The 288,358-nt window shown below is 49.0% G+C and overlaps 1 protein-coding gene and 1 long non-coding RNA gene across 15 annotated transcripts; both read left to right on the forward strand.

The window, feature by feature from the left end:
- The first annotated feature begins 223 nt into the window (after positions 1–223).
- On the forward strand, positions 224–161,483 carry LOC116432960 (homeotic protein antennapedia-like). 14 transcript variants are annotated; one of them, XM_076367604.1, is made up of 4 exons: positions 296–352; positions 94,517–94,568; positions 138,815–140,398; positions 154,628–161,483. In XM_076367604.1, exons 3-4 carry the CDS (start codon positions 139,591–139,593, stop codon positions 154,879–154,881), a joined length of 1,062 nt encoding a protein of 353 aa, XP_076223719.1. In that variant the 5' UTR covers positions 296–352; positions 94,517–94,568; positions 138,815–139,590; the 3' UTR covers positions 154,882–161,483. The 14 variants fall into 14 exon arrangements, with proteins under 14 accessions (XP_076223720.1, XP_076223719.1, XP_076223723.1 ...); XM_076367608.1 differs by lacking the exon at positions 296–352 and adding an exon at positions 14,294–14,523; XM_076367606.1 differs by lacking the exon at positions 296–352 and adding an exon at positions 59,298–59,777.
- A 6,327-nt stretch (positions 161,484–167,810) lies between these two features.
- LOC116432956 (uncharacterized) lies at positions 167,811–173,937 on the forward strand. Its single transcript, XR_004236198.2, has 3 exons — positions 167,811–168,183; positions 168,257–168,531; positions 172,786–173,937. It is a non-coding gene; the product is annotated as an uncharacterized LOC116432956 (long non-coding RNA).
- Positions 173,938–288,358: the final 114,421 nt, after the last annotated feature.

Raw genomic sequence — 288,358 nt, forward strand, 5'->3', positions numbered from 1 at the left:
GTTCCTTTGTCACGCAACACGATTTTCCTGCGACATTCCGCGCGCGGGAAACCCCTGATCGCTCCGGAACGAAATCGGCTCGTATCAGTTCGCGCGCCGCGGGACGGATCCGCTCCGGCTGACGAGGAGAAGGGTGCGAACGGTATTGCCGCCCTCCGACCGGTAATCGCCCGGCGAACCGAACCGAACCCGATCCCCAACGTTCTGGACCAGCCAGCCGTCACGGGACTTCCGGATGCAGCCGCCAATTCCGGTCTGAACGACCGCTATCATGAGCTACAAGAAACGGGCGCGGATCACCCTTCCGCAGACGGCACTCTGCACCCGTTGACTTCCTCGAGCGGCCGCTACGGTAAGTCCGACGTTTAGATTCTGCTTGTTCCGCGAGTCGCGACCATCCTCAGTAACGGAGTGATCGGGCCGGGGAACGAGGGTCGCGGGATAACCAAACCGAAGCGTCCGTTCGGCTGTACCCGCGAAAAATCTCTACTCCCGCCAAAACGTTGAACCAGTGCACATGCTCCATAATGATCGGAGCGGAAAGAGTGACGGCCATTTAGATGCCGGCAGATCGTTGAAAACCCGCGGTAATTGATGTTACGAGGTGCTGGAAGTTTATGAGTCTTCGCCGACACGGTTTGCGATACTCCCGCCAGGGTGGCAAATAAATGCACGTGGTTCGCGTGAATGTACGCCGTGAAGCGGTTCACCCGCGATCGCCGATAACCGCGGCGATATTTCTTTTTTTCCCCCGGGCCGCACGCCCCGCCGCGTTATAGATATCAATTACGGAATTAATCTCGGCCGGGCAGCTTACATCAATTTCCCGTTGTATCTCGTTCTGTCAAACTGGTGTTTTACGGCCGGCGTTAATGAAGAACTATAACCGGCCGGACGTGATACGCCTGTAACGCATCGCGCGCCACGGCATAATAACGTCCCGCGATAAATGTACCGGGCGTCTATCTGCCGAGGTGCTCGCGGCTCTCGCCAGGACTCGTGCCAAATGGTGAATAATCGGCGAGCGACTCTCGTCGCCGCGGAGCTAATACTTAGCTCGGCCCCGTATTTGCCGCGTTCGCTGCACGCTGTTTAATCTTGTCTCCTATTTTCCCGGCCACTTTTAAGAGGACGTTCGTACCCTCGTAACAACTTCAACGGGAGATAGCACCGTGCGCTAACCGTGGTCCCTCGCATCGCGATACCGGTCGAGAACCGGGAAGCGCCGGTGACGCTAGCTGTTTCCAGTCGTTTAATGCGTTATTTTGTCAGCCGGCATCGAGCCCGGTTAACCGGCCGCCTTCGATTTTCCCCGGGAAAAGGGAAGGGAACCCGGCCGAAAATAAAGTGAGTTCGGTATCGCGAGGCCCGGGGGTAAAATAGGTGGTTGTGTACCGCACAGACGCCTGACGGGGACCATAAATAAGGATCCGACGGTCGGTGCGGCTGCAGCCGGTGATAAGCGTTCCTTTGCCCCCTCCAGCCAACCCTCTTTAGACTTTCTTCTTCGTCCTCTTCCCGCTCGAACGCCCCGTAACCCCTTTCGTTGGTCTGCACGGTGGCTTCTAAGGGTGGAATCCAAGAAACCTCCTGGTTGACTTTTGGTTCTTTGTTCTGGAGTTCGTTCCAGGAGTCTAACGCTCAATTTCTGTCGCACGGACACTGAAAAACGTGTGGTACACTCTTTGATCTCGCTAGAATTGCTCCGATGATTCCTCGAAATTCTATTCTTCGCTCGAAAATTCCTCGACCCGATACGTGAATATTTCGGCGAGCGGCCCCGCTGCAACAGAGATTGCAACTCGAACAGCACTCGCAACTGGATTAAACTACAGTTCCGAATTAATTCGCCGACCCTGTTAAAATGTACACCGCCCCTTTGCAACTGCGGGAGATGATTGCACGGCTCTCTCGGCCCCCGCCGACACGCGGCGTAATTAGTTTGTCAAAGTGACGACGCGATACTTTTTTACCTCCCCAGACGACGCAACGTCCCGCTGGTACAATTCGAGGGCCCGCGCTGATGCGTCGTCTAGCTGTCCGTTCGTCTCGTCCGGCGTAGAATCATCCACGGGTTTGAACGACGCGTAACTTATCCGCGCGAATATTCCGCGGGTTCGTCGAGCATTCCCGATCACGCTAGCTGAAATCTCGCAACAAATTCCCCCGGATATCGTTTCGCGGGGGCGTAAGACGGTAACTCGATCGAGCAGGCTGTATCGGGCCGCAAATATCGTATCGGCGCACGGGGGTTGGAAACGCGCGAGCTGCCCGAACGTTTCCCGACTGTGTAACATATAGGTGTAGCTGGGGTTCCTTCATCCCCTACGGGCAACACGAAGCGACCATTTCTCATATCAGTTTAGCCGACACTTTCGAGAACTTGCTCGTGGAGCCCGGGGCGTCGCGACGTCACCCGATGCCTCCTGCCCTCTCGCCTTGTCCCCTCACCCCGTGTACAGCCACCTCCGCCCCTTGTTCCGTCTCTGCTGCAACACCTCAGCGGGAGCATCCTCCTTTTCTACGCGGTCTCCACCCCCCGATCTACCGCCTCCATCTCTATTCACCTTCAAGAATCTTTCGAGTCACGTGTATATCTCTCTTCCATTCTCTGGTTTCGACCGCAACCCCTGAAACGGACCCGGCCGCGGGCGACTCGAGATAAAGTGACGCCCGAAACTTAACAAACCCGGCATCGGGATGATGAAGGGCCCCGCGACCTCTTGGATCAACCCGTAGATTGCGCGCGCGAGTGTTTTATCTGGGAGCCGCGTCGGCGTTACCGCAGATTACGCCTTTGGCCGCCGATCACGCCTGCAGAGCCGCGGTTACATTGTTCGCCGGGTGCGAAAGGTCGCAACGCAGCGAACTGGTACCGTTTCCATTCGCCTGTAACACGAGACCGTCCGAAATTCCCCGGTGCACGTGTATCGGGGTTCAGCTTCGCAGTATCCGCGGATCGCGCGGACGTCGATTATGAAATACAACGATCCGGGGCGCGAGCAGTTGTTCCGTCGGAAAAATGCAAATCACGTCGCGCGCTTTCGCTCCCGTTTATCGAAGCATCCGTTAATTCGTGAACCGAGCCCGATCCCTCTTTTCGGGGCTTTTTCCACGCGATCATACGGCGCGCGCCGCACCGTTCGCTTTTTTTGCAACCCACCCTCTCCGGCTCGGCCGCGCTCGCCGCGTATCTTCCTGAATTTCCCGGCGAATTTAATACCGCGGTCCACGATATATATCGCCGAACCGTGAATCAAGTGTTTTCCCAGGTGTTATACGTTATTCAATAAAAAGTAACGGTTTCAAGACACAGTTAAGCCTGATAAATGGCCGCCTAGATAGTATTTTTAAATGGCGGCCGCGGGGGGAGGGTCGCGCGAGCGCATTGCTCGCATAAATTCGTCCCAATCTTCCCAGTCGAGCCCTGTGGTATTCGCGTATTCCTATTGAATTCGATAACTCAAACCGGGCCACTGTATATCACTCGGCACGGGCCGAGCACGCGGTACCATGCACGCGCTCTTAATTATTCCGGTAAATAATTCAAACGCGCGCCATAATTTTTCCTTCCCGCCCCGCGGCGATGCGTCTTCGCTAAATATCTGCGGGCTCCGCGGATACGTTCGATTTTCCTCGATCTTTCGCGAGGGAAACGTACAAATATACAATGGCCACGACTCTGTATGTTTTGGCGGCCGACATAACCACAAATTTTTTATCTTCCCTTTCAAATCGAAGTCAGTCGACGCGAAAATTTGACGCATCGTAGATTATTATTGGCTCGCCGGGGCGAATCGTTCGCGAAACGTTCCGTTCGGACGATTCGTAAAGAAGATTCTCGCGTCGCAACAGTCGCGCCTCGTCCCGGCCGCTATGGCTGCCGTCGGATCGGAGCACGTGTGGCTGGGGCCAGCGGCCGAGGACCGCCTCCTCGGGCCACGAAATCGGCGCACAGTAGCGGCGGCCGTGTTCCTCAACAGCGCGGGCGATACTTCAAATTTATCCCGCAATCTAAATATACTTTTGAATATTTTGTTCGCGGCGCCGATAAACGTAACGCGGCCGCATAGCTCGGTTGACAGCCGGTCTCCAGCCTCTTTACCGGTTGATATAATTTCGCGCAAGAAATATGCTCGTCGGTCTCGCCAGCCTGTTACATAAAGTAAGTAAATTAATGATCGGGTGGTTAAACTGCAAATGTATCACGCGAAAAAGAGACAGAGAGGCGGAGAGAGAGAGAGAGAGAGAGAGAGAAAGACAGAGAGAGTGAGAAAGAGAGAGAGAACGTGCTAGGCGCGAGTCCGAGCACACGCGCGTGTGCCCGGGAGTAGATATTTCGAATTAATGGCCGACTATTAATTTTCGAAGCAGTTTTCAACTCCTCGGCCGGTATCTACGATATTTTTCGCGCGCGGCCGCGAGCAAATTGTCCGCCGGTCGAATTAATTCGTCCGATTGGCTCGCCTCGATCGTTCGGAAACCATTGAAATATCGCGCGGCCCGATTCCCCGCCGGGGCCGGGCCGCAATTAGGCGGGAATTATTTCTTCCGGTGTGCGCGCGGCGTCGAAAGTATCCGTCTTCGCGGGGACAGTGTCGTTTCGTTCGCGGCGATTTACAATCCGGCGGCGGCCCGCGGCGCGCGGGGCCGCTTAATAATTGAAACGCCTTCCCGCGATCGGCCGACCCGCGATTCCGCGGCGTTCGTGCCTCTCGGGCGCCTTCCGCGCGAATAAATCCCGAATTAGCGTACATAAATTTCCGCGTTCGCGCCGCTCCGACCGCGAGCCTCAAAAACTGCGACCGTAAACACGGCCGGCGAAGTCCCGCGACGCGGATTCCCCCGGCTGCCGGAACATTCCCGCCGGACCAGCGCAACGGCCCGTTCCACCTTTGGAGCCGCATCGCCGCATTCTTCACGGATCAAGCCGAAAACCGTGTCTCGCCCGAGAGTGACCTTAACCGTAGACGAAAACAAGGGAAAAAAATATTCAAATCGGTTCGTTTGAAAGTACAATGGATTCCTTTGTGGCCGGGGTGTGCGCGCGGGACCGAGAGCCACGGCGGGGGATGGTGGGGGCGCTCGCAAGGGTACGCCGCCGGCCACAGGCAGGAACGAGGGTGTGAAAATGTTTTTGGAGCAAGGTCAGGCGCAATTGCGTCACCTGTACACCCTGCCTCCTCGCTCTACCTGGCGAGTTAATGCACGGAAACGACCTTAACCACGACCGTTCCCATAAATTCGGCCGGTCGTAAAGAGACGACCCGCGACGGGGAACAGGAAGAGAAGAGGAAAAAAAGAGGAACCGTCAAAACGGCTGAGGCTAGCCACTTACCGGCCGTAACGGTACAGCGATTCGACCTTTTTGCCGGCGAAGGTCACTGCTCCGACGTTTCCACAAACCTGGCTTCGCCTGAATCCGACCACGGACGACTTGTTCCCAGGACACTCGCGACGATTTCGGCGATGGTCACATCGTCGGGTCTCGCTGGGTAGCTGTTTAGCTGTGGAACGAAGAATTTGTTCCCAGAAGAGTCAAGTCCAAGTGCTAGGAGTCGAAATCCTATTTCAAAAGCCATTTCTATCGCTGAACCGATAGCCAACTACAAAAATTGCAACTTAGTACTTCACTTCGCAATGTCAATGCTCCAAGACAATAACGTTCCCTGCTATTGACTATCCTACAGCCTCTGCAACGTCCAATGATTCCGAACCAGCGAAACTCCGCCATATTCGCGATGCGCAGCCCGGAATTTGACGAACGTCGAACGAAAGGGGATTATCGAGGGTTCGGGCGCGTCGCCCGGGGGATTATTCGGAAAAGCTTAGCGTCCAGTTTCGAGTAACCCGTAAATCACGCGTAGGTCCGGCGGATCGGGGCCGGGCGACGTTTACGCTAAAACGATTAAGTGTACGTCTCGCGGCGATGATTTACGGACGCGGGCGGAAAGAAAACGACGACACCGGGAGCAAAACGAGTCGGAGCGAAGACCGATACACTGGGCCGTTGCGGGGCCGGGCGGGCGCGTGGAATCGGACGACGAAGGGGGTTAAGAGGAGGAGCACGCTCGGAAAACGAGGGAGAGTCGCGGGTAGATATCGCTTGCCGGTGATCGATTAATGAATTCGACTCGGAGCGGATAAGACACGAAGAAACCACTCTCATTTGTAAGTTGAATTATGACAACGATCCGGCCGGCCGGTCGTTCGTTAAGAGCATTATTTATAAATTCAACGTTAAACGGCGGGGTCGGGGGTGGGGCGGGTCGACGGATATGAAAAGTCCTCGCCGGTCGTCCGCCCCGGCGAGCGGCGGAGCGGAGGAGACGGCAGAAGAACACGACCGGGGACGATAATGGACGGTGAACAACGAAGAACCGGCGATTCCGTTGTTGGTCCGTCGTTTGATTTATAAGTTCAACTCCGGACGGACAATATTTTTGTTTTAATGCTCGTTTTGTCCGAAACGTACGTGCCCGGACTGCCGGATGGGGCGCGAGGTGGACATAGGTGGCTGATGATGTCACTATACCCTCGCCGAGGCGAAACGGAACAGAGAGAAGCGGCCCGGGGAGAGGTGGAGAGAACCGTAGAGGGGAACACCGTACGAGGCACCGGACATCGGCTACACGGTGCCTAGTTTAAGCCCCGGGGTTGTCGCGATGGCACACAGAGATTACATCGTACACCGCGGAATATACTCAAGGTGTCGCCGACGATTCTTAGCTACACGGAGATTCTTAATAGCTCGCCTCCTCGCCGTATGACTCGGCGAGCTGCCTCGCCAACGGCTCTCGGTCCACCCGGTCCACGCCGCGCCGTCCTCCATCGCGCGTCGTTCCGTTCACCATCTTCTTTTTTCGCTGTTCTCTCTTTCTCTCCCTCTCGCCGTCTCGTCCTCTCGAAAAGTAGATTCGTCCGAGATTGCGTAAACCGACGCGGTTGTGTTCTCGATCGCAGGTGCGGGGAACGTGTAAAACTACTTGTTACGGTGTACTGTCGGCTAGGATGTCCAATGACGAGTTCTTTTTTCGAGGGAATTATTCGGTGGTATCTCGATGAATCTGGAGCGGGGAGGTTTAGATTAGAAAGAGGTGCACGTTCTATGAATCTGTTAACGTAGGTTTGTTTGTTCTATATTTGTGAGTTGATTTTAAGAGTTAATGTAATAACTTTGCGATTGGAATCGTAAGCGTGGAGTGTTTATTCTGGGTTTCTGAATCAATTATCGTAGAGCCTCTGGTAACTAGATCAGTCTAAAGAATATTAATCGGACGTGTTTAGCGGTGCTCTAGCACGCGATCTTCCTGTCTCTAGAAAAAGCCATGCATTATCTTCCTCGCGCGCTTCGTTCCGTTAATTAACGTCGAGCTTGCGCTTTGCCGGCTTATCTGTCTGCGATTGAAAAATCGTTCTCGGCTTTGTACGATGACAGCTCGACAACGAGTGGGCCGCCGAGATCAAATAATAAATTAGCGAATCCTACCGGTACATATAATTCCGGGGACAAAGAAGAACGGCGTCAATTACGTTTATAATCCCGCGCGACGCGCAGCGGCAAATATCCCCGGCGAAAAAACACGTTCCGAAAAATTGATCGCGTTGGATCGCTGACACGATACCCGAAGCAACAGACTCACGAACGTAGCAACGACCCGCTTACACAACGTTAAACATCTGTTCCAGCGATTCGGGCCCGAGTATCGTTCGCGCTTCGCATTAATTGATACCGCGGGAAACAGAGCGTGTCCGATTAATTGCGCACCGTTGCAAAAACTAATGTATCTTTCTCGTATATATTGAAAAAAAAACAACGGCGTCAGTGAGAGAAAGAGAAAGAGAAATGTATATATATATATATATAGAGAGAGAGAGAGAGAGGCGGAGAGAAGGAGAGGAACACGCGCGTGTGAACAAGTTCCAAATATCAACAGAACGAGCGCCGTAGATCCGTTCAGATACGATCGCGAGCGATTAACGCGAGCAATTAAAGCGCGCATCGCTCAGCCACGGGCACACGATAAATTACCGAGATGTAGACAAAACAATTTGTTGGACATTAATAATTAGTGGTTCGTTAGCGGGCGAGTCCGAGGCGCACCCGCGCAGATCCTCCGTCGATTAGGGGAAGCTCCTCTGCCGCCGTCGCGGTGGCGACGTTTCAAAAGTCGGGATTGCGCAACGGAACGCTGCGTCTAATTAGAATTGTTCCGTTGATAGCGCGTCCACGCACCGGGAGAATCGTAAACGGCGGAGGAGCGCGTGGCCCGAGCAGAAAATTCTTATCGTCCGCCGACGTTCCGCGGAACCGGGGACCAGCCACCATGGAAATATCGCGTTTTACATACACTCCTGCAGCTTACGTTGCGCCCGACGATGGGATACCACGTCTGATTAACATGACTCGGTCGAAACACCTGTACGACCTGGCTGCGTCCCTCTTGCTCGGTCTGGAATAATTATTCGAAGCTTTGCACGTTGTTCGCCCACTCCTCGGACTGCTCGATATACATTTTATGATGGTAACCATTCGCTTTATAGACGGAGCATGAATATTCAAATTTTTATAATTGAATTTCGCAAAGGGGTTGGTAATTGGATTGTCGGCGGCATTTGCGTTCACGTTCCCTAACGATGAGGGCGCTAACTATCTGTCGAGTATAGTCATTTGCCACAATTAGCATCGTTGCGTATTGACGAGCGTGCGATTTGATTCCACAAGAAAGGCGATTCGATTCTATCGGCGAACGAAAGCTGGACCCACCCTCGTTAAGTGTTACTTTATAGTTCCGAGTTGATGATATGTAAAGAGAACACAACGCCGCGCCACTGACGGACCATCAAATAGAAAGTTCGTGGAAGATTTACACGATCGGGTCTATCTGAAGTATACCAGCGCTACTCGAAGTATTCAAGTAGCTTGCCAAGATTGATATTTCAACCGGGTACTTATTCATCCGCGCGCGATACTGTTTGCGAGCGACTCGAGAAACTCGAGTGTTCGAGATTGAAGCCCGGATAAAATACGTTTTGCGGGAGAAGCACTTGGTCACTCGAGAAGCTTGAAATTTGAGACGGACGGTCGATCATTCGCGTGACACGCGGAACGGTTAATAAAAGTTCAAGTAAAATGATATTCGAGTCGCGTTCGCAATTTGAAATTTCAGCTGAGAATTCTATTTCTACGGGCAGAGACGGATCTCCGAGCTCGATAGCTCGGCGGATCAGAGAATTCGAGAAACTTCAACGAACGGACATTGCTATCGTTCGATCGAGTCCCACGATTTCTTTTGTACGATCGTTCGCGTCTCTCCGCGGAGAATTTAAATATATCAACGAATTCTAGATGTCGTGCGCATTCGAGTTCAATAAAGCTCGGATCTTTTTCCAAGTTGTCGAGCAGCTGCGGTGCCGTCGGTGGCCGGCTGACGCTGTTGCGTTCGAGCTTCGATTGGACGATCTTGTTAATTATTACTGTACACAGATGCGTGCTTCTGGCGAACGAGTTATGAATCGCAGAGCAGTCGAGCGGGACGCCGAAAAGCCTCGAAAAGTTTGCCGCTTCAAAAATGGCCGTTGACAGTTTGTCCCTGTCGTTCTGCAATTTAAATTGCCTAGACAGTTCGTTATCTTCGAATATTTTTCGCTGCTCGTTCATTCCGAAACACACGAAATGTTCTACAACGCAGCGCAATTAATTTATCTAATACAAAACCAGATAAGAAGCTCGATAACGAACAGAAGCCAACGGAAATAAACACGATCGTTCTAGAATAATATTGAAAGGGAGCGATCTTCAATCGAATATTACACTGAAATCCACATTGCAAATCTGCATGCTCGAGTAAAAAAAGAAAAAAAGCACACCATTAATCAAGCCAATTACCACGATTCAGCGGCGGAACAACAAAAATCCGCGCTGCGTTCGGTGATTGATGTCGGACAGGGGTTTTCGTTCGTTTGCGGCATATCCAATAATTCTTTAACGAGCAATTAATGGCCGGCTACGAGCGGCCACTTCATATTCGACGTTCATTGAGTCATAAAACCCGATAATGATCGTTAAACCTGACGATTTTGTACACGTTCGCGGACTGGCTCGGGGACTGGCGGACGACGGGCTTCATTTTTCTCCATTAGGAGCGGGTAAATTATGCGGACCCCATTACAGTGATAAGAAGAAGACGGAGGAAAAAAAAAATATGGCGGGGAGGCGAACGGACAGGAGCGTCGCGGAGAAGTGACGGAATTAACTTATAAGAAATAAACCAGTGTTTACGCCTTCGGGTGCGCGGTCGCACACGCACGGGACCGCACACCGCAGCGTTTCCTATGCGCCTTGGCAGGTGTTACTGTTTATGGGAATCCCCTGGAACAGCTTATCCGATGCGAGAGCCTCCGATAAGGAGGATAGCGGTTAGCATTCGCTTAACCTGGTTCTAATTATGGTATTCCCATTCCATATATTATTATATCCCGTGTACAGGGCGCTCCGTAATAGACGGCGCAAGCGACGTGAAAATTAGCATGCCGCAAAAAACGCCGGTGTTAATCGAGCTAACCACCGACCGCGAGAAGCCGGGGTCTAATCCCCGTCCGATCATCTCAATTTGCATAAAGATCGTCGATCTTATTGATCGTAATTGTCATTATTGATGTTTGCCGGCCGTACAATGTATCGTGTAAATTTCACCGGACTCCTTTCCAATTTCAGCCCCCTCGGCAGGTTACTTTCTTTTTTACGGACGATCATTTTTCATTTACATTGTAAATGCGGTATATAATAAAGCATGCGCCAATTAGCCGGATGATTAAAGTACTCGGGCCGCTTGCTTCATCATCGCGCGGTGCTTCTTCGATACTACCGATTGTCGTGGGGCGAGTCTGAAGGATATGGCGGTATCGGAAGGGAAATATCGAGTTGGTTGGCAAGTTTAAGCATTATTATACATTACGCAATGTGAGCTTGATCACTCTATCGAATTTTTCTTTTGGTTTTAATGTACCGAAGAGTTACTCACCCTTTCTTTAAGAAGATTACTATAGAAATACTAAAACTCTAAAGATCGCTATAAAATAATTATCTCCTATTTTATTCTGGTTAGCATTAGGTTTACGGAACGCGTCAAATTGACGCATAGTGGATTTTAGAAATATTATTTTGTAAATGTTTACGCCGATTTTGATTGATGCGATCACGCTGAACATGTTCAATCCACAAATCAGCTCAACCGCGTACCCTAAACAAGCGGGATACACGGAAGCGCTAACCATCGAGCAGCCAATCCATCGTTGCCCGAAAGAAACAATTCGGTCGGGTAACAAGTGTCCCACGCGAAACGTATCCGAACGAGCATGCGGCTCGCGCGATGTCGTTATTGTCGCGAGTGAATAGGTAATTCCCGTACGCTGCGGCTGGTTCGCGCGTACATATGCCCCCTTACAATAATTACTCCGCTACCCGGTTACGTATAGAGCTGCGTGCGCGAGTGACCATGATAAAACGAGAAACTGGTTCGAGGACCACGCATACGATAGAGCCGTTAACGATAAATCGAAATGCGCGGAGCGGACGGTGGAAGACGACGACGTGGTTCGGTACCTACCGGCGAACACACCTACACGCGCCGCTCTGTGTGCGGAGCAAATATACGTGCACGCGTGTCCGTGCTCGCATATCGATATCTTTCCCCTCTCGGGGGGGGCTGGCGGGAGGGATCTTCTCTCCGGGCTCGGCCTCGCGTCACTCGGATCCACCGAGACCTCCCCCTTCGCTCCGCATCCCCAGGGTTTCACTCTCTCGGAACCACCTTAATTAAGCGTTTAAGAGATGAAACTGGTTCCGATGCTCTTCCTCCTTCTCGTTGTTCTTTCGCCGCGCGCATATGCTTACGGCGGGGCACAGCTGTTGCGCCGCGGTCAGTTGAGTTGTCGGACTTTTGAGGAGCGACCGGGGGCCCGATTGTCTTCGAAATTAATTAAACGTTTCCACGGGGCTCGTCCTGTGGGTCCTCTTTGCCTCGTCTAGGTCGCCGACAATGGGACTCCGTGACGGTTCAAGCGCGAGGAGCCAGGAGCTTGGAATACCGGTGATGCTGGTGGATCTTGCGTACGCTACGGTGAAGGATATACTTGAAACGCATTTGATAGGCTGCGAGAGTTTGACGAACAGGAATGTAAGAGAGATCGGTCATTTGTAACTCTAACTCATTAGCGTTTTATCATTTGTCCGTTATTTAGGTTGACCCGAGATATTAGAAGGTTGGAACGTTGATTTTTCCCGTTCGAGGATTAGCCTATGGTAGTGATACTTCTAGGGGATGTCAAGCGTTCTGCCCGCGTGACGTGATTAACGAGTCGGGGTGCAAAGGTTGCATCGACGGGTCTAAAGTAAAAGTCGGCATCGAACAGCCATAATTCAGGGTAATGAGCGTCGGTGTCGTTCAAGTATCACACCCCTTGCGCAACGCCAGGCCTCCTCGGCCGCGACGCAGCCCTCGCCCTCTCTAGGAACGTCAAAGACACCTTTCAGCCATCATCTCTCCCCGCGGTTGCACTTGCCCCGGCTGAAAGTGATTTATACCGGGATTATACGACAAAACGATCGCGATAGACTGTCCGCCTCGTTCCTTTAGTGCCGTGTACCAGTCGGCTATCGAGGGAATACTGATATTCGCTAGCGCGCGGATCGCAACAGCCGCCGCGCCGGTTACGCGTTGAATCAAAACGTGTAACGGCACTCTCCGGCTGCATACACACCTCGTCTTGGTAAAGTGTTCCCGTTGTTAAGCACGATTTACCGTAAATTCTAGAGATTTTATCGATCTACGTCCCCCCAGCGGCGTCTCGCTGCTCGTGCTCAACGCATCGGAATGCCGGCCGACCGACCGACCTGTTATCCGCGCTCAGAAGACAATCCCGGAGTGATCGCTTCATTTCTTTCGAGAGGCGAACGCGAAACGTAACGCGGAGATTAGTAAGGAGTCCAGGTCTACGCTCGCTCGTAACGCTCGTTCGTCCGTTCGTCCGTTCGTTCGTTCGTTCGTTCGTTCGTTCGTTATCGTAACCTTGAATTCAAATCGAAAATTGAATATGTAGCTCGGTTTCTTAATCGATGGTCGCCGCCGTGGCTCGTACCCACTGCACGTACGTACGTTTTGCATTTCTGAAATGCGCTCGCCATGTGTCGCAACGGCGCGGCGTACGCGCGATACGGGTAGCGCCTACTTGCGCACAGGTTTTTATATCGGTTCCTTTTTTTAACGGCGAGCGGTTACTGTTACCCCTGAGCTATGCGGTTCTGCCGTGCCGATTCAGGTTGCGGAGAGTAGAGGATTTCGCATTGCTAGGCGAAGGGAATGTCGAGGCTGGAGACTTGAATTTTTGAATAGCTACTTTTGATAGAGGATAGCGAGTAGTCGTCGCCGCCGTAGAGTTCAAGATTTATGTCCTGCAATTCGTTGTTTCGCTACAGAAATTTGTCGAGAATTCCCTCTTCGTTAAATAATCCTGCGCCAACTGGAATGAGGCAGTCTCTCCTACTTGTTTAGTCGATTCCTACGCTATTTCATACGCAAAACACAGCTATCCTCGTAGACAAGAAAATTGAAAGTTTCACGAAGCCACTGGCTACTATAGTTAGACGCTATAGATTCAAGGTATGCTATAGTTAAAGTAGTCAACTGGTCTCCCAAGGCCACTACGGAGCCGACCCCACCATTTCGATTGCCCTCCTTCTTTCAAGCCTCTAAAACGAAATTTTCCTAGGGAATACCGACACCCCTTTCCAAAATCAACACCCCTCACCCAATCTTTACTATCATCTTCCACGGACGACGCACGAGAACCTCCTGGCTTTATCTCGAAACGCATCATCCTCGGCGGACTGCTCCAAATTCCAGGCAAAATGGACAATGAAGTCCGATATCAGCGTCCAGCCCCCTCCCGTATCGACGATAAAACAGGAGGCGAGCGAGTAACGCGATACGCGAAAAAAGGGGCGACTCTGCTGCAGGTGAACGAAGCCAGCCAGGGTGGGGATAGGCAGGGAGCCGGGTGTAGGTGTAAAGTGAGCGTGATCGTTCGGTGGATGAGCGAGGGGTACCAAGGGGGAGTGGTCACCGGTTGAAGCCTCGTGCTGACCTATTCCTTTCTGTGCCGCCGCAGTGCATTATGGCCGCTCTGCAAGGCTCTCGGCCACGGCTCCCTCGATCACCATAGACGGTCGTCCGTCGGTCGCTCCTCTGATCGTCTATGCCGTTGTCACCGCGCTCCGAAAATCTGGCTCGCGTCTTCTCGCCGGTGGTTCCTTCGGGACCTGCACGACCTCTTCCCGATGGCCTAGCCGGGCCAAGTGTCGTTCTTTCTCTCGCCCGCTCTCTGTCTGTATGTGCAAGTGTGAGGCAGCACAGTGTGTCAAGCTCGTCGAGACAGCGACCGTGGAACGGCGGGAGAAGTTAGCCGGAAGGCGGAGAGGGGACTTGTGTCGTTGCGGCACAATGGGACTACTACTGCAACGCTGTAAGTACCCCGAGGAGCTTACACGTTGATCTCCGTGTCTCTCTCTTACTTTCCCTCTTCCCGTTTCCCTCCGTCCTCCTCCGATCCGCGCGGAACTCGCAACTCCCGCGCTTTCGTCCTCGCGACGCTCCCCCGCGCCGCGGCGAGCTTCCGCGCCGGGCTTTGCCCGGCGCAAACTTCCAGGGTATTTCTGGGATTAAGAATCCCGCTGGAACCGGACCCGGTTCTCTCTCTCCCGGCTTCCACCACGATCCCCACGAGGATCCTGTAAAACCTGAACGCCAGGCGGCCGGCGCTAGGCGAGCGCTTTCGCGGCTCGCGACGGATCGAAATCCACTTTGCGGGCCGACGGCAGCCGGAGGACTCGGCTGGCCGATCTTGAATTGTTCCGTTCAAGTGCTCCGATTTTTTCTCCCGTCCGACGGGCTGTTGGCTTCGCGGTGGTTTCGGTCGATCGTCGAATGGAGGTCTGCGGTCAGTGAAACACGGTACCGTAACTAGCCGGTCGAAGTTAGTCCCGGCTGGAACGCCGCGCGAGCTTAGGAGAATCTAGAGAGACAGACCAACCGGTTCGCGACTTTGGCGGCCGCCATCTTCCCCTCCCCGTTTGTCTCTTTCGCCTCGCGTGAGAACCTGCTCCCTATATAACCACCTTTCTACTCTCTCGGCTACTCTGCTCGAGAGTTCCGCTTGCGAAATTTTTTCGGCCGCCCTGCTCGCCGGTCAGGCTGGCGGGAATCGGTGTCTGCGATTCTCTGTGGGTTTTCTTGAGTACAGTAATCAAGAGATTATCAAGGGAACTTATCGTTGAAAGAATTGAAAGGATTCTACGATGATAAAAATAAATGATCCTGTACTTCGACACAGTACTCGTCGAAACAGACGACGTTGTATCGTCACAGGTATCCAGCAATCAATCCTTTCTATTTGTAGTAACAACTGTTACTACTCGCGATTTCACTTCTCGTTTTAATCGCCACGCGCACCTTCGCTACGACGAAGACAACACGCGACGAAGCGACGGCCAATAATCGGTATAATTTCTGCGCGCACAAGTCGATAGGAAGAAGATCCCGTCCGACGATAGAACCGAGCAGTCACTGACCCAGACTCCCAGGCGTATTAAAACGAAACGGGCTGCTAATAACAGCCGATAGATCCGCGGAGTCATAAAACACGTCAACGGATCGAGCAACACAGGCCGGCTAGATTTATGAAATGTTTGACCGTCGCGCGGAGAGCAGGAAGGCTCGGCCGCTCGTCCGGGATTAGCGAGCGACTCTCATAACCAACGATGAGTTATTGTCTACTTAATTCAATTATACGAGACGGTGTGTTTTAAGATGCGTGCGATTTTTACGCTCCGCGGCCCGTGATGCTACCCGCTTCTGTCTGCCCCGCGCTGGTATAATTCATTCCGGTCTGCTCTTGCATTAGCGTTTTACATTCCTTCGGGCGAGAAATTAATATTCATTCATCCACCATTTACCGGCTTGTTAATTTCCTCTTCGTAACACGGGGGGGATGAGGTCAAGGGGGGAGGGAGCGCGGCGATCTCTCGCGGTCGATACGATCGGCGAACGGTCCAGGATCCTGAATAATCCCGCGCGATCCACGCAGGGTTGTCGCCTCGGCGTCGACCGGTCGTAAGAAGGTCAGCTATGAGGCTGAACACCGTTCCCTCGGCGTCTCGATTATCGTTGCCCCCGTTACGCGATAACAACGCGAGCAGAACAACCGCCTGGCTACCGGGAATCGCAAGAAGTTCCTCGATAGCCACGGATTCCAGCGTGTGCCGCACGTACGGGGACGTAATTAAAGGTGCGTAACGCGTGCCAGAGTTATTTCCAGCTGGACACGTGTCCTGGTGAACGTCCATCCATCGGGATCGGACGGGGACACGTTGCATCTCGATTGAGCGCTGACTCGGATGTTGTCAATACTAATGACCAGAGCCCGGACTTTACGCATTCGGAGTGCACACGATTTTTGAGAACTTTGCTTAATAATGACTTCGATTACTCTTGGCTAACGATCTGTAAGTATGCCTGTTGTCGGTAGAAATGTTCAGTATTTTGTCGGTAAACTTTTGTAATCCCTATGGAATGCGTTCCTTCTGAATCTTTGATTCTAGAGAAGGTAGAATCTTCGAGGAAGTAAATTTCCATGGTAGAAACCTCGCGTTATATTTCACTTAACGATAAACTCTTGAATCCATCGGTTGACCAGTTAAAACGCTTCGCTCGCGACGCAGTGAAAACACGAACTTTCCAGTTCGCATCGGTAAGCCCGGCATTCTTCGACGACAAACAGGCAGGAGGAAACGAAAAAGTGTGGTACGCTAAATGTCAAGGATACCAACCGCGCTCATCCTCTAACTGGGACTCCTTCCGCGTAATGGCGGTCGCATTCGATTTTCCCGTGATTTAACGCGGTCGCGTAGTATCCGGGACACGCGACAGTTAAATTCTCGGCGGTATCGGTTTATCCTCGGCCGGCCGAGGAGCGGCGGGGGTACCTAACGTCGTCGTAATCTGCCGACACGTTGGCCTATCGCGGCCGCTTCCACAGCCAATCGGGACACGGGGATCATGAGAATCCCAGCCAGCATAAATCAGAATGGATGACGAAAGTCTCCGTGCCGGCCGGTTGTTCCAGCTAAAGGGATTTTCTAGGTCGCGAGAGTGGAACGTTTCAGCCGGTGCGGCCGTCTTCGGATCCGCGGACCGACGCGTCGCGGATCTCCTCGCGGCCGCCACGGGAAAGAGCGTCGAGCGAGAAAGTTCCGCGATTAAAATCCCATCGGACGGCGTCGCGCGTGCCGCGTTTACGCGCCGGATTACCGGGCCCCTGCTCCTCCACGGGATTACCCAATGCTGCTTCGTGATTCATGACGCGTTTAATTTGCACGCGCCGCCCGTTACCTTGCTCTTCGAATCGAGCCAGAGGACCCGGTAAGCAGCCGCGCTATCGAGACACTTTTACCGTTTCCGCGAGCTCCTGCCAGAACCGCCTGGCGCCGTTCCGTTTTGACACCTCGTCCTCTGGCTTAGAAACACGCTGCTCGCAAGCTCCGGGAATGCGAGGCCGTGAGAATCTGTCGCGATGGCCACCTGAAGATTTTAATGGTATCGACGGAACGCTTTCGACGTTGGTACTTCAGCTTGCTTCTCGGTAGACATATTGACGGATTACCTGCATCGTCTTACTAATTGACGTCAAACCGGGTACTAATTATTACCGTAAATTCAAAGCGTGTGGAAGAAATACTCAAATTACCTCTCAAAGACATTACATCATCGACCATGGATCGAATAAGGTGATAATGCACTCGACAATTTCGTCCAGCTGTCTGAACCTTAGCTACACCCAATGATTTTAAAGCAACCAGTACTATCACTGATACCCCCATCTACAGACCATCCACCATACTCTCTACTGCTCTAATAAAAACACCGACCAGGTGGGCAAGCGCAAACCTTATCCACCTGCCGAGCGCTCAATCCCGCGAACACGCGTAACACCCAGCGCAACTGGTACGAGTTGTCCAATTACAGGGGGTCCTCAACAGATTATTCGCCAGACAAACATTCTAATAACCCGGCGTTCGAAGTAGATCGCCAGCGGACTCGACAAGAAGACACGCAAGAAGGAGGATCGGGGTTCACCTGTCCGAGGACGAATATTAACCGCATCCCGGCGATGTATCAGCGGCGAGATTATTCGCGAGGCTGGCACACGTGTAACCGCGCGCTACACGCGTCGAGAGCGAACCCTCGCGGAGACATCAGCCGGAATCGTCGGGGCGAAGAGGCACGGAACGGCGCGGCGGGTTTTGCCGCGGTTAGGCCTATGTTCACCTGCCCGGACGAACGGAGCCGGGGACCGAGGCCCCGTGGTCCCCGTAACCGGCTCGGCAGCATGTCACCCTCGTGCGCGGGTGACTCTATGCCTGGTTCCTTTTACTTTGCAGTCTTGTCACGCCTTCCCTCCCATGCCCGCCGGAGGATGCGGACGGAGTGGCAAGGCCCCGGCAACGCCGAGCGGACCCCGGGGGAACGCTCGCAACGGCCGCCACTCGCCGCGGCTTTTTCGCGTTCCGCGGGAATCTCACGCAGCCGCGGCACTAAAGGCCGCCGACTGATAAGGCAAACGTATCCCGGATACGATCCCATCCGCGAGCGATTTTTCCCGCGCGGGCACCGCGCCGCTGGCCGAGACCTAACGGGACCGCTTCTAAAGCTGACCGCGGGTCGTTATAGTTATCTGGATACGGTTAGCCTCTTTGTGTTTGTGTCCCGGTAATTTGCCGCGATGAGCGCCGTTTTGGAGAACTGGGCTAAGTGGATGCGACTGCCGTTGGGTATGGATGAGTTCGCTAGGCATTTATTTGAATGCTTGGGTCGATAACAGTCGAGTCGCGAGTGTGTTAGTGTTGGGAATTGTTGAAATTGGTTTTCGAGTAATAATCTTGGAGGTGCTTGCGCTATTTTGCATGGATTGTTAGGTCGCTGGAGCAGTTGTTGAGTAATCGCGTGCTTCGTTAAGTTCCGGGACACTGTTATTTCTTCGTTAATGTAAATTCTGGTTTGTTTAAATATCGCTTCACGTGATTTTGCACGGCAGGTACATTCTTTCCAATTCCCAGGTGAAATTTCTAGCATTCCGCAGGCTACGTACCGTGTAAGGAATCGTTAGAAAAGGTGAACGTTGTTTCCGTTGTATTGCGGGCTTGTTCAGCAATTAGCGGGGTAGTAGTTGTTCACTTTCGTGGAAGGTTAGATAAATATCGATATAAATTAACTCTTGCTCGCAGAAAAACGTACGGCGGCAATAATTGACGTTGTCCTTATATACTCATTTGTCATGTTTTTCAACGGGAGTAATTTCTTTTTCTGATAATAGCCATAAACTAAAAGAAATTTATGACCGATCTTTGCGAATTCCTAAAGTGGACTGCCAATGTTAACTTTCCTGCGATAAGAGATCAAACACAATTCCCGTGTACAATTAAAACCAATCAATCGACAAATATTAGTCATATTCTACCGTAAAAAGTGTTTCACGATATGTTTACACTTTGGGCGTACGAGGTATCGAGCTCTGGTAACAGTATTTCCTACAATAACAATATGATTGGTTATGTAAAACGAGGAGAATTAATTCTACGATGACTGAACGTGGCAATGGGCGGGACGAAGTGATGCATCATTAGGTGGGCGCGGGTTAAGAATCAAAATGGTGGCCAGACACTCTATCTATAGACAGAGAAGACGAATCCATCCGTCTTTACGTGCTTCTACATAATCGAACGAAATAATCGAATTAGAAACGACGCTCTTTAAAATATCCAGTTTTCATAAACATAACCGTACATCAATTTCTTAAAACCAATGTATCATCTACTAATTTAACATAAGAAAAAAACTGAGAAATATCCAAAGAACTCCGAAGCAATTGATCGTCGCCGAATCCTCGCCGTTCACGGATAAACCGCGCGACCCCGGGCCGCGGTTATAATTATCCTTTATTTAATTGCGTTTCGCTGCCCCCATGTCGCGTGAGAAACGTCGTATTTTTTTCTCGGCGGCACGGGGGCAGGAAATATGGCACGCTATTTATGACTGTGCGCCGTGTCCGCGGCACCGGCGAGCGTCTTCCGCGGCCGGACGGCCGGATGCGCGGCTGCTCGCACGAAGCCGCCAGAGTTCGCGCTCCGAAAAGCCGCGATATATCAACGCTCCTCCGAGGATACGCGGAGACGAATATTGGCCGGCGGGGCCGGCGATAAAATATCACCGGCGTACCGTCAACTTATACCACCGAGACGCGGCAGGGTCGTTGGACTTGTACAAATGGAAAGTTCAATCATTGATTGGACAGAGATGGAAACTCGCGAATCTCCATTGATCTGGAAGAAACCGACTACTGAAATATTGAAAATTCTTACAAAACATTCAAACTACAAAATGTTGACAGTACAAAGTATTAGAGATACATAATACATCTTATACAGAATATTTTGACGAAACTGTGATACTTGGACAAGTATCATCGTTCCCGAGATCGCTGAGAACTACACCCATTCAAATAAAACTGAGCGATTGCGGCACTCGGCGTTGCTCAATATCAAAGGCCCAGTCGGTCCAGGGTTAATTGATTCCAGAGAAAGACAAGAACGGCGATGGTAACGGGAAAATCATACGAATATCCGACGCGATTCCAATTTTCATCCGCCGGGATTGGTCAAATTGGTTTTTGCCGCGGTCAGTTTCGGCCCCGGGAGCGGCGTTGATCAACGGCGCGCATACATTGTGAATTAATCTAGCTTAATTGGACCGATTGGATAATATCTCGGCACGGCTGTCGCTCCTTTCCCCATTTACGGAACAACGTATTTAGAAATTACGCACCGGAGCATTCACGTGGAGGATCGCGGGCGCTCGCTCATGTGGAGATCACGCGGGCCGAACACACGCGTACCGGTTCCATAACGAGGATTACTTCATCCTCCTTGTCCTTCGGTTAGCCACCGACTCGGCAGCCGGTCGCTCGCTCGCTCGCAACCTGCCGCGCCGCTTGCCTATCGGGAAATAATGGAATGCCACGGATTCGTCCGCGACGCGTCATCGATCAAGGGAGCGCGCGGCGGTCCAGCCCGCGGAAAACGAAATCCTGATGCACCGACGGAAAGAATGAAAGAAATAACGGGCCCGGTTGATGTAGCGGCGTGTTTACCGGCCGTCTAATTTATACGCGTTCGGGCTTTCAACCCCTTAATCTTCGCGCCCGTGTCCGACACGTCCGGCTACCAACCGGACGATTTATTTAGCGGCACTTTGTCTTGGAAAGTATATTTTATGCTATTAGCTCTGCCTCGTGCGTATTTGAGTGGGAACACCAAGTAATTCGAACGGTGATTCCTTCAAGTGGGAAAAATCGCTTGGAACCTGCCAGATCGTTACTCTGAATCTTGAGTCTACCTGCGTTCAGTTTATTTGTCTTTGGAACTTCAACACTTGTTTAGTATTTTCTTAGTAAATATTTACAAACCGTCAATCTTCTATTCGACTGTCTTCGAAATTATAACTACAGCAGTTTGAAAGATACTACACTTTTACCGCAGCAATATCAGAAAAATCAACACGTACACAGGCGAGCAGTTTTCCAGCGGACTAGCCAGCCATCGCGAATAGCGTACGCGTGAAAGTTCACCGGTCCCAGCCGTCCAGGCTGTCCGAGCTGTCGCGCTTTCTCGGAAATGATTTTCAAAGGCGCGGTGTCCAAAATACACAAAGTTTCTGTGAACCGAGGCAAGGTGTCCGGGCCCATTTATCTCTCAAGCGGCCGAACCAACCCGTTCCACGGCTCCGCGTTCACCAGATCTTGCACACGCGTTCAATGGTCGTGACGAATAGTCCCCGAGGTTCCCGAATTCTTCCCGGTGGACCGTGGTTAGCAGTCGCAGGAGCCAAAGGCTCCTCCGGCCAGCCTGAGAGGACGTAACTCATCGCCACGCCTCTGCTACGTAGCACGTTGCATGAGGCAGTGCTTCCTCCCTGGCCGGCGTGCATACGTAACGTTCGCTCGGTCTGCGACAGCTGAGCCTTACTATTCGCGTGTCCACGCGAAACTTTCTGTATCGACCGGACCCGCCGCCGCCGCCGGTGTGGTCCCCGTCCACCCCCTTCACCTTGCCATTTCACGTGACAGACGGCGGAAGAACGGATCGGCGAACTTTTCTGCGTTCGCGCCTTGCGATTTTAACCGTCTGCACTGGAGACGCGACTCTCAGTCACCACTTATAGAGGATTCTTCAGTTTCACGTATAAGATTCGCAGGATGCATTAATACGTGGAATATTGGAATACGTGGTTCGTCTCTTTACATATGTTTCCTCGTTGGTTCGAACGCAAAGGGTTAACATTCCCTACTTCGTTTTTATCTAGATTAACCGCTTCGCTATTAATCTTCGTTTTCTTTCGCAATATCCAAGAATCGCGTAGGATCAAGTTTGAAAGAATTTATACACGCATTTCGTAATTTTGTTTCATATATCACGTGTGTCCCGAGTGCTGCGTGCGCCATGAACGCCATCTTGCCGGTTTTAATCGCTCGGGAATGATCTGAGGGTAGAGTGATTTAATGCGTTTTTATCCTCCCTAAGAGATCTACAAAGTGTTATTAATGCTCCATCGATATTAAAAGCGCGAGAAACGTGACTCCTAGGCCACTCATTTCCCCAGCTTAAATCACTCGCGATTTTCATGGAAAACTGTGGGATCTCTCGGAAGAATCTCCAACGGAGCTCGAAAATTCCGGGGCCGGTGCCTTCGAAAACCACGAGAAATTTCTCGGCAGCCACTTTGCGCAACGACCGGCGATCGAATATCACGTCGCCCGCGATATTGCTCGGCGAAGGTTGCCAGGCCGCGAAAAAGAAGAAGAGAAAAAATAAAGGGAAGGAAAGGAGATTTTGCATGCGCCAAAGCCGATACACTCGCGTCATATTCATCCGCCGCTCGATATTCAGATCACGCGGACAGGGAATATCCTCCTTTCTCTTCCATCTCTTCATTCGTTGGCCGTTTCGCTTCAACGTTGCGGCCGGGACCCGTCCTCTCCCTCCGCTCGCGCCGCGCCGCCCTTTCTCCGCTTCTTCGGCTCTCCGCTTCGCTCCGAAGGACGACCGCTCCGGGGGAGAATAAAGCCTATCCATACTCTCAATCTGTCAACCGCCTCCCACCCGTGTACACGGCGCACATCGCGAATCAAGCGTTGTTATGTAAATATGGAAAAGGTTGTTGATTCATGCATGAGGAGGGCATGAATCTCGTTGTCTTGTCCGACGAGCCGTGAAACTGATGCATTTGTATCGCTAGGCCCTCGATCCTCTCTCGCGTATTGTGCCGTGATACGCGTGCGTTACGCTCGCGGAACATGGGCTCCGCGCGCTCCCACACGCTTGCACGCACCGGACAAACCCGGGGCCGTTCGCAGATTTTCGATTGTCGGAGGACTTGTCTGGAAGAATATTTACCTGCTAACCGAACACGCTGAATCGCCTGTGTACTCAAGCGTATCAATAATTTCTTCGTCATTGAATATTTATCAATTTCTACAGTTAAATCAGTGACTCATTCTATTTCTAGGAAGCCTCAATCATACAATATTCAAAGTTTCACTAAAATCTGAATTACATTGAACTTTAGCATTGAATCGTAAGAAAAATTCAAAGAATTTAACGCTTGCGAATACATGGAGAACAGAACTCCTATTGTACGCTCTTATACACCCTTCAATGTAGCAGCGAGTATTTTTTAGCGAGTACCGCGGTAGTCTCAGCAGAAGAAAATCGAAACGTTAAGATAATAACGGAGGCCGGCAAGAGTGTACGATGCAGGAACACGAGAGTTTCGATGATCGGACGTCTCACTTCGCCAGAGGGAGGGAACGGCGAGGGCACGGACACGGGGGACGGTGGCGATTATCGGGAGGAAGGGATTCGGCCCCGCGGGCGAATATGAAGCGAGCGTCACGAGCAGCCGTTTTCGAGGCACGAGGAACAGGCCGAGTTCATACATATTTGCAATGTGCGGCCAAGATGGACGATATGCAATTGTATGCACGAAGGCATACGCGAACGATATCGCCGGGAGAGGATGAGGATAGATGTGCATACACAACGCGTGGGTAAATGCTTTATTGCGGGTCCGTGGATATCCTTGCGCGGACGTAGCAGCGCACCGTGTGTCTATTGGCCGGGTAGTGTATCCAACACACGCGACAAGAACACCGCGTAACGCTCGCACCGAAACGCGCCGCGCACCGTAAATAAATGTGTACACGGGGCGCGGGACGCTAGGTGTATGGGTGCCGTGTACACGGGCCAGAAGTTCCCTTCTTTCCATGCGGAGTCAAGGAAGTTCGTTCCTCCAGTTAAACGTACACACTTCCACACCTTTTCGAGTTCCCGCGCGATGTTCCGTGCGGTATCTCGACAGAACCCGAAGACCGTTCGCTTCTCTTATTCCTGGGAAAGTATTCGGTCGTGAAAATGGAAATGTTCCCCTTATATTTTCTAATACGTAGGATTTATACACTGCGCCGCGAACGTTGTACTCTATTTCAAATATCGGAAGAACTTTCGTTGAAGTAACTAAGGATCTTTATTCGACAGTAATCTCAGTCGTTAAACGATTCATCTCGAATAACACGGTTTTCTATCATTCGAAAGGAAACTTACGACACTATTATGTCGCAATCTCCCAAGATAAAGAACGACTAACAAAAGGCACGTGAGCCGAAAGAAATATTTAGCTGCCCTGAAAAACCCAAAGAAAAGACCATTCAAAGTGCCCGCTCCCACACACTTCACCGGTTGACGCATGCCACCGCGCGGCCCGTCGAAATAAGAGTTCAGATAACCGGGTATATCGGTGGCATCGTGGAACAGTAGCCTTCCGGCTTGCGGGGGCGGTAATCTCCTCGCGGAATTTCGCGATCGCGCGTCTCGAAGGCTCGGGTGCCGGCCGCGGTATCTGATCGGAACACCGCGGCGCATAATGGAAAAACGTAATATTTGTTCGGCTGATGAACACTGTGAAATATTGCCGGCGGGAATAGGTAACCGGCGGCGTGGGCGGAGAGGGGCGCCGGGCGGAATGAGACCAACGCGGGCATAAATCAACATTACTCTGCATTAGAGTAGAGTTTCCGGCGTAGGTACCTACTAGAGTTTACCACCAAGGTAAACTCCGGCTGAAGGTGGCTACGCCGCATTACGTGTACGTACAAGCGCGCGTTCACACGCCGAACAACGGCCGGGACCCCCGTGAACACGCGCGCGGGACGCGCGTGTATCAACCCCCGCGCCAACCCCGTACCAACTTCCAAGTTACTTACCTACTTGCCACTTAGACGCCCCGGCCGCTACCCGGCAGACTACGCCAGTAATTCACTGTCAACGTCGCCGGCGTTGCTTTCGGACACGGATAACTGTGACTGTGCATTTTTCCCGCGATTGTTCGCGCGAGGACGCCGACTGTATAAGGAGTGCGAGATGTATTGGTCGGTTCGATCAGTTATCGAGAGTGCAAGAATAGTTTTGACACCTTTAATTGTTTGTTTTTTCCCGTTATGATTAATTGCGTCGAGGATAGTGCGGGTATATAAATGGATCTTGATAATGATCGGAGCGGTTGATATTCTAGAGGTTGCTCGTGCTTCAGCGTGGCACAAGTTTGAAATATTCTAGTTCGACCATCATGTAGCCGGCTTAGTTTAGCAATCGATATGCCAACCTTTGACAGTACGGGGTTCTTCGACAGCGAAAGATTACGATAAGGTGAATACGCAAGATAATCGGCGTTCACCGATAGAACACGTGAAAAATAATGTATCGCGGACGAGGAATACGTTCGTCTTCCCTTGGCCGTCTAATTTGCATCCGCGGCGATTAACATAATCTGTATTCCGAATATTTATTTGGAATTAGCCGCGGCTTGCTCGTAACTCATGCAGGAATTAGTTAAGCTCAAGGATTTGGGGCTTACCAATCTCTCCCTCTTTCGCGCCGCTGCCTTCGCCTTCGGCTACGCTCCCCCGTTATCGCGCGATCCTTCTCGTCCTTTCACCTACTGTTAACCCTTCCCGGCATGCTAACAGTGGATTTCCTGATACGCTGTAAGCCAAAAATCTACAATATCATCAATAAACAGACGCACGTCCTAAAGTCTCCACAATAATAACTCCTCCGATTCTCGCATTGGAAGACATAAAGTAAAAACGCAAGGCTTCATTCGAAATCACATAAATCTGTAACGTAACAAATCACTATATTCGTTTAAATATCATTAATTCACCCGACGATCAGCAAACCAGCCAAAGGAATCATTCAACGTACCCGTCATTAGCCTATCAACCCCTCGATCGCGATTACATAAAAGTCCACCTTCAGTTACAAAAGAAACCTATCATCAATGAAATCAATTACAACTCCGAAACGATCTCCCGGCGATCATGCCCGAACGCAACCTTAATCATTCAAAGAAACCACCCCCGTAGCAGCTTGCGCTCCGACCAACCCCGCCCAACGTGAACGGTCGAAACGCGGTGGTCGAGGAATGCCGATCGGTCTGATTGGATATGAAATTTACATGTCGCGAGGGGCCAGGAATTCCGGGGACGGATTGAGGCCGCGGCAGAAATGCTGGCTCGGCGGGGCCCGGCGGCGCGGCCCCGGTGGCGGGGGCAGTCGCGAAACGCGGATGATGGATTCCCGTCAATTATGGAGGCAACATCGTATTGTTTTACCGTCGGACGGCAACATTGATTGATCGGTCCCGCGGTCGTGTAGCTACTTGCCTTCTTGCCTTTTTGCGCGGTGCCCCGAGACCAACACATCGCGAGCCGGGCCCCGGCATCACCGGGCCCCCGGTTCCGTGTGCCAAGCGTCGTCGCAACGCCCCGGCTCGCCACCGGCGCGGGATGACCGGCGCGACGCTCCCCGCCGGTCAGACCGGCGGGCTCCCGAGACTTCTTGCTAGGCCCCGGTCCTCCGCAACAACGGACAAGCGCCGCGGGCCCAATCTCCCGGCCGCGTAAGCAGCGCGAAAACGAATTGTCCACGGGCCTCCGTGGTTTCGGACGATTCGATACAAATCGGTACCCCCCATAACTCACACGGACAAATTTTTCATGCTGCTCTGCTGGCTAATTCCGTCTCCCTTTCTTAGGGACGATTCCTCTGTGTTTCTGGGGACTTTTTGCGCTGCTTGATAAGATGAGAAATCGGCGGGGAGCTCTTTCTTTATAAGGGTCGAAGGAAGTTGTACGCGAGTGAAGAATAGTTGAAATTGGTTTGTTTATGTAGATTACTTATTAATATTTCGCAGTGACTTCAATAAAAGGAGTGTTTCTTTGAATTTGTATCTTTATAGGATTAATGAATTCGTTAAATGGACTTGAAAGTAATTGAATTCTCCAGTGAAGAGACTCGCGTTGTTTGAATCGAGGAGCTATAGTAAGCTACGAAACGCGTGTGCTGGTTACCCTCGTAGACGTTCCAGGTCCCGTTCGGCCGAATTTCCCAAATATTTGGATTTTTCCGAAAGCGCTCGGAAAGAAGTTTAAAGACCCCACGGGGCGGGAAGGGGATACTGCACCCTTCGGAAGAAAGTCTGCCGAGTCGGTCGGCTCTATTTCTGTATAGTAGTCAGCAATGGGCCATTCATCAGCCGACTTGTTAAAGACAACCTCATGGTATTCAGACAGTCTGTACTTGAAGTAGCTGTCAAGGTGCCAGGCGTTAATAAATATACCGCCAGCGGTGGTAGGAACAGATAGCCGGAATCACTGAGCCGTTCTCGCGCCGACATCGAGCACGTTATTGTCCGCCATATTTAAAATACCCGTTGCCTCCACGGTACAGTTGAAAGGCGTCTGAGGTTCCTCCAAAATTCCGCCCCATTAATTTTCGTACATCTTAAACCTATTGTGCGATACTTTTCGCGGAGTGGTTTAAAATAGTTCCCTCTAATTAATTCGGGACAGAAGCGAGGAGGCGAATAGAGAAACAGGCCGGGCCGGCTGGAAACGCGACGCGTGCGCCGCGACAAAATCACGCCAGTTTATAGCCGATACATTTTGGTCGAGCGCTAACCCGAAACGCGAGGCATTTCCGTCCGGCTTCGTTCTTATTGTTCCCGGTCCCGTTTCGATGCCAAGTTCTCGCACCCTACCGCCCAAGACCGCCATTCTTCTCCCACCGCACGGAGAAATAAACGCAAATTCGGCGTGTCGAGCAATCCCCGCCTCGGTAAAATGGCATTCCCATCGCGATTAGAAATAGATCGAGTTTCGCGCGGAACCACGACACCTCCGGTTTATTCTCGGGGCAAAAATTCCTGTCCGGCGCTGTCTACCGCGAGAAAAATGCCCGGTCGCTTTTAGACGACGCTGTTTCGTGCCCCGTTTCGACGTTTTATGGGCTCGCCCGGGGAACGAAAGTTCCGACCGAGTGGCCATTGTTTTCGAACCTAGCCGCGGACCTTGAAATTCTTTTACCGTTCTTCCAGCGTTTCTCAAGTTTTCCTCGTTGACCGCCAGTTACCGAGTTTTGACTGTCGGTTCCGCGTGGTACGAATTCGTGAATCCGGTTAACAAGCTTCAAGTTTCCCGCGAAGCTCTAATTTTCTTCCGCGAGGCTTCGATCGTGTCGGAATGGTTTATTTCTTGCTTGCGGTATTGCGTTCAAGTTACTTTTCCTGTAATCAAATTTTTAACTTCTCTATTACGTTCGATGCACACGCGTTTTTTTCCGTGACCGAAAAATAAATCGCCAAGTATACATCGTCGTTAGATGATTGATATCTTCGAATAAATCACGAATGTTAATAGCGTTTTACTCGCTGATCAGACCTAAACAATTTCATCCAATTTATTATAAGCAGGCATTCGATGACGAGGAAAACCGTCTAAGTAGCAATTTACGGACAACGTAATTTATAAATCTATTCTGATGTAGTTCCGATCAGGAGGAACATCCACCCCTATCTGATTACTTCGAAGAAACCGCCTCCGGTGGCCAAGGGAGGATCGACTTCCGATGGAAATTCTCGTAATGGCTTAACAACGAGACGATGCGTAGTTATACCCGCATTTCCATAACTTTGCATACGCGTTTTAATAATTCATCCCCGTCTCCGGCTGGGCGGCCGGCCGCGCGCGGAGGGTACGTTTACTAATAAGCAGCGCCTGATAAACATCAAGCGGCGGTTAATGCAACAGTGAAAAGGATGTCCTGACCGAAAGATATCAACCGTCCGTGTCACGATCCAAGTATAACGCGACTGCCGCTGTCCCCTTTCAAGCCGTGAATGAAACGAGGACGAAAAAGTAAACATTAATTTCATTCCGCTCTTAATAATACCCTCGTTATACCGCTGCAGGTGTCACAATATTTCAATCAAACGTATCGCAATAACTTACAACAGTAATTGAACAGAGGAAGACATTAATATCTTACTCCTCACCTTTTCAATATCAATTCCAATTTAACGCACAGACCTCACACGTTCAATCGACAGAATCTAGATCCGCCTCGAAATAAGCTGACCGCTCGCCGATCAGTCGCCAAGACAGACATCACGGTTAAATCCCAATAACCGGCATTCAAACAATCCTCTCCCCTAGAGCACGCATCCGTCATCCCGCTCTAATGACACGTTTTCGCTGCATACGAGGCCACCGGCGCAACGCAAGCAAACCGGAGCACCTATTAAACGACCCTTTCGGCGCCTAGCCGCGATCGACATCAATGTCACCCCCGGTAATGTCTCCGGGTCTTGTCCGGGGCCACGCATTCCCGTAACGAATAGCCGTGCGTTAGACCCCGGGCAGACTTATGTTCCGGCTATCGCTGCCAGATCTTAAGGAAGATACGAGGACGGGCGTCATAAATGTCGGGCATAAAGCTCCTCCGCGACAACGCCTGCTTGAAAAACCAGTCAGGACCGGCGGGGGTTGGCGGAGAGTATTAGACGAGGCGGCGGTATCGCGGAATTCGCGTAATAATGCCGGTGATGGACGAGTTTCCAGCGTACTCTTGGCAGCGACTTCGCGGGGCCGGGAGCCGGGCTATCGAACGGAAAGGGGATGGCCCTTCGCGGGCGGGGGGCGGAGTGAGCCGGTGGCTCTCGAACTCGTCCGGCGATACCGAAGCGGCCGGGGATGGTTTGGGTTGTTGGCTGAACCGGCGCGGATTCGGCACCGCTGCACTGCCTCGCAGGAAGCTGCGCGAGAGGGCGATCCTCTCCCCGCGCTTTTCTACGGACGGGTAACAGTGGCTCGTTCCTCTCCGTATATCCGCGCGGCGAGCCGGAATCGGACGGCCTCCGACGAGCAAAGCAAATATTTGGAGCTCGGCCACTAAAAACTCGAGACGAGCCAACAGACGAGTTGATTTGTTTCCCCACATCGCTCGCTCGTCCGCTTCTCTGCCTCCGCTTCTCTCCTCCCTTTCTCCTTAACCTTTTTTTTCTTTTCTTTCGACTATCTCTAGCCGCCTTCTCCGATCCATCCCCCTGAGGACGCTCGCCTCCACCCACGCTGCTCTTCTGTGTCTTCGAGACTGCGGAGCCGGGGAGCCGCTCGGTTCCATCCGAAAATGACTGCCATAAGTCAAGTTAAATGTACACGCAGCCCCGTTCCCCTGTTTATCGGCATACGTCTTTCGCCTACCGGGGAAGCTTCCGGTTCTGTCGACATCGATCCGATGACTCCGCTACTCCACGCGATCCCGGAGACTGTTATGGCTGTCGTCGCGAGGGGAGTGATACCGGGGAAGCGTCTATTAGTCCCGATAGCTGGAGACCCTTAAACGACTATTAATAAGGGACATGTTTCGTGGACGCGTCGGTGAGAGTGTAATTAGGCTGGGTAATTAGTCTTTGCCTGCGGTACTGCCTTGTGCTTTTGTTTTTGTTGTAATGAAATCCTTTCGCTTGTCGATATCGAGAACGGAGTTAAGGGTTGTTGAATATCTAATTATCAATGTTATTGTTTTCATAACTTTGAGACAGTAAACGTTGAAATCATTTGTCTTCCACTGATCTTCAGAGATAGAATCTTTTCATTTGTTTCTGAAATTCTACCACCTTGACAAAGAGATTCTTCATTCTATTTTTCAACCCATTTCCTATCAATTACGCACACGTCGCAACGGAAATTCATTTCACGTGCAGAGTACCTTCTGCTTCGATCTGGGCGTTCCTCATTTGCGCTCGAAGCGTATCCTTTATCGCTAATGAACTAACTTTTTCCTTCCGGTCGGCGCACCCTCGATCCACCCTTAGCGATCCGCACAGTTCTTTTCCGCCCTTAACCATCCGAGCCTATCCTCATTCTCTCTAAACGATTTTTTCCCTCGTCGGTAGCGTACGCTTCGCAGTATGAAAAATCTTGCCCGCGTTTCATCGCGGCGTACGAACCGGAACCGGAAGGGGGACGGGGCGCGACAAAGGTTTCGCGTCTGGCGTTTAATTGCAGGAAGCGGGCCGGTGAAAACTCTGTACCGGCTTAGACACGTGGATGTTCATATCGACGATTTATGCGGACCCGTTGATAAACGGGCGGCTCCTGCCGGACTAGACCAGGGCCCGCGTGACGAACGAGCCAGGCCACTTGAATCGAAAGCCGAGACAATCATTTAAATTTAATTAAACCGGAACGAATTTACGCGCGGTACGAAACGCGCTTTTAAATTCAGCGAAACTGACCGCCTCTTCTGCCGTCAGTTATTTACGTTCCGTTCCCCGAACGAAACTGTAAATGAACCTCTTCCTTTCCTTTACCGCAACTTCTATCGGTTATATTTGTTTTCGAACTGTACTCAGTAGAAATTGCTTCGAAATCTTATAGGAACTTTGATAACTATATAGCTTGATCTATAGTAATCTATAGTATTTTAAAAAGTATTAAAAATTATAATAAATCACTATACGATGTAGACACAATTGCATCCCTAGTTCGAACAATAAAATGCCATAGAATTTTCGTTCTTATAATACGTAACATTGCAAATCTTTATATTAATAACCACCGTACTATGCTTTCACAGAATAATTCTACATCATTCGCAAAGAAACCTCAAGGAAATTGCCTCAGAAGCAACTATTCGCATCGCCATTAGCGCCGTCCCTAGATCAAAGTTCCAATTAACGTTTCCTCCGTTCTATTTAAAATTTTTTGGAGGATAAATCTCCGCTCGACCAGTCTTATTTAACCGAACGCCCGGTAATCTGAACCGGACGCGTCATTTTCGGCCGCGCGAACGTATAATCCCGAAGTCAGGGTCATTAAATGGCGGCGGAGCGACCGAGAGCAGTATCTTTCCGCGTTCGTATCCAGCGCGAAATTAATTAGTTAATTAAGCAACGCGCGATGGTGTCCATCCAATTAAATCCCGCCGGTGAATGCGCAGACTCGACAACCGGGAGAAGGCAGCTCGCTTTACACCGGCAACTTTCTGGCCACCCTCTTCCCTCTCGCGGCGCGAGCTGTTCGAGCCTCCCCCCCTCCGCGCGCCGACCGGTGTCTTCCGCTTTCATCTTCGCACTCCATATCCACGGGTTCGTTCGGGTCCCTTATGTGCCGTGCAGTCACGTGAGCCACGTGTCTGCCATACCTTAGCGCCTCCCTTTCATCCCTTGACGATACGCCACCGTGAAACTTCCTTGATTTCGACGGTGTTCAACGTTACGTGAAAATACCTCGCAGACGTATGTACTGCGCCTCGTTGAAATTGAATGATATCTTCTTGGGATATTATTTTTGAACAATGATGTACACGCTTGATGATCGTTGCTCCTTTTACTAGGGATTCTTGTCCTGTATGGGGTACTGTGTGGTATTTTCGTACCGCAGAATATCTTGTGAAATTAGACGAGTTTATTCGGAAGATAATTAGCGATCAATGGAATATTGTTTGTGATTTAAATGTTATTCCTTCGTTTATAAATTAATTTTGAAATGCTAAGAATCGGGTTGGATATCTTCGAATGAACGGAAATGTCTTTGGAAGATGGTTAATAGAAATGTTTTCATTTAGTAATTTTTTAATAGGTTGTTGACAATACCGTCGATCACTATCGCGTTAGCAAGTTGACGTATCGCGAATCACAGCTGCATCCTTTCTCCGTCGTCCTTAATGGAGTGCCCCCCCGGAGACCGCCGCAGAAGCATTCCAATTTCAGCGGGCGAGTGGTTTGATTAACGCGCGTTAATTATTTCTTTCGATGCGTTTTTACGGCGCGGCCGGCGTCGTGGCGCGCTCGTCACGCCTCCCGTATTGACGGAAGAGTTATTACTTCATACCATTCCGGCCACTTCGAGCACGCCGTTCCACGGGATCGCGACGCTCGCGCGGAATGATCGATCGATGATCCTTAATTATTCGTACCGGCGCGAGGGAAAAACGACCACCGCCGCGTCGATGAGGTTCCCTGCTGAAACGTTGGACTGTTCACTTAACGAAGCTCGGCTCTTCGTCTCTGCAAGCGAATCTTCGAACCCTTGCGTCGAAGTTACCCGCGGGAATAAAAGAAACGACGAACAACCGAAAAATTCCGAATTTATATTACAAATTCCTGTCAGCGTTTCATAAGAAACTGAGTTCATAATGAAACAATGGATCACGTATACCTCCTAATCTCGACAGCTCACTAAAATTAGAATTTCTCAAACTGCACCGTTTTATCCTGTTCAACCCATCGAAATACATCAAAATCCGTAGTCGACCGACGAAGACCCATGCTACCGAGCACGATTCCCAGAATTTAATCATCTCCCGAAGACACCATCTCCCTGCGGCCCTAAAGCAAAATTAACTACAGAACCTGGTAGAACCTCAAGGATCTCGTATTCGCCGGGGCGACGTCCCCGGGGCTTCACAGAGTCTCTTTAAATAACGGAATATTGCACCGAGAGATTTACCAGCCGACAGTGAACGGTGAACCGGCAGAAGCGGCAGACCGATAGGGAGAAGCGAGAACGAGAGAGAGTAACACGGTGGACTCGGCCGAATGAACAGACAGGGAAAATGATGGGCCGAATGAAACTCGTGTAAAACAGTGGGTAAATTTTAGCGCGAAGAAACAAAGCGTTTGTTGCCGGTGGACGAGAAGAGAATGAAGAGCGGCGGGGAGTCGTACGCGCCGCCGGCTGGACAAAGAGGGCTGACGGGGGCGGGCGGAGGGACAGCGGGCACGGGCGGAGAGGTGAATCGCCGGAGCGATTTGTCCCGTCTGTTAATTAGTGAAAAAACGGAGTATGAATCTCGAGCGATCGTATATTACCGCGGCCGTAATGGATGGGATTACAGCTGCTGTGTTAAATTAAACCGACCGGCGGCCGCGGCTACGCTACAGTACGTTATGTAGATATAGCTGCGCACGCTAACCCGTGGCGCAAGGGGGGTTAGGTTCCCTTCCTCTATCTATGTATTACCCATGTACAGCAAGTACAGTTACCTATAGTATTTTCCCCCGTGCCCTCAACCCCCTTCCGCTCCTCCGCCACACTTCTCTTCTCTTCGGTACCAGGAAAGAGAGGGAGAGAGAGAGGGAGAAAGAGAGAGAGGGTAGGGAACAGCGTCCAACAGGAGCGGTCTTCTCCAGAGGTGGTATAATTCGCGGAAGCCCGGCACGTTACGCGTAATTATTTCCGTCGACGTATCGGTCCCTCGAACTTCGGAAGACAAGGAGATAGCAACCGTCAGTGGAGGAAATCCGACTCGCTTGCCGGATTTCCAAGCGGAATTGTACCGGCAAAATGGAGCCGGCTTCTCTCTCCTTCTCGTTGTTTAGGCGAGAGCTCGGCTCGCGGTAATGATTCACGGACGGGGCCCTGCCGCGAGCGTTTCGAGAGGTACGCTTCGATGTGCAGGTTTTCTGCGTTCGGGGAGAGCGTTATTGGGTGATGAAAGTGGGCGTTGCGGAGTGGAGAAGGGCTGGGGGATGATTGGTAGGCTCGGTTGTGCAAATAGTGGGTATTATGTACTAATGTTTTATGAAGGATTGCTTCGAGGTCTTCGATATGTATCGCTGCTGGTGAAATTGGCATTCATTGGCAATCATTTTTTAAGAATAGAAATGGGACACTCAGAATTTTTATACGACTCCTGTCATCTTACTTGGATCCAATGCAATTCTTTCAATGAATTGATTTCTAGGTTCATAGAAGTCACTCGGGTGAATTGGTGGCTGAAGCGTTAATGAAAGTTTGTTTACAAACAGATCTAGAAACACGATACTTCGATGATAACTCTACATTAAAGTCCTCCGGTTTTCAATTTGAAAAATCCCCAGGAACACACTATATAAGAAGGCGATCCGAAACGAGCAACAAGATGAAACTGTTAATACCATTCGCCCGTCGTCGTAATTAACGGTGAAACTGCGTCGCTCGAGAAGATTCATGCAACGGGGGTTCGGCGCGGGTATCCAGGCGACAGTTTTTCACGCGATAAACTAGTCATAGCGATCCGCCGGGTCCGGTGGAAATGAAACCCGTCAAATATTTCTTCGTCACGGCGTTTCCGCGGACCGGCGAATTACTTTATTGCAACAATAATGAACGCGGCGGCGAGCGCGCGGATATCAGCCATGCATAACGGATGAGAATCCAGTACGAGCGGGGTGCGTTCCTCTCCCGCGTTCGGAACGAAACGCGGCGGAGCCTCCAGGAGGCTTGATATATCCCGCGTAATTGCGTCCACCGGCGTATCAGTCGTTAGTCACCTCGCCGGCTGAAGGATGCGGATGGAAAATGGCAATAAAGCAGCCGGACCGAATGGTCCTGGCGCTCTTCCGCGCAATTATTGCGCAATAAGGGGGTGTCGCGCGTGCTGCGACCGGTCCCCGGCTGTTTTGACCCGTCCGTGATTTACATGCCGCTCGCCCGACACGTATCCTCTCAATTAATTAACTAATCAATGGCCTACCGACCCCTTCACGACCGAAGGAGTCCGGACGCGGGACCGAGATCTACCTAACCGACGCTCGAGAGCGTTGGTCTTCGAGGACCTGGCATCTAAATCCTTGAAAATCGAATAAACCGAGACTCCTCGGATCCTATTTCATGGTCCGTGCATTGATTATTCAGAACAGTAAACTCCGCGACAGCCTCGGAAATTTACAGGTCGCTTGGGAGAATGTGGAGAGCGGGGGAAACGAACGAAAGTCGCAGCCGTGACTGATGTTTCTAGCCGAATCCTTTTGCAGAAGGGATAAAGGATCGGTCGCTTATCTCGATAACGCAATTAGGTGGCCGCGGTGACTCGGACCGGAAGGACAAATCTCTTTTATCTGGGCCGCCGGCAGATCGGGGAATTTTCTTGCTCGTTCCGTTCGGGGGTGAGCTTGCGCGACCGCCTTCTACGTTTTTGTGACGGTGTGCACGTGTACCAATGTACGTTTGTATATACACGTATATGTATATGTTATATAATATATTATATATATACACACACACACACATATATATATATATAACAACGACAGAAGAGGAGTTTTCGAGAGAGGGAACCCAGGAAAAGAAGAGAGAGCCCACGGAGGCAAGGAGAGATAGATTACTCCGCCATTCTTGCAATTTCCCTGTCGTATCGAGGCTCGTAAATTCCCGGTGAAATATGCGAAGGGGCGCCTGGTGCGGGCAGCACGCTGCTGCTCTGCTCTGCTCCGCTCGGCTCCGCGTACTCCATCTCTCTCGCTCTCTCTCTTTCCCTTCCTCTCTCCACTCAGCCGCGCGCACCACTCGTCCACCCTCTCCGCCCTTTACTCCCGTGATAGGGGTCGCAAGGGGTACATCTACCAGGGTATAACCCAAGGTCTGGACGTATCGCCAGGCCGGGGTGCGAAATATCCGGAATTAGCGTTATCTGGCCGGATCGCCTTGGTGGATCCTGGATTTCGGGCCGACGCTTTTATCCGGCCGCCATCGTTGACTGGCCGCACGGGAAAACGAACGTTGTTCCGGCGTGTCTTCCTGTGTTGCCTCCATTTGTTTATCCTCAACCATTTCGAACGATATCTAACCGGTCATTGGCGAAGACATATTCCAATCGTTTGAAGTTTGTATTATGATAACCTTGAGAAAATTCCGGGACTTTGAATATTTCAATTCGATTACTAACAGTTCGATTCGAACGTGTTTTTACGGACCAATAGCTTCCTCCGGACAAAATGTTTAATTTTCTTTCTTGATAAATTAGATCCACTTAACAGTGAAATTCCGAGTTCAATAACCTGGGCACGTTCGAAACTTCCCGAAGAGAGTTACCCGCGTCATCGACGCGATCAGCTCGAATTGCAAAGTGGGGTGGGTGGTCTCCGTCTCATCCGGCGGAATAGTATTTTTATTTCGCAGCCATATCCCGAAAGTGACTCTCCCCCTCCGTCCAAGGTAAATCATTCCGATTGGCTGGATAGCGGATGTTGGTACCGTCGGCCCAGTGTTATTGCTTATCTGAGGAGCGGCCTTTTTTTGCGCGCGATAGCGGCTCGCCTCCGCCATAGGGCCAGGATCTAAATCGGAGGGTTGGCGGGTCGAGTGGCTTTCAGATACAAGGGGGAGGTGTTTGTCAAGACGACAGCAGAGAGGGGAAAAGTCTGCGGTGGCAGATAAGGGCGAAAGATGCGGCCAGGTCGAGGGAAGTCGAAAACGCACGGAACCGCTTTTTCGTTGCGGGAGGAGCGGAGGCCTATATCACCGCAACCGCCGCGGCTGCAATTCGGCCCCTATATTTAATTTCGCTGGTTCGGGGATTGTGGATGGCGGAATAGGTGGTAGAAACGGGCGGACGAGCAGGAATTGTCGTTTAATCTAACCGCGATCCTATCTTCGCTGGAATTTATCATTCGATAAATTGCCTTTTTCCACCCCTCCGCGTCGAGCGTCCCCTTGTCCTTGTTTCATCGATTCCTCGAAGACGATTGGCAATCGTGCTTGACGAAATTAGATTCGTCTTCTTACGCGTCGGACGTATTAATCGAGATAATATACCTTCTACTGTAGAAGTAGAATATTTTTATTTCCACGATTCTATTAGAGAGTAATGTACCAGTCGCTGGTGCGAGTCTACAAATTTCCTCTTCTACTTAACCACGCCATTCGGAGCAACGAAACATCAAGTAGAACGTCAAGGGGAAATAAAACTAAACTGACGGAGCGTCAGAAGTCCGGACGTTCAAAGCGTAATGGTGCTCGGAGCTCGCCAAGAGGTCCTAGAAGGGGTCAACGGGGTAATTGGCGGTTTATGAATCGTAGTGCACCTCCTACCGCCCCTTTCTCGCCACCGTTCTGGCCGGTTCTACCAGGGCCACGACTATTTCCGTGTAATTCTCACACCCTGCTTTCCTCTCAACTTAATGTTGTTTCCCTCAGTCCATTAAAAGCTACGCCACTCGGCTCGTTTCACTTCCCACACTGCGGTTGCGGCCTTGTGGCCGCACTTGCCCTCGCCTCCCTCTCCGTCACTCTCCCGGCCGGCGCACGAGGAGCGCCGTGTTCCATTACCCTTCTTTGCCAACCTGTTCTTACCTGTTCCTCTTCTTGCGAACCGGGCAACGAAAGTGTCCTGAACTTTTTGCCTCCCCTCCCTCCGCCGGCCGAGCCGTACCGCGCCGCGCCGCGCGAACGCTTCTTACACGCCGGCCTGTTACTTACGGAGAATAATAGTGTCGTATCACGGAAGCGGGTGCCCCGTTACGCTGGCCCCGTTGGAATTTAATTAACACGATTTAATTAAAAATATTATTCATCGTCCCGCTTTTGTATCTGATCGCCGGACAACCGGGCTGATTCAGGCGGTTTCCTTCGGAACGATTCTAGGTCGCGACATCCTCGAACTGCCTTTATTCAGAGGCGCTTGCTATCTCGACTTAATCTTCACTCTCTGGACTCATTGTTATTAAATGTCCATTATATTTCTGCGATATGGTAAACAGTATTCTCCCAGGAACTCTCTTCAACAATTCTTTCTCGTCCTAATTGGCTTCGCGGACGTTATGAAGATTACTATCCTCCAATTCCGTATTTACACAACAATCACTCAACCTCCGATCACACATCGCACCATCGATTCCCGATACAAAAGAAGAGCAAACAATGCGTCATTATTATCGAAAGTAAGGTTCACGAAACCGTGAAAAATCCGTCATCATTGAACAGGACAGCTTCGTCCAGTCTTCCGAAGTCTTTCCAGCCCGTCCATCTCGTTACAGCTGGCCCGCCGATAGATCACCGGGATCGGTATCGCCGGAGCCGGCACGTTTCAATCACTCAGCACGTTTCGCGATTTTCGCAACCTGTCGGCGAGGTGGCCCGGGCAATCTGAATCCTCCCAGATCCAGTTTAGAAGTGATGACAGTTATGGATCTCGGGTATCGTAGCACCGTGCCAACCGGTGATGCCGTTTGTCATCCCTGCCCGGCCGTGTCCGCCGCCTCCCCGCCGCCCACTCCGCCCAGCACGACGGATGTCGCCGGCAGCGGCCGCGCCACCGGCAACCCCCGAAAGCGCGTTACCGTTCTACACGTGCTCGCCTAACCCTGAATACCGAGTTCACTGTTACGTAATGCACTGGCCAGCATATTACGCCAGGTAGGACGTCAACCCCCTTCCAACCGTTGTCCACCTTCGACCCTCGCCCTTCTAACCCCTGCGAGCACTCTGTTCCTCTTCTGGCTGTAGCGACGCTGCACGGTTTGGCCTGACAGCTTGGCCGGCTTCGCAGGGTTAATATACTGGCTCCTCGTCGTTAGTCTCAACAACGTTACACCCCGAGAACCGACTCCAGGACCACGACTGTCGCGGTGTAATTCCCGCCCAATCAACCGTCGCCGCGGGAATTTAGATTGATGACTACGGATAATTATGTTTACGGTTACTTTGACGCGATATCGTGCTTGCCGCTGGCCGGTTATGCCTCGCGATGCAGCGAGTTATAGGGATTTAATGTAGGATCTTTGGAGGTGGTAGTCGACCTTTCGGTTTTTCGTAGATCGCTTCATCGGTCTAAATCTATATTCTATGATATGAAAGTATAGGTAAATTCGAAGCTGTCGTGGGGTTAGGTTAGAAAAATGAAGTGGTTATAATTGACAGATCCAAGTGAGTGATTATGGAAATTAAGTAATAATATACCGCAGGATTTTGATGTTTCCGAACGGTAGCACGAACTGTCCGCAAGGCCCAGAATTAAATTTTTCTCGTGAAAGACGTCGCCATCTTGAAGAAGCCAACTTGTAATAGCATCTACGGCGAGTGGAAGCCCCAGTAAGAGGAACGAGGCAATAATTGGCGGCCGAAAACTGAATATACAGACGCGATCTCGTGCCCCGTGCCCCGAGTTGCCTTCCTCTCTCGAAAGAATGGAAAGATCGTGAGAAACGGGAGAATGGACCGACCACGACGTCTTCATCGCGCAACTTTCTATCGAAGATGATGATCGGTTACGCTTAACTGCCCACTATCAGCGTAACTGCATCGATTTGAAAATTACAGGATTTAAGGGTCAACGTCGACGTGGGAAAGCATCGGTCGCACGAATTTTGCATCTCTGGACACGCGAGCGATCCGGATCGGAGCGGGTCCATTAAGGAGTAAGCCCGGGACCCATTGATGCCCGTTCGGCGGCCGGGAATTCGGGTGCGCTTTGACGCCGGCTTAATTATTCGGTTAATTAAAACCGCCGAGCGGGCGAACGGCGCGGCGGCGCTCCGTTCGCGGAATAGCCATCGGCGCGTTACGAAACCGCGAGGCGGTTTTAAATAAAATCCTAATAAAACGGGGGAACGATGCTGCTCACGACGAAACTTCGGCTGACAGTGAGTGACGAATGGCGCGCTCGCTGCGCCGACTATGATTGCTTAATTCGCATGCCGATGGTCGAAACCGGCTAGTCAGTTCGTTCTTATCGAGATCTTGCCTGGCGGAATAATAATTAACCGCGGCGGCGTACCGGATCCGATCGCGGTTCTTATCGGTTCTAATAATTTCGGCATCGAGTCGCGTGCTGATTTTATCGGAAATAAAAATGGCCGCCGGCAGACTGCCGAGTTCCGTCCGCTGGAATCTTTTGATTTGTTGCTTTACGCGCAAAAAAAGGGTTAACTGAATATTATCTGTTATATTTTATTCCGACAAGACGGGGCAGTTTGATCCGCGTATTGCATTGTCTCCGTGTAACCTTTTGTTCTTCCAGCGTCCACCAGATGGTAGATACATTGATCATCCATTCTCGCCGGTGAGCATATTAAATCGGCTCACTCCAATAAATTTCAGAATCCTTTGATATTTAGACGTTCGCGCGAAGAGAAATAAATCACGTCGATTATGAAATTGCCACTCTAATGAAACGTTGAACATCCGGAAACATTTAGTCGATCCGTACGATTCAACTTCCGTCGTTTTCCTTCGCGCAACCTCCGAACACCGTGCACGATTTTCAAATTCTAAACCGATCGGTCCTCTATTTACGTTACGATATTCTCGATCCATTACCTCTCTATTGTGACAGTCGAATGAATGTTCGTGGACTCCGGTAGGCAAGGGTTTGTAGAAAGAAGAAAGAGAGGACAGTTTGGTGAGCGATGCGCACGCATATGTGCTCGCGTCACCCCGGCATGGGGCGAGGGGAAAGGTCGTATCGGTGTCACGGTATCGCATAGAAACGTTATTAATTTAGGCAAAGGAATCCATCGGCCCGTGAAAAGACTGTGCGTGCGGCGGAATAGGAAAAAAAGGAAATTACGCGAGGCTCTTTCCGCTCGCATACCTAGCGGCGCTCACGGGGTTGCACCCTGGGGGCTATTGTCGCCGGGTTCCATGGGCCTAGACACCGGCCAAGCGGCCATAATCTATTCAGGGGCAGGGCGTACACGCAACGGCCCTAAACTCCGCCCTAATACTTTGGAAAATTGTGAAAAGTGCGCGCTGGGGAGACGATAAATTACGTTTCATTAAATATTCTAATACGCGAGCGGGCCCCCTCGCGTCCACGACGACAATATTAACTCGGAGGATCCTCGAGGTCTCGCCGCGTTGAAATTACAAATTGAAATGGAAGACGGTGGCTCGTGATGGAGAGGTTTCGGCCTCCACGGAAGTTTCCCGCCGCCATTGTACATACCCGTGATCCTTTACTGAGGAGAGAAGTGGAATTCGTCACGATAAATCGTTTCCTACGATGGATCAAATATGAAGATCAGGGTTGAAAATAAGGGCTGGGAATAGAGGTACGAAAGTGTTTGGGGGTAAGTTTGAATTTATATCGGCGGCATGGAGATAATGAATAAAATATGATTCGTATTAGCGAGTAATTGAAAAGCGGTCGAGCTTTGTAGGAAACCAGTATTCTACCGATCTGTTATCGGAACTTGAAACTTTTGCCGGTCTTTTATCGTGCTACATAACCATTGCGTTGATCTACCAAATTAGTGTTCAACTACCCATAAAACACGTGTTTTCCATCGCAGTCTACATGTATCCGAAGCGGATCTCGAAGATTTCGCGTTTCAGATAAAATCGTTCCCAACGGTGAACCTTGGAGTTGCCTCGAAGAACGTTCTACGTATTGTTCGCGACTTAATTAGCCGGTATAAAGTATATATACCATTTATAACCGCGGTAAAAAGATCGAACGGCGACGCGTAGAACCGGGCGCTCTAATGGGCCGCATTCGAGTCGCCGATTTTGCCGTTCTAGACGAGGGCGAGCAGTTCTAGGTAAGAGACCCGGAGGGAAAAAAAGGCCAGCGCGCGATGCGTCGGATAACGTAATGCAGGAATGTCGCGCTTCTGGTTTTTTTTTCGTCGCCGCTAAGTAAGAATGAAAGCGCGCTGCCAACGTGTAACTATGCGGGGGAAATGTGGGATAAGGATTCGCGCTCGCCATTAGATACGCGAGACAGAATCAACGGAGAATACCGTCGCTCATTTGCCTATGTATGCCTTACGAGTATTCCGGGAAAAGACGCAAAAACATCTGCGTTGCTGTGCCTGGAATTACATAGCTTCCACCATGAACTAAATCGATGAATATTTTACGGACTGGCACAGTATCGATTCTGGAAACAATACATTGTCAAAAGAATAATTTATATAATATTCGAGGCATTCACCTTCCGACTATTGTGTTACCCAATAATTAAATAACTTTTCGTCTGTAACTACCTAAGTTTTAAAAGAGAAAAAAATTGTCGAGAATTTGAGATATCAAAGAACCTCATTTCACAAAATAGAAATCATAGTTATATTTATCTCAACAATGTTTCTTTAACTCGATAGCTCTAAAATGACGGAACCTCAAATTTTACGCACCAAGATCTCGCCGCAACTCGCACGCGAGGGCTTTCACTATTACCGAAGCAATAAAACAGGGAACAACAGAAAGAAAAAAGATTCTATTCTTGCACAGGCATAGTGACGCGTGAAAGACACGAGCGTCGAACTCGCCCCGGGACACTTCTCGTAAGCCCCACCCCGTCAACCCCTACCTCGGTGGATTCTAACCAGTCCCCCTTTTACCCCCGTCAGAAAATCCCATCATAGCAGCCTGGGGTTCGAGCTGGTCCATGGCACGTTGGGTCCACCATAGTAAATCAGGCAGTCGCAGGCGGTCCTTCTGATCCGGCCGAGCGGGCTGCCGTAAAGACGCGTCAACTTAGCCCGTCCCACTCACGCCCGGTCCGCCACGGAAAGTAGTGAAATAACTCGTCTAAGTAACTCTATCTACCCCGTGGAATCGCTTATGGCTCATAAACGCCTCGTAACTTAGCCCGGTGGCACGCGCCCTTGAGAAATACGGCCGTACGCAGAGGCCAGCCACGGGACCGGGAGATTTCTGCCGCCCGAAACCCGCCCGCGACTCGGTTTCCGCTTATCCGATTGTGTATTTTTGCTGTGCGACCAGTGACCGAGATTTTCGCGAGACCAGCGGCTACTTCCGCGTTCGACCACCGACGCTGCGATCGACGATGGGGTGCACCGGTATCAGGTAATTCATCTTTGCCGATTGTTCCGACGCGATTTCCGTGGACATTAGATAAGATACTCGAAACATTGGAAAAGTTTCGGGAGCTATGAATTTGATTTTTGTATCCTATGGAAATATGAATATGTTAATTGGAGTAGACTAGTTAATTTGTGCTAGATCGATTTTACGTCTTCCTGTTCTATTGTTTGCTTAATTTCGTAGTTTAATTGTAGTGAAGTTTCTTTAAAGGAGAATGAATGAATTTTGTGACGAAGTTTGAGAGTCATGGTTCGATTACTTCACGAGTTAATAAGATTGTTTCTCTATCTGACTCTAGCCTTTGTAAACTCGAATCCATGAAGATATACGTCCACTTAAAGATTCGCGGATGACTTGTTTGTTTAAAGCATTAGTTTCCTTCGTTGCTCTAACAAGTACACGCAATTGTCCATTACACTTTCCTGCTTCTGTTTGCTGAATGGTTTCGGTTTGTTAAGCGCGGTCTATTTTCGCGTTGCGTTATCTGCAATATTACACGCTTAAGTATAATCTGCGAACAAAGGGTGGCAACGCTCTACCGTTGGCAGCTATCTTATCGAACGTTTAAAAGAAACGGTCATTAAAAAGCCATGTATCACTCTGCGCGTTATGTTTGTACCGTAAATATCATTGTCACCCGTAACGAACGAACGTAAATCATTGCTTCAATCGCGACTCTCAGATGCGCGATGTCGAAAATCTTCTGTACGCGGCGGATCGAAATTTTCGGCGAGCGCGGCACGCGCGGCTCCGCTTTAACGGCCTACCGCGCGGTGATTCACGGATTCCCGGCGTAATTCACGAAAGTTCATTTACAATAGATTCGTTAAAAACACGGATAATACCCCCGAGCCGGCCGAGATTAATCATCGCCGGCCGGCGAACGAACCGGCTATAGAAATTAATTAAAATTAATGAAGCGTAAACGGAAGTAACGATAACATGACGGATCGGCGCATTTATAAGCAAACAGCACCTCGCCCCTCCCTCCCGCGGCCACCCCCGCGCGTTGTAACGTTGCCGGCGCGGCGCCGAGTTCCGCGAGATAGTTAAATCTCCCTCTATTGACAAAACATCATCGCGACAGCTCTCTCGCTGGCCGCCGCTAAACAAACAAGCAATTTTCTCGCTGGCATCGCGGCCTGCAGTTTCTAGTAAACGAAAATTCATTATTCATCCGGCGGCGAGTCCTATCATACCGAAAACAATTTGAATTTTCGGATTACCCGTTGCTGCCGCGAACCTTTCAATCATTAATGCTTGCAAACATATTCTCGTGTATTATGTTCCTCTATTGTAAATGTTTTTTTTAGAGTTCATGGATTATTCTCAATATTTCTATCAAGCTCCATACATCACTTATACTGAAATTCATCTTAAAATAAATTAAACACTCTGCAAGTAAATGTTTTACAACTTCATCTTTCTTCTAAAAAGAAAAGAATTTTTGAAAGAAAAGGGCTCAAAGTAATTCGTGATGTATCGAAGTGCAATGTTCCTCGCGAATTTCGAGAAAGTACAATAAATATACTGAAAATAGTTCGTCAAAGGTCGGACAGAGAAAAATAGCGGTGTGCCACTTTCCGCGCGTCCCCTTGTCCCCGTTCGGCCGGGGCCGAAGTTTCGGAGGGCGGAGGGCGGCGCGTGTGCGCGCGTAGTCGCGAACGTCCGCGTTTCCGCGTATATAAACGCGATACGTGTCCCGCGTTTACACCGTTGATGTATGTTCTCGGCAGCGATCGATCTCTCTCACACGAACTGCTAATTGTGCGGCATCATAACTCTCCGCGCGCGGCCCCATCCCTCGGCACCGTTCTGTCTCCCGACCTCCCGCCGCATCCCCCATGGAACAACACGCACGGACACACCACTTTCCGACTCTTCTCTTGCTTTACATAGAAACCTGTGTATTATTTCTACGCTGGCCGTGCCGCGGGCGCGCACTCCAGCGCGAATAACAGTTGGACGAATTACGCGAGACATAGTTGCTCTATAATGGTCCTACAGCCAGCAGACGAGAAAACGGTTGGCTGGTATCACTGGCTACCGACAATGTTGCTCTGTCCTATGGACATTTGGCTTGTTAGAGGTCTAGGTTCCTTAAGCACTCCATACAGCTATGATTAATAACGACTTCGGAGTTCAGCCGTGTTTCGGTGGTTAAAGTACCTACACGACGGTGGAAGTTACTAAATCTCTTATCTCATTCCCGGCGTTCCGTTAAACACTGCGCTTGTCAACAGCTGTCTCTCCTTTTTCAGCGAAACCGTGTTATGGGAAGAACTCTAGTTTCCCCCTGTACCGTTTCATTTCTTTTTATCCCGGCAGTTTCCTCTTGCCCCTCAATTTTCCTGTCGACGATTTCCTCCGCAATCGTACATCGGATAACGGAAAAACATCTCGAACGTACATTGAATTCCATAATTTCTCAACTTATCAGTTGCAAGTCGATCCGAACATCCACCGTGAAGCGAAGGTACACTCATTGCTTCCACTTCCGGCGCCGGGATAGCGTATCGCGCAAGTTAAAGTCGCGGTCCGAAACTCCACGCAATTCGGAACTCAATTTTCCGTATCAATTTGCTGGGGCTGCGGGATCCCGGAGGGTGGTTCCACGTTCCCGCGGCGTAACTTCGCGAGCTCGCCTCCCTTTTTCCTCGTTTTTCGGGGAAAAAGTTTGCGTGGGCCGTAGCGGCAGCCGGCGCCTATGAGCGCGCAGCAGATAGTGGAAAGAGGGTAGGGTGACAGCACGAAGGGAGACGGAGGTACGCGAATAATAAAAATCGCCCTCGTAATTCAAGCGGAGGGTCCGGGTGTGGGATAAGAAATAGAGAAGGGAGCTGGTTGGCGGCGCGGCAGGGGGCCGCGGGGAGGGACGGGCCGCCTGAGCTTCTTATCTCACCGCGAGGGTGACATTAGCGCTACCACGGTAATTCTCTCTGTCTATATATCGCTTAAAGACGCTCGCGACTTCATCGTAGCCGTCGTCGTGGTCGTCGTCGTCGGGTTCCCGTATAATTCATGTAATCCGCTCGATGATAGGGTGTCCCGAGCTAATAATCGAGAACCGCGTTCATTAGTTGCGTTCCTCGACACTGGAAATTACAGGGACACCTACCACCCCCTTCACGAGCCTCTCTTTACGTTCTAATTTACGATCTTCGCACCTCTGTTACTTGATTGTACATTCATTTCCCGGGGAATTACGCGAGCAATCTTCCGAAACGGTGGCGATCATTGCCGGTTAATCGGCGATTATTCCGTGTACGGTACACTTTTGCCCGTCGAACGGTTCCCGGTGAAATTTCAACGATTTCCTCGCTACCGTTACTCACGCCGCCGTTGAGCGGCGTTGCAACGTCGCCCGGACCCGCTTACGTCTTCTTCGCGGCGCGGCTCTATTGTATTCATAGCAGCGCCGCTACTGAAATGAGTACAATGGATGGCAATTGCACAATCGCGCTGTTTATCGATCCGCGATTCTGCGAAGCGATCGGAGCCGCGTCGGGAAACGACGTGCATGTCGTTCGATGGTGCCGGAGAGATATAATTTGTCCATTTTTCGTGTGCCATATATCCTATGTACGATTTCTTTCATCCCGTTTCGCTATCGATCAGATATAAACGGCTCCTCTATCCTCGGACCGCTTGCCATAAGTGATCGACACGTTTCCTAACGCGCTACCGTCGGCGAACGGTAAATCAGTTTGAAGAATTTCGTGAAACGGCGAACGGAACGGGCGACGGAAATTGATTTCATCGTCTTCGCGGGCAGTCATGAGGCCTCGCCGGAGAAGTAACTGTCCCCGGGCTCGCGGGTAACAGGTTCGACCGCTCGGCTGAACAATTAAGGGGGTAATCGTTAAATAACCCGGCGTCATTCGCGTCGACTTCTCGCCAGCGGATTTTCAACAAAGAGTTTAAGCAGCCGCGGTTGACTTGAAAGAGGCCAAATGACGTAACGGCCGGCGGAGCAGTAAATTCTCCGGTGTATTTGTCGCCGGCCAGCGGGTTCAGCGCGCGTGTGTCTTTTCCCCGTGGAAAGAGAGTATCGACGGGCCAACCAATGGGCACCCACGAACCGAGTTCGTGCATCCTCGTAGCCCGACGGACCGCATTCTTCCCCGTGACTTTGGGCATTGTTCCTGGCTAAAGTTCCCTCCGTTTCCCCTTTCCTCTCTCGTCGCCCTTCCTCCCCTTTCCACGGGGGAGAGTCTCCTTTAAGGCCCACCTCATCCCACCCCGGCCGTTCGGCGTCTGGCTAACCGGAGGACCGCTTATAACAAGCCGGACAGAGCCGGACGGAGTTTTTGCCCCGACGCCTCCCTTTTTTTCCCGTCCCTTTTTGCCCTTTTTGCCCGGCTAGCACAGCCGAAAAACGCCAACCGTTGATTTACGGCCGCCACGATGACCGACTGTTGTCCTCATTCGCTTATGACTACGGCCACGGCCGACCTTGGACCGGCCAGAACCCCCGAAAAATCGTCTTTCCGAGATTTCATTATCTCGCGCCGCGATAAACTTTACCTGCACCCGGTGCAGCGGAATAGTTATCCGCCGTTTATCCTCGTATCTTATCGCCGCCGACTCTGGGACCCACTCCCTTTGATCATTGGGCGATCGGAGTGATTTATTCCGGCGAACCTGATGCCTTCTAACGTCAATTGCCTTCTAGTTTGTTGGCTGCTGGCTCGGACAGCTTAGGACAATAGAGGGTAGCTACAGTTTCAGTTCTTCGTGGCTCTGCTACTTGTTGTTCTTCAGAGTATCGTAGCTTAGAATCCGAAATATCGTCCAAGCAGCGGGGTTAGATTTCGTTGTGAAAGTGAAGAAAGTTACGTTGTAATACTTAGAGTGTCTACTCTACAATAATCTGATCCCTTCATAATTTCACAACCAGCAACCGGCAACTTTCCCAACTGTTCCGTGCACGGTTACATCTGCCTCGTTCACTACATCCAGAAAATACACTGCACGACGCTCAAAACTTCCAAAGAAGTTCCCGCAGAACTTCCATCGGCTTCTTTCAAAATTCCCAGTGCAGTCAAGTTCGCGTTCCATTCAGAAACTTCGCGCCGCCGCGAGCGCAGCGTGGCCGGGACAATCAATGAACCCGCAAGATGACCCCGCGACGTGTTTTCCCGTCGTCCAATTCGGTTTTATTGACTCGAGCTTCGCCCGTCACTTTTTTTTGCCTCTCTCGCCTCTACCTTTCTCATCGGTGCAACAACAAAAATGGCCCCCGGACATAGATTTATGGTTTTACAGCGCGCTGCGGTTCATCCGGGCGACTTTTGCGCTCGACCTTCGAGATCCTCGGTCGAACGAGAGAAGATTTCGAGGGTGGCCCTTTTTAGGCCGTCGCTTATCTGCCCGTCGCTGTAGCTTGGGACGTATTCGTCCTTGCGCCTAGCCGGCCCGGTCCGCAGGAGATTTTTTACTGGCGTTGTCCTTTGCCACTTTTTGCGCGTTTACCTGCTGGCAATAAAGCGAACTTCCTCCTTGACTACCTAACGGAGCCGGGTTTCTTTTATTCGGACGAGGCTAAAAACCTCGGCGACTTTAACCCAAGATGGTTACTGGCCGGCTTGAACGGCCCTTGGAAATTTATTGTGCTGCGGGTACCGAATTTGCAGCGACAAGATTGCCGCAATTCGTCACCATCCACGACGATGATTAAAGTACTATTATTGTTATGCTACCGTTCTACTTTTTAACCTCTTTTCACCCTTATTGTGCGGCAGTTGTTAACTCGTTAAAGAAATTAGTGAGCGTTATGCTACCACTTCTACCTTTTAATCTCTTTCTACCATTATTGCTCGGGTATTAAGTTCTTAAGGTAAACGGATTATTGTTCTCTATGCAGCTTGTCTCCGAAATATTTATTGTCTTTCAGTGTATTTGCTTGAGCAGGTGTAGTATGCAGCAAACAACTTGAAATCCTGTTTACTCATATTTCACTGCACTTGAGTGCATATCAACGTAAAAATCACTGGGTTAGCGGGTTAAGGTTAGATCAAGGATAGCTCCCAGCATAATCTCACCCTTCGCTGTAGCCTCGTAAACTTATTTCGCTTCCAGCTCCTCTCCGCCTTAACTTCACAGCATTTTCGTGCTAAAAACTGGTAGTGATAAATACACGTTAAATCTTGATCTCGGCTTTCCCGTTTCCACGAGAATTTTCATTCTAGAATACTACAAATGGCGCTCCCGCCGCTATCGAAGTTAGACCATTAAGTCTAAGTCCTCGCGCTAAATTAACTGAATATAATTTTCACTCAGCTTAAAACATTCCGAACAACGTGTAGAACGTGGGACACTTAAGCGAGAACGCACGAAACACTATTCCACGGTAAACCCTTCGCGATCACCGGGTCGCAACCTTCGACGGTTCTTATCAAAAGTACCGGCAAAGCACGGAAAGGGGAGGCCGCTTATCAAGCGGATAAAGATCGTAAAGTATCCTTAAGCGGAATATTGCCGGCCACTTATCGGCGAACGAATCATTAACGTCGCAATGGCCCATGAATATACATTACTTTCGCGTCTACGCGCGACTCGCCCGCGAGTTCCTCCAGCGGGCGGCGCTGGCGAACGGGTGAGCGCGTGCACACGGGAGAGAGAGAACGCTCACAATTAGTCGCAAAAGTTCGTGCCTCGCCTAATAATGGATTTCCTCACGAAGAACAAATTGGTGGAACGATATATCTTTCTGGCGCCCCGGCGGAACGTCTGTATTCTTACACGCGAGCTTGCTCGGATATTTAATTTGCGTGCATACGGCCGCGGCGTAGAGAGAGAGAAAGAGAGAGAGAGAGGGCACGCGCACGGATATACCCGCGCGAGTGCCGTGGGATGTGCCGTTTCGCGATTCCCATGCGAAACACGGGGCAAAAAGTTGAAAAATAAAGGAGGAGCGACGCGGCGAGCGCGGCGGCGACGTTGCATTTAATTACCCGTTAACGCTACATCGATAGCCGACGGATTCCACGGAATTTTGAGTCCGCGATAAATTTGTACGATCCACGGGGCCGCCGGCCCGGTTGTATCTTCGTGTCGCGGCGACTCAATTTGGATCGTTACTCGGCCGATCGAGATCAACGATCTCGATCAACCGCCGCCGTCGTATTCCTTTTTCGGCTTATTGATGTCTCTTTATCGGCGCTGACGGCGTGCATGGTCCCGCTCAGGGCCAGCGGAACCATTTCTCGGTGTTCCTTTCTCTCGATCGGACTGGTTCCTTGAACTTTCTCGTCTCCCGGCGACATTCTAATCGATGTTTATTTCGGGAATCGCCGACATCCTTTCGTTGAGTACTCGGGACATATAATTAGGGTTCCTTTCTACGGTAACCGTCAGAATAACGCCGACGGATCACGTGGCACAGCCCGCCCCGGCGGCGACGCCATTTTCGAGCGTCCCTCGCTCGGGCTCCAACTTCCAAACGCGACTCTTCTTCTCGCGACGATTGTTTATTAAAAGCCCAAGAGCGCTGGGCGCGTCGACTGCAGAAGTTTCGCAGGATGTTTGCGTTGCGCTGAAATTCTTAACTCCGCGCATCCTGCCCCCGAAGAAACATGCGTCACGGCTGTGCCGTCCATCATAAGCGTGTGTCCGATTTATGTAGGTGCGCGGCAACGTCGGGATGAGAAGTTACGGTCGCGGGGATTGAATCTTTCATGCCCAGCGATTCCCGCGTTTCCTTCACTTTCACGGAACTTCACCTATAAACATATCTATCGTGGTATTTTAGGGACCCGATCGCGTGACGCGATTCCAGCACTCTCTCTTTCAGGTCCGAGTGTTTCTACCACGTTCTACCGACGGCCCGGGTAGAACGGTGCTACCCTTGACACGGATCGCGAGCTCATGTAAAGACCTATAATCCTTGCACCCATAATTTCCGGTTCAGCTCCTTCTATCTTCGATTTTCCACCACGTTAATCTCTTCAAACTCGATTTCCCCTTTAATTATCAACATTTCCCCGTACACTCAGCTCGAATCCATTAACGTCCACGCCGACAACAGAAAAACCATCCACGCCCAATTCCAATTTCACAGCCGGCGCACGAAGACAAAGAAAAGCGTCTCTAAATATATCTCCAACCATTCAAATCCAGAAGCAGGAAGTCTGCACGCTTAGAGCCCGATCGGTCGATTTATTAATCCCGTCCCATGTAAATTAATGACGAGCCAGAGGTCCGAGGCGGGAAAAGCGGGAGCCCGTCGGAGATCAAAAGCGACGCGGCGGACAGAAGCGCGGTGCGCGTAGGCCCGATGAAATTTTCACGGGTCGGTTTTCGTTAGCGTCCGCCGCAAATAGACGGTCCACAGTGCCTCCGCAGCGGCGGGCAAAATCGACAACAACGAGAAAGTGAGAGATCCGCGGAACACAGGGCGAGGAAGAGAACACAGGCGCAAAGGGAGCAGAGATGGAGCGACGGGCACGGCGGAAAGGAGCGCGAAGAGCTGTACACGCGCCCGCGGATTAAAGAGTTATTTGAGTCTCGGAGGCGGCCATAACTCTCCCGGGCTATTCCCGTCCCGCGCTCGCTCGCCCACCGGAATATTTTAACATCGGGGGTGGGTGGGTGGCTGGCTGGCTTGGCTGGCTCGGCTGGCTGGCTGGCTGGCTGGCTGGCTGGCTGGCTGGCTCGGCTGGCTGGCTGGCTGGCTGGCTCGGCTGGCTCGGCTGGCTGGCTGGCTGGCTGGCTGGCTGGCTGGCGGGTCTTCTTTCGTTAGTGTGTGCGTGGATGGGTTCAACTCAGGAACAGGGGACCGCGCGTGTCTGTACGCTGCCCGAACGAACACGAACGGCCGGCGTACACACGCGCGCGAGCGGGAACCACCACGGTGTAACGGGGAAAGGAGGGTTGGTGGGTGAGACGACAGGGTCCGCAACTCCACGCAGCTGACAGCTGTTTCCTCGGTGGGCCGACCGGTCGGTGGGGAGGATTCAGCCTAGTCGCGCCCCTTCTATAATGGCTCCCTTTTCTTCCTTCCCCTACCTACACCAGCATGGCTGGCACGAGTTTCTCTCTCTCCTAGGCACGGTTACGTCACCACCGCCGCCGTCCCTCTCTATGGAGGTGGAGATGACGTCAGGGGCCACGTCCCGTCGACCGGTGACGTAGCCACCGCGGCGTCATCGCCGATAGAGACCACTCGTCCGTCTCGATCGGACCAAGACCGCCAGGGGCGCGACCGTCGCGCACGCGAAACTGTTACGCCGATCTTGATCCTTGATAACACGGCAGCACCGGGTTACCCGAATCGCGAGTGGATTCCCGGTGCTGATGGACGATTGGGTCAACGATGTTTTCGTTGCGAGTACTTGGACTCCGTAACGGGGAACATCGTGCGGTTAATTGGAGTCACGTGACGGAATACGCTTCCTCGGGAAGCAGGAAACATTGATCTTAAGTATGTACCCTTAGGTACTCCTTCGAATGATGATTCCATCGTTATTCGACCCCGTGTTCCATGCGTTATGAATGCCTTGATATTAAACGAATATCAACATTCAAAACAGTGTTCGCGAATACTTGGCGAAGCTTAACAAAGTCTTCGCAAGATTTGCAATTCAGATATTTATACATTTGCATAGATACCCACACTTCGGTCGCATTGTCTAGCCACGCCTGTGAGGAGGACATTAGGTTCCTGATTGGCAGAACGGTGACCCACGTCACTGCGTGCCGCTATGGAGTCACGGTCGACTAGTATCTTCAATATGCGAGCTGAAAAAGTAAAAAAAAGAAGAAATCCAATTGATCTAGTAGACCTGGAAGGCAAAGTCGATATCTATATTGCACTGCCAAACGGGCAATTGTGGCCGAGGTGCGAACAGGTTTACGGAAAGCGATAGTACTCACCAGTGATATGGACGGCGGCGTAGGTACTTCTGCTGCACGGTGGCGGTATCATCAGCGATAGGCAGGAATCGTAAAACGCTTGTTTTACGATGGGTCTATCGTGGTGGGAGAACAGGCTGGCGGAGAACCGGCGTGCGTCGAGTGGGGCTCTCACGGTTTACGAGCGCATAACAGACGCGTTTATGGCCGTGATCACGTGGCCCCCGCATACCTATGGCTATATAACCCGGGGTCCCATAACCCACTGCGGAGTAAACAAATCGTAAAGCTCGGTTTCGGATTTACTGACCTGGCACAATATACGGAAAGCAATACGGAAAGCCGGCCCGCACGGCAATGATAACCGAAGTCCCCTTCCGCGTCCCGTCGTCGGACAGCGTTTCAGGGACTATCGTGATGTGGCGTGCCATAGAGACATCGTTTTCAACCGGCCAGGAAGAGGGTTATAGCTTCCGTAACTGTGACACGTGCCTCGACTGCTATACGTTCGTGTTTAGTGTATTAAAACCCGAGCTTCTGTGCCAGGTATTTTATGAAATGTTTACTTTTGCTCCTAGGAACGATAATCGGATCTCGGTTGGACGTTAAGTGACGGCTTTATGTTTTCGTAGTACCAATTTGTAGTCACTGTTTTTCTTCGGATAGTCATCTATGTAATATCTTTCTGAATGAGACGTTAACTCATATTGAGATTGTATTTTAGTTTAGAGTTTCGATTAATATTTTATAATGATAAACAATTTACGGAAGGTTCAACATAAACACTTGTTCGTTATCCAGAAGGCTTTTTGCCAAATCTGATTCTTAGAATGAAGTGAACTTACAAAAGTAACGTGGCGAAATTTATATCGTCATTTTCTATTGCATTTATATTTCATTGTGGTCACTGTGATTGTCACATATTCTAATATTTAGTGGCACATAATTTTCCAACAAAATAAACCTAGTACTCTTGTTATTAATATCGCTCTATTAAATGTTTCTTTCGTTGAAAGGCTGTTGGCAACAATGCGAAATAGCTGACTTTGTAACGGCCATTTTTGAAACGAAAACGTTCAGCACACATCAGCAAGGTTAAGTACGATACATGTTTATCTTGAACGTTTTCATTAGTGTCTCGCTCGATGAAACGAATATTTACGAAATTCGGAAACTAATCGACGAAACGTTCGTTCCGTAAAAGGTACGTTAAAGAATGTTTTAAGTCCCGGATGGTTAACCTCTCTTTGCGCCGAATTATACATTACCATTTAAACTGGTTACCACGAGCTAATCGGGCTGTCCCTCTTTCTTCATTAGCCGGGGGATGAGGGCGGGAATGGAGAGTGCCGTGGGCGTCATAAAGTCCCTCTTGTAAATCTAAAAATTTGTCTCTCACCGATTTTCCACGGTCGCAATATCTCTCGATCAATGGACCATGATGCGCCCGCGCACACAATACTTCGTCTTCGGGTGCTGCGTTGTTTCGTTTGTTCACGCGTACGCCGCCAGATGCCGGGACCGCTTTATGACTCTGCTAGTGGCCAACAGTTAACGCTCCGATCGTTTTATCTTCCATTTACTCTTCGCCTTTTGCAATTGCCCTGACATAATACCCACCCTATTTGCCTGGTCGGGGGTGCCCCGTTTGAAATATGCGAGATTTCATTGGCCCATAAATAAAGAGTTATTATTTAGCATTACGTTGTTGTTTTTACGGGGACGTTTGGCCAAGGCAATTGCCGCGTCCTCGGAACTGCTAAATAAATAGCGAGCACACGGTGTTTAGCCTTAGATTACACGCGCCATTGTTTCCAAAAAATTAATAACCGACCCAATAAATCAAGATAAATGAGAGAGCAAGAGAGAGAGAGAGAGGGGGGGGGGGGCGGTGGGAGAGAGAGATCCGGCGATTCATTTGTCGCGGATTCTTCACGCGAATAAAATAAAATTAAACGGCGTCGGTCGCTTTAGCGTTAATCGAGGCTGCGCGCAATAAATATCGCCTCCGAGCGAACTTTCGCGTGCTTTCCATCGCGTTATACCACGAGCACGCTTCTCCAAACACTTCCATATTTTTCCCTTCATCGCGGGAATGTATTTTAACGTACCCCGAAACTACCGCGACACTTCATTCATAAGGTCGAGCAAAAATTGCACCGCTCACACGAACGGAAGTCGAACATTAAATTTCAACGGTCGATCGTGAAACGCTCGATTGATCGAATGAAACATTATCAACGACCAGCATGCTAATTAAGTACAAAAGCACGGCGAAGAAAAGTAAAAGGACAGAGAGAGCGCGGTACATCGTTGTAAAAGAAAATTTGAACTCCTTCGAGCGAGGAGACGAGCAACTCTCTGCGTAGCGGTGCCGAGCCACCGAGGTGATTTATTCGAGTTAATTCCAATTCCATTGGAGCCGCGAGGGCAGTCGGAGGTGGTGGGCAGGGACAGAGAGCGGGTGGGGTAGAGGGTGGATATTCTTATGCAATTTGCCAGAAAGGTTCAAGAACCCGGGAGATCCCGCAATTTATCTTGCCTTATGTTACGCCGAGCCAAGGCAACGGAAGATAGATGGCGTCACTGCTTCCAACCCCTCCTCTCCTGCGCCGTCGTTCCCTCTCTGTCTGTCCTTCTCTCTCTCCCTTTCTCCCTATCTCTTTCTCTCTTTCCCACTTTCCGTCTCCGTCTCTCTCGCTCTGTCTCGGTTTCCTCGCCTCTCGGGTCACCCAAACCCCGTACAGACCCCTGCGACCACCCCTTCCCCCAGCCAATGAGGGACGACCGCGGTGGCCATCTTGGATGGAGAGTTATTGAACGAAAAAGATGAGTAAGAAACTTGTTATGGGGGTGCGTTCTCTCTGCGCCGTTGGGAGTTGGGAGAAGGGCGGCGCGGGCTGCCGGGCGGGCAGACGACGGGGACTGGAAGCTGAAGAAGGGTGGTTACGAGGGGTTGTTGGCGCTATATTGATCAATTGCTTTGCCGTGCTTTGCACTACTTTCGTCCTATAATGTACAATGCTTCTCGCGGCGTCGGCGGTGGCGGTACCCACTGCGTGGTCGAGTGAGACTAATTATATAGCGATCGTGTTCTTGAGAATTTCAGTACTTTCAAGCATTCAATCTTCTACGGTCGGCCGTCGCTCGCGCTAGATTAATTTCATTCGCGCCAACACCTTTTTTCGCGGGCAATTTATCGTTCGCGTTAAACGAAACCGCTGCGCCACGAAATTCTTTCTTTTTTTTTCAGTATGCTCCCCCGTCAGCTGACGCGTTATTGCCGTCCGGGGTGGGTTGATTGATAATTAGCTTCCGGACCAGTCGTAATAACCGGAGCGTCTCTGGGATTACATTTGGGCACTTAGCGAGTACCTGGAAATCCTTTTTTACGCTGTATTTCAAATCAAATTGTCAAGCATTCCGAAGGATTCTTTAGAATATTTAAGTAACTAATGAAATTTAATCAACCAACGACACACAATGTTCTCCGACTGTTGCAACATTATTTGCAATTAAATGATTCTAGCGAGGAATAATAGTAAGACTAGAAATACCTGCAGAGAATACTTTTTAAACGACGCGTTCGAGTATTTCGCAGTAGAATTTTTAAATACCCGACCAACCGACGTATGCAAGTCCTCGCTCCGCCAATTCAGCCATCACGATTTCCAGCGCAGCAGCTGTCGGATAAGATATTCGCGCTCGCGATTCGGCCGAGAATTTTTATTGTAGCTCGTGATCAGGGGCGTCGTAAACGCGGACAACACGTCGGACGCCGATGCGTGGAAGCATCATCGGGGCTCACGGGTGGTCCTGCCGATCGCGTTTCACGAATGCCTCGCGCGTCCCTGGTTTATGGACGCGTGTGCGCGAGCTGTCGCGTAACTAAATTTCGCCTTGAGGATTTTCGAAGTCCGTCCCGGCCGAAGGCACGCAGCCCGACTTCGTTACACGCCACGCATGCACGACCGCCGGATCCGTGAGTCGCTTAACAATGCCGCAATTAGGTTGACGAATTGTGACAGGCATTCGCAAATAATGAACACGGGGCCCGATCGGCCCGGTGGTCCGCGCGACACGCACGCACGGACCGCGGAACGTTAGATGGGTTGAAGGAAACCGAAAATTTCAATTTGTATGCAAATAGATCTGTTCGGCGGGTCGCGCCGGTCCGCGGAATACGCGACGCGGCTGCACCGCGTGCGCGACAGACCGGCTGAAAGTTTAACAACCTCGGAAATTTGGTTCCGCGCAATTACTTATGCATTTTTCAAGCTAATCGCCGCCTATACTCCGCGAACGTTTCACCCTCGCCCGATGCGTTTCGCGTTGCGTCCGCAGTCGAATATTTTTTCTACGGCTCCCGATTTTTATAGACGACTCTTCCTATATTCCTACGATAAATTCAATTTTTGACTACACGAAGGTGTCATAAATATTCCATTTTTAATAAAATATATTGTTTGCGCCAATACGGGACCTTCTATATTTCATCGAACTCAATATTCAATTCTACGAAACACTGGACGGTTAACGGTTGGCGTCGTTTCTTATGAAAACAGGGGTAAATAATTTAAATAATAGATACATGTACCGATACCATTCATCTTCCATCTTCTCCCGCCAACCTCCATGTTAAATTATCGCTTGCCCCAAATAGTCCCTCATAAAGATCAATTCATACCCTTTAATTTACCCGTGCAATCACCGATCTGTCCACTACCATCATTCACGAAGTTACAATCTGATACCCATCCTCCAGGTGCGACAACCTAAGAAACAGGTATACCTAACAACTTCCCGCCGTTCCCGGTGATTCCCCGTGCTCCGAAAAACTGGTCCATTTTTTACCGACGGTGTTCGCCGGTCCGTCGAGAGATGGTGCTGCACCGAAGTCGGTTCGCAACGCCATCCATCCGACCACGTCGGAAACTCGTGGCCGGGTACACGTGCGCGCGCCCCACCAGACGGCGTGAGAGCGGGGACTCCCCGTTCGTCGGTGTGCGCGGCGAGCTCGCTGGCCAAAAGGTAGTGGGGAACGCGGACACCCATGGCATGCCTGCAACGGCGCAGAATCCCATCGATCATTCGTGCCGTTTCCCCGTGTTTCACGCCGCCGTGTGTTGCACCGTGTAGAGAGAGGAGTCGACCACCGCTTCCCTCCCTCTTCAACCTCCACTCTGCCCCTGACACGTCCACCCATCTAACCCCACCCCCGCGCGAATTCCCCCTACCCACACCGACGTGCTGAGTCCGTGACGGTTCGGCGGGCAATGCCGACCAACCATCACGAGGCCTTACCTTCCCTATTATATTTATGTGGCGGCTCGCGGTCGGGAAGGTTTATGCGGTGTCTCCAGTCTGTCTCGTGCCACTCTTTTTTTTTTCTCTCCCTTGTCCTCCTCCTTTTTCCCTCTTTCCGCGCGGTCCGACGCGTTACAGTGTGCCATCAATGCTTATCGTTGCGCCTCGCTGTCAATGAAACCGTTCCGTTCGCTTGGTCCCGTTGGTCCTCGTTCGCTCCTCGGTGTCCAGGTGATTCCCCTTCCTGAAACTTTGTGCGATTTTTCCCCGATCATTTCGATCACCGTTCGCGATCAACCGTCGCTCCGGATGGAGCGTGTACTTTGACGGAACGGCGGATCGTTCGGTGTGCCGGGGCCTGTGATCATCGCGGAAGTTTGCCGGGACGTTCTTGGGGTGCGAGCATAGTTCGTCGGGGGTGTTCGCGCGTGTAACACGTTCGTGTCAGTGTGTGACGGTGGGAGATCCGGTAGCATGTCCGCCAGATCGAAGCCTGCACCACGTGCACAGTGGACCCAGTAAGTGCTGGCGGGTGTTGAACATTGGCCAATGGGAATGTAAGGATGCTGAGCCGCGCTCCGGATACCGACGACGTTCGCTCGGCCGAAACGTGACCTTACCTTGCGCGCGTTTTGGCGGATTCACCTCCATTCAGCCGGTAACTCTCACCCCTTGTTCACCCTCGGATATTTCTGCCGCTTCAGCGGCCGCTCCGCGTTATCCGCGTTCCCTTTCGCGCACGGGCTTTTCGCGGTTACGCTTCCCGGGGAGGGGAAAAAAATGGTTTCTAGAAAGTTTGCGGAGAAAGTTGCGCGGCGGACACGAAACTATGTTCGGGAACGTAGAAAGTAAAGTATTAGGGAAAATTCGAGGCTGCCGGAGAAGGCTGCGCTAATTCGGTAGCCGTTCAGTTACATTACTCGCTCCGATACCACTTACGAACATTAAAACTTCGACAACTAACCGAACAGGTTAAAAATTCATTCGGCCGGACAATTTGTAAACGGACTGTCTTTTAAACACCTTGATTTACATCCTCCTTCTCACCGTTCGATTCCTATCTACGCGATCTCCGTAAGCGAATGCAAATTAACCGCTGTCCGCATCTGAAAAAATTGAATCTCGAAGATGTCGCGATCCAGAAAAATCCAAGGTGAACGAACTTGATCGGACGGCCGGCTGAAAAAACGCCGATCGAAAACAGGTCTTCCGTCATTTCGCCGGCATTCCCATCGTAGTTACTTTCGTAGACACGCGCGTACAGGTGCTCTCCAGCGCACGGGAGTGCTTGTAAGCACATGTACGCGGGCACGTAACGCGGAGGAGCTCGTAAATCAGTCAGTTACCTATATATGCGCATATTATACATACGCAACGTAACGGTATGTAATTTATTGTTTCAGGTAAGTGACATCGCGCCGCCCCAGGGCCCCGCGGAGAGAGCACATGCGTGCGTCTTCCTTTCCCGGCGTAATGTAAGCAACCCTGCCTGTATTACCTATTACGAGCGATGTCAGCCGGGACGTCGCCGGTCCGCGGTCAGCGAAATAATAAAGGCTAGGTGCTCAACCGAATCGAGCCGTGCGCGGGCCCGCTTCCTGCCTCTTTTCCCTCTTTTTTTTTATTCTTTCTTCTTTATCCGCTAAAATTTCAAACCCGCCCCGAACCGGCGAAACTATTGTCCGCCGCCGACACAATGAGACCAGATTTTATCGCTTGCTCCCCGCACACGCGACGACGACACCCGATTCAACGATCGGCGCCGGGACGCGTCCTCTCCGCGTGAACCCGATCCGGACAATTTTTCTGCCGCATTGCCGAGTTGATTACGCAGTTAATGGGTGTACGCGAAGGACGCGATATTTTATTTACGGTGCGCTGGCTACGGGATCCATAAATCGTCGCCGCGCCTCCGCGGACCACGAATTTTGGGTTGATCGGGATCGATGCGCGTTTCGGGGTCAGGAGTCCGTGGGACTATCATTAACCATGAGAAGATAATGAAAGTATTTAATGATACCTCGCCGATGATGTCGAACACGTAGGCGAGAATATTTTCGAAACGCGCTGCGTATTTTTACCATTCTCCGAACGATAGATTGAGGTCGTCGGCTGAAGTTTCTAACATTAGCGTAGTAATATTTCCGTCGGTCCGATTATCGCTTCTTCGAGCAACAAAGTTCAGTTGACTTTAAAATTAGAAATTTAAAGAAGTAGCTAGAAACTGCTAGTAAACATTGTTAAGATATCGAAACGACGCGGAGATTAATTTGAATAGCTTGTGAATAGCCCATTTGAATGTAATTTATTATCATAATTACTCCATTTTTGTCGTTGTTGCAACACACATGGTGACAAGTTATTTCCGGTAATTACCCAGCCGCCAGGAAGGGGGCTGTCCCGAGCAAGTTTCCTAATTTTGTAATCGCGGCGGCGCGCTGTCGTCGCGGTCCCAGCGGTCCCGGCGGGCGGCCGACGGGTCCGGGAACAGCTGTCGATACAGAATCCGGTTTTATAGCGATTTCGATTACACCTCCGCCCGATACTCTCGCGGCGATAAGCGGCCACCATAAAGGCGAGCACCTGTAATACAATATATTACCGTAATGGTGCGTACCCGGCCCCGGAGTAAGATAAAGGACGCTCGGCTACGATCGTACAGGTGTAAACGGGCCTAAACGAGGTGCGGTTATTAGCGTACACCGCGGGAGGGTGGGAGAACAAGAAAATAATAACCCAAAGATGGATGAAAGTGAAAGGACTTTGGGGATGGTCGTTGGGGAGGGGGGAGGAAGGACGATGATGGAGCGGGACGGATCGCAAGGGGCAGAGAGAGGCAGAGCGGTCTCTCACGGGGGAGTGCTGAGAAATCCTCGTCAACGACGGAGTTGAGATAGGCCACACACCGGCGGCTTGTAAAACACGCGGCGAGATTAAATGCTTCATTAATGTGATTAAAGTAAAAAGCTGCCTGAGTAATGAACCGCGCTGAATCATCCGGCAGCCCGGTCGCCGTTGACCTGACGCGGCAACCGGGGCCGCGCGCGTTTGGCACTCCTGCGTTTTAGGTTAGAAACCGTGAGATACCGATTTCCCGAATCTTTCCAAATAGCTCTCTAGAATCAAATATTTCTCCTGTAAATGTCAACTATATTTCTAATGAACTCTATCTTTTCTCAGTTCTCTAAACTCCTATACCTACTAAAATTTCGTTCAATACAGATCGGTTTCAATCAAGATAAATTGAAATTCTTCGAACGGAAGAGGTTCTATCTCCTGAAATTCCAATTTCTGATTTTTCGTTTTCACTGCATTTTATAACTACAACGCCGATACGTAAAGTAAGAATGGAAGAGAATTCCATGGATTAAAAGCATCGCGATACAATCGTATCGTCGCGGTGAGCGAGCAGTGCTTGGACAGATTTCGTAAATACTCCGCCGGTAATCCAGCATGGTCAAATCGATTTCACATGGCGGCGCGGCTGGGAAGGTCCCCGGGGCCCGCTTATAGGTAAGAAGGCGAGGGCGAGGCGGCTTGCGGACGCGGATACCGGAATTTTTGTCGAGCCCTCGGAGAAGCGGCTATCTGCCGTTCCGAGTGGATAAAAGTCGCGGCGTTCACAATTGGTAATGCCGATAGAGCTGCCATCGTCTTGCCATACAAACGTCCTCACGGCCTACATGCGCCGGGCTGCCTTTCTTCGCTAAACACAACGACCGTTGTGCGTTTCTTCGGCACGCGCATCACAAACGTCCGGCCGGTGCGCTGGCCATACGATACTTTGTTCGGGCCGCGCGTTCGCCACTGAAAACCGCCACGGGGCCTGGACGCCACGGTTCCCCTTTCGGTTTACGCCTCATTGTTCCGAAGATTTTTCACGGTGATGCGCGCCACCGTCTTGGGGCCGACCTGGACCACTGGTAAATTGAGTAATATAATTGAACAAACAAGAACGTACTGCTCGGCGATCGGTTCCCATCAAGGTCACAGCTGGATACCCTTCCGCAACAGACGATTTCCGATTCTTTGCTCCTTCGATGTCTCTGTCTTATTGGTACGCGAATCACGCGCGTGCTCGATGAAAGCCGTTGTTACCCTTACTTGTCGCAGTTGGTAAATTGCAAGTTTTATATTAACACATCAAGCGCCACGAAAATCTGGACCGGTTTTCGGTAGATTTATTCTTCTGTAGCAAACGAAGGCAGGAATTATTATTTGGCGTTGCAATCCTTGCATTACATTAAATAACGACGTGGTTTAATTATTATTTCGTTCTTTAAGAATTGGGTAAGAAGCTCTCGAGAATCTAAAATTTTTACATTCGAGTCTCCATTGTGGACGTAGCACCTCTCTATGCTCTAAACGCGGCGGTCAAGTGATTAAGTGGGCACGTTAGTTCTCGGCTAGCAAGACATCACTTGTCAGGCAGCAGACATCCGTCACTGCCGGGCAACATCTCCAGAATTATTACTTGGCATGATTACCGAACGATATGCCGCGGAAAGTGTGCCTCGTGCCAGTTGCAACGCACGGTTCCAATGCGGGCGTCACACTGTGACGATTGTAAGTGTCGAGTGTCGTAGCGTGATGCGTTAAAACGCCGCGAGTAATCGCCAATTCCTGCGCAGTTTGCATATTATACCGTGGACGTGACGCTGCGTCGTCATGGGCCATTTATCATCGCGGCAAAAACAATCCTTTCGCTGTGAGTATTCGCGTTAGCGTCAATTAAAAAACAGAGAGATCCTCATTGTTTCACCGGAAATATCAATATACCGAGCCGTGTATCGTCACCGTTCATTATCTCTTTCCACGACCGAAGTCCATGCAGAATGGAAATGACGCGAAGGCGACTGGCAAAAATTTCCGAAGAAACCATTCGGAATCTTGTTCCGTGCCTCCGCCACTGTATCAATCAGTGGTTCACGGATCGAACGTGAAACTATGCTGTTGCCCCTTCCCCTCCGCAGCCCGAAGTTATACTTCACCAGCAGGAATTGAAGACATATTGCTTCGCAGTAAAATAAAAGGGGCAAGAAGTTAATTCGAATCGAATCAGGTAGGTCTTCGACGGAGGCTACTTCGTCTGGATTCCATGCTCAAGATTAATCGAAGCAGGAATTTCAGCCAAGAATGCTCGCTATCTCCTACTGACTTATATCACGGTCTGAACACTAAATCAACTTGCACGATTCGTCAAAGAATCATCTATACCTACTAACCCCGGAAGTTTTAGTAACCGTAAAGAAAGATCCAAGAAAGGGCCATTCTTACCCGTCGAATAGTTCCAGCGTCAAACATCGATTCCCAAGGATCCATCGGATAAAACAGTATAAGCACCTATGCATTAGTAACTCCAATCGACGCAAACACCGTACAAGTGTCCGACCCACACAACAACGGCGTTAAACGTCCATTTGAAAACCACTGGTTCTCAAATCGATCGAGGAAGACCTGGAGGAAACGGGACCAGCACGCGACGGGGCTATCGAGCGCAGGGCCGAGCGAATGGTACGGACAATCGGCGTTTCATAAGCCGTCGATTGTTGGGGTTGTTAAAAGGCGTCAGTGGGAAAACGCGGCAGGCGTGACGCCCCGTCGCGTACGCGGGTACACGGCGAACGTCAGGTCGTTACAGCGCCTGATACGAGGATCTCTGACGGGGCGGTCGGCCCGGCGGACGTACAAGGTGCTGTGGCTTGACGCAAAGTGCAAGGAGATGCGATCGACGATTATGCACTTACGGTGTTACCGTATATAAACGGGGCCCGTATAAGCCCCGGCCGGGGTATGCACACAGGGCAACGCGTACGTATAACGCGGACCGAGCCACGAGAGCAATGTATCTTCCGCCGTGACATTGGGGCCCGCACTAATCGCGCGACAATCTTCGCCGCGGCGCGGCGAGAGGGACAGACGCTGCACGGCGAATGGGGACGAGGAGGACGGAGAACGCCGGCCGGGACTGCGCGCGTTACTTCTGCCGCGGTGGAGACGCGCAGAGGCGGATAGATTCGCGGCAATGGGAGAAATTGGGATTCAAATGGCACGCTGGAGGGGGCTGACACCTTGCTCCTTGTACTGCTTATTCTTCGTTTGCGCGTCGATCGGAATTTAATGCGTCCGCGGGGATCCCGGAGAACCAGGGAAGAAGTGACGGGATGCTGCTTGATTTTTGGAGGTCGTTAGGATCAGTGGAGAATTGTGGGATTTTCTCGATGAGGATTGGAAGTGTTGATTTGAGTTGGAGATTAGTGAAGAGCTACGGTATCGACGGGATAATTAATACATTCGGAATGATGGAGAGATGAGTTAGAAGGGAACGGGAGATCTTTGTACGATTCGTTTAATCAGTGCGAATCCTTGCAGGAGCGAAAGAACGCATTCCTAATTCCGAGTTGCGAATCAAGGAAGTAAATCAAGTTAAACGAAAGAAACTTTCGCGGGAATGGAAGCACTTATTCTTCCGGAAGAAACACAGGAAACGCGTACCGGGAAACAGTAAATATTAGAGCAAGGGGGGCCAGGGGCAGGTATTAAATAAATTGAGGGGGACTGAGTAGGAAGAAGGATGCAGGAAAGAGAGTGCCGAGGTAAAAAGAGGCACGGGGAGCATCGGGTAAGAAGATAACCGGCCGAGCGGATCCAAAAGAGCAGCGAGGAGTTGTAAAGCCGGCGAACGAAGAGGGAGAACGGAGGAGGAAGGGGATGAAGAAAGAAGGCGGCGGGACCGAACGGTTCACGGACCCTCGCGATATCGTTCGAGTGTCTGCGAGAGCTCGCGACAATCGCATAATTAGGTGTCTCGGCGATGCTACGCAATATCTGGAAGGACGACACATTGCTGGCACCTAGCAGGTCGTTGCACATGCTTGAAGCGCGAGCGCGGCGAGGAGAAGGCTGGCAACCGTGATTGGATTGCGGATGTTTGCGCGAATATAAGTTCTCGTGCAACATTTTAGAAGAATTGAGATCTAACAGGATTTTATATAATATCTGTTACACTCGCTGACGATTGTATTCGAAGATTTGCTTCTTCCACTGCATAATTAATTTAAAATAATGACGTGAATTATATTGCGGATGTTTGCGCAAATGTAAGTTCTCGTGCAACATTGTAGAAGAATTGAGATCTAACAGGATTTTATATAATATTTGTTACACATGCTGACGATTGTATTCGAAGATTTGCTTCTTTCACTGCATAATTAATTTAAAATATTGACGTGGATTGGATTGCGGATGTTTGCGCAAATATAAGTTCTCATACAACATTTTAGGAGAATTGAGATCTAACAGGATTTTATATAATATTGTTACACTCGGTAATGATTCGAAGATTTGCTTCTTTCACCGCATAATTAATTTAAAGTATAGACGAGGATCATCTACGCGGATGCTCATGAATTTACCATGGTACCCAACGAGATGTCCCATTGGATTCGATTAAAGCAAGAACCTATTGGAACCTCGGCGAACCTCTCAATGCCCTCGATTCCACGCATTGGTACCCTATAAACGCGCGAAATTCTAGGCCCGAGGATGATAGCGAGCGATTCATGGCTATCGTTGTGGAATCGTAGTGTCCACCGTGTAATCGATGCTGGAATGCGGGTCGGAATGCCCGGCCTGGCCGGCAAACGGGATCACCCGGATGCTGGCGTCGCTTTTAACCGCGAGGAACAGCCTAAAAATAAGGCAGCTTTTCGGCAACGGGGCGACGTGACCGGCATGCGACCAGGGGTCCGGTTCCGCGTCGGTCGGATGCTCCAATTGGTTTTTGCCGCTGACTCGATCTCCATTGATCGTCGATTTTCCGGAACGACAGAGAAGACCGCGGTATCCGCCGGCATTGGCGGCGAGAAGCGGAAACGGGGAGAAAAATAAAAGGGAACGCCGCTTCGCAATGGACGGGACACGGCGGATCAACGGAATGGCGTACGCGAGCCCTACGCCTCTCGGCGAATGGGGCGTGACGAGGGACATTGTTTTTCTGGGTGGATAGAATGGGACATTTTGATCGTTGCACCGGCGAAGGGAATCGGGTAGGACGAATCAGGTGATGCTCGTGTTATTAATTGTCAGCGCTCGCAGCCTGTTATTAGGGAGTTGCATACATTCTCTGTACTAACTTCTCATTAAGCTGAAGGGGGGTTGTTCGTCGCGATGAATCGTCCTCGTCAAAAGTACGCGGTGAACGTATTAACAATTCCGCACGTGAAACTTTACTTTCGTGCGATCCACTTGCATCACGCGAACATGATGAATTAAAAACAATTAAGATCAACAAGCAACATTCGTTTAATCGCAACCTCGCCGGAGTTCGGGTATCCAGCTGGCCGAATCAACGATGCTCGATCGTTTCATTAACAGGATTGCGTTCGTTTTTGAAGTTCATCGTCGGGTTGGCCTTGAGCTGGAGGCGGGCCGCCGCGGAGGGGGGTTTTACCGGTTCGCCGGGACAGAAATTTATCTCGCGCCGTCGAAGAGTAATTAGCGACGCGCGAATGTATACAAAGCCGAACGAAAACTCGAGGGTTGCCGGGCCACGAGCGTACTAATGCCGATAAAAAATTGCGGAAGCCGGCAGCTGCGGTGGCGCTCTCTATCGAACAGAATGCTCAGATACGGATCTATCGAACGCGCCTATGCCGCTATGTGGACTGCACGCAGCAAGCAAACCCGTAATTTATTTCCCGGCGGCCGCCTACCTTCCGACTCCAATATAATCATTATAATTATTGTCTCCCCTTCAAGTCGACCTCGATAATCATCGTCTGTATTTGTTACACGGCTCGCATTAACTTGGCACATTCGTATGGCGGCTGTCTATTTTCTTCGAAGCCACGACTCCATCGTTTCTGTTCACCGGTTCCATTGTCTACGATTTACTGTTGCCCATTTTGTTTCCGTTCGTACCGGCCGCTTCTACCCTGGATTTATTGGCCGACGAAACGAGGTGCGAACGCGAGTCCCTTGATGTTCGAGCGTTCGGGGATTCGAAGAAATCTCGGACCCTCCTTAGGACTAATCATTCTTGGATCGTTTCAATACGTATCGTCACGTTTGAAATTGGAAATTTCCGAATCGTAACGGTCGCATTTCACAAATCCAACGTTCAAATCCTAACGGTCACATCTGAAATTTCGAAAATTCAAATTTCAACGATCATATTTAAGTTTTAAATTCATCTGTCTGCTTTAACGATCCAGAATCGCCTCTTAATTGTTAAAAATTTCAAGCGAAACGACAAGAAACATTGAAAATCGTTCACAAAAGCATCAGCGATTAATTCAGCGTTTGTTAGTCCCCGATAGCCCGCTGCGTCGATCGTATCCGCACTCCTCCACCCCGCAGCAGCCGCGACATTATAAATTGCGACGATCCATTCACCGCGTTAATTTGTCCGCTTTTCAATTAGCGGCCGAGCGAGTTCGGCGGCGTCGAATAAATCGAGCGGGCGCGGTGTCGCCGGTTCGTGACTTTCTAAATTCGCCACGTGTGTATCGCCTCCAATGTACCGAACGTTCCTAGCTACCATCTAGGCGGTTCGCCATCGGCGTCGCTGCATGTTCACCACGGTGTTCTCGCCGACAGGTGGATGGAAGAAGCTCCCGTTGCCTCTTGGATCGCCTCCAAAATTTTTCTGAAATCCATACGGTACCTGGAATACGCTCCATTGCGGCACGGGGCTGAGGAGAAAGTTTCGCTGCTCCGATTTGTCGAAACTCCTTTGCGTCAAACTCGGCTTTCAGCTATATTGTCGTCGGATCGATGCGGAATGTTCATGCGACCACGTTGCAGGGGATGTTTTGCTCGTCCCTGTTTACGTGTTCACTGTCACGCCACAACTTTCACGCGCTCTAGTCTGAAACGCTGTTTTCACAGTGTTTTTTCGCTCGAGGAAAACACTCGCGGACTCGGTGGAAAGGGGATAGTGTCGCTGAGTCGAGTGGTAGCTAAAATAACAATATCTTCGAGAAGGAATCACTAATAGTAACGCAACTGTAAACACCGCGAATTCTTTTAAGGGACATCGAATATTTCGTCGAACGCTAAAGATTCTCAATAAAACGATCATCGCTAGCCAACAATTTTCCTGCAAAACCAGGAAGCAATAGAAGAATAAGAAAGGAAAATTACCGTGCAAATTCCAGGGAACCGAACATCGAAATCGCTTTGAAGAACGGCGGCATTGAAGGGGCATGGGTTTCGTGATGGGATTTGATGAATTCGCGGTATTGACATACGTGACAGTAATTTCCATGGAAAGGCCGGTATAGTCGGACGTAATATTCCGTCATTCAAAAACGTAGCGCCGCCACGAAGGGAACTTCGTGCCGGCCACCTGCAGGTAACCTGGGAGCGTCACGACGCCGCCGTCGCGGCGAGTTACGGCCACAAATCACGCAATTCGTAATTGCCGCTACCGACTACGCGATTTCGTGTGAGGGACCAGCCGGGGTGAACCGTAGGACGGGCGGGGGGAGAGAGGGACCCCGTGGTCGTGCACGTGTGGATGGAAATCCATAAACATCGATTGGCTTCCCGGCTTCCCAGACCGAAACGTCGAACACCGGCGAAGGCTAAATATTTCCGTGTCGTGACCCGCCACTATGAAACCGCGGAAAAGTTCGCTCGAATTTGCCCGCGCGATGTCCGAATGGGCGAGCTCCGAATGCGCGCCGGTCGAACGTTCAGCATTTGAATCCCAGATGACACGAACCCCGGACGAAAGCGGCGCACGGAGCGTTTAGAGTGCTCGACGATTGATACAGTCATTTCTCCGGCTGGATTTCAATGGTACACTTGTGTCGTGATGTTTCGGTTGTGGATTTTGCAGGGTGGGAAGTGGATTTCCATTCGATCGAAACGGTCGCGGTTTCGTCGCGTGGAATATAATATTCGGAATTTTGAAGAGTGACCGTTAGAATTTGACAATCTCCACGTATGATCGTTAGAATTTGAATATTCGAAGTGTCAAACGAGCTTCTTGAGGTGTGAAAGTTTCAGGATCAAGTTTCAGAGCGGTATTCGAAGATTTCAAACACGACGGTGGACATTTGGAAGTTTGGAATGTCAGGCGTAACTTTGAAATTGTATCTTCAAGTGTTAATGTTAGCGGTCCAAGCCCCGAATTGCTGTCTGCCACTCGGAATGTCAACAGTTATGTAAAATATTAGACGCGATAACTTTCTATTAGTCAAAGCGTGAAATTCTGAGCGTCACAGTACTCATTCCTTAAGCCCCCGAATGCAACGTTTCAGAATAACAGCCGAGACTGCCAGAAAATCGCAACTCCGTTCTACTCCCTCCGGCGAATATTATATTTTACGCCGACGCCGGAGCGAGAGCGGTCGAGTTTCTAGTTCACAACATCGCGCCGTTTGTTACACGCGACCCCGGATGGCGTGGGGTGTGATAGTGCAACATTGTACCAACACACTGCAATTTCCGTGGCGATATATTACGCTCGCGATCCAAGTATTACTTGGGCCTCCGTCGATGTCAGTAACGGTCGGCCCGTGAATGGCGGGCTTTGATTTGTCGGCGAGAGCCCGATCGCTGTCTTTTCTACCCGCCGCCGCGGAAATCGCCGGCAATAATAAGCAACCGTGAGACGCACCTTTGCATTACGCGTAATGGATTACACCGCGGCCCGTCTAATACGCAGTAATCAGTAGCACGTTCGCGTGGAGTCATTGAATTTGCATCGCGGAAAACACCTCGCTCGGGGAAACGGATCCGCGAATAGCAACGGCACATACTCCGCGGCGAGTATAATTTTCTAAAACAAGCCGCGCAATGATACGTCTTATTAAATTAGAAGCGTTGGCTAATACGCTGGGAACCTGTGAATTTATTATCACGGCGGTGCCTCTGGGTGTCTGTTTCATTCAGGATTCATTATTGACAGAATTACCGTAATAATGTTCAAGTTGCCAGTAAACGACACCAGACATCTCCTTGGCGCGGGCCGCTAATAAACCCTAATGGTGGTACGAAATGTGCCAGAGTTTGATATTTCAGACCTCTAAATTTGAACGGTCATATCGGAAATTTAAAATGCTCAGATCCTAATCGTCGAACGCAAAAACGCAACTCTTCGAATCGTAATGGTCATATTCCAAATGAAAAATGTCCAGTTTCTAACCGGCGTACGCGGAAATTCAAATGTTCGAATCGCCATAATCTTAAAGTTCGAAATTTTCACATTGCAACGGTCATATTTGAAATTTAAAATGCTCAGATCCTAATCGTCGTATGCAGAAATTCGAATTTTCAAATCTTAACGGCCACATTTGAAATTGTAAATTCAACGGCCACATTTGAAGCTTTAACTTTTAAATTTTAACGTCGATTATCGATTCCACTGCCGAAGACCATCGATGCTCCCGATGATAATAGACCGAAGCCCTGTAACTAGCTTTCCTCCGCAGGCATTTCCCAACGAACCGCGTTTCAACGAGACAAGCCAACGAAAGTTCGCGTTACACGGAAAATTTGAATGTAATCTCAGGTTAGAATCGACGCATACGCGTCCACCTCTCGCGTCACCGCGTACTATATCACGCACCGCGTCGGAACGCGCTACAATGGTAACACGCTCGTCCTCGTGGCAATACATTACGCTACGTCCGCGTCCCCGAGTATTAACCGTGGCTTCTTGAACGCGAGTAGTGTCACCGTAACGTTTGATCCCGTCTTCGGTGGCCCGCTAAAAGCTTTCTCCTCCGGCAATTTACGGATAAGACTACTCGGGGAACCGTTCGAGTCGATTAGGAGAACTCGCCGACAAACAATAACAGTCTCTAGGCCTATCGACCCTCTCGTCCCATATATTCCAGGTAATACAGAGAAACGACGGGGATGAAAATCGAGAAGGATCATATACTAGACAGTGTAACCAACCTCAACTCTTCCTTCAGTCCAACCTCCCAACATTTCCTTTCTATAATCACTGTACTCAATCAACCACCTTGAACATTTGTCTAAACCCTGTCTCTTTGTCGCCACCCTCGGCCATCTAGCCAAACACCATCATCGCACAAACCGAAACAGAATACTCAACCCTTGAATGGCACGTAATACACACCGTTCGATAATGATATAATTCAATACTAACCTCGATCATGTAACAGCCCTCCTTACAGCCCATATTCGTTCATTACACAAATTAGCTATCGCCTATAACACACCTCAAACGATTTCAAACTGTAACCGATACTCCACAACGCCAGCCGCAAGATCAAATGCGCGAAAGGGTGCGATTTGCAATTCTAATCGGGCCGAGTGCAGCGCAGATGCGTTTAACTCCTAGCGACCAATTAATCGGGCCAGCTATTAAATCGCCATTAAATCGCCTGTCTGACCCCGGGGAGCTGTCCTCCGCTCTTGAAGAGCAAACCGTTCCTTCGGGCTCCTCGCCGCCGCCGCCACGTGCGCTAATCGCCAGGATAAGGGTACCAGTATGCTTACGTAATTGCCTGGCGTTTTCTTCCAATTTTTTCGCCGGGATTCTCGAAAAAATGCGAGGTGGGTGCGTTCCGGCGATTCAGCGCCGGCATAGGTGTGTCCGTGCGTTTCCCCGGCATCCGGGGCACGGTGTGGGTGCGTCCGTGTGTTTCCCGCGCGCTCCTTCCTCCTTCGGTCCCGGCGCTGGCTGCCATCGTATCAACATCGCACTTCATAATCCTGGCAGTGTTTCCGCGCGTCTCGATCCGTTACCTCAGCCCCGATCGGCTGGTTTCTCTATGCCTCGGGTCCGCGCACCACGGAATCCGGTATCGCGCCTGTGACCAATCGGATCCGCCGCTTCTTTCTCCTCTTTTTAGCGAGTCCTTCGGGCGTTCTTCTTTCAAGCGTGAATGTGTACGAGCCGCGGCCGACGATATTTCTCGCAGGTGAATTGATTAGGCCTTTTTTCTGTGAGAACCGAGGTGGTGTGATCGGTAGCGTAAGGAGGTATTCGTCTTTTAGCAGTAAGACCTTCGTCGTTATTCGAACGATTGGCCTTTGATCATCAAGCAATCGGTGTGCAGTGACTCGCGCTACTGTCCATGAGTAGTTGACCACTTGGAGGATTGGACTGGAAGGTTCTATCTTTGTTCCAGTGTAAGTGTTTGCAAGAATGGACGTCGCTTTATACGATAGAAACATGGAAAAGAGACATCTCGCATGTCCGACGTTAGAGGTGATGTAGGTGAAAAGGTCATAGAAAGTCTCGCTCGGAACGTATCGGTGGTCAAACACTTGTGGACAGTAGTATATGCAGTTTCTGATCTCACCAATTCAACTGGAACGATTTCCAAGACCTCGCTACCCAGTGCCTAGCCTTCTACGTGAAACCCTTGCAAAAGTGTCGTCAGTGTTCTACAAACCGGAGTGCACATGTAACACGATGACTCCGAAAGTAAAATCATCGCCAGAACCACGAAGAAACCAGCAGTTCTTCAGGATGAAAGGTACGACCCGAATCACCGCGACCATCGCAGATTTCAGGCCCGTCTAGCTAGCGACGAAAAAATTCGTTACAATTTGCTCGGACCGATCCTCGCAAAACGAATGAAAAGGCAGCCACTTAAAGGCGTTCCGACCGCGGCGGGTGAAGGGGGCAAAACGGTTCCGAGGCTCGCAGAACGTCCAGAATGCTTATCTCGAAATAGATCGCGAGAATTCGGCGGACGAGCGGGGCCGAGCCACGGGAAGGTACGCGGTAGCCCGGCGGAATGCGCGGCCGACGGTTTTTCCTAGTTAAAACCATTCCCGACGGGTTCCTCCGTGGCCGCCACTATATCAAGTAATACGCATTTCTGTCGTGCCGGAGTGAAACGCCATTTCTATCCGTCAGGCATCGAGCCAGCCGTACCCGGTGAACTCCCGTGCACTTCTTGACCCTGATTTTTTCGTATCGTGCCGCCGCGTCGCGCTCGGACTCGACATCTAGGACCGTAATGGCCGGCCGTAAATCACCCGGGGAGTCTCTAAATCCACTCATTTCAGTAAAGCGCGGATTCTGGTATAGATTCCTCGGGAGACGCGGTGCCAAGACACCGAGCGAACCTTCGGCATTATTTCCGACGCGTCCCGGAGACCTTAACCGGGCCGCATGATCGGTTTACTCGGAATATAATGGCCGCCGTGTCTGTGTCAAGTGCGGGCACAAGGTTCGTTCGAATTTATCGGGGATGTTGCGTTGCATTTGATTTATCATGTACGAAATAACCATCGGCCACCTGATTTACCGTCTCCCGTGGCGGACAGCTTGAGGACCCGATGACTGAAATGTGTATTTATTAGTCCCTATTATTCCGACTGAAAACCGCTTTAATTAAATTCACCCTCGCGGAATAAGTTAACTTACTTCAACGAAACTCCTCTGTCTCCGCTCGAATATTTAGAAACGCGCGTCCCTGTTAGAGTTCTAAAGATCCGCAGACTCCGTCGAACGCGCGAACCGAGCAATTTCAAATCCACTAAACGAGACCCTAAGAGAGCAAAAGAATCGCGCGAACATTTGAGAGCCTAAGTCCGCAGGCTCCTCCGCTAACGGAGCAACGGAGGATGGTCAAGGGGTAGGGTGAAAGGAGAAGGGTTGGTGGGAGGCTAGACGTAATTTGCCCCGCGGGCCCCGTGGGTGGTTGCTTGATTCTCGGTTGTGCTGTGCAGGATTGGTCGGACGTCTGACAGTTGACGGATGACGAGGCGGCCTTCCGAGCTCTCCCCTTTTACGCCCTCGACGCGCGGCCCCGTGGGTTCCCCGAGGTTCCCCGAGGTTCAGCTCGGTCCCCGCCGCGTCCATTATGCGCCTCGAGGCGAGCCTGGAACCGGGCGTAACGGGATTATTAACTGAAATAGGCGTATAAGTCATGCGTCTTCGTCCCCGAACCGGTCCCCGGCTTCAGCCCGCCGACTCCCGCCACCTTCGAACCCCGCCGAGGGATTTCGCAACGGGCCGCGCGCCGGTGTGCGGCGGGTCTCCTGGAAATTAGAGAAATTCCGCGCCCCGCAGCCGCGAGAATTCTCGGCGATGGCCGCCGGATAAGCGGCCGGCACGCAGCGGAGATGCGAATCTCCCGGCAACGTTCTCGCGGAAACATTAAAAATAATTTCTACTTCTCGGTGGGTTTATCCGCTCGACGCGCGGTCTCCGGCCGTCGCGTCGTCGCTGGCCCCCGTGACTCAGCTGCCCCTATCGCCGCCGCGATCTTGATTGCCTTGGTACACGCGTAAAACGCACGCCGGCTTTTCGTGCCCGGGGATGTGGAAATGGCCGGAGTTATTCAGCTGATCGGGGAATGCTATTGCGGATGGCCTGTGGGTGTTTATGAAGATGATTTTAATGAGTTGCGGAGTGCGCGCAGAGATCGGTATCCTCTGTATTCTAGGCAGTGTCGGAAGCGAAGAATTTTCTGTGCAGTATCGTATGTATCTTAGTTTCTAGCTACGATAGAGCGAACAGTTGTACGAGTATCTCGTCTCGGTTCGAGACAAACCTCGAACAGTTCGCGGAGGAACAGAGAAATCGTAAAAAGATTCTAATGGAATAGTTTCACGAGTGATTTCAACCCTCCCGCGAAGATCAACCGGCTGGAAATTCGAAGAAAGCCCGATCCGTTCCGAAAGAGCAGCATACCGCGACGCGGAAGCGTATCATCTCCGAATGTTAACTCTAACCGTTTACACGGTAGGGTGAGAGAACATATTTTTCAATAACTGGTGTGAGATCGCCAGCGAGGCGGCGTCCGATAAGCGGTTGTCGGGCCGCGATTTTTCGATGCGCCGGCCGCGATAAAACACCTCTCCGCGGCAATGATGCGGATCTGGAGGCGATGCGCGAAATGTTCAGCAACAGAATCCGCGCTTCGTGGTTCTCGCGCGTTTAAAGCCGTGCGCGCGGAGCGGCGCGAGAGAGGTACAACGCCGGTGTCACGTTTATCTCGCCGGCGATCGGCGCTGCGCGCAGCGATTGCGCAGCCCGCGCTGCGTGGCGCTCGAACCTAGCGAGGGATACCCGGCCGCGTGTTTAAAACCGGCAAACCGGTTGAACTTCTCCCCGGTTTCCTGCCGATCTTGTCCGCTGGAAAAATCCACGATTTTCTGCGCTCCTTGAAATTCGATTTCAGCGCGCCGCCTTCGATGGCGATGCGTGTGCACCCTGTGAACGGTGAAGGGGAAGTTTCATCTAACATTTGAAAGATTTTGCAATACTAGAATAGATGATTTTCAAAGAGTCCTATGTTTATTTTAACTCGTTGGAGTTCTATCGACTTCCTAAAGTTAATCTTCAAACTGAATGACATTACTTAGCAAGCTTCTTAACCAAAGGATTTCAACCTTCATAAAATAGAGCCCCCAATGAAGAACTAACTAACTGTCTCTAAGAAAAGGGTGAACAAGCGTTCAAGCAGAATGCTCACTTTTTCCAGAGTTGCCTCTAACAGTTAACGAATTGTTTGCCACGGGCGCGCGCCTTAAACGGCAGATTATGACCTCCGGCTAACTCCGGCAGCTACCTGAGAAAGCAGTCCGCGATCCGCGCGGCGAAACAGTACACTTCAAATCGGCCATCAGCGATGTCGGATAACGATTCACCGGTCGAGCAAGGAAACCCCGCCGAACATTTGCATTACCCCGGGCCTAGGAAACGGTACTCTTTCTTCCTGCGCGCAGACGACCGACAAAAACAAAGGAAATTAGCTTCTCCATCACCTTTCCCGTTTATTACAAACACGGGCCGCGTGTAAGCGGTTCGCTTCTTGCCCGCCGCGATTTGCCCGCGCGTGGAAGCGTCGTGCACGCTAAACACGTTCCGCGAACTGTGGGTGTGTAAACAGGAACAACGTCGAAGACGAAACAGGCGAACGGACTCCCGACGCTCACGGAGATCGGCTCGCGGTTTTTTCTTCGAGGGGATGGTGGCCTAACGCGGCGCGAACCGCTAATTAAGATTATTCGCTCGGGGTTTATCGCTCGGTGGCCGAGCGCGCGCGAGCGTGCTTCTCATTGTAGTTTCGGTGGAGGTTCGTGATGCGTGAGAAAACGGACACGAAACCGGCATCCCGGTTCGTGGCGCGATTAAATCTTCGCCTTTTCTGCGTTACGTGTATCGTTGCGCTCGTAAAAACTGTTATGTGGGCTAATTGGTCGTCGTTGATCGTTCCTTTTCTTTTTATCCCGGTTTCTTCTGCTCTCCACCCGCCCCCCCACCCCCAACCCCAACCCCTCGTCGTTTTATCTCTTTCTCGCTCGTCCCGCTCCCCCGCTGGCTTCTTTCCCTCAACCTTCCCCTCTCTGCATCCCCCGTCGCCGGGTTACGGTTTGTTTTTATTCGCTTCCACGCTCGTGCAATCCTTTTTCGTCGTCACGTCACAATTTCCTCCCCGACCCGGCTTCGCATGAGTTACAGCATCCATGAGGAGTATTACTACCTGTCGAACCCGACTCGTATACTCTACCCCGGCCTATCATTTATCATCTCATTTTATAGTCAACCGATCGGTGCTGCGCACTGCCCGCCGTATAGCCGATAGCGTTTACGCCTGTGCGCGCTCGCCGATCCTTGGGATCGCGTACACACGATCGTCCGATCTGGCTGACAGAAGTTAAAAATCCCGGTTGCTTTTTGTTAGGCATTTTAGCGTCGCTCGGCGAACCTGCCGCGATTTTTCAGTAAATTAATTAACGACCTGTTACTGCGCTGATCCTGCTTCGCTGAATGTTAGTTAGCAGTTGTACCGGGGCTTTTAGCACGTCCAATCAGAAAAACACTGAAATTTATCAGTATTACAGAAACGTAACGTCATCGAGTTACCGAAAACATCCTGATCGTAATGAATCTTTCATTCAAATCACCGTTCAATATTTACATCTCGTTCCAAACTTATAGAAACACCTGAAGAATACCTCGTAATAAATATACATATACCTCGGCAAAACAACAAAGCGAGCCCATCGTTGTTTACCAAAACGTTACCCAAAACAAGCGATGACACCAAACCCACGAAGCGCCTCGAAATAGACATGAACCAAATCTAGCGGTCGCTAAGAAATTGGTCAACGATTTAAACCGTCGTTTCGATGCGGGACAACCGGCGCGATGCGCGTCCTATCGTCTAATCGTTATTCAACGGCTCGCGCCCGCCATTCCGTGCAACTACGTCGAAGGAAAAGGTTGCCGGCTGGGCGCCTTGACGTGAAAACGACGTGCCGTCACGCGCGCGCACACGCACGAACGCTCTATTCGACCCGATCTCTAATAATATACTTTAACACCTCGGACCACCCAAACGACGCTGGCCCGAACGATCCAACCCGACTATCGGCGGACCTGATTGGTATTGCAGGCGACCAGCGAACGGCGCAAACGAACGGCAGGTCGGTCGAACGGTGATTGATAAGCACCGCCACGCGCCGTTCGACGGACAAATACGATCGTCGGGCGGGCGACGGGACCGCCCGCGGACAGCTTTCGCCCCTGCCCGCGCCCCCGCCGATCGCCACGGACCACGGGGAACTTTCGAATCGCGGAAAAAAGCCGGACCGATTAAAGGAGGGAAAAACGTGGCCGGTTACAATGTTGATAACGGCCCCGGACAGCAATTACCGGGACGCGGGAAAAAGATTCGCGTGTGCACGCGCAGAAAAGCCGGCGAGACCGCCCGCCGCGATCCACCGCGCATAATGCACGCGACGAACAAGAAAGGTCGCGCTTTTCGCATTCTGTATCTCGACGGGCATTCTACGCACGGGAGCGTGTTCCATTACTGGAAACCCCGCGATCCTTGATTTATCGCTGTCAGGAGAATTTCAGAAATGCATTCGGACGTCTTTTTGCGGCCACGGGGAGGATTGTTCCGGCGACCGGTACACTTTCCGTTAAATCGATTGGGTTTTCTTGTGTTTTTAGGGCGAGAAGATGTTTGCTAGTTTCTACCTTTTCTTTGATTTCCGGTGTTTCCTTTTGAAAATGATCAGTGTTATGGGAGGACGACGGGAGTGGCGTTTGGTTGTACGGTTGTAACTTTAGAAAGCGGACAGCTTGGAACGGCCGGTCGGCCGGGTGAATTAGCTAACGTAGGTAATAATTAAATGATTATACAGAAATAGCTATCTCGTTGTCTACCTTGAACCTTGTCTTATACTTCTGACGTCAGTGGCTTCGGTGGAGACCGGTAAACGATAGTTGCTCTTCAAAGAGTAGAACGCCTTATCGAAGTTACATCCTAGTTTCCGTATCGCTCTTGAGAAAGTCCGATTTTCTACCGAATTCACGGGGCAATAGTAGATTAGCCGTTGTTACACTTGTCATTGATTACACCGGGGAACGAAAGTTCCGAGCGGCGTTTCGAAAGCGTCGCGGTGAAGTTCGTGAAACTTTGTCATGCGTCGCATCGCCCCCTTTCGTCGAGGCATAACATTAATTAGCATTTCCGTAGGTAAACGTATGCACAATTTGTCCGATATTGGCTGAAAATAACGAAAGCGGTGCTACCGTGGCGGTGCCGAGGCGAACGGTTATTTGCATACATGAATATTGAGACGCCGGTATCGGATTAAGTGACAACTATCTCAGATAACCGTCTAAAAAAACCGGGGCCGTTGGCCGCGGTTCGTTTAGCCGCCGATGCGATTCGGCAACGGAACCGGTTATCGCCGATTATCATGTAAGCTTAATCATTTTTTGCGGTTTTATCGAGATTTCGTCGTGAGCGTGTCCATTATGCAAATGAAACGGTTCCCCGGCCCATTTTATCGGCACGTAACAAAGGGGAGAGCCGCGGTAGCGACGGTTGGACAGCCTGCGACGGTCACGTGGCTCGGCGAGGAATCCCCCGGCGGATTTCCCCCGTTTTCCCGCCAAACGTTCGCCGGCCATCTATCGATGCCGGAAGGAACCGCGACGAAGCGGATGTTCCGGAAAAGCACGAGAGATGGCGTGCAGTGTCATACGGGACCGTAACGCGGTGGCGGACGGGCGTTCCTGTGCTGCCACCTTCTGTGGCCCGCGCGAAATTCAACGCGGTACTGACCTGCGCGTGTCCACCACCATCGCAAACACACAGAGAGGAGCGAACGCCATGCTGCCGGAAGATTTATGGGGCCGTATCATGGCGCGGCATCTAAACGATTATTTGCTGTTAAACGTAAACGGCTTATAAAAACGAGCCTGCATAATAGAGTAAATATAGGCTCGATGCTCTCGGGCCGGGGCAAATTTATAGACCCACTTAAGACGATCTCGTATCGACGCGATGACCGGTAACCCTTAACCCTGACCGGGAACTGATCGTTTCTCAGGCGGCGAGGCTTTGTGCTCGCGAAACGGGCCGCCTGCTAATTGTAAATTCGAAGATATTTGGATTGTACCGTCCTCTTATCGAGTCCTTTTACTTCTGCTATCCATTAGCTGTCGCTTAACGGTCTTTCATTAACGGATCCGATTGGAACTTGGAGACATCTGCTGTACTGGCCGCGAGCTACTTAAATTTCAATTTCAGACGTGTAATAATTTATGTATCGATTTGTCGGAATAAAATATAGTCGAATGCTCGGGAGCCTCCATTAGTTTCTGAATTCTAATTAGAGAATTACCGACCGCGAGGAGGTTAATTAACGGAGATTACACTCGACGCCCGGTGTGATTGTACGGTAGCCGACAACGAGGTTGTTCTTTAAGGTGCAATCCTCCGAATACCAATCGGCCGATCAATTACGCGCCGAAAATTGAGCATTGTCCGACGAGCGGCGTGCGCGCTGAATAATTTACCGCAACATCGATTATTGCCGGTTCGACGTAAGGTCAACAATTGTGAGGCGCGGGGCAAACAGCCAGCCCGATTAAACATTCAAACGTCTCGATCGTCTAGCTCGTATATTAGGCACGTGCTTAGAAACGCGATCGGGCACCTCCTATGAAGAACAATAATTTATTAAACGGATACGTCATCGCCCTGTTGCGATAGTCGCGCGTTTCCCTCATTGAGAGTCAGAGGAGTGAATCGGGGCATTTGAATAACAAACGGTATGCAAATTCATTTGCCCTGCAGTCGTTTAGTCCTCGTACGAATTTATCTCCCGCGGGATCCGAAAATACACTGTGTCCGTTTTCAAACGGAACCGCGGCAGCGCCTCTTTAGGCGTGCACGATAACTTCGACGGTTATTCATCTCCGCCGTACATACTGTGCCCGAAATCTTATTCAATCTTCGTGGAAGCGGTTAATCGAGATTCTATACGGTGGCTGCTTCCAGGCGGAGATATTAAAAACCCCCGATAGCGGGCGCTGCGTTTAACGCGGCATTTTAGCCGTATTAGGGTTGCCCCCAGAAAACTTCATAAATCACCGTTCTCTCAAGATGTAATTATGTGGCGGGCTGATTAACGGGTGTCCGAATATTCAGTGACGGAAACGCGAAGATTTATCGGAAATTCACCGGACTCATTGGTACCGGGGCGTCGGCGTAACAACAATACGGAATAAATTACCATATAAATAGGTTCGCCGTTACAACCGTATTTCCTTGTAGAAGCCGGCCGCTCTACTCTTCGTTAATCCGGCGGGTCTACTCAGAAATACCATCGGCAGGGAAACCTCTTAATGTTCTATTCTTACATCTCGCAGCGACCCGGAGAGAGTCTTGATAGCCTGCCTCCAAGAAGATTTTAATTAAGCCCGCCCTTCCAATGTTTCGTCTGATTGGACGAGCTAATCCCGTTCGTAGGAAATTTAGGGTTTCCCCGCGCCGACGAGAACGACAACCGCTCACGGCCCTCCTCGGCCCGCCCGTTAACATTTTTTCGCGGCCTACTAAGAAAATTATAATGATTTATACGCCGATAAATAAACCCACCCACCCCGCCGGGAAACCTGGCGTCCGGCCCCGTGGCGCGCGTTCTTTCGGATCGCTTGGTATTTTTAACGACCGTGTCGTTTTGCCGCGATTCGTTGCTTTCCGAAACCAATTAATGTACATCGTGGAACCACAGGGCGAAATTTTTCTAACGATCTTTAGGGATCTAGCGTTTCTTAGCATACTAGAGGGTGTATCGTATTTTTAACCCTTCCTAAATTTCAAATATCGTAGACGTAGAGTTTCAAATGATTTCTCAATTGACGGATACATTCTAATTTTGTTTCTTATTTATTTAATATCTTTATTTCTAACGCATCGATATCGTTCAGTAAAGTAATTAATTTTAAGCAATTTCGTCAGTACGTCGCAAGTGTTTCTAATCGAAGTGTACACACTGGAGCTGTGGGATTTCAGAGTTTTTTACAACCCTGCCAGGAAATTTCTTCATTTGGAGGGAGCACCTGAAACAGCTTCATAAAGTATAGGACTACGTTTTTCACCCTAAAACATCCCTCGAGGAGGCAGCTCGTTTCCTGATGAATTTTCCAGAAGCCCCGTCGGCATTTTTGTCCATCAACATGGAAGAGCATTTGGGCCTGCCGGTGGGTGGAAAAGTTGTCGGCCCAGGGGCGGGGGTGAAAAGGGAAAGCAGCACGTCAGGGGATGACATCTAAATCTCCCTTTTCGTTTCACGCTGACTGCCCGCCCTTTCGCTGGCTACGCTCGCCAACGGTCCTCCCCTTCCCCCTGCTCCCTGTCTTCGGAGGGGTGGGTTCTTTCGGTACACTCCGCGGCAAAACCTCTGACCTCAGCCCCTGGCACTGCGACGGATTAATCGAGAAAGTGTTCTACAATATATGCACCACCCAATCATTAGATTGAAGGAATATATTACTAAAGACAAACATCGAATTGGTTAGAAATGAATTACAAGAAGACACAATAGTGAAAGCATCCGACTCGTCTCTAATCGTACAAATAATTCTGTATTCACTCGAACAGCTTGACATATTTTCCACATTAGAACGTCAGAGAACATCTAATTTCCATCCGCATAAATGTATTCGCGTAAACGGCGAACGATCGCTGGCAATAAAACGCAAGAATACTCGGTCGTAAACTGTCATAAACTGGCAGTTAAGTGACTTTCGCAATAAACGCGAGAATGAGACGTTCGCTCGCAGTTTCCAGTCGTGGACCGCCGCTGGACCAAAGTCGCAGTCCGGTCTGGCGAGCCGTCGAGCCAGCGAAAGTAAAATTCTTGGTAGTTTCCACGAGGGACGCGGTAACGAGCGCGCCGCAGAGCAAACAAGGGCAAGGGATTCGGATGGAGAGCGCGCGGCGCTCATTGTTGTAGGTATTCCGGCGAGTTCCAGGGCTTCGGTACAGTTTCACGCAACCGGGTCTTTTATATTTTTATGGCGGTGAAAGTCGCCGGGCTCGATGGGGTCGCGACCGTGAAGACATTTCACGTCCCTAAGTTTCGCCCGGTGCCGGAAAAACGGGGACAATGCTGCCGGCGAGTTTCACTTTTGCCCCACCAAACGGGCCCCAGGAAAAACCTCTGAAAGAACAGCTCCGTGGAGAAAACTAAAGGATCTAACGGTGCATCCAGGATCAGTTCCTCCGGATCTGCCGGTGAGATCTTTCGGCTGGAAAGCTCAAGGACGACGCTGGGTCGTTATACTCGTAGCACTTAGCGTCGCGATTTGTATAGAGGTTATAGAGGTTCGAACGTTAGAAAAAGGAAATGTAGCGTGTGGATGTCTGAAACGAAGTTCATTGCGTTGAAGAATTTCGAGATACAAATGGATATAGTATTTTTATCGGTCACGTGATAGGTGTGGTTAATTTTTGTGCTTCATCGAATGTACAAGATGGCGGATTTATGGAAGAAGTTAGGAGGTTCGGTATAAAATTTGAAATGAAGATCGAGTGTTTTAACGTTGACGGAGGGTATACTGTAAATGGAGATTGTACAGAGGGAATAATAGTGTCAACGATAGTGCAACTGTCAAGGATACGTTTCGTTCTGACGGCAACACGCAACATCGATCGTGTACCGCTCCGCAGCCCCGCTTTTCAAGTAGAATCGAAAGCGAGAAGGTGAAGAATTGCCGGAGATACTTTCGCCGACGTTGTTCATAAATTTCGGACCACACATAGTGATCCCCCGCTTGCCGAGTTTACCGTAAACAGATCGTCTTGAATTTCCCGGTTATCCCGGGACGCGGTTGCCTTTTGACATCGTCGTTCTGATCTCGTCAGCTCGTGTTTGTCGACTTGATAAACAACTTCTTGAATTCTGCTAAGAATTTTGAAATAAATTGTTTAAACTATTACATGTCACAAAGTTGAAATTCTGTTTCTTTCACTGTTGTTTTACGGTAAACCTAAGCTCCATTTTCTGCAAACTCTAACGTCGTTTCCGAAAAATAGATAAAACCAACATAGTCGATTCCTAATTCATAGAACAATAAACCCCGCTTTTTCAAACTTATCTTTGCTTATCAGTACTTAAAATCCCTCTGGCGATACTTAGAATGTTTAGAAAAAAAGTTAACAACTATCAAAACACATCTCTTAATATTAATCTAGACTAATAGATTAAAATCTGGACGTTTGTCCAAATCAATAGATTAATCTCTTTATATTAATCTAGATTAATAGATTAATCCCTTCATATTTATCTAGATTAACCCTTTTCTGAAACTACCCTAAAATTATTCGATCTTCCACACATCCAAATTTTCTACTCTGAAGTAACATAAAAGATTGAAGAAATGTTATATTTCTCATTTTCGCTAGGAATACTATAAAAATTAGTTGCAGTCGCTGATAGATTACAAAACAACCTGGGGGTTAAAATTCCCGATGCCTCCATCGATAGGTCGAGCGCGCGGCGCGCAAACGATGGCCGAGGGTTGAAAAAGGCGACAGCGCCGCGGGGGTAAATTCGCAAAACACGCGGCCCGCGGGTTTCCACGTAACGCGCCGCCCATTCTACGAAATCGTGCACGTGTGCAACGCCGGATTCAGCTGCCTCGTTCGGTTCACGAATGAATTATCGCCCGTTCGGGGTTGGGCTCTTTCATTTCCAGTCCACGCGGTAGCTCCGTCCTTTCCTCCCTTCTTCGCCGTCCCTCTCTTTCCCCCGTATCGGCCTAGCCTGCCGTCAGCAACGCTTTTTCCCATCCCTCCGTTGATTCCGCCTCGCTCTCCACGGCCGTTCTCTCCCCCTTTTCTTTTTCCATTTCCAGCGGAAAGATACCGTGTCCCCCTCCTCTCCTCTCCTCTTCTCTCCTCTTTCCATGCGGATTATTTTTATAGAGTCACGCGTGTTCGCTAAACATTGAGCCGGGTTAGAATTGATCCCTCGATTTTCCGCCACCGCGATGTGTGTTCTTCGGTTTAGAGTTGGCACTACTTTATTCCGGCGATAAATTCATGATAGAATTGTGGAAACAATGTCTTCGAGGATTTTATCCAGATGGTTGAATAGGTGAAACGGTGAAATATCTCCTTGATACGTTCTGTTTACATGTGTACGGATCGAACGATTTTTCTTTTAGATTATGGTTTCTTCGGCGGCATTCGACTGCACGCTTTTTAGCTTAGCACCCTCCATCGCGTCGGTTTCGTAGTTAAACGAGTAAGCTGGACAGGGGTGAGGAAATTTGATTTTATTCATGGCCACTGCATCACGGGCTGCTCTGCTATTCAATTAGGAATCCCTTTGAAACCAGTTCAACAGTCAATTATTCGAGGAAAGGTGGCGAGACGAGTTCAATATGGACGCTTCGATATGAACGCGCGGAATAATCTGCCGCGTTGAGTTATGCGTTTCGGGAACCAGGTGGCTGAGGGCAAGAATGAGATGCGGGGTTCTTAAGTAACTCGGCTCACGGCGAACGTTGGGCAAAAATCCGGTCGCAGTCAGTTAAAGTCCAGTTAAAGTCAGTTGGACTCCCTTAAGTACATTTTACTTGACCAGACGTTGCCAGACATCTTGGAACTGTAATTGGAAAGTGTTTACTTGTGCAAAACCCATGATCCATCATCTACATCTAGATCCCATACATTCATCTTTCAATGAAAATATTCAACTTCAATATTTTTAAAAACTCCATTAATCTTCGCGTTAATATTACTTCACCGCTCAAAATAATTAGATCACTATCACAAATACTTATCAGTCTATCACAAAAGTCGAAACACATTACAAGAACAATCGAGTTAAAGTCAATCATACAGGAATTAAATTCAAAAAGCATATTCAAAGATTCTACTTTACTTCTTATCGCTTTAGAAATCTATTCTGTTAACCAGTTAAGTGTGTTTTTCAACGATGGATTATTTATTTTTCGAGACAAACATGTAATTCTTCTTTGTTTCGCTTTAGTTTTTCGTTAGGATACAATTTAAGTGCATTTGGCTTGCATTTAACGAGTATACACTTCATTATTTCACTTTATTGCGCGCAAGGAGAGATTTTTCAAACTAAATTCCAAAAAATTGCAACTTCAACTGGTTAAAGTAGTACGGTAACGTGCACACAGAACTAGACGAATCGTCGTCGAATGTTTTGCAAATCGCGTTCCCCAGTTTTGACGAATTTGTTTACGAGATGATAATTTCCAAGTTTGAGAGACGGTGTCTGGAAGTTTCGTGCGGATGCTCGTTCGCCAGTGGGAAGGGGGGAGCCGGGACTGAACCTCTTTCGAGAGGGCAAGCACCCGTCACAACAGCTGCTCTCCTCTCAGAGTTGCGCGTTTCCAAACTCTCCTTCGAACTCCGCGCTCACCTTAATAAAATCGATATTAACTCCGTCTTCTTTTTTCCTCGGAGCTTCGTTCGCTTCCACGGGTAACAGGACCAAGTATTCCACCCCCTGTTTCTTCTTATTATCGAACTTCCGAGCAGCCTGTTCGTATTTTACGCGTCGAGGGCCGTTCGAATTACTGTCTCACAACCGGATGATTTTCCCGTTCCGTTCGGAGCGCGGCGCGAGTTACCGGAGTTCTTGGTACGTTACTGGCAGAGACGGTTTCCCCTTCTGGGCAGGGTCAGAAATGCGTGGAAGGAATCAAAGGGAGAAACGCAATCAATCGAGTGTTTTCCTTCTGAACAATGGCTGGCAAACGGGACGGCCGGAGGGACGGGGGCGACGAAGGTAAATTGAAATTCCGTGACACGGAAGGAACTTTGATTGGAAGAGGGACAGGACCCGGTAAAATGGCGGAGTGATTGCTTTCTGTCTCCCGTCGCCGTGCCTCGTGTATACGGCAGAAAATTAAATAAAACACGTACAGCGCTCGAAGGTTTTATAAGAAACACAGAAAATCATCGGAAGAAAATTTCGAAACACTGTCATTCTACAAGATTACCCTAAAAATCGAAACTATCGACTATACAACCCAAACATTATAAACATTCCGTAACGATTAAAGAACGACAAGTTTCAAACATTCTCCAATACTGCAACAGATTCATCCGTCATTCAAAAATTCATCGTCAAAGAGAATCCACAATTAAACAAAAGAGAGGAGAAAAAGGGCGAAAGGAATTGTCGATCGGAGTAACTAGCGCGACACCCGGGTCGCGAAAGGGGGATGAGGTTGAAGTTTAATCGAGTGGGAGAGGAAGAATAATGGCGGCAAGGAGCGAGGACGCCATCAATTGAATGTTTTCGTTTTGAAGCGTGCGCCGGGTCCGATCGCGGCGTACGAAGAGGAGAAGGAGGAACGAGGAAGAGGGAAAAGAGTGCGCGGAACGGAGAGCCTCGCTGCGAAGAGGGTAAATTGGAATTCCGCGACGCGAAGAGTGCCTCGGTTAGCTGCACGGGCCAAACAGGGGGTCAGTGGGGTGAAGACGAGAGCAGGAAACCGGGGAAAGCGGGAAAGCGTAGAGGGAGAGAGCAACGGAACGAGAGCGAGCGAGCGAGAGAGAGAAAGAGAGGCGAGCGGAGAGAGCACCGACACCCAAGGAATATTTACTGCCATCTTCTCTACCACTTACCCACAGATTCCCTGCCCGAAGTTGTAAACACCTCTTAACTATATAGAGATAGTATCTCGGTTTCCCTCCTCGTGTATCCTAAGCAGTTACGCGGCCGTTATAACTAAAGGATTATTAATTAGATCGGCCCGCGATTACGACGCGATCTCCCTTCCTCTTCTTCACACTTTATCCCCTCGGATTTTCCTCCTCGCCGATTCTTTTCCAGACTGTTACGCGCGGTAGCGGCGATGTTCCGTTTTGCACCTCTTCCTCTGTCTATCGTCGGCGGGCGCGTATCCCGAGCGGCGCGATCGTTCCCTGTCGCGCTCGTTCCGCTGCCGAGAGGTTTAATTGATTCGAACTGCCGCGACTATCGGGTTATTAATTGCGCTGTTAATCGGGGACGACGGTAATTAAGCTGTCGACGATTCAGTTTTATGATGCACCGCACTCTGTCCGCTATACTTCTGTCCTTTGTGCTCCGGCGCGGCGAGCCGCTCACCGGAACACCCTCCGCGGAACGTTGGACTCGCTTCCGGGGAGCATGGAGTTCCGCCGATGGACAGAGGTTTCTTCGGTGCTCTCTCGCGCGCTCGGGATCCTGAGATTGGATTTGAGAGAAGAACAATGTAACGCTGCGACGTGTGCTTTTTTTGTATTATTATCGTAACACCCTTTGGAATTGAAGTAATTCGATCGGTGCAATGTCGGATTTTGCGAAGAGGAATCATTCGATACTCTAAAAGGCAATTACGATATACTTGTATTTTCAAAAATTCTGAAATTTTGTAAATCAGAGCTACACTGTTCTTTCATTCACAGTATTATCATGGAATGTTTCGCGTATATTATCAGCAGTCTTCGCAGCGTTATTTCTAAACTTGAATTCACGTAAGGAAATCACACGAATGTTGCTAGTGTCCATATTTTTGAAAAACCAATCAAGAAATAGATATGCACAACATAGACAAACTCTGTTCGAAAACGTTACTCACATAAGTGTACATGGCAAACCGTCTACATTGAAGTCTACATGAGAATTGGAAATTAACGCACGATTTAATCATTCACTGATCGACGTTGCTGTCCGCGCAACGAGTATCCCCGAATACTTCGATGTTCACGTCATCGATCACTCCGAGCACGTCGTAAATTAATCCCGAAAAACACATGCGGCCCGTCGGCTCGCAGGCGGACAGATGTCCCGCGGAATGTTCTCCGCGGCCGGGCCACTTATTGCTACTCGTAACGCGACCGATAAGACGGAACGGAATCGTCTAGATCGCGCATTAACGAGCCGGAACGGCGTCCGAGCGATTCGCGGCGAGCGCCGGGACGCGGTGGCGCGACAAGATGGACGTCAGATTCCCGGCGTCGCTTAGCGAAAATGTTCGGAATTTGATGGAAATAGAGTGGAGGCTCCTCTATTCCGAAACAATGGGAAGATTGATGCGTCCCGATGAAAGAATAAATACTGGATCCGAGAGAGCTGCACGGTGGTATTTAAATATTCACGGTTCACAGATTTCTTTGGAATTTCACCGATTTCCATTGATTCTGTAATTCGAACTGCGTACGGCATTCACCCCGTTCGACGCGGAATGTTTGGAGTACACGGAAAAACAATATACCGTGTTCGGAACGCTTGATTTTTTTATTCGTGCGAACTTGTTCGCGTCGGCGATTTGCATATCGAATAGCGCAGTAGCTTTGTATCCGTTCACGAATCGCCCGTCGATCGCGGACACGCTTTTTCCATCGAGCGGTTCACCTGAACAAACCAGTCGCCTATTTGTCAATGACTGAATCAATATTTGATTCGCAGCTCGAACGCTTCGGCAAAGAAATTTCGCATGCGACGACCTTGCGGTTAGGTAGCTCACTTCTGGTCGGCTGAATTTATTATTGAACTTTTATTTCGTCGATTATTCGGAAATTACTCCTCGCGAAATGATAGACTGCGAAAATATCTTTATCTCCGAGCACTGAATTAACTGAAACAAATAAACGCATCCGATGCGTTCGCGTAAAATAATTTACCAGTCGTTCTGTCCGTCTAATCGCGAAATCGAAACGCCGGTCGAAGCTTTCACGACTTAAAGCCCGGCGAAAGCTAGACGTAGCTTCGGTCTCACGATCGGAGACCTAACTCGATCGTCATGGCGACGTCAACACGGAAATCCGCGGCTTCTATTTTATTCAAGGAGAGAGTCAAAGCGAAGAACGTTGTTCGGCTACGTGTGCTGAAAGCGGAAACGCCGAGGATTCGGGACGAAGATCCGCGAAGACGCTCCCGCAGATGCTCGACGCCTGCGGAGTATTTTATTGCTCGCTCGCGTTCCTCCCGCTCGCGTGAAAAATGTCGGTGAACGGATTACACGCGATTAACGCCCGTTCACCGAGTTCCTCGAAAAATATACACTCTTCCGCGTCTCGCGTAAATAACGTCCCACGAAATATTCACCAGACATCCCTTAACAAAACCCCACCCCCGCAGCGACGAAACCTCAATTCCAATTCGTCTCTTTCAACGCCTATTACAGTATCACCGCCTCAAACTCAATTCAACCACGAGTACCAATTACTCCCTCATCAAAACGCAACACCATGTTCCTTTCCCAACGCTCAATTCTCAACATAAACATTCTCCATTCAAATTCCTTATCCCCGACAACCGACCAAGAACGCAATCTGACCTACACTTCCGATTCGAGCAACACGTTAACCCTACAGACCCTCCTAGAACCTACCGCCTCGAAGTGAAGAAAGTAAAAAAGTTCGCGTTGCTATCGCGAGGCCAAGAAATCGAAGCCCTGAAACAACGGGCGAAGCCGATGCGCCCTCGCAGCCCGCGTTGGAGAGACGGCGTAGGAGACGCGGCGGAGATGTAGAACGAGAGAGACAAATAGAAGGAGACGGTGAAACCCACTAAATCAATACTCTGCCATCGCTCCAACTCCGGGCTGATCCCCTCGCGCCCCCTTAGCCGCCGTTTTCCTCGCGCCCTCCGCTCCCTCGGCGTCCTCCTTCGGCGTCCTTCTCCGGCTCCACGTTCGTGCGGCGTGCCACCCTTCGTTCCACCCCCGTCACGCTCTCCTGGCGGAACTTCTCTCCCGCCCTTGCCCCCTCCGTCCGTCCCGCTCGCTCATTCAGCCCGGCTACTCCCGCAGAGAGTTCGCCTCTGTCGGGGGCTGGATATTCCCCTTTCGCGTCCGAGAACTGCTCGCGAGACGTCGACGATCACCGGGAAACAGCCGCGGCTGTATCTCCCTTTTCTCCGTCCGTCCGCCCGTCCCTTCCCGGTTCTTGTTGCTTCCGAGCAATCGCGATCCTTTCGTCCTGCTCCCTGGCTGGCCGCGCTCTTCCGGCTGCCAGGCTACTCGAACCCGACAGACCGTGTCCGACCAGGTTCTTCGCGGTGGGTTCGATCCTGCGATCCAAGACGGTCTCTCTCGAGACTGGCAACACGCTCTTCGGACTCGCTGGGAGCTTTGATCTTACTCCGGTGATGCCCTGTCTCTTGATCGTCACGCGTTTAGACCTGTTTGCGTTTCGACTGTTGCGAGGATCTCATTGGAGATGTTCCGTGGATTTCGTTGTTGCGGTGTTTTCATGGTAACCGTGTTGGTTTCGTTAGCGGTGACTTCAGATGGGGTCAAGATAGGCGACGGAAATATTGATCGCCGGCGATGTCCCTTGTTCTGCATGGAAATCGTCGCGAGTTGTCTGCTTTGATGGTTCAATTGATAGTGATTGAACGTGATGCTTCTTGCGATCTGTTAGTTCTCTAGAACTGTATTAAACGATGAAATATATCAATACAATTACACGATTACCTGAATCCTCTAATTTTCTAAGTCCTTGATACCCTGGAATTATGTTTGAATCAAGGGAACTGAAGAATATTGCAAAGAAAGCGATCCGAAAGTCGAGTTATCCGAAAGAATTCCATTGTTATCGCATCCTGCGCGACTGGTTGTACCGTAATGAATAAAAGAAGCGATCGAAAACGTATCGAGAGGCTCAAAGAGCCGGTCCACGCGGATATCACGCGGCTCATCAACGAACTGGGTCACGTAGCCGTGGTGGCGCACGCTCACGCAGCCGGCGACCATTTGCGGGGCCTGCTGCCGAGCGTACACACATCGACGATCGTGAGATACGAGCAGCCTCCGAAGAAGTAGGAGGAAGAGGTCACTGATTGCCGGAGGGGCCCGGTTCGGTACGGGCGTCCGCGCTAAGCTCGCCTCTCTCGTCCTAGCCACGCTAACCCGACGAATAAAACGGTCAGCTGCCGTTTTGACGGTCACCTACCGACGCCATTTGCCCCGCGATAATCTCCCTTTCTGTTCGGCTACGTCGGCGCCGTTCGTGACTCTGCACGCGCGGCCTGGACAAATTGATTCGTCTGTTTTTTGCGCGCCGAGTGGGCTGGATCTCTTCGCGGATCCTGCTAACCGGAGTTCCGCGTTAAATTAAGCAGCGGCTGACAACGTTATTAGTGGCCTGCGAGTCTCGTTCGCCGCCGTAAAGCGTTCAAAATTCATTTAGAAACGGAAACCGCGAAGGTGCTCTCTCCATTGAGAATCTCAAACATTTCCAGATGAAACGCTTCGGATCCTCCAGCTCCGGTTATAAATATCAATTTCGCTACGTACCCAGGCTAGACAACAGATACGCGGATATAAATGTTCCGCGACCCGAACCATAGATCACCGGTACCGACCATTTCACTACGATTGTACATGCGCGTTTACTCCTTAACCGACGAAATGTCACTCCCCTCCTCTAATTAACTGTTGCGTTTCAAAGGGAAGGCGCTTGATACGCATAATAAATAAAGGTTCCTCCGGTGGCGTATTAAACGGTGGTAGCGCTATTTCCGGCGTGCGGGCGACGCGTCTGCGGCCGGCCGGCCGGCCGGCACGGGGTGGCGGCGCGCCTGGATTTAAACGGGGTGGCCGGGAAGCGCTAAATTTTCGGCCGGGAACGGTGCGGATCGCGAGAAATTAACGGGACGCCGAGGCACAGGAGCGTGGCGTGCGTTCGGGCATCCGCGGAATCGTAACGCCCGCTGGCAACGGAAGTCAGCGGCTGGAAAAGGAGAGCGGCGGAGACCGGCGAAGGCGTCGGGCACCGGCCGTGAAACAAAGCAGAAGCCCGGTGCCCGTGTAATTGGACTCGCTGGGATGCTCGATGCTCCCTTCGAGAACCTCGCCGGACCTACCAGCATCCATTCCTTTTTACTTGCTAATCCGGAGTTTTAATCGGTCTCGCCCTACGACCCTGACACCCTCCGCTCGTCGCGCTGCCCGCTTTCTTGGGAGATTTATACGGCGCTGCGAACTCGTCGTGTACTCGATGAATATTGAAGTTGCAGGCAGTTGATGGATTTGTTGGTCTAGGAGACTTGTTGTTTAACACTAGGTTTACGGGCATTTATTGATATTCATTTAGATTTTGGAAATTGTAGATGTAGGAATAGACAATCAGGATTCACATTCGTGTAATTGGATCAACGAAAACCGATTGAAACATTTACCAAATGTTTCTAAAATTCAATCTGCGTCAAATTGACGCGTAAACCTAGTGTTAAGTGGAGAGTTACTGTGATTCCGAGTCGCAGCTTTTTATTTTTGTGTTCATGGTTACTTGGAAATACATGTAGCGAATCATGTGATATTTATGCCTTGTCGACGTTCTATGTTTATTTCAATTTTCAGAATGAGGAGCAATGTAATTGTTTCGTGATTATCTCTGCCATTTGCAATGAGTAATACGCGTTGATCTTCATATAAAGAATCAAATTGATAAGTTTAATAAGTTGTTAACTCCGATAACTCTAATAAGTTGAAGAAAGGAACTGCTCCTCATGAAACGACTAAAGATTTCCCACTGATAGCAACTTCTTCAACTTGGTTAACTGAAATCAACATGTATCGGTCATCTGCAATTACAGCAGGATGGCGATGGTCACTTCCAATCAATGCTAAGTTCCCTCGTGAATTGTTTAATTAGGTCATCCCTCGTAGCAGGGCCACCCTAAGGCGTAATTACTTGAATTTCTCAGTCGAGCAGGAAAAACGCTTTCGCGTGGATCGACGGGCCCACCGTTTCACGGATCGTTGCGAATAAATAAGGGTTTGGTTCTCCAAACAAGCAATTAGAGCCGCGGTAACGTGACGTAACAACGCGCCGGTACCGGACGCGGAATCTCGCCGGGCGGAGATGCAGCGGGATTAATATTCATAACGTAACGCACTCTTTAGTGGAACGCGCGCGCGTTCCGCGTTCGCTCTCCGGCTTATCCGCGATATCTTCGTAGACCGCAATTAATTTCCTCGCTGCGAGGCGCGACCGGGCCGTGTTAATTAATCAAGTTCTTCTAACTGTTGCAGGTAAGAGCGCTTTGATGTTTCTCCTACGCCAGCGCCGTTGATAGTCATGCCGGTAAGTGTTGATTCTGGGCGCGACTGCGTCTTGTAAACCGTAACTGGGAACGCCTTCGATTATATAGTTTACGATCCAATTCGGCGCTGGCGATTCGTCGTCGGGAGCAATCTCGAGCTGCTGCAAATAATCGCAATGTTGCGAGAATTTATTACTCTCGTCTCGGGAACATTGCTGCACGTGTTCTACAGCTAATCGTTATTTATAGCGTCAATAAAAGCTAGAAAAACGAATCTAATAATCGCAACAAAGGTTCCGATGTAAGATTTAAGCGTCTACGTAGGTCTGCGTAGAATTTTTGATAACTGAACATTTTAATAGTCTAGAGATTTAAATAAGTCTAAATGTAATCTTCGATAACTAAGCATCTGATCCAAATACATCTAAATATAATCTCTAACAACCAAAGCTCCAAATACATCTAAATCTAATCTCAACCTTCTCCAACTACTAATCATCACCATTCATAAAACCATAAAACCTCTCAAACCTTAACCCTTGCACCCGAAAGTTTATCACTAGAAATATTCAATATTCTTCGATGAAATACAGACGATGTTCTTTGAAACTAATTAACAAGGAAACATATAAATTAAGAAGGAAAGTTATTTTATTTCAATATTCCATATATCGATGCATCACACAAAGCTTAATAGTATATATAAGACTTTATAATTTTGCAAATGAAATCAAGTGGTGACTGAGAGTCATCACCCAAATCGAACGGAAGAATATACCGTCGTCTCCGTTTCCCCCGGTTTTCCTCCGAAAATAAATCAAAAGCACGATCCGTGTCATCAAAACTCGTCGCAGGTGAATTGAGGCTCTCTGGATCGACACGCGCGCACGTCCGCGGGCGTGTTTGCCTATTTATACCACTTCCTGCCTAGCCGGGCGTTAGAGATAGATATATCAGGCTCTATTCGCGGCGAGGGCTCCGCCGCGACCGTATGAAAGTATTCGTCCGCCTCTATCCCGGGTTCGCGAGCCGATGTTGCCGGTCGCTCGGCGGCTTCGCTTGCAGCCCGTTGAAAGATTGACGGCCGGATCCGTCGGCGGGCGGCGCGCGAACGGGGCCCGGGATTTTCTGCAATTTTCCGGCCGCGGCCCTCCGGCTCGTAGGCCGCGCACGTCTCGCCGAGGTTCGAGAGCTTCGCATTCAATTCGATTCGCGTACGCGTACGTTTCCACGCCGCCCGCTCGGATCGCGGCCACGTGGCGCTCGATCGAGTACGTCCTCGCTTCTTCGCGCCATTTTGTACTTCTATACTTTGCACGCTGTGCCGCGTGATTGCGGGATTCTTAGTCTCTCGATTAATTGCTGGTCTTAACCGTTCGCGATTCTGTGGGCGTGACTCGACGTTTGTTTTATTCACTGGCGTGTTTCTTTGTGGAGATATTTTTAACCCTTTGAACTCTGTAGGCTCCAATATTGTACCAGTTATAGTAGTAGATATTTGAATGAATCTTAAAGAAATTACCCTAAAATTATTCCAATTTCCGCACATCCAAATTTTGTGTTAAGAAGGAAAATAAAAGATCGAAGAAATGTTATAGCGTTTGTAATTTTCGATAGGAGTACTATAAAAATTAGTTGCAGTTGCTGATAGGTTATGAAACAACCTGGAGTGCTAAGGGTTAAGGTAGATTATATTGTTATGTTATTTTCGATATTATTAGCGAGAAGAATCGTTTACATTGCACTCTGTGAAGTATCTATTTTCGAAAATGCGTTTCAAATAAAATGTAATGGTGCAGAGTTATCGAGGAAAAAATGAAAAAGAAATTTGGAGTGCAAAGAATTGACGTAATATTTTAGATGTGTAACACAAGTCCGAAGTAAAATTATAAAATCGAATTCCTTATTCTTCTTCGTAAATTACAAGTTTTCGTTTGACTGAGCTGAAATTTTGCTGGTGTACATTGTGTTAAGACTTCGATGGGTTCGATGTATGTTAGAAATCCTGGTTATGCGACTGTTTGGTTGTTTAGGTTGTTTAGTGTACTTCGTATATTTTACGTTCTTCTATGTTTGAGATTTTTGATGATTTGCTGGCGATAGAAGGTAATTGATCGTTAGGAGGATTTCGTAAGGTGAAGAAGATGAGAGAATCAGGGTTGAAAGTGACAGTGACTTTGTAATCTGAGGGATTCTAGGGAACATGGGGAATTTTCTATAGTACGGTAATGGTTTGTCGTTGAATATTTCGATAGCGATGTCATTGCTCAATACACCGCGATTAACGAGGATGCAATGAAGGACAGGGCTGAGTGCAGGTATGCCCGTAGTATCGGCGACGAATTGAAACGAATCAATCGATTAACCGTCGCACTCGTTGTGAAAAATTGTACACTTCATCTGCTAATATAATTGCTTCTTTTCGAATCAGAATGTTACACATTGTAATTTCCCTCTTAAATTGATAATCTGGCTTTCAAACACTTTCCAAATGAAGAATATTATCAAGATCGATCATACTACGATATTATTACCACCAAGAACAATGCTATATAAAATTTTAACATTAGACTATCCCATGCAGGAAGTCTTGCTAAATTTGGAGCTCCCAAATTCCATGCTCAACAAAGCTCTCGCTCCATCTCGAACGCAACAAACTTTTCAACAGAAAAAAAGGATAATCTATCAACCGACAAATCTTAAAAAATGTCAGGACCCCATAAAAAAGTCTCCAATCAGCATCGTTCCCAAAGCGCCAGTTCCTTGGTCCAGCCAATTTATTTCCGTTTCGCGTCCAATACGGGTCGCGAGCGATCCAATACGGGCAATCAAACGCGCGCGCCACCCTTTGTTGACGCAGAAAGAAGCAGCGTGACAGCGCTGCTCCGGCAACCCTCCGATCCCGCACGTAGCCGGCAACTCGGTGTCCGAGATGCGAGGGAGAGAAAACAGAAGCCTCGGGTTAGGGCGAAAGAGCGAAACGACCGCGGCAACAAGAGGGAGCAAGCCGGAGACCGACGGCAGGAGAGAAGCGTATCGCCTCGAAACGCGCGGGCGCGGATGCCAGACAGAGACGAGCGATCACGGTATCAAACGGAGAGCAAAGCCGAGGAAGAGGGAGAGAATCGAAGCAGTAACACGCACGAGGAATAAAGAGAGGTAGCAGAGTAGCAGAGTATCCAAACAGTAATACGCAGTAACAAAGAGAGGTTGCAATGTAGACTACCAGAGAGAGAGAGGGAGAGAGAATTGAAGCAATAACACGAAAGAAGAACAAGAGAGACAGCAAAATGGAGTAACAGAGAAGACCAAAGCAGTAACACGCGAAGAGGAACAAAGAGAGCCAGCGCAGCCGAGTGAAACAGAGAACCGAAGCAGCAGCACACGCGAAGAGCAACAAAGACATAAAGCACAGAACAGTACGAGCGAGGGAGAGACAGAACGAAAGCAGTAATACGCAACCACCATCGTGCCGGATCACGGGGGCGTAAAGAGAGGAGAGACGCTAGAAGGAGGCAAGGAGGGCGCGGGTGTACCCAGCTTGCGCGGCGCGGAGGGAAAGAGGGGAAGAGGAGGCGGCGAGGCAGAGAGGGTGGGAAACTCCAACGCATGTGCACAGGGCGCCTCGCGTCGCGGCGCTCTGGTCCCGCCGGTCGGAGGCTGCGAAACCGAGGCGGCCGTAGAATTCGCGGATCAGAGTGGTCGCATCTCTCGCTTCAGATCCAGCACCGGTCTCTCGCGGCAAGACAGTCCGACCCCGCGGATTTTCCATGAAAATCGAGCGGCTCGCGGGAACCGTACCGACCCTGGCCCACGGTGCCCACCTCCGACCGTCGCGTCCCGATCGTCGTCGACAGGATGCTGCCGCCGCGCTCGGCCGCGCGTCGTCGGTGACGAAGCACACCGGTGCGCCAGGTACCAACCGATCCTCTCGTCACGAGCGCGCGACTGTGCACGTGCGAAGACATGACGACCGGCTGAACGAGAAGCATCACCGAACCCCGCTATCCAGCGAGCCGATCGCGTTAGCCGGCTCCAGTTAACAGAGACGATCGCCGGAGAGGATCCGTGTGATCCGCGAGTCCCAGCGAGGAAGACTATCGCTCGCTCGCTCGCTCGCCGCGTGGCCTTGACGCGAAGAGAGAGGATCGACGACGTTGCAGCAGGGTGTGCGAAGGCAGGCCAGATTAGACCCAGATCGCAGCTAGACCCGGATCGCCTCAGACAATCGTGCACTGCCCGCGCGACGGGCTGATGACCCGCTAAGCAAATCGCTCGCTTATTTTTTATTGTTCTTCATCTGCAGATCAACATAGCCGCGGCTGGTAATTAGACGTGCTCAGTGAACTGTTCGTCGGGATTCGATTCTCTTTGCTCGATCGGCGGGTAGCAGTGATCGGTGGCTGCTCTAGTGCGGACGCGGACACACGGAGGAGCTGTGAACGCACGGCTGGCGGAGGGCCCGCGCGCGGTTTCTTGTGCCGAACCTCGTCGAGATCGAGTGAGAAGTAGGGTGATGGTGATTGGACTCGGATGCCCGCGCCGTCTTCTACTGCAGAGTGAGCTACCGCGAAGGACACATGTTCCGCGGAGGGTGCTGCCGGCCCGTTTCCGTTCCACGGGGTGTCTCGCTGGGCCGGTGACTGTCCGCGGTGACTGTCTCGAGCGGTCCGCGCGGACCACGGGCCTGGTCGAGGAGGAGCCGGTGGCGCGTGGTGGGAAGAACCAGCCACGACGGGGCCCGGCGCCGGGGCACGGACAAGGCCCCCGGTGCAGGGAAGAAGACAGGCGGAGGGGGAACCCGTGGCCGGCGTAGCAGCAACGGCCCTGAAACTACCGGGGCACCTAGCTACCCCCTTGCGCAGGGGGGAAACCAGGAGGAGACCTCGCCGACGACGGCGACGGAAAAAGAAGCGACGGAGGTGAGAGCCGTTGCTTTTCCGAAACCCTATTGGAAACCGTTTTTTCCCCGTTTCTCGCGCGCCCGCGGGGAACCCTTTGTTCTTTTTACCCTTTCTTTGCTAGGATTCGGTGTTCTGTCTGTCGCCTGGACGTCGTTGCATGTTTCACAGAAGTGACGTTGTTTCGGGGGATCCGGCTGGGGAAAGTGTCGCGAAGTTAGTGCGCTCGGAGTATGATTAGATAGGAAACCGGAAGTGCTCGGTAGACGGTGAGTAAATTACCGTTGTTTACGTTGGGATTATCCTTGTTTTCCTCTTGGTTTCCTGTGGAATGGCTACGAGAGTCTTAGGGGATTCGATTCTATCGGCTTGTGATAAGTTTGAAAATATTAGAGGAATACTGTGTGTAGAAACCGCTCGCTCTAGAGGATTGCTGTTTCCAGTCCACTGGAAAGAGACTGTCCGCTTCAGTCTCTTAATTATACTTCGTTATCTATTCGCGAAATCTCGCGTACCTCTTGTCGCACCTGTAGAGGCCTTAGAACTGGTCAATCGGTGGTATCTAGGACGTGTTTATGTTTATTTATTGTTCTATTTGTAATTCCAATGTGAACGCGCGCAAGGAGAAACCGTCGAAAAGAGTAGAATAAAGAGATACACATAATTTCGTGGAAGATCGAGTGAACCGTTTCTGTTATCTTTCGATTCGCCGAAGGAGTCGGAGCGTACTGTCAAGTTTCGCTCGATGGAAAATCAAGTCCCGTCACGTGTACCCGACACATTCGGAGCGGCGCATTGTTTCGACGACCAGTTCTTGCTAGCGAACAGGATATCGAGCGCGACGAGTAAGACGACAATGAGAAATGCGTGGAATTGTCGCGATAATACGGCTGACCGGTAAGAAAATAAGATCGAGCTCATTCAGTGCACGCTTATGACGACAAGAACCCGAAAACTACGCTCGCCGCTGTCCGTCGGACGAATTTAAACAATGAACGGCGCACTACCGGGTGAACGACGGGCGAACCGTGCTCCGCGTGTGCTCCCTTTCCTCCCGAATCCGCGGGGACTCGTTAGAGAGGAATTCTAAGCTCGTGACAACGATGAACTTCGTCTTCCTGGTTAAACACAATACACCACTCTCCGTTACGCTATTCAATTAATTAGATCTGCGAGGTTAGTGTGCGATGTTTATGAACCTCGCGCGTGAATGCTGAGAACTGTCGGTTGACGTGGCTCCTGACTAATCACTCTTCATCACTCTCGTCGCGGAGCATTGCATTTTGTTGGATCGGCAACGAAAATCTCCTCGGCGAGAACGTGGAGTTTAAGGGCATGTGTATCTTTCCGTTTATGAGATAATTCGTTGAGATCGACTCTCGACGTTCAAAACAGAAGTCTGTATTTTTATACTAGAATATTATGCGACATTTTGAAATAACATTTTATGTAATTTTTTATCTCGGAAGCTTCCCGTTAGAAAAAGAAACTCACAAGTGGTACGTGTAGGAACTCGGTGACGGTGAAGCATGACTTTCGATGGGAAAAGAATTCGCCGTATTCAAAATAGAAATCTGATTCGCGAATGAAACGGCGTGTCGTGGTCGGTGTTCCTTAATCCGAGGCACAGTTAATCAACGGAGGAACTATGCGACTCGAGAAAGGGAAGCAACGAGGTCGCGGAGGCGAGTGGCGCGCGTGCAACATAAATCGAAGGGAAACCGAAAGCAGACAGCCGCGTCTACGTACAACAGGTCACTCGTTGAATAATTTACCATCGGGAAATGTTTGAATAGAAACGCGGGGCCTCCGAGTGTCGCACGAGGACCGACACGAGTGTTCGCGTGAAACGGTGGCCCCGAGTCGCACCACTTCGCGGTCGCGGCTTTTACATCCATTCCTCACGAGACACTCGGTGTTTGGTGGCTCGTCTTCCAAACGAATTCCCCGATTTCCCAGCATTCCGAATTGCATGATTATATTCGCTTCACACGTAGAGCAACGTTCGTTAAATGTCATTACGCTTTTACTTCGTTATTTCCGTGTTAATCCAAATGGAAGAAAAACAAAAAATCTGGAAATATTTTTTGATGAGTTTGATATACAGCTAAAGTAGCAAATTCTCGATTAATTCCTGATTCCTCTAATTCTGTAGATTCTCCGTTGATTCTTTCGAGCTTCATTATTCTCCTGTTAATACAAATGGAAGAAAAACAAGAAACTCTGGAAATAATTTTCGATGCGTTGAATATACAGCTAAAGTAGAAAATTCTCAATTAATTCCTGATTCCTCTAATTTTGTAGATTCTCCGTTGATTCTTTCGAGCTTCTATATTGTATTACGTTAGAACGTGAATTTATTGAAAGATTGAACATTTATAGTTTGATATTTAACGAGCAGAGTCCGAACAAGCAACAATAACGCGTCAACACTGACGCTAAGACAGTCCCTAATTCACGAGCAGGAAACGTCTAAATCAACATCCGCAAGTCGACGATTCAATCAGCGTTGAGTACACATAAATGTCGCTCGAATAACGCGAAGCAAATTTATAATTCAGATTTACCACCGCGGTCATGTCAAATTTTCCACTCGGAGTCCTTTTACAATGGACACCGGAGCTCCCGCTGCTGGTTTCCACCGTATCCCATCTTCAGCGCGGGGAACTAATAAAACGAAACGAGTGTGTGTCGAAAACACAGCCGCGCAGCGGCGAATGACTCGCGTGAAAGGGCTCTTATGATAAAACGCGGGACGTGCGGGAGATAACGTGACGTTTAAATTAACGCCGGACCCGCAACGCACGACACGCTTCGAATGTCACATTACGATACAACCCCGTAACGGTTGATCAACGCTCCCGCCAAAATTCGTTACCGGGTTCCCGCTTATTCATCAAAATTCCCGCGCGTATATCGACGAAACGCGGCTCGACCGTCGACGAAGTTATCTGATCCTCCAATTTTTTGTTTTCAGTTCCCCGCGTTTCATTTCCTTTTTTTTCCCCCCGTCGCGTCTCGTTTCCCCGTGTTTCCCGGAGGCTCCTTCCTCCGCACGGATGAAATCGAAAGCTGCGCCCGCAAAAATAAATGATCCGCGTCCCGTTATCGCTCGCAGAGAATTCGCTGAAAAATTGCGAGCCGGCACACCGGAGCTTTTCAACTCGAAAGCGTTGAAAGTTGTCGTTCCTCGATTCGCGGGCATTCGTAGAAGTTAACGCTTTGCGCTCTATCAGTTACCGCTATTGTAACATTTTAGTAACTATTTTAATAAACATTGAAAAAATCGCTCTAAGCTTGTCGCATTCGATGAACACGTGAATTCTCTTCTAATAAGGAGAATAAAAGATCTTAGAAATATTATAAATTTCTTCTTACTTTCACAAGGAGTACTATACATCCATAATCGGTTCCCAAATCGGCTAGAGTACTAACTATAGGTTAACCCTATCAATTACCTACGTTTTCCAATTACTCCACATTTTCCATTCATTTCTATCCAATTTTCCTCAAGAAGCTCGCACGAAACACCTGACGAGCCTCCAATTCCCAAAAGCGAGCACGCAACCTCGATGCAGTGCCGCCATTACAGCAGCCCAAAGAAAAGGCAACAAGAATACCGAGCAGCAATTCATGCTCCGTCATGCTCACTTACCGGCAACAATTCCAGCGGATTCTTCAATTTGTAGGGAAGCTTTCCCAGCCCGGTCGCCGGCGTTTTTTCACCGGCGAGGAATTACCGGTTCGAAGAAAATGGCGCGGGCGCACCGGCGATCGGTCCACGCGTGCCTCGGCCATTCGGTAATTCGCTAACCGCTCTTAATTGTAATTGTTCCGCGGCGGATTCCAGGTCGCCGCGGTGACGGGGGGGACGGGTCGGCGTCGCAAAAACGCGGATTCCAGTGTTAACCCGCGGCCGGTTCGGCGGTTTCTTGCGACGCGGCGGCGCGGACCGCACCGGTCGGCGTCACAATCCCGTTTTTCTTCCGGCGCGTCAACAAATTTCATCGACGTGCCGATCAGATGCCGCGCGGACGGTCCCGGCGACCACCGGCGAGCCGGTGCGCGCGGAACGCTTCCCGGGAAGCATTCCTCGGGCCCGTTTGTCCCGACCCGCCTAGATCGCTCGCCTAGATGCTTTAATGGCCGGTCGTTTTTGATTAAATGCCGATAATTGCTCTTTCTCTCCCTTCTCCACTGATCCTTTTTCCACCTTCCGCTCGATCTCTCGGGAAGGAAGAAATTCGCCGCGTGTACCTTCGCGCCGAGGACCGTAATCGGAGCGATAAAATCGATCGCGCGTTAAGGCCCAGACCAGGAAAAACTCCTCTTAGGCTGATGCTTCCCATTTATGGTGGGATTTTTTTCCTCCGCCTGGAACGGAGTGGGGTGTTTGTTAGTCGGAGGAGAATTATACGGGTTCCTGGGAAACGCGGGAGCTGTGTATGTGATTTTAAGAGTCGCGCGACGTCGCTTAGCTGTGAAATCCGGTTGAATGCTTGCTTTCGTTTCGCGTTGGAAAGCGAGCGACACGGCTGGTGTTGCTAGGGATAGTAGACGCAGTATATTTCCTCTTTGATTGAACTTATCAATATATAATTACTACCGCTGATTAGTAAGTTTCAAAATTTCTACAAAACCACCATACAATAGAAACTATATTATAACCGAAAACACTCAGAATAATTACAATCGAACTACTAAAATTCAGTTATCCCGATTCCAAGCTCAACCAACTCAACTCACCGAGCTTCCATTCCAATGGCCTCCGTTCCTTTGCCGCGGCCATCTGCCGCTAAGGGAAGTTTTTCGAAAAACGCCATGTCGGTTGTTTTTTTCTCCCTGGACAAGCGACCGGGACCCTGGGCGCGGCTCGTGCAGAATTCTTAGCCTGAAAGGCCGCGATGCTGGTTGGCTGAGGCTCCCCTCGCTCGTATTACGTCCCTTCCGTTCGTGACAGACCGGCACCCGGGGGCTGCGGGGGAGGGTTGCGATGGCAGGAAATGAAGGGAACGATCGAGGAGCGGTAGGAGGCGAGAGAGAAAGAGAGGGCGAGCGGCGATCAAGGGGAAGCAGGAGGAACGGAGGGCTATCAATGACGCGTTAGAGCACGTCACGTCGTGCAACACATCTGCCGCCGCGCGCCGTCATATATATTATCTTGACGATACGTCAATTCGGCCACTGATCATTATACCGATTACCTTGGCACGCAAACTGCCCCGCATGTGCGCCCGTTCTCATGACTCGGTTATTAATAAGCGCGGCTAGGTCGCCGGGATTTCGACGGGATGACGATCTTCCGCGTAGAAGATCCTCCCTATCCACTACCGCCGCGCGAATATTGATTCCTCGAGTTCTTTGGGGATGTCCGGTGGATCTAGTGTCTCTTCGACCACTTTGCTACTGTTCGCGCCTAACGGCGCTGGAAAAATTTCGTTTCGGTGTACTGTTGTACATGTTACTGACAATCATTGCAGGGAAGTTCGATTAGATCCGACGTAAGTGAATTCTAACTACCAGTTACATCTTCTGTTAGTTTATTATATAAATGTGATTACTTTGGTTCAATTTAGTTCAGTTTAGAGTTTTCATGGTTGCAATACACTTCCCTAGAAATACGCGTTGATGCTTAATTTTGTAATCGAAGGGTTAAGTGACAGGTCAAAGATGGATGGACGATGTAATGGGATTTTGAACTTGCTGATGGGTCTTTTGTTCTAATTCAAATTCAGAAAACTATAATCGATACAAAGGAGCTTCTTCCCCGTTCGAAGTTCTAAAACTGAACATCGACGTTTCTAACGAACCAACTTCCCACGAAACTCCCCTACAAGCCTATCCCCCAAGCCCGAAGCGTTAACACGTTCCTCGTCGATAACCCGGGCATCCTAATGTCCTCCGCACCCGAGGCTTCCCTAAAAAAGGCTACCGTAAGAACACGCCATATATCAAACGCGTACACCAGCGATGTCCCGAAATTCGTGAAAGCCCGAAGAAAAAAAAGGAACTGGTACCTGACCGACAAGACAAAACCTCGAATCCCCGAAGTGTGAAAAGTGCGGCGCAAAGAGAGATCGACAGGGGAAGAGGAGGAAGAAGTGGCAGAAGAACCGGGCAAGACGCGCTGAAGAGAAGGAGCCCGGTCGGACTGTGCCTAACGCGAGGCCCCGGTGCGGCCTGCGCCATAAATTTTGATATTATACACGAGGCCTCGCCGGTCTCGGGGCGAAAGAAGAGAAAACGAGGAGAGAAAAGAGGGTTGGAGGAATAGCCCGCCGGTGACGCAACCAACAATGCTCTCACGAGCTTTTAACTTTCTTTTTTTCGCTACCCCGGCCCACAATGGGCCGCACGCTCTCGCGCAAAACTTTCCCCGATTTCCCCCGGACCCGCGGACCGTTCGGCTACAAAGGACGACCACGGGCCAGGGAGCTGAACCTCTCTCCTCGCTGCTACCTTTGCTGTCTCGGACCTTTTTTTTCCCCTCCTTCCTCCTTCTCGCCTCCGTTCTTTGCGACCGATCTCATTTCCGCTTGCCACGGACTCGTATTCAAGGTCGGGGACACCAATAGCGCGCCGTATGGAGCACCGAATTTGTTCGCTGTCGTCTGGATCGTGCCGCGGCACTGCTGGAGACTCCCTTCGTGGCTCTTGTTCCGTCGTGATTCGCGAGTTGGATGAGAACGGGCTCGGAGGAAGGGGTTGGAGTTTGTAGACAGCCTTGTCGTGTGGAGTTTAGCGAACTTTCCGCGGTGTAAAGTGGTAGCTGTATAGAGGACTTTTTCCGAGGTTTCTGAGGTTTCCCAGGTTGAACGTAGAGGACTTATTTTTGAGTTATAATATGGGACTGTTTACATTGTATTAAGGATTTCTATGATTCTCTGATTACGCGGGAAAATGTCTAAAGACCGGTCTACGCGTCGTTTGAATATACGTTTCGTGTGAAATGACGTGAAAAATTTGCTCCTCAACGGAGTACAGGTATTGTTGCCAGAAGATGAAGGCGTTAGGAGCTTCATTGAGGAATCGCGAGACTCATATGAATAAACCGGCAGTCAATGTCCGGCTCGTTTGATTTACACGTTGAGTTTACGCTTCCGCAATCTGCCTCGAGTAGGTTCTATACGCAAGATTACGAGTTTCTTCGTTTCCGTCTACTACGGTTACGTTTAGTGCACGCTGTGCCACTGGAAAATGTGTGGCCGAGTATTCGTTTGTTTCGTAAACCTAACACTGTAAACAAACGTTGCGCAAACGCTTCGATCCCCAACAATTGGCAACGATACAACTAATATCCGAAGAAATCATTTCACGAAAAACATTCAACCGAGAAGCTCCGACGCTATTTCCAAACGCGAAGGTATTAAAAGACCAAAGATGGCGGACGCCCGAAACAAACCGTCCCGTCAATTATCCCGGCCGCGTTCCCAGGTTTCCCTCAACTGTAAACAGGAGAATTCTTTCAGCCAAAAATCGGGAAAAACGGCTCGTTAAAGCGTCCCGCAGTAAATCAAAGACTATTTGTCCCGCGTCGCAGCGTCGCGTCGCGGCGGCCGCGCGATCTTCGGGAGTGGATTTTTATTTCGGGAATGAGCGTGGCGTGCAACTTGCTCCCGAGCGGGATCCCTCTTGTTATTTCTCGTACTTTCCATTGCGATAAATCACGGGCGCCGACGGAAGGGCTGAGGAAGTAAGACCGACAGAAGGGGGCGAGAGCGCCCGTTGCCAGACGGAAAACCCGAAACCGCGGCCGGCGCGGCGCAGCGATCCGTCCGCGCGCGCGAGACCGAGCGAGCGAGCTGGAAGTCACCGGCGCGGTGTTCGATATAATTTATCGCGGCCGCCGTCCGCGAAATTATCGGTGCCGCGCTTTTTCCCCGCGGTTCCGACCGCGCTTTTTAAACGAGCATAAATTTTTAACCCCTCGATCGCAGCCACCCCCGATAAATACTCGCCGGCCGCGGCACAATGGCTCCGAAATTGACCGCTTTACACGCTCGAAATGCGTCTTTAATAGGTTAACGGGACGCGCATCGATATCTATTGTCGACCAGCGTCGATGTGTTTCACTGTTCGCCAACCCTGCTTCCCTCATGGTCGGAAAAAGGCGGAAAAATCGATGGGCCTCCCGAACCGTGACTTCTCGATTTCTATTGTTCGCCTATCCGCGTTAATCTCTCGCAGTCCCGCTCGAAATTCCGCTATCATAGAATTTTTCGTCCGTCCCGGCGAGTTTGGAATCGTTTCACGGTTCCCGGGATTGCGAGTTAAAGATCGAATTATCGATGAGTTACGCGTGAATTAATTAGCGATAAAGTATTCCCCTTGTTTCCCCGCGTTTCAAGTGTACACTGAGTCCTCTATATACGAAGAAACCGCTCGTTAACTAATAAACATGCCGCTACGCGGAACACGATGAACTTCGCAATTTTTTCCACCGTCACATTCGCTTAATATTAAACACAAATTTACGTTCGGCTGCTGTCGTCTTAAATCCGCTGTTAGAAACGAGGATTCTCTCACTGAGAATCTCTATTCCAGTGAATTATGTTAAACGCGATTTGCGAGATCCATGAATATTAATTACATCATTAATAACGATCGTACCTACTCCGATCACCGGCGACAAGGTGAATCATCGAGGGACGGTATCAGCGTTCGATAAATCAACGAGCGTTCGTTCCGGCGGCCCCGAAAAAGTAATTCCAAAGTAACCCTCGTATAGGAGGGGATAGGTCCGAGCCGGGGACCAGCCCCGTAACTCGATTTCCCCTAAGAAGTTGCCCGTGGGAGGGACACGGAACGGCAGCCGTTAATTTCCCCGGGAACGATAGAGCCGTTACGCAATCGGCGAAAACCCGCCCCGTATTGTTTTCGAGCGTGAGCTTCTTAAATTCGAGTTATTTTCGTCGCAGCGCTCGGCAAGATGGATGGCGCGTGGGGTTTCTGGCAACATCGTTGCTCTTCGCGATGGCAACCGCGGAGGAAGAAGAGCGCGGATGACGAGGGGCAAGAAAAAGGAAAGACACAGAGGGGAAGAGAGAGAGAGAAAGTCGGAAGAGAAAGACAAAGAGAAAGAAGATCGTCCTTCGTTGGAAGTTGTTCCCGAGGAGCGTCGCGCAGTTGGCGAACGAAACGCCGACCGCCCCCGTACGTCGACGGCGTCTCCTGTTCTGCCCTCGCCCTTTCATCTCTCTTTCTCTCGCGCCGCGGAGCACCGTGTGACGCCTTCGGGGCGCCGTGTCTCGTTATCCGCGTGATTTATGCCGCGCTAATTGCACCGCGGCGAACAATAACCGCCGCGGTCTGCGTCCGACGATTGTCAAGGCTGATTCGCTGTGACGCGACGCTTCTTCTTCCTTCTTTCCGATTCCCGCGCAGCGGCACAGTTTCCGTTGGGTGTTCTTGAATTTCAATGGTCCTCGAGAGAATGTAGTTTCGAGGGTCGTCCTTGGAGCTCGTCAAGTTTTGCATGGAATTACGTAGAAGACAGTTTATATGGAAAGGATCTTGAGAAAGATACGTCTTCGTCATTGAAGTAATTTAACCCTTTGATCAACCCTGAACCATCGAAGCTCTCCATCTCGTGTTCATCGACTCTGCTATCGAGAACAAGATTAAAAGGTTCTCAAAAAAGTGCTAATCGGAAATCATTCGAAAGACGCCGCGTCGTCGCGATAACGGGCAAGAAAGAGACGCCGCGTGCCACGTGGTCCGAATCGGGAAGCGGCAGGTATCCACCTGGTCGGTTCCCATGAATCCTCCGCCATTCCTTGTACGCGGCGTTCGCTGCCGCGCGGCCGAGCTTACACGTGTAGCCGGGAACGTTTTACTCCCGGCCGCTTCTGTGTGCACCGGCACGCCGGGTCGTCTGGTCGGTTATGCAAATAACGTGTCCGCGCGGGTACACGTTCGCGCTTGTGCACGGCGGACGTGCGCGCCGCGCGGGAGAGCCACAATGGCCTGCCGATTTATTATTGTAAAAGTCGAAAACCGTGACGTAACGCCGCGTTAAAGAGCACGCCCCGACGTCTCAATGCCGCGCGGCCGGAGGAGGAAGGAAGATGGCGGCGGCCCGTGGCCGGGTCGCGATCTTAATTCCGCCGCGGGAACGCAAATCACCGGCGACCGGCGGAGCGGTTTTTTTCAAGCGGCCGCGTAATTTATGGCGAGCCGGGGGATGTTTGTTTCGTCTCTTAGTCGTCCGCCCGTCCTCTCGTTCTCTCGCTCGCTCCCCGGGCAAGATATTTCATTGGTTGTAACGAGTGTAACGAGGCCCCGTCGTATTTCGACGTTACATAATCGGCGGTTCGCGAACGACATGATTCGAGGCCGCCGGCTCCTCTTTCGTTTCTCGTTCTTTTTTCTTTCTTTTTTTTTGACGATTTATTATACTAGTTGGACGAGCCTAAATCCTAGATTTTGGAAGGCTACCTTGGCGAGGCTTCAAAGGAACAGGCCGCTCGATCGGCGTGCTGGCTTTCGGAATAAGTAAGAGTCTGACTTGAATAAGGAAATTAGTGGAGGACAGTGTTATCTTCGTGAAATTTGTTTTACGAAGTGAATAATTTTATATAATTAGTGAAGTGGGGGTATCGAGATACAATGTTAGAGAGAACGACGTACGATAGGAGTTTATCAACTATGTTGCTTCGTCCCGAAAGAGAATAATCATCGGTAATAAGGTGAATGGTCTCCCGGAAATTTTCCACTGCACGCGACAGTCTGTCATTAGTCCAGTCGATTTGATACGACCGCGATCGTTAAAGAAATACTTAGATGATTGCGGCTTGTAAGGGAATCAGCGTAATAAGTGGTCCTCGGGGAGCGGTAAAGAAACTAACCGAGCCCTTGCCCCGATATTTACGAGCGCCATTGTCGGACAGCTGGGAGAGGAGGGATTTTCGCGGTGGTACGTACGAATACTTACGAGGGTCCGGAGATTTCCTTTCCTTCCTCGATCCTTCGACCCGGCAGAAATTGTTTTTCTATCTATTACATCGCTTCAAGCGTTCCCTTAAACCCGGGAACACTCTCGTCGGAAATTGAATCGTTTCTCATTCCTTTTTAACAAGAACAGATCCATTATACGGGCATAAATGATTCCACATTTCCACTCTCTTCCAAAGGAACCTCCTATAATTCATACTTCTACATTATCAATTTTCCTATCGAAAACCAATACAAGTGATCCCAACAAACTATTCCACCTCAGAAACAACGATTCACAAACATACTCGTTGTCCATCCTCAACTCCCAAGGAACCGACATCCCCATACAATGAACACCATCTGCAATAAATCCCTTGGCCCGATGAGCATCGCCTTATAATTAAAAGTCCCGTGCGCCTATCCCGCAAATAACAGAAAACTAATAACAGCGTTCACCCCCTGCGCTCGTATCGGGGAAACTTTTTCTATCTAGATAGCGAGCGCGCCCATTTCAGCCTCGAGCCGGGAATCAAGATGGTCGACGGCGTCGCGAGGGCCGCTAATCGTCACCAGATGGTAGGCAAGTCGCGGCCGTGTAATTCGTTCCTCGTCATTTTTCCTTTTCCGTAATATCGCACCCGTATGTGCCGGCCGGGATATCAAAGCGTATCAGCAGCGATCGGGGCAATCAAGAGGAACGGCTGTGCGTGGTCGCCTGGCTGCTCCGGCCGGCCGGTTGTTCGCCGGTCAGCAGGCAGGCGAGCAGGCAAGGCAGAGGATATCGTCTACCGATCCTCTACCGTCCGAGCGGGGGAGGGAGGCAGGCTATAGGGCAGCATATAATTATCAAGACCGTAATGGCAGCCATAAATCATAGGCGCTTCTCTCCCCTGGTCAGCCTGTTTCTTTATTCCCGTGGACGGGGCCGAAACCGCGGCTCTGCCCACGGCTCTACGATGAATACGGATGAGAAATCGGCTGAGTCGATTGGATAGAGTCATCACTCCGATGCCACCCGGCCACGGCCGACTCCATTTTCTTTGAAATCCTCGCCCTCCCGGTTTGTCTTACGTGGGAAGGCTTTGAAGTGGCGGTGGTTTACACCTTCGTCAACATCGCCGATGGTTTGTGGGGATTTTTAGGTTTGCAGACATTTTTGTCGATGGAATGTAATGGAGATTGAGGTACATTCTGGGTTGTTTTTGATTGGTTGTTGAGGGGATTTGGAAATAAGACTTCTGTAACATTGCGTTTAGTTTAAATGAAGTTCATTTGTGTAGAGTATGCTGGTTAACGATTATGTTTCTAATATTACTGTAACCCAGTATTTGATACTGGTACTACCGCATTGTTCACCTAAATTCTTCACCTAAGTTCCTGAAACTCGAGAAAGTCGGCTTGATGGTTCCAGCGTTAATAACGAAGATTAAACGTAGCCGGCTACCAAGTCACAGCCCCGAAGTTCAGGTCTTCCAGCAATAAGCGAAGCAATCGCGAGGTGCTGGAGAGAGAAAGTCGTTCCCATCCACCCACGTCTCAATTACGGCGAATAGCGACCGAGCGCGCGAATGAAGGGAACGAGCGATAAGAGCCCGGATAAACGACGCCGTGGCAATAAAGTCGTACACTCGGCCTCCTCGTCGCGCAGCGCTGTTACGTTCCGCGCGGATCGGAAGAGAGAGGGGAAACGGAGGACCGTGACGCGCGTAATATTTGCAGAATCGATTTAATACGCGGCGGAGGCGAATTTCTGGACAAAGAGGCTGCCCCTTCGGGCGTAAGGACAAAGGGATCCGTCTCGCTGGTAATCAGGACCCTACGGTTGCCAGCCACTCGCTCGTTCGCCTCCCTAAAGGTCAGCCTCCGGTTGTTCCGCCAATGGCGGATCGTTCGATCGTCTCTCTTGGGACAAGTTCCTTGGATCCACGCTCGTTACACGCGCGCGCACACACACGCGGGCGAGCGCACACCAGTTTCTAGAAACGATGGGGCATATCCGTAAGCTTGCTCGCGGAGTCAACCCTCCGACCCTCGACTGACATTCTCTGCCCGTGACGACGGGGTGGGCCTTGGTCACGGTCCGATGGTGGGGGCGAACAGGAAGCCAGGGAAAGCGGAACAGGAAATGGTGCTCCGCGTCGAACAATAAGCGCGTATACGATGCTTTTCGAGAAACGAAGGGGTAGTGACTTCGGATCCATTAGCTGGTTGCTGTGCTTCTATTTTGATTCCTTTATTTAGAAACTGACGGTGGATATTTCTTACGCTTTTTATCAATTTCTTTTCCATAGTATGTACAGATACTTGCTCAGTTTGTTTTAGCACATTCTGCAGAAGCTACGGTAAGGGTTGAACAGGTATTGATCCGTGATTCCACAAAGTAAAGTGGGAAACGAGTACTGAAAACTGTACTAAAGCAAGCCTGTAATCGAATTACGGAATAAACCGGGGTTTAGTGACTAAACGATCAAACATCTCCGAGCGCCGGTGAATAATCTTTCCCATTACGGCGAGAGGCAGCCGTCCTTGGCAAAACGCACGTTTCGCCGAGCTGTTTTCCACCGCGCGACCCGTCCGGCATCAAAATTTCCATTAAGCCGGCGGCGCTCGTCTCTTTCGGCTGGATAAAAATGAAAAACCGGATTCCGGGACGTCCACTTGGCGTGTAACAAGGATGGCCCGCGTGCCAGCGAGATTTCCGTCCGCGTCGCCGCGTGATTTACCGCATTTCGGACAATTACCGGGGACGCGTCCATCGTGGACCGCCGCCGCGGCCCACCCCCGTCAGCGCGGCTGACATTTTATCATGATTACGGGGGGTGGGTAGGGGCCGGCCGCGCGCGGCCGAAAGTCAAAACCGAAGCAAAAGGGCGCCGGAGACGCCGCTGACGGGATTTTTCGGCCGCCCAGAGGTATAAGCGAGAATTATGGTCCATCTACCCGCCGCTGCGAACGGAAAGGGAGCAACGCGCTTTTCCGGCGGCCGCGCCTACTGTACTCCTTCCGTCCCCGCGTGTCGCGTGTCCGCCCTCCCTTCCATCGCTTTTCCCTTTCGTTCGGTCGGTCTCCGGCTTTTCCCTCGTTCGTTTCATTACTCTTTATCACATTAACAGCGGCGGCCGCTGATAAAGGTGGCGACGTTCCGAACATGTCGCAAGATGGCGCGCGCTCGTTCGGCGGTGGCACTATTGGGAATTATGTTTGAAATCGGGGATGTTCTGCTTGCATGAAAAAATGGGTTCCTGGCAGGAGATGTAATTCTGCAGTGGATTTTTGCAGGTACCCTCATGTTCTAACGCGTTACACGATATTCAGTTCGAAATTTCGTAGATACTAACGCGTAATAAAATTCTGAAGTTAACGCTACAAATTTCTAAGTCCCCGACTCAATCCCACGATTCCCTCAGCCGTCGAATAAACCCCTCGCACACCCTTCTAAACAAGACACCAGCAATTTCCCCGAAAATCTCGGCCACAAAACCCAGCCGAATAATATACCCATCAGCGATCCCTCCTCTCCGAGAAACCAGCCAAGAAGCAGAGGCGAAAGAGACACCGGGCGAACGAGAAGAAAGAGAAAGAACTCCGTTCCCTCGCACTGAGCGTTTCCCGTTTCATTCGGTTTTCTTCGATGCCGGGCGTTCCGGAGAGAACACGCGGAGGGTTGCAAGGGGAGGCGAGGAAGAGAAAGCCGGCGCGCGAAAGGGAGAGGGTAGTGGGTAGGGTGGCCGACGGAAAGCTCGCCGGTGGATGGAGGGAGGCGCTCGTCACGGTAGGAGGGGTTGGTTCCGAGGGGGGATTTCGAGGTGGGGTGCGCTGACAGCTCGACGCTCTCGTCCGCTCCACGCTCGACAGGAGGATACGCTTCCCTGCACACATTCACCGCTCGCTCTCGCACACGCGCTCGTATCGGGCAACACGCTTAATCACGTACACAGCCGCCGCCGCTTCAACACGAGCCATACACCAGGCGTCCTTTTTTTCCCCGCGGTTTCGTCTTCCTCTGCTACACGCGTGCACACGCTCACGCGCACGCACACGTACACGCTGCCAGTCACCGGGTCGTCTCTCTCTCCCTCTAGTCTAGCCTCTCCGGCGGTGTGCGCGCGTTACCCGTCACATCGCGTAGTTTCGTTCGTTTCTGGCCTGTACTTCTGCCGAGTCAGAAGCCCGCCGACACGAACGCGCGCGGACTCTGCTAATCCCGCTCGCATGGACACGCGGCCCTCTCCTCCTCTGTTCCCGCCGCCACCGCCGCCGCCTCCTCCTACTACGTCGCCTACGGCGCGTCTCATTCGATGACAGCCGCCGAGGGAATCAGTCCGACGACGCTGCGATCATGATCGCGCCCGCAATCGCGAGCCGCCGACTCGTACCCCGGTGAATCGCCGCCGCCGCCGCCGCCGCCGCCGCCGCAGCCGCCGCCGCGCCGCGGACACGTGACGCTGGAACGTGACGTTCGCGCAGATCACCACGTGTCGCTGCCAGTGAACGTGACGCGCGGCCCGTGCACGGGCTGAACGATCCGGCTAACCAGTGAACCGTTTGATGGTTGATCGCGCTGATGACCGGGAGTGGTTGGACTCTGTGCTGGGAATATTCTGTGCTCAGTGCTATGGAGATCGGAGCACTCTGAATCGGTTTGGTTCTGTTTGCTGGCTGACCTGGGAATGTTCAGGGAACTTTGGACACAGTGCGGAGACGCTTCGAGCGGTTTATGACACTCGAATTGGAATACGTTTGGTTTAGTTTGAGTTTGTTTGATAAAGTCGTGGTGGGCGTTTGATATTGTTGATAGGAGACCTCGGTAACGTTGGAACTTGTGAAGACTGTTGTGTCAGTTCGTGGAAGCAAGATTGAGGTACTCTGATTAAGTTTGATTTTATGCGTTGGAGGCTTGAATGTGCGACGAAATCGCGGGAACTTTGGACAGTGAGGAATTTGATCTATTCGTTGATGAGTATCACGTTCGATTTTGTATATGGGATTCTTTACGTTGAAGAATCGGAGAGGCGAGTTTGATGAGGTTTGCGTTGGAATCGATGAAGCCGAGGTCGAGCGAGGAGAGGTAACTTTCCCACGTTTATGATCGACGCTTCGATTGTGTCGAATATTCAAGGCATTCCGCAGCAATGAGTGTCGACCGTCACCCACGGACTAACTTGTCGATCGTTGATCGCCGCTCGGAATATTTTGTCGGCGACGTTGATCCACGTGGATAACACGGGAACACAGGTACGGAGAATTTTCTGTTGGTTGTACTCGTTACACGTAAGTGAGCCAGATGCATATTTATGGAAGGTGTTGCAAAGTGCAACCTGCGGTGCAAATCGAGTGTTATATTCAGCTGGAAAGCGTTAGGAAGCATTCAGAATTTTCTATCGGAGCAGCGGACCATGTAAACGCTTTCTATATTCGCCTTTTCTCGTAGCAGAAATCTTTGAATAAATCGCCGATCTCGGAATAATCTCGTTCGGAATATTCTTTCGCGCGCACAGAAAAAATCGGAGCAAAGGTACAAACTACAAAATTTAAAATCATCATTGTAACACGATACTGACTGAAAATCTTCAAAACCCTCTCACCTAGTTTCCGATTCATCAGGCAAGCCCCAAAAGATCCGCCAGCCGTCACGCGCGAAATAACCAGTTCTTCCAAAAGCACGGAGAAAATCATCTGAAATTCGCCACAATCCCCAAAAAAGTGAAATCGCGATCGAGCCGGACTACCAACGATCTCCTAAACTTTCTAAAACCAGTCCCGATTTCTCGCAGTTCAAAGTTTCTCGAGCATCCAGGCTGCTTTTATAGATCAACGATTTCGACTTGCCATCTTATTAACTCCGGTCCCCGCGAACCTAGCCTTTAATAAGTAATAAATACCACCGTAACCATATTCAATTCAATTCAAAATTAAATATCATTTTTCTACTATCTATTACCAATCGAACAAGTATAGACACAGGAGAACCATTGAATTCCTTGTCTCCTAATAAATAGTCCGCAACGGAACAGTTCTATCTCGCAGAGTTACGAAAAAAATCATAGGCTTCGAAGAGTCGCTCAGCTGGCGACTCCGTTACGACGTCACGTGTCGATAGACGTGTATCGTTAGGTGTATATGCGTAATTGGCGGAGTGTTTGCACAGTCTGCGGCGACGCCGGTTTTTCGCGGCTGACAATGCGCCGCGATAAGAACGCTCGAACCTCTTGCGCGCAATTTCCTTTACCTCTGTCCCTCTCCGCCATCTTCCTTGTTCCACCGTCCCTCTCTTTGAGGCGATCCGAGCGCTGCCAGCCACTCGGCCTCACTGTTAATCAGTCGATGGCCAGCGCGAGGAAAATCGCGTTTCACGCGCGATCGCGCGCGAGTGATCGTTCCTCCGTGGCCGCGAGGCGGGAGCCTCTCCGAGATCCTTGCCGCGCAGGGAACGTCTGCTCAAGGACGCGTCATGGCGGAGTCAGGTATATACGCACGTTTGATGACACGATCGATATAGTGAGCTTTCGAGCGCAGGAGTGTCGGGAAATTCTTATAGCCGCAGCGCAGGTAAATCAGAGTGTCATGGTTCCTAATTGTCCTTTGAGTAAGACATTTTTAGTGTCCTAACTATAGTTACCTCGCTAATTTCTTCATTACGATCAGATATCAAAGATCAGTTCATTAGGAATAACACTGAATTGAATTCACTCTATACAATTAGCCTATCAAAAGATCAAATTGATCTAAGGATTGAATCCTGAGATCGGTCACCGATGACCGGAGCTTCCAAATTACTCGACAATAGTTATAATTTGTCAGATAACTAATGTCGAATGGAAATATTTCATAGCGTAAGTTACTAGATAGTGTAACGTAAGCATTGCGATATCAAATAATAAGTAACAGTACCTTTGTTACAAAAGAATAAGCTTTACATAAAACTCTGAAGTTTTCTGTGGCAATCAACGTGTTACCACTTAGCCAACCGAAAGGAGAGATCTCCCACTTTTCACTTAGCAACGTATTGCCTTTCATTCTGTTTACTTTTTGTTGCTGTTGTTTAGTAAGTCTTGAAGTCGGATTATTCGCAACTCATCAAATATGGTTCTTGTTTTTATAAAACAAAGTTTTTAACCGAATCAATTGTACGAGTTCAATTGAAGAGAATGGGAGAGGTTGTAGTTACAGTTCTTTTTAGCCGGTTGCCTAAGTGTTAAGGCCCGAAATCGTGGAAACCTCAGACTCCTAACATTCCCAGTACTTCTTTCTAATCATCCATCATGCCGAATCTTCACGCGTAAATAATAGAAACCTCCAAGACCTAGTTCTCGCTAAACGAAGAATCGGAAGACCCGCGACAGTCGGGGTCAAGAAATCTCAGGTGTCTGCCTCGTTACGCTTTCCCGGACGGCGAGTGGCTGCCAGGGAGCGTCGCGACACAGAAACAATTATCCGGCGAGCGTCCCCGGTAGCGAGACAAGCCGTCGTCGTGTGGGATCTCCCGTGGTTCCCGGCGGAACGGTTATCTCGCAGGAGCCCGGTGGAACGCGAAGACAAATGTCCGGGTGCGCGACCAGGCACCCCCGCCATTATCTCGGGATTAAAATCTGAAATGCAGGTCAAACGGTCCCGTCGCCGTTCGGCGGCCCGCCACGTGGCCCACGGATACGCGCGCGCGCGTACCGGCTCGTTAGCGGCGACGGTAGCGAAAGGACACGCACCCCCGTCGGCCCGTTTTACCTGGGAACAGATAACAGACGCGAGTCTTGCGTAATCCGCCAGAAACCGGCATCCTTGCCCCGGCCGCTTCGAATCAGGGCCGGCGCACGCGACCGACAACAACTACACGGAGTCGCGAGTTCGCGACGCAAACGGAAGAACACCGGTGGAAAAAAACCCGTGGAAAAAACTGACTTGTTTACCGTGAGATCGCGATTCCCTGGGATTTCCTGCGAGATCGGCTCGGTTCCGACAAAGTTCGCGAGGAAAATTTCGGATGTCGCTTCGGGGTTGTTGTCGGGGATTTCGAAGCTGGGAAATTTGGTTGTGGACGAAGGTGTTCGAGAGGAATGTGTGTTTTACAGTTGAGAGTTGTTACGATTGGTTGAGTTTTCTTGAACGCTCGAGCGGCAAGCAGCGCGATCGCGTTTTTCCGGTGTAAAAGCGGCAGCTTATCGGCTCGTGGAATCGAATGGAGTGGATTTATTCGTCTTGCTTGTAATTATTCTTCTTATTGCCTGAGTAGGAATGGAAAAGTAGAACGATCGTAGATTTACAATTCTCTTGTGTGAAAATAGAAGATCGGTACGAGCTGAAACGAAAGAAGCGCGATCGCAGCGCTTGTTCTTCGATCGGGTTTTTGGAAATACCCGTGGCACTCGGACGGTTGTCTTTTGAATGAACGAATAGTATTTAGTACTGCATTGATGAATATTTATAGAATTTGTGATAGAATTTTAAGGTTTATATCAAATCCTAGAGTAATTAGAGTTTGTTCCTTTCAAGTCGCTATGGAAGGTTTTTCTTCTATTGCTCATCCTCGTTTAATTGGAACTCTTTATCTCTGAATTCCTTTTTCGTATTAGTGACGGGCAGTCATTAGATTGTACTGATCATGTTGTAGTCAAACAACGCTTGCATTTGTATGCGTCGCGGGGGACTGAAGAAAGTTCGGAACGAAATCGGGGACCGTTCTTGTTCCGGCGCGAAGGGGCGGCGGAGGGCGGCGGAGCCGTTTCGATATGGTATCACGACCCCATAAATATTTAATGAAGCCAACCCGAACCCTTCGATCTGACGAGGGTCACGGATTTAATCCTCGAGGGGATAATCGCGGGAATCGGCGTGTTAAGGAACGCGTTTACAGCCGATTAACCGCGGCTACGTTCTCGCGTGCGCGCGATAATCGCGCGAAATTAATAGCGATCGTTTCGAAGAAAAATCTTGCAGTTGCTGGTTGATTCGGGGACACCAGGCGTTGCGGTTCGACCGCTTAATGTTTGTCAAAATGATCTGTAACGTGCGTGCAAGTCAATTGCAGCAATGTACCTCGAAAATCAGAATTTTCCAGGAATCGAGACAATGATTCTACGAGAACGTCAGATCGAAATGTTCAATTCGTTCGATTATGTATTTAATAGAAATAGGAGGATTATATTATCATGCCAAATAGTTTAATTCGACTACTTTCAACAAGAAGTATTCATAATTCACGATTCAAGCGTTACGAAATAGACATTTCGAGCAAACAGTTTCGCTCTAGACATCGTTTAATTCGTCCCAGAAATTATTCCGAATTGCATAGTATCATTTTTCAATGTGTATCCGCCAGCATCGCCGAAAATAATCCCGGTTCGCGTCTTCCCCCGGGATACTCGCGAAAGAACGAGATCAATCTCGCTCCGGCCGTCCTTTGATCTCCGCGCCGGAGACAAACGTCCGCTGTTCGACGCGTTTTCGACACGAAAATGACGCGAGCGTTGCGCTCTTACAAATCGTCGCTCGTGCAGGAAGTATCAATCACATCCTCCGTCACTGTTCCCTCTCCCGCGGCCGACGTAGGAATGAAAAATACCGTATTCCAAACGTTGCTTTTAGATTCAGCGGAAATACACTCGAAAGCCGTGCGATTAATCCTGAACTGCTTTCCAATAAATTAACACGGGAACGAACGAGATCTCGGGTCGATCTTCGCGTACGGATCCGAACGGAACGCCGCGGACGTTCTCGATGAATTCAACGTAGAAATTCCATCGCGATGTCGCGTTCGGTGAAAGTAAAAAAAATGGTGAAAAAATGTCGATGACACGGCAACAGGTTGGCAGCGAATTGCGTGAGCGTGCGCATACGCGAGAGCGAGAGCGAGCTTCGCGACGAATCGCGAAAAAGTTGATTTTAAACGGCGCGCGCGCGCGTGGATGTGTCGTTTAATTATAGATTTGTTAAGAGGAAAAGAATGCGGGCCGGCAACATTGTCGCATGCGAGGAACGCGTTTCGAGCCGCTCGCGCGCAAATATTCCATTCCGTTGGCCGCTGTTTCTAGTGTGCAAACAACGGTCGCCGGACAATCGACCGGGCCGAGCGTTCGCTTCGCGCGCGCGGCCACGTAATACTGTCATTACAAGTCGCCGTGTCGCCTTCGTTAGGTACCGCTCTTCGTTAGACGCTCCCCGATGCCATTACCGCGATAACTTTTATCGCGGAGACGCGATGACCATGCCCGTCGTTCATCTTTTCCCGCAAATCGATAAACGTTAATTGTAGGTGTGTCAAGTAACTATCTTGAGCTTTTTGACGCGTTAATTATGCGATTCCGGGAACAATTTACGGCTGTGCTAGATCAGGTATAACCGTTGTTCTCTGATACTGAAATTAGACCCTTGTTCTGTTTAGAATAACGAGCTCGAACGAAATTCTTCACTGGTAATAATTTCGCGATGAATATTCAAATTCTGTTTAATAGTATCGAAGGATATAATCGTTATTTATTTTAAAAGAGAGAAGTTTTCGAAAGGTTTTCTGTAGGTAGAGGGATTCTATTTTCAGGAACGCAGAGGAAATGTGCGGTTTCTGTCTCTGAATCACTGATTCGAGCGCGATTTCCAATGGCGCTCGCGCGGGAGATTAACGAGACGATTCGAAGGGAGGAATTAATCACCGCGGCGGAGGCTGTACGGTCGCCCACGAGCAGACGTTGCGACGCTGACCTTTCGCGAGTTCCTACTTTGCAGACAGCCTCCGCTGGAGTTTGAACTTTGTCTCACCGTCAGGTGGCAACTACGGCGAAACCCGAATTCGGGGGTGATCCGAGACCATTCCGGGGTGAAGACGCTTCGCTGCGCTTCTGATTTAGTGGATTCGTAGCCACGAGGTCGGTGTTGGGGTGTCTAGTAGCTTAGAGAAGCTTACACCGGGGGATGAGGGATGGCCGGAGAGCGCAAATGTCTCGGACCTTTGTATAAATTAACGATTACTCATCCGAATAGTCATCGAGTGTTCTTTCCCTCGAAACTTCGGGCGCCTCGTTGAATTCAGTCATTACTGCGTTGAGTGAAATGAAAGAATTTTGATTTCTGATTGAATTAAGGTGTAATATATAATGGTTGAGCAAGTAGACGTTCTGCTATCTTTTAAAGTCTTCACTCGTGTTATTGTAACTATTTCGTTTTTTGGGGTTGATTAATTTTTTCCAGTGAAATAAGTAGAATGTGTAGTTATTTAATAGATAATATTAACAATCTAACGTCTGAATTGAATACTTCTACTCCGTTCGTGGGTTCTATACAGCAGCCAGCTTCTGCAAACAGTTTCCTCCGTTCCTCTCTCGACGCTTCGAAAGTTATACTTCAATAGATTTAGATTCCGTGGATCATCGCTTGAAACACGTTATTAGCCACTCGATCGTGGTTTAATGGCACAGCAATCAACCGGGGAGTATTCCTGGAACGATGTCGATTGTGAGAGATGCTCCAACTCCGGGCCACGAGCGCGCTGTTCCCTAAATTTCTGCTAATTTCGGGGTAGCCAGGATCAGACCGAATTGAACCCTTCAATCAGCAACGGTCTCCTGTAAAGAAGACCCTGCTGCTCCTTTCAAGAAACTTAAAAACAATCCGGCACCTGGCCTGGCCCATAAATCGATGACTTAAAAAACAAATCGAACACATTCGAGTCTTTCATCACAGCTCTTAATTCCTGACTCTACGAAATGTTTCTCAACTCTTACATAAAACCTTCCACGTGATGCCTAACTTCGTTACATTCGTCTCTATTAAATTTACTAAAAATCAACTGCCCGAACGCTCGTTTAAAACGCACTTCTCTGATCAATTATTAAATTGATTTCGATAAACTCAAACTGGAGCACAAGCAAATCGAAATCTCAAGAAATACCTTTTCGACTTTAAAAACAAAGAGCACAGTCAATTCTATCGACAACGAACGATCATTCCCATGAACTCGTCGCGTCCCGTGTCACCGAATCAAGCGCAAGAAACACTCCCATTCGCTCGGAGAACTTCCGCAAAACGTTTCTTCCCGTCGAACGTTTCTTCCCGCTGGCATCGGTGTCGTCCCACGATCGGCGACCTCGAAAGCCACCGCGCGAATGCCGGTCGGAGAGAAAAGGAGCGCGCGGGGACCGAAAGGAACCGACGGAGAACGGAAGAAAGTAAAAAAGGAAACGGCAAAAACGCCGGGGAAGGGGGGGAAGAAATAATGCGAGCCGTGGCCGTGAACAACTCGAATGATTTTCCACAATGGCATACCGCGGCCGGCCGATACCCGTTCGAAAGGCAATAAATATTTCAGCTAACCGGCGCGTGTGTAAGGCGTGCTCCGCAAAAGCGTTCCATTCATACCGCGGCGTGACTCCGCCGCGATGTGCACCGACTCTTTCCGCGTTCCCTCCGTGGCCCCCGCTCGCGTGGCCGCATTGACACACATACACGCACCCGGCGGGCCCCCCTCAAAGGTTTACGAGCTGCTAGCATGATTTATCGGCACCGCCGCGAGGATCATTAGAAACATCGCTCGGACCGCGAGACCCGTCGATACGATCGACGTTGTAAGTACTCCATTGATCCGCGTCCGACACGGTTCCCGTACGGGGATCCGTGGATCCATTCACCGTGGAAGGGATGGATCTCTCCGCGACCAACAAACCGCACGAGCGAATCGCGAGACTCGTCACTCGTTCGGAAGAGGGGTGAAAACGTGATCGATTTGTAAGAACGATAGAAATGAAGCTTTGGAGTCCAAACGCACTATGAAGCTCCCAAAGTTGCAGCTGCTTTTTGGAAAGATTGTAGACTTCATTGAATATTCATAAATATTCAACAGCTAGAACTCTAGACCCTAAACAAACGAGAAATAGAACCCTACGAGCAATCCCGACAACCCCCGAACAATCTAACACGGAACGTCTCGCTAAATGGAAACTGAAAATAACACGTTCCCCAATCGTCGCCATTCCAGTCGAGCGATCGCCGTCGCATTCGCGTTTTCCAGACGCCATCGAGCGCGGCAGGCCTGGGGTGGTGGCAGGAGGACGCCAGGCCGGTTATCTCTCACGGTCTTCCGATTTAATTAAGCACGGTTTCTGCCTGAGCCAGGAACTTTCGATATTAGGCCCGGCCCCGGTATCTATCGGGTCGAGCAAGCAAACTCGGAACTCCCGGCTCCGCACCCCCATCCCCTTGTGTGCGCTCTCCGGTATGTACACACACGCACGCGAAGGGCTGCCGCCTCGGGTGTGTGGGTGATCTCGTTTCCAAAGTCCGAGAGAGGCAGCCAGGGTGAAGCCAGCCGGCCTTTGTTCACGGCGTCGGATCTGCCGGGCTTTCATCCCCCTACCATCCTCCATCCCGGTAACCCTCCGTCGGACGCTGAGCGTCGCGACGCCTCCGCCACCCGCCATTCTACTCCCGTTCCTCCTATCCCTTGTCCCTTTCTCCCTCGTCTCGCCCTTCCGTCCTTCTCCCTCTTCGTTCCGTCGCCCGCCGCTCGCCCCGCGGACCCCCGGGGGACCGGCATGCGGCTCCGCCGCGGCCTTTGTGCTCTTGTCAACTTGTCAAACTACCCCTACCGTGAGCCCCGGCGAGGCAGCATCCAATACCAACCCCCGAACCAACCGACGGCCAGCCGAATCCTCGCTTCTCACCCTGCTACTCCACCCAATTTCCTCCTTTCCTCCCTTCGCCGCAGCCTCTGCCTCTTCCGTTCGGCTGCTGCCTCCGCGCTGAATTTCTTGTCCGTCACGCGACTCCCGGCGACAGTCGGCCCTCCGCCAGAAACGTATTTCCTGCGGGAGAGACTACCATTCGGTCCTCGGCCCGCTCTTGCTTCGATTATCGCGCTCCCCCTTGGGACTCGCTTCGATTCCGCTTGAACTTGGGCGTCTTCGTCTTCGAGGTTTTGCTGCGGAGAGCGGGTTTCCTCTTTGTTCCGTTGCTTCGTTGAGAGTTTCGTTCGTGAGCGAGTTTTGGGATTTTTGGGTAGGTGATTTTTGATACTGGGAGTGGGATTGATGAAGTACTTGGGATTGTGAGGATTTCGATAATATTGCAACGTAAATTAGTAATGTAGCTTGATCTTGGATGTAACATTAGAGAACTGTGTCGAAGAAAATCGAACAACACTTTTGTCATTCTTTCGTTCATTTCGAAGAACTTTCATCGAGAAACCACACTCTTCCCCTTCAGCCGACTCTCTCACCAATTCCATTCGAAAGGAAAATCGCGAGAAGGATCGCAAAAATTGCATAGAAGGAGGAATTTCTCGCCAGCTGTATTCCATTTCTCTCGCAGCTGCCTCGTATCGGTATTCGATCTATTCAAAATATTCCCGGCAATATCACCGACGCGGCGCGCACCGTAAAATATTCGACGGAGGCAGGCAACGGTGTTTCCTCTCGATAAACGATGGCCGGCGTTTAAGCGCGGGAGTCGCGCGGCTGCGGCTCGTTCCGCCGGCCGATCCAAGATAATCAACTTCCCATTTTGCTAATTATATCCGCTAATTGTATAATATCTGTAGCGCGCGAGCGCGCCGCCTCGGGTCACGCGGCAGCGCAGCGCCGATCGCGAGGCACGCAACGTCTCGGACACGTGTACGGGCTAAACGCTCACCCTCGTGCCGGACATTTTCGCGATTATCGGCCCGCGATATCGGCGGCCGGCGTCGCCCACGAGCGCCGTCTCCGCTGCAGCCGCGGCGACCGGGAAATTTGCATTCGCCCGCCCGCTGTATCCTCTTTTTCTCTCGGTTTCCACCTTTCCGCGCGTTATCAACCGCGTTTCCAGTGCTTTCCGCGCGGGAAGAGGAACGGCGAAGCTTCGGCGAGCGAAGGGTAACGAACCGGCCGGGTTCGGTGACCCTGCGTGGCCTTGGAATTGAATTTTATTGATTTTTATGGATGGCTGTTGCGTTGCGGGGTCGCGCGGAAATTGTTTTGACGGGGGCGGCGCGGGTGTTAACAGGTGGAACTGACGGTAACTCCTCTTTCTCTAAGGAGTTGGAATTCAAATGTACTAGGAATAGTTTTGTAACCTTTTTTTAATTTGTCCGAAGGAGAATCGTTAATTTGTGTGGAATTTGTTATTTTTACGTTACGTATGTAGTCGCTGGTTTCACCGGAGAGTTCGTAGATAATACTTCTGAAACATCGAAAATTGATGCTTATTATCTTAAGAGGCTCGTATCGCCACATCTGCGTTCGTGCGGGTAATTCATTCCTTTTATTCCTGTAACAAAGAATTATTCATTTAGAATTTTCTCCCTATCAATTCGCAATATCTGATCTCGCTCTGTAATCGACACTGTCGGTGTTGCTAGTGTGTACCATTCGTCGCGTGATAACAGTACGGTGTGTGATAGTTGAAAATAGATAGGGATGAAGTAATATGTACCCTCGAAGTCGGGTTTCATCGAATGGGAGCATTAAAAATATGTCGCACGAACGCACGTTATCTAAGTGTTCCTATCGCTCACTTATATCTAGTCTATCAACGTTTCCACCAATCCACATTTTAATACAACATTATATAAAGAAACTACTAAAAACAATTCATAATCATTCGAGTTTATCTTCCCCAAAACCATCCCTCATCTTCAGTAAAATCGATGTAATATCCACAGTGTCTACTAATCACACGAATCCAATTATAAACGATAAAATATCTTCCCCTTAATAGAACGTCGATTCCGGCGCGATTTGTTTGACAACGTATACATGGAAAAATTATCCAAACACTACCCACGCCTCCGATTCCCATATTTTCAGCGTGAATTCCGCGCCGCCCCTCGCACAGGGCAAACTCTAAAAATCGAAACTTCGTACGTCAGCGTCCCCAATTCCCTTCCACCCCCGTTTTCAGCGGCGTCGCCGTATCCACCCTCCGCGGCCGCAATTCCCATCGGCAAGCGGAGCCCCTCCAACTATCAACGGAGCGGAATTTTTTTGTTCGCGGGGGTGTCTCTCGCGTTAATTCGGAAAAACGCGTCGCCGCGGCGACCCCCTCGTGCCCGGCGAGGCCCGCAGACGCGACATAAATTAACTCCGGGGGTAATTATTTCAAAGTCACGGCGACCCCCGGGAAAGGGAGGTGGCGAGGGGCGGGACTGCCGGAATTTTTGACTCACCTTGTACAAGCTGTCTGTGCGGAGAGCGAAGGAGACATACGGTGAGCGAAACTCTCGAGAGCCGGGGTGAGCCCGTAACAACGTTCCGGCCGAGCGAGCCCGGAGCTTGATTTATAGGGTGGCGTCAAAACTTTCCACTCTCCGGCTTGTCTCGACGGTCTTATAGGCAACCACCCCCTGCGCGCGCTCGCGACGAAATAAAGGCTCACCTTTCGTAATTTTAGGTAGCCGACCTTGTTACGCGTCCACCCTCGTTATCGTGCGCTCTGTCGTTCGTTGCTCCCGAATCGATTGTGTTCGGTTAATTGTACCTTTGTTAATATTTTTATATGTTCTCATTGATGCGATTGATTCTGGGATTCGTGTGGAATTTAATATTCGCATTCATCGATTCACGCAATAATTCTAGTAAAGATTTTTATGTTTTGGTAGTTAACCCTTTGCACTCGAGGGGTCTCACCACTTGATTTGATTTGCATTATAAAGTCTTACATATAATATTAAACTTTGCGTGATGCATCAATACATGGGATACTGAAAATAATTTTCCTTTTTAATTCATGTGTTTTCGCATTAATTCATTTCGAACATCGTCTGCATTTCATCGGGAAATGTTCAATATTTCTAGTGAAAAACTTTCGAGTGCGAAGGGTTAATATGTAGATTCAGGGAATTTTAAGTGTTCTATTGAATATAATTTGTTCTCTGATTGGTATTTTAGAAGTTTGAGATTTTCTGGAGTCGTTAGTGTACAATGGGGTAGGAAAGGATTAAGATACCAACGTAATTACGACACAAAGGTCGACGCCATTGTGCAGTAACTGAAATCGTTGAGGACCCTTCTCAATGAAGGCCTCGAGGGTTGTTACCGGTCACAAAGAGCGAACCTCAAGGTTTGCGGATTACAGAGGTTACCCTAGTGTTTCTGGAGCACGCATAGGCCTCGTCTCATCGGTCAACCACACGTCCATAAATTATGAATTATCCGGCCACCCTAACCCTTTCAGCCTGCTGTCCCTCCGGGAAGCAAGTTGCACCATGAATTCAAATTACTCGCTTTATATCGCGAGAAGTCTTCTTCCGATGAATTCAAACGGTCACGAGTATATTCTATACAATCCTAAATCTGCGATCCTTTTTTTAGCTGCCCCTTCCAATCAGAAAAAAGAACCATTCCACAAACATCGAATCAATCATAAAATCCTTTGTAATAATCCTTTCAATTTTTTATTTGAGCGACAAAGTAATTTTATCTAAATATTTCCTATAGCAATACAAAGTTTCATTTAAAATAAATATTCAATTTTATAGTTTTGCTGTATCAAATCGAGCGGTGACTGAGAGTCTCGAGTGCAAAGGGTTAATTATAAACAAAAATGTATATATCGGTTCGTCTTGATCTAAAGCTGACAAAATGCTTCAAGATACAAGAGAACACGTTAGACTTCCTTAATTACTACTAAAATCGAAAAGAAACTTTTCGCATGTGCATGTCGCCACTGAAAGGGTTAATTTCTCTATCTCCGCGGGACATTTAAACGCCCTTTTAGGAAAGTTTCGTTATCCAACGATGAACTGCGAGATAGCAGACGCGTCCCGGTCGGGCGTTTATTAACGAAGTCAAATCTAGATTTCGTGAAACCATGTCCCCGACTTTTAACCTCCTCGCTCGAGTGAAACTCGACGTTCTCAGGGAAGGGCCGCGCCGCGGAGTGTTTTATATGCACCGGTACGTGTGTACGCAATACTCCGTGCCGCGATACTATCTGGTCTAGCTTTCTTGCGCGATGTACGAGCATCCGCGTGTCTCCGTTACAATTTTTTAACGACCCGTGTGGTCTGGATCGAAGTGTTACTTTCCGCTCCTTCTCTTCCCAGCGAATTATGGAAATTAAATGTTCTTCCTGCCGCGGAGAAGGTGAAGAGGCTATCGTCGGCGAATCTTAATGCCCGCGGACCGGGCTCCTAAAAATATTCGTAACTTTTGGTACGGTTACTTGTCACCGAAATGATAACCATCGTCGAGATAGCCTGAGAAAAGTCCGGAGAACTACGCTGTTATATTTGCACGAGGAAGCTTATTATTTTAGTAAGTTAAAAGTAAAATCACTAAGTGTTTAGGAATACTTGCAATTACGAGGGAAGAATTTCAGCGCGATTCTTAGCCTTCGTTATTACGACGAAAGTATGCGAACCAAAGCGTGACTAGAAGTGGCTTCGAGATAAGAAGTTAACGCTTATCGTTCCAGATCTTGTGCAACAGCGACGACAATTAAAACCCGAGAAAAAACGGTTATTTTCCTCTACACACACGCGTGAGTTCTAACAAGGATTATAATTGTATGATCTCTGACTTCGTAAGTTGCGGTTTGCGCTTTTAATTCCGACCAATTTCGCCCGGGAACTTTAGCTTCGTAACTAGGATCAAGATCCAAAATGATCGCGCGACTCCGTTCAAGAGGGTTGTTAAGGCAACTGTCTAAATTTAATTCGTAAATCCTCCGACGATTTTCGACTTGCACGTGTCTCGAGAAACAGGATCTTTCCCGAGGAACATACTGAAATCGTTCCGAAAATTGGACGACCTTCGACTCGTCGAAACGAGAGCGTGACCAAAAGAGAAAGTCGGCCGGCTGAGATTTCGGGAGGGCCCGCGGAGGGAAAAGAAGTTTTCCCGAAAAAATGTGAAAGTTAGGCAACCACCGGCCGCCTTTAAACGAGGAAGAGCAGATAAACAGGCGTTTAAGGGAGGTCAGATGTTGCAGCGTTAGGTGCCAGACACCCTGCTGCGAGGGAGCCACGCAAAATTCGGGCAGCTCATTTAGGTCAACGAGCGAATCCTCGGCCGCCGGTGGTTTTCTCTTTGCACGGTTTCTCTTCCCTCTGTTTACGGTTTCCGTTCCCTTGTTGTCCGAGTCTTCAGCACGACCTGCGTCCAGAAATCGATCTTCCCGACAGTCTGCTTTGACTGCTGTCAGTCGAAATCTCAAAGGGCGAGCAGTCGAAAAAGTCGGATCTCGATGAAGTATTTACCAAAACGATCGAAGCTAGCTATACGACTCGCGCGACTGTTACAAATTATACGCGTTCACATTGTTTATTAGTCGCTCCCCCGTTCCGACGCGTCGTCCAGTCGAATAAATTAACGTGATTGATAGGAGACACATAATTCGTTGGATCGGGCCAGGTAGTTAAGCTCATAATAATTTCATCTCACGGACTGAAATATATAAAGATGTCAGCAACGCATAATCTGCGTGTCATATATTACCTGCCCCGAGAACGAAACCCAGCATTAACTCGTACGGAATCCAAACATCGATGCCGACGCGAAATGAACTGAAAAATGTGCTGCGGGAATATCGCTAAACGGCGGGCGAGCGTGTAGCACGGTTCAGCGATAACGGTTCCATTGAAACAACTGTGTTCACGGTAACGAAGAACGTTATCGAGTGTCTTCGATCGCGGCACGAAAACAACGGCCGGCGAGAAATACGGTGGTTGATAATCTCGAACGCGAAATCGGATGGAAAAAAAAGGGAGTGTGGCAACTGACGCTGTAGCTGTAAGTTGAAAACGAACAGGAAAAATGCGCGTGCAGGGGGTTGGAAAAAAAGGAAGGCCGAGGGTGTAGTAATACATATCGTCGGCCGGCACGAACGTTGGCGGGATTTATCTGCGACGTTCATGGCCGACTATTTCGACCCTCTTCATCCCCTAGGCGGTGGCTCCCTTTAACCAGAACTTCTCCTCTCCCAGAGGTCCATACGGGCAGCCGTATCTCTGTTTATTAAATACGTCCTCTTTCACTTGGCAATCTGATTTCTTGCGCAGTGAAATAATCGAATAGGAAAATAATCCTTGAATTAAACGACTCGAAAACTACAGCGTTGCACTAATCCCCCGTATAAATTGCAATTTCAATATTTCAAACTTTACAGCTCTACACATCGCGTTTCCAATTGTTCCCTCTACACTCTGCACCAGTGTTTTCTAACCTTTGTGCCGTGCCCCACGTACGCCTTTCTAAAATTCTTGTGCCCCTATGTAACATAATTTTTAATATTATAATATTTTTGCTGCTTTGTTTACGTGCGTGAATATTGTCAAATATATGAATATAATATATATTAAATATGAAATATACATGAAATATATATTACATATGAAAATATTTGAAATATATATTTCAAATTTCAAATTGCCCCCCTGTGGGGCGACGGCTCTAGGGGAAACACTGCTCTATACTAAACATCCTCATTTTAACCCTTAACGGAGCATATAAGCATCACTTACTGGACCCAATGCCGTACATGGCAAAAATCACATTTATCCACAATTAACACGTTAAGTACAGTACTATTTCACTTCTACAAATTTCTCTCCGTTACCTACGTCACACTACTTTCTGCTAAGTAAACTTGAAATACTTCCACTCCGTTAACGATTAAAATCCACAGTCATCGATCAATCATTTCCAAAAACATTCCAAACCGCAAACAACCTTTCCAATGGCCGACACTATCAAAATCAAAGCAACCCCGATAACGCCAGCGCAAACCAGCCACCAGCCACCAACGTTAAACCCAGTTCCAAAGCGGACCGCGGAAATGTCTTCTAATTTTTCGCGAGACCGGTATCCCAGAAATGTTACGTGCCCTCAGCGAGATGCCAGCCCTGTCCCGCGTCCAATCCAGGACACGATCTCGGTACAAAGTCGCGGGATTCCGATGGATTCCACGATCAGTCCGTCTTGCCGCGGTCAGCTGATGCGGGACGGCTACTTCTCGGCGGGGGGAGACGGAATTACGGATGCGGCGTGCGTGGAGAGAGAAAGAGAGAGAGCGAGAGCGAGAAACGGGGAGAGCGGCGGCATAAGCTATTGGGCGGCCGGCTTTTGAGCGGCCTTGCAAACTGGTTTCCTGCAGGCCGACTCGATTATGCTAATCGCATATGCATGTTAGCATTTGGCTGATCCGCCGGCGTGTCCGTTCTCCGTTCACCGGTCTCCTGCGGGCTGCGTGCCGGCGCGCGGCGCGCAGCGCGCGTGTGCACGACGACCACCGCGACCGGCGGAGGATATATAGCCCCGATCCTTTTTCGACGGAGCGGTCCGGCAACGAAACCTTGATCGCGGCCACCCTTTAATGCCGGCCCGACCTTCCGCCAGCTGGACACCTTCCGCTGCAGCGTAACGGTATCCCCCGTTGATTTCCCTCGATCCTCCTTCGGTGCTCCGCGTTAGGCTGCGGTTACGCTGCACGCGTGTTTCGACGGACCGGGGTTAGGGCGCGTTCGTAGCTAAGCCGCGATGAAACCGATAAGGACGCGGCGATTGCGCTGCGGATGGAGCTGGGTTCGGTAATCGATCACGAGCGAATTATATGTGGATCTCTTATGTTTGTAGCGTTTCTGATGTGTTGCATTGTGGAGGTTGAGGATGATTCTTGGGTTTCGTGGGTTTCAGTAGAATTGTAGAGTTAGAGATGCTTTATTGCTGTGGTCGCGGGAGTTTTAATTAGCGTTGCTGGGAATGCATTCTGCGGAACGGGTGAAGTCTGGAGATTGCTTAACACGTTCAAGACCACGTAATCCTTTTCAATTTTTTTCCTAGGGAAACTCTGGCGATATGTTGCGCTTTTATGGTGGAAAGCGGTCAGTTGATCTTGCGCTGAATTTGTGAATATTGATAAGACACTTCTGTTGTCTTTTTATGTTTGGACACATTTGAATAGACTCTTGCGGTGTTCCCGTGACCCGAGAATGCGCTAAATTATGTGCGGTCCCGAACGTGTTAATGGTATATACGTTTAGTTCGTCGCGTGTATCGAGTTCCGTCGGGACTTTTCTCGGAGTTACGGAATTCGATGCCTGCGTTTTGAATACCGAGCACCTGGGAACCTTATCTAGCAGCTTCTCGGTCAACTTGTTCATAGAATATTCAGCAGGTTCCGGCGAACCCGAGGTTCCTCGGGAGCACCGTGGACCTTGGGTATTTCGAGATTTGATATTCTTTTATGAGACTACTGTTCGCGCGCTGCGCGGCTAATAGTTACCATGGCGCCGGAAGGATGGAGTTTCGGGCTATCGTTATCACTTTGCTTGTAGACCGTCTCTTTTTCTAAATATATATTATTATTATTTTCTAAATACTATCTACAGAAATTGACAGCACTCCAGGTTGTTTTGTAATCTACCAGCAACTAATTTTTGTAGTATTCCTAGCGAAAATGAGAAATGCAATATTTCTTCGATCTTTTATTCTCCTTCTCAGTGCAAAATTCGAATCTGTGGAAAATCTAATAATTTTAGGGTAGTTTCTTTAAGATTCATTAAAATATTTAATACTATAGTGCAATATTGGAGGCTACAGAGTTCAAAAGGTTAAAGTCCAGCCAACAGAAAGTTTACATGCAACTCGTAACAATTCGATTTTCCTAAAGACAACTAATTTCATCTTTGCGCCTAAATTCTTCTCATGGATACTCCGTTAGGCTACCAGCGCCATTTCCCGAATATCCTCGTTTCAGTTTCGCTGTTGCCAGTTCTATCTTCACGGTTCGCTTAGTTTACAACTCCAATATATTCGTCCCGGGGACTGTGTTCCCAGCTTGAGAGGACCACTTGCACGCGGATAGGTCGGCTAGGCGCGATAACGTCTTGGTCAGCCGCATTTCCTGTAACGAGATCTCCGAAACCAACGCGCGGGTCGTTCGGTTCGATTCGAGGTCGATCTTCCTGGAAAGATTTTGCGTATGTTTACGACGCGCGAAACGCTTGTGCAGATAACATCGTCGCGCGCAAACGCATTCTGTTCTATTTGTGCGGTGCGTGCTTCGCGGTTTTGCAGATTTATGGGCACCATCGAGGTGGCGAAGCATTGCGGCAATGAAGGGACGCAACGATAAGACCGCGAGTGACTCGCCGTTATCTCGTTCCATTTAATCTGAATTCACGGCAATTCGTGTCTACTTCGACCCTACTCTGTCCCACCTTTCCCGGCTGGCTTGGGAATTATCGAAATTCTGATTTGCCTGGGAATTGCCATTATATGCTTAATCGGTTATGAGAAACTACGTAGATTATTGTAATCTGTTTCGCTAAGATTTAGAGATCTTCGGATCGCGTGTGCATTTTATTAATATTTATTTCACTGTTACAATTTTGCATAATATTGTGGTATCGATGTTGAGGAATTTGAGTGGGAAGCTGAGATTATTTTGAAGCAAACAATAATGGCGGATGATTGGTTGAAACGTAGACATCGACGAAATATTTTTTCAGTGTACATAGTTGCTGCTAACGGTATTTCTAATGCAGCGAAAGGAATCCGCAAACACGTGAAACGAAAGCGAACTCGGCGAGCTCAATTAGCTGAAAATAACGCGAAGCTCGGCATCGGGCGAGGAGAGACAGTTGAATCGGAATTCCTTCGATTCTCAGCGGTTATTGTGATTTCTAGCTGCGTGAGAAGCTGGTAATACGTTTTCCCTTTTTCAACGAACAATTATCGTCGACTTTCTCTGTCCGGCGTTTTATCTGTCTCGCTTTCTCTCCCTCTTTCTCTGTCCGTTTCGTTTCCCGTCTCCCCCGCGTCGCCCGCAGCGCGGCGCGCCGGCTTTAAAGAGGATGGAGACGAGCCTGATTTCTGGCGGCGATAAACGCGCAGCTGAGCAGCTAATTTGCTACAAATAAAGTCGGTTATTAGGCAAGGAAAAAACCAGATAATTATTCCGTTCGGATTGGCCGAGTGAATTGGGTCGTGGTGGCTTGAATTGCCGTCGAGAATTCTCCGGTCGTTAGGAGTCGCTGCGGCGAACCGGTCCCGTTGAACGCCCGTCCAGTTATTACTACGCGGATTTTCAATTAACGGCCGCTGATTAATTCAGTTATACACCGACAGCGATTAATCCCTAATTAGATTAACGCGATACCGATGTGTTTAGCAAAATTGACGATAAATATTCATTATGATATGAAGTTAGCGTTACTATATAACGTTCATGGGTGTTCGAGTTTTATTTTTTCTTTTTCATCTCGGTTGCACGATAAGCGGCTCAATGCGTTTTCCGACGCTGAGAATTCCCGAGATCCATGCGTCCGTGACGCTGCCGTCTGTCAATGGTATCGTAATTAGATACGTTAGTTGTTGTTTGAATACAAATCATCGCTAATCATATAGTTTGCACGCGTTGAACGTAAAAAGAGCAATAGCGATTTTATGATGCATTACGATACGAGTGTAAGATAATTCTATAGAATCAACGATCGGATGTTAATAAACAGTTCTTCATTCTCTTCGGACAACCGCGGCAACGATAGAGCTGCTTTTATCGGGGTTATTAATATCGACAAGATGTCCGAAAAGTGCAACGAAAGGAACAGGAAATTCCCCGTCACGGGAACCAGGCCGGAACAAGAGCGCGTGTACTGGGTCACAATTTTCTGCCTTCCTTTTTTCCCTTTTCGGGACCTCGGTATCGTAGGTGGCTCGCTCGAGGGTTCCCAATTTTACGAGCTCCTTTAGTTTACGACTGTTTTACGGCGTGCGAACGGCTGGCACGAGCTACGGGCCCCATAAACGTCAAATCCTGCCACCATTTACGAGCGGACAATTTTTAGTAGACCAGCCGGGCCGCGATATCGCGCCGTTTAAATAATCGGTCCGTTTCATCTGCACCGTTCGTCGGAGCTCCCGATACTCTTCGATTACCTACCGCGCCGACGGTTTGTTCCTCGATTAACGGCCATTAAGTTTATCGCGGGTAACACGATAATTGTATTGAAATGAGCGGTCGTAGTTTATGAGCCTGTTAATACCGTCACTTTTTTCCCCGCTCTTCTTGTCGTAGGCTCGTGTTCTTCTTAAACAAACAGATATTTATGTCATTGTTATATAATTGTTCGATCATCGAATAATCAATATCGAACGCGTTCGTTTTAATTGTGACGCAAATATCGGGTATTAACATTGTTTGTTCTGTTCGGGATAAAAAGAGATTATTTTTGTATACGAAAGTCGACGTAATCTGTTAAATCTATAACAATTTTGATCGCTCAATGGTTTGTCCAACGATTCTTTCATATATCATACGTTACACAGTGTTTGTTCGCAAATAAATTGCCCTTGTGCTCCAGTGATTGTACGCAGTGTACTATATCGCAAGCTTCATTCATTTTTATTGAGACTGAGGATTTACGAAATTCATTACAGTCACGAATTCATTTCGAATTCATTATATTATTCGTTCTTTCCGCTTGCTTGTAGTTTTCTGAACAAGGAACCGGTTCCTTCGGTTATTACGTTCGAAGAAAATCTCTTTTCCTCCGATTTTCAACAGTTCCATGAATAAACAGGGTGTCCCCTCGCATCAGGAATCATAATTCACTGAAACGGAGCACGTACGTTCCCTCGTAGCGGCGTGCTAGGAACATCGGCTGCGGGAGACAAAGAAATCCCCGGCAGGAGCCATTTTGTTAACTAGAGGCCATCATAGCTGCCTGACGTCACTTCCATATCCAGCTATGGCGTCACGTGACGCTCCACCCTGTTTTCAATCACCTTGGCCCCGAACCCACCCAGCTGTCAGACACGCTCCACCCCGTTTTTTCCACTTCTTCCAGCTATCGCTCTCGCCATCTGTCGGCAATAATATGAACTCCTTAGACCTTTAAACGGCTTGTTAGTTTATGTCCTTTCCTTGTGGTGTCACCACCGTGCAAAGACCGAATCATCGCCATTGCGTCCTTGAAAATCTTAAAATCCTCAAATACACACCCTCGTCGCCCCATCAAACTTCCCTACAAAAAAGGATCCACGATACAATTTCCCGAACGTTTTCATCGACCGGAAATAGATTTCCGTTCAAGAGCCGCCGGTTCTCGTAATTAAATTCCGCGGCGGGGCGGAGGGGTGAAAAAACGGTTTTCAGCGGAAAACAATGAAACACGGACGTTCCCGATAGTACCGGGGCGTGACGTTTTCCATTCGCAACTGTTTATTACACGGCTCGCGTAACAGCGATCGCGTTTAATCGCGCAGCGGCTCGCGAGTGCTCCGAGCTCGCGGCGAAAAGGTCGTCGGAGTAGGGAGAAGAAAGAAAGAAAGAAAGAATGGAGGAAAGAACGGAACGGTGGAACGAGCATGCCGCTTGGACGGAAGAAGGGTTACGCGTCGCTCGTTCCCTTCGACGGGGGCCGGGGCATAAGGCCTGTATCTCCATCGGCGCGGGGAGAGAGCTGAATAAATAAGGGGGAACATACGTTCCGCGGGGACAAGGCTGTTTCGGTGGAAAGAATACGGTAAAGGCGAGCCCGTAAACCGGGGAATTGAGTTAAAATCCTGCGAGAGGCAGAATTTATACGCGATCCGGGCCAGCCGGGCGGCCGGGGGAGCGAGTCGGGGGAGTACGGAGCGCATGGAATCGCTATCGGCGGCCATTCATCAATCCGGGGAATCAATACGCTGGAATTAATGAAAGCGCCGCGCGAACAGCGAGCTAGCGGCCGGAATGTTAATCGCGATCGTCCCGCGTCCGACCCATTCTCGTGTACAGCAAACTCCCAAGGGCCCCACCTCCGCCCGAACCCTTCAACCTGCCACCCACCCCGTGCCTTTCGCCTCTTCCCCCTTTTCGATCCCGTGTACATCCGCCCCCGCGCCTCTTCCTACATTCTCCTCTTCGCCGGCTCTTTCTCTTTCACTCTGTATAGCATCACCAACACGACCACCGTGCTGCCCACAATACCGTCGCACCCGTGCATTCTATTCCCTCGTTCCGAGGCCGTTCTTTTCCTTTTATCGGCGTCGATAGCGGTGAACATTCGCTTCTTTCTTCGCTGCGGTTTTTCGCAGGTTGAACGTTCGTCTGGGTCTCGATGACGGCCTGGTTCGCGATGATTCTGCTATAGCCTTTGCGAGTTTCGTTTAGGTTTTGAGATTTTAGTGATTTTTTTGAAATATTTTCACGCTTTAGGGAGTTTCTGGGTTATACTTAGGTTTAGCTAGTCTGGGAGGTAAATTAAAGGGACTGCGATTTGTCAGAGAAATCAGCTGAAGTCGTTCACAAGCTCGTTAATATCACGTGTTCAACGAATCGCTTCCAGCGTCTCAAAGCCATCGCTACTTCAAAGGGAAAAAGGTTCCACGGCCAATTTACTGGTTACTCCCCGAACTTCCCGCCGTTCCGGCAAGTAGTATGAAACAATCGGTACACAGACTCGTGCTCCAGTCTGCACGAGGCCGTAAGTCAAACTGCCAACTTCAGGCCGAGCATAACTCGCGACGCGCGGTCGGTAGGGAAGGTCTCCGAGCCGCGATCGGAAGATCGGTTCGGAAGGTCCGATGCCGCCGATAAAGGACCGACGCGGATCCTTCGATCTCCAGGATTCACGCGACGCTGACTTTCCCCGCGAACTTCGAATTCCGAGACGACAATTTCGCGCTGCAGTTTTCAAACTACGATCGATTCCCGGAACGAAAGCGATCCTTCGCTGTTTCCAGCTTTCAATTTCCGCGATTAATTTCTAGATTCTCACAAAAGACAACGCAATTCGCCAGCGCCGGCGTTCCAAGCACGCGTTCCCGGAATTCTCTCTAGCCAGTTGCGCGAAAGGCAAAAAGGCTCGCGCGTTTCTAGTTACGTACTAACGAGGACCGCGTAACCCTCTTGGAGAACGGTTGCTGGAGAAAAAAGGACGGAGGAATTAGTAGGTCGGGACGAGTGTCGGCGAGGCGTTCGGTAGCCATGCTCGACTAATGGACCGGAATTTTTCCAAATTTAACGATCGTTTAGCCCGCCCACGCAGAAGGCCAAAAGCAAGTTCGGCGTCTGTGCGATGGCCGTCACCGTGACGAGCACGTGTGTACCTCGCCTTCTGTCACTCAGAGTCAAACTGCGCTCGGTTCATTCAGTTCGCCGGGCAAAGATCAGCAAACGGTAGCTTTTGCTGGTCGTCGCGCGCGAACCGACGCGTCCGCTTCCGACTTGGACAGTTTTTCATTGAAACGGTGCGCTACACTCTGAACGAGAAGTTCTCGTCAGTTTTGTTGTCTCGACGCGTTGAGTGTTACATTGAATCTTTTGAATTCCTCGAAAGCGATTGTAATGAGGCTTCGTAATGTAAGGAAGATAATAGTGTGAGATAAGAACTGTGATACTAAATCATTGACAGTTGCATTCCAATACCATTCGTATGTATTATGAAGGAATACGAAAAGAATACAAAGTGCGTAAAAGTCTGCTAGCAGTGGAGGTATTGATAAGAAGAAAAATATTGTGTCAGCATTATTACACGTTGCCAATTATTTCTGTGTCACGTGTTACAGGTGCGGCACAACTTCGTTAGCAGGGTGGACAGAGGAACGGAGCGTGTCTGGAGCGGCTTGGCGCTTTGAACGAACGTACCACACCGAAGAAGACGTAGAACTCTGATTACCATCATCTCCCCCTCCCCTCGTGTACAAGTTTAAAACCACGTCCCTCCCCTCAAGCACGCGGCTTGACGACGCACGGTTCTGTAGTGCTCCAGTTTTCCGGTTGTTTCTTTCTTTCTTAAATTGTCCAAGTGTGATAGCGCATCGGGCGAAATAATCGAGATCGGAGAGTAACCCCGGATCGAGTTCCAAATGATATAACCAAGTGATTCACGGTGATGGTGGTGTGATAAAACGAGTGGTGCGCGCGTGTATCCGAGAGTGCGTGAGGATCGATAGATCCCGGAAGAATTATCCGAGGATCGTCGTCGAGGAAGTGATATATATTCTATGTATAAATACCGTACACCTAAACACGTGTGAGACAGTGTGTCCAGAAGAGAGAGAGATAAAGAGAGAGAGAGAGAGAGAGAGAGAGAGCTACAAAAAGTGTATAAACAAACGAAAAAGAGAAATAAAGAGAGAGAGTTAGAGAGTCAAAGAAAGAGATAGAAAGAGTACAAAACAGATAAGCAAGAAGGGTAAGAGAGTGATAAATCCGTAGAGTCCGGAGGGTCGAAAGGTCGGGTGAAGGTTCAAAGAGACGAGTACTGGATCAAGGACAAAAAACGGAGAGCGCTGAACAAGACCGAGGTGACACCAGCAGGTGGGACAGGTGGGACAGTAGCATGAGTTCGTACTTCGCGAATTCGTATATCCCGGACCTGCGTAATGGCGGGGTGGAACACCCGCATCAGCATCAGCAGCACTACGGTGCCGCCGTCCAGGTGCCCCAGCAGACGCAGTCGGTGCAGCAGCAGTCTCAGCAAGCCGCGGATCCGTGTGACCCGAGTCTCCTCAGGCAGGCTGTGCCCGGCCACCATTATGGCGCCGCCGGTAGCCAGCAGGACATGCCTTACCCCAGGTTCCCGCCGTACAATCGTATGGACATGCGGAGCGCGACCTACTACCAGCACCAACAGGAGCACGGCGGCAGCATCGACGGGATGGGCGGTTACAGGTCGACCTCACCTAGCCCCGGCATGGGGCACATGGGGCACACGCCGACCCCTAACGGGCATCCGTCCACGCCGATCGTCTACGCGAGCTGCAAGCTCCAAGCGGCCGCGGTCGATCACCAGGGCAGCGTGCTCGACGGGCCGGACAGCCCGCCGCTCGTCGAGCCCCAGATGCACCATCAGATGCACTCGCAGCACCCCCACATGCAGCCCCAGCAGACCCAACACCCCCAGCAACAGCCGCAACACCAACACCTACAGGCGCAGCAGCAGCACATGATGTACCAGCAGCAACAGCAGTCGCAGGCGGCGACGCAACAGTCGCAGCCGGGCATGCATCCCCAGCAGCAGCCGCAGCCGCAGCAACACCAGGGGGTGGTCACGTCCCCGCTCAGCCAGCAGCAACAGGGCGCGCCCCAAGGCGCGGCCAGTGCCAACCTGCCCAGCCCCCTTTATCCGTGGATGAGAAGTCAATTCGGTGAGTTGCCGTCCTGGCTTTTCGATTTCGAGGATTCGGGGACCGATGGCTGTTCAGTTTCGACGGTGCCGGATGAATCTTTTAGGAATGTTGATGAAGCGGAGAGGATCTTGGAATATGTAGTTTTCGGTGTAGAGACTTCGAGGTTGCGGGTGTCTCTTGAGGAAAATCTGCAGGGTGATCGTGGGTCGTTCAGTTTGAAAATTCGGGGTTGTCTTTGGAGTCGTTGAGGATTCGCTCCAGTAAGCCGAATGAGAGTGATTATCGAAGAGGAACTATCGGGATCATTTGCATGAGATTGTAACCAATCATAACCGGTTTTCATTTTCCACGAGGATCAATTAGATTCATTAGAGCGTCACGGAAAGTTGATCGAAATCTCTTTTCTGCCCACGTGTTAGTCGCAGTGCCGTTTAACGTTAACACTCTGCCTACCCGGAGGCAATGCTGTTGCTGCTAGAAAAAACTGATTAACAAGTCCCGATAATTGAGTCGATGATTGGTCTTTAAGAAGCTATTAATCATCCGGTGTTGGATAAACGTTTACATAAATTACCATAGGGGAGTGTTTCCTTAAATTCGCGATGCCAGAGAAAGTCATGGCGGTCCGAAAGGATCGCCGGCGAAAATCCAAATTTCCCATTGGAATTCAGATGACACCGGTCTTCCGTTCGCTTGGTAAGGTGACCTCTTCCACGCGGAAGACATCAATTCGTCCAGAAAAGAATTCCCGCGGCACGGGACAGGGGAAACGAAAGGAATTTCGTATTCGCGAGCATAGATCGGTAGCCGGGTACACGTGACGCGGTTCTCGAAAATAGGCTCAAGGCTCGAGCCGCGTGACCAGAAGGTTTCGTAGAAAGCAAGGTTTTCTAGAGAGGACGCCAGGTAGCCGGCCGCTTTCAGATTTATGCAACAGTAGGTAAAACTAGACCACATTTGTACGGTACGCGAGCCAAGATTGGCATAATGTCTCCAGTTTCTAGGTATACCGACGTCCGGAGTTATTTATTGCGCTGACCTTTTAGCCCGGCAGTTTCACCACACGTATACACCGTGCTATAGCCCCCCCATAAAAGTTTTCTCTCTCTCTCTCTCTCTCTCTCTTTCTGGCTGAGTTCTCGTTGGCTCCACGGCTTGGCAGTGTCTCGGACTCATCCACTTTTATTCCCATGACACCGTGGCCAGTTGTTTCCGTTCGCTGTTAAATTGGGCCGCTTGTTTCCGCGCCTTCCTACCTCCAGGAATTCAAGATCATTGACCATTGTGAGTTTGGACATTCATTTCTGTCCTCTAAACGGGTCAGAGCCTTCTTCAGGTAGCTGCCGAACTCGTTACATCGTTGTTAACTAGAACTGCAACTAGTTCGTTCCGTTCGTTTTACACTCGTTCGCTTATTTCCACATCTTCGCGCATCCAGGAATTCAAGATCATTGCCCATTGAGAGCATGCAATTCATTTTTCTTGTTTAAAAGGACGACAGTCCTCTTCAGGTAGCTGCTGAGCGCTTTAAATCGTTGTTAACTAGAACAACAACTAGTTTTCTTCGTTCGTTTTTACATTAGTTCGCTTATCTCAACATCTTCGCGCATCCAGGAATTCAAGATCATTGCCCATCGAGAGGACAGAAATTTATTTCTACCGTTTAAAAGGGTCAAAGTCTTCTTCAGGTAGACACCGAACCCTTTAAATCGTTGTTAACTAGGACGCAATAGTCGGGCAAGCCACCTGCTTTGCGAAATACGACAGGCTAAGGGTTGCCGGAAAAGGTTCACCGAAATTTTCTCCGGCTGCCTACGTCTGTAAAGAATTGCACGGCCGATTCCGGTCTAACGAGTTGGAAATTTATGACGGCAATAACGAAGTGATAATAGCCGGCCCCCGTAACCCCGAGCTTTCTGTCGCCGGTTAGGTAAGAGCGCAGGTTTCAACGCCCCGCTGCGTTTGCTCTTATTTACTTCCGGACTTTCGCCACCGCTTGTTCTCCACATCCGAGGAAATGCTTCTCAAGGTCAAACTCGATGTTCCGAGGGGTTTTCGGTACTCTCTCGCCTTCGAATTACCCTTCAGTTGCTCGGTGAACTTCGCGCGAGCGGTGGTTGTTTCGGAATCGCTCAACATCGCGTCAGTGTTTCTATATCCATTAGTGCCTCACAAAATAGTGTATCGCAGAATGTTCAACGTAATTAATAATCACAATTTCATTACATTTTCAACGTAAGTTTCTTTATAATACTTCTTTCTTCTAAATATTTGAATACTTGAAACTGAAGCATAGGAAAATCGTAGAGGATCACTCTTATTGGAAGTTCATTAAATATTTATATTTGTACTCTAGAATAGTATAATCTCGTAGAAGTTTTATAGCATTAGAATAATTTTCCCACTACTTCCAGTGCACTAAAATAATCCCCTGAAATAATCCAAAGCAGGAATCTCGTATTAAACGAGTCTCGTTAAGACCATCTCTCGGTCCAGCTCCGAAGCTGCACCCGAACAGGCCGAATCGCCGATAAAAGGTCCGCGGTTCATACTTTGCTGCCAGTCAAAGGTAGAAAGAGGATCGAGTGCCTGGCTCCGCTCACAGATGTCGGCACGCAGACGTCTTTTCCCGCTTCATCGAACAATACACATTCCCTGTTCCTGGCACGCAACCCTATCGATCCATCTCCAGCAAAATTATGCTCCTAATCCCCTGCGCCAGGCCGCGAGCTACAAAAATCAATCCGCACCGTCGTCCGCTAAATTCTAACGCAAAACCATCGTCGACCCGATACATCGAAGCCTCGAAGGACTCCCTCGCCCCCTTATTACCGTGATCCACACCGTGGTACCTCTAAAGGCATACTCGAAACGCTTTGAATCAATGTTTCCAGTTCCAGGGAACAGTCCTCGGCATTGATACACGGCGTATCTTCGATTACGTTAGCCAATTTCGTCGGCGCTCTCCACTTTTAGCCGGTGTCTATTAGTTCGCGCTCGATCCCATTACCCTTACAGGGCTACCAATCATGATAAACCTCATATCAATTTATCTGGCTATCCATTTCAGGCGGTGGCCGCCCGTTTTCTTTTCCAACGTTGCAAAACACCCAGCTGAGCTAAGCGGCCGCGCTATAAGCAGGCCACCCCATGAATAATGCATGGCTCAATTTTATAGATGCAGGTGCTCCCGGGGCATTTGCCCGTTGCCGAACAACGCCGAGATTCCCTGGCACCTTTTGCGGGACACTCGCGTTACACCGGTTAGGAAATTCCGGCATAGTTGGCCGGGCCCCCGCGAAACCATGGCATTTCGAGTGCGCATCGGAGTGTCCGTTTACTGCCGATCGTCACGAAACGCGCGCCGGTCTCTCTCTCCCAGTTGCCCCGGGGTTCCCCGCGACGCCCGCCATTTGCGACGCGCGCCCTCACAGCTAAATGGCCACCTGTCGGGTCACGTGACGCTTGTCGATGAAAGTTTTATTGCTTCCATGGTGATTCCGCTGGCAATCGATGCATCACCGTGCTCCTTCCCGACGAAATTTCTCCGTTCAACGTGTCCCGTTATTTGCCTCGATTCGGGATTAACTGATAATTATTGGGTTTCCGGAAGACATTGAATTTTTATGGAGTTCGATTGGTTTCTGATGAATCGAAGGTGTTACTGTGGAAAATACAATTTTATGATAGGTTTATATTGCTTAGTAGAATGAATATTACAATGTCTCAGTTTAAAAGTGTTATCTTAATTAAAAGAATTCACTTGTTTCCATTAAACACGCTCGGTCTCACTCCAACTGTAGATTAATGTTTCCGGATAGGAATCATGTCCCTGTGGAAAAATAATTCAACACAGTTGATTCAAGTTCGCGGATGTACCGACCAGGATTTTCAATTTAATTGTTCCTCGTCATTTGTATCTCCTGCCCACGATCCGGACGCGGATGCTAGCTATTTAATAATAATTTTTTTCCTTCCTTTCTTCGCCGATCCGCCGAGGAGATAACGCCGGAACGATCCCCGCTGAAGCATCTTGGCACTGGCTAGTCTTCCAGATCGTGATCAAGCCAATTAGTTTGACAGGGTAACCGGCGTAAAAATTATCTCCGCGGCATAGGCGCGTTCGTTGCCGACTTAACCATATCGGTAATTACAAAGTAAGATGGCGAGGTGGGGCGCGGTTTATCTTGTTCGTACGGTGCATATTATCGCCGGAGAGTGTGCAATATTTCTGCGCGCCGGGACGCATGAAACGCATTTTCACGTTGCCGTGAAAAGTAAGCCACCGCGGGGTTGTAACTCAACTGCCCCGCACCGTGAAGGAATTCTTCATGATTCCATTTAGTTAGTCAAATGGCTCCCTCATTATTTCCTCGATGCAAAATCCAAACTACCTCGCACGAATAACTATCCCAATTAAACCTAACTTTGAGAAACCATTTCTTCCCGTATCAAGAATCTTTCAACACCAACTATAACAACTTACAACAAAGTTCTAAAAGTAAAAGAATCTCGAAACCTCCGTCTCAAAAATTAATCGACACCATAAATGCATAGGCGCCTCCCGATAATTGCGAATATCGTAGATCCCATCAGGCTCGAGCGACGAAAAAACGGGGGGATATATACCGGGCCACCCAATAGACGCAAAAAATTGACAAGCGGGATCGGCGATGTTTCTTCTGGTATCTCGCAGCCCCGAAATTAAATTCCCGCATGCTTTTGACGTTCTCCGTGTAATCGCGCGGCGGCATTCGAGAGCGGGGTCCGGCTTCGATCCGTAATCTCGGCCTCTCGGTAGGAAGAGGAGAGGAACCCATCGGGACAGGCGATGCTTTTAATGTGCAAGATAATTGCGATCCTCTTGCGCGAAAAGATTTATGATATCGGCGTATCCACCGCCGCCACCACGTCGGCCCGTTTCCCTGGCGAATAAGCATGCGCCCGTTGCACGGCCCGTTGCATAGGTGTGAGGCTTCCGTTATTGCGCGTACACCGTCGAGCGAATACACGCGCGCGCGCCGCGTTTCTTATGTAATCCTACGCGGGACCGTGTTCGTGTGCACGTACGCGCACACGTGGCGAAAGAGTGCATTACAGCTGAATTAATCGCGCGAATATCTACGTAAATGGCCAATAACCCGCGCGCGCGCGCCTAATGAGGAATTAAAACTGGCCCTCCGCCGCCGCGCTCCCATCCCCCGGGGAACTGTCTTTGCTTTCGCCTCCCATTCGTTTTTGCCCTTTCCCCTTGCTCCTCTCTTTTAACTGTACCTCGATTAATTGGGCGAACGAATTTATGGACCGGACACCATAAGCTGGACGAACGAACTTCACGTGCCCCGCGTACCACGTGGGCGTGTTTATTTGGGTAGGACGCGTTGTTTACTGCCGCCGCTTCGGGATCTCGGTTCTTCGAGGCTGGAGGTCGGAGTGTTTCGTCTCTCGATCTTCCTTGTTCGTTAACGGCACTTCCTCGGCGACTCGCGAATTGTTTTTTCATCGAAAACGGTTCGAGAGTTGATAATTTGATTTCTTTCGGGCTTCGTATATTTTGACGTTATTACTATTCCTAGTTTTCAATTTTTCAATAGCATCCTCCGCTTCTGTTATAAATATCTTCGAATTCCTGTATGGAAATTATGAGAAGTAATGGAAATAATTGTTCCATTATAGTTTCTTTATCATATATAAATAGCGGACATTCCATATTCGCGCAAATTGACAAACGCCAGACGTCCGTCCGTAAAGCAGGAAATTAGAACAGAGCGAAAGAATTCCCAACAGCGCGAGAGTCTTCTAAAGAATTCCCGTCTCGAAAATCCGTATCTCCGGCCCTCGTTTCGCCAGACGCGCGGGATCGGTGCCCGTAACGATGGCGGGGCTCCGTGAGATATTCAAAAAGAGGATGGAGGCCCCAGAGGGCCGGGAAAGGAGGAGCGTCGAGGAAATGACGTGGGAGCGAACGAGAGCAACGTGAAACGCGCTGCGCGGCCACGGGGTTGGCCGGGGGAGCGGGGAGGAGGACGCCGAAGAACGTAGAAAGAGAGGAAGTCGATGGTGGGCGGAGGGCGTTGGGAACGGATGACGATGATGGATGGGTCCACGGAAATCCTATGTCCGTTTGCTTTTTGGGCCGCCGCCATGAACTCCTGAGACAACCATGGACGATACGGGCGGCGGGATATGGGTCTGTGCGTATAAATTAAACCTGCGGGATCGGGGGAAAAGTCGGGTGAAAGTGAGCAGGCTTCGGGGATTCCGTTACGTGAACAGATTAGCTATTTCCGAATGCGTATAAAAAAGTGAACAGATCGCTGGGATAGATAGGCTGTTCGGTGAACAGCCGGAGAATGTGGGAATAGTGTTGGTCTAATTATAAGCAGTCCTCGGATGCTGAAATTGCTACCCTCTAGGAACTCTGGACTCCATTTTTATTCCTCTCTTTCAGGACGTTCGTCTAATTTCGTGCTGATCGTTCGACCGGTTGCTATATTTATTTATCCACTTTATCATCGTAATCGATTATTCTTCCGAATCTTGAATCTCCGTTGCAACCCTATTCTTTTACATAATGTTCATCCAATTTCAACGAACTGGTACTTAATCAATTCCTCCTGCTCGTTGCAACATCAGTCTATCGACCGACGATTGCGAACGCTAGTTTTAAAGATCCAGTGTTCGGAGAGCAGCAGGTGTAAGTGAAAAGGGAAGATCGCGGACAAAGTAGGACATCGGATAAGCCCCGCTGATATCCTCCGGGTACAAATGCATACGTCGCGCGGGACCATTCTCGCCGCTCATTATCTCGGCCTTCTAGCGGTCCACCGTGGCCCTCTCAGACTCAGTCTCCTTGTCCGGTTGTCTGGCTCGTCTGGCCGGCAGGCAAAAAACAGGCAAGGTGAAGGAGAAAGAGAAGAAAGGGAATGCCTTCTTCCTATCAGATACTCCCTGCCCTTCTCGGGGGCTCCTAAGTCCCCTCTATGAGTGTCGGGTCGTCTCGACGTTCCTTCTTGCTGGTCCGCAGCTCTTGGCGGCGACTTCTGTTGAATTCCTTTTTCCGTCGTCCTCCACACTTCGGCCCAGGTGGCTGTTCCACGCTTAGGACACATCCACTTCGTCGTTCGTGCCTATATAGTTCCATGGGACGAGAATAATCGCGGCCAGCTGCTCGTTTACGGCGAACCGAACGGAAGACGCTGTTTCGATCGGTTCAACGACTCGTTTCGTGCTTGTCGCTCGGATGGTTAGTCGTCTTCGCGAATTCTCGGGTGAACAATAGACAGACTTGTTCTGCATCGGTGGTGGAATCATTCGGTAGCTTCCATTCGCAAGCATCATTTAACGAGTGACATTAGCTGATGGACCCTAGTACTGTGATTCGTCTATTTAAATCTTCCACAACTGAAATCAAGGGTTACAAACGTAATTGTCACATGTTGCTCTCGTTAGTCATTTCGTCTAAATTCTCAGGAAGCGTGTTGGATCACGTAGAATTCGAACCAGTTCGAAGATTCCTGTTATAGACTCTACCGAGCACAGTCTTCCCTCATTTCTCAACTAAATGAATTACCCTGGCCCATCAACTCGAACTCCCATATTTTTCCCCCGATCAAAGATCCAGGAAGTTCCCCCAGAAGCAGGAATGCGACCCTGCTCGCAGGACCGCATAAACAACCGCCGAAATTCCTGACCGAAGGTTATCTGGTCTCGTCGCGCGACCCCGGATCGCGCGAAGAGCCCCACTGCGTGCGGCTCCGGCAAAAAGCGAGTGTCCTGACGGCGAAAGAAAGTTCACCGAAAGGCGACGTGACGTAAAGCAGCTCGGAACGGAAGTACAAAAAGCAAGACGGATAGCCAAGCCGAAAATATATGGCGGCGGAGACGGACGCGGCCGCGAGGAGGTTCGATCACGTGTTCGGGATTAAAGGGACGCCAACGGGAACGCTCCGCTCGCTGGGCGCCCTATTAACACTTTAGTTACCAGGATCTGCTAAATCGGATTTTCCATACAACGCTTGTTAACAAGAACTTTTCGAAACTGCTGTCCATCGAGTGAACTCACCTCGTATCAACTGTTAACCTTCACGTTGGCCATCGAATCATAAGCTCTTCATGCGCATCAAATATTTTGGAATTACTCGCTTCTATAATAAATTTATAAATATTTAAAATTGATATTAACTCTTTGGCCTCCGAGCAATTTTTACTGAGTCACCAGCTATTTACAATAGTACGTGCGTGTCTATGAAAGATTCAAGATCTTGCTTTGTCATTAAAAAGAGACACATTTTCAAGTTATGTTTCATTAAAATCGGAATCAACTTATCTTACAATGTCGCCGCTTCGACAACGGAGTGCAGAGTTCCAGAAATATACAATCATAAAATAATACAACTATCATAACATTGGCAGTATCGACATGTCAAACTAGCAAACCGGTAGCTAGTGTTAAGTTCGCACCGTTACTCGAATGTTGGTCTCGCGCGGGACAGGTGTCGGAGTTGTCTTGGCTGGTAACCGCGGATCGGTACCGTTGCCGGCTGACCCGTCCCCCCGTCCGTCCGTCGGGAACACCTGAATCCCCGAAATATCCATCGCAGACGTTCTCCGGGGCGGTTCACCGGATTCCTCGCGATTAATCTGAACCTCTGTCAGCAACATCGACCGGTCATATAATCCGTCGGGCCTGTGTGGCCCGCGAAGGAGGTGGAAGCGGAGGGAGCCGTAGGAGGAGGAGGGAGCGGGACAGAGGGAAAAAGGGTAGAGGATAAAATTAATGGGATATCTAGGGTATCTAATCGAAGAGCGTTTCAAGGCCTGGCCTTAAGGTGGCCACGTAAAGCTTAGCTTAATTGGGCAGCGAGTGGTGGCCGCGCCTTATTAGCGGGTTACAACATCCGGCTAGCTGTTCATCTGAAAAGTCCTGCGCGTGTATCCTGCGGCGGGTCTGAAAGAGACCAACCGCGGCCAGGAGGAGAAGAAGAGAAGCGGAGCAACTAGCCTATAATAAGCCCCGGGTACGGTTGTGTACGTTCCGTTCCGTTCCGTTCTGTTCTGTTCTGCTGTGTTCTGCTCCGTCCTGTTCTGCTGTGTTCTGCCCCGTTCTGCTCCGTTCTGCTCCGTTCCGTTCTGTTCCGTTCCGTTCCGTTCCTTCATGCTGCGCCAGTGAAGGCAGACCCATAAATCTCTCGGGCATACTCCAGGGGACATTTGATCCTTGCGTAACCCAACGCCGTTAATTTATTGCCCCGCGTTTAAAGTCACCTCCGTCCGCGAGAGCACCGGCAACGCCGGCATCAGAACGCCAGTTCAGCATAAACCGAGGGTACCGCGGGGCCAGGTTTTCTTGTTATCGACCTCTTTAACACGCCTCGCGAGTTGTGCCCCGGTTTTCGGTCATACTTCGATAGAATAAATGGCACGTTCTTGGGATACTGTTTTCGGAAGTAGGACTTTCTTGTTTCTGTTGTGGTTCAGTTTTCTGCAGCTAAGTCGTTCGAGCACTTTGATGTTTTGGAGTTTACGTCTTCGTAAAGTGCTTCTTTTCTCGCTTGTTGTAGCATCGTTTGCTAGTTCTGGTTTTGGAGATTTATGGTTTTTGGGGTTACTTGATAGGGTGTTTAACGAAGACTATGGTATCAAGATATTCGATTAAGCAGATGTCCCACCTCTAATTTCTAGAATTTCCACCTGTTCGATGTAAACTATGATCAACACAAGTATATGTCTAAAATTCAGGAATACTAAGGAATAAAAATATCTATTCACTGAAATCAGTGGGTCATCTGAATGTGTCCCTGCTACTCGACAGAATTCAGTTTTCGAGTATCCCCTAGTATTTCTTCGTGCAACCAGCTCCGGCATCGACGTTGTTCCAGCTGCTCCGATCAGCGGGGAAAAAGAAAATCTCGCGCACCTTGCCCCGCCGCGCCCGTGTTTCCCACGACGTGCTCGCACGATGAAAACACCGTGAAATTCTTTCGAGGCTCGGTAAGGCTGCGGCACCCGGCCGGTGATTAATTTGCCGGAGATCACGCGCGCGGATAACGCTTTCGCACCGTCTCAAGGACTCTCGTGCGCCTAGGATCGAAACTAATATTGTTACCACGGCATTCGCGCCGCGGCGCCTTGCTTTCGATAGAAAAAAAACACGCACACGTGCATACGCTCGTAATTCATTACCGTTGATCCGGCGGAATTTTTCAAGAGACCTCTGATAGCGAAAACGTGTCGTTGATAAGTGGACCGGAGGACTTTTATGCAAATCCGGTGCTTTCGTTGGAAGGGATCACGAACCCGTAGCGCAACAGAGTTTTACGTCTGGTGTTTTAAAACTTCCGTTACTGCCATCGATTATGGCCACTTGTCGGCGGGAGATTGCCGTTTTCTGGGGCCGATTGTAATCATCCGTCTTCCAGCGTTCCTTATTAGCAATAATCATAGACATCCTTTGAAATTTCATGTTACTCGTAGACCCGCTTTTCAGATTATTTGCGAGGAAAGCTTGAAATTCTATGAAATTTCCTACGTTTCCCGCGAACCTCCGTGAGAGAGAAAGAAAGGTCCGCGGTTTAATAAGTAATTCCATTCATCGGTCGATCCGAATTCGTAAAACGGTCACTTATCCAGCAAACCCCTTAATCAAGAGTTCCGTTCGTATCCGAGGAAAATAAAACTGCCATTACGCTTCATTCAAGTTTTCATTATATCGAGTTTCAGAGTAACTCTTATCCGCTATAAATGCATCGAGTCCACGGTGCACCAGTGATTTTCCGCACGTATCGCCATTACGGCCGTGTTATCGAGCGCAGAACGCCTCCCTAATTAAGCCCGCATGCCGCCCGAGAAAAAGTGGATTGTCCAATGTCTAATCCAGCGAAACCAGGTCCGGGACCGTGATCAAGATTCACGTGCTTCCCGGGAACCGTATCGATCGACTTCCACCGGCAAAAACGCGGAATATTTAAACGAGGAAGGATATTGCCAATATTCTTCGGCTACCTGGTTATTAGGATAATAGTCGCTCTAGTCGAACTTTATCCGAAACGGTGCTTTCTCAACGCCCGAGGTGTCCGAGCGATCTCCCGGACCGAGTAACCGACTTCTATCGTCGGTTTAACAGAAATTTCACGTCGGGAAAACTCGCTGATCCGCATTACCGCGGAATTTAGACCGCTCCCGCGGCTGGTCCGCTCGAGGAGTAGCTTAACGAGCTTACGTTCCGAAACTGGTGCATTCTTCCGATATTATCTTCGTTCTCCGTAGGACAAACGAAGTTTAATAGGGTGGCAGCGGCGCGTTTACCAGTACCGGGAATCAGTCAACGACCGCGTTCAGAGCCACCATGTCTGCCGCGAACCTCTTGACCGGTTTGCTGCCAATTAATTAGACGGCTCATAATTGTGACTCCGTGGCTTTCATTGTAGGACTGCCGGGCGAATTGATTTGTTGATTTCGAGGTTTGACTGTTGGATAGTTTGAAAATTCAATAATTCGATCATTTGAAAACTTGAAGACTTGTAGATTTGTAAGTTTGTAAGTTTGTAAGTTTGTAAGTTTGTAAGTTTGTAAATTTGTAAATTTGTAAATTCGTAAATTTGTAAATTCGTAAATTAGTAAATTCGCAAATTCGAAAATTCGTAAATTCGTAAATTCATAAATACGTAAATTCATAAATTCGTAAATTCATAAATTCGTAAATTTGTAAATTTAAAAAGTTGAAAAATTGAAAATCTGGAAATTTGGAAAGTTGAAAAGTTGAAAATCTGGAAATTTGAAAAGCTGAAAATCTGGAAATTTGAAAAGTTGAAAAGTTGAAAATCTGGAAATTTGAAAATTCGAATATTTGAAAATTTGAAAGTCCCTGAAATTTCGAGAAACGCAACTCCCCGGTTTTCGCAGTGAATTCAGAACGAGTCACCGTAATTTCACGGTAGTTTCTGGCGTCGAGTATCGCAGAAACACTCGTAAATCATTCGTCCGCGGCTCCCTCGCGATTAGGTAATAAGCCTGTTATCGATAAAGAGGCGTGAACTAATCGGCGCAGACTGGAGCGTGACTGCGATCCGTTTCATTATTCCGTGAACACGCTTTGATGATCTTCTGGGTCAGAACGTGGACCGGCCTGCAACAGGCACCTTCATTAACCGTCTGACGAATGAACATTAATAAGTCGCGCGGCCAAGTGGAGGCTCCTCAGACGCTCTGATGGGACTACGGATCTATGTTTATCACCGTGTGCATCCTTTGATTGGCCAGCTAGAAACTCCGACTCCGCGGGAACCTGGTCGCCGCGCCGCCACCTATTTCGGTTCCCTCAATTGATCGCGCGGTGTTATTCAAATTGACGCGCACTTAGTGGACAATCAATATCATCGGATACCTCGGCGAGCTTCCGAGATGTTTACAGATTGTGGTGATTGTTTACTGCGCCGTCGAGAACGGTTCTTGCAATCGATACCATGCCCCGAATTAAATCCGAAAAAATTGTACACCTACCAAACCAATCCAAATTAACTCCAATAAATTCTCAAACTAAAATCTTTTCCCACAAACGAACTAAACACATCAAACTCTTAAATACACAAGAACCAACCACATACATCCCTCGTCATCCAAACAAATATCTAATTCACTTTCAATATTACAAACCCAGTCGCCATTAAGCCGCCATTAGGTCGTCATCCAACCAAGAATCAATACTCCTCCGAATCCAACGGACACCATTGAAACTGTACCATTCTTAAAATAGTCCAAAGTCGCCATCGGAACGTTTCAAAAATGATAACCGAGGAATCCGGGGATTGGTATGTTGTTAATTTGAGACCGTAGCCCGAGGGAGGGTGCAAGAGGGCATCTTCCCAGAGCCGCTCTCGCTCCCCGGGACCTCGGTCCAGGCCGGCCTGCGAGGGACGCAGAAAACCCTCGAAGAATCCTCTCCGTCTCTCTCTCCTCCGGAGAGCCGCCATCCGTCTTCATCGGCCGACAGCGCGACGGGCGGCGTTTGCCTCGAATGCTCACCAAGGAGTTTTCTTCTTCTTCTTCTTTCTCCTCCTCTTTCCTCGACCTCCTCCCACGGCTCTCCCCGTTGCTCATGCCTGCGCCCTCCCTCTTCCTTTTTCTTCCCTCCCCCGTACCAACGCTGAAATATTCCTCGTTTTGCCCTCTCCCGCGCGCTCGTGTGGCGAGAGCCTGCCTAACCTAACCCTTTCAGATTATGCCTCGGCGAGACAGTGCGAAGCGTCTTATACACACACACACATACACACGCGCGCGCGCACGTGTTACGTGTATCGTAAGTAGGTGTAACACGAAGACGCTCGGACCGCTCGGCTCTCTGTGTTCCGAAGCTCCTCACCCTTTCCCTTGCTCCCTTCGCGAGCACAATTAATATTCTTGTTCGGGATTCGTGTACCGCCACACCGAGCGCAGATCATGTCACGGATATCTGTACGGTATCTATCATACGCGGAACTGCGCCAACGAACCGCTGGCCACGAGCAGAATGCTCGTTTTGCTTGCATTTTTGCACGCTGGGACAGGTATTTTTGTTTCGACGCGCCGCCGCGGAAACTTTAACCCCGCGCGCTCGAGCAGGTTGCGCGGCTGTTTGCTGAGTATCGGGGATCACCGGCTTACTGCGCCTCGCAGCCGGACGAAGGTGATCCTGAGGCGTCTTTGTTTCATTGTTGAGTATTGGATTTGCTCATTGTTTTGAAGGGATATCGTTGTGGATAATTGGGGATATTTTGTGTGACGCTCGAACGGCCATTTTGTGGTTTAGAGATGATAGGAAGTATTTTGGTTAGTTATAAATAGGAGACGCGTGGTATTTATAGGCAAATGGTTATTGTTAGAGCATGTCGTCTCTGTTTTGATAAATATTGTAACAAAGGGGTGACGAGTTTCTAGAAGATGGCGAATAGGTAGAGATAGAGGTCTGAAGGTTTTCCAATGTCGCTACAAGAGAACTCCATTTATGCAACCGAGATTCTCTCCGTCGTTATCGCGACTGTCAAACGACACTTTCGTCGTGCAAACACGGTCCATTACCTCTCGTTCAGATAACCGAACCCTACATTCTCCGATCTCCGACACTCGGATCGTCCTGTCGATCATGAAACCGAACCGCTTCCCCCGAACCGAGAAATCAATTTGAATGTCACGAGGAATTGCCAAACACACTGTTTCAATTTCTGATAACAAAGGAAGACTAAGAAACCCGGTTGTCTATTGATGTTGCAGAAAGGAAACGAGGCCGGCAAACGTACACCCGATACCAAACCCTGGAGCTGGAGAAGGAGTTCCACTTCAACAGATACCTGACCAGGCGGCGGCGCATCGAGATCGCGCACGCGCTCTGCCTGACGGAGCGGCAAATCAAAATTTGGTTTCAAAACAGACGGATGAAGTGGAAGAAGGAGAACAAGACGAAGGGCGAGCCGGGCTCGGGCGACGGCGACACCGAGATCTCGCCGCAGACGTCGCCGCAGGGTTGAACAACAGCCCCGAGGAGTGGAACTTCCAAAGAGGTCTCATCTCTCTCAGGGTCGTTGAATACCTTGTTTCCAGCACTACCTCCTGCCCCCCAAAAAGATGAAAAAACACCCCACGCGCGCCACGCACCCCCGCCAGCCCTGCAGCCCCCGATCACCTCCGAATAACGCGACACCCCCACGCCCCCAGCCCCCCACCCCCTATGAGAACCCAGCCCCGAAAACAGCAATGACGCTTATTTTGTCGTGTTAATCAAGTTGCTCGTACCAAAAAATGAAAATGAAAACGTAGAACCGAGGAGAAGGTAAAATAGAAGAACGGATGGGACGTAAAGATGGCCGACCGACGGACACTGTGGACGTTGATAGTGCGACGGGACGAACGAACGAACGAAGAAGATGAGGAAGAGGAAGAAAGAGGGAAACGTGTAATGTACAGAAGGAGAGGGGAGGAGCGGAACGACGCGAGATTAAGGACGCGAGGGAATAAGGAAATGGAAACGGGACGCGAGGAACGAGTCGGATGAAGATTTATAGGGACACGCGATCTTATAATAATCGTAAACGTAGCGGAACACGCCGAGGGAAAGCCGGAGAAAGGAATCCGAGGGAAAGGACGGACGAAGGGAAGAACAAACTGGATCACAATGCTAATCAGAACCGCGTTAACCTCTGTTACATTTAATCGAATGTAATTGTAACTAAAGCCTAATAATGATAATTAACGGTTAGGGTGGAACGGAGAGAGACGAGATATATACGTACTTTAAACAGAAGTCGCGCGCGCCGTACAACAACTCGTGGGAATCGCGATTAGGTCGGTTGTAATTGTAAGTAGAGCGTGAATGTGTTCCGTGGAAGCGTGTAAAGTGATATTATACATGTGAATATATATATGTATGTATAAACGTATATATATACGACGACGATGATGAAGATGATGATGATGATGATGATGATGATGATGATGATGATGAGGATGAGGATGATGATGATGATGATGATGGTGATGATGATGAACGCGCCATGTTTCGAGAGAAAGTGAAGTGCGAATCGTGGAAAATGAATGAAAGAACGTGTGTGCTCTGCGTGCGTGTATACGTTTGCGCGTGTCTGTGTGCGTATGTTTGTGTACACGTAGAAGGATGCGATTGAATCTGTGGAAACACCGCGTGAATATACGTTAGGAAAGCGTTTTATTATTTATTCTCTTACGTCGTACACGCGTAGAGTCGTAGAGCGGTTAGCGGAATAGCGGACGTGGACGACGCCGCGTCCATGGTGTCTCTGTTTAGCGAGTAGAACGAACGAATGGTTTTAGTGTTCTATACGGAAGGATCGTTTAGATAGTTCTTTTTCTTTTTTTCTTTTTTGTTTTTGTTCTCGGCGAAAATACCGCGGTGGCTCAGCGAGGGTATCCAGGTATCGCGAACGTGCCAAGTGTGATCATCGAGATACGCGTGTTTTCTGCAGTGTTGGGAGGATCCGAGGTAGAATGGGCGAAGATCGAGGGAAAATCGGACGGAGAATATTCCTGAACATCCTGGCACACTGTGCTCTTATGAATGGACGGATGAATCGGCGGGAAAGACGCGAGGGAGACGAAAGGAGGGATGACGGAACGGTGGTACCAGTGAAGTAACAGTGTCAGTGTTCTCGCAATCGGTTAAATTCCAGTGATTCTTGGTGATCGATCGTATCAGTCTCTCGGTCGGACGTTCCATTCTCTTTTCTTTTCTTTTTTTTTCTCTTAATTGGCCGATTGCTGATGAAACGGGAATCGGTTCGTAGTGTTAACGGAGAACAGTGGTTGAATGAGGAGGCCTCCGGCGGAGCAGAGTCGAGCCGACTTGACATTTCTTCGTCAGTGTCGTCGCTAAGGTCAGTCTTAAATAATTATATACATACATATTACTGGATGTTTTATACACTTTTCGTATAACATTTGATCTAGTTTCTTTTTTATTCACTTTCGAGTCGTTTCCTTTTATTGTCGACGGTGTGCTGTTCGAAGGATGTGTCGAAGTAGACTCGATTTAACCGTTATTTATTTTCGTTGGAACTGAAGAAACAAATGATAATATCGCGATTATTGATTCGGCTAATTGGGAATATTTATAGCCGCCTGTTTGAAGAAGGATCAGTTCAATGTTGAAAATTCGTTATCGATGTTCTAACAGAAACGATTTCAAATATTCAAATTTCGCGTTTAATCTTGCTCGTTATTCGATCGATTGCTTCTTGACGGGCGGTGGCGAGAATTTTCGAAATTTCACGTTTCAAGTCTGCGTATAAATTCGCGTCGGTGATCGAGAAAAGAGGAACGATCCTCGATACGATCGAACGTCGTGCGACGTTCGCGAGCGTTCAACGAAAATTTACCGCTGCTCCGCGCGACGCGAGGCCAAGTTACCAAGTGATGTAATTCGTAGCGTATTTTTGGAATAGGATGCTTTCGGCGTGAAACCGCTTGGCACCTTAATAGCGACTCTAGAGAGCAAAGCCGCCGACAGAAAACTCTATTTCGCTGTCCGCCGCGAAATGATTCAGGGTACCTTCTTACCCTCTTCGAGAGAACCGCGTTAGTGTCCACCGTGAGCAGGGTTAGGCAGAATTTGATCAAAGAACACGTTGTTGATGACAATTAAAGTGTCGCAGTTGATTCTATTACAAGCTACCTTTTACTGTCTTTAATTTTTATTAACACATTGAAGATGAATTATGAATTTACAATAGCAATAGAGATCATTGCAATACGTTTTATTCGACGATTGCGAAAAGTGTCTTGCAACCGAATTAATAGTTACGATTTGATCGTCATTAACGCTGCAAACGGGTTACATTTTGCCTAAACTCCGGTCGCAAGTTAAGACCACCACACGTTTGGAACGTTGAGTTTAGTTTAAAAGTACGCATGGTCCGGAAAGAATAGGATTCTTTATCGAAAAAAGTCGAATTCGCCATGTTACATTGATTGCAGAGTACCATACAATTCACCAACCCCGTTGGTCCCTTTGAGTTCTGTTTCTGTCAGATTTGGAGTGATATTCATAGATTTACGATATAACATTTGAAAGAAAGTCTCATTAAATTCCTGTTAAACCGTTCCTTACAAGTTCAACTTACACCAGCAACAAGTATCCCATTACCATAAAACGCAAGTGTATTTGCATCAACAGGTTAGAGGACAGTCTGCGCTAGATCTGTTGAGTGTGGACACTGATAGTATTAACCGCGTGTCCACTGAGCTTCAGCCCACATTTCAAGGGTTGATACTCCCCGACAATTTGTCTGTGTACTCTCTACTGGCAATCTTGCCGAACGTTTCACTTGCCACTCAAGTAGTACATTCAACTGATCGACTCGACGCAGATAAACAGAACATCGTTGTGCCAAGAACGTTGAAATGCCTCGGCTCCAACTGTCTCGCATAAATGCCCCCAATAAAATGACCATTGCCAGACTGCGCGTCGTTTCCCGTTTGCACGGTCTGTTTCACGTAAACCAAAGGCGAACGGAGAATTTCGTTAAAGACACCTTGTGACAAACATAAGAAATTTCTAGAAATTATTCTTTGAAGTTCGACGAATTAACATGATCGCAGTCTAGATTTCCTCGAGCCGTTGACTGTTGAATTCGAAACGTTGAATTATTATTCGCGAAATGAGAATGAAAATCATTTCAACGACTACAGACAGAACCCAAAGAGGCGATCGAGGTCCGGTCCGAATCTTCTTACCATTCTAGCAACCCCTAGTCAGATATTCGAGCGCACGTCCAGCCGCGAACCGTTTCGTTGCCCGTTCGCCGCCCCCGTCGAAACATTCTGTCCGGATGCGAGCGTCCATGGAATGCGTTAAGCGTGCCAAGCAGTACCGGAACCAGCGCCACCATCTGTCGGCCCGAGCCGCGAAACCGGGGACCGACGACGGGGCCCGCGGTGTCCGACACCGTCGCAGAACTCCGCCGCGGCGAATCCTTGTGCTGTGTTTGTAAACTTAGATCGACGTATAATTTTAGTTTCTACCTTGTATACACGCAATCTACGATACCACGTAAATAAACGATAATTAAACGAAATACGTAAAATATGTATAGAAGACGAGAGAGCGAGAGTGAGAGAGAGTGAAAGAGAGTGAGAGGAAAAGGAAGAGAGAGTGAGTGAGTGAGCGAGTGAATGATATTTAAAAGAGAGAGAAAGGGAAGAGACGAAAGAAAAGAGGAATGAAAAAAGTAAAAAAGATAAGTGGTGAAGAAACTATTAACACGAACGATCTCGCAGATATCGCGGCGAACGCGGAACCAAAAGCAAGGATCGAGGCGACGTTGCTCGATCCTTCTTTCTTGGTCCCGTTCTCGCGACGACGCGGAAAAGTGAAAAAAAAAACAAAAAGAAGGAGAAGAGGAAACAAAGATGAACGAATCGAGGAAAATGGGAGATATATGGAACTGATATACGTAATACATGGTCCAGCTCGCGCATGCGCATCGATTGAGCACCGGCCGGCCTTTCTTTCTCGAGAGATTTATTTATGTATAACTTTTTGTCCTTGAGGAGCAACGAACTGTGAAAAACGGAAGATCTTCTTCGACGATCGCTCGCTGTCCCTCGCGAACGACGGACTCTCCTCGCTTTCTTTTCGTGTCTTTTTTATTCTCCATTCTCTTCGAGGGCGGAGGGGGGGAGGGCGGACCACCGAAACGTTCGTTCACGGGCGAGGGGTCGCGATCCTAAATTGCTCGGGCAAATTGGCGTCAATTAAGCCCGGATCGTCGACGGGGCTTTGTATCGGCCCCGTTTACACGGGGCTCTCGTGAAAGTTTTCAGGAAAGAGAAACACCGGCGATAAATAATGAATGAAACCCGCGCGCGCACGCGAGCGCACGCGAGCGCCGCGGTTACGTTCGGCGGGCGAATGTAACTGTCGCGTAATTGCACGTGCCGGGAGATTATCCTCGTGTCTTGATCGCCGCAAAACAAGGCTTCCGCTGTTTTAATTGCAGTTATCCGGCTGGAGGAAGGATTGAACGGATCGGAAACCTTTTTCGACGTTTCGTTCTTGGAAAGTTTCATTGGGAAGGTGTTCGGACATAGATGATTTTGTATCGATGTTATTTTGACTTTTATGTGGAGCGTTAATTAAATATTGTTTTTAAAATCTAGGAGAGAAGAATTGTCTATTCGAGTTTAATCTATTTTCTATCGTAGCGGAAAAACAGTAGAAACTTAATTACCTTGAAATCTATTTTAAATCCAATGAAATAGAAGTATTGTGAAAAATGATCTTATTTATTCCTATTTCGAAGAGACCAAGTGTCCAAGCACTTCAAGCCGCAGGACAAAAGCCCTAAAGAAATTGAAACGCGTGCAAGTGACCCGTGTATCGCATCGATCAGCAAACTTCCTCCGGCCGAGCGTAGATCCAAGAGCACCTACCGGGCACCTATCGATTACGATTTATGACCCCCCCAGATAAATCGATTAACCTCACACGATTCGGGCCGCGATTTTTGCGGGTCCCGCGGTAGGTAAGTGAGACATGTGTTAATTCTGGGCGCATTAATCAGCGATACCATCTATGTAGGCCAGGTAATGACCGGCATTGAAGCGTTAGGGTGCGGCTGGCCGAGACAAAGGAAGTATTTATTGCCGGTTGCGTCACCGGTATCAACTGTTACGACAAACCCGCGCCCGCGCGCGCGCGCGCGCGCCGGAGCGAAATTTCACGCATAAATGCCTGGCTGACAAACCGTTTTCTTGCAACTTCTCGCGGCCGCTCGGGTTCGCCGGCATTAATCCTCGCCGGGCGTTCGTTTCAGCTGATCGGACGAAGCTGCCCGAGACCGGGCGCACTCTCTCCCCCTTCCGCCCCGTCTCAATCCATCGGGGCGCGTTCCTGGCGAGATCGATCGATCGGAAAGAATCCTTCCCGTACGAGAGCGGGCCTGTCCCCTTAACTCTCGCGCGAATCGACGGCGGCCATATCGCACGCGCGCAACCTTTATCGATGAATTTATCAACGGCTTTATCTCTCTCTTGCCCTGCAACCGCTCGCGACACGCGGGAACACCGAATTGTGCAATAACCGCGCGGCGTTGCTCGCCGGAGCCACGCGTTGCTCGGTACTTTATTTTCAGCTGGTTCTCCCGGTTGGTTTCGACCCTTTGAGAGGATTTGTTTTTTAAATATTCGGAGCTTTGAATGGAAGATAAATCGTCGGGCTATGATTGACGTATCGAGCAGGAATATGAATTGATTTAATATTTAAGATGAATTTTAAATATTGAGAGCACTGTGTTTCGATCTCTCGTTAATGGAATAATTGTATTCGTTGGTACTTTGCGATCGGAATATGGAAGTCCGACGTCGAAACGACGGTACCGGTTCTCGAAGGGTGAAACGCGCGGGGTGAACGAGGGGTGGATCGCGAAGGGACGGAGGGATCGATGGACCGCGACGGGACAAGCGATCGCGAGCGATCGTCGCCAGGCTAGCTTAAAAAGTGAAAATTTTTGTATCCATTGGATGGCGGACTACTACTTTATATAGAGTAAATAAATGAACGAGATAAATGAATATATAAATATATATATAAATGAATATATATATATATACAAAGAAACGCGGCGAAACGAGTCGCGCGAGGAGAAATCTCTCTCGTCGACCGGGATGTGTAAAATGCAAATTATATATTTTATCTTTACTCTTATATAGTCGCGTAAACGAAAACAAGAAAAAAAAATGGAACCTTAACGGATATACGTAATTTGAAACAAAGTCGGTAAAACTGAGCAGCGTGTGCCGTGATTGTGTGTGTGTGTAACATTGAGCTGTGCGAGTAAAGGTAGAAAGAAAAAGAGAGAGTGAGAGAGAAAGAAAGAGAGTGAAAGAGAAAAAGAGAGAAAGAGAGTGAGAGCGAAAGAGAATCGAGTGAAAATGCCGGGAAGAAAGAGAGTAAGCGAGTAAAGAAACCAGAGATAATGGCGGCAACAGTGTGTGCACGTACGAAGTGAGTCACTAAGCTAGCGCTTAAACTGATAAGGTTAACGTCTAAAGCCTAAGTCTTAAGATGATAATTAAATAGGATTAAGGAAACGGGCATGTCGGTTGCAGCGAGCGGGGGCGGTGGTCGTAGAAAAATCTATTTAAAAGGAAAAGTAATTAAACCGATCGAGGGTAGACTCGATCGTCGTTCTATGCACCACGGGCAACGCGCAATTAGCAACATAGAGAATTCGGTGGGGTTTGCGATCGTGTATATATATAATCGATGTGTCTATTCGGGGAGCTCGCAGACGCCACGGTTAAAAAGAGATTTCGAGCAGAGAAACGCGCAAAAGCGAGAGAGAATTTAATGGAGAGAATAAAAAAACCGGAAAAAAAGAAAAAAAGAATCGCTTGACAAGGATAAGCAGCTTTCGGCCCCCAATATTAATGTAGTTCCGCGTAATATTTATTGACGCCGTGTTGCGTGCAACAAGGTGGACCTTTTTCCCTTCTGTTTTCATTAATTGTCCAATAAATATTTTTTACAACTGTATACCGTGTAGTCGGACTGCATTTCTGGTGATCAGAGTGAACCTTCAAAGGAGCCTGTACACGATCGATATTTTTTCATAATTCGATTCTTTTGTCGAACGATTTCGTTGAGACTTAACGTGTAACGCATTTAAGAAACGGTTTTCGTCGTAGAGAACATCGTGTAGGGGCCTCCTCACGTTTTCCATCAACTACAATGTCCTTTAGAATATTTCTACGTTACGTCGACGTTTTACTTTCTTTTTACGAACGAGAAAAAGAAAGGAAAAGAATGTTGTACGCAGTGCTTTCATTTCCCAATTGGCATATGATCGAGCCACGTCCTCGCACGCTCATGCGCCGAAGAGTTCCTGACTGCCTGTCACTCTCCGGACAGGTGTCGATAGTTTTCGTATACCTTTCTAGGGTACTTGTGTATCTATCTAAAATACGTAACGAAAATGGGAACGGTGGCCCATCGCCGCTCCAATCCAGGCAAACGCGAGGTCCGTCACTCCGTGTACTGTGACTCGAACGCGTTCATCATCCCCGAGCAAACTCAAACTAACCGTCTTTTTTACGATGCGAATGAAAATATACAAAGGAAACAAAAGAAGAAAAACGAAAACGAGAAAAAAAGTACGAGAGCGAGGCAGAGGGAGAGGCGAGAAAACGATTTCATATCGGTATAATAGCGAGAGATCATTTGCTACACTCGATAAGATCACGCGTGCCGTATTATTCCTGACGTTCCGACACCAAAAACTAATATCTAGACTGCGGATGTTCATGGAAATCGAATCTGGAGCATCCACCGACGAGGGGAGATTTTCGAAGATTTTCATTCGCCGTACTAGAAATCCGATTCTGGTCAAATCTATAATTTATCAACGTTCGCTCGATCCAGAGGAGACTCAACCGATCCACGAACGTCCGCAGTGAATCGTTCAAGCGTTTTCTATCGGCTTTATTTTTCAGCGAACAGTGATCGTCTAGCGTCGTACACGAGATCTCGATTTTCAACTTGACGCCCACGTTGAATCGTCCGATACTTCGAAGCTGTACATCCGCGATGCATTTGTAAATACAATTAACCCCGCGATCAGTAGCGCGTAATTGCTTCCCCAACCCCCCCTTCGACCAATCGACGGTCGAAACGGCGTCGTCAATGTTGCAGATGATGAGTCCGATTTCTTTTCAATTCGATTACAAAGTTTCCTAGAATGCGCGGTCTCGTCGATAACGGTTCCGCTCTACGTGAAGACTGATAGATCCCGACGAACACGCGACGAGAACGAGCGCGTAACGACGATTGCGCGATTCGAAAAATAGAAAAGAAAAAAAGAAAATAAAAAGATAAAGAATTAAACGAAACCGTTCGAATCGGAATGCGATTTGTTTAGACGGGGAGGAGAAACTCGATCGTTCCAGTCGTCGACGAACGTTTTTACTTTTAGAAATTTACCTCGCGGGTCAACAATAGTACTTACCGGGAGAGTGTGTTCTTTGATTTCGGCTCGGGTGATCCCGCGACGGGGGTGGGCGCCACCCCCGCCGCGGCGGCCACGAACCACGCGGTAACCAGACAGTTACGCGCTGTACATATAATTCCATGTTGCGAGAAGGAACGGCGACTTGTTTCGTTTTTTTTTTCTTTCTTATCGGCGGGGCAATGTGAACGGCGACGTCTGACGTCGCGGCGTCGAATCGCGAGCCGCGACCACTGTATACGATACCGCGTAGGTAAAGTAGGTACCTGTTTAATAGACTAAAAGAATTACAAAGTAAACGGTAGCAGAGGACTAATTAATTAACTATTTATTGATACGGTACTGTAACGATATACGAGCACCGTGGTCGGTCACAGATCACTTGGAGGCGGAGAGCAACGGTTCCTGGTCGTCTGTGATCGTCACGGGAGACATAGTGTAAAAGGATGACAATATTATTAAGAGCCGCGACGTTATCCGTCCGCTGACGCGTTCATGGTTACTCCAGTGTGTAGGCTTTTTAATGGAAATCGATGTCTCTTTTTGTTTTTAGGAAATTATCGAGAGAATTCATAAGCGGTCTTTACTTGACAGTAGTTATTGGATTGAAACGATTGGTTTTAATGGTCTCTTGTTAGTGAATTATTTTCAAAATTAATAGTATCGATTGTCTAATGTAACGAGTATCAAGTGAAATGGAAGAAAATGTTGTATTAATCGTATGGAATACTGTGTAATTCTAGTGTTAATAACGGATTCAATGATGAAGAATAATAATGTCATCGAAAGTAGGAAACGGCTGCAGCCGTTGATGTTGACCGGAAACACCGGAAAGTATTAGTGCTCCAAAGATGTCGAAGCGTGCAGTTTCGGCAGGACAGCGTTTACGATTCGTCAGACAGCGGTGTAACTGGAATCCCAGTGATTAATTTCTTCTGTTTCTTTTTTGCGTTCGCCCAACCCCCGTGTATACAGGCCGCACACTCGAGTCATCAGCGTTCCATGGACACATTGCCCCGACCGATCCGGTGGAACGTCTATGTACATGTTATATTATACAGAGGAGAGTAACATTTACACACACGTGCACAGAGCCGCGCACGGATGCATGCGTTCACACGGGAACACATTTACACGTGTACACACACACAGACGGAAACAACGAGACACACGTATAGGTTATACGCCACGTGTACACCGACACAGGTGGAGCAGTGTACACACTCGGGGACACAGAAAAAGAGACCGGGTACAACGCATTCGTTCGGAAACGGTTGACGCGATGCGAAAGAAAAAAAAAAAGAGAAAGAAACATTAGATAGGGGTGTGTGCCTACAGGCCGAAAAAATGTGTAGGCTGCGCCACTTTACCGAGATATAAGTGGAAACAGATGATTATAAATAAATGAATCTATATATATATAAATATATATAAATATAAATTATATATATATTTAAATATAAATATAAATATAAATATGAATATAAATATAAATATAATAGTATTACGAATTATGATATACGTACATAATTATTTTGTAGTGTCCCGCATTATGTAAACTAAATGTACACATGAGAGAGAAAAAGAACGAGAGTATGTCAGCGAACTATGTTGATGATGATGATGATGATGATGATGATGATGATGATGGTGGTGATGATGGTGATGATGATGATGATGATGATAATGATGATGATGATGATTACGACGACGATTATGATGCTGATGAATATGATGACGACGATTATGATGACGGTGATGATGCTGATGCTGATAATTACGATGATAATTATGATGCCGATAATGATTATGATGATGCTGATTATGATGATGATAATGATGATGATGATAATGATGATGATGATGATGATGGGTGATGGTGACGACGATTACGATAATAACGATACGATTGCAATGACGAACGATATGCCACGCGAATGAGCTATGTATTATGAGTAAACGACGACGAGGACGACGACAAAGACGACGACAAAGACGATGGGAAACGATAATAGTATTATAACGCTATCATGTCGACAAGTCTAAACCGTATTGTATTATATTATATAAGAGTCTGTCCATATTAATAATAATTATATTAATTATAATAGCTGTGTTTGAAAACGAGAAATAAATTGTGGTTGAATATGAATATCGTTTGCCGAGTGTGTAAAAGCGGACGTCACACGTGCCTGGCGGAAACGAGTCAGACCGGATGCACGCTATCCTCTTCAACTTTCGTCTCGCGCGCGTCGCTCGGGCCAAAACTTTATCGATTCCGAGCCCGAACGGCCAGGGGGATACCACTCTGGGAAACCGGTCGGGTTCGTTCGACCTCGATTCGCGAGATTGATCGTGCCTTCGCCGTGTTGCTTCTCCTCCGATTAATTAATTAATTCGTAATTCATCGGGACGCGCGGTACCAATCTTTCCATCGATAATTGCGCTCCGTTTCTTATTAACCCGAGACCGTCGACCCGACGTTACGAAAACCTCCCGGAATGGACATCCGGGAGAAGAATTGGAGCGCGTAAATTTCAACAAAAATAATACTCCATCCTATAAAATATCAGCAAAATTTACATTCTGTAGTTCCCTGCCTGATTCTACGCAAAACGATACTATAAATCAATTATCTCTAGTAATCTCGATATTTTCATTCATTAAGTAAATTGCAATGACAACTAAAAATGTCCGAGCATCTGTACAGCGGCGCGAGATTAACGACTGAAATTCCACGCAAAGGTTCGCTCAAAAGATAATGAATGCACGCGATAAATAATTCCGGATCGACAGTCTCGAGCTGACAATCGGTTACACGTGTTGCTCCCGATTTCCAGCGCGCAAACGACGTTCACAGGGAACGTCGCGTCGCGCCATTGAAAACTGCCGGGGTCCAGTGAATTGTTTCGCCGGCCGATGGAAATATTCTTCGGCGCGTACGCCACTGGGACCCTTCGGAAAGGTTGCCCGGTAACCCGAAGGTTGCATTTATACGAATTGTGGCGGAAGGAACCATTGTATAATCCAAGATGGCCTCCACCTCGGAGAGGATTATTATTGGCTAATACGAGGCAAGAGGCTCCGCCTTGGCTCACGGCTCGTGACGGGATGATTTATTGGGATTTCTGTCTGTTCGCCCCTGCGCTGCAACGAACATACCGTGCGCCTAGCTTCTAGGCGGCCCCGGTATGCCTGGAACACTGCGATATTGGATTTCGACGTTTCGCCAAACTGCAGCTGCAACGGTTTCTTCTTCCTCTCTGCCTGCTAGGGACGTCTCCATTCCGCGTGGAATTCCGTGGCCTGTTTGCCTGACCCAATTTCCGTCCCCGTTCCCAGCTGTCGTTGGTTTTGCCTCCTTTGTTTGCCGGACTGCGGGGACAATCGCCTGAGAATGTCCCCGGAGCTGCTTTCTATTTCTTTTAGGCCCAGTTTTTCCACGGAACTCGAAGATCGTCTTGTATGCATTTCTTACAGAGATTCGTATTGTAAACATATCTGTATTCAACGAGAAATGGAAGGGAAGAATGTGAAATTGTTCGATTGGACTGTATTTTGTACACGACGGAATTAGCTTGTATTGGAAATTGTGTTTAGGTGGTTCGATCAATTGGTTATGTGTCGGCCACCGGTGACCGGTAAGGGAATTAAAGTGTCAGGTCACAGGGATGTGATATTATTTATTGGCAATGGTTAAGACGATCTTCAGAATTCGATTCACGGGTTTCTTTCCGGTCGGTGCGGCGTAATTCGAGCTCTCTTGGCTAGAGTTATAATTGCTCGAGCGAATTGGGTGAAGATCAATATGGCGCATCGACAAGGATGTCTGTTGGATCAATTGACGACTCGTCTCTTGAGGCTATTCACGGCCAAGGACGGTCTGCCGGCGGAATTGGACGAATTAACTCGTAAATAGACAAGGGGACAGTGGTCGTTACGAGGCTGCAGTACAAAGGGACAATATTCTCCAGTTAGTTCATCTGTAGATCCACGATTCAAGACCAGATTACCCTTTGCAAAAAGTATTCGACCAAGATCACGAAGTGACCGCTGAATCAGTTATTCGTACAACCGTCAAAAGAGTATCGACGAAACCGAGAAAGATTACAATTTAAATTCTATCTAATTATTGAAACAGGTTGATCAGTTTCTTCGATCGAACGCTTTTTGTCGGCGGTATCAAAAATCCAAGATGGCGCCGCGGTAAGTATTCCAGCTGAAAAGAATCCTTGACCGCGCGTTTCCCGAACGCGTAATTGGTTTCTTTTATTGGCAGAACGAAGCCGTCATCACGTGAGTATCAGCAACAGCCACGGATTTAAGCGGACGATACGTGTGCTGACCTTTGCCAATTCCGTTGTTGCAGGTGCATCCAGGTTGCTGAGGTGACCGACAAGGAGGAACATGGTTAATGGAAGCGCAGAGGGAAAGGGAGAGAGAGAAAGACGGAGTGCGCGGCAGACAAGATGGGAAGGAAGAGACGGCGGAGCGGAGAGCTGGCAAGATAGAGGGGCTCGGTGGGAGGATGGCGGTCAGAATTTATGGCCGCTTTATCACTTTACCGGCCTTGCCGCGTCTCCGTGAGGAGGGCAGGATCTCACGATGAACTTTGGCACTCGACTCCGCTGCACTCGACGAACGGTGAGCCCTCTAACTTTCTTGTTTACTCGCGTTCCGCCGGGGAGAGATTACGCGTACACCTGTTTCCTCTTTCTCCTTTTTCCCGGGGCCCCTCGATTCTCAACGAGATGCTGCTCGGAAATGGGAATTAGGTTATGATCGTCGCGATCCTCGGTTAAATCGCTGCGTTAACACCTGGGGCAACAACGTTAGGCCGTTTCGCGAGTATCCTTACAATAATTTTCGGTGTAATTCTCGAAGAAATTGGAGCACCCTTTGTCATCCTGATTTTTAGCTATGATTCACAGAAAATTTCATAAATACATACACCTTTGATTCACCAATACTTGTTCCTTAAAATACAATAAACCGCAAGTCAAGTGGTTGAACGATACACTTAACATTTCATTCGACACGGGTCATCACTGACCCAGGGCATCCCCAAGCTACGTAACACCTCTCCCCGGCCAATAAAGAATCCAGACCCGAGTCCCAGGGAAAATTTACGTGACACCGGGAGTCGAAATGACGCGCGCGGCTGCATAACGCATAAAGTAACCCCCATTAACAGACCATAAATTCAATCCCTGCGGCAACGTTGTTACGTATGAGCGTCGTTAGTGTTAATAGAGTGTTAATTGCTCCTATACCGCTCTCGATTCTGTCCAGGTGACGGAGATGGTGGTAGAAGACGCGAGACAGACCGAAGAGAAAGAGGGTGTGAGAGAGAGGTAGAGACTCGGGAATAGAGGATTCCCGGTTGCGTGTTGTCCAGCTACTAGCGCCGTGCTTCTGCTATTTTGCATAGGGAATACATCAATTTTCGGCGCTTCCTCATCTCTCTCTCTCTCTTCCCCTCTCGCTCTTTCTTTCTCTCTCTTGGTCGCCCGTTCTCTCCGTTTCTCTCGTCAGTCCCTCTGTCTCTCTCCTCGCAACCCTTCCAGGCTGTATCTTCGCGCTCGCTACCCCCACCGGACTCATCCCCGGTCGAACTTCCGGCACGCAGAACTTCCACAGCCAACCCGCCCCTTCCTCCGCCATACTGGGCCGGACCGGTCCGTGTAACCGTAATTCGTATCGAAGATAATTGATATCGCGGCGGACCGCTTCTCCCCCAGCGGCGAACAGGGGGCTCGATGATCGCGGCGCGCTTCCGTGACGTCTGTCCCCCGCGATGATCGGTCTCGATTTACTGCGCCCGGCCGGGCCTGCGCCGTGATCGAGACAATTGTCACGGATTCGCGGTTGTTTAATGCCGAGAACCCGGCCGTTTCGCTCTGATACGCGCACCGCGCGCGATTCTCGCTTCGTGGCCTGTTCAAACACCGCTGCCACGCGTGGCTTGCGGTTTCGGCCCTTAATCGCCGGACTTTCCGGGGAATGGTAATGCAGTTTGACGGCGGTTCGCTGGAATTCGAGGGATTCTTTTAAAATACACGTTTCAGCAGGTTTCACGGAGTCGGTGTCTTTAAATTATGTCCCAAGATCTCCAGACATTCAGGAACGACAAAACTTCCAAAGTGACTGGTTCAAGCATTGAGTTCCAATAGATCATCGTTGACGTTAGCATCCCTTATTTTAGACTCGTTTCCTTCGTTTCAACTGTTCAAAGAATGCTCGACGAATCTTCCTGCTACCCAATTTCAAACCAAAGGCTACATTCTCGTATTACTCGAATGCGCGAAACTTCAACCCCAGAATTCCCTTGTTCCTTCGAAGAAAGGATTTCCGAATCACATTTTATCAGCAAGCTACCCTTACGCAACATTATGTAAACCCTACTCGCCATGTTTACGCGCGATCGTTGCGCAAGAAAGGCGACGTATTAATAACATTATGAAGCACACGTCTTGCTGGGACAACAGCGTCTGTATCAAGAATAGAGGGTTGGTGGGCGTCGGAATATTCAAAGTCGAAGCTTAAACCGTCGAGAACGTTGCACTTCGGTCGGATCATTCGGTGCCGGTGTGGAGGAGCTAGAATACATAACGTAGAACGGGACATAAATCAATAATATCGCCGCCCCCTCTCCTTCCTTTCCTCCCCCGGGACACCGCCGTGCCGCCCCCCGCGGCCGACCGTCTCTCCTCTGCAAACCGCCGAGCGACGCCGGCGTCTCTCTCGCAATCAATGTTCGCGTCTAAAGCGTCACAAACAATATATGACCTCCGGCGTTCGCCGATTAATACGTCCTGTCGCGTGCGTGCAAAAGTATTTCCACGACTTAATTAACAAATCAATCGACCCGGGGACCGGCGGACGCCGCGAGAATTATTCGACGATTGTGCGCCGATAAGATCGCGCTCCGAGCGGGCTCGATACATCAAAATTGTTCGGGGCCCTTTGTATTTAGTCGTGAACCGTCTGCGCTTGGTCACTGTCACACGGTGGATCCGTATCTTGTCCCTTGTCGCTTGGATTGGTGGCTGGGGAAAATATCGAGCGTCGTTCTGGATTAAATCATTCGCTTTTCTTCAGGAATAATTAGATATTGCTATTAGAAGTTACTTCGTCCTGCGATGTATTATAGTTTCATCGCTTAGCACCCTCTTCTTACTTCGGAATTATTAATTTTACGAAAGGGGTTGCTACGAGTGGTTCTACACATTGTAAACGTTCTATAAGTAGATACTTCAGATTTCTTCATCACAACTCTTCTCTTTATCACTGTCTACATCCTAAACTCAACACCCGGTAGACTCTAAGTTACGTTCCACGGTTGCTTTAAAACAAACTTCGTCCAATTTGCTGAAAGTTAACGGGCAAATTGTAATCATCAATTTCAGCCGGCCGCAATCGTTACGATCAGGATTCCCCGTGAATAATAATTCTCACACTTCGCTCAACTCCGGTCAACACTATCCGCTAGCGGATAATACCAGCCCGCAGTGTCCAAGAAGACAGCGCGTCATCCGCGATAGCCATCTTCCCATCAGAGCCCAGTCCTCCCCGTGTCACGGTAAACTCCGTGCTGGAATAGCAACTTTCAGCGTACACAGGGCCGTCTATTAACGCGTCGGATGGGAAGTTAGGCGGCCGATGGGGGACGCCGTGGAAACTTCGCCCGGTTCCGCGGAGTCCCGTGCTGTACGTGTCGTCGATACGGAAAGGCTAAATGCAAAACCTTGTAAGGGGAGATGGTCTCGAGTTCCGACAGGCCAACAAAACATCCTCGCAATTAGCCGTATATTCCGATGACACCGGTGCAGTATCCCCAAAGGTTCGCGGGCCAGGGTGTACGGCGGAGGGGCGAGGATCGGTCGAGCCTCCAGCTTGCTAATTTCGTTTCGGAGCTGCGGGTTACCGCCGTTTTCGCCACCTTGACCGGCCCGCCGCCCCGGAAACGTCGATTCCGGGGAAGGTAAATAACGAAAGACCGGTTAAATAATAGAAACTTCTCGGATTTATGTTTCGCGCGAATCGAGCTCGCAGATTGAGCGAATCGGCGGCCGAACGACGCGATGGTACGGTTCGGCAAGCGGCGGAGGGGGGCGGTTGGAAATTCGTCGGACGAAATTGAAAAGTGGCCGAGAGATATGCCCCCGGACGCATATCGGTAGGCAGATGGATGAGGAGCGGGGCCGAACAGGGGATTGAAACGGGCAAACGGACGTGAAAAAATACCCGGCGAAGCCCGATCGACTGAAAAGTGCTCTCGCAGCCGGGCTACGTAACTCTCTGTCTGTCTGTCTGTCCGTCCGTCTGTCTGTTTGTCTCTTTGCGTGCGTGTGCGTGTGTGTTTTTTTCGGGCTCTGTTTTCGCTCCGTCGTTCACCGCTTTAAGAGCGAAGTTATTGAAATGAATTATGCCGGGTACACGGCGCCGGACAAGCACGGTTTTTTGTTGATTTTTCGCTCGGGGGTGGATGCTTTTCGCGTTTGACGCAGTCGGGTCGGCGCTGGACAGCGATGTTGCCTCTGGAGGTTACATGTGTTTGACTTGACGCTGTTCCCGGTGTAATCTGCTCGTCTGATGATGAATTTGTTTTGTTCGTTTACGCACCGATGGGGTTTGAAGAATAGTTTCGGGAGATTTGTTTGTAACCTCTTCAACGGTTCGCGGGAATCGATATGATTTCGACGGTTTTATTTTTGGTTTTCGATGTGTTTATACACGTTGACAGTGTTTATTGCGCGAGTTCGAGCGTGTATTGTAAGGGGTTAAAGACATAGAGTGATGCGTCATTATCCTGTTTCAGTGTTCAACTCTTTGGCAGTTTTTCAATACTGCGAGGGCCACGAATGCTGTGAATGATAAATATTCAATCTGTTTCAGGTGACGGAGTCGGGAACAGTTACAGCGTTGAAAATGATATTGTCATCGTCCGGATAGAATCGGTGATCAACATTGAGATACAGACGCAAGATTTATTGTGAATTGGAACCAACTTTGGCACACCGAAGCGAATGAAATGGATGAAACTTAGATTAACAGATGGACACCTTTCGTCTTTCGAAAGAGACACTCGAGATAATAGAAGACGGACTACTTTAAACATGGCCAGCCTAAATCTCTCGGAAGTGATACATTCTGTCACATTTTGTATAGATTATGGGGTGTAACGTAAACGTGACAGGTGACACATGAGTCACTCTACTCTCAGACATCTACCAGACATCTACTACCACGTTATATTTCCGTGCCATTTACTAAGAAAGACTGTTCCGCAACTAAACTCGAAGAATCCCAAGCAGATTTTAATTTACAACAAACTCAAGCAAACTCACGCCCCCCTCTCATATAATCTTCCAGTCTGGACTCGAAGATCAATCCTCGAAACGGACATCGAAGTGCCATTTGTACCTGGACCTTCAACTCTCCAAATAAACTCAACGAACACTTAACGAAATAGTCTAAAAACCAAATCCAACCACTACTACGCATCAAACTCCAGAATACAATCGAATTACCATTTGTACCCAGCTGGGCCATCGGTTCTTCCAAGGAATCCGATAATTATTTATCAAAACAGCTCCGAAGACTTCAGACCAGCCGAATAACCCGGAAGGACTGATTAGAAACAGCCTACGACGAATACCGATCGCAACCGATCCCGCGCACCATCGGAAACGCAGCGAGGACCGCTCGTCGATCGCGGTACCATTTCAAAATTCCCGCCGTTTTCGATGCGGCAGCCATTCGGTTGCCCCGTGACATTCGAGGGAGAGGATGATGGTTCCATCGAGTAGGTAGTGCCTAGACGGGGCTCCACCCAGCACTTAGTTTACGTCGTGACTGTGGCCCGGGGCACGGCCGTTTCCAGGGTACAGTCACGCCCCTGCCGTGCCAGCACCGTCCTCCGATTCGCTGGCCCATATCTCATCTGGTCCATCGCATTAGCCTAATCTGCCAACTACGAGAGGAATAGAGGGACGCCGGGCGAAAAAAAGCAACCGGGAGGGAAAAAAAGCACGCGGACGAACAAAAAGAAAAAACGCGGCCATCAATGGTTTACCCCCGCCGACGGTGGATCGCTTGGCGAGGTGCTGCCATCTTCGCGGCCGAATCGCGAACGCCGCCGATCGATGTTTCCTTTTATTTTTTTGTTCCACCCGTTACCCTGTCCCCCTTCACGCTCACTCTCTCTCTCTCTCTTTCTCTCTTTTTCGCAGGACGTTACCTGGAACATTTCCCCGTGGCTCATGTTCGCCTCGATTCCTTGATATTCCCGGGGAATACCCCTTGATCCGCGACGTGGACACCATCCGCGATTCGATGACTCGGCGACGATTTTTCATTGTTACCGCCGTTCCGCCCTCTTGAGTCATCGAGGGCAGTCCCGCGGCGATCGGCGAGCATACGGATTTCTCGAGGTATTTAGACTTTAAGTTCTTGAAAGTCGGGAGTACGCTGTTTTTTAGCTTCTCGACGAGCTTGGAGTTCGGTTTTCGAGTGTTCATGTATGATAGAGCTTTTCGAGATTCGGTAGTATGTTGTTTTTATTTAATGAATCGGTTTGGGGCACGTTTTTGGAGTATTCGCGTGGATCTTGGTCTTCGTTGATTTTAGAAGCGGATGGTTCTTTGTTCGATGCTTGGTTTCGATGATTTTGTTGTATTTGAGATGTCGGTATTGGTGTTTTCGTAATGGTGTCTGTTAAGATGTTTCACGTAGCGCTTGTAGCTTTCATCTTACGTTGCGCCGCCATCTTATCACTGGAAACCGCCGGTACATTTGTTTCGGTGCTAAAGTATCGGTAGAAAGTTTGGAAACACTTGCAGAGTCTGCCATTTAAGTGTTGATTGTAGATAGTGAATAATTCATGGGGTTTTAATGGAAGACACGGCCTCTACTGTGAACAGTTTCATTTAGAAGGGATATTATCTCCGATGGCATGTAGAAAAGCTGATTTCCGTTTTGTTGAATGCCTTGTAGACCTCAGTACCTTTTTATTTTGCCAATAGCGAAGGCTTTCGAACGTGTGTTTCGTCAAGTTTCTTCCTATACTATTAATATTACAACATCTTTTTTAGTTTGCTTGCAACTATACACGAGATCATAAGTAATTTTCGAATTCCCACGAATAGACTGCGGATCTGACGCGTTTATAGCATATTTCATTGCTGAAGACACAAAAGAATAGCTTCACCAAACTTCCTCATTGTTCTCGCAATTTGTTCTACTTTATTCAACACAGAAGTATAATTTCATATGTAGCCCAGTGATCCTAAATGCATCTATAAGTATAATATTCCGCCGAAAGACCCGCAGTCAACCGTCATCAACAATCCATTCGCGTCACGTCATTCTCGAGCCAACAGAAACACTTCGAAGACAGAGGATTCGAGTTTTCGCACGGTTATCAGTAATTTAAACCGCAAAAGAATGTCGAAAAGCTTGCCAGGCTTATTCTTTTCGAATCAGCAACATCGTGACTACTTCGAAACCTCATCCGCCGCGAACCGCATCATTGTTTCGTCATCGGGCCCCATTACGGCGACACGATGATCGCCGATCGTTCCCGTTGCCCGAGAAAAAGGTTTTATTTCGCGTTCGAGCAATAAACTTTTTATAGAGTACCTTAGAAACACGGTCTCGGTGCGGTCTGCGAGTCAGTTTGCGTCTCACGTCGGACGAGGAAGCAGCGTGCCGTGACGCTGTTGCCCGGACTTTCCGCCCTGTTCGAGCCACCGTCTCGCAAATCGGTGAGTACATTCTGCATGCGATTTCTTGTCCTTGTTCCGATCGAGACCGTGGACCAACGATCGTCCACGACTTCGAAGTCCCCGCTCGAATCGCTTTCAGCGACGGAAAAACGAGGATTCGTGCGATGATCTTACCTCGATCGAGGATTCTCGACGTTTTCTGGTTTTCGAGTTTATTATTCGAGTCTCTAAATAAATTACTTCTAAATTTCATTTGAGAACCGTAGGAAAAGAAACGAATAAGATATCCCTTGTTATAAGATGTATTCGCTAAACAAGTTTTAAATAACAAGTCATTTCAGAAGTACTGTATTGTCATGTATTTTATACGTCGATAGTCGAAACAAGCGCGTAAAGACTAGAGAATTTACAGAACCTTAACAAGCTTCCGAATATACAAGTAAAATTCAGCAAAATTTCCTGTTTAACCTAACGAAATTCATCAGATACAATCTCATCGATGAAATGGTATTAAACGCGAGCTAAATATCGGCGAGCAGCTTTCGGTAGCGGTAATTCGTATTACGCGATTCGTAATTTAATCGGTCTGTATCGGCTCGGGATTAGAGGGAGATTATTAACGAGTACAAAGTATTACTGGCGATATCCCCCCTATATATCATTAATTGCAACGTGCTAGCAAGTGATCGTCCGACTTTCTCCCGTTCGTCGCGCGGGATAATTGAATTAGAATCCTAAGATCGGCTCGAAGAACAATCGTGAACAGGTTTACCTTCTGGCGAGCATGTTGCTGGTCCCTGTTACAGTTCCTGCTAAGGGAATTAGCCTATTTGCTGCTCGGTGACGATACAAATCGGCCAGTTTCGAATTGCCCGACATAAATCCTCATTTCTCCGTCGTGCGAGCGAGCGAGCGAGCGAATGGTCTACTACATAATGGGCCACAGAGAGGACTCACCAGCCGGCTAAGAAAAAAGCCAGATGACGGCGAAACCCGCGTGTATTGCGGTGATTCTCGGGGCCCCATAAATTGCTCCAGTTTTCGAAGGAAAACGCGCCGTGACACGTGTGCGCCCGTCCTGGAACGATGCCGGGTTTCTTTGCCCGGGCAATAGACCTGCGAATCCCCCGCCATATTGTTCGCAGGCAAGGTCGACCGATCCACAGACGTGTTGCGTAACGGGAAGACAAAAGAAAACACGTGAATGCGGCGGGAACAGTCGGTTCCGCGGGATTTTTCGGCACTTCGGGCACCTGGATGCAAATTTTCGGGTTTTCTCGTCTGAAACGAGGGATGGGTCAGTCACGATTCAGTCTTGGAGCGAAGAGGCTGGATATTTAGCTGCTCCGAGGTTAAACTTGAGAATTTTAAGAGGATCGTGTCGGTTAGATTAAAGGGAAGTGTGCAACAGTGAGATTTTTCAGTCTCGATAATTCCTCCGGGATTTAATTGAAATCAGTCAATCTCGACTAATTTGGAAATCTGAAGGAGCATTAATTATTACCCTGATAACATTGATGCTGTTCCCGCGGATAGTCGGAAGTTCTGTTTAAAGAAACTCAATCAACGTTAATTATAATTCGCGATCGATCGAATCCCCGCAATTTCCGTGAAACGCGTCCATCTCGCGCTAATGAATTTCGATTTAACGCGCGGCCCGGCAAAAGGACCGGCGTTTCCTCCGCCGTACACCGATATTTACCGACCCGCGAGGCATCGAATTACCGTTAACCGTAGTTAATCGGCCCGCCATTTTTCTCCGGGCGGCCGGGATTGACGAACCAAATAATTCTGAAACGCGAAACCGTGTAATTTAAATCGGCATGAACAGTGCCACTCATATTTCTTCCCCGAGCTCTACTCGCAGAGTAGATGCGCGCGTTATTAATCGCAATTAATCAAATCGCCGCGTTATCAAAGCCGTTTTATCCCGATCTGGATGCGCGCGGGATGAATTTCGACAGCGTGGCGCCTCGAGATCGCTCGCCGCGATCCGGCGCAAATTGATTGTATTCCGAGGAAAATTGAAGCGACGATGGACGGATACGGCAGAGGCGCGTTAAGCGTTCGTTTAAATTAATTCGCGAGACTGTTAGGCGTGAAGCGCGGCATTAGTTGTTGGCCGGGTGTTAATTATTAAGATGGAATAACGTAAAATGGCGCATTGTGTGAAAATTAGCCAGCGGCGGTTCGTTATGGTCCCGCGGGTCTCCGGCGAATAAATATCTCGTTCCATCAAGTATGCATGTAATTTGTTACGAGAAACGATACGGGTGACTTGTACGCGACGCATAAATTCCGCCGCAGGTGCTCAACGGACTTTTTTCTTTCATCTTTCTCGGCCGTTCCGCGCTTTTTCTCCCTTCAAAGAAAGCAAGGAAGCCGGTTATCCGCTAGCACCGACGCGGCGGCGCTGGTTATCGGTCAAATTCGCGTTATCTTCGAATTCGAGGACCGTTGCATATTCAAATGAACCGTCGCTTACCTGCCCCGGAAGCGACTCTCGCGAGGAGAACGTATTCGAAATCGTAACGGGCGCGGTGAAATATTATTCTATTCCGCGATTATTAACGCAGTGAAAGTTTCGCTACAAATGAAATTATAGTAACGAAGATTCGTTCAATAGGTTGTTGAAGATAACAAAGGTTAGACTTTGTTCCACGGAAATAATAGCAGGTTATAACAATGTATCGCGATGTGTATACCTATTCCTGTTGTTCAACATATTTTCCTGTAGATAGAAATGCTAAATCGGTTATTTACTACTCGTCAGCCTAATGTTTACAGCCGATTCGCGCATAAGTAATGCTCGGAATTGCCTGTTTCTTTGTTTTTTTTTCGCCATTCCAGTTCCTAGTGACTTTTAACAGCTGTTCGTCTTTTTTCCTTTCATATTCAAAACCGCGTTGCCTCGATGATTACTCGGAACGAACATTTATTCTTCGATTCCCCGTCGTTCATCATAGTTCTATTATCGTCGAGCGTTCCCGGCCGTGTTAAAAAATTGATTTACAAGCCGGCGAATGACATTAAAAATTCAATATCACCGGGAGGAATTCTCCGGATCGGTAATGCGGCACGTACAATTATTCGTTAATTAAATGTCTCACTTATTAACTTATCGTGTGATTACCCATTGACCTCTGGCAAGGTAGCAACTCGAACGAACATTTATCTTTGCTAAATTACAGACCGCTCACTATCATTTTCCGCTTCTGGACATACAAGTTGCTGTGATATTAATTGCCGACGTTGTTAGAGCCGCCTTGTTCGTCCTCGCCCGATCCCACGAAGAAAATTTAATTTCGACGTGTGCAATTTTCCTAATTGTTCGACGATAACTTCGCCCGATAACGTAATTATGCCCGCCATTGAAGTACGTACTTGATCCAGCCTCGAGTGTATCAAACAAATCTGAAATTTGTCCGCCGTTCGTCGCGTGTAATCCAAATTTAATTACGCTCGCGTAAAATATCGATCGTATCGATCAATTTCCACCCTGAAACACACAGGAACTTCGTGTAAAAACAAAGCAAAGGTTAAGCACATTCTACGATATTTCATTCGTGATGTTTATTCAATGATGCAGCCGCAGGAGCAACCTCTCCTTTACTCAATCTGTAAATCACCGAATCGTACGCTAAAATTCTCACTTAACTTCATAAACGATCACTGTTTTCCATTAACTTCAACCCATACATCATTCTCAAACAATCAGAACACTTCTCCAACCAATTAATTATTCTTACGAGTCTACTCGTCACGAAGAAATGACAAAGTTTTACTTTATAGATATACATAATTTTATAGATGTATTACTTGAATGAAAATGGCTTAAAAAATGATTTCCTGACATAAACACGTACACACACCAGAACAAACTGCACACTTTCCAAAGAGTACGCTACAGCTAATTAGTTAATACCTCAATATGCAACTGCAAGCCCAGAGATCACAAGAAAATAGCAGAATTAAAGCAACGGCACGTTAAAAACGCATCGTCCTGAATGCGGGGCCATTATGCAGCATCCCGCAGATCAACTGGAAGTATTATTCGATTCCGTCCCCTCCACGGGTCGGCGCATACGGGATCACGCGGTTTTTTATTCCTCGTTCGCGATTCGACATGTTTTTTTCGGTCCCCGATAAAAATGTTACCGGTCCCCGGTTACGGGCTCATATTTTAAGGGACACCTCCGACGATTTTTCACCGCGGCCATCATGCGTTCCATTCATCAACCGCTTCGCACTGCCACGAACCGTTTATTTGTCTTTCAATTCCGTTTATCATGCATCTGCGGATTCCAACGGGGCCGACCGCGACGGCACGAGTTTCGAGTGCGAAAGAGAGAGAGAAAGAGAGGCGCAATCAGGGAAAGAGAGAGAGAGAGAGAGAGGAAGAAAGAACGAGACGGGCTCGCGAGACATTGAGTCGTCCCGCTGACAAATGGCAGTCGTTTACGTTTCTTACCGAATATTTTCGGTGTTTCTTCTCGGCGTACCGAGCCACGAGTTGCCGGCACCATTATGCTTTGTGGGCCGATTGATGGTCCCAAAATGGGACACGGGAAAACACGTGGAAACAGGCGTGATCGATGCAGTTGCATTCCGATTTAGGATGATCTAGCTTTCGGACAGCGTTCCGTCGTTCGATTCTTTGGACCACAGTGCGGTGAAACGTGTTTCGTCTTCTTAACGTTTATCCGTTGAATCTGAGGTATTTTTTATCCTATTTTGAAAGATCAACGTGACTCGAGACAGGATTGTTTTGCTATAAATACGATTAATGCTTTAACCGACACGTCGCCCGAATTTGTGACACCGACTGGAACATTAATTTTCTCCGCGACGCATCGAATGAACCGAGCTTTGTTAGACGTGCGAGATATAAGAAAGATAGCAGAGCATCCGTCACGAAGCGTCTCGACTTTTCCCGCTTTATTATTAAAACGATTTCGCCTGCACGGGAGTTCTGACGGGCGTTCCCTTGGCAGTCAAATCGTTCATACGTGTTCGAGGAAAATACAGGAAAAATATGTATCGTAGGAGGAGTTATTCGCGATAGAGAGAGGTAACGGGTCGGACAAAGCTTATAGAGTAATTTTTGAGGGCGTTAACGACCGCACTACGCGTTAATTAGAGTTGCTCGAGCTTAAGGGGAACGGTCACGAATGCCCCGCGACGACGGGAATTATATTTCTCTCTGTAATTAATAAATCACGAGGCGGGATCGGCTCGGCTTCGAAATCTTACGGATTCTTCGGTTTTCGTGGCGCGGTTTACAACGGGCGCGTAAAACATCGCGAATATTTCACCGTGACGTGCGGTCTTCTTAATTAAGGATACAGTAGACGCGACGATATATCTCTGCGCGAGGAATCCCGTCATCGATTCCATGATTCCGGCGGACACCGATACCATTTATTCACCTAATGATCCCGGGCCACTTCGGAAGTAGCACCTGTTCCAACAATGACTCCGTTGTCGCTTATAACGCAGGACAAGATTAATGATCCCTTAATGGCTACATAAGTGGGTTCGTGCGCCGCGAAAGTATAACTCAATCTTCCGTTGGAATAAAAATTCCGCGTCGCGTGTGAAACATAATTACGTAACTGTCGATGAACCGAGTCATTCGCGGGATTAACATAACCGCGATATTTTACGGTGCGTGTTTCGCCTCGCGAAGATTTCGTAGCAGGACTGGATCGCTTAATATATTACCCGGAGCTTTGAATTTGCTTCAGTTGTCCATTAATCGTGGCTACTCCAAAACCTCGGGTCAACCCCTTGGCTACAGCTGAATTTCGCGTTAGCAGTTCTAAGAAAGTAATATTACGGAAACGCTAATTCGACTAAATTACATCAATAGAAAAGTGACTGTTGAATTAGAATTCACTTCCGATCTGAGCCAGCTTCGCTGAAATCATTACCAATAATATTTTACGGGAGCCTATAGCCAACAGTAGTCAAGGGGTTAACGAGCTTCGATAACGTATATTACGTCACCTAGGCAATTATCGTATAAAATCAACGAATTATCAAACAGTAGCTAAACGATCAACACGCGATCGAATCGTCTCTAAAGCCTTCGGAAAGCAGAAACACCATTGAAAATTCAATAGGGGACAATATAGTGTAGCTACCAGTTCACATTTTCTCAAAACATTGTCACCGGAAATGGTAATCGGTGTGAACACAAGCAACGCAGCCGCGACAGGTCGAAACCGTGCAAGTTTCGGCGATGGTATCGATGCGGGAACGCAGCGAAGTCATAGGCCACGGTTTCGTCGAAGTTCCCGTCGCGACCTCCACTTCCAGGCGAGTCCTGCGGCCAAGATAAGGAAGTTGGATCCACGGGAATCGTTCTGCAGCGCGCGACGCCTCGCCGGCTTCGGCTGGTAATAGCTGGAAAAGAGAAACGATGCGCGTTAGCCCGTAATTAGCGAACCGCCGATAATCGCGGCCTGCACGCGCAATTATCTTCGGAAATTTTAGAAAGCTCTCGTTAGCCCGCTCTCCCAATTACGACGAATACCATTTTAATTACATAATCGGCCACGCAGTTAATTTTTAATCGCGCGTGCCCCTCCGTGCCCGCGACGTGTTTCACTCGGAAGATTTATGGATCACAACGAATACTTTCCGTGACGGTGTTGCGCTCGCATCCTCGGTGACTCGGTTCCAACGATCTCTCCTCCTTGCGAGTTCATTAATCAGCCTTCGGAGATATCTCGCGCCGCGGCGGCCATTTTGATAGACCCTTCCGCCGGCCCGCTCGAATTCCGTGATGGTTCCGTAGTAATTCTCGTCGACTCCTAGATTCGGAGAATCGCTGGAAAATTCTATTCAATTATTGCTACCTCGGAATATCAAGATTATACACGTTTAAATCTTCGCTTACTGAAAACAAAATTGAACTAGGGCAGGCTCGGAATGGTTCTAACAATCCTGTGACTCTCACGAAACAACTTCTAAGATCTACAACAGAAACCTTCGCTCCTCGGTTCCCACTTTCATCCGTTTATCCCTCGAACACCCATTCCCGCCGGCGGAACACCGAAAGAAATAGGACACGGCGAATATCTCGCTGAAAATTAACCCGTTTCGCAACCTCCGGAAGCTTTTAACAATCCAGCTCGTCTCGTTGTTCCATTTTCCGCTTAGAATCGTCGCGATGGCCGACGAGTTTATTCAAGATTACCGCCTTTATAATTTAATCTCCGGCTGTCCCGAGGTTCCGTTCCATCCTCTAATATCCGCCGCTGTTAACGGGACAAAGGGAGCTGGACGAAAACGGGGGCACGCGTCGAAACCTAAAATTAACACGTTCCGCGACCGCCGGTTTAATAACGTATTTTTATCTGAGCGCGGGATCGCGTTATCCGCGTCCATGTTGCCGCCAGCGACGCGCGGAACCGACGGCGTCGCGTCGCGTCGCGTCGCGTCGCATCGCGCCGGTTGTATTTACCTGACACTGCTAATTCCGCGCTTTAATTTCATCCGGATTACAGTTCTGACGTTTGTTGGCCGTTGCGTGGGCAGAAACAGCGGCAGCTGGATCCTGTTGTTTGTCGTTCCGTGCAACGGGGCCCGGAGACCGTAACAACCATCGAGAATTGTCTTACACACGTGGTCCTTGTTAAACGTGCCCGACAGCTACAAGCTTCCTCTCTGCGCGCCGGTAATTGAAGGAAATTTCAGGAACTTCTAGGAGGGTCCCGTTCCGCTGCCAAAACGCCTCTGCCCCCGCCCCGTTACCGTCGAACCGTGCGCGCCGGCTCGCGCAGAATAAAACGGCACTCGATTCTGTCTTCGCCTCCTCAGCCGTCACTAACGACCCGCCGCCATTTTTCTGCGATCGTTTTTTTATCGGGACTTTGCCCGGTAATTGGCGAGGTGGGCTTTTAAGCGCTCGCGTCCCTTTTGTTCTGTTCAGCTCGCGAATGTGGAGTCTGTAAATAAATAGGAAATTTTGAGGTTGAAGTAATGGCACGAACGGTCTTTTAGGAGTGTAATTGTTCGCGATAGAATGTTTCGGAATTATTGAATTATTGTTGAGTTAACTCCTTGCCCTACAACGAGTGAGACTCGTGGTGATTTTCAGCATGATTCAATATATATATATTACTCGGTTCATTCGAATTCAAAGAAATATAGGCATAACATATGCTTAGAATTGTTCTCTTTTTCCAATAAGTTATTAATGACAAAGTGGCAGTATCGATCTGAGTTGAGAAAGAAATCATAGGCCAAGGGGTTAATCGTGGCGAATTATGTAGCTCGCGAAGGTATGGAGGGAGGGATTTTGAATTTTACTAGGTTGTTTGTTCATCTGTTTCGGAACGATCCGCCGGATAAAGCAGAGGAATGCGTGCTTCTTCTCGAATTTTCTTTCCGCTCGTTCCCCGGATCATTTGTTGGTGTAATAGAGTACAAGAAAAAAGTTGGACGAACGCGTAAGCGGGTGTACTTGCAGCTAATGGTACGAGTTTCCTCCGCGGCGCGAAACAGGGGAAGAAATAGGAGCTAGGGGAACCGTAGGGGGAGTAGAATGATCGGTATGGTGTCCGCATCAATATGGAACGATAACACGGAGCCTCGTGCTGCGGCGATATTTATATCTGACATTTTGTCGGCCCTTGTAACATCGAGTAGGTCTAATAATTACAATAGAAAAGGGTGGAGGGTGAATTTCGTGTCGAAAATATTACCATTCTTTCGTTAATCATCAATCTTTCCGTACAGAAATTAATTAGATCTATTCATTCTTTATACACGGGAAATCTTCTATTTTATACGTCGAAAACAATTCAACGAATCTACTTCAACGATCTAAATAGCGGTAGAAAGTTTCTAAGCGATGATTTTCAAGAATTTTCCGGCGAACGAAGCGGAAAATTTTGCAAAATTCGGGCACCTTTTAAAACGCGATTTCCGTTCCGCTGGCGGACGCCGCACACGGGAATTATTAGGCATAAATAACCGTTATTTGTGCGTGACGTTAACGACTAGCCGATTATTAATTTCCATTATTGCGATTAGCGTGGTGGAATGCGCGTTAATACAACAAAAAGGTTAATATGGAGGAGTTAGCTAGGCCGCGAGTCAAGACCTCTAACGAATATTAATAACGCGCCGGAGTTAAAAACATTTCCCGCGCATTACGTCTAATGTGATCCTGGCGAGCATGTCGGCAGCGTAATTGAAAGCGCACCTACGATACGGGAATTAATATCAATTACGTCGCTCCTCGTTTTGGACATTTTGCCGTTCCGTTTCGGGAATCGGAGTGATTCTCTACTTTGACGCGCGCGCGCGCGCGGTCATCTTTATTTCCGCTGCCATTTTGGGCCCCTCTTAATTGCCCCGGAACTGGAACACGAGATTCAACTGACGTTAAATTCTTCTCTACAAGTGTACAGAAGTAAATTTTATAAAACACTGTAACATTTCTATTAACATTTCGAGGTCCCTTCCATCATAAATCATTGTTAACGCATCCGCAGAATTCCCTAAAAATTCTAATAGTATAAAATGCTGGAAAGTATGCTTTCGGCGTTACTGATTACACTCATTTATTACTTAGTCCATACCATAGTGATTCACAAATGTTCCATTTGTTTCGCCGTGGAAGGCATTACGTAGAACGATCAAGGGAAAAACATAAAGCGATCAGCATAGAAAACACGAATAATCGAGTTGCAAATCGAATCTCTTACAGCGCAATAGAATTCCAATCGTGCACGAGTCCACTCAAACGAAGATTCGTTCGTCGGCCGACGGTCTCCTACGATTATTCCACGAGCGCCGAACTAATTAATACAAAAAAAGCAACGCGCGCAATATCGAGAAAGAAAATCATGTTGCTTCGAGTAGAGGGGGATGGGCGAAGGGGCGGAAGGGAGGAAGAGAGGAGGATAGGTTCCCGGGGCGCAACGAATATTAATAACGTGGCAAAGTTAAAAATGTTTACCGTGCGTTACGTTTGATACGAGGGCCCACGGACGTGGCAGCAGGGTCCCTCGTGATTGATTGCACGTCTCTGCATCTCTCCCTCTGACACGGGGTGTTCCTATGGATATTGCTTTGGTACGGTGCTGCACGCCGCCATCTCCCCCGTGTCTGTCGAGGCAGGCACCGTACCCGATCCGTTCTATCCCCCTACGAATCAAATCTAGCCTCTTCCCCCCCTTCCCCCTTCTCGCCGTCGTACAACCACCCCCTTGTCCCTGATATCCACCCCATCAAGGCGCGTTCACCATGTGCAGAAACGAAAATCATCGTTCAGGAATGTTGTTCCACGAGGAACAACCGGAGGAAGAATCCTCCGCGATAATCTCCGCCGGATGTTTCGTGTATTCTGATATTGCTCGGCGATCGTGGGGGATGACGACTATTGTGGCGTCACTTGCATTAATTGGATAATAAATTGACCCGGTCGCGGCGTTGGTTTATATATTATGTGCTCCTAAATTGGATCGTCTGTATTATCGTCTGCTGTGTCCACTACATTTCCTGAATTTATATTTACTAGATTGCGTTTACTAGATTTAATAGATTCACTACGTTCACTGGGTTTACTAGATTTATTATATTTACTATATTTACACTGACTGTACTGTTCGCTACAATGCTACTAATTTATATCGTAAACTATGCAGTCAGCTCTACACTCTACCGGTTCGACGTACTAAAAAGAGTTTAACGACAATGGAATATTCTTCACTCCGTCGCATAATGCAAATGGGTCAACCGAGGAAGGGTGCGAGCAGCAAGGCTTTATTACACCAAGACAGTGGACCATTCCTCTTGTTACAGGGTTCGCTGCTCGTTTTTGGTGCCGGTTCACCGGGATGAGCGAAAGGAAAAGCCAGCTAGCCGCTCGCGTACGTGTAGCGGGGGGCGATTAATTTCGCGGCGTGGCCGTACGTATCGCGATTTATCACCGCGTTTTGGCAACGGTGTCACAACGGTGGCGATCGAAGTCGTTCCCGAAGCAATTAGTCGCGATGGGGAAAAATTGTCGGCGCGCAAGGGCGGCCGTTATAATTAGCCGTTTTCCACGGACCGTGCCGCGTTTTGTTCGCTCGCCACGCTCGGCCGGTTGATAATCTCTTCTTTCGTTCGCCCGTTAATGAGCGAACCCCGGCAGCGAAACGGACTCCGTTGTAATCTCGCAAATGGCTACCGTGCAAACGTGACTAGACGCTGACTGAGGGAGAACGATGGGAGGGAATGACGCTCAAATGAGACAGAAGACGAACGGCCTCGGCTACGGCGGACGGAAGCCGGCGACGCTTCCTCGTTTTCGCGCCGGTTTTTGAATGCCCGTCCGGCCGGGCAACTCGAAATAGATGGTGGACTGGACACGATCGCTCTTCAAGGGAAACGAAACAATTATAGTCATAATTTTGTCAGTTCTCGTGTTCGTTATATCGGTCGCTTAGGAGGCAACGCGGTTAAGTCCGGAAAAGAATTGAGGAAATTAGTGTGTAAGCTTCTGAATGATTGTGGAATATATTCAGAAACTATAAAAAGAAGTGCTTTCTGATTTAGAACAGATGAAGAAACTAATCGGTAACTTGACAATTGGTTAATGAGACAATTTCGTAGCAGGTATTCAGAAGAAACAGAAGCAAAGGTTCGCCAGCTTTTTCACCGAAGTGAATTCGAAATTGACCTGTACCAAATTTGATTGAGATTTCCAGGCGAACCTCGCCGCAACATATCAATTTCATCGATTTCTTCTTGCAGCGCGCAGTTTGATCGGCGATCAATTTAAATCGCGTACACGGAACTTTTAACGAGGTTACCCTAATCACCGCGGAGCTCATCAACGCGTCCACGTTTTTTGTCCACCTGGAATTAGGTTCCTTGACCCGAGCGCGACCCGAAGTACGTGTTTGGTAGCAACTGGTTGCAGTAGCAAGAATTAGCAATTAATCTTTTAGTTGGTGTTGCGACGAATGAGCGGGGGAAGGGACGGTGAGTGGAGGGGGCGAGGGAGCCGATAGGATGAGGTTGGATTCAACGAAGAGATACGCGGGGAGGCCGATGAAGAGGGCACCGGTAGGGACGCAGAGGGAACGGAGAAAGAGAGAAAGCGCAGGGAGCAAAGGGAAGAGAGTAGTTACAGACCAGGCATTATGCAAACGACTCAACAATTAGAGCGTGGTCTTCCACCGGTTATTTAGTATTTAATATAATTTATCCCGAGTCCGCCGCGTAATGGCTAGTATCTTCACACATTCCGCCGTGACTTTCGAATATCCAACAGGTATTTCGTTGGCCTTTGTTGCTCCTTCGAGCCGGGGACCTCTAATAATACCAGCATCCTGTGACCGCCTTCTACACTTAGAAACACTCCTCCGGAGCAGTTACGATCGTCAAAGATTTTCCACGGATAAGGAATATTACACAGAAGCGTCTATCATACGAGAAATTAACTCCTCGAGGCCGAAGATTCTTTGAAATGTACAGCTTCAGCAGACGAAGCTGAATTACTGATTGCTTAATTAATAGAAAAAAGAAGCTACGTGCTGATCCCTTGGTGTTCGAGTAATTACATCATTTCGCGACCTAATCTTTCAAATATGAACATTTCATTTCGCTGAAATGACATTCATCCGTTAACCCGAACCGAATAAAATTTCAACGCTCGACACACAAAGCGACCGGCTCCGAAGTTCCCGCAAAAATCACAGGAATGCGGCCGTCGAAACTCAGCCGCAGTTTTACCGCAACGTCTAATAAACACATCAACCCGATCGCTGCTTATACAATCACTTTCGTTCTTTCAACGGTAACAAATCGGCCGCAGGTGTTCGAACACTTGCAACAGACCTCCGCGAAACAATAAAACGTTCTATCCGGCGACGAAAACGAACCCTCGGCGACAGAATCATAAGTCGATAAAGTTCGCCGCGGACATTAGCGACGAAGCTTCGGAAGGGGGCGGCGGGGACGGAGGAGACGTCGCCCGGAGAACAAAAGCGTATCATCGTCGTTGATCCCGGCACGCCCGATAAATCCCGGTCGCACGGAGCTGGAAAAAGGAAGAAGGGCCGAGGGGAAAAAGGAGAACAGGAAAGGCGGGCTTCGATTTCCTCGTGACGAGGCGGGCCAACAAAAGCATTCCGCTCGGATAAATTTCTACAGCGGCCGCTTTTCGCGTCAGCCCTTCGACAACCTTCAGGTTCTTCCTCACAAAGGAGGACCGGAGCGCGATGGCGGTGGCCGGCGAGACAGCGGTAGGCAGGTCCCTCGGGGAAACCGCTGTCCCCCGTCTCTCTCTCGCTCCCACGCCCTCACTCTGTCTCTCTTCCCTGTGGCTGGCTCTCTGTCGCGCTCCCCACCCTCTGGCCCCTTTCTCTCGAACCAAGGCGAACGGAAGAGGGACGTGGACGAGGAGCGGCGTGGAGGGGAGGATCGCGTCTTGCTCCGCAGGACTCTCGCTCTCGCCACCGGCGCCCCCGCTATTTATTTTCCAGGATTTCAGAGTCCGAAGCCATTAATCTCCGCTCCGCAGCGTCAGTGGAGCGCGTCAGGGCGACGTCGGGGTGCGTGGCGTCGGCGACGTCGTTCTGCTCTTAGCCGCAGAGCCTCGTGTATCCACCGACGTCGTGGCAGCCTGCTGCGGAGGCCGGAGAGCCGGCGGGACGAGGGGGCAGAGTGAACCGGAGAGATGAGGTGTCGGTTGCTCGGCCCGAAGGGAGGCCGAACGGGGCAGGAGGGACCGGGGCTCAGGTGGGAAGGGGTGACAAAACGCGGGACACGCCGAGTCACCGGTTTCGGGAGGGGTGATCCCGAGGTGGAACGAACTTATGCAAAAAATCAAAGCGTAACCGACCTTCGAGACGGTTCCCTTCGCTACCCTCCTTTTTTAGCTCGCACCGGGATGATGGCTTTCCGATATCTTTTCGATTGAGCTATTTGTATGGGCTGGTGTTCCAGGCTCCTGGGAAATTGGAGTTTTTAATGTGCGGAGCAGCGGAGGTTTGAACTGGTTTGCTTTGTTGGTTAGACTGTTTTAGAGGTTCTTTAGTTAGCGAGTTTGGCGAGACTGCTGTTTTGTTGGAGGGTTGGGAGGTGAGAAGGATTTGGGTATTCTGGGTCTATGTTCGTAGAAAATTATGGAAGAATGATCGTAGAGAATATTTGGGGTTGATAAGTAAGATGGAGTAAGGTGTTTTTAAGTTCTGATGGATATTCATCTACTTTGTACTTCGCGCACTCGTATTTATCACGGGTGCATGTCCAGTTATTAATGCGGAGCGATGGTAAGATGTGAAAGGTGGATACTGGAGTCGTGATTTCTGGGTCAAGTGTAGGTAAATAGATGGAGCGAACATCGGCGAGAGCACCCCTGTCATGAGAAATGTTACGTCGGGGTGTAACGCCTCTCAATGATTCACGGTGTTACTGGGCCAGTGCACCTTGCGGCTACTGTTTCTCCGTTGTTGGGGACGCGGCGGCCATAATTCTGTGTACAGTGAGGTGGAAGTTTTCAACTCCCCGTGGCGTGTCATCTTCTGCCTTCAATTTCGGTTTCCGAGAAGAAGTTAGGGTCGCACCGTGAAATCCTGCCGCCGCGTTATTCAATCGAAGCATCTATATCCCGCCACCTTTCTCGAACTTCGCGGCCGCCGTATTTCATAAGCATCGTTCGTTTCCGTATTACATCTAAACTTGATAGAATCCCCATCAATCACTGTCGAGTCTCCAATGTATACCTCCGCCGGTATGCCGCAACGCGGCTCATAATCTCATTGCACGCGATACTCCTCGATCCTCGGGTCGGACTTTAACAAACGCGCGCCGAATGCTTCATTCCGCGGCGAAAGGAGCAAGAAGCGCATCTATGGCGACCGAGGACGCGCGTCTCTCGCGTACAGATCGGAAGCCATTAGTTCGAGTCCCGTGCTCAGCGAAACTCCATTCCGACCGTTGAAGAATTGGCCGAGAGACCGAGCCCGTCTCATTCCGAGCTGTAGCCTCGTTCCAGAACCGTTCAGAAAGATTTCCAGATGGGGACAATGGCTGCTAGACAACCTGTCAGCGAGCTGACTACGTACGATAACCGATGGCCGCTCGGTAGATGCTTTATCTAACATGTTCCCCGAAGCTCCGACGAGCAGAAAATATTAGTGACCACGTCACGAGCCTGTAATTGAGACGCTAAAATCACCCGCCTCCTTTGATCCGAACGTTCTCCACAAATTAGCCGCAGAAATCGACTAACAAAACGTTTCTGCCTCGCCGCGAAGAGCGGGTCGTGTACAAATTCGTCTGATGGCTCGTCGGATACGCTCGGAATCGATCGGAACGTTGTCAGATGCAGGTCGACGGCGCGAGGCCTCGTCCTCCGGGCCGCAATTTCGCCTTAAACGGCGCTCGTCTTTGAAGACGCGACGCGCGATCCACGTAAATCGTTCGAGAGTAACTTCTGGCCCGTGTGCGAGGGCAACAACGAGTCCCGCCATCTAAATCCCCCGCAAACTCTCTGCGCCAGCGATCGCGCGCGGGAATAAACACGCGGGACCCGTGGAAAATCGGCGGCCTTTAATTCGGCGCCGACTGTAATTTCATCTTACAGGTAAAATTACGTCGACGATCCGGCTTTATACGGTCTCTCACACTTTCGGCGCCCTTCTTCTTTGTTCCGCCGTGATCGGAGCGGATCCGCGGAGACGCGTGGATAAGATTGGTGGACATTAACTCGCGCGGCGCGCATCCAATGAGAATAATTACGTGGACGGCCGGATGGTTACGTACTCTTACGCACGGTTCGGAGGCGAACGCGCGCGTTCGCCAATTAGTCGCGTTAATTATAGATCCGCCGGTCGGACTTTCGTTCGTAATGAAATCCACCGTGTTCCGATCAGGCCCCGCGTCATGATTCTTCGTTCCTGGACACCTTGCAATTACCAAACGCTGCCAATCGGACTCGCTTTCGAACGATTTCCGAGGGGAAATCGATACCCGTGTGCTCGGCTCCTGCGTGATGAGGATACGATCGCGATTGGTCCGGAGATGCCCGCCGCGATACGGTTTCTTGATAATTATACGACTCGAGTGCGGAGTTCTTGAACGGGCTCTTACGTGCGAACAACTGAAAATTTATGTAAGTGAGAGATTCGTCGGGGAGAGAAGATCGGGCAGTTCCCTGTTTCTCTTTGGTCGTTTATAATAATATCATTTCCGCGGTGTGAACAACTTGTTTGTTTGTAATTGGTAATTAGAGGCTGAGAGAGGTTAATTGTTAAAAGCTTGAGTTAATATAGTCGATAGTTAATGTTATTAATGACGTTGATATGCTTCGCTTCTTTGGGAAGTAGAGTTTATTTCCACTGCGATTAGGGTGAAAATTTTATTAATATAATTATGGAATGAACGAATATTTAAATACGGAAGCAAGACACCGCGAGCCGGCTAATCAGATTTCTACTGGTTAGTCGATGCGACGCGCTGCCGGGCGGTGGCGGATCGTTTCGCGGAATGTGCTCCATATTTGGTCGGTCCGTCGGTGTTAATTATCGCAATGGACGAGCCTGTACCGAGAACTCGGCGCTAGGAGAATTGTTGGAACGTGAATGATGGAAATTAGGTTAACCTGCCTTCGGGGTTTGCTTATCTTCAACGGGTACCGAGTAATTCTGAGTTGTTTGAAGCTCAATCTAGCAGATAGTTCGCTATAAATTATCCTGACGTTGATAGCGGGTAGCATTTTTTACAATTGCGTGGCAACGCCGTCTGACTAATGGCGACGACATCCCGCGCAGCTCGTTTTATTCGCTCCCGTGCAAACGAGAATACTCGAACGTTCAGTCCAATATTTAATAAACCCTTATCACGACTCTCATCGATCCCTCAAAAAATTCCTCTTTCGCGAAAGAACCTCCATCAAAGAATAACCTAAACCACACATTCAAACACCTCGCAAAAACCAAACAGAAAAATCCAAACATCGTCACTCTGAAACGATCAAAATACTCCAGAACAAATTCCCGAAGCGAACCCGAAATGCAACCTCGGAACAAGAAAGAGTCAAACACCATCGCTCTGAAACCATCAAAATACTCCAGAACAAATTCCCAAAGCAAACCGAGCCAAGCCGAAGAGCATCAACAAAGGGAAGACAGCGAAGTCCACTCTTTCTCCATTCCTCAAGCAGGACCGCGATCCTGTTTACACACACGTCACAGCTTAGGGTTAAAGGGCCGAGGTATGTCCCATCGATCAGCGAGTTACTTTTAAAGGACAGTGAAAAACCGTCTCTCGCGGAGGCGTCCCGGTGCCTGCCTTTCGTTCATTAAACGTTCTATACTTAGTTTGCATAACTCGGCCGCTCGGGGGATGGCGGAGGCCTGCCGCGGGAGGGGGTTAGGCTCATGAATACCATCGTTGATTGAGAACGGTGAACGGGGTCGGGATTCTGCGGGCCTCTCCTCTCGTTAATTAACATTGTGCACCGGCGGGCGTGGAGGAAGACGTCAAAGCTCTGTCGGCTCGGACTCCGAACCCCCTTTTGTCCCGAGGCACCGGTGGCAGCAACCCTTTCTTTCCCCACCCCCGTCGGCCGTTTTATTGTTTACCCCGGCCGCTTATTATGCCGGCAAACGCTTGTTACTCGGCCTCTTGATATTCTAATCAGCTCGGCCGTGTTCTCGCCCTCTCGTCCCTTCCCTCTCCTCCTCCTCGTCCGCCGTGTTCGCCGCTGAAAGAGAGCTTCCTGGAATTCCCGGACGATAACTCTCGGATTCCTCGCGGATGAAAGAAACCCGCGACACAGCGCCGACGGGGGAACGTCTGCGAGAAATGCTGTTCCTCGGGTATCGGATCCTTTCGGGGGTTGAAAGGAAATTCTTTCTACGGACGATCGCCGGCGATGATCGGTGGCACCCTTTGCTGTGGTATTTTTAGATCTGACCTTATTCCAAGATCCTCCGAGGACGTGGGATTTCTTGTCGCTGATGGTTCTGGGATACTTGGTTGTTACAGGGAGTTTGTAGTGAATTTAGAAATTATGGAATGTAAGGTTTAAGTGAATCGATGTAGAATCGATGGAGAGACTGTGTATATTAAAATGGAATCTATCAAAGCGAGGGCGAGAGGCTTTCATAAGGATTATGACAAACGCCGCTTTCTACAAATTCCATTTCATTAAGAGGATTCAAAGCCTAAAGACACTCTGCGAGATTAGCTAAGCACTCAAAGTATTAAATTATCCTAGCCATTTCCATAAACCACCCTCTTCAACCTCCGCGTCGAAATCAGTGGAACATGCCCGCAATGACTAGCCACAATTTTTCCGAAGTGTTCCCCGCGTCGCCGGAGAGTTCTAGATTTTGAAGAAGCACACATTCGATCTGATAAATGTTCTGCGAATAAAGAGTTCATTTCTCGAGGAATAACGAGGAAAATCCTTCAAGAGCGGTCGAGGGAGGGTGTGCGGGAGGGTAATGACGGCACCGGGTAGTCGGCGCGTATTAGGAAACAAGTTTAAGACCAGGGTGGTTTGGAGCCGAAGCTTCGGAGCCGTGGTGCAGCCCAGCGTCCCGATATTATTACTATGTAAATCACCCCCTCTCCATGGTACGCTGACGCCCACGGTGACAGCCCCCTGAGTGCCCCACCGTGTACGATGGATGAGCCCCGGGTTCTTATTAGATATTCCTATGCGCCACCCCTCCGATCTGCAAACATGTTCCTTCATTTTGCGTCGATATACGTTACACACCCCTTATCGCCGACACTCTCGCCGGCGCGGCCGCAGCGCGGGCGACACTCGAATGGAAAATGTATTTGAATTTCAAGCAGCTCCGTAACCGCGGCTCTTCCGCCGCCAATGAAACATTCAGAAATTGCTTTCTTCCGTATCGAGGACTCGGTTATGCTGATATCTTCGATTCTAGATCTCGGAACTTCGCACTGTTCGATGGAGAATGAGCGAAATCTGACGAAAGCTTCGTTCGAAGGGAAACGGGGTAGCTTGATGTATTTTTATTAGAATGTTACTAAATGTAAAGAAGAATATTCATAATTTTGTTCAAGAAGGTTTAACCTGTCCATTTCATGGATATTCCATGGTGAATTCGAACATTTCCGAAATTCTCGTGAGCACTTACGGGAATGATACCGGCTTCAGCCGGAGAAAGTCGGGAGAAAGTGTGCGTTTAAGCGTTCGCGACGGAACGCCTGCCGTCACTGAAATAATCGCTCCCGAAAACCACCGCGGAGGGCGAGACGGAATTTTGAGTATCCTGTACAGCTGCGCGATGGCGGCGAGCCGCGCGTCCCGGCCGGAATTAATGTAAAACTTCCGTGACCGGGGGAAACGGAAAAGCGGCTGGCGAGGGATCGCGCGGAAAGTTGCATCCGTGGCTTTCAGTGGATTTCAAAGTGCTCCGACGTCTGAAATAATTACCGCCGAAACTGCTGAATACAATCAGAGTTTTAAATATCCCTCCCGAAAATCCTAAAATAATCTACATCCCCACAACGCCAACCACAAAAAGCCGCATCCACGAATGCTCTACCAAAAACTCCCAAAGAAGCGATTAAAAAATTTCACCCATGAATCAACCCTATCACCTGACATCCTTATTCTACCAAAACAAACGATTACACAAAATCAACCCCCGCAATCCCATTTCCCCGCCGCATCATAGAAAGCCTCCGCAGCAACGTTCCCGCAAGACTCGCCGATAAGACCCGGTAATTTAGTCGAAAAGTAGAAGGTATCGGGTAAGGAGCAACGGAAAACGATTGAACGCGGCGAGCGAGGGGTGGGTAAAATACTTCGATAGGACGTCGGGGCTGATGCCGCCGCCGCCCTCGTTCGCCCAGCCCGGCGAGTGACTACCGACATTAGTCCACTGACACCATTGACACTTTTATTAATGACATCGATGCCTGAAGCACCGATCCCCACCCCCGTTGCCTCCCACCGTTCCGGGCTGCCTCTCCGTTCACCCTGGAGAACCCTCCGGCAGATTTTCCTGCCGCGGCCTTGCATCCGCCGCGGCGGTAACCTCCGGATTCGTTCCTTTCCATCTCGCAGGGACCTTTTTCCCCGGCATCATTGTATTCCCGGGGCAAAGAAGAACAGGAGGACTGCTCTGGCTCTCCGCGGCGGCTCTCCTTCTCTACGTGTCTATCTCCTCTCCACGGCCATCCTCGATTCTCCTACTACACCGGCCTCTTTTTCTTCCCGCGGCGCCTCCGTCCTACCCTTCCCGCTCCGACCCGTCTCCACCGGTCGTTCTTGTCGCCCTGACCCCCTTCCTCCACCCGCTCGCCCCGTCCCAGCCACCCTTCTTCGCCGCCTGTTCATCCATTCCTCTGTCCTGGGACCCCGCGAGGGAGCGGCTCTCAAGTTACATTGAAAAATCTGGCGGACGGCTGAAAAATTGGCGATACCTATATCATCCATTGTCCTCTGGTGTACGGGAGTAGGGCGGCGGCGGCGGCGGCGGCGGACGTTTCCCTCCCGCGAGCCGTTTCCACGCAAAAAAACCCGTGTATTTAACGGATGGCTCCGGTGTGTCCAGCGCTAGACCCGTAAGCTTCTTCCTTGCCGACGACGGCGACGACGCGGCCGTCGTATCGATCGGTAATTAGGAATTATGGACCGACTATAATCCGTTTGCGAACGTTGCGCCGTTTCCGGGGCCGGGGGGGGGGGATTGTTCTACGTTGGAGGACGAGAGATAGGGCGGATGAATCACGAGGGAATTTAATAATTTCACGATCGGCCTCGAGGATTGCACAGCTTTCCGTCCTGTTGTCGAGTGTCTTCGTTATTGGAGTGCAGAGTTTTAGATTTACTGGCTTGTTGTCGACCGATCGCGCAGTCGAATTTTATTTTCTGCGTTGATGGATCGTACGGCGGGATATGCAGATTTCAGAGATTCGATCTGGTCCTCGTAGCTTTAGTCGTTTGCGACTTTTGTTGTTTATGTTGGATGTTTCTTTTTTGAAGATGGGCAATTATTATAGACTTCGATGAGTAATATTGAATAGAAGTAAGTGGGATTATTGCATTCAGCGTTCGTCAAAGTGGAGAATCGAATATTTCTATATAGAGAAGTCATTCCGGGAAACGAGAGAAGAAAGTATCTTGTTATCAAAAATTCCACGATACTTTCGACGATCATTCCACGCGCCGTATCTCCCGTGGCACAGCCAAGTAATTCCACCCTCGATTCCTCCATCGGCCGCCATCTTCGATACGCTCCACGAGTCCTCGTCATTTTAAAATAAATTAGAATCACGCCGGGGGTTGTAGCGTGTTCGCCGCGCGGGACGTGATCGGCGTAATTTATGAAAACCGAGACGGCGGGAGCGCGACGACGCCGCCTAAAACTTGCCGGGTGCCGGGAATCGATGTAACAAGTAATATATATACAGCGAGGCTCGCCCGAAATTGTCACGTCGTTTGTAATGACGATCCGATCGGGCCGTTTCGCCTCTCTCGCTTTCCGATCCCTAAAAGCCCACGCTTTTATCCGGACTCGAATGTGCACTGCATTCTTGGCGACGTCGTTCCCAGACTTCTGTTCACGACGGCTTATCCGCGGATTTGCGGCCACCGATCCGTGTATCGTGAACTGCCTACTTATAAGATTTATTTCTCGACTCGCCTCTCCTTCGTTCTCCTCCGTCCTAATCAGGGGATTGTCCAATGAGAAGAGAAACTTGAGAGGACATTGGAAATGCTTGTCGACTACTAATTGGTCGTTCTTCGAATGTCAATTAAGGAACTGAGAAAACTAGAACAGTAGAGTATTAAAGTACTAAACTAGTAAATTAGTCAAGTAATAAATCAGTACACTAATGAACCAATGAACTTCATCTACGCAACATTTGTTAAACTAATGAAACAGCACATAGATCTACGTAAAATCAAATCCCATCAAAATTAATAATCCTCCCACTCATTAAAACTATACAACGTTCCAACCAGCACAATTCATCGACCACTTCCCGCGAACTCGTCACTCCCAAATCGGCGATAAGCAACCAAAGCATTCTCCATCAAAAGACGCATCCCTTCGGAAAGCATCAGTTCCCCGTTTCCATCGCAGAGGGTGCCCCTCGGCAGACCCAAAGCAACAATCCGGTACGGTAATCCGAATCCGTGATCTCCTTTCTGGCCGCCTCTCGAACAGTGTTTTCCCGAGTGCCCCGCGTCAAGGGAAAACAGGGATGAAAGAGAAGTGGAGCAACGGGAAGGCAGGGACGACAGGAAAAGAGGGACAGCAAACCGAGAAAGTCGCTAAGGGGGAAAGAAAGAGAGCACGCGGGGGACGGAGAGAGAGGGGAAGATAAGAAGCCTAGAATCGGTCTAGGCTGGGTCAGGCTCCTATCTCGCCGGGCTAGGAGCGTGTGCTGATGGATGACAAATGGCTCCTCCACGACGCGTCACTCTAGGCGCTGCTAGGGGGCTCCTCCTATACGTGATCAACCATAGCTCTGGCTGACGTAGGGGGAGTAGGAGGGGCGGCCCGCTAGACGGAGGGAAAGAGAGAGAGAGAGCGAGCGAGAGCGAGCGACAGGGACAGAGACAGGCTGAGCGTCGGGGTAGAAAACCGAGGCGCAACGGGGGTTGCGGCAGGATAGAGCGTGGCTTGAAGAGAGGGTAGGAACCGACATGGGATACGGGCTACCGGTGGCCAGGGGAGCCGCGGGGCGGGCGGATGGCTCGGGAAACGGGGTTGGATGGCTTGAACGGGTCGGCGGAGATAAAGTGGGACGTCTGATCCTCCGTCGAGGCGAGCAAAAAGATCCTCGCGCTCCGCGTCCCAGGAGACGGAAGCCGGGAACGAGAAAAACTCCCCCAAGCCAACGTCGACCATCCCCTTCTCTGCTCTCTCTGTCTCTCTCCCTCCCGTCGCTGCGCGTCTCGTCTCGTCTCGTCGCGCCCCTCCGCACCCCCGCGCCACCGTCAAGCCGACGGTGGCCGACGCTTTCATCCACCTTTTCCAGCGCGACGAGCCACCACCCCCGCGCGCACCGACCCCCGTACGCCCACGAAGAAAGAAACTTCGAAGGGAAAGAATCTGCGCTATACCTCATCCCGTACCGGTGGCCCATTAATTAGTTCGCGGAGGAGGGCTGTGGGAGGCTGCGGACGGACCTACATGAATGTTATCGCTGGATAGGGGTTTATGGAATTTATAATTGATTCGGCCCTCTGGGAGATGATTTCAGATGCGGGGAATTTCGTGGTTGTTAGGATTCTTGTAGTCTTCGTGGCGATGATCTTTAATTGTTACTGTTTCTATAGGAGATTGTTCCCTGTTTGTATTAATACTTGGATATTATCGAGCAGCCGGTAGGCGGAGAGTAGAAACCTAACCTCGAAGCTGAGCGTCGTCTAAATCAGCATAGCTCGGAATTCTCTGTTAGATTCTGTGCCCCTCGAGCTATTCCGGCAGGAATTTCTGTCTATTCTGATAACTCTCGAAGGGAAGTCGAGGAGGAACGCGGTTACCTAACGTCGGAGGCTCGGCTGAAGCGGACAACCCGGAGGACCGCGAAAGATGGATGACCGCCAGGCTCGGGCCTCCATCATGAGCGACACGTCAGGCGGTTCGTATGAATTCTTCTTGATTGCTGGGCCGGCTGTAAGCATAACGAGCCACCCGCTACGTCCATCAACCACGCACCGGTCAATTCATTTCGGATACGAGGCACCGGCCCCCGAGCACGCACACCGCGTTGCCCGGCTACGACAACACCGGTATCTCTTCCCTCGGTCTCTCGTTGCAGCTCCCCGCCACGGACATGCCCGTGGCGTGTACTTACGCGCCAGATATCCCCGCTGGGTTGACGCCTAACCTGCCTACCTACGGTATGCGAGACGGCCGGTCATTTTGCTTGATTTCTTGATTTCAATCTTCGTCCAGTTCGGCCGCTCCGGGACGGACACGCCGGGCGACTGATGAGCTGCTTTGTAAGCGAAATGTCAAACCGGGCCCCTCTCGTCTCCCCCCAAACGGCATCCATCCTCGCTTGCAACAGGATAGAAAAATGTGCACTCGGTATTGAGGCGAGCTGTACAAACATCAGGCTTCCCTCGGGCCTACGCGGCCGTCCTGGGGGAAGGAAACTCGCTTCGGAGCTTATGCTGAGTCTACACTTTTTGTAGCGAGCTCCTTTGATAAACCGTGCACTGGAAGTCGTTTAATCATTGTTTCCAGCGAAGCGGCTCGAGATTCTTCAACTTTTTAACGCGTCGAACGCCGAACGATTTCATAGTACAAAACACACGAGATCGAAAGAATATATTGAATCATTGGATTGAATTGCATTGGTATTATTGTAGGTTCGTCTAGCTGAATGTCACCATAGTAGCTAGCAGTATTTATAATATAGAAATGATTTCAAATAATCCTTTAATTGAGTGAACTACAGTAATTCGATTTGGTCACCCCCATGGCATTCAACGTGTTAATCGTAGAAGCTTTGAGTTCAACTGGAATTCCGATGAAATATAGGGGATGCGTCTCAACAATAGCTTGAGAATATTCCTGTTTTGTCAATGTGTAGCTGCTTTAGAAGAATCATGTAGTAATGTTCTTTGTTTCCGTTTCTATACTGATCAAGCTAAAACTAGGCAGGTTGAAAAATCTTCTACCATTCCGAATCTCGCAGACCCAGCAATTTGACGGGTGATCTAGGAAATTCGATAAGTATCTGGTAGCTAGGCACCCTCCGAAGAGTCTACCAAAAATTCCTGTGTTCCGAAAATTCGACGATTGACACCCCCAGCACCCCGTCCCGAGGCATCGGGCTAGACCAGTTCAGCCGAGAATGAAGCAGTTACCAGACTGGTTATTAAATACCTGTCTGTCGTTTTTAGTGCGAGTACGCCGCGTGTAATTTGCGGACAAGTCGGGGCTCCGCGAGCGTGCGAGCGCGCGCGCGCGCGCTGCCGCGCAAGCGTATCGCCGTTAGGTTTGCTCGTATCAATTACCGTGCGTAGCAGGATAGGGCCCAGAAACGCAATAAAGACATTTAACATTGCGGTTTTATTACAGGCGACCAGTGTATAAAACGCCCCGCGTCCGTAGGGAGCGTTTAATATTTTACCCCGTCTCATTTTCGCTGCTCGTAAACTATTCATTCATCCGCGCCTATAATCTTCATCGAAACTACGGATTATTATCCTCCTTGTACCATCATCCTCCTCCCCATCCCTCCAGCACCTTCCCCGTCGTTTCCTCGCCCTTTCGGAATCTCCTGATCTTCACGCACGTCGCGATCATTTCATTTTTCTCCCGGGCCTCCGAACGATTCCATCTTCGAGCTCGTTTCAAAATGGAAATCCCTCTGGTAAAAATGTCGCGGGGAATACAGCGAGACGTAATGGGAAATATCGTAGCCATCGTGAAAATAATCACGAAATGGAAGTATAATAGAACACTGATTAATGGACTTTCTAATTTCCGTGATATAGATTGCCGAGAATACCGATCGAAACTCAATCCAGAATCTTAAACTGCAGCTCGACAAAATGTCTGCTCCACCCTTGATTCATCCATACACTCCCTAATTAGATCACAATCAAAGTTCTCCGGTGCTTTCGTAAAAGGAAACTGCCCCATCCCTCTCGTTTCCCGAAATGCCAAATCGACTTGGATTAAAACGTACCGGTGCAGGTTGACGCGTCCACGTACACGCGTACACGTACACCTGCAAATACACGTACGTCCGATGACAAATTCCCGTCGCGGGAAAGGGGATCACCGCGCGAAGGCGTGTTCCCCGCACGATAAACGAATTTTCCACGTTTCAGCGGCGCTGAATTATCGATCGGGTCGCCGGTGTTTAACGGGGACCAGGCTCCGGCGGGTTGTTGTTGCACGTTTGCATTATGCATTATCGCGAGGAGCACAGAAAATAATTATATAACCGCGGCGGCGGCGGCGGCGGCGGCGGCGGTAGACGAACGGTCTGAAATTTTTCCTGCACTTACCGGGCCGGGTGTATTGATAAACGCCGCTCCGGCCATAGGCGTAGAAGCGAGGGGCCGTTTCGGGGCCGGCGACCCGTTGCACGTCGCGGCCCCGCAATCTGCATAATATGTATTAAAGTTTATTATCGTGAGCGGCTCACGGATCGATACTTTGCGGTCTTTACTTACCGGGCCTGGTTTTTGTCTAAATTATACACGTCCCCTAATGTCTTAACTGAAAACGGCACCGAATCATTATCATAATTTCGGCGTTCCTCGGCGTTCCTGTTTCCATGGCGCACGATCTGCAATCATCTTTCTGGGTGGCGTCGCGAGTTATTGCCCGTTTTTATACGGGCGATTGAGATATCGGTTGCGCCCCTACCCAATTTCCTCCTTCTTTTCTCTCATTTTCTTCCACAAACCCAGCCGAGACGTCCTCCTCTCGCAGCAGTGGCCGCGCGGTCGCGTACCCCGGGACGCCGCAAAAATGGCGCCCCGGCCGGGGTACGCGAAAAAGTAATTATCGGTCTACGCACGAATTTCTCGGGACCGAGCTTCCTCTCGGCGGATTATTGCCGTGATCGCGCGATTTTGCCCGCCATTTTGATCGCTCGGATGATCATCAGGGCACGGCTTCGTGCAAACGGGAGGATCAAGGCGGAGTAATTTTTTCCTTGAGCATCGACGCGGATGATTTAATTTTCTACTTGTTATTCGGTGTTATTTATAGCGCGGCTCGTTAGTATTCGCCCGCGATTATTAATTATGTTGCTGGGAACAATTATAATTACAATTTCTTCCTTCGAACGTGATTTATCCCCTTCCGACGCGCGCGAAGTCGGTAATATCGATGGCACTTTTAATGAGATGATAATGCTCGGGAAAAACAATCAATTCCCCTACTTTCGGACGAACTCCAATCTTCAGCTATACAAAACCGGAACTAAAGTAGATTACAGTCACTTTGTTTCAGGATAATTTTTATTTATATTACTCAACTAAAAAATACAAATTCCCATCCAAACTCTGCGAGAGATCACGAAAAACCTATCCTCACAAACGAATGTATTCAGCTCGCATTAGCTCCGTCTAAAAATGATTGACGACTCATGGGCGGCCCTAATGGAAACAGTGGCTCAATCGGTCGGAAGATGACGTCCCGGCGTTCCCCAAGTCCGCGAAATAATTTTTCGCCCGAACCGAGTGGATCATCGGTGGCCGGCGTACGCGGGAGTCCCGGCTATGCAAATTCCACCCCGTCCGGCTGTCCCCTCACTCGGTCAGACATGATTAAACACAGAATGCCGTTGTTTCAACCCCCACCAGGTCCGACGGAAATACCTCGAGAGGATCCCACGCCCGCTACGCCGGATCCCCGGGATTCATCCCTCAGTTTAATCACTACCCTCCGCCCTGGCCCCGCCGGACCTCTCCCCGAAAACTCTCGGCGGCCTCTCTCTCCTTTCGCTGGCATTCAATAACGGCGGGCTTGGCCACCCCTTGCCAGTGCCGCCGCCGCGGCCTTTATCGGCCGGCTCTCCTCCTTGTCCCGCTCGGCTCCGGCGAAATTCATCTCGTTACGTTTTGATTCTGTCCCGACAGGCCGCGACGCACCCCCTAATTGCTATTCATCCCCGTCCATTGATAAACTCCGCGCCTTAATTGGAATCATTGCTGCGGGAAATTTCGTTGTCGCGTTAACGTCAACCGGCGGAAGCCGTCTCGTTCGGGCTTCTTAATTAATTCCGGATGGGGTTGGTCTTCGGTCGGTCCTCGAGGAAAGTGGGACTCGACGAGGAAAGTCTGATAATCTTGAGTTAGTGTGTCGTTGATTTGCAAAGTCGAATTCGTTCGGTATTCATGTATTCTCGATGAATTAATGAATTTACCTTTCAAGCCCCCTCGGAAGACATTGTCTTCGAAGTGTGATTTTTAGGATTTGGTGTCGTTAGGGTGTATTTATAGCTTGGCAGAGTGCAACGCGCGCTAAAGATAGAAGTTAATTGAAGACGTATCGCGTCGTTAGGCTTGAAAGGGTTAAATAGGGAAAATGTCGAGTGCCTAGATTGAGACGGCGAACGTGACATCATTATTGTCGCGTGATTTACAAGGTTGATCAGCGAGGCAGTAAAAAACATTGACGAGAACGTAAGAAAACGCGGCGTCGGCGGCGGCGGCGGCGCGTTCGTGTCGCGTTCCACGCCGGCCGGAGGGGTTAAACGGGACGCGGCAGATTGTTTCGTTGTATACGGCCGCGTAACGACCGCATTTAAACCACTAAATGGATCGTCTTTCTCTCTATGTGTATCTCTTTAACTGTTATGTTATGGCGACTCTCCGGCTGCGCCGTTCTACATCCCCTTATAGCATCGCGTTTACGTTTACGAGCACCACCGCTGACGTTTACGAGCCACCGGCTGACGTACGAGCCACTTGCTGCTCTCTTGCTTTCATTGCTCGCGCTCGCACGTTAGCGTTTTGCCACCGTCGCCACCGATCTCCGGCCCGAACACGTATTTTAATGTTATTTTCGTCCGACCCCACTCGTCCCGATCCAAATTACTCGTCATCCGTATAATTCCTCCTTGATTGCCACCCCCTCGACTCAAGCGGACGATAATCGATGTTGTCACTGGATTATTCATTCGCGTTTCGCGTGACGATTGCTGCAATACTCAGCAAATCGATTCCATACAACTCCAATTTATACAAGAAATACTTTACCACTCAACTTCATACTTCTCCCTCGATTTCCAATTACAAATCGTTCACAATGAACAACAATAATGAAATTCAAGACTTCCTTCACCCAATCCTCATTCCCATACTCTCCACACAAGAAACGCCACACTCCCATTTCGATAATCCTTTATAATATCCTTCAAAAAACAAAAACTTTCTTCGCTAAATAAATTCCCCCGAGAAGCATGCCCGACGGGCGCAAAGAAAGCAACGCGTCAAAGAGAAGTCGACGCGGAACAACGAAAGAAACAACTGTCGAACGGACGGGCAAATTGGTCCGAAATCAGAGCGGGTCCCGGGCTTAAATCATCCGGGGTGCGTGTCCGGAATTGGTAGCGGTGCCCGCGGTTCGCAGAGTAGTAGGTAGCCGGCCGAGCGACGGCGGGCGCGGGCGACACGAGAAAGCTGTCAAGAGAAATCATTCAGGTATGGCGCGGAGGGTGGGCCGAAAGGCGGCGGGGCCGGGCAGAGTCCGGGGTGCAATTGGTTTTGCATTTCGTCCACGTAACCGGCGTCCATTGCAGGAGCGGCGTTTGAGCGATTTATGGGTTCGGGAACCGCATTGTATCTGTACGTGCCGGCAGCCGTGACGCACCGTGACGCGACGTGACGTGACGCAACTGACAAGTCGGATCCGGAACCCCGGAGCTGATCTTGCGCCTGCCTAACGCGCGTCCTAACCTGCCCTAACCCTGCGACGATACTCATCGGCGGCGCGCTTCAGCGCCTACACTCTCTCTTTCTCTCTCTCTCTCTCTCTTTCTGTTCCCAGTTTCTCTGGTCCCTTTCGAAACCTGGCCTCTTCCCCTCCGCCGTCTCCCGTCCCGCTCCTCTTTTCTTTTCTTTTAAAAGCTCCGCGGGAAATTTATCGCCCGGTAGCGATCCCGGCAAAAGGAAGAAAGTTGTTCAAAATTGTGTACACACTCGCCTGCACGCCGAGGGAGACCGGGACCGGCGCGGGGGTGATAAGTACCTGGGATCAAGGACTCCGGGCTTGGCCGCCGGCCATATTTCTGAGACGTGGCTCCTAACCGCCGCGGGATTTTGTATCGCGAATTGATATTCGGATCCTTCCCCGGGGTTCCTGCGAGATGATGGGGCCGGCCGACGGTCCTCGATACGGACGCGTCGACGAGATTCGTTTAATGCCGGCCAATCCGGGGGATGATGGATAAGACGACGCCGCTGGGGCGGCTAGGAATTCTTCGGATTAGCGGCTACGTGATCCGGGTAGAGGCCGGGAAGTTTCGTTTTATTCGGCTGCGCGGTTCCGCGATGATCGATCGCGGTGATTGGTGTGTGAATTTTGATTTTCGGGGGTGGTAGGATTAATCGTGGTCGCGGACTGTTTCCGAAGTTACTTTGAAGCGTTTGTTAACCCCTTGGCCTGTGATTTCTTTCTCAACTTTCATCGATACGACTACTTTGTCATTAATAATTTATTGGAAAAAGAGAAAAATTCAAAGCGTATATTATGCCTATATTTCCATTTAAGTGTAATAGTTGATTACAGAGGAATAATATTTACTTTGAATTCGAATTAACTAAGTAATATATATATTTGTTGAATCATGTTGAAAATCTTCACGAGTCTCACTCGTTGTTGTAGGACAAGGGGTTAAAGGCTTCTTTGAGGATTCGTGTGATATTCGTATTTAACCCTTAACCCTTTGCACTCGACAGTTTTTTACTAGAAATATTGCAATTTATTATATTTACCCTAATATAACGTATTATGGACGAGCATTACGAAAAGTTGGGCAGTTAAGTATTAATATATTCCTTGGTGTCTAATTTTGAGAAACAGCCATGAAATCGATTTTTCATTAATCGCTTAATTTTCCTATGGCAGCACATTTCTTTCAAAATTTGAATAAATTCTTCAGTTTCGAACACTGTAATGGAGATTATGTAACGGAATATACAGCACGTTACACGGAGAACGTCGAGGAATCAAATGTCACGAGCCAATAAGCGTAACGCGACGCGGCGCATCGAGGAAGGGCCAGGGACGGCCGGCGAAAACTGAAAAACAGATTCCTCTCCGGCCGCGTAATTGCCATCGTCATTAGCGCCGGGAGTTGTTGAATTAATAATGACGTCACAACACGAAGCACTTCTGTTTGGCTTTAATAAGGAGGCGACAGGTCGCGTTCGCCGTCAGCGACAACGCGGAGGGGTTGCTTTCTTGACTGATTAACTATCCACGACGCTAATTATCCCCCGGTAGTTAGCCATTCTACACGTGACGTCGTCGTCGTCGTCGTCGTCGTCCGACGAAGACGTTCCGCCGCGACGGAAACTCTTGCTGTCGTCGTTAACCGGCGAATACGCGCGAGAGCCACAGTGTTCCGAAAGAGTGTCATTTCCCGGGGATGGTCGCGTTTCAACCCTCCGGGCTCACGCTTCGTCCTCGTTGCGACGTCGTTTCATAAACGGGCGCCTTGTAACGCGCACCTGTATGCACTAACGGGCCCCTGTACTTACTTTGCATCGCGATGATTACGGTGCGGCCAATAAGTCCGAGCGTGTACGGGAAACATCGGCCGCCATATTGGACGGAATACATAAATGGAAATTATTCCTTCGGCGAACGAATCCTCTGTAGTGCTTGTTATTGTTAATCCTATCTAATCTTTGTTTGGAATATTCTGACAATTCCAGAACATTGCAGTAATAACGGAACTCTTATTTTTTCACATTTTCTGACTTGCTTGTGAGAGAATTTCACAGCGTCCGAAGGCATCGAATAAATCCGATCATCGCTGTGTCGCTGTTAAATGGAGAATATCACCAGTCTTCAAAGTTTTATAACAATATAAAACTAACGAAAACCTTGGAAATATTAGAAACAAACTCTACACAGACGAGCAAATTACTATTTCCGAAAGCCGCCGCAAAAACGCGCGTCGTTCGAAAGCGCTAAATAATACATCACGAGGAGCGAATTTTCCATTGCAGGACTGACGAAATTCAACGATCAGCGTGTAGGCACAGTTTATGAATAAATATCCGTGTACGCGTACACGAGGGAGGGATCCACCCTTCGTGAGCTCATTCAACCCCTCCCAGCGCGGCCACGCAAACCTCCGAGCGACAAAAGCAAACAATGAGCCGGCGTTGCGGTCGATTTTATTTTTTCCCTCTTCCTCTCTGTGTGTACGTTCGTGTGTACATTTTCATTTTTTTCTTTTTTTTCAAAAAATGGAGGAACGAGCGACGCGGCGGCAGGCGGACATCCGGAGGCCTCCCCGACAGCCAGCCGTTTCCCCGCCTCCCTCCATTATGCTCCCATTCTCTCCTCCATTCCGCTTCATTCCTCCCTGTTTACTCTGTTTTTTCCTTCCAACCCGTCCGACTTTTTCCCTCTGCTGTTCGCCCGTGTTTTCCTTATCGATCCCCGGCTCGCCTCTCCCCTTTCATTTTCACGTTCCCCGTGCACGGTCCTACGTTCTCCGTCTAGCGGGAAGAATTTCTGTAGGCACCCTCTAGTCACACTCGATCTTTCCAGCTGACGTTTATCCCTTTCTCTCCCGATCTTTCACTTTTTCTTACTCTCCGGCCGCCTCCCATCTCCGGTCGGTTCTTCGGCGAGCTGCCCTAGCACTCTCTCTCCCATGATTCATTGCCGCCACGATGGATTATCCATCTCCTATCCCCTCCCGCTCGCCGCGGTCCCTTCCGCCGCGCGCGCCGTTGCACCCTCCTAGGGCCAGGGGCTTGACCAGATCGGACACGAGGCGAACGTGGCAACCATCGACCTGTATCGTGGCCCCGGCCAACGCGAGGGCTTCATTTCGTCCTCGATTCACCACCGGGTTTGACGTAAACCGCTTCCCTTCTGCTACACGGGCTGGACGTTCTTGCTAGTCTTTTCGGGGAACACCGTGGACAAGCTTGTTTTCTTATCGATTAACGCGGCGCTCGTTGAAGCGGCATCGTGGGCGTTTAATTTCGGTTCAGGTGAATCGGAGATTAATTTAGCGTGTAATTTAAGCTCTGCCGGGCTTAATTATGTTTGAGATGGAATGTTCGTTTGTTTGGCGTTGCGTCGAGGAATATGTAGATGAATCAATTCGCCGCAGGCGGTTCCCGTGTTATTATCTACATAGAAGCCATGTTTTCCGTATTAGGAATTTCAGTTTCTCGAACTGGCTAGGAAGTCACTTCGTCGCTTCGATTATGATCAGCTTATTATTATTATTAGCTATAGCTTCTTAATCGAAGCAAGACCTAAACCTCGACTTTCGTACAAACTCCTCCAGCAATTTGTTACAATGAAGCATTTAGATGAACGCTCGATCTAATAATATTCACAATTCGCCAAACTGAATCTCTCCACCGTCGACACCCGTTCCCTCCGCAGTAAACGCTATCAGCGCGATCAGCGAAAAGAATATGTACGGCAAACAGTGGCCCGATAACGCACACGCACACGTCCAGGGTGAAACTCGAGGGCGAAAGCGTCTACAGGCTGCCGGCCGCAGGAAGGCGCACGCGAAACCGGAAATTACGCTCGATATATATAAAATATTCTAGATACGCGGCGGGTAATGGCTCGCGATCGGGGCCCGGCTTAATGCCCGGAGGTGCTTATAATAATCTCAGCTAATAATATATTTAAATATGAACGTGGAACCTGGGCCAACGGCGATGGCTGACCGAGTCGGGATTAAAGAACGCTGACGATGGACTGCGATGTACCTAGGGTGACCAGAATACCGGATCCTTAGGGATTCGTTCCTATTTCTGGTTCAATGTACCAGTATCTTCATCTTCAAATATTTATAAATTATAGTCTTCACTTATCATTCTACCTGATTATCACGATTGAATATTCAAACATGTACTCATAATACAGGGGCAGACGATAATTGCCTCTTGCCCTTTAACCCTTTGCGAAGACTTGCCAGAATTAAAAGCACAGGAAGCTGAATTACAAATTGATCTCTTAAGTTATCTGTTTGACGCGTATACACGTCATCGTAAAGCTTGACATGATACTAATTCTTTCAGCGAATTCTTTATTTTTTCACGTAAACATGTAATTCTTTGTTTCGCTTTGATCTTTCATTAAAATATACAGTTAGAGGTTTTTCCAACTAAATTCTACAGTTGACCCTATGACTCGGAAGTTTCTCAGTAGAAATATTTGGATATTTCCTGATGAAACATAGACGACATTGTTTGAAACTAATTTAACGATAATTCACAGATAAATTAAGGAACAAAGCTATTTTATTTGAATATTCCACATCGCAAAATGTAATTTTAATTTAAAATACTGAATATTCAACTTCATAGTTTTACTGTATCAAATCAAGTGGTGACTTTCGAGTGCAAAGGGTTAACTGGTTAAACGCTAGAAAAACAGAGATCCACGTTGAGCTTTGTTCATTCGAATAATTAAATCACGTCATTTCATATGCCAGAAATAAAACTTGGATCTCAATATAAAGTCACCGTTCTCAGTGTTCTCATTTATTTAAAACCATCAATATCCAATCTCCGCCTCTAATCTACCTATATCGATTCAAACAATCCCCGATTTTCCATACCACACGGAGGATATATCCATCCTCCGTTTTGTCTTCCTCGTCCCAATATCCAACGTTCCAATTTCCAGTCGCCTCCGCCGACGATCCTAACTGAAGCATTAAGCTCGAACGGAGCCGCGGAACTCGCGTTGCTCGCGCGTCCGCAAAACTGGTCCCGCGCCGGCCGGGGCCAGGCATTCCCGGCTCGGTTTGTCGGCCTCGTTGTTTTTTCGTTTGGCCGACCGGCCGAGGGTCCCGACGGGCCTCCTCCGGCCCGGCCCCGTTTCAAAACTGCAACGTATTACGCGTTGCAAAACGTAATTTCGTTCCGGCGGCCGCCGGGCCAATCTCGGACGGCGCTGCGTATGGTACACGCGCTTTCCATCCACGGCATCCTCTCGCTAATTGCGTCCTTTCGCTCCGAAACTCTCTTCGGCCGGCTTGTCTCCTCGCTGCTGCTCAGCTTTTTCGTCGGGCGCAAAAAACTCGGTGTTCCGCGAAGGGAGGCGGACTCGCAACAGGAATTTTGGCTTCTCGGAAACGATTTTCGGAGAGTCCTCTAGATTCGAACGATCGTATGATTTACAATGTTCGCGTGGAAGAGTAGGTAGTTCGCACTAGGCAGACTATAATTGCCGATCAGAAGAACCGGTAGAATCGTGACTGACGATTAGCATGCGCGTTAACGCGTTGAATGCTATGGGACTCACCGGTGACCCCTAATTACTGTAGTCCGCTCAATGAAACGATTATTTGAAGACACTTCTGTATGAGTAATGCTGCCTAATGCGGTGACATTCAGCTAGATGAACGTGCGATGATACAATCCAATGATTCAATATTTGATTCCTTCCATTTTGCGCAGTTTGCTCCGAAATCACGGCGTTCGACGCGATACAGGAAAATCGATTAGCGTACGAATGGAAGTATCAAATGTTTCGTTAGAAATGTAGACAGCTACTGTGAAGATTCAGGTTTCGATCGAACGACGTCAACGCCCGGAGAGTCGTGAATGAAAACTGGACGTTGCACAAACATCCGCGGCCAGATAATGGCTAATGGTTTCTCTCGTGCGCCGGAGCTTTCTAGAGTTTCTCGGACGGCCGGATATCGCATCGGTGCGCGATGGAATCATTTGTTACGGATCGTTGATCGGTAACTGCCGCTTTTAATCACTTTTTCAGCTGGCCAGTTCTTCGCCGGCGCGTCGCTTAATTAGATTTAGTTAGTCGGATGATTAATCGAAGCCTGCGCTTGATGATCAATGATGTGTGACACGAGGGTGGACACCTTTAGCGGGTAGCAATTGTGAAAGACGTATCGCGCGGCGGGCAGCGAACGCGGACGGCCGGCTGCAACGGCAGCGAAATATTTCAACATCTAGTTTAATATTTCAAATATTATTTCCGGTCTACGAAACGCGGAGAAGTAGAAACTTCAATCAAGTCCGACGCTGTGCGCATACTAAGATAGAAGTCCTAGCGTACGCGTAACAATTCTCCTCCTCGCGGAGCAGTGCCTAAAGTTGCGCATTTGCATAAACATCCCTCGACTCCCATACAAGGGTAGCCTCCATCTTGAACATCGCGAACAATTCTGCATAAAAAAACAGCAGTTCTTTCGCACGACCTTGACTGATGGCTACCATTATCTATCCCGGACTCTAAACGAACCGGCACAAAAGAAACGAAAACATTAATCCGAACAATTTTTTCGCGTCATTAATAATTTCCATTGAAACGGAACGGCCGGCAAAACACGCGGTCGCTCGAGCTTAGAACCGAACAACGATGATGGACGATTGGCCCCGCGAAACCTTTTGTTCCTGTGGGTTTTGCGCTCGGCCTTCGAAGGCGCGGCTCCGTCTTCATTAATGCGCCATCGATGGAAGTAGTTCGCTCCGGCCGGAAACCAGTTGCTCAGAAACGGTTCATTTCATGAAGACGTTGCGCTACTCGCGGTCGCACGGAAATTATTACCATTCGCCGGCCGATTGAGCGATCGGCGCCCACCGAGCCACGGACGGTTAATGCCGATCCATCATTTGCCAGTTATGGTTTTCGATTCCGGTTAAACGCGGCCGTTCTGCGTCGCAGGCGGCTGCGACCGCGCTTGTTTTACGCTTCTGGCGGCTCGTCCTGCGTTAACGTGTTTGTACGAGCATGCTGATTCCGTCTTGGACTCGCGTGTCGCGGGTCGTTTAAGATAGTCTCGAGACTCGTGGTTTTGCAATCGGATATTCTCCGTTTAACTCTTCGCGGACGACTGTCGGCATTTCGGCGAGACGAAGTGTATTTTGAAGTCTAGGTCGCAAACGGATGATTCAATTATTCGAAGCAAGAGATTCTATTGTTTGAGTAATCGATGCATATTTAGCTTCATCCGCTGAAAGTTTAGAATTTCGAAGAAACCGTCAGATCGAAAGGAAACTTTAAACTCGGAAAAGCAACATTCGCGTGGAAATAACTCGCAAAGCTAGAAATCAAGAAATCCTCGAGAATAAGGGTATCCGTATAAATCCCCGTGAACGTCTGATTTATCTCGCATATCCTTTCATCCAAGAAATGTCGCCTCCGTATTCTCTAATTCGACCAGCAAAAATGTACGATTCACGTCCGCGACAGCGAGACTCTCGACGCGAGCATCGCCGAGCATAAACTGTCGATTACTTTAACGGAGCGTCGTTTACGGTGCACAATGACACGCGACGTTTATACGTTCTCCTGAAAAGCGAGGTAAAGTGCGAAGTCCCCGTTCGAAAAACCGGCGAGCAGCATGCGAGGCCAGGAGACGAGTCTGCGAGCGAGTCCCATTGCGCAAGAATCGAGTGCCGTGGGCGGTGAATCATCGCGGCGGAGTAAAATGTCACCGCGAGTGGTGCGTAAAGGTAAACTGCCGTGAATCTCGGCGAATTATCCGCCGCGGCCGCCCCGCCGGACGCGGACCGCCGCGTGTAAGGGTAAACGAGTCGTTGCCGGGCACACCTCCGACCTACCAACCCTCCGAGTCGCTTCTTCAGGTAGTTTCGGATGCAAATTGCACGGTGCGTCATGGACATCGCGACGTGGGCCCCGATCTCGCCGAACAGGAAGAAAAAGTCGACGGCAATCATATCGTCTACGGTGTCTTGCAATTTCCTGGCCCCCTCCGAGCATTCCCTCGCAGCTTGGGAATCGCTAATTTTAACCGGATCCTCCGGCGCTCGTTCGTTTTTTCTATCGGGGATGATCGGCTCCGGTTCATTACGTCCTCACGCGATCCGGGGTGGATCGTTCGGCCGGTTCCTTGCTTTTCGGAGATTTCATTTTCGGCTCGGAATTAAGACATTATCGAGCAATTGATGTTGCATGTCCGTTAACTCGCCCCATTTTCGGGCGATTTCGGGACTATGTAGAACACTCCGAGTTGTAATTGTGGGTCTCGTGTTTACCGTGAGTTTGCTCTGCGACTCGCTACATTATGTTATGAGCTGAGAAATTAATTTCGCCTCGTGTACTGATTAATAAAACACTGGTGTTAAACGGTGGTTGTAATTAGATACTGAATCATCAAATATTTACGAGTTTCAGGTACTAAATCAAATATTTATCTCAACTATCAAATATCTATCAATCTCACGTACCTACTAACCAAATCCTACTGTCAAATACTTATTAACAAAATATTCAGCTCCAGTACTAATCAGAGACCAATCTCAATAATCATTTACCAAATAAATACATTTTTTCCTCGACGTTTGGCACGATCGTTACAGAAATGAATATTCCCTAAACGATACTGTACAAATTCCAAGCAGTATAATCGAGCCCGGTAGTCCCGAATCGCCAATGGCCATAAACGTGTTCAGAGGACGGCCATTGTACCTCCGGTCCCCGGTCCCATCCAATCGAGGATATTATCGCGGCGCCCTTTCGCCTTGAGAAATATCGCAGGCCGATTCCACGGAGATGATCTCGGCGTAACGCTGCCGGGCGTTAAAGAATGGCCGATACGTCTATGGAAAGTTATCTGTAAACATCTTTATCGGACGCGCGAGCTATTGGTAAAGGATTGTTCACCGGTACAATGATCGTTGCGCAGGCGTGATGTACTGGGTGTTCCGTAATCCCTTCTCGCTCCATTACGGCTTGCGCCACTTGGACGGTGCAATTGAATTATGACAAGAAACGGGGGTTATTAATGATCGATGAAGTCTAGCTAGTAGATCAGGTCGCTGCTTCCAGCGACTGGAATATTTGATAATGATCCCCATCAATCAGGATCATTTAAAAACCTCTTGTAAAAGTATATATTAACCCGTTCGCTGCCGCGAGAATTTCGGACGTTTCGTATGGTATACATATCCTTTCACAACGAAGCCAAGTGCTGGTAGAAATTAATGATTTGGTGTTACAGTACTCGTATTACACTATTATCTAGCTGTTTGTGTTACTGAATACCTTTATTCTACGACGGTTTTCTTATTATAACTGTATTCAACTAATTTGGAAGCTCCAGTCACCGACCATGAAAATGTCAACACAAACTATCGAACAGTTAAATTGACTTTTCGAAATTATTCTGTAAAAACTTCAAGAATATATCTATTGAGACTAATTTATTTACCATTCAGTTTGCGTACTAAATCAATTTCTTTAATAATTTCTCAGAGAAACACCTATTACCAATTCAATAATTACAAAACGAAGATACAAGGAATAGGTTATGTTCACCTGTCCTGTAGTTTCAGTGTCAAAGAATCTATTACACAGGTTCGAGTAACAATCTTTACTTTTGATTAATCAAATTTTAAATGACAAACAGACGAACGAAGTAGTCGTACGTACAATTTCTAGGTTCGTTTTTCTATGATGCTTATCGAACACGCGGTTTCGGGGTCGCCGACGATCCGCCATTACCCGCGCGGCCATTGCCAAGCTAATGGGCCTCCATTACCGAAATGCTACCTTCCAGTGGCTTTTTTCCGCGAACGGTTTTCCGGTTTTATCGCGGCCGACATGCTTTATATGTTACCTGACAAGCGACGCCTGTAATTTCCAAGCAATCGTTCATTAAACGTTCGACGACGTCGTTAAGGGATCAACGATCGCGCAAGATTCCAGCAGCCCGACGGAAGCGTACACCGATGGAGTATAAACAATTTAATTGTCGAGGCGACAAGACGCGTTTCCGTTGCTCGTGGAAACACCGTGAAACAGGTGAACGGCGTAAATCATCCGGCAAGACAATGGCGCCGCTTTTTATCGTTTCTGCCGGACCGGCGGCGTAACGACCGATTTTTCTCGGTGATCGGTAGGCGGAATGATCGACGACGGTTACCAGGCCGAGTCGCGCGAGCCCCGCGCTAACAAGATTTCGAAAACGCGACGATTCATTAGGTATCGCAGTTGCTCGGAACGAGAGCGACCGATCCGGGAGACGCTTCGCGTCGTTTCGCTTTTATCCCCCCACCCCCACCTCTCTTTTTTCCCTCTCGTTTTGCTTGTTCATTCCGCGAGCGGAGAGCACCGGCCGCTATTAATCAATGTATACATTGTCGGACCCGTGGACGGCCCACGTCTGACACGGAGGATGATTATCTGAAATAAAATATCGTGCGACAAATCACTTCCTTGCCAAGAGTCATTTAACTGGTTATATAAAATTACAGACGCGTTTTGTACGGCCGCGATGGTGGCGGTGGCGCACAGCAGTCGCCAGGAAAGTGAACCGTGAAACACGTCCGTTGAATAATTCGATGGAATTCAGCGCGTTGTTCACGGGGAGCTGCTGCTATCGGTGTCTCAATTTTTGGCGAGTTTGATGGTGGTAATAGTGGGTCTCTCGTCGCGATCATCGGATTGAAGCTGGAGTGATCCGCTGTGAGCTTCGGATGAACAGACGAAATTAGAACGATGAAATTTTCGAGTTTTCTGAATGTTCCCTTGAACTCATATTTTCTAATGTTCGAACTTCCAGATGATCAAACGTCTAACTCTTTGCGGGCGAAGATTCTTTGAAACGTACAAAACCTTCAGCAAGCTCAATTATATATCAATTATTGTTTGACTAATTAAATCGTTCGCGACTTAGTCTTATAAACACATTTCCTCTCGCCGAAGTGTCGACATTCGTCAAAGGGTTAATGGAACATTGTAAACACAAAGATTCACTGTTTGAAATCTTAAGCAATCATTAACGAGAATGCGGAAGAAATCCCAGTTTAATCGATGGACACTCAGATCTTTGTTTAAAAGGAATGCACGGAAGATTCGCCGAGTTTCCTTCCTCCGCAGCATTATTTTAATATTCCGCGAACTTTTCAAATTCCGGGGTGTAGGTTTAATTGTAGTAATCTCGCTCCCTGTGTCCTAATAGCGAATGAATTAGTGGCGCGCTTCCGAAAATGGGGAAACGTGAAATACTCCCGACCCGATTCCCCCACGTCAAATATGGCGGTCGCCGCGGTCCCGTTAAAAACGCGAAATTTCGTGTCGCATTTTCTCGTAGCCCGCTCGCATAAATCACGCCGGAAACTCGCCCGCTTTTTGGTACGGGCGATATAAATTCTTTTCTTCATTTTCATGCAAACGACGACAGGGGCCGCCGCCATATTCTCGATCGCCTGCGAGACATTTTTCCAGTGGGACTTTGTTCGGAACACGTTCGGCACTGTTTCCCATCCACCGGGTGTACTTTAATATTCAACCGGAATCACACCTACGTACACTTTAATCAACGGGATTAATTAAAATTTATATAACCCGCTGGCAATAAAATCAAATTAACATTCTAGGTTACTGAAGACCCTCAGCCATCTTTTCTCTCTACAATATTTCATCCCCGATATTCCCCATCTTTCCCATTAAAATTCAGAATCTCACACTGTCAGCTATAGAAAATATTGATCATATCGTCGAACGTCTAACAAAACACTACACTTCCATAATATTCTCCATAAATTCCACCTAAAACCTCCAGTTCACTTTCCAACCAACCTCAACCCAACAACGCACCATCGCGAAGATGAAGACATCTTAACATCCGCAAATCGCAAGGATAACAAGCAACAATGTCGTCCACCGTTTACAGCGGTTCTGACCCGCTTACGCCTGGCACACCCAGTATAAAACGTATATTACGCGTGTTGGGGCCGCGTGCCTACCGCGTGTATATGTATTTATTATTATTTTCCCGGCGCGTTTTTTCCCCCTCCCCCTCTCTCTTTCACTCTCCTTGCTGCCAAAGCGCGGAGCCGTCAGACGCAGGGACGCCATTCGTCCTGGCTGGTGCATGTGAAAATACGACGGGAATATTTCACTTTTCGTAGCGCCCGCGCGCCCCGACGACAGCGTCGCGGTGCCACGTCACGAGGCATTCATTTCGAAATACGTACACCGGTACGTCCAGGCTCCGGGGAGTAGCCTTAATAAATGTAGAAGCATTTATAAAGGCAGCAAGATGCGAATGTTACTCCCCCGACCCTGCCTCGCCCTTTCCTTCTCTGTCGCGCTTTTTCGTTTCCGCTCCGCTCCGTTCGTCGGTGTTCCTCGCCGCGCCCGGTTCGACCGTGGCTCGCCGGGCTGTTCGCGCACGGTGACCGATGGAAATAAACGTCAGGAAAGTTCGCCGAAAAATGTCAATAACGCGGAACGGTGCCGTTTAAAAGCGCGAGATCCGGCGCTGTCGCGAAACCGCGTCGAGCCGTGCTCGTTCCGTGAATGGAAGACGGAGCGCGACCTTTTCCCCGCCGGAAATAGTAGCCCCGGATATTCGTATCGCTTTCTTCGCGTGGCTGCTCGACCCCTTGATTTATCGTAATGAGTCATACCGGCTGACTTCGGCGCGATTATTAATTGCGGGGCTAGCGAACTTGGGATATCGTCGCTTCGCTCTCTGCCCGCTTACTCCTTTGTGCTTTCGATTCGGCTAATCGGCGACGAGAACTCCGGTCCGCGTACGATCGCGGTCGTTCGTTTGTTTCTCGTCCGAAGCTGTTGCGCGGAGATTGTTTGTTCAGCTCGTGTCTCGCTCGTTAACAGGCTTTGTGTTATAAAGAAATATTTATAGTACTCGAGCGAGCGATTTATAGAACGCTCGCGCTGCCACCTGACTAAACGAGATTCACGCGGAATTGTTTCCTTACCTCCTTTATTAGCTAGTGTTATCCGTTTCGATGAGTTTAGGCTAATGACAGCTTGAGAGCGTGAAGCGCAGGATTAGACGTTCGTGTCACTGATAACAGTCACTTTCGGAAGTAGTTTGAATCCGACGGTAACTAAAGTTTTCGTGTTAATTGAACAAAGTTCAAGTCGGAAGGGTCAACTTTCTTCGTATCGAGTGTCAAGCTTTCTTCCCCGCTTTTCCACCGAGAGGTCAAGTTCACAGTTCACCGAACCACCGATCAAACACTCGCGAGCGACGGCGTACAAACAAATCGGTAAAAATGATTTCGGAAAGCTCCGCGAGCGAGCGTCTTTTGTCATCGTAATAGATACCCGGTGAAAAACGTGATGGACGTTTCCCCGCTAGCGCGCGAAACAAATCGGCCGGGGCTGATCGCGGAATCGATGAAACGGCCCGCGCCGATTTTTCATCGGGAGCAGCTACTTGCCAGCTGCGTGACTAATGGGCCCGGGCGACTTTTGTTCTCGCGATCGCCGCGAAATCCGACAATGTGTCGTCGCAACGAGGCCTTACGCAACCGCCGTGATTGAGCATTGTATCGGGGACCGTGTGTACAAATCGCGGCCGAGCGGCTCGCGACGCACGGAACAGTGTCACTCGAGCTTATTGTGCCGAACAATTGAACGTCGGCGGGCGTTACTTAACGCTGATTCACGCCGGCCACTGGAAATTCATTATTCCCACCTTCGGCGTACCTGCGCGGGGCCGGAAATTGTCAGTTGCCGCGGAAAAATGACTGTCTTTATCGCTCTGAAACAATTGCGAGCTGCCACTTGCCGCGTGAACCTTTTTGCCGCAATGGAATATTCTGTGTTAACACCGAACGAACCGACACTTTGTGCAACTACACCTATTATTACCGCGAGCAGTCGACTATCTATGTAAAAACCAAAGTAAACTAGTTAAACGATCGACTCTTCTTATGGAGAACAGAAGCAGCGCGAAACAGAAATTGGAGAACTGATAATTCGGGCAATATCGGGATTGATACGAAATGAAATTAATGAGGGGGAACGTAGAAATTTCAGGCGTATTTTAATACCAGTCATTTAACCGGCGGAGTGTTGTGAGAACTTGACGCGAATGTATTGAAAATAATACTGTGAAAGTACGTTTGCTTCGTTCATCATCGATGAACGTATTTTGTTATATTTTCGCTTTCGATTAATCTTGAGTTTATTAGGCTTCGAATATATTGGAAAATAACCGTTTCGAAGATGAAACGAGAGTTTTCCTGCTTTCAGAGGCGAAAGTTCTCGACGATAGTTACTTCTTTGTAGTTCTATGCAAGTTTGATTCTGCTTTTTGCATATTCCGAGTGCGTTAACATTCCAAAGGGGGGTTTCTTCGTTTTACACCGCTTTTTCATCCGTTGTATTTCTATATGTTCCGCGAGGGAACCCTTTTTGCTCGTGTTCCCTTCTAATCTGTCTGATTCCTGTCTTCTTATTTCTGAAATCACGGGCGAAGCGGACGATTCGCACAAACGAATGTCTATCTTATTGTGGCCCCTCTAATGACGACAAGCTAACACAGGAGCACGTTCTACGACACGGACGGATTTCGAGTGACTTAAACAAATGCCGGCGCATTTCTAACTGTAGCGAGAGAGGGCCGCTCCGCGCGCTGTCCGACGGACGTGCTTTTGATCGAACTTCCGGCAAACTTGAACCTTTGGGAAGCGGCTCGATGAGGAATGGCCGCCTCCATCCTGTCACCGATTCAACTCGCAGACATTCCCTTTCTCCGAGAATCTTATATGAAGTCAATTAAAATTAAAGCTCCTCAGCTACCCATTTTTCAACGAACAGAGAGACCTGTTCCTCTAAATTCTACAATTCCGAGGGAACAGAAAATAATGTCACTCTTGCTTCAAATCCTGTCACGCGAATCTTGTTTCTGAATAAAATACGTGCTCGCACAGCTGTACGTTTTTATTTGAGTAAATTATTTGTCTAGCAGTAGCTACGCTCTCTCCGAGAGCATGTTAGAGAATGTAGTTCAATTAAAAATAAACGTTCTTGGCCGATCTTTCGTAAGAAACGAGCGGAGGTATCTTTTCTTCAGAAACAGCATCAAGAAAGGAGAAAGAAGTAATGGTACTTTTGCTCCAGTTTCTTGGCTGCGAATCTTGCCTCCAAATGGAAGCGGTTCTTGCTGTATAGATTACAGAATATCACGGAATAAGTAGAATAATCATGTTATTCATTTAATAATAGCGAAAGATTTCGATGCTTCAACCTGTAGTCCGAGATTTCAAAATTATTTGAAAGCACTAGAGAGATTGAAGACTAGTGCATAAAGAATAACAGAAGCGCGTTACACTAATTACACTCGTAATCCTTAATTATCAAACATTCGAGACAAACGGAATATTAAGAGAACTTTCTTACAATATTCTCCTATCAGCGTTCAGCTTAAACCATCCAACTTCTTGTCGTTCAATTCTTTCCAACTTCAATCTCCTCGTGATTGTCGCGACCCGCGTTCTAAATGGAAGCCGCAGCAACGCATAATCGGTCAATTGGTTTCCCATCCGGGATTTCCAACAGTGTCTAATTGCCGACAGACGCAGCGCGTCCGTTGCATCGAAATAGATATCAATTTCGCGTTATTAGCGGCGTCGAACTAATCTCTATAAATATTAGCGGACGCACACGCGCGCGCTGCCGGCCACGGAACATCTATTTCCAGCTGGAAAGAATCGGCCGTCCGCTTTTCCGCGCGCTATTAATAGCGGCCGATCGCGCAACATTCCCCGTTTATCCGTGCCCTTATCTGAACCGTTCAACTTTCCATGGAACAAATCGAAAAATTACGAAACGCTCGCCGCGGAGCGCGGAAGGTCGCTCGTGTACAGTAAGTAAATAAGTTACATGCTATCCCGTTGCATTCTATCCGGCGATACTAATTCAATTCCGCCGATATCGAGTCGGGCGTTACGCTCGCGCGGCCGCGGTCCGTTTATCCGGGGAATTTTTCGCGATTCCACGACACCGGGAAACGGTGTCGCTGTGCTTGGACGTGCGAACACGCGGGAAAGATGGATGTCAAGTTCCCGTAAACCTGTTAGGCGAATGTAAATTAAATGATATATCAACCCTCGGGAAACAGACTCGTTGAAAAGGAACCAGAAACGTTTTTTGTTCGCACCAGATTAGCACGTCGATGAATTTCGCGAGTGGGTTCTAACGGATTGCGTATTTCCCTTTGGAAAGGAAGGCCGCAACGCTCGCATTCGTTAAGTTCAGATCGAAATCTAGACGGGTTCGCTGGAAACTATGAGACAAAGAGTCGAACAACCTACTCCAATGCGATCTAACCTTTCCAGGATCGAAATCATTCATTAAACCTTCGAACAAGCACGCATTGCGACATGTTAAGAGACGAAATGAAAGCTAATATCGCGCTCGCCGCTCCGACAATCAGAATTTTGATCCAGTCAAGCTCAGAACGATCACGAGGTTCGAACGCCGCGTGCACCGCGCGTCGCGCGTTCCAATTTATATTCCCAGCGTCATCCCCCCAATCAATACCATTCGATCCAGCTCGTCTGGCTCGGTCGGACTCACCGAAATCTCATTCTGCGGCTGTCTCCTCCCCGAAGGAAGAGGGACGCGACGCCGCGAGCGAAAGAAGAGAAATTCGACCGGGAAGAAAACGAGGAAAGGAGGGCGAGAAGAGGAAGAAGGAAAGCTGGGTCCAGTGACAGCTTGGCCCGGCGAAGGAGGAGCCTCCAATCGGAACAGCTGTTCCGTGGACGTCGATCCTTCGCCGGGCCGAAGATTCTGGCACGATTTCCGCGGGCGCCGCTGAAAAATAACGAAAATGCGTTCGGCCGTGCGACACGGCGTTGCCGGGACAATTAATTTTCGGCCAGTTAAATCGCGGCCCCACGGGGGCAGAGCCAGGCCGGGCCGGCCGAAAGTGCGTCAAAAATACGTGCGCGCTCGTATGGAGTCACGCCGGGCCAGGTTCTCGTCGTCGCGGTTCACCCACACGGTCGTCGCACGACCCACACGGACCGGCGCGTGTTACGGAGCTCTACACACGCGAGAATTCCGCTGCGCTCGTCGAGAGACGTATTAATAGACGCTGCCGCCGCGCTGCTCCTCTGGCCGCGTCGTTGTTGCCGACTGTCAAGCGATATTCTAACGAGCCGTGACCGTTGAAACGCGGCGATTTTTCAAAAGCAATCCGCCGAATAGGATCCCCTGGAATCCTGTAACGAGGCCGGACTGGCCGAAGCTGGCCTCGCGCCGCGCCAAGCCGAGTCGCGCCGAGCCGAGCCTCGGTCGACCGGCCGGCCGGCCGGCCGCCATGTTCCGACGGCCGTCGCACCGCCATGTTGCCTTGGACTCCCACGGAACACGCTCTCGCCCCGTTCTCTTTTTCCTTTCGAATCGTGAACCCGTATTCCTCGGCCTTTTACCACCGCGTCACGTTCGCCGGATGATCGTCGATGTTTTCCAGTAATTTTCAACGATTACCGGCGCCCGATTTTCGGGTACTTCGGGGAACACTTTAGGAACTGGTCGTGCCGTTCTGCCGCGGCCGCGTGCTTGTACTCCATTTTGTGGTGGATGTGGCTTTCTCTTACGTTTTCGGCTGTCTTGTTCGATTCTGCGGGCACGGTTGTGGCAATTTGTTGACGTAATACCGTGGTTCCTTGTTGTAACGCGGCTCGAAGCATGGGGCTTCGGTATTCCGTTTCGGATGGTTTTATGAATTCTTCTATGTTCTTCTTTGTAGGGAATGTAAGATCGTTTTGTTTTGTTCATTGAAATTAACTGTTTTCATGGTCTCTGTGAATCGGAGGTATTTTATTCGTTCGTTTTTTGTTCGGCGGACTGTCGGGTTCGCGGAAACTGATTTGTATCGGTAAAAAGCTTTTATGATCCAGGCATTTTTTGTTCGTTACATATTGATTCAACCTGAATTTAATAGTTGGCTGTAAATAATTCCGTTACTTTTTTATATGAACGAAATTGCCCATTGGTCGGGCGGGATTGCTTTCAGACAGAATTTTTGGAGTAAATGTATTCCCGCATTATGTTTTTCGGCTTTCGGCTGTTACACGGGAATGATTTTAACCGTAATTGGCTTGGTACGCGCCATTAATTTTTTACTACAGCTTTTTGGTTACATTTCCAACGTAACACAGTGTATCCTTTCTACCGTTTCTTCGCTTTTTTTGTTTGCACCAAATTGTAAATATAACGACGCGTTCTTTAATTAATTTCAACGACGTCGTTTAGGATTTTTAAATCGAAACGAATAGAGTTTCACGCATTACACGCGAATGTTTTTAACTTTATATTTCACGCGGCTGTCGCGGATTCGAATATCAATTAATTCGAGCAAAATCGCGCGTATGTAACAGTTTTCGTTTCCTCGCGACGCGCCATGTTCCGACGGCCGACGGCTTCGACACGCCATGTCAAAGAACTTCAAAGTATTTACGCTCAGATCTATAATAAAAACATCCATCGATCTCCCCGTGCGGAAATAAATTCGAGAAAAATAGATTCTTCGAGGAAACACACAACATTCCTGTTAAAATTAGAATTCGTACACTTCGATACTAAATGCGTCTCCCAAAGATGTTCATAAATCAAAGTTCATCTCCCTTTGATCTCCAGAAAAACGTTTCCACGATGCAATACATTCATAGAACAAATCTAACGAACAGAGTTAGACACGATCGCTTTAATACATCTTTCGCAAGCAATCCAGCACCCACAAAGAACGCTAACAGCTACTCAACCGACATCAACATCGATTAATCCTTTTTTCCACACTTTCTAACAGATTGACTCCAAAAACCAGCGTCCGTTTAATAAAACACGAACTAGAGCTACTACTTTATTAACCTTCTCGCGTGTAAACACGCGGAGGTGGCGAAACCATAGCAAAATCCGCCTCGTCCAACAAATCCCCATAAAAACAAACCGTCTAATCCCTAACTAAACAAAGATTTCTATCGATCAAAACTATCCCAGCTCTAAAAATCAACGCAGAACCAACTATGCCTGAAAACACCACCAAACAAACGCCCAAAAATCAGTCAGGAAACCAACCCTTCTCAACCAACACACAAAGACTCCATTCCAAACGTTCAACCCTTATTTATCTACTTCCTTCCCCGAATTTTACACTCCCCCTGGCCGAAAGTTCACCACCCAACAGATTACGAGAGCCCGTGCGCTTCCGCTGGAACAGGGCAGCGAAGTTCCGCGAAGAAAATTACAAGATGGCGTGACCGGTGGGCGGCCGACGAAACGAACGCGTCGCCCGATCGAGAATTTATCGATATTGCGTGCCGCGGGCGCGGCTAATCGCCGGCCGGGATCGTCGGGCGCTCTTCTCACGGATCATTTTGTTATTCGCCGCGGATACTGGGTCGCCGAAAATTATTAATCGGAACTGGTCCACCTCGCGCCGCGTTCCCCGTGGCTCGTGCAAGAAAAGGGCGAGGAAAGTGTCGGGAGGAGAGGGGGGCCGTATTTACGAAAGCGGCGCGTACGTACCACGTGTGCGTCGTAAATCATTTGGCTGACTCCTCTAATTATAAGTATGACTATCGCCGCTATCGCATCGTCGCGTCGCCGCGTATAATGCCCGCAGCCCCGAGAAAGAGAGAGAGAGAGAGAGAGCGGTAACAGTGAACTTCTGCCCGCGATAAAACCGTCTGTACTCTCTTTCGCGCTGGCCAAGCGAGCGCGAAAGAAACCCGGCCCGCAAAAAGGGCCGACAGATGAATTCCATGCCGCACGGAATCGGTCCCCGTTTACGGAGAACCAGTTTTAATTGGCTTTTTTCGCGGCACTTTTTGCGCGACGCCACCCGGTAGATGCGCCACTCCACTCGGCATTGTTCGACGCTGAACGGAGCCCTCGTGTGAGATTCTTTCGGGAAAATCGAACGCTTCTTGCGATCGTTTCCAGTGTTCCAGGAACGGGATCGTTGAGATTTTGAGGAAACTTCTGCCTCGGTGGTATGTTCATTGGAAGATTGTAGAATTATTAGTCGATCGAGGGATTTATGAGCAGCTTACGCGGAGGAAGTGTTTTTTGGAGACCGGGAGTTTGAGTGTCTTTGTGATGAATCGAGGTGTGTTCGGCGAGAAATATAGAGAAGATCGTGTATAGTAGATTAATCGCACTTTCCCTGTAATCTCCTCGTTTTCGACGGTGCGATTTGAATATTCGGATTTTTTCGCGATAGATCAACTATTCTTCAACCGGTGAAATATGCGTCCGTTACTGTAGCATTCCCGCGAGCGAAGCGGTAAGAGGAGTTTACTGTAGATCCGGGGAGTCGCTCTCTCGCGAATCATTTTTCTTCCGATTTTTTCAGCGTTTCTTTCAGCGCCGCTATTACCTCGGACAATTATTATCAATAATCATTATACAATCATCAATCAGTTTAGTCAAATAGCGCTCCCCGTATCCGAACGATTTCAATTTCAGTACCATGCCCGTCGGAGCCCGATCTCCGCATAAACTCCGCCACCTGTTCGCGTTATTGATTATTTTTTAACGCCTAAATGATTGAACTGCCACGCTTTCAACAATCGCTCAGGCCGATCCTTCATTTTCGGATTTACTTCCTCCTGTTCTTATTCCTGCCTAAATACACCTCCATTAATCATTAGAACACTGCTTTCCCTTCGCCCTGTTATTTTTAAAAACGAATGACACCGATTCTTCTTCTGCTTCGTCGGACAGTTTCACAGAAACAAGACGATCATTAATTCTTATACATCCACCATAGACGCAATACTATTATATAATAGACATAAGAATCTCTATTCAAATTGTTCCATCTTCCTTCCTTTATTCCTTTGATTTTTAGCATTTCCAACGAAACTCCTACTTCGTTCGATCGTTTCAACCACTTTCCCGTTCAGCTCCGAAATAATCGCGCGTTGCTGGTGCTTCAACTCCAGATCACGCGGTCACGCGTCGCGTAACGATTTAATAAATATCAATGAAACGGAGCCCGCGAGAAAGGGCGTGAAAGTGAGGCGGCCGACGAAACCGTCCGGAACGTAGCAGCGCGTTATCATTCGCGAATTTAAAAATATTTTCGATAACCGATATCGGCGGACGCATCACGGGGCCGCTGTCCGCTGCCGGCAGATATATCGCGCGTCCGAAAATATTGCTTCCCGTACATCATGCAAGCGCGCGGCCGCGTGCTCGTGCACGCGGGGCCGCGTCGCAGATATCGCGGCCCATTATCGATGTTGCATCGATACACTAACGCTCGAATTCTAATCATCGTTGCCTCAGCGTCGCGAGCCAACGGCCGCGGCCATTTTGCCGGCCGACGAGGAAGGAATCTTCTGCTCCGCTGACGGGAAAGTAATGTCCGCTGCCCAGTACGAGATAAACACTTTTTCGACAACGCCAGCGAGACGTTCCACGAAACGGGAGTGAACCGTAGGAAACAGTGAATGTTGTGTAATTGAGGAAATGAAAGGATGGATAGATTTATAGTTCCGTATCTGGTCGACTGAGACTGTTTTCCTGTCGAATAATAATGTCGCTGTCAATGATGCGTGATTATTCTCTTTTACGACGAGATAGTAACACGTTTGGTGAGATAGAGAATTTCCTGAAGATCTTAGAGAGAGATTACGTTTGAGATTCTGTGAAGTAGTATTAAAGATAATTTCTAATTTCCAATTGCTAAGGATTACCAAGGGACACAATTAACCAAATTCTCGAAGATACAAGAATAAACCCATGAAAGTCCTCAATAACAATTGAACACTAAAAAAATCTGCCAAGGCAAAGAACCGTAAGCACACTCACAGATTACGTGTATCGAGTCCGCCATTTTGTTATCTCAATCGTTTACCTCGACGGTTCCGCGGCGGCCAAAGGGAAAGGATCGAGCCGTGTTCGAGCCAGAACCACAAACACCACACCGAAAATCATCGTCCCACAACGTTCACCTCCGTCAAATTGAAAAAACGAACGATTCAACGATCCGACAGACTCATACGAACGATCCATGGACCGGCCGACCGGTCGCCGGCGAATTTTGCGTGGAACTGAAGCAGGTAACCGATTTTCTCTCGGCTCCGTGAGAGAACGAAACCCCTTGAACCACGGCGACCTTGGATCTCGCAATTTGCTTATTCAAAACGAATATTGCGGGTCAGGCTGCGGCGGGGGCAAGCCTTTGGGTTGTCCGGCAGTAAATCAAACCGTGAACGGATCCCGGCCGGGCCTCGGCGCGGTGCGCCGCGCCGCGCCGCGGGTAAAGGATGAGAACCGATGCTTCGACAGGTGAAGCGGGAATCTAATTTAAACGATCGTAGGAGAGACAGGCTAGGATCGTTTGCGCGCGATACTGCGCCCCCGACCTCGCTCGCCGGCGCACATACTCCGCTACGTTCTTGTTATGGATCCATCGGGGAATTTTAATTGAAGCGTCGTAACAAGATGGCGCGGCCGAGCACGAAGCCTCGTTCCCGTGGCGCGTCGCGAGCTTTTTTTCTTGTTAGAGATTTGTCGTATCGTTGCTCGCATTCTTGCGGCAATTAGCGCTCGCGATATAGAATCACGCCGGGATTTTAATATATGTTTATTTATGAGCGAGCAACGCGCTCGTGTCTCGGAGAGCCTCGCCTTACTCGTTTCCCGAAGTTTCCACACCGTGCCGGTGTGAATATTCCGCGCGAGTATTAACAAAGTGCGAAGTTCTTTGCCGCGTGCGATTACGCGGTTTCGTTCGGCCGCTCGTTACGAGGGCTCGCCGTCCGTGATGTTTGACGTTCAGCTTCGGATTGTTTTTCACGCAACACGTGCGGCCTGCCTGTGAAAATCCTGTTTATTTTACGACGCTGCCTTTGTCGTCGCTTTTCCGGTTAATTTATGTTTCACGCGTTCGTCTCTCTTCGTGTTTTACGAACGCGAGATTAAGTTTCTCCGCTCCGGGCCGTGGAGTTATCTTCCTCGCGCAACTTAACACGGCGGAGTTTATTTGTCTTCCTTGGCGAACTTTATTTTTGTACCGGAGTTCCGTGTGAAAGACCACGAGGCTTTTCTTTCCTTTTTCCGAAAGGTGAACGCTCGTTCGGACTTCCATTTCATTTCTGCCACTATCAGCCACCCCTTCGAGAACGTGGATTTACATAGATATCGGCAGCCCGCTAGTAACATTCCACTAACGAACGCGAACGGGTTTTCCTTTCCTCGTTTCCATCACGGAAACCGGAATGCTTTATCGGAGGAGTCAGCCTACGACGCCGGAGATAGCGCAGCGGCCGCTGGCGCTTCTAATCCGGCCATTTCGTAACACGCCGATAACTTTTCGAAACACTCTCAGATTTGGCTACCGCCTCTTAGGATGCTGGACCGGGGTCCAGATAAACCGACCGCCTACGGTTTTCCCCCATGTTTCACGGTCCGACGAAACTCTTCCTCTACCTCGTCTAAAATATCAAAGAAACGTGCCAGAAATAACTCCTCCCAATATTCCACCTTTCTAAGCAGCGAGAAATCACACGAACAAAACACAAATATTTCATCTCCATAATCTCGATAGAAATTCAATACTCCACATAACCTCGACACACTTTGAACTTTCTCACCTTTCATACAGTATCCCACATAACCCAACATTCTTTCCATCCAACTATCATCTACACTCAAAATCATACATCCCCAATTCCAACGAAACACTTAAAACACAAAGGTCCAAACATCCACTGACCACCGTCACGTGTTCGAGATCCTCCGGCGAAGGATCCCCCGATCCCATTCCGGCCATTTAGGGTATCGCGTCGGGAAGATCCTCGGCCGACCTCCAAAACGAATTCCGAGATCGTACGCGACCTTGTGTCTCGCAGTGTGCATATTGAAAGGGCACGTTTACGGAAGGGCGAAGCCTTTGGCCGGGCGTCCCGCAGTAAATCACGCGGATCGGTCCACTTTGACGAGCGGACGGACTCGGGGAAACGGGGTCTGACCTCGTTGCGCGTCCCGGAGGATTTAAAGTAGGGTAGCCCAGGTATATCCGTGCGTTTTGCATAACTCCACGGTAACCCCTTGTAACCGAGAACCCTTCACGGGGGCGCGTTTCCACGTGAATTCGCTCCGGCCGAAGAATCGGGAGCGTAAACAGTACCCCGCAGCTCCTCGTAAAACCCGATCGCCGGCGATTCGGTCTGCTTCAGTTAACCTGAATGCCGGACACCGCCGGGAAGTCCCTGCGAAAGAAGGTTTGCGGATGTGGCGACCGCCGGAGTTTCACGTGAAACGCGACACGACCTCCTTTTCCGCGGGGATTCGACCGGGAATCCTCGACTGCCGCCGCGACTGATAGATGGGACTCGCCTTTCCTGGGGTTGCCGATCTTTTTCCGGAAGAGCGATATTGATTTTGAAAGCAACGGCGGCAAGTGTTCATTGGACGTCTCGGAGTTGTCGGAGATAGATGCGGTTGATTGAGTTTCTCGAGGATTGCTTCTGTGACTTTGGAAAATTTGTGCTTGCATGCTTGGAGAGAACCATCTTTACAATAGTTGTAACAAAGGAATTCAGAAATGAGTCCTTTCGACCTGTAACTCTGGTGCTAACAAATGATCTCATTGAAACAGCAAGAGATCAGCGCGTAGTTTCCTTCTTTTTATATTAATTAACACGTTGAATGCCGTGGGGTCACCGGCGACCTCAATCGAATCGAACTACTATGATTCATTCGATTAAATGATGATTTGAAAACTTTAAGTAATGCTACTTAATGCACTGGAATTCAACAATTCACCTGCGGTAATAACAACCTGATTCAATTATATACGTTGATATCACATTATCTTCATTTTGTATATTCTTTTTAGCAAAATCGTGCGGCACTCAACGTGTTGAAGTATCAGTAATTATGTTTGTGTTATTTAGAATATAGAGGGAAGGGTTCTGAGAGGAATGAGAGAGTTTATTGGAGATTTTGAGTCTGATGTTGATTACTTGAATTCTTTGCTTGAAGAGTGATTGTTTTGGTTAATTATGGAGACTTAGAATTTCAAGTATCAGATTATTGTTGTGTGAAGTCTGATTTTGAAGGGTGTAGAAGTAGCATGAACACCTCAGTAGTTGGCACGGTACTCTTCGTTTTCCAGCGTGTTCAAACGAAACGAAAACACGAGGTGAACAGTGATGCTAATAGGAAGATGCCGTCGCGATTATGGAATTATAACAAGCACGGAATTACAGCGTCCAGATGCATAATTAACAACTTCCCTTCAGTTTCTCGGGATATTTTCGTGGTCTCACACGTCTCAAGTGAAGTACTCGACATGTTCCTATCATTAACGAATCCTTTTTTTCCGACGCGGTCGCTTCCTTTTACGGTTTCTTCTTTCGCCTCAACCGAGCGTGCTCGAACGAGAAGCGTTACTTCATACGGATTTGTTCTAATCGTCTTGCTCGCAAATCGTTCGCCGTAAATCACGCCAGGTTCTCAAGATTCTATTAAGCACAATCCATCCGATTTTATAATTACGATGCACCGAGGAATGCTTTCTTCTTGATCACAATGCATTAAATCAATGCCTCTCAGCTAATTACAGCTTCAATAATAACGAACCCAAGATCACGAATAACATACCGACCGCATAATAAACTTCTGCACAAAGAAAACTCCTATTGCTTTCGCAAGAAAATCTAATAATAACCTCGGGAACCTTTTAAAAACGCGCGGGGTACGTTGAAATATAAGGCTCGCCACACGTCGAAACGTGCGCGGAAGATAAAAAGCAGCTAGTTATCGGTCAGTCGTGTTCCCAACAGATAAAATGGCGCGTCGTTCGCGGGGCTGGCGGAAAAATTGCGTGTTGCGTCGGTAGACAGATTATTTTCGCGCCGTTTCGAGCGGCGACGCCTGCCGGCTTAATTCGCGAAGACACGCGAAAGCACGGCAGACGGTGCATAATTCGCGCCGCCGCGAAGAGGGAGGGGGGGGGCAGCGAGGCACCGCTGAATATGTACATTTTTATAAAGGATAACCGCAAGAACGATTCCGGCTCGAAGCCTTCGCGCCGTCAGGGCGACGCGCGGCGAGAAAGCGGATAGAACAGAAACCGGGGAGGGAGGAACGTGAAGAATTAACCGTGCCACGCCGTTGATTTATTCGAGCGTTAATATTCGAGATCCTTTATCGAGTGGATTATGCGGCATAATGTCCGGGAACGCTTTAATTCGCCGCCATTTTTTTTGGTCCCCGGCGGTTCTCTAAATACCGCCATCATTTCTTTTCTATTTTACCCGTATAAAGTAATCCGAGCTCGAATGATCGAGGAGACGACGGTTTAACGACGAACCAGAAGTCGGAAGGCATAATAATTGATATTATTGAAGTAACAATGCTTTTTTTCAATTTCATAATTAACCGTAGAGCCGCTGAAGTTTAATCTTTGGATTTTGAAATGTTTTTCCGTGGAGCGATCAACATTTAACCCTTTGCACTCGAAAGTTTTCCACTGGAAATATTCGATATTTCCCGATGAGACACAGACGACATTGAAACTAATTTAACGATAATTCACAGACAAATTAAGCAACTATTTTATTTAAGCATTTCACACAGCATTACAAAGTTTCATTTAAAATAAATATTCAACTTCATAGTGTTGCTAAATCAAGTGGTGACTGAGAGTCACCTCTCTAGTGCAAAGGGTTAATATTGCAATTTTGAAATATTCCGTTGTGGAGCTAATAACATTTCGTATTTCAATTTTCAAATATTCTATTGTGGAGCTATGAAAATTTATTTCAATATTCGAATGTTCCACTATAGAGCTATCAAAACTGAATATTTCAATTTTCAAATACTCTACGTACGTCTCGAATATATTAATATCACGCCGGACAATAATTTGATTTTGCGAGCGCAATCATCAGCTTAAGGATCGCTTCCCCCGGCGTCGTGATACGTCGCGTTTATTGATGGATCGCTTATCGCAATCATTGATAAGGAAACGGTGAATAAAACAATTTGTATGAGTTAGCGGCCGTGATGAATGAAGGTAAACCGTCCGGGACACGGAGGTGGGAGGTTTCGCAGCGGACGCAACGCGGCGCGCCTCTAATAATGATAAATGAATAAGTAGCCAAATCGGCCTCCACAAAGGGCTCATTGATTCGATTTGATTGATGATTCCATAGTCTTTGTGTTTCGGTGCCTGATGGAAACCGCAGGCCGCGGCACGCCTCCCTTGTTGTGAAACGCAACGTTATTGTGATGGTCGCGTCCATTACGACGTTGACGGTCGATACCGCGCGCGAAAAGGCCATCCGAAATGAAATTATTCGTAATTTATGGAAAACCTATAGATTCCCACTGTCCCCGCGCCAACATAATCCCGCAATATTCAACGAACAACCTTTTATCCTCAATAAAAACAATCATCCTGGTACCATAAATTCCTAACGAACTGACAGACTGCTGTTACTCAAAAATCTGTTCAAAACAGGCCAGTTAGTGCAAACCTACCTTAACTCAATACATTCGAAATCATAGGTTTAATTAACCCTTCTGGGACGCACAATTCCTGATTCCTCTTAATTCACTCATTCCTCCTTTCTGTATCACAAATGAAACTATAATCTACTAATAATTCAAATTTCCCACTATTCTCTAGCTACCTTCAATCCTATAAAATAGAACAAATATTAACTCTTAGCACCCCAGGCTGTTTTGTAATCTATCAGTATCTGCAACTAATTTTTATAGTATTCCTAGCGAAAATGAGAAATGTTACATTTCTTCGATCTTTTATTTTCTAAATGCAAAAATTGGATGTGTGGAAAATCTAATAATTTTACGGTAGCTTCTTTAAAATTCATTAAAATATTTAATATTATAACCGGTGCAATGCTGGAGCCTACAGAGTTCAAAGGGTTAATAAATAATAAAACAAGTACACACTAGAAATATAAAACTCAACACTCCAAAGGTTTAAACAGCAGTCTAAAGAATCCCACGAAATCCACCGCTCGCGAACTCGAGAAAAACTCGACGATTCGCAGTGACTTAGGCGGCTGAGCGTCGTTGAACGCGCGGCGTACAGGCTGTCGTCCCTTATCCAATATTAATCTATGCACATTAAAGCCCGCAGCCGCACGCGCATCGTCGGATCCGCGCCCGCGTTATTTTCACGCCGATAAGAGGGTGTCCGCCATCTTGATACGGTTCACCTGTCGCGCGGACCGCGTTAACCGACCGTTCCGGGCCCGTAACACGTTTTCAGCGGCGCGGCAACGGAAGAGGCGCGCGGCGGCGGGGTAGGTATGGGCGTCCAAAGCGACGTCCCTTAATTAATTCGCGGCGGAGGAATAAATTCTGGCCGGTCCGACGAATCGGCCGATAATTAGCGTCGATACCCGATGACTAACGCGAACGCGTCACGGCGGTGTCGTTAATTTTTACCCGGCGCATCGTAAACAGGACGGTTATAAATTAACGGATTCTCCGCGGAGGCGCGAAATTAACACCGTTTACTGACTAGACGCGCTCGGTTTCCCGGCGCTGCGTTGTTTGAACGCTGCGGCGGCGGCGGCGGCGGCGGCGGTAGCGCATCGAATAACGCTACGATATTTTTATCCGGGACGGCCGCCTCGCCGTGTTTGCCCGCCGGATTAATTTCAGCACTGTTTAAATACTCCGCGTCCGATTCAATTAGCGGAATATATTTTATTAAACAAACAGCGGCGCGCTCGCGAGCCCGGCCATCCGGCGACGTGACCTTGGGTCCCGGCCGGCGCAACGAGTTTTTGCGTTCCCCGATAAACGCGCGACCGTAAATAAATCCTCGATACTCGGGGAAACTGCGCGTTGCATCGCCGTTGTTAACTGTTTATAATTGTTTACACGCGACTGGTGTATAACAACGGGCCGAACATATATCCCGGAATTCGCGTGTAGTCGCGATTATGAAGTTGCTTCGCCGGATACCCGTTTTTCATCTTCCGTTCATTCGCATTCGCTTCGAGTGACGATTAACGATTAATTGCGAGTATTTGCGCCCGGGCCGGGATTTAGGAATTAAATAGCAGATGCCGGGGATAATTGGTTACCGCGGAATCGATGGTGAATTCATTGAAGCTTCGTTTTTATCGAATTTTCGTCGACAAGCCCTTTGAAACCTTAATCATTCTCTATCTCTATCATCGAGGATTCCAAAGGAAGTTCGTTCAAATTTCAGAAATCTTTCACTTTCTGGAAGAGAATACGTGCCAGACATGCACAAGAATCCGCAGTCCACGCTGTTTATGAAATACGACTGGTCCTTCGCGAAGCAAATTCGCCAGCCACTCGAAATCCATAATCCGCGGCGAAGGAATGGCCGCGTTTTTCCATCACGTTTCCTTCGTCTTGGCGATCGACGTCGCGACGTACTTTCATAGGGTTTCCATAAAAATCGATATACTTGTACTCTCGGTGTCGGATTTGGTCGGATTTTCCGACCAAACTTTCGTAAAAATTGATTGTCTTCCAACATTCGACAAAACTCACGCAATTCGAACGTCGAATTTAATCTTCAAATAATCTTCTACTCCTTTAAAATGATCTTTTACTTTTACAAAAGATGCTCTAATTTCCAAGACATTAAAGAGCTCGATACATCGTCAATTTCCGCCGTCATCTCAGTAGCAACTCAACATACGTTCAAATCTCACAATATCAGATGCACTCGAGTGTATAATAAATTCACCACGGAAATACTGCCACGTATCTCAAGAATTGAATTTTAGCTAGTTTCTCGTCGAAGAACACCGAGCGACGAGGGGTGGAGCAAAGTGTGTCAAGGATGACGGAAGGGACCGCGGAGAACGGGAAAACGAGAAAACCGGAAGGAACGAACGGTTCCGGAGGATCGGATGGCGAGTCGATGCCGTCTGGGCGTCGCGTCGGCCTGAAGATCAGAGGGTTTTCGTGGCAGAGTGATCGGTGGCGGCCGTTAGTTTAATCATCGCGCATTAGCCGAGCTACCCCTTGGCCCCGGGGCCTCGCCCACTTTCACCCTCGAATTCCGCGTCCCGTCCGTGAGGCCGCGCACCCGCCGCCACTGTCAGCTTTGTTCCACTCTCATTTGTTTTATTCAACGTTCGCGATACGCGCCGCCGTTTGTCACCGGCCACTCTTCTCGCGTTTCCGGTCGCCCGCTTCGACCAATCGCGCCGCGTCGCGCCGCGCCGCGGCCACGCAACCCCTGTCGACTCGGTCCTGGCTACCGGCGCTCGACAAACGATTCCGCGGAATTTCTGGCGCGATTTTACAGACATTAAACGCTCGTTTCGGGTACACTTGATCTTGGAGCTGCGATGGATCGTTGGTTGTGGTGCATGATGATTCGTGTTGGGTTTGACGTTGTGGAAATGTCATTGGTTTTGGAAGAAGGGATTTTGTTGGTTGGTCTTTTGTATTGGGTAGGGATTGCTTTTGTTGTAATTGGTACTTGTGGTGTTTAGAGACTAATAGGTTTCTCTTCAGTTTTGTGATGATTCATTGTGGATCCTGGAGCTTTGTATATTTTAACCCTTTGCACTCATAAAATTTGATACTTAACATTAAACTTCGTACAATGCATCAATTTGAGAAGTATTCAAACAAAATAGCTTTGTCCCTCAATTTAAGTGTGAGTTTGTTTCACAAAATATCCTCTCTATCTCATCAGAAGACGTTAAAATATTTCTAACGAACTTTCGAGTGCAAAGGGTTAAACTATCAAAAGTATAATATAGGAGTCATTTCTCTAAATTATTCTTTTATAGTTTTATAGTTTCTTTTATAAATAGATATCCTTCGCAAATACTGATTTCACTCAACAACTTCTTCAATTACTACACTTTCGCATAATCATCCTACTTCCTGCTGAATTTCCACGACACGAGGTTCAAGAGATTGATATTTTCGTTAGCTCAACAAAGTTCGCCGTCCTGATCGAAACACAAGTCCGGAAGCTAGACGTTTTCCCGTCTTCTCCCGAAGCATCTTCTGCTTCGACTCCCGCGAACCGATAAACACGAGCAACTTTTCGCCTGCCACGGCAAGAAAGGAACCGTCAACCGGCCTCGCGGAACTTGAAACAGGATCCCCGGATTTTCCACGGCTCGTCGTTTTTGTTTCGCGGTTAAGCGGGACCGGTTTCGCGCGTTCCCGAATTTACGATGTCGCGCGGCGACGTCGACACGTCGCGTATCAAAAGAAATCGAAGGGACGACGGAACGCCGCGCGAACGAACGACGTCGCCCGGGCGAGCGTAAAAACGGAAGAAAGTCGGTAAGAACAATGACGAATGCGACGAACTCCGGGATTCGGCGGAAAGTTCCGGCGGAAAGTTTCCGCGGCGACTGTATCTGTGTTGCGATTTTTCTTTTCCGCGTGTGTAATTACCGCGCCGAAAATGGTGACCGGGAAGTCCACGGGACGGCTTTCGAACTACCTCGGACTGATTAGAATAACGTCGTCTATGAATCGAAATTTTTGAAATTTCTATAAATAAACTAACGTCTCGTTTATTTGTTGAACTTTTGAAACTTTAGTAGGCTGTAAACTTTAGTCAGTAAACCTACGCTCGAGAGAGAAATGAAAAGCTAGAGGTTAAAGTAACGTTCTGATTGGATAATTGACGATCAACGAGCATTCGATGCTTTTAATAACGAAACACTTCGCGAAAGAACGCCATTCGTCTCGAAGACTCCCGTATTAAGTGGCTGAAGGAGAAATTCAGAAGTCTTCCAGCATTTTTACGACAAGTACGAAGCGGCAGAAGGAAAAAGGAAGCGAAGGGACGCACGAAGAAGCGTCATCCATCCAGTTCTCAATTCCCTTTGGCCATAGCGCACGCGGACACAGTAGAGAAATGATTCCGCTGGATTTTCGAGCCGCCCCTCCCCGAGCCTCGACATGTGCCGGTTCCATAAAAATCGCGGGACTCCTAAAACCGGAAAGGCGGCTGCGCAGACGTTCCATCGTGGAATTCCTTGCGATCTGCGTTAGTTCCTGCAGCGATTAATTCCGGCCATCTTCGAAATCGCGACCCTCGATATCTTTCTTTCGCGTGCGATCCCTCGTCCGTTTCGTCGGCCATTTATAAGTGGTCCAGGTATTCCGCTTGAATTATTATGTTCCCTGCCTTAGAATACCCGGGTCATACGATCTTCATTAACCCTCGTGACGTAAACGGTCTCCCAGATCCCGATTTTCGGGGGCTACGAAGCGACAGACGAAGTAACTGAGTTTCCAGTAAACTGGAGATTCCTTCACTAATCCCAAAAACAACGTTTATGGACAATTCTTCATTAGCATCCAAAAATTAACCCTCTATAGGCTTGTGTGACTTTGAAGTCACACATCAATATAACGTTAAACTGACGTATTTAATTTTTTATTGCAAAATGACAAACGACATTAAATAATTAACCAACTTAAACTTTTGTACAGGCGTTTACGTTCAACGTCATTGTAATTCCAAAGTTACAAAACATATTCGATTCAATAAAATTGTTGAAACTATTGAATACATTGTTCATTTGTGTTCATATGTTGATATTTCTTAATTTCATACTGCTTAAATTTTGTTATAATCACGAAACAAAATTCGGCCCATAGAGGGTTAAAACAGTATTTATTTCCTCAGTCTAAATAATACCATTTCCCAAAAAATATCCTTCTCTATACGATCCATATCCTCAAATTCCTAGCAACGATCCCCAAAAAGGACGAACCACTCGAACAATCAGGCTGCAGCCCATAAAGCCCGCAGAAGATTCTCTAAAAGGACAAACACAGCAATCATCGCGGTAGCGATTGTTAATACTCGCCGAACGAGCGGAAGATCGTTACGGTAACGTTCGCTGAACGCCAGGTATCTCGTGGCGGCGTCGAGAGGAGCTCTCGAGGCGGAACGAGGGGCGGGGGACAGGCGGAAAAAAAGTTTCCGAAGAAAAATACGTCGAGAGCATGCGAGAGGAAAGAATATTCCCGGGGTGGTTTCTACCCCTTGTGTCGAAGCCCGCGAAGTGGCGCATCCGCTTGCGGCGTGCCGGCGAATGGGGCGAGCGGAAGGGGGTGGCCGAGGGACGGGGAGGTCGGGCAAGACGAAGCCAGCCTCCGGTTTTCGCGTCCCGGCGCGGCACGGCAACAAAAGCGTGATAAATCGAGTACATTAATTCGCATTTTACCTTTGTTTGCGTTATGGAATACAATATTAAATGGAACGGGCGCACAATAGATAATGTTGGCCGCCATCATTTACGCGGGAACGCGTGGACCCGGAGCGAGGCAGCGCGGCGTTGCTTAGGCCGCGCTCTCGCTGGAATCCGCTCTGCCCCCCCTCCGCCGCGGATTCCGTCGTTCGCCGTTTTTGGGGACGGGGCCCGCCATTAATCTGGAACCTGCTGAGAACCTGCTCCGGTCCCGATCGATCCCACCTCTGCCGCGTTCGCCTCCGACGGAATATATTCCCGGTGATCGATAGATTTTCGAGGGACGATATTGATTTTAATGCGCCCCGGTGATTGAATTCGGGGCGTTAGGCTTGGTGTCCACTGGAGGAGCACCTAAGGAACCAACGTTGCGATTGCAGCAGATGAAATATTCGAAAACAGTTATTCTTCCTCTTTCCTAGGTAAACACCGATTGTTTATGGTAGCTAGAAACAATAGCGTTGTAACGTTGATCGCGGTGCGCGAACCATCGGAGGCACGATAGACGGATAATTAATTCCCGGGATTAGTCCCGAGATTAATCTCCAATATTCCGAAACAACGTCCCGAAAGCGGCAAGAACGGTTCGTCGCTATTAGAGGAGGAAACGGTGGCAATTCCGGGCGAAAGGCAGCGTTAAAACCCTCTCCGTGTCACGGTTTCCTCAAAAGCTCACGAGCAGAATGAACAAACGAGCCAAAAACATCATCCGCCCCCGCGGCGATCTTTAATCCGTGCCGGGTAGCAGCGTTTCCGCTCCGTCTGCCCCCGGAACTCAAGGTCCGTGGAGCCCGGTGGCTGCAAATGGTGTTGGCAGGCCTGGGTGACGCATGGATTCGATTCCTGGGAGCTCGTGATTCCGCTCGGTTAGCCCCGCGTCACTCCCAGCGAACCCCATTTACTGTTCCCCGCCCCCACCCACCCGCCATCGACGCCGCCGCCGCCGCGCCGCGCTTCCATTCCGCTCGTCTGTCGTGGAATCTGGACCTGCCGAGCCTCAGCAGCTCGACGACCGTCTACGTGTAATCAGGGATACGTATATACACGCGTGTATTACGGGAAACTCGAGCGAGACGCTCGAAAGGATCACGGGAACGCGGACGCTGTCAAGCAGCCGGCGTGCTCTACGGTTGAACGTCCGCTCGCTGATAGGACGATTCAGCGAGCGTTCGACGCTTCGCTGCTCGTTCGTTCGTTTTGCTCGCGCTTTCGGTCGATATTGATTATTCCATTGTGGGTGGACGCTGGTAACCTTTTGAGGACTGTCGGGACTTTGGAGATGGACTTTTATGTTCGAGACAGTTGATAGTATTTGGTGGCTGGGAATGATTGTGGCGCTGTTTTTATTTATCGATGTATAACTCTGCTTCTGTTGGAGAGTTTGAATGTTTAGAGATTCTCGTCAAAGGGTTAGAGTTCTAGTAAATTGGAATTTGATGAGAATGGGAGTAACGATGAAGTAATTTGTGGTTATTAGAGTCGTTTAGGGAATAAGGTTGTGTATAACGGTGTAAGTATGGATTTTTAGGTTCGTCGTTTGTTAATATTGATGGAAGCAGTTGCGAAGTAATCAGAATCGTAATAGGCGACGTCTGGATTAATGGGCAGGTAATCGGAATCGTATTAAGCGAAGTTGTTTGCCGGATTAATGGCTCCGTTTCCGATCGATCGGCTGAAAAAAAGAACCGGGGACAAGCGTTTCGCACGCAAGATCTCCATTTCCCGGCGTGCAATTTCAACAGGACGAAGACGGCGGCCGGGCGCTCACGTACGAACGGACTCAACTTTCGAGAGCTATCGATTATCAGTCCCGCGCCCTGCTATCTCCCTGTCCTTCAGGATCCTCCGCCTCTTCCGGGTGCCACCCCGCCGACATTCATTAGCCCCGGCAATGGCGAAGTAATTTAATTTGTTGCAGGATTTGTGGAATGTTAATGAAAACAGGACAGGCATCCCTGTATCAATTTCTGATTAAAGTTGGCACGCTCGGTTCGCCGGAAACCGGGCCGCGCGGTCCGCTCCTCTTCGACGCGTCCCCTTCGTTTCAACCCCTTCTAATTTCGGTTTCGATCGTTTCGACTGCAACTCAACAATCTTCACTCCTCCTCTAATTAACACCAACGCTATTAACCATCCAACACAATATCCAAGAACTGAAAATTCCACTATAAATTACAATAAAAAAACCGAACGAAGCTTCATTGAATAACATCTCGCGCGAGATATTTATTTAACCCTCCGACGAATCATCGGCTGAAAAAGCTGCAGTTCCCCGGGGAATATCCTTCCCCGTCGGTTACATTTTTCAGCACACGCCGCAACGGCGAGAAAAATATCGAAACAACGGTTCCATCTCGAATTCACGGCCAGTTTGGATGCTCGTCAAAAGCTGTACTCGCATTTGCAACAATGTCCAGCGGACAGAAGGGTTGAGATATCGGTTTGCGCGTCGATGCTCGGAGCGTGGGGTGTGCTGGCGGCAGGGCACGCCGTTGGAGGCTCGATGCTGAATGTTTGGGGAGGGTGGAGCAGGAATGAGGGTACCCGCTCACTCCGGTAATGGAATACCTTCGCCGGAGGAACGCAATCACGCTGATGTTTCGGAACCCCAAGGCTGCCACGAGGGATTTCCACGCTCATGAGCAGATCAGGCTTGCGTGTTGCTGCCTCTGTCTCCCTCGTTCCAATGGCGGCACCCGCTTCCGCGCCGTTTCTCCAATTTCAGCTCCCTCCACCCTTCGTTCCACCTGTCAATCAACGATATCGCGCGGACGGAATTCTTTTTCCCGAAGCCGGCTCGATTCGGGAACCCTCCCTGCTACCCTTATTGTTGCAACCCCCTTTTAGTCAGCCGTTCGTTACTTTGTTAACGTGCTAATTGGTCGTTAGATCGGAAAGCGCGTGGTCTTAAGAATACCATATGGCGAACGGAAGAAGAGGGTTTTCGGAGTACGAACATTGAGAATATTAACCCTTTGCACTCGAAAGATCTCCACTGGAAATATTCAACATTTTCCAATGAGACACAGACGACAGTGTTCGAAACTAATTCACAGATAAATTAAGGAACAAAGCTATTTTATTTAAAAATTTCACATAGCAACACAAACTGTAATTTAAAATACTAAATATTCAACTTCATAGTTTTATTGTATTAAATCAAGCGGTGACTGAGTCACGTCTCGAGTGCAAAGGGTTAATAGTTGGTCTCTTCTGGTAGATGAATATTTGAACTTTGTACTTTCTTCTGTAGGATTCTGCTAAATTTCAGATAATCTGATATATGCAAGTGAACCATATTGTAGTTCGCACTGGTCTATCAATGTATTCTATGCGTCAAGAAAATTAAATATACAATTAGAAATCTAAGAAGCGTGTCACAACGAAAAGAACGCTAAGGGAAAGATCATTCTTAGAACATTAATTCCAGGCTCATCAAACAACAGGATCATCACAGTTAATACAATCCTTCGCAACAAATGAAGCCAATTAGCCGGAGCTCCGCCCGGCAAAAGGAAAAATCCCACGGAATCATCCCCCGAACGGTCAGCAATTTTTCTTCGGTCCGTCCGGCAAGATCCCCGAATCTTTTTTCATGCGTTCCGTCTCTCGAGCGGGATCCCGGACGAATTCCGCATTCCGGAAATCGCGGGGCGTTATTCGTGGTCCCGCGCGGGTCGTCGCGGCCCCCCGCGGCGGCGTAACACCCTCATCCGAGCGGATCTCCTCGGGACGGCGAGAGTCGAGGCCGGGGCAAAGTTATGAATTCTTTCGAAAATCTTCGCCGGTGATCCTTCGAAGTTGAGCGGTCGACGGGGATCAAAGAAGTTGCCGTGACGCGGGGCCGAGATGCCAGGGGTGGAAAGGGGTGGATCAAGTTGCCTTAGGATGAAGCCTCCGCGGCTTTCCAGCCGGAGGGGCGGGGGAAACGCCGGGGTGGAGGAGGAGGAGGAAGAAGAAGGATGAGAGGCCGGGAGGAACTCGCGGAGAGTTTTTGGCGAGAAGAATCCAGGGTGGTGTCGATGGCGGTGTCGGGGGGTGGGTGGAGATCGACGGGGGGAAGGGGCCGAGAGAATCGTGGAGTTTGAGACGATTACGAAGGAGGAGGAAAGGGGAGCCGCGAGCAAGCGACGCGGAATACAAAGCAGCGACCGAATAACGGCCGGCGGAGGGCGGAGGGGTTGGACGAAGGGGGTTAAGAAGCGGAGGATGAGAAGGCGGAGGAGGCTTCGAAAAAGAAGAGACCCCCTGCCGCCTATTCAAACCGCGCGTGAGTTATTGCCGCGGATAATCTCTAAATATATTTATTTTGTACTTTCCACGCGACACGGTGTCCCTTTTCTCGGCTCCTCTTTTTGCGTCCCCCTTTTTTAAGCCACGACGTCCCGCGGCCGGGACTCCTTCGAATCGGCCGGTCGCGAGCCGGGGCCCCGATCGACCGTCTAGTTTTCGGGATTATAAATGAGCGGCGCACATGTTTCCAGAGGTAAACCAGAAAAATGAGCGGCCGCCACGCGCTTCTGTCCGTTCATCGCGCCGCGTTCGCGAAAGAATGTCGGGGCATTTTTAACTGGCGAAGGCGGACGGGGCACGCGTCAGCGGCGAACGAATTGTTCGGGGAAATGAGGGTCGCTCGGAGAAGTCTGTTGTTAATAGACGACTCTTGAAATTTTGCTGGAAGCTACCGAACTCTTAATTTTATTGGTACCTCTAACCTGAGACTCTAATAAAATCCACTAAAGTTCAAATAAGCTTCGTCTAAACCAAGTGAATTCAAAGACACCGACAAATCAGTTCAACAGACAACAACTCGAACTTTGCTAGACAATAGCTACCCTACCAGCCCTCAGGATCAGCCGAATAAAATCCACACCCTTCTAAATCCCAACGTCCTCAGAGCAAACAGTCCAGACAGTTCTGGCAGACGCTCGGTCCTTCGAATTCCCATAATCCCGGCGAAGCCGGTCTCCTAATATCAATGATCGAGAAGGCAGGGTTCCGAGGTGTCCCCACGGTCTGCCGGTCGGATCATTGATATCGTCGAAAGAACCGTCGGATACGTCGTTGTTCGTCCGATGTTTGGACACGGGGCTGGAAGCGGAGTTCGGCCAGGGTAGCGGCAGGAACGCGCGGCAGAAGGTCGACTCGAGGACGCAGCTTGTAGGGAAGTTAGAAGAGGGGCAGGGGATGAACGGAGACCACGAGGGAATCAACGAGGAAAGAGGCGGCGGCGGGGGGGAGAGGAGACGGGGCCGAAGGAAGAGAAGAGAGGAACGAAGCCCGCCATATCAGTCTTGCTTGCGCCGACAGTTCGTCATTTGTCACTGTCGCGGCCATTAATAACTCCGCCATCCTGTCACTGTGGATAATACGAGTAGGTCTCCGCGTTGTAGCGCGGAGGCAGGAGAGAGAGAGAGAGAGAGAGGGAGGGAGAGAGAGAGAGAAAGAGGAACGGAGAGAGAAGGGATTCTGGTAGGGGTGGCGGTTCCGTTCAATTCAGTTCGGTTTAAGGGGTCGGTAACAACGGATTGGAAGAGCGGACCTTTCAGGGGATGTGTCACACGCTCGCCGCCCGGGGGACGTGGCGTGCGGCCCCGTCGTCCATCTTGGAGGACGTTGAATTTTTTAGTATCGCGTCGCTGGTAATTACTGATCCGGTATCGGGCCCGTATCTTGCTCTGTATCTTCCGAGTTAATTACGGCATCGATTAAGCCCGCGTGCCGGCTCATTCGGCCGGCCGGCGCACTGCGCTGCCGCGTTTAGATCTGCGAGCAGGGACGCGGATCTGGGATCATGCTTGCGAGAGATGTAACTCTGACGAGGTTTCGTGGAAAGTTACGTTCGACGTGTAGATATTGCTTTAGAAGATTGAGTTTAATTTCTTTCTGTGTTTCGAGAGGTTAGATGGAATTTGATTATTGATATTTCGACTGGATAAAGTAATTTTCATATTTTATGTTCCGTATGTTAGATTTCAGTTCTTTCTTGAGGATGTTGCAAATTTGTATATTGAATAGAGTTCTAAATGAAACGAGGATGTTCCAAAGATGTCTATGATATTTCTAATAACATAGCAATTCGAAAAATACTACTGTAGATCACAGAAGGGATTATCTACTAATTCAATAATCTAACACAGGGCTTTTTAAAATGACCTCCTCCACTTCTGAGAACCGAGAGAAGAGGAAATCCTCCATTATCGAAAGCCGTGCGCGCCAGGCAAGTAAATGCACCGTGATTAACAAACGACACCCCGGAACACCGGCCAACAAGGAAAAACCTTTCACCGTTAAGAAGACTGATACCCCTACCTTCGAACCCAATCGCGTTCGCGCGAGATCAAAGCGCGGCGCACTGCCTCGAAAGCGAGGAAGCGGCTCTCATTAAGCCGTATTACCATCCGAGCGTTGAAATAATAGTTTATCGAACCTTTCACCGGGCAAGTGGAGCGATCGAACGGCCCGATTAAACGCGGCCGACGTATTAAAACGCACCGCGATTAACGCTCACCCTGGAACTTGTTAACGGTAAATTGTACATCATCCTTTTATCACTGTTTCCTCCGGTACGACGTGCTAAGAACTGGTTCAAACCTTGTTCGCCAGTCGGCACTCGCCAGATCGAGTGGGAAATGCTTTGTTCGCAGGGGGTTGGCGAGTCAATCCTGTCAAACTAGATCTTGTTCGACTCATCAAATTCCGTGACCTTTAATTATGACACTTTAGATATATCTACTGTTGATAATAATGACTTCTTGTAATCTTCTATTTATTACTTATGAAATAAAATCTACGTAAGTAACAAAAATATCTAAAGCAAAAGCCCTCACGAGATCAAAGCTATAAAAATCATTGAATTCTAAGAGTTCAATCTCCTTTCCTATCTAATAATCACTAATATCTAATATCCTTACATCCTAAACCTTAACACTAGAACTACCGAGCATTTAATACGATTAATATGTAATTCCTATAAAAATTGTAACAATAGATTATTTTCAGACATTCATTATAGTACTCAAATGAAATATATTTTCAAAATCATTTCGAATATTCAATGCTTCGAAGATATCAATAATTGCTAAACAAAAAAATCGAAACCAGTCATTTTAACTGATAGTTCTAGTGTTAACGAACCAACACCGTATAAGCAGCATGACACTACTTACTGTCTCCAACGTATACGGCAAAAATCATGTTATTTTCATCACTGCCACCGTTGCAATATTTACAATTAAGTATTGTCCTACCTAATTTCTTTCTTTATGTCCCAGTATTCTTTACCGGTAAGTACACACGAAATTAAGGGTTAACATCCAACAACCCATCATCCTACTCCACAATCATCGACACTTACGCCATCCAGCCGATTAAACGCAGAGCGAATCCCCTTTAACACCCGATATATATTCCCCGCGCACTAGATGTCCGGGAATGGCCGGTGAAATTCGACGAAACGGGGAATGATACTTTGATGAAGGGGTCGCGGCGGCTCCGGATGTCAGGTGCTGCCTCGCTGCTAGCTCTAATTAAAAAGCCGTGTTGGCATCAGCCAGCGCAGCGGCCCGGGCGCGTAACCTCTTTTTTCCGCGGCGCATATATTTTTTGTTGTTCGTCCATTTTTGAAATGGCCCCGCGTCGCGCGACGCTTACGTAATACCAACAAGCCCGCGCCTGTGACCGTTCCCCGTCGCCTCTGACCCCGTCCACCCCCCTCCCGCCCCTTTGTTCCCACCCCCGCGCGACCCTCTTTCGCCGTTGGTCCGCGACCAAACGAGCTCTCGCGGCGTTAACGTCCACATGTTCGGTGCTTTCACAATAACTCTCCCCCGTAGCTCTCTCACGCGCAATTCGGACACAATAAAAACTCCAGCGAGACAGTTTGGCGGGCAAGTGTGATGAAAGGGCTTTCGCGGGAATTTTTTGCGCCGCGCCCGGTCGCGCTCCTCTCCTTCATTCCCCGCTCGCGCGCTTCCCTGTGTTCCGATATATTTTGTTTTATTTGCCGTTCCGTTTTCCGTATTTCGCGTGTTCACCGTTCGTCAAGTCTTCACGAGCCGGGACTCTCTTTTTTTTCCCCTCGATTTTTTAATCGAGCCGCCGCAGGAATACTTGAAACCCGGACGGACGGGGGATACTTGCCGCGTGCAGACGCGCGCGACCCTCGCCGCGTTGATGGACGACGCCGGGACCGTGTCGATGACGAGCGTCCTCTGTTTTTCGAATTCGCTGCTAGGGACACCGCCGCCGCCGCCGCCGGCCGCTGGTTCCTGACGGACGGCGTCACGCGACGAACTTGATCGATACGCGGCGATAAAGCCGGTTTTCGGGAGGGAAATGGATGACCGGTTGACGATCGGTGAACGGGACCGCTTAATGCCGGCGCGGACAGCGGAAGGACTCGCGAAAGATATGGAAACGTAATGGGACCTCGGCTTTACGAACGGTTTAGCGTGATTAGTAGATGAATGTATCCTTGCTTCATGCGGTCCAGTGTTAACCGTTTAACTGTCAAGTGAACGCTGCGAAATTTCTTGCAGTTGAAAGGGATTCCTTAACACTAGAACTACCGAGCATTTGATTGAAATGTAATCGCTATGAATATTGTAGCAATAGATTGTTTTCGGTTTCTTCAGATATTCATTATAGTATTCAAGTGAAACTATTTTCAAAATCATTTCGAATCAATGCTTTGATATCAATAATTGCGAAACAGATAAACTGGAACCAGTCATTTTTTAAACGGTAGTTCTAGTGTTAATAAGGTAGAAACTAAACAGTTGACATTATACTGATTAGTCTACTTTCTTATATATTACGTATCTAACAGAATTTGGTTGGTTTGATGTTACCAAGAATGTTAATGTTTAAGTTTATGTACAAAATTGTGACCCCAATCCGAGGCAGTGTTAACAGGATTCTGTATATTGTCTAATTAGTCGGAGTACCGGAGAATGTATTAAGCTTCAATAATTGATACATCTGCAATAAACTGAAAATCTAGAGACATAGACGCAGACATTTAATTCTCAGCACATTTCCTAGCAAAAGCAGAAACACAAAATGGTGCCAAACGTACGGATTCCCATTTTTAACATACGCAGTCATGCGGTGGCAACCATTGTGCTCTCCCAAGGTTCTCCCATTCTCCAAGAAGCGTGCAACACGTCCACGTGTCAGATCCTGAGGGTAAACATCAATGATGGCCGTTGTATCCGGAGCAGAACGGAAGAGAATGCGAAAATGGCACAACGGGGAATACGAGATTCCAGCGATCCTTTTAACCCGATTCGTCGGGCGTCCGACAAAAGGGCTCGCTAACTGATTCTATAGGACTGTATCGGGGGATCGAGGACACACCGCCTAAGTTCGGAAAGGATTTCAACTTCACGCTGCGAGTCGGCCGATTCATCGAAGACGACCTTCGTTTCCTGCGCCACGAATAGCTAAAAGGGCGGCCATAAATCCCGCCAAGGTCACTGACTCCCAGATCCCTTCGGTTTCCTGTTCCTCTTCCACCGGCGACTCGTGGAATCGCTGCGCGTATCTGGTTCAAAGTAACCCGGCCAACGAGCCACTCTTCCCGCTTCCTTTTCCCTTTATCCTGGACGGGCGTCGGCTGAGTGCGCCATTACGGCGCGCCGCGCGTCAGAAATTCGCGTGACGCTTATTCGAGATTCTAGAATGCACCGGCAGCGGAATTTGCAAGAAAATCAGGGGTTTCGTGTGTCGCATCTGCGCGAAACTGGTGGAAATGTAAATATACGGAATGAAATCGCGAGTAAATGAAACGTTCTTGTTGGAAGTTTGAATAATCATTGTGATAGAATTATTTGTACGTAGTGGTTAGTGATTCTTATGTTATCCTGTACTAAATTGTTTGTATGGATATATAGGTGGAAAGGAAATTGCGTACAGTGATACGAAAGAATTTTCGCTTATTTACTATCCGACAAGATGGCGATTAAAATGGAATATTAACCCTTAGTAGTCCTATGTCGAGTCAGTCAATTTGTTCTATATTTATTTGTATCACAATTGTACCATTTAAAGGTAACATTTCAATGACTCTCGAATATTCTTGAATAAATAAATAGAGCGTCATATTAAGCTGTAATTGAATGAACTAACGTCGACTTAACGATTAAAATTTCTCAGGTCACGGAACTTCGATTTTCTTTCTCGATGTAAACAGCAATGTTACCGGAATAATATATACCAAATCGAATTCTTTAACGTTCCCGTTATTTATTTACTGCTAGAAAGAAGTATCGACGCGATACGTTCGAAAAACTGAACGGTTCTTACACAGTAACGGCACCGGGTTAGAATTTCGCGGAAAATGGCGCTCCGGCGGAGGCACAAGAGCGTGGGAAGGACAACAGGAAGCATGGAAGAAATCATGAAACTCACGAGCGCGTCGGGGCGGTCGGGGTCGTGGGGGAGGCAGCGAAAGGGAATCGGGAAACGGGGCGAGAGCGCATTCTGCAAGACGAACGAGGGGAGAGTAAAAAAAAATATATCGAGTGCGATTTATCAAAGGCGTTTCTTGGGCTGCTGACTCTGTACGAATTTTCGCCTTATTCGGCCGATGGCGAAAAATGTTGACCCCTTGTCCCTGTCTATACGGGACGCCTGTCAGAACGCGTTGCAATCAATAACCACTCACGACTCGCGCGTGAACCCTGTTCCTCCTAGTCTTATCAAATTCAAAAATAAATCTGTACGTTCGTCGCTCAACCCTTTGCGCTTGGGAGATCTCAGTCACCACTTGATTTGACGCAGTAAAACTATAAAATCTAATATTTAACCCCTTGCCCTACAACTACGAGTGAGACTCGTGGTGAAGATTATCAATATGATTCAACAAATATATGTATTACTCAGTTATGAATTACCAATGTATTCAATAGTTCCAATAATTCCATCAAACGGCTATATTTTGTAACTTCCCAGTTACAATGACGTCAAACTTTCACGCCTGAGTGTATGAAAGTTTAAGTTAACTGATTACTTCATTTTATTCACCACTTTGAGCGCAGAATTAAATAAATCAACAAGATGCCAATATACTGATACGTGACTTCAATGTTACATGGGCCTAGAGAGGGTTAAACACAAAAACCCCATAACACCGACTACACAGTCCTATTTCCCAATTGCTACTAACATCTTTCTACCCTACCCATCAAGCTCTAAATTCAACCGGCCACGAGGCCAGGCCGTCCGCCCCAACCCCATCCGGCGAATTCAAACGTCGCCTCCGTCGATAGCAGGGACGCAAGGCCGGCGGCGTCGACGTCGAATTACCAAAGCGTGAAAATCATTTCTAGTCGATCCGGCGGAGCATTCAGCCCGGTCTTGCAAGCTTCTCCGCGGCCGATAAACGTGATTTATACGCGGCTGCGATATTCTCGAAATTTTCACCGGTCGTCCCTCTCCCCCGCGAGGGGGAGGCGATGTTGCGGCCGAACGGGGGTGGCAGGGAGGAATCGAGGCGATGGTCGATGGAGGATAGGTTCATCGGGCCGTGTTCCACGGGCCAACCCCCCGTCGATCCGACGTTTCGTTCGGCCGCGACGCGGAAGCGAAGGGAAATAAATTACACGGCACCGTCCAACGGCTACGTCTAGTCCGCTTCACCCTCCTCAGGCCTCCGGCAGGGGACTCCCCTCCTCGCGTGTTCCTCCTCGCGCATCTCCGGCCCCACCGGCGGTCGTCCACCCACCCGTGGATCGCGTCTTGCTATCCTGTTTCTGGCCCTGCCGTCGTCTTCGAAGACTCCTCGCGACGCTGCGGATGAACTTTCAACAATTCGAGTGTTATTAACGCTTCGAAGACGTATGCATCGCGTCATTCTTAGAATATGAAGTTGACAGCGCATGGTAAATTCTAGTAAATGTAATAATTAATTGTAATATGCAGTAAACCTGGATCGCACCTTGCTAGCCTGTTTCTGGCCCTGCGTCTTCGAAGACTCCTCGCGACGGTGTGGATGAACTTTGAACAATGCGAGCGGTATTAGCTTCGAAGAATGTTGCGTCGTTAGTATCTGAAACTGAACACACATGGTAAATGTTAGTGAATGTAATAATAAACTGTAATATGCGGTAAACCTGGGGATCGCATCTTGCTATCCTGTTTCTCGCCCTGCGTCTTCGAGGACTCTTCACGACGCTGCGGATGAACTTTGAACAATGCGAGCGGTATTAGCTTCGAAGAATGTTGCGTCGTTAGTATCTGAAACTGAATACACATGGTAAATGTTAGTAAATATAATAATAAGTTGTAGTAAGTATTGTAATAAATTGTAATATACAGTGAATAAGCAAGCGAATTCGAATAGGATAGTTTTAGTAATTAGTCTTAGTCTATATAGGTTCCTTTGTTGAGGGCTTCGAGTATTCTGAAAAATTCTCGTTATCAAAGTTTAGTGTTAGTGCCTAGATGTTCTGAAAAATTCTCGTTATCAAAGTTTAGTGTTAGTCCCTAGGAGTTTGAAATAGAAGAGTTGTTTCAAGGGATAACCTATAGTTCATACGAGTAAGTAATAAAAAATTGAATAATGCGAACGATGTATCCAGTCTGAAACAAAAGGTTTTCACTGGTTATTCGCCATTTGTCCTTTTTCAATTACATTGAGCATTGTAGGATCAATAAATACCAACGACGGTCCACTCAGCAATGGATCGTGGATCATTTCTCCTCCTTTCTTCCTCCCGTTGGCCGTCCGCGTCTTACGTTCGTGCCGGCTCTCCACGGAAACCTCGAGCAACCCGGCCGTTATTAATGCTTTTTAATTTCCAGACGATCCTACCGCGTTCCCCCGTTCAACGACCGAGCCGCCGGCTAACAAATCGCGCAATTAGAATAGATCCCAGGCGAATTTTGGTCAGCGAGCGGTACCTCGCGGGGTCAATCCGCTTTCTTCTGGCTGGATCTCGTTCGGGGCTCGGATGAAGGGACTTCAGCCACGACCTCCCGCTTCCAGGGGTGATTTATTTGTGATTATGGTGGTTAGAGGGAGCTGATGGGAAGTTGATGCGAAATTGTTTCGCGGAGTTGGATGTAGATTTCGGGGATGGAGGGTCGGAGGTCCTTGAACTGCTCCGGATTCTTTTCTTCTCTTTAACCTTCGCCGGCAGATTTATTCCTCTCGGCGCGCGTCGATGTTTAAATAACTAATTTACCTACCACGTAATTATTTCTGTCATTTCGCAAACTGCTCGGAACCGGTCGCGAAATAATTTCATGATAATTCTGGTAAAGTAGCAAGTCCGCGGTTGATGTTCGGTTACATAATTTCGTTCATGATCGTCGCTCGTATTTATCAAACGCACGAACGACTACCATTAAATAATTCTGTCAAGGTCTTTCCCAGGATTACGAAATGCAACGATTATCGAACGTTATGTGACTCACCCTTCAATTAAAGCCTCACAAGGTTGAGAGGGAAGGTCGATTTCATAACCACTACAGATGATTGCATGAAAATCGTGCATCGTAGGATACTACAATACAATACTGAACTATCTGATAATTCTCCTTCCTGGAACTCGACTCAACAGAATCGATTCTCAAACGAGTAAAATAGCACATCAAATAATTTCATCCATTATCAAGACTACACATTCCCCACGTCAAACATTCCATAAAATACAGAATAAAAATATATCACTAAAAACCCGAAAAAACCAAAATCCTCTAAATAAACAACCTGCAGCCCTTATTCCGTCACCTTGCAAAAATATACATTACCCACAAAGTTCCAGCGCGTAATCACACCTTACAGCGTCCAAGAGAGCCGCAACGACTCGGTCCACCGATTGATTCGTCACGAACCGCTGTCGGATCATCGACGATGTCACCCCCAGCCGGATAATTTGCCGGGGCCGTGGAGGAACTTTCGGCGGCTCGGTACGTTATCATTAAGAACTCATTATTCAAATTTGAGCTGTGCATACTTAATCATGGCCGCGCATGTAACCGGGGCGGCGCGGCGCGCGGACAGGGCGGGGTGCTCGGTCTGCCAGAGATAAAGCATAATATCGCGATTCCCGGCAACGTAATGATGATGACCGGCTTGCCGCCGCGCGGATGGCCAGGTAAGGGCTGCGGCTCGCTACATAATATGCGTAATGTGAAAAGAGGCCATTTTCTTGGGCCCACGGCGGGCGCGAGTAAAACAACCGGCCCCGGCAAATTCGTGTTATCAGCGGTAAAAGGAGAGCGTGCCCAGGGCCGTGCCGGCTGGCCCTGTCGAATGAAGTTACTATCATGTTAAGTATGTAACGTGCAACGCGCGCGCGCGCGCGCGCACGCACGTGTGTCCGTGAAACTAGCGAAATTATTCTCGGACACCCTCTCGGACGGATTGAGTTATTTCGTGATTTCATTTGTCATGCTTCGAGCGCTGCTCCATTATTTTAAACGTTATGATACGTCTCGGTGAACGCCGCGCGGAAGGGGTGAGGCAGATGCGCCGTGTACGGGGTGTTATGGAACGGTCGGCTTCGGATTTCATTTGCGTGTGTTTAATTGAGAAAACGATCTTAGGTTCTGCGATTTGGCGCGATCGTGTTGGATTTATGTTTTGTTTGTGTGAATAGAGAGAGAGAGAGAGAGAGAGAGAGAGAGAGAGAGAGAGAGAGAGAGAGAGAGAGAGAGAGAGAGAGAGAGAGAGAGAGAGAGAGAGAGAGAGAGGGAGATTTTTAAATTTTTATCTGAGATTGTAATGTGAGAGATTTGTGGTTTGATAGAGTTTCCGAGGGTTCCTGGGATTTTTTGGGAAATATAAAGCCAAATATGGTAATGCCTAAGTACAGATTAACCCATTCGAGACGATTTTTTCGAACACGGTCCCCATAGCGAAATTCTGTCACGGGGTTTTCCAATTAAGTTTTTTAAAATCTCTAGACAATAGTCATAAAAATTCAATTTTCTTATTGGTGAGTATGTTTATTCTCGAGGACTACTTTACTCAGAATAACTGATAAATGCTCATTATTATTGCACACGGTGTACAATCGGTCTCGAATGGTTTAACTTTGGACTCGTATTGCTGAATATTGAGATTTAAGGTAAGTCAGTTTAAAGCATAGGTTGTCGATAATGTATGATTACAATGGGAATAAAGTAGATTAATACGAAGACAGGAGCTTCTAATTTTATTCCACCTTTCAGATTCAATTGATTTTCCTACGATAAATAAAACATTCCTTTTCCTACTAATTCGCAACTCGCAATTGTAAAAAGACCACCATAAAACTCCCGCCTGCGAGGACTTCCGATGGCGTACAGTTACGCCAGGTGTCGTCCGCGCGGCGCGGCGCTAAAAAATTACGTTCGTCGCGGCTCGTACGTCTCCAGCCCCAAGTGGCGGCCTACGACAGATAATTACTTTCCTTAGCCGCGCGCCCAGCCACCGCGGACAGTAATTAATAGTCCTTCCTGTCCCGCGAAAGACGTTCCGCGCTTTGGTCTCTCGCGCGGCCCAATCTCGGGGATGTGTGCGCTCCCCGGGAACCGAAGGAAAGAGCGCGCTCGCCGGGGATAGAGGAGACGTTTCGTGGAAAGATCAACGCTCCTCGGACGATACCGTAATCTCCGAAATTTTTCACTGTACCCCTGTTGACAGCGGTGATCCCAATCGCGATCCGAACACGAGAAACTCGAAGAATTCTTCCCCGTGAGTCCTCTAGTATTTATAAAGCATTCGTTGCCTCGAAGAATCTCTGTGTTCTCAATTGTTTCGTTTCTTAATTATCATTGTAAGTTGCTCAATACAGAAACTGATTATCAGGAAATCTTAATTACATCTGAATTTATCTGAAATTATCCCAAACCGCAGAATATAGAACGAGAATAAGAATCAACGATTCTATCATCAACGCATAAAAGACTTCTCCTACGTTCCTCTCATTAAATCCCAACAGCAATTTTTCTCTCCGCCAGGCGTCAGTCTAAACAAGAAAACTTAACCCACACTCCGATCCAGGCTTCATTCCACGGGAATCAACGCAGTTCTCTCTTTGATCTCGCCATGCGATCAAAGCAGACTAGAGACAATACAGAGAAGAAACCCTCGTCCCCGTCTTCCCTTCCCTCTTGAGCTCGCGCATCCATCAGCGTTGATGTCTTTGTTCTCTTCGTAAAGAGGATCCAGGCCCGAATGGAACAGCGGTTGGGAACCGTGGAAAAACGAAGTGACTGCCTGTCCAGGGCGTCCTAGTCGCGATCCATCAAACGTCACCGATCAGTTTTTTCCTTCCTCGGAAACCGTGCTCATCCGCGATTGGGGGTTGGGTCTCGGGGAGAGGGCAGCTGTCGCCCAACACGTCTTTCGTCTTCCTTTCCGCTTGGCCCCGCACCGTACTCCGTCTCGAATTCGTTGAAACCGACGAAGAACGATGACGAAAGCATCCTGCCTTCTGTAGTCCGTCCAATGGGACACCGTGAATGTAGACAGAAACGCGGAACAGCTAACCGAACTGCCAATCATCGATTTTTATGAATTTTAAGCGTTACTCTAATTTTCATAACAATATCACGTGTTTATTTAAGGGAAAACTACCCTTAAAATTGTACTTGCTAAACCTATTTCCTAAAATATTCGATGACTGAGCAGAAATTATATAAACTGAATTATTATAACAATAACTCACATTATACTCAACCCTTTCCTTACTACCAAACTTCAACTTTGTAAATACATTTCTCTCGAAATTTCTTAACAATTCCAACTTTCTTACAATAACAAATGGAGACCTTCCGTTTACCACACAATAACAGAAGCAGAAGCTTTCACACGTCAACCATAGTCGCTAATATTGGCAAATATTATCAAAATCAGTAATTGAGGATATTGTCTAATGAGACAATTGTACGTGTCAACGAACAGTCGTTCTCACGCGAACGTTTCGTCAGAATCAACTGAAAATCAGCCGTTTCATCGGGCAGACTATATCCGTAGCGAGCCGCGTTTCTTCCTCAGTCGATTTTTCAGGACGCCGTCGTCGCTTATAGGCCCGACGATCGTGAAAAGGGGGACGGTGTAGTACACGGGCCGAGGATATGAGCTGAACACGTCTCCGACGGTGTACACGGCGAGATAAGCGAGACGCGGCGACATGTCCGACGCGCACGGATTTTTAGGTATTAATTAAGGGTGCCGCTGATGGATCGAGGACGTTGTCGCCCCGTGAACCCTTCGACGACCCCGCGTGTAACGTCCTTCGACGAGCGTATGTAAGACGGGGGAGAGACGTAGTTTAACGGAGGGAGCTTGTTTATTAATTCGTGACGCCGGGCTCGCTCGGTTTTGAATGTGTGAGCCCCGCCGCGACGCGGAGCGTGATGGGTTCATTAATGGACGCCGCCGAGACGTCTGCGGGACTGTGTTCCTCGGTAATTTGTTTTTAAAGAGGATTCCTGTGGGAACTAACGACACCGAGATTCGTTTCGGGCTTTCGCTCATGCTGACTGGAGATAGTGGTATTTTCGTTAATTACTCTGGCGGCCAATAATAAGTTCGATCGTGTCTTCTTTTAATGTAATGATAGAGTTCATTATGAAATAATTACTTCCAACTGATCTGTTGAATACTAAAGAATACTAGAGATTTCATTCTCAAAGTTAATAATATTTAATGGAACATTGAGTTTCCAACTGATCTGTTGAATACTAAAGAATACTAGAGATTTAAACTCTCAAAGTTAGTAATATTTAATGAAACATTGAGTTTCCAACTGATCTGTTGAATACTATAGAATACTAGAGATTTAAACTCTCAAAGTTAATAATATTTAATGAAACATTGAGTTTCCAACTGATCTGTTGAATACTAAAGAATACTAGAGATTTATATTCTCAAAATTAATAATATTTAATGAAACATTGATTTCTATTTTGATTATTAGATTTCAAGCACAAGTTCGATCTAAAGACAGTTTAATGATGAATACCGAAATTGATATTAATAATATTAAGAAATTGATTATTTAACTCCTGTTTCTGTTCCAAAGGAATTCTGCTCCTCGCGAAGATCAGAAAGCAACGATACTTATGATACCTAAGCTATTAGAATTAGCAAGCGACGATTGATAACACGCGGACGCACGATACTTTTTCTTCGCGCTCGCGGCGCATCGAACAACGATTAGAACAGCGGGCCAGGATGGAGGAACATCAATTACCCCGCGAGCGAATCGCGGCGCGAGAGGCAGCCTGGCCCCGCGAAAAGAATCCATTATTAATAGGAAGTAATATGGAGGCGGCGCGGCGTTGCGTCGCCCCGACGCGGACGTTTCTAATGCATAATAACGCAGGCCGATCGCCGCCGCGGCCAGTAATCCAATTTCGATGTTTGCTTTTTTCGTGACACGCGTGATAAAGCAGTGTACCCGAGCGTGGACATGAGAAATCGGCGGCCATATTGTGTATGTGGCTGTGAGTGACTGCCTGCTTCACCGTCTCGCGATCCATACGCCGCGATTAATCAACGACGGCCATTGGAAGAATGTCTTCGGGTTTGTATTTGTCACTGGCACGGATCCTTTGAGACCGCTCGCCGCGGTGGGCCCGAGCAAATGAAAAAGGAGAAGGATCTCGGAATCGATCTCGCCGCGGCGCGGTCGGCGAATAAATCTTTTGTTCATGAAATTTTTCGACGCGTGCGATACAAGGATTCGAAATGAAACGAGAACGTTTTTTTTTGGAAATTGAGTATTTTCTTTTGGGAGGGAAGTGTGTTTTCGAGATTGAGGATGTTGGATGTAGAGAATTTGGGAGATCTGGTTCTGTAGGATTGTTCTGTGGAGTGTCTTGGGTCTGGAGGATCTAGAGGATGTAGATTGTAGAGAATTTGGGATCTAGAGAATCTAGAAAATATGGGAAATATGGGAAATATGGGAAATATTGAGAATCTACGATTTGGAGAATCTAGGATCTAGAGAATATAGAAAATAAGAAAGTATGGAAAATATGGGAATTATAGAAAATATAGAGAATCTACGATTTGGAGAATATAGAAAATAAGAGAGTATGGAAAATATGGGAAATATAGAAAATATAGAGAATCTAAGATTTAGAGAATCTATGATCTAGAAAATCCAGGATCCAGAGAATGTAGAAGATCCAGAGTTCATCTATCCGCGTTGCATCCGTGAAACGAATTTCCCTGAAATTAATTCCTCTAACAGCGAGAAAAACATATACATCAGCCCCGCGATGCGAACGGATAAACAAGCAAATGGTATTCATGTTCAGCGATGTAACAATCCGCGCAGCAATTAAATCGTGTAAAATGGGACATGTAATTCGCAGGATGGACGATCTACAATGTTTTTAACGATGGCGAAAAAGCTGACAGGCCGGGCACTTAACCGCCTCGAAACATCCTTCTTGCCGGCGCAACGCGTATCTCGTGCATGGCTGCACGCGACGCTGCATCCTATTGTCCTATCTTGCAGCTTGTATTTGGCACACGCAAGTGTGCTTCAGGAGCACTCCAACGTTGGCGAGAAGTTTGCATAAACGAGACTGCTGGTGTCAGCGCGGGACACCAGGCAGCCTGAAAATAGAATATATAATATGAAGAATATCCGTAACACGGTCGAGCATCTAATAAACAACATCCCTCGTTGCGAGAACCATTGACCGCGTTTTACACGGCTACCTTTCGCCCTTAAATCAACGTTATAATGAACCATCACTGATTACTTCACACCATTTCCATTATTTCCCAAATCGCAACCGACTGAACAATTCAAACCCACCACTCCATTTAAAAACCTTACCCAAAAACCTACCCCCACATTCATCAAACACCCAAGTTCAACTCCATAACGAACCCCCGATAATTACCTCTTCCCTCATTCCCAAACACAATCTCAAACGGAAAACATCGAAAAGCCTCCGTCGACTCCATCCCCCGAATCAATACGAACCCTCTAATTCCGAAATTCCACGAACCACCCCGTTCTCCCGCGGCGGGGTACCAAGGTCCTCGTCGCTTTGCCGCAAAAAATTAATATTCGCGGACGCGCCGCGGCTCGCGGGCGGCGGAAAGTAGGCAGTCACGTCCCGCGGCCGCGTCGTCCTCGGACGACGTATTTGTCAGGCGCAAGAATGCTTTAGAAAGACTGCTCCGCGGAGTCGCGGGCAGGGGTTGCACGGTGTCGGCCGTACGGCTCGGAAGCGAGGGGTTGTCGCTGGCAACGCGGGACAGAGCCGCCGCATGGCACCGGAATACGTAATACGGGGAGAATGGCCCTGGTTCACGTGGCGTCGGAGGGCTTTCGGGAGGGTGGTTCGCCGAGTATCGCGCGCGCACGCGATGGCGGAGCGAGAGGCGGGCGGGTGAGGCGCGGCATAAGCGGGGAACACAGCCAGGGCTCGGAGAGGGTAACGAGCCGCGGCAATTAATATCGCCGGGTTTCCACAATGCGCTTGCAAATGAAAGGCCTTTGTGACGTATGATTGCGTTACCGAGTGAATAGTTGAGTAATGGCGGTTCGTGGCGCCGCCATCCGAATCGCGCTAACCGTGCAAAAGCTCAGTCTCCGCTACCCGCCCGATAGTACCTGCCAGACGACCCCTCCCCTCCTCCCCCGCGCGCCGCTCGCCGGTACCCCGTGCCCGGCCACTTCTGACGCCGACAGTTTTCGTATTGAAGCGCGGCGCCAGATGAATCGTTTCTGATGTCGCGCGCATTAGAATCGGCGAATGAACCGGCGATCGACGGTTCACGGTTTTCTCCGTGGGGCGGGTTTCGGGGCGAGGGTTGTCGAGTGGACGGAAGGAGGTGACGGTAGGAATGCGCTGAAGGAAATTTACTTGGGGATCAGTGGTAATGGTTGATGTTTTGTTTGAGGGGCGGTTCTGTTGTAGTTTGATTGTTTTAGGGTGAAATATGGGTTTGGATTAGTTGGATGCTAGGTGGGAGATGATTTTTGGGAAGAGGGGAGGGTTTTGTTATACGTGATTATGGAATTGTGTAGTATTTATATTGTTTGGGGTAATTGACTTTAAAGGGTTGTTTTTAATAAGTTTTGTGGAGTGTAAAGGTATGATTGTAACGGTGAAAGTATTTCGAGTAGGGGAAGAGGAAGTTTTATCGCGGTGTATGAAAAATGAATAGCGAATCATGGTGAGTATTTCCCGATGATTTTCCAGCGGATTTTAAAGCAGATGTGCTACCATTAGCGAACGGGAAAAAGGTCAGAGCTCGAGAGTGACGGGTAATTTCCAACCGATGCCCGTTTGACCAATCACCGGTTCGGCAAACGTGTCAGGTGTCGGACAGGAATCCGCTGCAACGCAAGCTTATAATTTATCGGATCGAAAAAGGTGGATGCAAAACGTATGGGTTTTGCATCAGACACAACAAATAAATATACGGATTTGTTGGTGAGTCCTTGCCTAACAGATTTACCCGCGGAACACACCGGCGGAATTGCGGCGCGTGCGCGCGCGCGCGCTCCGCCGCCCGCGGATGCTACAATATTTACGGGAATTATTCGTCACACTGTCAATATATCTTACAACTAAATGCACCGGCAAATTGTTTATCTTTACATCATGAAACAATGTACAACCGACTGATTTACATATCGCGCGCACGTTGCGCACGGATACTTTCGATTTTTGCCGCGACAGATTATCTCTTACTTTTTAACGATTCACTCGAATCACTTCGGCATCGAGCCGATGATTTTGTAATTCGCTAATGGAATAAAGATATTCGCGATATAAATGTTCACGCGCGAATTTACAGAGGCTGAAACGGAACGGAGGTGCGCGTAGTTTGTATTAAAAGTGCTGTTAGCTTCCGCTGTTTATTACTACGTATGGAATAAATGTTTGAAGATTTAATCTCGACGCTAACATTGTCAAGCATTCAAGTAACTGGAAATAGCCGCGATAAACCTTCTCCACCCAGCTAAACCACCGTCCCTCTGCAGCGAGGGTTCGCGAAAAAGGGCGGTTACTTTCAGAAGATCGAGTATGAATAAATAATTCCCTCCGGTTGCCGTTACTGTTGCGAGGAGCCGTCGAGGATGGTTAGAGACAAGACGAACGTAGCGAGTAGCGATGGCTTAGAACGTAGAAAAAAACATTCTGATTCACTGCGAACACACGATCGAATCCTTCAACTGCCTCACCCTTATACCCATTTTCTCACGAGTGGCTACATAGAACAAGAATCCCAAATGAAAATCAGCCCAAAAGAACAAGAAAAACGAACAATATATCAAAAACCAAACATCTCCATACCATAACAAAAAGAAAACCCAGAAACCCGAAGCAAAGCCAAAATCACTCATCTCCAAAATCCATCAGCCACCCTCGAAACAACCAAGAAAAAAGCTAATTAAAGAAACCAAAGGAGACGCATTCGATCAAAGAGACTTCAACGCCCCGAGGGACCGAAGCTGCTCTCCCAACTTTCCCGGCGATTTTTCAATATCAAAGGGTCGGGCGTGGGCGATTCAATCTCCGGGCCGATTAAATCTCTCTAAACCCCGTAAGACAAGGGATCGAGTGTCCATCTCGCCTCGAACATAACGGATAACCCGGTCGGCTGGAAAAACAACGAGGAGAGAAAAAGACGGAGGAGGGCCTCCGGAAAGAAAGGTGCGCGGGGGGTTGGAAGCACAGGAACGGAAGCGGCGAGGGGGTGGAACGAGGCCCACCGACTATGAGTAATATTGCGGGGCTTTTCCGCCCCTGGGAGCGCGAACCTGAACGTGGAGGGTGGTTCACGGGGGTGGAAGCCCGGAGAGTGTCGGGCGTGAGAGAGCCGCGAGAGAGGGTGCAACGGAGGGAGGAGCGCCGATCCATCAGCGTCCCTCCACCCTCGCCTTTCCGCCACTCTCATTTTTCTCCACGGTCCGCGCTCCATCATTCCGCGTCACATCCGCCCTCTTTCATCCCTCTTTCCTCCCTCCGTTCTGATACGGTGCCGTGGCTCTCTCCTTGTTCCCGCGGCTCCCTCCGCCCCCCGCGCGCCGCCACTGACAGTTCCGCCGACTCCACGAGCCTGAAGTCACCCCCTCGGCCCCACAGGGCCGCGCTACTGATTGCACTTTCCAAATTCATTACCGGGGCCCTTGTCGGAGGTTTGCCCGACTTCGACTCCGCGGACGCGGAAACCCGACCACCCCGCCCGGATTATGCGGGAGCAGGGTCGCTGGTTTGCGCGGCTGTCGTTATGGATGCTTGACGAGCTGTTTCGCGGTACTTCTGGTCGACTCGAGGCTGAAGGGACTGCGGTTCGATTGATCTCGTAATTAGTGGGGGTTCCTTAGGGGTTGAGACATTTGGGCGAGAGGAAAGTTTGTTGCGTGATCGAAGAGAATTTATTCGATCGAGGTCTTTCTATTTTATCTCACCCCTGGAATATCGTGGAACGTTATTTCGAACTATTCCTCGATGATTCAATGAAATAAACTGTATAATTGTCGAGTTGTTAGTTACATCACTGGCCAAGCCTCTAAGGCAATCCCGCGACCCAATCCCCGAATGCAGATCAGCCCCATGACAGCGCTCCCCGAACCGGCGAGTCCGCATTCATTCTCATTCGGGTTTAATTAGCTATGCATTGGTTGTAACGGCGGGCAATTAAATTAATAAGCGGACGCATCAGTTAGTATATCCGTAATAATGGCGGTCATCCGTCTTGCCGGCTGCTACCGTCTTGGATCTCGTCCGCGGCCGCTGGCGCTCGCGCAACGGCCGATTTCGCGACACCGGCCTCCGCCGATCCGCCGTTTCGATTCGGTCCCGGCTCGAACGGGCCCGATTACACGGTCGACGGGGACACCGCGCGGGAACGGCGACAGCGGGCCGGGGAGGGGGCGCGGCGGTCCGAGGTACGATTCACCCGTTAATGGGCGGCCATCTTTTACACGTCGAAGGGAATATGTTTGGGAATGCATGTTGATGCGCGGTAATTCACTTTCGTACGTGTTAATATCGGCAGCCCGACGACGCGTAGGAATACGACGTTTAATGCGGCCATAAATCCCCGGCCGGCCAATCTAAGAATATTTTGTAGCCCGTTTCTCATTGGGCCCGGCCGATAGAACCGGGCCCCCGGCCCGTCCGCCGCGAGTGGGATGTTCGATCCCGACGCGATCAATCCCGAACACGCGCGACGGTGTTTCCCTGCCGAGTTATCGCGGTTATCTTGCCTTGCCCGCCTCGTTTTTGCCTCGGCCAAGCCTGGTAGCGGAGAAGCTGGATGGGCGGTTCGCTTCCGCGGTAATGACCATTAACGTCATCATCATTATCGACGGTGCCCGCGTAGGTACGAGATCCGCGGATCCTCTCGGTGGCTGGACGCCGCGCGGCGAGCCGGAGATTGACTGTGCGCGGAGGAGCCTCGGTGTTTGATGAGGTAGGATGATGAGGTTCTTTTCATTAGCTCCGCTTGTTGGTAATTAGATGGTTTAGAGGGGGATTACGGGGATAATGATATTTGATTGCTTTCATTGGCTGGCGATTGTACGCGAGGAAGCGTGTATCGTTTTTCCGACGCCTTCCGATAGCTCGTTGTCCAGCACTTTCCGCGAGCATTCCTGTAGATTGATCGGTTTATTCCTCGTTATTAAACATTCGATACGAGTTAATGGAGTTTCTGTTTTACGCTTTACCTCCTATCGAATCTACTTAGCGTCGTTTATCGCGAGAATCATTAAAACGGATAATCAATTTGATCCGCGGACGCTTGAGATCTCGATAAACGCATTCTCCTAAGTTCAATTAAAAAAAACCACGCTCTCTCAGTGCCGACCTTCACCGCAAGTGGAGGAGGCCGGCGATAGTCAGACACCTGGTTCCTAACCTCAAACCCGACCGAACGACCAAGTTCAAACGAGAAAAGCCACCGCGTAGCGACCATCATCCCTACGGCCAATAAAACGAAAGCGTCACCGCAAGGAAAAGCAGACACGGTCGCCGTCGGTAATCAAATACGCATTACCGGTAGACTCCCATCGCGTCGCGTGTCCGCGGAAGCCTCGCGACGTCACGGGAGTCCGAGCGGATTATTCCTCGAGCGGCACCGGTTCCCATGCACGTCCGGCATGACGTGGTTTCGGGTGGGCAGGCGCCACGTACCGATAGGTAATAACGTGTCTGCGGCGCATTTATCTTGGCACGCGAGGCGACCATCATGCTCATGAGCCCGAATCAGTGGCGCAGATCTGCCGTGGGGAAAAAGAATACGTGCCTCGGATTTGTTGCCGCCGCGAGAACGCACCGGCGAAGATTTAGGGCCGGCGACGTAACCGGAATAACCGCGCGCCGCTCTCGATGCTTATTACGCGAGCTACGCGTTGCCGAGTTACGGCTAATCGCCGGCTGACAGTGATCCGTCTTTAACGAGAGACTGAAAACCGCTGGTTCACGGAGGCAGGCCTGAACGCAGCAAGGCTGGACGAGGGTTGGCACGTGATCGCGTGAAAAGTCGCCCGGCAAGCACTTATATACTTCGGGTGTGATCAGATCTGATTAAGAAAATTGCTACAACGAAGCGAGATGCATATTTTGGAACGATTTATCGGTACGTTTGGTGTCTCAATTATTTCTTGTTCGTGTCATTTGCATGTGATACTGGGATCTTTGCAGCTGATGTCGCGGTTGAGGGATTATTTGAAGATGTTTGTTGGTAGATGATGGAAGATTAGGAGAAATAAAATATGAAGTTTTCATACGATGTTTTAAGCATCTAATTCTCTAGTTCATTGGTTCATTCTTCCCTCGGAAGGCTCATCGTTTAATTTCCTCCCCGGCGGACGAAAACTCGAGGCACATTCCCCGAAGAAAAGAATTCCAGGGACGAGTCGTTCAACCGTCCGCGGCGAGAAAAGCAAACTTTCGAAACCCGGAACGCCGCCGCGGAGGATTTATCATCGCATTCCATCTCCGGATCGTCGCTTTCCACTCGGGGCAACCGGACTTCACCGGCGTCCGCCGGGAATATATGATTACCGATCGATGCCACGTGAAACGAGCGGCGAGAGAGCAGCGTTCCGCGCGCCGCGAGCTCGCCCGGCGTCTTCGCGGGGTTCCCCTCGGCGCGGACGCGAAAAAAGGGGGAAAGGGAAGGGGGCGAGGAACAAGGCGAAAAAGACGAAAGTGCGTGCGCGTTGCGCGCCCCACATTCTCCCGCGGCGCGAGGCGGCGAGCGCAACCGGCGCGCAACAAATAACAGGTTGGCCATCGCGATATGAAATACGATTACCCGGGTTCGGCGTACGAGTCGCATCGGTCAGCCGACGCCGCGGAGTTTTCAGCGCGCCGGTTTGTCGAGCCGGGCGTGCCGCGCGCCGCGCTCGTTCGGGATGGATCAGTAACACGGCCGGAAGATGAAACGCGACGAATGGAAGGAAACGCGTCGAGCGGACCGACCGAGGAAGAGATTAAACTCGAGGGAACGAGAAATGGGTACGAGCATAAGAACAAGTGGAAATAAAGGCAAAGAGTAACTTGAAGCAGAATGAAAAGGCTTCCAAGCTGCATGAGATAAAAAGAGAAGGAAACTGAAAAGACAGCAAGACGAAAGATGAATGTTGAAAGTACCTTTAAAAGGAAAAACACGGAACGAGGACAAGAGAGCGTGAAAAAGAGAAGCCAACGAATAGAAGTTAAAAGGAAGCTGGGAGAGAGGGAAAGCAGAGGGTAGAAGCAAATAGAAGTCGAAGGGGAAGAACGAGGAACGCATCGAAGGAAAAGAGAAGCTGACAGGGCAAGGAGCAGACAATACATAGGAAGACGAGTCGCAGGGAGAGCGAGAGGCGACGAAACATCGTGGAAAAGACAGACACGAGCAGGGAGGGTGGAAGCGATACGAGGCAGGCATCGCGAGCACGGCACACAGAGCCTACACACAGCACGAACTTGTTCGGGTTGGGATAGAATAGGATAGGTGGGGCCGTTATTAATCTGGTGTCGAGTTGAGCACAAAGTTATATAGGAGCTCAGGAAATGAAACACGAGAAACCGCCCCCACCCTCTCCTCCTCCTACTAGCAGCCGGTGGCTCCCTCCTGCTTCACCTCTTCTGCGTCCACCTACTTCGCCACCCTCTCTCGTCCTCTTGCTCCGCAGCCTAGGCCAGCCGACTCTCCTCCAACCCTCTCCTCGCACCTCTCCTCCCCTTCACCTTCTGTCCCTGCATTCTCCCTATATCCAACTTTGAATGTATTACCGGACCACCGCCGAACCCCTCCCTCCCCGCAGTTGCCTCTTCCAGTCTCCGGTCAGATGGAGATATAACGATCACCGGCACATGAACCATGGGCCCGCGGAGACATGCATATTTATGTACGCTGCCCATAGTCTCCTTCTGCCGCTGACACTACCGCTGTCCTTTCCAGAAACTTATATCTGCTCTGTTTTTTACCAACCGCGGCCTGGTTTCTCTCGCGACCTCGCGGATAGCTGCTCCGAAACTGCTGGGTTTTCTTGATGATTCTCGGATAGGGGATGCACTTAGGAACCTTGGCGATTCCTTAACCCTTTGCGGTCCGTGCTCTTGCTTTCTCACTTTTCACGTCGACGTTAGTTCATTCAATTTCAGCTTAATATGAAGCTCTATTTATTTATTCAAGAATATTTGGGAGTCACTGATATGTTACCTATAAATGGTACAATTGTACTACGAATAAATATAGAAAAAAGTGTTAAAACAGATAAGGTTGCAATAAAATAGAATGTCGAGCTAAGGGTTAATCCTGGGACTCTTGGATTTTGGATATTGAACATGTCGCGTTAGATCTTTGAACAAGGCTTATCCTCGACGTCGAATGAGAGGTTGGTATTAAGTAAATATGAGGACTCCAACTTGCAAACCTGTCTCCTGAAAATATCGAAAACAGAAGCTCCTTTTCAAAGATACTCGAAACTACCTCGAAAATGCCTGCCAGCTTGTCAGCTGTTCCAACCGAGAGCTAGAAAAATCACAATTACTTCCGAATTCATTAGCAGATCCGAGATACGAAGCAACAGAATCGCTGGCATAAAATCACGTTCCGCCCGCCGATCATCGCGATCACCTTTGCTGGCCAGCGACACCAAGAGACGCGAACTCCTTAAACGCCTAACAACTGTATCCCCGTAATTATAATGGCGGCAAGTTTTAATCGGACCGTCGGATCGCGACCCAGCCACCAGGCCCGGGTTATCCAGTGATCTCTCGCTAAGAGTCGCCTTTCGTCACAGCCCGCCGTCATGTCAGCGAGAGTTAATTACCCCGCGCTGTGCTCGCGACGGACCAGGAACGGGACTCGAAGGGACGACAATGGCAGGAAGGCATGAATTACGAACGGGGGGGCGGTTGTCGTCGGCCGCTCGCTAGATTCCTTCGATACCGCTTCTACGGGGGGAGGAGTGCTCGAAATTAATCGGTTTTTACACCGGACCGGGTGTCCGGGGGTTGGACGCAGCCCGTTGGCAGTCGAAGCACTTTCGGGAAGGAAGAGAGGGGTGGACGCGATTAAAATCGCATCAGACCGACTTTGATGCACGAAATGCCCGCGTTACCGGTCCTGCCTCCCGAGTCGCCATGTTGATCGTGTCCCCCGTGGCAGCGGACTATACGTATAATAATACTGAGTGCCCGGTAACTCGTGGACATCCTTTGGACATGGCTTCGAAGGAATAGGGAAACTTTCCGTGGACGTTTTCTTCGATTTTGTAAATTACAGTGGATTTTAAGTTTAACCCTTTGCACTCGGAAGTTTCTCAGTAGAAATATTTAACATTTTTTGACCAGACGATATTCTTTGAAACTGACTCGAAGGGAAATCACAAGTGCATTGAAGAACAAAGCTTTTTTATCCCAATATTTCACACACCGATGCATTATACGTAGTTCAACATTAAATATCAAATTTTATAGTTCCACTGCATCAAATCAAGTGACTGAGAGTCACCTCTCGAGTGCGAAGGGTTAAAGTTCCAAGTATCCTTTCATACGTGTAATTATAATATCAACTCGTATATTATCCAATTACTCAGTTTTTTAATCCTATCCATCTTTTCGTCTTTTCTTTGTTTCCACTGCGAAACGTTGATCGTCCAACTCGTTCATCTTTATTTTACAGCCAGTTATTTGACTGTTTACGACAGGGAAAGTGTCGGTGCGGTTAGCGTTTACAGACACCCCGTATACCGGCCTCGTTGTCTCGTTGCTGTCGTCTCCGCGCAGCAGTCAGAAAAACCCGCAGCTCCGTTCGCCGTTGATGGGCTTATAATTGCGGGAGTATTGCTCTCGATGGAAAGAGGGTCGGCCCGAGAGGAACACCGTCCAGTGTCTCGCTTGTATCTACCTGCCTCTTCGCCGTCCACCCTAATGCACTCGCGTTTACTCGCACTTTGCATAAAGATAGCCCTCGACGCAGCTTGTAAAGCCAGCCGCGATGATAGCGGCCGCTAATAAGCGCGCTGCTACTCGCGCCCGTATTTATTTACTTCGATCGGGGTGGAAACGTGGGATTACGGCTCGGCGCACCGAGATGTTTTAATCTCGGACGGCAGATAAGTTGCCACCGGGCACTTTGTTTCACATATTTCTGCCGATGCGATCTAATGAACCGTTTAGGATGTTACGTTGATCGATTGGATACTTCTGGTCGAGCTGGAGGAAATATGAGCAGCTGGTTTCGATGAATTCGGGCGATTCTACTCGTGTGAGCTACATTAAGGGATCTTCGATGGACTATGAATGTGAATGTCCATTGCCGATCATTAACATTGAAATGAATTCCTAAGGCAAATCTAGTAATCAGAAAGATGAATGAAAAATTCTAACAAGTTGACTGCCACGAGAATTTCGAACGTTTTGTGTAACAATAGATTCTTTCAATGATATTAAAAATAATTAACCCTTTGCAGTCGAGAGGTGCATTAATTTGATACAGCAAAACTATAAAATTGAATATTTTATAAACTTTGCATTGCTATAGGAAATATTTAAATAAAACTACTTTGTCGCTTAATTCATCTGTGAATTATCGTTAAATTAGTTTGAAACGGTGTCGTCTGTATCTCGTCGAAGAATGTTAAATATTTCCAGTGAAAAACTTTCGAGTACAAAGGGTTGACTATCAGAGTACCTGTGTTACACTATCATCTAGGTTTGTTTCACACTGTGTAGATCGTGTTATTAACTGTTTTCATTCGACATCAGTTTTCTTATTGCAATCGTATCGAAGCGATTTCGAAGCTCCGATCACCGTGTTAAATCGTTTCGTCGAAGCAGATAACTCGAACAGTAAACGAAAACACTATGCGATCTAATACTGCAAAAGATATTACAACTAATTACCTCCGTCGTACAACTGATAAGCCACTTTTCAAACGCATCGCGAACAAGTCCAATCCGTCAAGAATCAATCCTCCCACCGTCCAGTCGCGGACGCCACGCAGGCGCGGGCAGCTCGGCCACTCGAGGGGACACGTAACCGATTAGAAAAGAAGTAAACGTGATCGCGGTGTAAGGTGGCCCCGTCGAGTGCAACGGGTGCTCGATTACGTCCCTCGTAGGTCTCCGCGCGAGGCCAAGTGGCCGGGGGTGAGGTTGGGGAGGCGCGTGTTCGCCGAGCGGAGAGGACGAGGAACGAACAGAAGGGAAGACAAATGCCGGGGCCATCAGTGCGCCAGGCCATTTCTGCCTCATTGTGGACTCCATTTGCGACTCTTAGATTGCCGGTGAAATATCTCGCCGCGGTGATGGAAAAATCGCTAACGTAGGGAACTGGCAAAATAAAAGTAGCTGCATTTCTCACCGTGGCCGGAGGGGGGCCGGGCCAGCCGGCGGCGGCGGTTGCGCTAGCGGCGGGCGCCCGGCTTCAAGAGACCGGCGCGTCCCGGCAAAAACCGAAAACCGATAGAACACCCGACGCGTCTCGACCCCGTGCCACCCCCGCGCCGCGAGCGGATGGAACCTTAGCGCGGGGCAACACCCGAAAGAAACTTCGGGGACGTTGATGGAGCCCCGAGTGTTTGCCCCGCGAGCGACAAATGTCCCGCCCTATCGTCTTCGCCCCCTCTTGTCCGGGAGCGCGTCTTCCACCGGCCCCACCGACGATCCGCTTTTTACCCTTTTCCTCCGGCAACGGCTACGCTCGGTCGATACGTTTGTTGCTTAACGATCGGGAAGCTTTTGCGCGCTTTGTGGTCTAAGAGTCCGAGCTTTGCGGGATTCTGGGGATGCAAGGGAGTTTGTGAATGGCGATGAAGGTGTGACACTCGTAGGTTGGTTGAAGTAAAATATATAGCGATATCTTGTTGGAATTTTATACTTTGCTAGGAGCAGACAGTTACTGATTGGAAGTATTGAATTAACCCTTTGCACTCGTAAGTTTTTCATTAGAAATATTCAATATTCTTCGGTGAGATACAGACGATCTTTGAAACTAATTAACGAGGGAACATATAAATTAAGAAGGATAGTTTTTTTGTTTCAATATTCCACGTATTGATGCATCATGCAAAGCTTAATATTATGTGTAAGACTTTACAATTTATATCGAATCAAATGGTGACTGAGAGTCACCTCTCGAGTGCAAGTTAATTAAGCGATCGATATAGAATTCAACTCCACACGCATTTTTCGTAAATTTCAGAGAATCTTCCGCAGAGTTAATATCATCGACGAATCCGCAGGCCGACGAACCGCGTTAAATTCCTGCCGATCAGAATATATTTCAATCCCGCAGAATCCTGAGCGTAACTCGGTTTCCGCGGGTCGACAATTACAGCGAAATTACCCGAGTAATCCGTAACCTCCGGCGTCCGCGAATTGATTTCATCAAGCCCCATAAATTCCTCGGAACGCGAACCGCGGCGAGCCGGGTAACAACGTTCGCCATTAGCGGGCGAGCGTGCTCGGACTCGCGAGAACGAGGCAAGAAACAAGAGGAGCGGTAATAGACAATAGAAAGGTCCGTGGGCCAGGGGGGAGAGTTCGTTGCGCTAGATGGAGGAGGACGGAGGAGGAGAGCGCGGCGATATAAGGAGCGGCTTTTTCTCGCGGGGTTGATAGATGGCCCAGGACCGAACTGGTAACAGAAAGCGGTGCGGGAAAGAAATCACGAGCGCGGAGGGAACCCTATGGGGACGCGGTGGCGTCATTAGGCTCCTCGGACGAGAGCTAATGCACCGTTCCCCCGGATTTCGCCGGAGGCCTTTGGAAAAACCGAGCGAGGTCAGCACGTGAGCCAGCCACGAAGAACGCCGGCCGCGTAAATGGCCGTCTGCGAAAGTTGCCACGGTTTGTGATTCTTCGCTCGCGCATCCACTCCCCCCCTGTGCCCCCGCCGACGACGCCGGGAGAAATTCCGACCGTTCGACAAAGAACCGGAGAAAACGCTTCGAGAGCTTGCGCGTAACGAGGCGATCGCCGCTGATGCACCGATCGCATGCTCGCCGATTAAATGGTTTTAGAAATCGCCCGGTTATTGCGATCTAACGTCGGGGAGACGCGGAACGGTAATGAGCTTTGATTTTCTTCTGTGATTGCCGGTTTCGGGTGTTGCTCGGGGATTTCGGAGTGAATGCTCGTGGACGGAATGTATAATATGTCCTTTACGTTTCTTTGGAACGTAATTTTAGAATTTTCATCGTATTGAGATAGAAGCTGCACGAACAGAAACCAGAGTATTTTCCTGTGGAATAACTAGAATTTAGTAATTAAAGCTTCGTCAGCTCTATATCCCGAACTAGCATCTAACCTAGACAATATTCGCCAGATAATACACATTGAAAGGAACAAGTGTCGACACCCTAGTCCAGAAACATCATCGAAACCGAACATCAGCACGCTCGAACACGTCGATAGCTACCCACCTGGATCCCCGACGTGGATCGGGTAACGAGAACACCCCGGAACATCTTTAAAAGAGGGCGCAACAAAAAGGAAGGCTAGGAGGGCAAGAAAGTAGGAAGAAGCGGAGCCCAGGGCAGGCCGAAGGGCTGGCAATGGAGGGTTAAGCGCCGGAGGGATCCGGCAGGAGAGGAAAGTGTAATCCCAGACGATCAGCGTGCGGCAGATTCGGCCTTAATGAGCTACAGCAATGATAAATGACGCCGGTGGGCCGCGCCTCTCTCTTACCGCGTTTATCCTCCTCTCGGAATAAGGTGTATCCTTGTAGCCGTGGCGCGAGGGCCCGAGCGCTCGGCCCGGCGAGTTACCTGTTCCTCTCCGCGCGGCGGCCACGACCGGCATCCATCCTCCGGCCCCGGCGACGAGCCTTCCATCTCTCGTCGTTCGTTCCGCGCTGTAAAAGCTTCATCTCCGCCTACGATCCCTCAAACTCGGCCCCGAGGATCGAGGGGAATTCAAAATGGCAACCGACCTCCCCCGAGCCACCAGCGACACCCGTCCATCCTTCTTCGCCACCCGAGGACGTTTCAATTCGGCGTTCCGGTGTTCCTGCTATTCTTGAGTCGCGAGGGTCCTGTACTGTCCGGCGATCGGGGGTTGGCATTTCGGATGGAACAAGGGCAACGTCTTCTGCTGTGATTTCATCGGGGTTTTGATCGACACTGGGTTTACGGGCATTTGTTGTACGCTTCATTCTATTATTCCTGAAAGAATCGATGCTCGCTTATTTAGATCGTGGAAACTGGAGATTTGATAGTAGGTAATTGGGGTACATGTACAAAATAATATTTCTAAATTCCAATATGCGTCAATTTGACGTGTTCCGTAAACCTAGTGTTAACAGTTTGATCGTCCTAGGCATAATATATTTTAGACTCATCGGTGTTTGTATATAGAGAATTTGTGCTGAGATTGATATTTATATTTTATTCTATCAATTTTATCTGTTATATTGGATAATTATTTTCATAAGTTAGTTTGGCTAGATTATATACTGGGTAATAATATAAATTACGATTATTCAAATTTAGACTTAACTTAGAGCTAACTCGGACCATCAGATCACTTATGAAAATAATATTGGAGCTAGATGCAGAGATTGGAAAGTTGTTTTTCACAGCGATTGCTGGCGTAGCCTTCACGCATCTTAGACTTAAGAAAACTCATTTTCGTATTAATAGGAAATGATGTGTCAGATCTTAGGTGACATAAGTATCTAGTGGCCAAAGTGTCAGACACCGCGTGTTCGTATCGATGAATCGATACTTACCAGTGAGAAGAGACTCTTTCCACTGTGACCAGTTAGACCCGCATTCCTTCGAAATGCCAACTGTCCATCAACGGATGATATGTACAGCTCCCGCCGACCCGCTGCGTCGTTTCTTCGGATGAATGAGAGAATCCTCGCTGACTTTTTGTCCCCGTTTCGATGATTTCCTGGAGGAGCAAGACGCGGAGTGAATTGAGAGAGGAGTGGCTCCGGGGAATGAGGAAATCGTGGGGTGTAAGTGGGAGTGGGGTTGACGGAATTGAATGGAGCGATTCAATTTTGGTGCTTCGGGCTCCCTTGATTGATGCCGTGGAACGTTTTGCTTTGCCAGGATGATTCGAGGAAGATGTCTTTTTAAGTATAGTCCTTGAGTAGGGTGATTTTTGTTTCTTGTCACCTGGAATCCGTGGAATGTGTTTTTTAGAGATCACACTCGCAACGGACGCGATTCTATCATATCAATCATTCAAGCGTTCTTTCATTGAGCAATTGGAAATTCCAACTTAGTGAGAATTATTATAGAATCCAATATAGAATGCAATAGAATATTATTGCAGAATTAAGTTTCTTTCGCGTTGCACATTCATCTATTTGCAATTTATTTAGACAGCTCTATTAGACATCAACACATCATTCAGAACTTATTTTCATAACGCTTTAGTCTTTTAAAACATCAAAAACGAAAGAAGTTTGAACAACTATTATATTCTATATTAATTTGTATGATAACTCTCACTTTTTCTTTCGCATTGCACATTCTTCTATTTAGAATTTATTTAGACAGCTCTGTCAGACATCAACACATCGTTCGGAGTTTATTTTCATAACGCTTTAGTCTTTTAAAACGGCAAGAACGAAAGGAGTTTGAACAATAACGAAGGCACCCATCAGACTTCGTATCCCGGTTCGTTGTTCCTTAATGGCTCCTCCGTTCAAATTGACACCGGGCCATTCGTTCTCGTGACGTTTCAATTGTGAAGCGGTTTTCAACCTGCCCGGAGATCCGACACAGAAATTGATCGACCGTTCCCTCGAAATTTTGGACCCGAAGATGGCGCGATCCCGGAGATGGGAAACAAACGCTCGCCACTACCTGAACCGTTTATCGACGAGTCCTTTTATTAATGAGGGTACAGGATTCTTGGAGAGCTGGACATTCCGGGGGAGAAGCTTCCCCTCGGAAATCGCGGGATCTATTAATTCTGCGAAAGTTCTTTATTCCTTCCGTTCGAAATTTCACATGCGAATCGCCCTCGTTATTAATCTATTAATTAATCAATTAAGCGAGCAATGCTACGGAACTCGTGTTCCTAAATCATCGTGTATACTTAATTAAAAAAGAATATTCACATTTCTGTAAACTCTGCTAATAGATACAAGCACCAATAGGATACTAATATACTAATACATTACACTACTAATATAAATCAGACCGGATCAGTTCAGATTCAACGAAAAACTAATAGTTACAACTCAATCAACGTGTTCTCATAGATGTCTTATTAACCCCTTGCCCTAGGATTTATTTTTCAACTAGATCGACACTTTGCCATTAATAATTCATTGAAAAGAGAGACGAATTTTATATATATTCTATGCCTATATTTCCTTTAAATTATAGTAATTGATAACAGAAGGATATTTCATCTGTACTAACAATTGAGTAACATTTACATTTGTCACGTTTTGTTTAAAACCTTCACGAGTCACACGTTATTATAAGGCAAGACATAAGACATTCAGCGAACGAAAATCATTTCAAAAATTGAAAAACCTTCCTGTTACAAGCAATAAACTGACTCATACTAAGTTTCAATTGTACACCTATTAAATTTTTCCACCCATTAAACACCTACTAAACTAAATCTCTTCCGTCAACAACGGAAATCCATTAAACTGCTCACGCCTCGTTTCCCGAGTCACCGTCAAACACATTGTTTCCACATCGTAAGCTCATAACGACACTAATCAGTTCTTTGTACTCGCTGTCCGGCAGAAGTCCGCCGCGATTTCATACCTACTTAAGAACCAGTTACCTCCCCGGTCCGCGGCGACGAATAAATCGCAATAAATGTTTCATCGTCGGCGACCGGCGTCGTCCCTGAACCAGGATCGTGAAGGAAGTCATTTTCCCGCGCGCCATTAATCGAGCCCGAGGAGAGCGCCTCTATATTAGCTCTCCGATCGGGCCCCTCGCGCAGGTGCAGACGGCTATCGACGCCATACTGACAGGTGATCTTGCTCTCGATGGAGGAAGGTGATCCATCGTTAATGAGCTCGTTATCCGGGGTACTGCGGGAACGGGTCGGGGTCGCCGCGGCTCTGTCAACAACCACCTCCGTATTTGCTATTTTATCGGACGCGAAATTGCTTAATACACCGGCCAATTTGCCGATAATTCTGGACCGGAAAAAAACCCTGTTCGCATTACTCGGGCGCGTTGCCGGTCCGACTCGACGCGAATTTACATGATCGACCGGACGATTACGATCATGCTCCCCGTGTTTGTTGAAGGTAGCTTTGTCTGCCGAGGGAAAACAGGAAACACCGGCGATTTCTATCTGGGAAGAATGTTAATTCCGCTCGAATTAAGAATTCAAGGATTGCGAATCGTCCGGAGGGGGGAAGCGCGACAGTAATTTTTCCAGATGATAATTAGAATTACCGTCGTGTATACTTAAGCCAAGGATATGTTCCGTTTAATTCGAGGCCTGCGGATTTAAAAATCACCAATTATTCGTATCGACCGGCTCATCGGTATATGGTAAAACATCGTGTATCGAACTGCCCGCTCGAGTTTATCTCCATGAAATATCGGCGCGCGCAGGTAGCGTTTAAAAAGAATACACAAGTTTACTCTGTTTTATCGAATCCGACATCTCGCTGGCATGCTTTAAGTGGTTATAATCATGTTTTAGGTTGATCCTTATTACATGTGTACCAGTGGCATCGGACATTACTTTCGCCGCTGCCTGTGTCTCAATAATTTCCGGCTATAACGACAAACGGAACGCCAAATTCCATTTTGCACGAGATCCCCATCGCCTCGAACTGTTCGCATTAATATAACCATATCCTGTGCAAACATCGTTCCACTGATCATCGAATCTTCTCTGACGAGCCATTAACCGAATCTCTTACAACCGAGTAATCACACGACAACCATACACTAAAAAATCTGTTATACTCTTCACCGATCTTTTACATACCTACCCCGATCGAATACCTGCAAAAGTCCCAAATGGAAAAATCTCGAACACTTCCTATCAAGAACGCAATCCTCTCCAGTAACCGTTCAGTTCCTCGAACGTTCGATCCGTTCCGCAGCCATCGGACCGTGTCCTCTCCACGGATTTCTACCCGCGGCTCGTTTCCCGTGCGATGAATAACCGCGCGCGGCGTTTCCATTCGCCGTGCACGTTGAATGCACCGGGTATCATTGGAAGAATCGGCGGCCGGTCCCGTTAGTGCCGTTGGGCCCGCGAAAAGAAGGCGCGACGCGTCGCGGTCCCACGGGGGCGCGACGCTCTTAAGGGGCCGTGCACAATGGCGACGTGCGCGCAGCCCGTTTAGCGGTTACATAGAGGCGTGGGCGTAGAAAGGACGGTGCGTAGGTTCGAGCTCGAGGATTAAGACGTCAGGCGCCCGCGGCGCTTGATTAATGCGGCCCATTCACGGGAACGAAAAGATCCTGCGCCGCTTTGCGGGTTCTCGCGCAACCCCTCGAAACAGCGCGCCGCGCGCGCACCGCACTGTTTTTCTGCCGGACGGCCAACGGATAGACCGGCGACGCCATTGTGCACCTGGATCGTCGCCGACGGCGATGGACGTTCGATCCTCCGCGCCGCTTCTCCTCCCGGAGTCGCGCCGGTAACAATGGCGGGAAATGGTACCGGGCATTGTTCGAACCCGATGACCCTTGCTGGGGTCTGCGCGCAGAATGGAGCGTCGTGATTGGGATTTAATAAGTTGTGGGTTTTTCAGGTGCACCGGCTAGCGTGTAATTTAACGGGAACTCGATTTAACGCTGGCACGACGGAGCTTCCATTGTGATTGATATTTAACCTTTGTGAAAATTGTAGCGAGCTTCTCTGTTCGGTTAACCCCTTGACGTACAATGCGAGTGAGACTCGTGATGAAGGTTTCTAGACTAGTTTAACGACAATCGATGTTATTCGTTACCCACGGATCAAAGCAACTGTTTTGTTATTATCATTGTATTATCTTCAAATAGAATTTCCAGTTGAAGTAGAATGGACAGTTTTGTTTTTCTTCCAAATTGTCGATAGCAAAATGGTACTTGAGCTTAGGGGCGAAAGTAAATAGTACGGCAAGGGGTTAATTCGCGTAGGGTAGATCGAGGTGAGTTGGATCAGATTTGAGAGAGAAGGTGATAGTTAGAAGAGAGTGAATAATTATTTTTGTGGATTTTTTATAAGTAGATGTTTAGCTTCAATGTCAGTAAGGTGTTTTTAAATTTGGAAACGTGAGTTTTGTAAGTGAGAAAATAACCCTTTGTTTAATATTAAACTTTGTATAATGCATCAATGTACGAAATGTTGAAAGAAAATTAAGAAAACGTCATCTGTATCTCATTAGAAAATATTGAATATTTCCGGTGAAAAACTTCTGGAGTGCAAAGGGTTAAAGAGAGAAATATTCGATTAAGATCTTTATTTATTATAGTACTAGAGACATTTATTTGTAAAGTTATATTGGATATTTGATACTTTTAAGAAATGTTTTGTAAGTGAGAAATCAAAGAGAGAAATATCCGATTAAAATCTTTATTTATTATAGTAGAGATATTTATTTGTAAAATTGTGTAGGATATTTGATACTTTTAAGATGTGTTTTGTAAGTGAGAAATCAAAGAGAGAAATATCCGATTAAAATCCTTATTTATTATAGTACTAGAGATATTTGTTTGTAAAATTGTTGGATATTTGATACGTTTAAGATATCGATCGTCGAGAAACGAGACAGCTGAAGCATATCGTTTTGATGGTAGTTCTAGTGTTAATACATCTTTGAGTTTACTTGTGAGCAATTATAATTGCTAATAAAAGGAGCTTCGGAATTGATTAATTTCGTCTAGACCACGACAGAACGTTTTATTCCGTTTCAGTGAGAATTATAATCGTTTTATTTGAGAAATAATTAATTAACCTTTGAGAAACGATACCGTGATCAGTTGATATCAATTTACTCGGGTTTTTCGCGAGCTCGGGCTACCGGTTATCGAATAACGCTAAATATAGAAGGCCGTATCGAGCGCATTTATCTAAAGTGTACACACAACAAATTAATGACCGCTAATCTTCGTATTCCTATAAACAGAGCAATAAATCCGTCAGGTTGGACACGGTTAATTATAAGATAGCGACACTTAATGCATAATTAGCATCTGCCCGGAGTTGAAATGGAGTGGACGGAGATCGACGGACGGGGAACCTGTTAACAGCCGCGGAATCGCCGTAGTATGCAACGGTGACCAGGTAGACGGACTCGGGAAACAAGTCAGGTAGTGGTGGGCGCGGGGTGGGGGGAGCCAGAAGGTTAGAGAAAAGGGAAAAAGGAGCGAATACGACCTAATCTCACGGAGCCGGGCATCGTTTCGTGGGTGTCATGCTTTCACTTCGGTTCAGGTTGACTGCAGAAGGCGATTGGTTCTCGCTGAGCTCCTCCCAGAATCCATTAAGAGCCGAAACGAAGAAACACAGCATTAATTTTAAAACCAATCCCGGAGGAGAAATCGGGCATTGGCCGCCATTCGTGCGAGCTGCTCCCATGCCGCGGAGAAAATCCTTCGAAAAAAGGCTGCTTTAATTGCGTGATCCACCTCTCTCTTCCTCTCTGTCTGTCTCCCTTCCCCCCCACCCTCGTTATACGATCGGAAACACGCGAGCCGGTTCACCTCGGGGACCAACCGTGTCCGGTCCGTCCTTCGAACGGACCTGTCGATCATCGATCATCCGCTCCCGAGGAAACTCAGACATCTGTCTTGACGGATGCAACGTTCATTTCTAAATTTCCGGTTAATGGACGCGATTAGAAATTGACGTGTTCATCTTCGACGGACGTTTTAGTGGTACTTAAGCAATTAACTCGATTAGTCGATTAACGCAATAGTATAAGTTAAATGTACAACGTTCAGCAGAATCTCTACAATTGATTAACTCCAAACACTCACGCCGAAGATAAACATTCAAGCACCAAAACGACAAAAGCTAAAATCCCAGACTCCCAGAAGATAGGAGACCGAAAAGAATTCCAGCTCTCGCCGAAACTCAAACATCCCATCTCGAAAAGTCCGGCCAAAGCCGGCAATCCGAAAAAATAGACGTCTCGATTCGCGAGGCGTTAGACAATCACCGGGCGCGCCGCCCCTCGTTTTTCCCGTGGAAAGCCCGAGGACCCCCGCGTCGCGTTCGTTCCCTTTATCGAGCAACGTCGGGCGCGAGGAAATCCACGAACACAGGTGAACGGGCGCGCAACGTGAATTAGACAGCTGTCAAAGTCCCGCGGAGGAGAAGATCGAGTGGCCATATATGTGGTGCGCGAAAGGGCATCAAGAGAGCTTAGAGTACCGTGGCCCCGGTGGGGGTTGCAGAGGGAGGGGCGGGGAGGGTTTGGCAGGCGAGCGAATGGATTTGGATGTGGAATGGAAGCAAGGCAATAGCCGGAGCGCTAGACAAAGACAGAGTCAGAGTTAGCTGGGCCGGAGGGGGGCCACGGTAGACGATGGAAAGGGGACAAAAGTGTGGGAGGGGGTGAGCACTGATAAATACCACGCCATTTCTCTTTGTGCTCCCCGGCGAGAGCACAAACACAGGGCGGCTCCCTTCGTTCCCAACCTGGCCGAGAGAGTAGCTAGATACCTAAACCTTGCTCTCTTCTTATTCCGGCTCTCTGTTCCTTATCCTTCCTCATCTCTTTTGTGCCCGACTTCCACCCGACACCCCGCCACGGCCGCCGCCACCCTCTCCGACCTTTTCTTCCTATATTCCAGCGATCCTTCTTCCACGTTTCTCCATTCTGCGCTACTCTCTTCCGATATCAAGCCAGGTTTCGGCGTTATCGCGACTCGCGGGGGCGACTAGCTTAGCGAGCCGGGGTTAACGATGCTCGATGGATCTCCGAGCTACCAGTAACCTGGTGGACTTCGCGGGACGCCGATTGATTCTTCGCTGCTTGGACATCGTTGTTGAAGATTCGAGTATTTAGGGAATAGGTTTGACGAGTTTGATAGGCTATGGTAAGTAGAACTATTTGAAATCTTGGGTTAAAGAGTGTCCTGATGTCGAAGAGATTTAACCCTTCGCGAACGAAGATTCTTTGAAATGTACGGAACCTTCACCAGATGAAGCTGAATTATAATTGCTTAACTAATAGCACTAACAGGAACTATGTGCTAATCTCTTGCTGTCCGAGTAATTAAATCATTTGCCTTAATGTCGACGTTCGTCCGCAAAGGGTTAAAAACTCTAGTTCCTATATGCAGGAATACATAGATATAGAGGATATCTAAGATTATCTAGAAACATAGCATTATAGAATAGATCTAGAAAATGAGTTACGGAGTCCTATTATCCTTCAATAAATTTCGCCGTAGTTCCGTTTCACTCTAAAGAACGAAAAATATGAAATACCCAATTAAAGAGATCTTCCAGAATCGGCAGGAATTTCGTGTGGCGTGCTCGCGTCGGCATTAGCCGGCGTCGGGTCTCGAGTCAAAACATTACGTAAGGTTTTTAGAAGAGGAGGAGAAGACTAATAATCTCGAAATAATGTAAGCATAATAAATGGCCGAGCATTAGCGAGGCGCTCGGCAGCCGGCTCATATTTTCGGTGGCGCTGGCTTTGACGTAGCATTACTCCAAAGTGCGTTACATATTACTAACCATATATATACACACGTTCGCGGGGTACACGTGTACTCTTCCGCGGCGTACATTTTTACCGGGTCCTCGACCAGCGCGCGCGTAATATATTCTTCCAGCGCGGCCTGTCCCAACAGGACGCATTCCATTCCGTTTCCTGTTTTCTTCGGCGGCCGCCGCCTTAACGATCGCGGATCATAAAATACAGTACCTGTTAATTAAATGACAAATTACCCAGGGGCCCGTGTATTATTTAAGCGCAAACACGGCCCCGAACCGAACCGGCGACTAAGGCGGCGTCCGGATTACGATCGGCGACGTTACCCACCGTACAAATTGCTGGCCGCCCGACAAAACCGGGACGATAATTCGCGATCAACCCCCGGGAAATTATTATTAAGACCGATTGTTCGGTAGCCTGCCGCGGACTGAGTTATGGCGGACACTTTCCTTTATTTTTTCCTGACTTATTCGAATTTTTTCTTGGCAATGCCTCGTGTAATTTCTATAGAAACGGCGATGGGACGGTTCGTTCGATTTCGGAGGATGCGCGTTGCAGTGTTTGAAATTGAATTGTTTCGTTGGATGATCTTGATTGTCGAGTGGATAATGTTTAATGCGAGGTTTAAGGTGGTAGGATGTTAACCCTCTGCACTCGAGAGGCGACTCTCAATCGTCATTTAATTGAACATACCTTATTCATCCTTTCATGTCTAATTTTCAATTTTATTATTTTGCTATCAGCATATGAAACAGACATAAAACGATTCTGAATTTATACGAAATTTCTTTATGTGAGTTCCAAATATGGTTAATATTCCGTGAGAAAATAATGAACTGGAGAATACTGTCTTAACGGTGAATGTCTGTGAATACATAGTTCATTGTCAGTGGAATCTTTTGGAAGGAGAATGGTTAATTCGAGTGTCATAATTTAGTAGATATTCGTTTATAGATAAATCGAGTAGGATCCTATCAGAGTCTATCAAGTGAATAGTTTAGGATCATGAAGTGCGACGTTTCGATTGAAATTTGGAACAGTCAGTTCGTCTTGAAGTATGCAGCGAAGATACAGACGACAATATCGTCGCCGTCGCATCTACAATGCATACAAGCGATAGTTTGCAAGAAAAGCAATACTCGGTCCCGCCGAGGTGTTCAAGATTGCGCCGGTTTGAGGAACCGAAGCCCCAAGAAAGTTCACCGGCGACGGGAAAAGGTTAAGCCGATGAAAAATGGAACGGGAAAAGTGAAACGCGCCGAGGCGAAATTGTAGACCGCCCCGCGAAGTTCCAGCCTCCGTCGAACTTCGAAGGGATTAAGGACGCGGCCGTGCGTGAAAGATGAAACAAAAATTGCGTGGGACGGGTACGATCGATCTCCGCGCCGAATATTAATTAACGAAACCCGTCCGACACACGGGAACTTTTCTTGCTCCGGGAGAAAAATTTCTCGCGTGCTCCTGTGCTGCGAGAAATATACAAGCTCGACGGGTTTTCGGGGAGCGTACACCTCGAACGGTGGCTGACGACTGTGAAACTGCTCCTTTCAACCCGTTACTTTATAACTGTGCCGAGAAATTATCGCCGATTACCTCTGCTAATATGGGCAAACAAATTTTCGTGGATTTCCGCATTAATCAAGCGAACCTTGTAAACGCGCGGTTTACGAAACTGAAGAATACCACGCTTTCGTTAACATTAAAGAATCATTCTTAATATTCCACTATTAACCCTTTGCACTCGAGAGGCGACTCTCACTCACCACGTGATTCGTACAGTAAAACTATGAAATTTGATATTTAATATTATACTTCATATAATGCATCAATTTGATATTGAATTAAAATAACTTTGTTCCTCAATGTATGTGTGATTTCTCATCGAGTTAGTTTCACAAAATATGTTGAAATATTTCTAGAGAAAAACCTCCTCCTTTCATATTTGGAAGATTAACTCGCAAACAAATGATTTAATTACTCGAACAGCAAAAGATCAGCAATTAGTTTCCTTTTTTTCTATTATTTAAGCAATTGATATATAATTTAGCTTCATCTATTGAAGATTTTGTACGTTTCCAATAATCTCCGACCGCAAAGGGTCAATACTAAAAACTCCCCTCGGCATTTCATCTCCGAAGCTAAACCTCAAAATCAATCCACTGAATACCAACTCTCTCCAACAGTAGCTCGACAGCTCAAAAATATTCCACATCGATTCACCAAAACTCTTACGCAGACTCTCCTCTACATCTCCTTAAATACTCAATCGAAGGAGAGCCTTAGGAGACAATAAAACGAAGGGGACCCGCACGCGAGGCTCAAGCAAATATTTTTCACGTACTTGAAGAACCTTGTCCGTGTGGCATGCACGCGACTTGGATTCCCGGCTCACGCGAGCAGCTTCGAACAGGCCAGCAAACACGAAGAAGAAGAAGAAGAAGAAGAGGAAGAAGAAGAAGATGAGGTTGCCAGTGGAAGAAAAGAAAAGGCAGACGGGGGGATAAGACAGAAGAAGAAGAAGAGGAAGAAGAAGAAGAAGAAGAAGAAGGGAAGGCAAGAGTGCGCGCAGTCAACGGGTACAGAGACTATCCGAGGTGCCGGTTGACAGCAACAAATGCCTCGGTGCGGGCAAGACGGGGAGCTCGCGCCCGGGACGCCGGTTGCAGGACCAGCTTGAGATATTACCAGGCAGATGCGGTCGCGCGCTGATCAAAGAAACGCTCCTCACTGAGAGAGATTAAATGGATGCTGGTGCGCGCCGGCAAACCACCACGCTGCGGCTACAAATAATAAGTCGAGGGAAAGAGAGAGAGAGAGGGAGAGAGAGAGAGAGAGAGAGGGAGAGACAGAGAGGGGGCGAGTGAGATAGAGACGAGGGACGCGTGAAACGAAGGGAGAAAGAGAACGACGCTGGATGGCGAGACACAGCCTGCTGGCCGGGGCCCTAACTCGGATTTGATACATTCCCATCTTGAGGAGTATTGCTCCCGCCGCCCGTTACTCCCTTCGGAACCTCGTAACGCGATTATACCTTCTCCTCGACGGAGAACCGGGTCAGACGCATCCCCGGAGAATATCGGGAATTTCTAGATGTCTTCGGGGACGTCGCTGGATGTTTGATACCGGCACTGTTCGATCGTGCAGCGTTTGAAGAATTATTTCAACGATTTCTCTGTTGTGTGGAGAGCTTCGAGGAACTGTGAATCTTATTGAACGCAAGTGTGTTATATTGGATTTATGAGCTAGATAAATTTTGGAAGATATAGAAATCAGTCGAATGTTTCTTCGTTAAAGTAGAATATTCTTGTTAGATAATTGCAGCATCTTTTCCGAAGGAAACTATCGAATGATCGTAGATCCCTAGCGTCGAAAGATGAAGTAGAATATACTGCCATAACACGGAGCTAGAAGGCGGTGTTCCCTAATTGGATCGCCGTTCGAAAATCGCATGGAACCAGCGACGGGAACATCCGGATCGTAGCCGGTGGGGCATTAATCGGCGCGAATGGAAATCGGCTAGGTGGCAGCCTAGCTGTCTCCGGCGCGCCGTGGGCGTTCGCCTTGAAATTCAATTAATCCGCGGCGGCGATCGGTATCTCTCGTAGAATAATGAGAGTGCATCTCGACAAGCGTTATCATCGCCGGATCGGCACGGGGATCCCCCTTATTTAGAAGATAACGACGGCTGCTCGCTAAAACTCACTCTCCCTGGATGGTGTTGTCATTCGTCGTGTACACCTCCTACCTTTCTCGGGCACCGCGAAGGGTTTAGAGCGGGCTGGCCAATGAGAGGAGGGCCTAGCCTCGTTCCTCTCCGTCCCACGAGCGACCCCTCTCTCTCTCGCTCGCTCCCTCTGTCCCTTTCTCCGATTCTCTCGCCTCTCCTTCGCTCCTCTCGCCAACGTCCCGCCGCGCCGACCCACCTTCCGGCGCTCTCCTACGCCGCTGCCAACCCGCCCCGACATCCTCCCCCCGCCGCTAACCTTCTCGCTCGGGTTCCCGCGATGAGATATGACTGCCACATTATCACCTGATTATGTTATCACTTTGCATCGCCCGTTCCTTTGCCGCGCTGGCTGAAACTACCGTTTATCACGACCGTGAAGATCTGCCGGCGGTGAACGGCCGCCGGAATCCTACGCTCGCTCGCCAAGATGGTCTAATAACCCCCGCGGCCAGCGGGGTCAGCGGGACGAACGTCGATCGGCTAGATTCTGTTTTTCATTTGAATTTTAGTCCACGAAGTTGGGAGTAGTATAAGATTTTTGAGTAGATGGAAACTTTGGAGACTCGAGTGATCGAATGTTCCGTTGACTGAGTGTTGATTACTTGTGTCTAACGTAGAGAATTGAATATAGTTAATACTTTTGGGAGAAATCAGAATTGCTATCCCTAATACAATCAGAAATCGAGAAATGATCCAACAGAATTCCCGTTCCGACGATATCACCTACATCGAGAATCCTCGAACATCCTAACGCTTATTCCTCGATCTCCTGGAATCGCTAAGTCTTCCACCTAAAAACCCGGCGATCCTCCCCGAAAACTCGTAGCGCGGTTCCCCAGCCGAACATGTAGATTCGGGGGTGGGCGGGGGGAAAAAACGAAATTACGCGGGACAAGCGTAGACAGTAACTGGATCCGGTATGAACGGGGTCGAGCGGCGGAGCGCGAGTTCAGGCGGGCACGGCAGCGCTGCGGGACCATCAGGTCGCCCACAGCTCATCGCCAAGCGATCACATCTCATCGCCTCGTACCATCGCAGACTATTACAAACAGAGCGTCCCCGTCACGGCCTCTCCAACCCCTTCCTCCCTCTGGCTCGCCCGCCAACCCCTCTTCCCTCTTCGACCAGCTAACCCCCCGGTATCGTTCCCTTTCTCTCTGGCGAAGCCGAGCCGCTTTTCAACCCCATCGCGATCCCACCTACAGTCGTACGTATCACTGCCGCTCTATCAGCATATCCGACCGCTTAGCACCTACTTCCCAGGAGTGCGATACCGCTCGTAACTCATTTGAATTACACATTTCCCTGGCTCCCGCGAAATAATACGTGCGAGGTTCCGCGAGGACGCAAATTGCGCCGACCCCCTTCCCATCCATCCAACGGGCACCTCTCCGCTCGCCGCCCTCCCCCCGCGAACCCCCGACACGCGATGTATATAGAGAGCGGTCGGAGAGGGTGGAGCAGCGTTGCGTCCCGACGATCCCACCCGCGATCAACCGATCCCGGCGATTTTAAGCGGGCCCAGGTGAGCCAGACCGTACGGCACGCTTGGGTCTGATCGGATTGCGCGGACGTTCCTTGCTTCCTTCCGCGGATCGAGGTGTAATTGCTCGACGCCGAGTGCTCGGGAACCGCCCGCTCGGAGGGCATTAAATTTTCGAACGGAGCGTTGCGGCGTCGATACGGATTTCGAGTTCGGCTGCCGGTCATTTGCATTTGGGAATCGAACAGTTTCTTTTAGACTCGTGTTTGGAGTTTTGGGTATTTCTTGGTGGATTAAGTTGGTTTGGGTGGAGTAAATTATGGGCGATGAGAATAACTTTTAATAGGGAGTAGGTTATATAATTATAGGGAAAATCTTTTATCAAATTATTGAAACCAGAAACTTCATATTGGTATATATTAGATACAAGTCACTTCAGTAGTGATGAGAATCTTGTCAATTGCAATCCTCATGCAATTGTTACAGTTCAAGTAGCTAATATCTACGAATTTATGACGGAGTTACAAAAAATGCCAAACTCGCCATCAGTGGATGCTATAAGTTTCAACAGCGGTACCGCCGGAATCTGCAGCGATCAAAATAATTTCACCCGCCCGAGGGCTCCTGGAAGCGGCAAAAAAATGTAGATCGAAGCAAGTCCTCGCTTCCTCTAGGAAAGTTCGCCCCGATCGTAGACGGATCCCGTGGAACGCTCGCGGGACGAGCGTAAAAAGATTAGAACTCGGTAACTGCCCGGGAAAGTGGCTTTCCCGGTCTCGGGAGTATCGGCAGGGTTTCGACGAAGAAACAGGAATGCGGACCGCGCGAAAAGTGGCTGCTCATGGCTCTCGGGCTGTCTACGGCTCCCTGGCGCCTAGCTCCGCTAATCGCGGCCCATTAAAACCCGCCGCCCCACCGGCGTCGCGTTCTTGGCGAGCGAGTTTCGCTCCCCCGCAAATTTTCTGCCGCCCGATCTTGCCCCGTTTAATGCGCCAACTTTCGAAACGCGGAGCACCGGGGCCGAAGTGGCCCTTAAACTCGGGATATCGGCGCTCGAGGCGGTTCCCCGAGATTCCCGAACTTCTTCCGCCGCGCCCGATAATTAGACGGTCGATCAGCGAACCGCCGGAGGAGAACTATTTTTCCGTCGGTATCGCGTTGTCTTTTCAATTCACGGAACGCCGGGCAAATGATGCGTGGCGAGAAACACCGAGACCCGAGATTTAATCGGTTTAAAGGCGCCCCCGGGATGTGAGTTTTTCGCGGCGCGATTAATCGCGCCACGGAGAATGCGAGATTCGAGGAAAGGAAAGAGGTCAATCCTCGGATTAAGCCGGCGCGATTAAATTTGTAACGATGAGGTTGCAAGTGGAGCCGGGAATTCTCCAGGTTAATTCGGAGAAGAAGCAATCGTAAAGGAATTTAGAATCTAATTTCGATTCGGAGGTTAAACAGTTGCGAAAGTTACTTCGGTCGCTTCGATCTCCTCTTATGAATTCGATGATATAGCTTTAAGAAGACATTCGCGAGCGATAAAGTTTCAGGATGGCCAGAGAAACAATGAATCATGCAGCACTCGAAAGAAAGCGAATTAGACGCTCGTTACCCCTTTCAATCTTCATGGTGCGCAATCACAGTGCAAATGAAGGAGACAATAATCGCAAGGGGGCCGGCCCAGTCATGAATAGGACAAGAGACCGAGCCCGGGTCCCAGCCATTTATTATTAGACCAACGTGCACACGCGTCGGACACGCGTAGCCGACGGCCGGTCATCAGCGTCGCGTGATTCTTTCTAATTAATTCCCGCGGCGCGGCGCGCCGTGGCTTTTATTAGCGGCGCGGCTAGTAGGGCGGAAAGTATCGCGATTCGATCGTAAATCTGGGCAAGTTTCGCTGCCGGTCGGCCGAGGATGGGAAAGCTTCCGGTGTTCCCGCGAAAGCGGGGATATCAAAAGACGCTGATGAGGTTCGGTGAAAGGGGTTGGACGGACGGGAGGAGAGGAGAGGAGAGAGGGGGGACACGATACCTTGGCGAGCAACGATGGCCGATCCAGCAGCCGAGCAAGAATTTCCCTAATTATTATAACCCATTAATGCGATGAGCGTTATTATTTTAATGCGCGGTGTCTGCCCGCCGGCCCAGGGCTAATTTGCCTCCGTGAAATCGATTGTGCCGCGTGCGTTTGCACGTTCATAAATAATCAGGCCGTGTTTATGGGATGAAAAATCGGTGCCGGCTCGGCGGCGGCCCGCACGGTTATAATAAATCCGCCGTTTCGCGGCTGTCTAACGAGCGGCCGCCGAACGGCTGTCGATTATATCAATCGCTGCCAGCCGAAAGCCTGCGGTTTCCTTCCGCGATACCTGACGTCGCGCCCCATTAAGCCCACGCTACTCCGGGGAATCGTTTTCCACGCGTTACGCGCGCCAAGCCTCGCTGCTTCCTCCAGGAAAAAATCTCTGCCGCTCTCGGGAGGGAATTATACGACTTTGCTCGATGGCCGTGCGATTATTGTGATCGATCGAATTGTCCGCGCTACCGATTAATATCACGGAGCCGCCGAGTTCGAACGAACCGTGGAACTTGCTCGTTTCGCGATCTTCGTGCTCCTCTAATATAGAAACGTCATATTTTATTACGTTCGATCGGTTATCAACAAACCGTGGGATTATTCGGAAACTCATCGTAAGCGTCATAGAATTCTAACCATAGAGAAACCTAAGTTTCTAAAATGCGATGTATCGAACTCGTCCCTCCAGCACGCACGGCTGAACCAACCCTTAGGATCTGAAGGCGGTCGAAATAAACTGGTCGCTAAGGAGTTGGTCAGAGTAAACGAAGACAAG

The sequence above is a fragment of the Nomia melanderi genome, chromosome 5, assembly GCF_051020985.1.
Source record: "Nomia melanderi isolate GNS246 chromosome 5, iyNomMela1, whole genome shotgun sequence".
NCBI classification, from domain to species: domain Eukaryota; kingdom Metazoa; phylum Arthropoda; class Insecta; order Hymenoptera; family Halictidae; genus Nomia; species Nomia melanderi.

Bases quoted from the DNA above. Each gene is read 5' to 3' on its own strand.
- LOC116432960 (XM_076367605.1), top strand. From the start codon at position 139,591: ATGAGTTCGTACTTCGCGAATTCGTATATCCCGGACCTGCGTAATGGC. The intron at 140,399-154,627 runs GTGAGTTGCCGT...TTGATGTTGCAG, and splicing joins GTGGATGAGAAGTCAATTCG to AAAGGAAACGAGGCCGGCAA.